The 288,358-nt window shown below is 45.1% G+C and overlaps 3 protein-coding genes and 1 long non-coding RNA gene across 6 annotated transcripts; 2 read left to right on the forward strand and 2 right to left on the reverse strand.

The window, feature by feature from the left end:
- The first annotated feature begins 14,402 nt into the window (after nucleotides 1–14,402).
- AMZ1 (archaelysin family metallopeptidase 1) lies at nucleotides 14,403–43,041 on the forward strand. The gene is made up of 7 exons (XM_075899620.2): nucleotides 14,403–15,572; nucleotides 28,212–28,712; nucleotides 30,066–30,233; nucleotides 31,480–31,608; nucleotides 31,970–32,133; nucleotides 34,921–35,097; nucleotides 42,218–43,041. The coding sequence occupies exons 2-7, from the start codon at nucleotides 28,409–28,411 to the stop codon at nucleotides 42,782–42,784; spliced, it is 1,509 nt and encodes a 502-aa protein (XP_075755735.2). The 5' UTR covers nucleotides 14,403–15,572; nucleotides 28,212–28,408; the 3' UTR covers nucleotides 42,785–43,041.
- Nucleotides 43,042–47,754: 4,713 nt separating this feature from the next.
- GNA12 (G protein subunit alpha 12) lies at nucleotides 47,755–149,430 on the reverse strand. The gene is made up of 4 exons (XM_006112893.5): nucleotides 148,706–149,430; nucleotides 120,705–120,920; nucleotides 57,484–57,534; nucleotides 47,755–55,952 (listed from the first exon to the last, which is right to left on the reverse strand). Exons 1-4 carry the CDS (start codon nucleotides 149,018–149,020, stop codon nucleotides 55,383–55,385), a joined length of 1,152 nt encoding a protein of 383 aa, XP_006112955.2. The 5' UTR covers nucleotides 149,021–149,430; the 3' UTR covers nucleotides 47,755–55,382.
- Nucleotides 149,431–186,071: 36,641 nt separating this feature from the next.
- On the reverse strand, nucleotides 186,072–269,474 carry CARD11 (caspase recruitment domain family member 11). Of its 3 annotated transcripts, XM_075899623.2 has the most exons (26): nucleotides 269,001–269,469; nucleotides 248,821–249,128; nucleotides 246,359–246,543; nucleotides 228,576–228,788; nucleotides 227,586–227,723; nucleotides 226,262–226,587; nucleotides 225,552–225,731; nucleotides 222,713–222,865; nucleotides 222,124–222,249; nucleotides 221,508–221,702; nucleotides 220,430–220,609; nucleotides 219,526–219,577; nucleotides 216,634–216,749; nucleotides 215,385–215,488; nucleotides 209,282–209,334; nucleotides 207,419–207,551; nucleotides 206,619–206,820; nucleotides 201,713–201,839; nucleotides 200,003–200,243; nucleotides 199,253–199,349; nucleotides 196,697–196,792; nucleotides 195,247–195,379; nucleotides 194,503–194,682; nucleotides 191,473–191,597; nucleotides 190,308–190,423; nucleotides 186,073–188,852 (listed from the first exon to the last, which is right to left on the reverse strand). In XM_075899623.2, the coding sequence occupies exons 4-26, from the start codon at nucleotides 228,772–228,774 to the stop codon at nucleotides 188,648–188,650; spliced, it is 3,477 nt and encodes a 1,158-aa protein (XP_075755738.1). In that variant the 5' UTR covers nucleotides 228,775–228,788; nucleotides 246,359–246,543; nucleotides 248,821–249,128; nucleotides 269,001–269,469; the 3' UTR covers nucleotides 186,073–188,647. The 3 variants fall into 3 exon arrangements, with proteins under 3 accessions (XP_075755736.1, XP_075755738.1, XP_075755737.1); XM_075899622.2 differs by lacking the exon at nucleotides 248,821–249,128; XM_075899621.2 differs by lacking the exons at nucleotides 246,359–246,543; nucleotides 248,821–249,128 and having other exon boundaries at nucleotides 186,072–188,852; nucleotides 269,001–269,474.
- Nucleotides 258,988–264,609, forward strand: LOC102446009 (uncharacterized). The gene is made up of 3 exons (XR_001369257.4): nucleotides 258,988–259,088; nucleotides 261,132–261,236; nucleotides 264,079–264,609. It is a non-coding gene; the product is annotated as an uncharacterized LOC102446009 (long non-coding RNA).
- Nucleotides 269,475–288,358: the final 18,884 nt, after the last annotated feature.

Consider the following 288,358-nt stretch of genomic DNA (forward strand, 5'->3'; position numbering starts at 1 on the left):
GGGTGCTAGACTGCTGAGGTGTTCTTCCCAACACAGGAATGTTAAATGTTGTTATATTATGGTCACTATTCCCAAGCGGTCCTGTAACGGTTATCTCCTGGACCTGATCCTGCGCTCCACTCAGGACTAAATCGAGAATTGCCTCTCCCCTTGCGGGTTCCTGCACCAGCTGCTCCAAGAAGCAGTCATTTAAGCCATTGAGAAATTTTATCTCTGCTTCTCTTCCTGAGGTGACATGTATCCAGTCAATATGGGGATAATTAAAATCCCCCTTTATTATAGAGTTCTTTATTTTGGTAGCCTCTCTAATTTCCCTCATTTCAATATTAGTATCGCTGTCCTGGTCAGGTGGTCGGTAATATATCCCTATTGCTAATTTCTTATTATTGGAGCATGGAATTACTATCCATAGCGATTCTATAGAACATGTGGATTCATTTACTATTTTTATTTAATTTGATTCTACATTATCTTTCACATAGAGTGCCACCCACCCAGCATGCTCTATCCTTCCTATATATTTTATATCCCGGTATGATTGTGTCCCACAGATTTTCCTCATTCCACCAGGTTTCAGTGATGCCTATTATGTCAATCTCCTCCTTTAATACGAGGTACTCTAGTTCACCCATCTTATTAGTCAGACTCCTAGCATTTGTGTAGAAGCACTTTAAAAATTTGCCATTGCTTATTTGTCTGCCCTTTCCTGATGCATTGGATTCCTTTATATGCAGTTGTTTGTCTGCTCTGGCCCATGGTTTGTCCTCTCCCCTCCTCTCTTTCTGACTATAGCTTAGAGAATCCATTGATAGAGATTCTCCTCTAAGAGAAGTCTCCCTCTGATTTACGTGCATCTCCGCACCAATTGGCTTTCCCCCATCTCTTAGTTTAAAAACTGCTCTACTGCCTTTTTAATGTTTAGTGCCAGCAGTTTGGTTCCACCCTGGTTTAGGTGGAGCCCATCCTTCCTGTATAGGATTCCCCTCTCCCAAAAGTGTCCCCAGTTCTTAATATATCCAAACCCCTCTTCCCTACACCATCGTCTCATCCATGCATTGACACTCTGAAGCTCTGCGTGCCTACCTGGCCCTGCGCGTGGAACTGGAAGCATTTCCGAGAATGCCACCATAGTGGTCCTGGATTTCAGTCTCTTTCCTAGAAGCCTAAATTTGGCCTCCAGGACATCTCTCCTACCCTTCCCTACGTCATTGGTACCTACATGTACCACGACCACCGGCTCCTCCCCAGCACTACACATAAGTCTATCTAGATGCCTCGAGAGATCCGCAACCTTCGCACCAGGCAGGCAAGTGACCATATGGTTCTCCCGGTCATCACAAACCCAACTACCTATGTTTCTAATGATCGAATCACCCACTACTAACACCTGCCTCTTCGTAACTAGCATTCCCTCCGTCTCAGAGGTATCCTCAGTGCGAGAGGATACCGCAACATCCTCTGGAAGGACGGTCCCAACTATGGGATGGTTTCCCTCTGCTCCCATTGAATGCTCTGTTCCGTTGAGACTTTCATCCTCCTTAAGAGCACTGGGGCTCTCAGACTGGGGGTGGGACAGTACTACAGTGTCCCGGAAAGTCTCATCAACTTATCTCTCTACCTCCCTTAGCTTCTCCAGTTCAACCACCCTGGCCTCCAAAGCCCGAACTCGGTCTCTGAGGGCCAGGTGCTCCTTGCAACGGGTACACACATACGCCACCCTCCCACAAGGCAGGTAATCATACATGTTACACTCGACGCAATAAATGGGATAGCCCCCACTCTGCTGCTGGGCTTCTGTCTCCATTTTTCTTATGAATAAGTTTAAGTATAAACTGGGCCTCTTTTTAAATCTCTGGAATATAGATTATTATAAGAGTTAAGTGTTTAAAGAAGGTCAGAAGTCACTAGTGCCCTCTAAACTCCCTCTCCAAACTCCCTGTTAGCTGCTCCTGTTCGCAAGGTCCCTGGTCGCTGACTCAGTCTTATATAGCTCTGGTAGCCCCGCCCCCTGACTGAGGCTCAGCCAATTAACAGAGGCTTCTAGATTTCAAACCTTTTAGAAGCTCCTTCAAACAAACAAACCAATCAACCAGACAAACACAAGCTCAGCACACAGCAAATAACTCCCCCACACACAAACACACACTACAGACAGCCACTTACCACAAGGGTCCCATTTTTACTCCTCTTTTACCTGGAGAACTCCCTCTCCAAACTCCCTGTTAGCTGCTCCTGTAAAATGAGGTTTAACAGTTATTTCGGAAGAAGGGTGTTCTCCCAAAATAACTGCATCTACACCGCGTTTTGTATTTCGAAATAGCTTCATAATGCGATTATGCAAATGAAGCACTGGATATGTAAATCCTGGCTTCATTTGCAATTTCGTATGTCTTCATTTGCAGCCCTCTATCGAAAGAGGGTGCAAGTGTAGACATACCCCTACTTTATTGTTCCTCGCACTAGTTTGTTCACTGCGCTCTGGTCTTCAGGAGTTGCATTATTGCAGGGATGCTTAGACTGGAATCATGTGTTCAACAAGAGGGGAAAGAGCTGAGCTAACAGCATGACAGCAAAGGGACAGGGGATGGAGGAAAGAGCAGCAAAGAAAATTCTGCCTTCCCTGTTTCAGAAAGATTCATCTAGTGCTTAGCGATGTTACACAAGTGATCTTACAGCAGCAGAGCTGTATTGGTACATCTGTGCCCCAGTCAGTTTGTAAATGTAGACATGGCCCCAGGCCTCCAGCTGAGTCCCACATAGTCTATAAGTGAAATGAAACCTCTTCCAGCCTATCCCAGTACCCATCCAGCTGGCTCTTCTTTCCTATAGCCCTTAATTAGTTCAGCCATCTTTAAAATGGCCACGACCCTAGTATTGAGCCTACACCAGGATTCCCTCCCTGGAGGGAATGTCCTCACCCTCTGGCTTTTTAGGGCTCTGGGTTCCCTTTATAGGGTGCAAAGTCCAGGCCACTTTCCCACTGGCTGGAGGGGGGAGGAGGGAGATAATCTAGGCCTGCCCTCAACTCTGGGTCCAAACCTAAGAAGGATTCTCAAGATTGCATCCATCTGCTGTGTCTCCTTAACTAAGCTGCATTGCTGTTATGATTCCCTGGGCCACTTCCCCATGGCCCCAGTGTGTTCTTTCACCCTCATCCCTTGTCCTAGTTGAGTTTCTGCTACCAGCCCAGGGCTCCTCACCTGTTTGTCCCTGCCAGCACTGTTCTGTCTGAGGCCCTGTAGTTCCCTCAGCCAGCTCCAGCCCGGAGAAAGGAACTGATCTCACTCTGGCCCTGCAGCTTTTCTTATACTAGCCAACTGATCTGATTGGCTGTGTTCTATACAGTCAATTTAGGCAACTTGGAGAACACTCTACAGCAGGGCTGTGTCTAGACTGGCAAGTTTTTCCACTAAAGTGGCTGCTTTTGTGGAAAAACTTGCCAGCTGTCTACACTGGCCGCTTGAATTTCCGCAAGAACACCGATGATCTCATGTAAGAAATCAGTGCTTCTTGCGGAAATACTATGCTGCTCCCGTTCGGCAAAAAGTCCTTTTGCGCAAAAGCCTTTGCGCAAAAGGACCAGTGTAGACAGCTCAGATTTGTTTTGTGCAAAAAAGCCCCGATCGCGAAAATGGCAATCGGGGCTTTTTTGCGGAAAAGCGCATCTAGATTGGCACGGACACTTTTCAGCAAAAAGTGCTTTTGCGGAAAAGCGTCTGTGACAATCTAGATGCTCTTTTCTGCAAATGCTTTTAGCGGAAAACTTTTCCGTTAAAAGCATTTGCGGAAAATCATGCCAGTCTAGACGCAGCCCAGGCATGGGCAAATAATCAGTCCACGGACTGAATCCGGACCACCAGGGTTGGCCCTTGGCAGGCTCCCACTGTTATATTTACCTGCGCCTCCACAGGTACAGGCGATCGCAGCAAACATTGACTGTAGTACACTGTTCCTGGTCAATGGGAGCTGTGGGAACCAGTGTCCTGATTTGTGCCACTTCCTGCCACACCCAATGGCCAGAAATGGCAATCTACGGCCAATGGGAGCTGTGATCACTGGTACCTGTGGAGGCACAGGTAAACGTAGTGATGGTGGCCTCCAGGGGCTTGCCTTGGTGAACCACCATTTTATTGCCCACCCCTGCTCTACACTGTCTCTTCTGGGGTTGGTTGAGGCAGGGCCATAAGGCCTTCAGTAAGGGACCTCAGGGCCTGGTCAACCCTGCTACAATTCCACAGTCCCAGGCAGTCTTCGTTTCTTCCACTTTCAGAAGTGGGGCTCCCAGCCAACTCCCAATCTATGCTGAGACCAGTGTCAAAGAACTGAATAGAGACAGGGCATGTCTACAGTAGGAAAATAGATCACATGATTACAACCAGATTAAGGATGTTAAGGACTAGTTGACTATCCGATAAGCAAATGCTTATTGGATAGTCCAGTTGACTAGTCATTCCCCCCCTCCCCTTGCTGCCTCTATCAGACAGAGGCAGCAAAGTGGGGGAAGAAGGGGTACTTCAAAGCGGCAGTGCCATATGGAGCCCGGGGTCAGTTCCATGTGGCGCTACTGCTTTGAAACACTGAGGCGATGTTTCAAAGGGGCAGCACCACCTGGAGCTGACCCCGGCTCCATGCAGCGCTGCAGCTTTAAAACACCGCCACAGCGTTTCAAAGTGGCAGCGCCCCCAGCTGATCCTGGGTTCCAGCGTGGCCTTTCAAACTGCGCAGAGCCCAGGGTCAATACCCAGCTGACCCCGGGCTCTTTGTGGCATTTCAAAGTCCCCTGCTGGGGACTCTTGTACATTTCAAAGCTGGCACGCCCATGTGCAGCCTGGACTCAGCGGGATTCCCGCTGGCCCTGGGCTGCACGTGGAGTTCCGCATTTCTCCTTTGAAATGTAGAAGAACCCCAGCGGGTGTTCTTGTACATTTCAAAGGAGGAATGTGGAAGTGCCTATGGAGTATTAGATGGAAATTCCATCGATTACTCAACTAGTAAATTACTCAATATTTAACATCCTTTAATCAGATAGCACATTTTTAAACATAACTCACCCTGCCTACACAAGGTGCAAAGTCCCAACTAAAATCTTGTTAGTTAAAATGCATTAGCTAACACATCCGATTTTCCTAGTCTAGGCATGTTCCTCCACTCATCATGCATTGAAGTGCAATTCAGGGCTGAGTCCATCACTGTCTAATACAAACCCCTTTCATGAGAGCGAGGCACAGATTACAATTCTTGTTATATTCTAATAGAAAGCTGCATTTCAAAAAAACCAGCTGTGGTTGCTAAGCGACAGCATTTGTATAAACCTATCCTTTTCACTGAGCCAAGCTCTTAAAACCAAGGCAATGAATAGCTACAACCTTCACAAAACCAAACATGGACCATGTGATCAAATAAGTCCTTATCAAGCACAAAGAAATGTGAATTTCATCAGAATCCAACACCCTTAACCTATGGCTAGTCCTTAAAGTTGGTGAGCTGTAAAAGAAAAACACAACCAAAGCAAGTCCATACCTCTCACTGAAATCAGTGGCTGCAGGCTTGGGCTCGAAGGTCTCCACAGCAAAATCCATTAACTTTATTTCAGAGCATCCTGTTAACTTGCAAAACAGCTGATGCATAAATTTTCAAGAGGAGCTGACAACATGGCAAGTCTAGTAGCTGTGAGCCATTTCTGAGCAAGAGAGAGACAAAAAAAAATCAACATTTCAAATTAGGAATTTTGCTTGTTTGTCTTTAATTACTTGCAGCTTGGCATCCTTGGTATCCAGGGTCAGTCTGGCAATTTCTAGGCCAAGGCAGTTTTCCAAACCAGAGTGAAAGGGGTTCTAGAATAGAACTTTATTCAGGGCTACTCAACACGTGGCCCGCAGGACATTTGTTTGTGGCCCGGGTGAGGTTTGGGTTTACATGGAGCTCAGCCCGTGGGTGGGAAACTTTGAATATGGCCTCTACTGGGAACACACTCCACAACAGCAAAGCATCGCCCAAGGAGGGTGAGCATTGAAAGATGAAAGTGGATGAGCTGCATGGAACAGATGGGCACATGGTGTCCACGTTTCTAGCGCCCAGGGAGGAGGTGCCGGGGCATTGTGGGAAGTGCTTCGTATTCATGCTGGTCAGTGTGAAAGAAGCAATTTGCATATATTTGCATGTATGTGCAACCACACTTAAGTCATGGCCCTTGGCATGTGCTGTGAGTGTAATTGTGGCCCCCAGAGCTTCCAAAGTTGAGTAGCCTTGTTCTAGGTCAGCGGTGCACAACCCAAGGGGGTCATGGCTATCTTCCTGGGAGGTCGCAGCGCTGGGCCAGCCACCATTTTGTTTTCCCAGCTTGGCGCCCAAGGTATGTGCAGCAGGGGGAGTGGACCGGCACTTTAAATTAAAGGGGCCTCAACAAAATGTTCCTGGCATCTTTTTTTTGCTCAACCAAAATTTTCCCAGCCCTGGGGGTCACGAATTAAAAAGGGTTGAGCACCACTGTTCCAGGTGATGGCTGCAGTTTTACCCTGGGGAGAGATTACCCACAGCTTCCTATACAGACTATATTTCACACAGAAGATTCCTGCAATATTCATGACCTATGACAAATATTCCTATCATCTCCTGGGCTTAGAGGAGCTTTGAGAAACTCATGTTTGTTTCCTCCATTCACAATTCCCTAAGAGCCTGTTAGAGTCCTAACATCCTCCCAGTCAATGTTGATGAAATTATACATTTAAAATACTAAAGATGATTTTCTAAGCCAAGGGATAATTGACAGGATCTGATCCAGCTGGGAATCTCTTCAGTGACCAGTGGGAGTTGGATCTGACTCTTAGTCAAACAATACCTCTCCCTTTGTTGTTTCAAAATGCTATTGCTGAGCCTCCTACCCCAGGTTTGGGTGTGTGTGGAAAAGAGGAAGGAATGACCTTAATGGATCCACACCAAGGAGAGGATTAATCCCTTAGGATAACATTATTTCGAAATAACTAATGTTACTTTGAAATAACTTAGCTGCCTGCTGTGTTGACACAGACTATTTCAAAATAATGTCGAAATACTGTCAAGCTGGAGGACTTCTTTCTCCGACTCCTGTAACCTTCATTGTACGAGGAATAAGGGAAGTTGGAGGAAGAATGCTCTATTTTGAAATGAGTGCTGTGTAGACGCTCCCAATTTTGAAATAAGCTATTCAAAATAAGCTATGCAATTGATGTAGCTCAATTTGCGTAGCTTATTTCGAGTTAAGCCCTGCTGTGTAGATGCACCCTTAGTGTTTCTTGCAGTCCTACAGATATCATTTTATGAACATACAAATCATTGGCACTTTATACAAATGTTAAACGCTTTTGTTGTCAGTAGCATTTTTTTTTTGGCCAAATAGCACCAAAAATAGATCCCACCAAAGAGAAGGACAATTAAAATTCTGTCTTAGGAAATCATCTTAGTATTAGACAGTCTGGTGGATAGTGCACTAATCTAACTCAGGAGAGCTACAGGTTGAACCTCTCTAGTCTGCTTCAGCACTCTCTCTGGTTCAGCAACATCCATAGTCCAGCATGATTTTAGTGAGTTGGATGTCCACTTATCGTGGGTGTGGCCAAGTTTCCTGTGATCCCATAATGTTTGTTTACAGGCTGTCCGTGTTCTGTGCTCTTATTTAGCTCCAATTTACTTCTAAATATCTTCTAAGAGCCCAGTAAGCAGAGTATTGGTAATGCTGTTAAACAATATTGATCTCCTGTGGTTTCGCAAATTCTCTGGTTCAGCATCAGTCAGGTCCTGAGGGTGCCAGACTAGAGAGGTTCAACCTGTAGTTTCTATTCCCAACTGTACAACTGACCTGCTGGGGTAAATAATTTCTCCATTCTGTGCCTGTTTATTCTCATATCCTTTGTCTGTCTTGTCTTTTAAGCCTTTTGGAATAGGGGTTGTCTCTTACTATGCGCTTGTACACTGAGAAAGAGGCCTTTAAGCTCTATCACAATTCCATTAAAAATAGGCAGCCTGCCGCTGAGTTCTCAGAGGTTATTGGATACTGCAAGATGTGAAGTGCCGATGTGCTTTAGTGAAACTTGCATCTTGGGAGACCTGTGCAGCAATACTAATTCCCTAATGCAGATAGGTCCTAAGGAAAAAAGCAAGCATGGTTCTGATTGGGAGATGCCACCTTTCTGAGTTTAATGCCGCTAAGGCAGAGATGTACAAATGAGAATTGAAAGAGGAAATCAAAAGCAGAGTATACACAGAGCTCACTCATCCTGGGTATTATGTAACTTCACATCACAGAAAAACTTTGCATGGCTGATGCAGTGGCCTTGCTGGAAGCAAAGATAAGATTGCTGAATCTGTCCACATCCTATAATCAGTGGGACAGAGAGGAAGCAACACAGGCACCACCTAGAAGTCAAGGAAAGGGAGAAACTTACAAATAGACATACAAATATATACAAGCCTGCTGCACGCATATACAGATCCATGCATACAGTACCCATACCTGTACTGTAGAGATACTACAGCTAGGCTTTCAAGCCAATATAAACATGTTCCTCTGTCACAATGCATCTTTGTGAGTGGAATACACTGGCCTCGTACATGTGAACATGTTTCCTTCAAGAGACTGATCCCAGTGACCATGACAGCTTCTTTCTTACGCCCCTAAAGACTTTCCATATGGAGGGGGAGTTCATTAAATATGCCTACAAAGATGTACGCACAGCATGATGATCACAAACCCCATGTCAACATGGGAAATTCTTTTAATCTTGTTCCCGCATCAGTAAAATGAGGTACCCTTCTACATCCTGGAGAAGCTGCACTCCTTGTATATCCCCTCTGCACCCCATCATAAAGGCACACACCTTGGTATGTTCCCTATTGCCCAAATCACTTCTTGCCACTCAAGAAGAAAATCAGAATGCCACTTACACAGAGCTTTGATATGTGCCATGCAGTAACGTGGGTATCCGAGTTCCACAGCATATGCCAGCTAATGCTTTGGACAGGCCTCTACCAACGGGCAACTGGCTTGATCTACCTGCAATAGCAAATGGGAACCAGGTAAAAAAATATGGCATATTGTCCATCTGCCTGAACAAACACCAGATGCCAAAATGTGGCAGTCCTCCACCCATAACCTAGTGCAGAGCAGGCAGCGGGGTGTCCTGTTCTAATCATCACTACAGAGACACTGCAGTGTCACAGAAATAAAGGTTTGGATCCAATTGCTCTGACTTCCAACTACACAAACTCAGGCCTGGCAGGAATTAGCTCTTTCTGCGTCTCTAGATTAGGACTGTCTTCTCCATTATTTATTACTAGATCAAAGACATGTCTCCATGGAAACATCTTCGTTCCTACAGTTTCAGTACTGTGGCTTTAGATGCTCCTTATTGTTTTCAGTTCTGTTTTTAAATGGGAGCCTTGAGATTAGATATATCTGTATTCACTTTTATGCATACATGCTTTGATTAGTAATAACGGATAATGTGAGCAACATACAGTGGGCAGGCATGTAATTAGTTTGTATGCATCCATGATAGACTGGAACAGGGCCAAATTCCAAGTGTGCATGCGTGCCTATGCAGATGTCTGTATACTTATGGGTCTCCCTTCTGCTCTGCACGGGTGTACAGAAGAAACTTGAAATAAGTGTGTGATCCTATTTGCTTCCACTGGTGGTGATGGAGATGGATAAAGCCATGAATGGTTTGGGTCCAGGATCTAGGAGACAGCCTGTATTTCTCTGCTTTGTCCCCCAAACTGAGATCCAGTTGGGCACCAGATTTGTCCACTGAGGAGATGGGACAATAGAGGTGCCCTCTGCTCTGTAGTTTGCTCCCCACCTGTGGTCTGACAGAGCCAAAGAACTGCAGGCCTCGGAGGAAGTGGGCTGTGAAAGGAGGAGCGCTGGAGGACTGATTGCAATGCTATTGCTAGATGGTAATAGACACAATAGACAGCAAAACTAAAAATGCAGTGCATTCAATTCATACTGCAGGCCAATGTTCCCTCTCATCTTTTCCATTTATGTGTTCATTTTTTCATGGGTGATGGATGAAGATAGAACTGGGGGAGGCAAGCCCCCAGCCTCGCTCTTTCTTCCCAGGACCCGCCCCCCCATTGGAGCCAACCCCCCCAGCACCATGGGAAGGTGGGGGTGGCATGCAGTCTGAGCCGCCTCAGCCCTGGAGCATGGACAGGGCGGGTGGCACATGGCTACAGCCTCCCTGGCCCCAGAGCATGGATGATCTGGGGCAGCAACACTCCGCCCCCAGTAGCTTTCAGTAGGAATTCTGGGGGCAGAGCATGGGTGGGGCCAGGCTGGCTCTATGGGAAGGCACTGCCTTCTCCTACCTATTATACGTGCCACCCCTGGATTTTTTCCATCCCTGTGCAAAATACATTTTTTTTATATGCACCGAGGCATATGTGAATTCTACCAGCAGGAGAAACCAAAAAACTAGCTGTGGGTGCTCTCCTAATCAGCTGGGCAGCATTTGAAACTCTCCTGCGGTGATACAGGAACACTGTGTGCAGGCCCTGAGCTGCAGCGAGAAAGGACAGCCATAGACGGGCATGCCCGTACATGCTTGTGTGCCTGTGTATGTGCTAGAGCTTGGGACGATAGGAACCCTTCTTGTATCAGAAGCTGCGTCCATGAATTCTGCACTGAGGCAGCCCAGGTGCTGGTGAAGGCCAGTGACTTTCTCCTTTTCTTCCCCTTCAAGCAGCGATGGGTAACCCAGGCTAGTGAGTGAGCTGGATGAGAGGCCCTCCTTTATCTCAGTGGGACGCAATATTGTTGTAACCAAAACGCTCTCCTAGGATAGTAGGGTAGTTTTGCTAACTGCACTTGTGTACCTAGAATTTGCAGGGTGTGCCGATTGGATTGTAGTAGCACTTTGTTGGGATGCAGAGGGAGCGCGTGGCTCTTACAATCAATGTTGTACGCAGTCAGCACGCACCTCATTCCATGCGCCCTTTCTTTAAGTGTCTGTCACTTGAGTAATTCCAGCAGGGAAAAAAATGACACGGACAGAAACCAACAGTATCTGGCAGCCCCGAGCATGGGCAACGGTAACCAAAATGTCTTGCTGGCCACACAGAGGAACCCCAAGGGGCCGCATGTAGCCCACAGGCTGCCTATGCCTGCCTTGAAGCTGTGGCTGTTATAACTTGCAGACCTGAGCCAGCCCTGGGATTCAGTCTGTGCTGTGGCTGAACCCACAAGGAGATTTTTCAATTTGGTTTAAGTTATTGAGGTCTCCAAAAAACAAAGGCCCAGACTGAAGAAAATTCAGCATTGAGACCCATACTTTCCCATGCGTGTCATGAGACAAGTAAAACAGGGAGGAGATATCAAATGATGTAACTGGTTGTGCCAACCCACACCTCATCACTCCAATTCACTACTGAACTGGATAATGCCCAGGTGCCGAATGGTTCAGGAGGAGGTTCAGCTCCCAACACTGCTGAAAGCCATATCCTGCTCCCACTGTTGCCAGAGGAAGCCATGCTCTTGCCTTCAATAGGCAGAGGAGCAGGCCTTTAATTACCAACACAAATACATTGTTATAATCACATTAAGAAATTCCAAAGTAAAAACTGCTGTGTCAAATCAGGCTGTCAAGACACAGCCTTATCCCAGGGCACAGGCAGAATTCGCTAGACACGAACGAATGCCACAAAAGCTGTACCCTGCTGGGTTGTAGAGCTTAATTATGACACAGAAAGCAGAAAAATTAAGGGATCCGTTAGGCTAATCAATGTTCTGAATGTTCTGACTGTGATAACAAGAGTTACAGTCAATGGGCCAAGCACCTCCATTTTAAGAGCACAGTAGTTTGTATTCACATCTGCTTTATTACTGCAATCCGGTTGCAGTGATTGCACATGGCCATTATGCACAACACTGCGCCAAGCACATCAACACTACCACTGAGCCAAGTGCAAACTAAGGTGTATGTTAATCCCAGGGAAAAATAACAGACTCACTTACAGGCCGTTAACTCAGACTGAAAGATGCAGGCCAAGGGTCTGATCCTCCACCCTGCTCCTCGTATGGTCATTTGTATCTGCACCAACTGCACAGCGGCTGTCAAATGCTACACCGTGCATGTGACTAGAGGATTTTCGTTCAATAGCATCTTGTTCCCCCTTTCCGCGGGTGTAAACCACACGAGCAACAAAGTAGGGGCTCTGCAATTTAAAATGCAGAAGGAGCCAGGGGGCAGGCTGCAGTGGGTTTGGTCCCAGCGCAAATTGGGACTGAGCCGGGCTGGCTGCCCCTGCTGAAGTTTTCAGGGGATAGCCAAGTTAGTCTGTACAGGATAAACTTAAAAAACATCAAATGGTCTGGTAGCACTTTAAAGGTTAACAAACCATGTAGATGGTACCATGAGCTTTCGTGGGCACAGCCTACTTCTTCAGATGACCGGAGTTATGAGTTTAGGATGTGGATCTGCCAGGGGTGGGGCCACATGGTGGGGGGCAGGGACCACTCTGGCAGCCGTGACTGTGGAATAGGAGGGCTGCTCCAGTAGCCGGGGCCAGCTCCAGCCCTTCCCCTGGGTTGGAGCTGTGTTCAGAGCTACAAAGTGGCTTCCCGACTGCTCCCTGGGTGGTGGCTGCCCAAAGCTGGAACCAGGCTGTAGTGTGGCTGTTCCTGGGTCTGGGGCTCCCAACACCTCTCTTCCCCCTTCCCGCATCTTTCTTTTGCCCCTCAGATCCCCCGGCACTCCAACCCTCTGTCTTCTCCCTGAAGGGTTGCCAGGTGTCTGGTTTTCGCCTGGACTGTCCGTTATTTGGGTCTCCCATCTGGTAAAAAAAAAACAAAAAATACCAGACATTTCCTGTTTCCCTTGGATGGAAGCCCAGCAGGGACAATTTTGCCCTGCCACATCTGGTGGGGGCAGGGGAGTGAGGAGCATGGGACCATGCTCCTTTTTTTGCTCAACAATTTTGGTCGCCCCCCCCCCCTTTTTTTTCCCCATGGAATTTTTTCCCAGTGATTTTTTTTTTTTTTGCAGGGGGGGGGGTGTTCGGTATTTTTTGTTAAACCCTCTGGCAACCCTACCTCCCTACTCCTCACATGTCACTGCCTCACCACAAGCACCTCAAGTCCCTGCAAACCCTGGATGCTGGAAGCAGCTTCCCTCTGCCCCAGGTGGGAACTCACAGCCAGCTCCATGAGGAGCAGCCTGCAGACAGGCTGTTCAGGGAGCAGTGCTCAGGGGGGGAGAGGGAGTCTCACCTTCTCCCCAAGGGATGGGGGGCGCTACCTGGGAGAATCTCTTGGGGATCAGCGTCACTGGTGGGTGCCACAGTGGCACACATCCAAACAAGCGCATGTGACCTCATTGCTGGTGCACAAGACAAAACTCACTCCACTCATGGACAGAAAATCTTGGCGGGAACACTGGTTGTGACCTGGGGCAGGGATGCAGGACAGGGTGCAGGGGCTTGGGTTGTGATCTAAGGCAGGCAGGGGTTGTGACCTGGGGCTGAGGATTGGGAGGCGGTATGGATGCAGGAGCAGGGGAGTGGAAGAGGGTTTGCTTTGTGACCTGGGGCAGGGATGCAGGAAGGGGAGCAGAGGACTGGGGAAGGGATGGAGGGGGTACCAGGTGCAGGTTCTAACTGCACTTACCTTAGATAGCTCCCAGCCAGTAGCTCAATTGATGCCTGCCATGCTGCCCCCCACCACTCAGTAGCCAGATGTGGGGCCCATGTGCATCTCCATGCACCACATACCCCTTGGGGGGAGGGAGGATGCTGTGTGCTGCAAGCGCGGCCCAGGCAGCTCCCATTTGGCCCAAAAACCACACTGGCCACATATGCTGTGGTGCAGCTTTCTCCTGGCGGCTCTGCCTGCTACCCATCTTAGACAGAAGGACAAGGCCCCAGTCAGATGCCTTTCCTTCCCTTTCCAAATACACAGGGAAGCCTTGGAACTTAACTTCATTCACAGGTTTGATTCCTATCACAAAGGAATGAATAGAGACCTTGGCTGGATGGCCCACTACATTCCACATCATAATGACAAAAACCCAAACAATGGCTACTTAAGAACAATTTGCAATTTCTCTAATCAGCTTCTTGTAGCATAGTAATAGAGATGTAGCCGTGTTAGTCTGGTCTTGCTGAAACAAAAGACAGGACTATGCAGCACTTTAAAGACTAAAAAGATGGTTTATTAGGTGATGAGCTTTTGTGGGCCGGACCTACTGCCTCAATTTGATCTGAGGAAGTGGGTCTGGCCCATCACCTAATAAACCATCTTGTTAGTCTTTGAAGTGCTGCATAGTCCTGCTTCTTGTAGCACTGAGACTCTAATTGACTATTTCTCCCCCACCCTTTTTTCCTTCTGTCCCCCCCATCCTCTAATTATTTCTAAACTGTACCTTTAATAACTCCATTCATCGGAAGAGGTGGGTTGTGCTCAGGAAAGCTCATGATGCCATCTACTTGTTTTGTTGGTCTTTAAGGTGCTGCATGACTATTTGTTGTTTTTTAAGTTCTTCCCTTTCCTGTTAGCTTGCAAAGATCCAAACGGGGGTCAGCGTCCAAAGAAAGACGCATGCACCACCAGGAGAATAAAGCAAGAAACAAAGGAAATTAGATCAATTTCCTCTAACAAGTAATATTTTCTAGAAGAGCTAATTAACAGACTCAGTGTTCCTGATGTAAAATAAATTCACAGGAACAGAGTGAAACCCTCAGGCCCACGTGGGAGTGGGGTGGGAGAGGCACAGTGTATATTACAGGCAAGTGCAAACACCAGCTTTCACTGGAGCTCTGCTTGCCAGGCACATGTGGCTTTAGTCATTTATCTACAGCTGGAATGTGAGGCCTTTAGTACTCGTGGCCATCATCACATTGCTCATCCCAGGGTCTTTCTTTGCTCTCGCCCACCCCCGGATCTACACACACAACTATCCACCAGGCCCAGGACAGAATTGAGATTCACTATCCCCCTGGGCCAGGGGTCCTGGGCATGGCCCATGCTATTCAGGGCTAGAGCCTTTCCTTGCAAGGAGATGCTGCTGTCCCCAGGCTGTTCCGCCAAACCTCTCCGCCCAATATCTGGGCTGACACCTCCCTGGGCTGAGAACTACAGGCCCCTGCTCTGCCACTCGCACAGGACTGGGGGCCCTGGAGTGACCAGCAACCCGCCCCTCGAGGACCGTCCTTTGAGAGGTAAATGTGAGTCCCCTCCCCCTACCTCGCTGAGCCAGGGGATCCCCGCTGCCAGGCACCGCAAAACCGACGCCCTTCCGTCTACACGGCACCCGCAGCAGCAGCGCCAGCTGCACATCGCCCCCCGCACCGCGCTGCACTACGCGCCCCTTCCCCGCGGCGGACACGTGCTCCGGGAAACCCACCTGCCCAAATTCACCCGGCGCCGCGCCTCGTGCCCGGCTAACACCGCCCGCTCCCTCCCCCTCCCCAATCTCGCAGCACCATCCTCTCCACGGACCCCCCCCCCCACACACACACACCAGACGTCACGAGTCCCGGAGCCTCCCGGATTTACTCACCCCGCGTGTCTCCGCCGCCAGCCTCTGCGGCTTCTCCAGGTGAGTCCTGCCCAGCGGGGCCCCGCGTGCAGCCCGGGATGCCGCTGGGGCTGCACGCGCAGGGGGGGGGGGGGAGCGGGGTTCGCCCCCCGGGCGGGTGAGGGCGCAGCGGAGTCAGTGCAGCGCTGCAGCCCCCGTCTGCCCCCTCGTGCCGCAGCTCTTCGGGGCAAAGCGGGGCGCTGTGGAGGGGCTGGCAGCGCCTCGTGGGGAGCGTAGGTCCCTGCCCGCCTTGAGGGGGACCCCCTGCACCGAGGGGCCGGGGCGCTGCACCCTGGGGCCCGGGAAAAAGGGGGTGTCGGCGCTTCTGTCTCCATTCCAAGGGCGGGATGTCCCAGGCGCCCAGGGCAGGAGGCGGGTGCAGGAACGTTCATGCAGCAGCTGTTCAGGGAGGGGGCAGCTGGATTAGGAGCCTGCTGCAGCCCAGACACCCAGGCCCCAGCCTGGGGTGGAAATGCCGCAAGGGCTGCTGCAGCGGATGCCCTCCTGGTGCCCAGCCCTAGGGTGGGAGCAGCATTCGTGCTCCATTTGCGCCAGGGCTGAGCTTGGCAGTCCAGCACCTCCGGGCTTGCTACATCCCTGATGAATGTAAAACTATTGCTCCAGACCCAGCACTGCTTTCCTTACAAGTTAAGCCTTGGGCAGCACTGTCCAGGATGTGGGTCAGATGCACCAGGCTGTAACATGTGGGACCCCCGAGGCCCAGAAGGGATCGAGGCAAAAGCCAGCTCCTTGTAATGTCACCCCCACCCATCAGCCTGACAGGATTGATAGGAAGCTGCTCCTTTTGCTGCTAAAAGGAAGGGTTGGGTGTAGTGAGACTGGGGCCCAGCTCCCTGTGATACAGTAGTTCAGGTGGCTAGGGTTGAGGAGGAAAGAAGCTTTTTAGCTCTCTAGGGGCGGAAGAGGCTTTTCCCTGCGGTAACATTAATGCTAACATTTATTAACTGGGGCTGGAGGAGGCTGTAGCTCTGGGGTTGAAGGAGGAAGCAGGGCTGGAATTGTCCCATTTTCAGTTCAGGTCCAATGGACTGAACCAAGCAGAAAGTTGGCATGAGCAAGGCATAGGCAAGTCACAGCAGCTTGGTGTGCATCAGTTTCCCCCTTTGCGGATTTTGTAAAGTGACTCAGCTGAATGCAGTAGCAAGGACGAGTTAGTATTTGTACAGTGCCTTGCACATCAGTGCAGTGCATCTGTACTTAAATAAAAATGAAATGTTACCATAATGACTGTCAAGGGGATAAATAAAAGCACAAACACGTTTAAATATTATGGTAACAGCAGTTTTACTGAAACTTTTAAGACATTCAGGACACGACTAGGATGCACTTGCCAAAAGAATCAGGTCTCTACACATGTGGAACGCAACGTTCTCTATAGTGCACATGTGCAGCTACTCAGGAGAGATTCAAATGCTGCCCAGCAGAGCACCCACAGCTAGGTTTTATTTTCTGTTGTTGGGGCACATTTGCACATGCCTCTGTGCACATAAAAATTTAATTCTGCATATGGATGGTAAAAATCCACACGCGTATGGAAAAGATTAGAGGGAACATTGCCTGAGCAGTGTATGATTTTCACTTAGAAAAATCTTGCTAAAGAAATACCCATTTTAAAAAAGTAACTGTTAGATGATCTCCCCACTTGTGTGCACAGTTGGTTGTTCAGGTAGCATGTGAAATGGGCACAGTTTGCCTTAGGGCAGAGGGGGTGTGGCAATTACCCTCATCCCCCACACGTTCTATAGGTCTATATGCTCCATTATATCTTCCAATCCCCACAGCTTAACTGTGCAGGATAGAACACATTTAACATTCTATAGACACTGATAAAGGGAAGGGCAAAGTTGTTTTCCTGAAATGACATCCTGACGTAAAGTAGCCAGCAGTATTTCCTAGGAACAAGGAAGGGATGGGGAGCCAACCCACCCCACCCCATACATACTCAGGGGAGCATTTTCAAAAGCACATGAGTGGGTTAGGCATTGTTGAAGGTGTTACACATACACATTCAAATGAGCACTGGAAAAAGCAGCCTATTAAAACCTGAATTAAATGTTCTATCTATTGGGTCCAACACACAGGTTGCGTCTACATTGGCATGAATTTCCGGAAATGCTTAAAACGGAATACTATTCCGTTTTCAGTTTTTCCAGAAAAGGAGCGTCTACATTGGCAGGCTGCTTTTCCGGAAAAGCCCTTTTTCCGGAAAAGCGTCTGTGGCCAGTGTAGACGCGCTTTTCCGGAAAAGAGTCCCGATCACCATTTTCACGATCAGGGCTTTTTTCCGGAAAAGACTACTGGGCTATCTACACTGGCCCTTTTCCGGAACAGTGTTCTGGAATAAGGACTTATGCCCGAGCGGGAGCAGAATAGTTTTTCCGGAATAGTGGCTGATTTTGTACAGTAGAGCATCGTTGCTTTTCCGGAAATTCAAGGGCCAGTGTAGACAGCTCGCAGTTTATTCCGGAAAAGCGGCTGATTTTCCGGAATAAGTGGCCCAGTGTAGACACAGCCTAACAGTGACAATGGAATTAATGTCTGTAAAGTATTTTGAGCTCATCAAATAGAAGGTGCTATAGAAGAAGGCAAAGAATTATCATAACATGATCCATCAGGAAACACAACATATAAAACCCTTAAGAAAAAAACTGTTATGTATTAAGCAGATCCATTACCCTATTAATACCCGAAGGAATCTGTGGGGAAATCTACCCTTTTCTCGTTTTCAATAAAAATAAAGCAAAAACAAGTGGCTCTGGTTGGAACCACTCATTAGACTTTACCTGCTCCTTTAGGCACCTAAATACCATTACAAATCTAGCCCTTAATCCTACAAACCTTTACTCATGAGTCATGTGTCATCTCTTTGACTTGGATATAGCTAGCTGCATGAGGATGATTCATGAGAGTAAGAACCTGGAGGATTGCCTTCCTCCCTGTAATAAAAAAACAGACTAATCACAGCAACAGTGAGACAGGTAATGAATTTCTTTGCATGCAAAGCCCTGGAGATTTCCTGAGCTGTGGGAAAGACTCATGCCAGGGAGACTAAACAATGCATCTGTTTCAAAGTGACAAACATTTTCCTGGAGGCATTACAAATAAATCTGAGCAGAATCAAGTAGTAACTGAGGACAGGACCAATGTTCCTTATCTTTTCCCTCCATGTATGGATTTTTGCCATCCATGTGCAGAATAATGTTGTGCACCAAGGCATTCACAAATGTGCACCACCAGGAGAAACACAAACCTAGCTGCGGGCGCTCTGCTACTCAGCTGGGCGGCATTGGAATCTTTCCTGAGCGGCCGCACGAGCACACAGCATACAGGGAATGCTAGACAGGACTCTTATCTACCCTTACGGCATGAGGCAGATAAGGCCTTGCATCTGCTGTAGCCATTTACCCCAGTGCAAACAGGGTACACTGTGATACAGTCCTGACTGGGTGGCACTTTACACTAATGCAGAGCATGGTAAAGTTGGGCCATGGTGCATTTCATTTTCTCCTTGAGCGGAGGAGCCTGATATGCAAGGTGCTCGGCCCCGTCTGTTTCCTCTGAAGCCGGTCTTCACCGCTCTTGGAGATTGAACCCAGCAGCAAGTTTGTCCTCTTCTGACCTCACAACCGGGCCCACTCAGTGCAGGATGCATCCGCCTAAGCATAGCGTCTGTAGGCAAGTACCACTGGAGCCATGGGAATGTGAATTTTGTTCACATACGGGTTAAACGCCTGGGTGTCTCTTAGTGTTCTCCCTTCTTACAGCCCTTGACTCTCCTATACATGAGTTCACCTCTTAGTCAAAAGCAGTCTTTTTCAATCCACATCAACAAACAAATTGAGAAAATTGCCTTCAGCTTTGCATGTCTGTTTATACTAGAAATGAAAGGTTCATCTGAAAGCAGCAGTGGCAAATTCTGATTGCAGATCTTGGGAAGGTACCTATTGAGTGATTACTGCATTTGCCGATAATTAGCTTATGCTCTTTATATGCACTCTGGGCTTTTCATTTAGGTTGACAGGCTATGAATCTTCTGCACCATAAATGCTTGTTTACACTAGAGTTCCTAATTTAATCAATTAATCATTTTTAACACTCAGCTAATGTCCTTCAGACATTCAAAGTGCCCAGTTAAATTAATTAATCTCTAACCACTTCACAGAAATTCAGAAGGAATCTCTGAATCCGATTTCCATAGTTTGTATGAAAGGGAGTAGAATGATGTATAAAAGAAACAGTTAAGTGACCAAAACCCAGGTTAGGGCTAAAGCATGAAAAACTGCCATGGGGTTCTGGGCATTTTTCTTCCCCACTAGACTAACATTACATATAATCTTTTCACCCAGGGCCCAATCCTATCTCCTCCCGGTATCTGTGCTGTATTATTCTACATATGTCCTCAATTATACTGTTACAGTCTCTTCCAAACACATCTATCTTCGGGAGCAATGTCAATATATTGAATACATTACAGCATCAGAAAAAGAATAATTCATAAGTAATTGTCAATTACAGAGAATAATTTATAGATAGCTGACTTATAAAGAGAATAATTTATGAGCAATTGTGAACTGTGTGTAGAAACATTTCTGAGTAACTGTCAGCTATAGAGGGAGTATACTAACTATATCTTACTCTAAAAAAACAATGAATCTTGGAGCACCTTTGAGACTAACAAAGAATGTAGATGGTATTATGCGTTTTTATGGGCACAACTCACTTCTTCAGATGAATAGAGTTCATCGTGATACCATCTCCATATTTTGTTAGTCTCTAAGATGCTGCAAGACTATTCATTGTTTTTTTAAGTTTTTCCAGGTACATACTAACATGGCTACCCCTCAAACTTTTATATCTAACTGTGAGATGAGGTGGAATTTTTAGGGAGCATTTATTTAACAAAGTTAGTCCCAGAACTTCCCAGTAAAAGTGGTGTTTATAATATTTACAATATAATGACTGCATGGCTGATTAACAGAGCTCCCACAGCGAGGTTTTTTGTTTTGGTTGGTGGTGCACATTCACACATGCCTTGGTGCACATAAAATTATCCCACACATGGATGAAAAAGATTAGCCAGAACATTGGTGTGAAGTACCTGGGCACCTAGAGAAGCTGTACATATACCATAAAACAGCTAGGCTGTGTCTACACTGGGCCACTTATTCCGGAAAATCAGCCGCTTTTCCGGAATAAGCTGCGAGCTGTCTACACTGGCCCTTGAATTTCCGGAAAAGCAACGACGTTGAACTGTACAAAATCAGCCGCTATTCCGGAAAAACTATTCTGCTCCCGCTCGGGCATAAGTCCTTATTCCGGAACACTGTTCCGGAAAAGGGCCAGTGCAGACAGCCTGGGAGTCTTTTCCTGAAAAAAGCCCCGATTGCGGAAATGACGATCGGGGCTCTTTTCCAGAAAAGCGCGTCTACATTGGCCACGGACGCTTTTCCGGAAAAAGGGCTTTTCCGGAAAAGCAGCCTGCCAGTGTAGACGCTCTTTTTCCAGAAATACTTATAACGAAAACTATTCTGTTTTACGCATTTCCGGAAATTCATGCTAGTATAGACACAGCCCTAATGTTCTTCTCAAAAGCTCCCGTTGTATGGTATCTGTTTATCCAGATAGGAATGCCTGGGCATCTGACTGCTCATTTTACAGCTTCTGTAAGGCTTTTTCAGTGTTCGAGGGTTTGCCAGTTTGGGGAGTGAGAGATGGAAAAGCCAAAGCCTTTGGCTGTAAGTGTGTGTCAGTCATTAGGCAGCTGTCAATCCACTGGATCATGTTGTACACATCAGTGGTCTAGTCATGTGCCTGATGAATCCGCATATGGCTGACAAGCCCAATTCAGGAGTGACACAGCTTGTTAGAAGTTTCACAGAGCCATGTGTTGGAATCCAAGATTAAGACATGCTGCTTTCTTTTTTCCTCTGGATCAAAGCCACTTCCAGTTGAGCTATGTCCTGTACCAGAGGTTCCCTTCAGATTTGGTGGGGTTCTGCATGCTCCTCCCAGCTTTCTCCATTGATGTGGAATGACTTCATATCATTTTTGCACTTATTGTAGAATCACCATATAGGGTGACTCTGCTTTCCAGAGCAGTCAGCCAATCTGGCTGTACCATATATGCTTGGGGATATGTCTCCTCCTCTTCTCCTGACACAATCCCTCCAGCCATTGGCACCTCGTCTGCCTTAATAGTGGTTTGTAAGTGTCTCAGTTCTGCATGCACCAGCACCTCTGTGCTTGATGTTTTGTTTTCCCACATTATTTTAAGGAGCATTTCTGAGGTTAGATAGACATAGATCAGGGAGGAGCTAGATGGTGTTTGGTCCTGCCGTAAGGGCAGGGGACTGGACTTGATGACTTTTCAAGGTCCCTTCCAGTTCGAGTATTCTACGAGTCTATGATTGTTCAGGCATCGCATATGGCAGGTACATCAGGAGACTGAACAGCTAGCATATGGAGTCTACGTTTTGCAACCAGAGAGCAGGGAGGACAGCACACAAGAGTCGTAGATTCACCTCTTCACCTTGGCCAATGACTTGCCGTTTTTTTCCATGCATGTTTTTGTAACAGCCCAAAACTCTTGGCTGTTTTTCCGATTGATAGTCAGTTCAGGCTGAAGGTCAAAATTCCTGCTGATCATAGAATCCAAGTAGCAAAAGCTGTTGACAGCGCCAAAAGATTTACCCTCCAGTGTGGCGTCAGGCATGGATTTTTCTGCCCCTTGATATACGACTACAATAATTCTGAAATTAATTATCTGCCTGAAACTCTTGCATGATGCAGAAAATCTGCCCAAGAGATTTTTCAGAGAACGTTCCCTGAGGGAGCCTCTGAGAACCAGCTCTTTCTCTTTGGTTTTCACTCTGTGTCGATCTGCTTCATTTTTGGATATCTGGCATTAATGTATTTTAATCTGACACATACCATGAGCCAATAGCTGGAAGTTGGAATTAGAAAATTCCCAACTGAGATTAAGATGTGACAAAACAAAACCCTTCCCCAAGCCTCTGGCACAGGACATACAAGAAAATCACAAGGGAGTGACTAGATTGTGCTTGTCAACACCCTCCTTGCCAAGAAGAATTTCAACCTGGACTTCTACAGAGAGGCTTTCACAGGCTCCAATTGTGAAAGGTGCTAAGCACCCTAAAATTCTTTTGACTTCCTTATGAGTGGTTGGCACTCAGCAGCCTCATGGGATCAGTCCCATCACGGGTTTAATATAGTGTCTGTATGAACGTTGTGCTGCGTGTGACTAGAATTGTTTGGATTCCTGCAGCATGTGATTATAAACATACTGAATGTGTGAAATCATGGCTGCACTGAGGTCAACGGCAATGAAGTCACTGACTGCAGTAGAGCCAGAATGTCACCTTCTAACCCAGCCCAATGTGAAGAGAAGTTGAACTGGCGGCGTTCGAGCTCCTCCAGTTGTGAGACTGGATCCAGGTTATGGGGCAGTGCTCACTCCGTCCAATACCCCACAAGTGTTTTGCTTTGTTGATGCAGGACATCGGGGCTATGTCTACACTCGCGGCTTCTTGCGCAAGAAATATGCAAATGAGACTAAGCATGGAATATCGCCGAGCCTCATTTACATACCTAATGAGCTGCCATTTTTGCAGAAGAGGCTCTTGCACCAGAAGGAGCTGTCTGCACTGCCCCTTCTAGCGCAAGAAAAACACTCTTGCACAATGCCATTATTCCTGAAAATATTCAGAGTAGCAGCATTGCGCAAGAGAGTATTTTTTAGGGAAGAAGGGGCAGTGTAGACAGCTCTTTCTGGCGCAAGAGCCTCTTCTGCAAAAATGGCGGCTCATTAGGTATGCAAATGAGGCTTAGTGATATTCCACACCGCCTCATTTGCATATTTCTCACGCAAGAAGCCATGAGTGTAGACATAACCCGGATGTTTCTGTGGATTGTAACCGTGAACAGCATGGAGAATGCATCTCCCACGTGTTCTGACTTCTACCTCTACAACGGTAGTAAGGGGGATGCTTTTTCTAAAATATCTGCTCTGGGAATTATTTGGGCAGAATTCAATGGCCTGCATTAACATAAGATCATAACATAAGAATGACCGTACTGGGTCAGACCAAAGATCCTTCTAGCCCAGCACCCTGTCTTCTGACAGTGGCCAATGCCAGGTGTCCCAAAGGGAATCATCAGAACAGGTATCATCAAGTGATCCATCCTTGCGCCCTGTCACCCATTGTCAGCTTCTGACAAAGAGAGGCTAGGGACACCATCCTGGCCCATCTTGGCTAAGAGCCACCAACAGACCTATCCTCCATGAATTTATCCAGCTCTTTTTTGAACCCTGTTAAAGTCCTGGCCTGCACAACATCCCTGGCAAGGAATGTCACAGGTTGACTGTGCACTGAGTGAAGAAAAACTTCCTTTTGTTTGTTTTAAACCTGCTACCTGTTAATTTCATTATATGGGAAGTCAGAGTAGATGAGTGGTATGTTCCCGTCTGACCATGGAATCTATGGATACATCCCTGGGCAGATGCAGATGAACGGGTACAGATAGTTGTGTAGGTGGTGTCTGAACTTAAGGCTTTGGTTGGACAAGGCCCTGCGGCCACTCAGTATTACAGTGCCTTCTGCAATCCAAAGCACTGGGTCTGTTGAAATCCAAGACTTTCCATCAGAAAGGGCACTGCTCATTCCTTGAGCTCTCCGGAGCTCTCCTTTTCAGCCTCAGGAAGGCCACACAACATCTAATGCTTGTTTACACTAGGGATGTAATAGTGTAATCAATTAACTGATAACAAAAGCTTATAGATTAATGCTATAGACTACATGCATTTTCCCTCTCCCCCAGCCGTTGCCAGTACATTTTTTAGCATGCTGGCCAGCAGCCCAGCTCAGTTCTGGCTCATGCTGAGTCTGGGACCTACTCCCGCTGTGGCTCTGCATTGAAAGTGTATTAGGAGCTGGGCAGATAGGCGGCTTGGCTCAGTTCTGGTTTGTGCCGGGTCCGAGAGCTCAGACCTACCCCACCAGATAGGGGCTGCTGACACCCTGCACTGCTGCCTCTGTATCAGAGGCAGCAGCACAGGGTGACAAGCAGAAGGTCTGTAAGAGGAGCTGGTTTTTAAACTGGCTCCCCTCGCTGACTAGCTCCCACCTGGCACCCCGTGCTGCTGCCAGCCCTGCCCCCAGGGACTATAGAATAGTCGACTAAAGAATTCATGATGTTACCTGACTATTCAATTAACCGATATTTAACACCCCCAGTTTACACACACTAGCCTCTAGTGCTAGTTGCAAAGCATCTAGGGGGTATGTATAGAAAAGTTGGTATTAAATGTTACAGTAAAAGTGGGCCACGACTTTCCCTCACTTAGACTGGCACAAACCAACAGAAAGGAATTTGGCCCATGGTATTTATTAACAAGTAATGAATTGTTAGCTCTGCCTTAGCGAGTCACTGTTGCTCCACAGATAATGGCAGGTGCTATGATCTCGCTGTACCCCTGGTGGTGTTACATATTCAATAGTCAGTTTCCTGGTGCAGCACCCTTGGCTACGATGTTCTATTCCCAGGCTCTCCTCCATTTACCATCATGCCAAGAGGTTTATCACGGTCTTGTCCCCTGCATTTCAGAGGTGTTTGAAAGCTGAGCTCTTAAGAGTATTCTGCTGATTTCTACTTCACTGGCAGGTTGTTGGTATTGATCCCCAGCATTCCTGATACAGGCAGTCCCCGGGTTATACAAGATAGGGACTGTAGGTTTGTTCTTAAGTTGAATTTGTATAAGTCGGAACTGGTACATATTGTAGGGGAAACTCTAGCCAAACATTTCTCCAGAGCTCTTTTATTCTCCCACACCTCACTTCCCTCAGTCCTTTATTCTCAAGCTGAGGTGTCTGCTGAGAAAAGCCGCTCCACGTCTCCCTGGTCTGCTGGGGGGGGGGGGGCGCTAGCTTCGCGTCTCCCTGGTCTGCTGGGGGGGGGAAGCAGCTAGTGCGGGGTTGCCTCACCCCGTTTGTAAGTAGGGATCCGATGTAAGTCGGATCCATGTAACCCGGGGACTGCCTGTATAGCGCCCCCTCTCCACCTGGTTACCTTCTTTAAAGCCAATCTGCTTACAGGTTTTGATGGATAGGTCTGGGTTCTTCTGGATCCCGCCACGTACTCAACTTTATTTTTTCTGATGGATTTATTTGGAGGTGCCTCCACCCCCCTCACTCCTTCCTGGCAGGGTCACCAGGGCACCTTGGGAGGCCTCTAAACCAGGATCATCCCCATGTATTTGCCAGATAGTTGGAGACTCCCAGAAAAATAGCACAAACACATACACTATATTAAACACAATTATACTGAACACGAGACAAATAAAACAGAACAGGGTAAAACACTATTTTTAGGGTCCCCGGTGCCCAGCAACTGTAAGGTTAGTGTCCCGTTGGTACCCGTACTTTGTTGGGGCCCTTGATGACTTTTGACATCAAAATCCTTCTCTGCAGTGGTTTATCAGTGGGGCTGACTGGGTCCAGTACAGCCCATAGGACTCATAAGGGAGAAGGCAATAAATCTCTCCACATATTTGATATGCAGCAGGTAATAAAATCCCCAAACAAATTCCCTGACTTACTAACTAAAAGATGGTGCACTCACACACTCCATGAATGAGCCTCAGGTTCAGAGATGACTCAGTCACTGCAAAGGGGCTGGTCTCTTCTCGCAGGGATCCTCTTCAGGCAGGAGGAATCAGGCTGCTTTGGTCCCAGAATTTCACTTCTCCACAAAGGGGTGCAGGGCTCAAGGTGCAGGCCACACAACTACACCAAAATTCAAACTATAACCTCCTACCCCAGCCTCCAGACACACACACAGCAGGCAGCAGCCCCAAACCAGCAGCCCATGAGCTGACCATGCGGTGACTGGTCTCACCTAGGGAGCTGGAGAGCTAACTCAGCCTGGCTGGGGAAGCCTCCCAGCAAACTCCACAAACTGGGAATCAGCAGTGGAGAGATAAAACCCAGCTGAGGGATCCTGCCTTCAGGTCCTTAGAGGCTAGTTCTCAGGGGGAACTCTGCATGCAGGCCTGGAGCTTACTAGCTCCCACACAGCCAGCCCTCCCCTTGCCCTGGCTGGCTCCAGACTTCCCCAAACATGGCTCCTCCTCCCCCTCCTGAACTCCCTGGGGGGGCATCTCACTCCCTATGGGTTGCCGGGCAGACTCTATCTCTGGTAGGGAGAGGGAGCCAAGGCAAACTCAGAGTGCCTGTCCCTGAGCTGCCAGCAGACAGAGCCCTGGGTATCTGAGTAATCTCCTTGGGGGTTACACTGAGTTTTCTTGACATTGTTTCACAGCTCTCATGGAAATGCTTCTCGGTTCGAACATTTTGGTTCTGTCCAATCACAACTCATTAAACCAAGGCCTCAGGAGGAAGACTCCCTCCAACTGGGAACTATGTTGACCATGTTATCTCCGCATGGCTGTTTCTACAGCTTGACTTGAAGGCCTTTCAGTTCCAGGCTTTGATGTGGAGGGCGTTTCTCTCTTTGTCATGTCTGCTGCATTGCACAAAGGTGCTCAGACGTTACAGAGATGGGGCCATATATGTAACCAGCTAGCTGGATATGGCTAAAGCAAATGAGTGAGTTCACACACCAACTTCATTTGCTGATCCAAGTTGGCAACCTGCCCCCAACCTAGCTCTGAAGCCACTCCGGGCTAATATTGTTAATAGCATAAAAAGCTGCTTGAGAAGGGGTGGGGAACTTTCTTGGGTCGGAGGCCGCTGACCCACAGAAAAATCAGTTGGAGGCTGCACAAATATGAGAAATAAATAAAACGGCAAACGCCTCACAGACATGGCCCCCACCTGAGATGCAGAAAGACTTCCCCCACATTCCCCTTGTTCACCAGAGCTGAGGGGAGGGGGAAATAGATTTGTGCCCCCCCAGGCTCTGGGGTGGGACCAAAAATGAGGGGTTCATTGTGTGGGAGGCAGCGGTCAGGAAGTAGGCTTGAGGTGTGGGAGGGAGGGTGCAGGAGTGGGTTGGGGGTTGGTGGGTTTGGAAGGAAGCAGGAGCAGCTGGGGGGGAGGTCTGTATATGGGGGTTGCAGGAGCAAGGTGGGGTTTGTGAGGTCTGGGTGGGAGGGGGGCTGCAGGATTTGGGTGAGGCAGGGGCACTCACCTGGCCCAGCTCCCCAGGGATTACAGCCAGAGCAGCAAGGGAAAAGCTTCCAGGCAGTACTTTTCTGTGCTGTTATTTCCCCAGCCAGGGGAAGGGGGAACAGCAGCACTCGGAGCCACTTCCTCCCCCTGCTAGGCAGAGCTTGTGGGTTAGATCCGGCCCTGGCTTGCTTGACTCCAGCATGCGTGTCTTGGGGCTCTCTCCTCCCCCAGCGGGGAGTTGGTATTGGTACTCCAGCCTTGCAGGGTGGTCTGCAGGGAGGCTGCAGGGCTGGAGCACTCTAGGGGAGAGTCTTGAGCCTCACAGGCCGGATCCAGGCAAGCCAGAGGCTGGATCCGGTCCCTGGGCTTTAAGGTTCCTCACCTCAGTGGCTAGAGGAAGCTATGGGCAGTGGTCTCTCGGACCCCAGGAACTCTGCTATATGTTTTTGTGCGCCACGTGCTGGTTCGTTATCTATTTACATCGACCTAGACGCAGAGCTCCCCGTAACGAATATCACCGCCGAGGGAAATAACGCCACGCCTGCAGCAGCACAGAACCCTGGGCACCCCCGACACCTCCCAGCTGAAATCGCTGGACCCACGTTCCCAAAGTGCAAGATCCCCTTGTGAGGCGAACTGCTGCTGATTTGGTTCTACTTTCTGCCATCGCCCCAGGGCCGCTCAGCAATGTTGCAGTGCAGACATGCTCAGGAATTCAGCTTTGGGCCCCGGGCGCTGAAGGATGCCCTCATCTCTACCAACCCTGCCCTCCAGGAGCTCTATGTCCGAGCCTTCTCCAGTGCAGAGAAACTTTTCCTCTCTGAAGCGTACAATCCCCAGAGGACGCTCTTCTGCACCCTGCTGATCAGGACTGCCTTTGACTGGCTCCTCAGCCACCCTGACGCCCCTGAGGACTTCGAGGCCTTTTATCAATCCACGCTGAGGAGGAAGCAGAGTGTCTGCCAGAAGCACATATACCTGCAGCCGATAGGTAACGCCGGCAAGAGCCGCAGCCCCTTTAAAGAAATGGGAGTGTGGTTTATAAGCAGTGTCAACCCTCCCTCGTCTGTCCTAAGGCTGAGCCTGTGAATGGCCAGGCCTTTTCAGACAACCTTTACCTTGTGAGAGCTGCAATCGATCAGACATTGTGGTGCTAAGGCGCAGGGGTGGGCAATCATTTTTGATGGGGGCCACTCCAAGAATTTGGAAAGTGGGCGAGGGCTGCACTTTTCCATGCTGTTAATGGAGGAGGTGCAGGGTGTGGGATGGAGGTTGGGTGCAGAAGGGAGATTGGGGAAAGGGATTGGGGTGCAGGAGGTGGTGGGTCTGGGAGGGAGTTTGGGTAAAGGCGGAGGTTCTGACCTTGGGCAGGGGACTGGGGTGCAGGGGTTTGGGTTGTGTCCTAGGGCAGGATGGGATTGTGAAGGGTTGGAGGGATAGCAGGAGGGAAAGCAGGAGTGTAAGAGGTGGGGGTGGAAAGGGCTGGAGAACCAGAGATAGCCTCTGGCTGGGAGATGCGTACCTGGGTGAGTCCCAGCCAGCAGCCCAGCAGGGCCACATGTGTCTGAGCAGTGACAGGCCAGAGGAGAAGGATGAGAGGGGTACTTTGCATGCTGCCTGTTCTTCAAACAGGCAGTGCCCAGGGGCCAGAAATCAGCTAATGGGAACTGCAAGATTATGCTGGGAGCAGGGGCACATACCAAGACTCGCCTCTCCTCCCGCTGGGCTCACAGCTGTTGGAAGATAAACAGGGTCCTGCAGCCAGCTTTTCTGAGTGGCATGCGCAGGGGTGGGGCGGGGCAGGCAGGGAACCTGCCTGAAGCTCCGCTGTGCCCACAGGCTGGATCTGGTGGCTTGGCGGGCAGTATTTTGCCTGGCTCTGTGCTATGGGCTGTCTTTGGGTGGGAGCCAATCTCCAGTTGTCAGCCATGGCTCCTTCCTGTTGCTCAGAGAGCAGCAGGTGCCTTGGGAGAGGTTTCCTCATGAATAACTTGAAATCAATACATACAAAATGGTGAACTAAGAAAGTGGTCCCATGGCTGACCTCCCTGCACAGTCTGCCTGCCCCCTAGAGACACCCTGCACCGAGCTAGTTCCTGTCATTGGCCTGCCCTTCAAGTGACTAGACAAAAATACTCCACAGGGCATCTAATCCTCTGAGCCACTTGTGCTAGTGAAATGCCCCCTAGTCTGAATGACTGGCTCCAGGGAGACCTGGCAACCTCTTGAAAGACCCTGGCAGTGCTAACCCCTTACGGTACCAGTGACTAGCCCCAGAGAAATCCCTTGGCATTTTGACCTGTCCCTGCGTACAAGTAATTGACATGGATGCTTCTGTAATTAGATCTAATTGAAGATCCTGCTGGGGTGTCTCTGCTGGATTCCCTCAAAAGCTGCCTAGAATCTTTCTTCCTGGGCCTTCGTGTCAAGTGCCTTCCCTCCGTTCCCCTCTCCTCCATCCGCTGCTGCTTTCGACAGAGCCAGGATTCAGACCGAGCGCAGCTCCATGCAGGTAAGGAGGGAGGAGAGCAGAGCCAGCAAGAGGTCCATCTGGCATGCTGGCTCATGGCAGTCTAACAGCCCACATCCGCTCCCTTAGGAAATGCCTGAGAGAGGAAGGGAGTGAAGAGGGAGAAATCCTGTTTCCATGGAAAACCTAGCTCTTTGGGGTTGGTAGCCACAGCCATAACTAACCCGGAGGGAAATTCTCATCATACTTCTTCTCTCTGTTTTTATTTTTCAGAGTTTTTAAATCTTTAAATTCAGTTTGGCAAGATAAAAGCTGCTGCTCACCTCCCCTCTGCATGTACAACATGCTTTTAGATCTCATTCTGCCTGATTAGGAGATCGTCCCGATTGGTTGCCACGTTAAAAGAATGCTGGGTGGATTCATGCACTAGCCTTTCACATTAGGAAATTTGGGTTCAAATATCAGTTAGGGTGCATCTCCACAGCAAGGCTTACTCGAAATAAACGACACAAATTGAGCTAGGTCAATTGTGTAGCTTATTTCAAAATCACTTAGTTCAAAACTGGGAACATCTACACAGCAGATATTTCAAAACAAGAGCGCTCTTCCTCCGACTTCCTTACTCCTTGTACGATGAGGGTTACAGGACTAGGAGTAAGAAGTCCTCCAGCTTGACAGTATTTTGACATTATTTCAAAATAACAGTGTAGATGCGGACTAAGTTATTTCGAATTAATGCCAGTTAGTATGAAGTAATGTTGCTGTGTAGACATACCCTTAGGTCCCTCATGGAACGGGTGGGTGGGTTGCCACGCTAGTATTGCGTGACCATTCCAACACAATGCAAAATTGCCACGCGGCTTGGTACAGCTGGCAGCACGAGCTCAGGAACGGCCCAGGGCTGGAACAGTAGGGCTGTTGCAGGTCAGGGCGGAGGGAAATTCTGTGCTCCCACCCATCCCTTTCCCCAAATGGCTTGGCACAGGAGTCACTCCCTGGCATACCAGGACTGTCTGTGTTTCAGCTTCTCCTTTGGCTTTATTCTATGCAGCAGGAGCAGCTCCAAAGAAGCCAGGTCTAATAGTGCCCAGTATAAAGGGAACGGGTGATAAAGAGGGAGGAAAGGAAATCCCCCTCCCCCTTCTCCTTGGGTACTGAGTTCAGCACCTCTGCCACCTTGTGACTTGTACTCCAAGTTCCATCCCAGTGGCAGTACATGGTGGTTTCTGCATGGCCTTCTGGGCAGACGGGGCTTTCTTTTTTTACCTTCTCTCTTCTGTTCATTCAGATGGGATCCTGACCTTCCTGAAGAACAACAAGCCCCTCGATGCCCTGTGCGTCCTGGGGCTCACACTCTTGGACCTGTACCCCTGTGAAACCTGGAGCTTCACCTTCGGCAAATCCCTGCCGGGACAAGGTGCAAGCCACGTCCTCTATTCTTCCCCAGGGGAATGAAGGAGAAAGCGCTTTATCTTAAACCACTTCATGGGGTAGGGGCCTTCTCTCCCCCTTTAATCACCACTGCAGAGGTAGGAAACAGGGTTTCCCAATGTAAAACCTGGGCGCTCAGGGCTCAAAACCACCAGGAGGCTCTTAGTCCAGGCAGGGTAGGCTGGCTAGGCACAAGTCTTCCAGGGAGCACATGCCCCCACATTCAGTGCGGCAAGGGGAGGGCTAGGTTGGATGAAGCGCAGGCAGTTTCCCATCCTGGGGCTAAGGCTAGAGGCAGATGTTAGGCTAAGAGGACCAGTCTTACTTTTATGTGCCTCTCTTCGTAGAAGTGGGTGTCTGCAGCTTTGCCAGGTTCTCTGGCAGTTTCCCCCAGCCAGACTGCACAGCCTTACATCCAGCTGCGGGGCGCGAGGAGCGGCAGGAGGTCACCGAGAAGGCCCGAGACCGGCCGTTGCCGTTCAGCGTGCTGGAGGTGGTTCAGTGTTGCAAGGTGCGGTTAGCAACACACCCAAGCCAACGTCCTGCAGCGTGGGGGTTACTCGCCAGCAGCTTCAGTAACCCACCTCTCACGGCAATTCCCTGAAAGAGGAGTGAGACCAACCTAGCAAAAGCCATTGAAATCCCTTATTTCATAGAGGGATAAGGGATCTTTCGGAAAAGGCTTTATTTTCCGCAAGATCAGCGTCTAGACTGGTGCTTTTTTCCCCGACAAAGCTCCATGTGGAAAAAAAGCGGCAGCCATTTTTATGCTAATGAAGCAGGGGAGATTTAAATCCCTGCTTCATTAGTAATTGCGATACGTCTAATTTACATCCTTTTACGAAAAAGGGAAGTAGTCTAGATGTAGCCTGTTCTGATTAGGCCTCAATTGGAGTATTGTGTCCAGTTCTGGGCATCACATTTCAAGAAAGATGTGGAGAAATAGGAGAAGATCCAGAGAAGAGCAACAGAAATGATTAAAGGCTAGAAAACATGAGCCATGAAGGAAGACTGAAAGAATTGGGCTTGTTTATCTGAGAAAAGAAAAAACAGAGGGGACAGTCTTCACTATAGCAGTTTTCAAGTATGTAAAAGGGTGTTACAACGAGGAGGGAAAAACATTGTTCTCCTTGGCCGCTGAGGATAGAACAAGAAGCAATGGGCTTAAACTGCAGCAAGGGAGGCTTAGGTTGGACATTAGGAAAAACTTCCTGTCAGGGAGGTTAAACACTGGAATAAATTGCCAAGGGAGGTTGTAGAATCTCCATCTCCGGAGATATTTAAGAGCAGGCTGGATAGATGTCTATCAGGAACCATCTATGGTGCTTGGCCCTGCTGTGAGAGCAGGGGATTGGACTTGACCTCTTAAGGTCCTTTCCAGTTGTAGTATTCTGGGATAGGCAAGCTCACACCATTTGCCTTGTGGCAAAGTGGGATTAGGAACTAAGAAATTTTTGGCTTCTGCTCTCATGCTTAAGCCAACACTAGACTGTCAGACTCTTCTCTACCCTGATTCATAGTTTGTAGTCTGCTAGTCTCTTCTCAGGCAGCCTAGCCCGGTTAATTAATATGCTTATAATCCTCATTGACATCTCCCTAGGAGAGGTCCCTTATGAGCTCTCCCCATCTGCCCATCCTGGTCTGTGGTTTTTCCTCACTGGCCTCCTTTGAGAGTAGCTGCTGCAGGGCTGGCTTTGTCTCTCCCCCCCTCTTGGCTTCCTCAGCTGGCACTTAGCGTTCCTTGCCCTGGCCTCCTGCCCTAGCTCCCTCTGGATTGGATTTGGGGCGGGGGGAGGGGAGGGGAGGAAGAAGAGGAAGCCTGACATCTTTCATATTGGTCAACTACCAAGGAAGGTGAAGATAACAGAGGCTGTTCAGAAGCTGGAAGGATGGGAATTAGGTGGGATTGGTACCAGCTAGGGATGTTAATTTATCAACTAGTTGAATAGTCGATGGAATTTCCATTGGTTATTTGATTGCTCGATAAGGGCGCTCCTGCTTTGAAATGTAGCAAGGGCCCACCCGGCTGTTGCTACATTTCACAGGTGGAAGTGCTGCACAGTATTCCACCTTTGAAATGCCACATGGAGCCTGGGGCCAGCTGGGGACTTGGAGTCCCCTGTGGTCTCCAGCTCCATGCGGTGTTTCTGCTTTGAAATGCACAAGAGCCCCAGCGGCTTCCCACAGCATCTCCTCCTCCCCCACCCCCCTATTTTGCTGCCTCTTTCTGATAGAGGCAGCAAGGGGAGTGGGAAGCAACTAGTTGACATGTTTCGACTAGTTAATTAATCGTTTACATCCATAGTGTCAGCTCAGGGTAACTAACTCCAATTATAGCAGCACGTTCTGTGGGACTGAGGGACCCAGGTTGTGTGTCTGGTAATAACTTGAGGTGGGCATCAGTAGAGACACGGGTCTTTTCCTGTTCCACTCCTGCCCTGAGTCAGACCCTCGGATACCAGTGATACAAGTCACACCTCCCCTTGAAGGAGATAGCGAGGCAAGTGGCTGCCTAGTGTTCCTATGCCTATGACTGGGGCCTTACCAAATGTATGGACCGTTTTGGTCAATTGCACTGTCATAGGATTTTAAAATTCATGATGTTGACTATTTAAAACTGGAAAGTTCACAGAGTTGTAATTACAGATCCCTGGAGCGGGGAGGAGCTACAAGGTTATAGCGGGAGACTGCGATACCACTACGCATACTTCTGCACTGCTGCTGGTGGCAGCGCTGCCTTGAGAGGTGGGCAGCTAGATGCTAGTGGCTGCTGGCCAGGAGCCCAGCTCTGAAGGCAGAGCCGAAATAAGGGCGGCAATAGCACCTCTCCCAAAAATAACTGACACCCCCTGCAACTCCCTTTTGGATCAGAACCTCCCCCTATTTGAGAGCACTGGTCTCCCCCCATGAAATGTGTATAGTAGAGGATAAGAGCACATAAAAGACCAGGTCTCACAAGAGGAGACCAGATGTGCTTTTCATGGCCATGCTTTGTTAGGGCCCTACCTATGACAGTGTGCCACCTAAAGGGTCTTCTCTCAGCTCCTTAATAAAGCATCTAAACTTGCCCAGATAGCCTGGGATTCAGGGGACTGAGTTCCCCTCTCGCCACGGAAAAAGATCATCCATCTGTGTCAGGGCTGGAGTGGAGAAGCTGGGAGAGTGTCCATGGTTGAACAGAGAAGGAGGGCGGATGCCTCTTTCTCCTCCCTGCATGAGGAAAGGTTGCGGGAGGGGAGTTTGTGGTGAAAGTTTGGTTTGTTTTGAAACAACAAAGCAACTTTTGCTTTCCTGAAAGGTTACATGTCATGAGATCTGCCACCTGATCGGCCTGGGGAGCTGCAGATGGCTACAGTGCATCATGCAGGGCGCACTGAGTTTGGATGAAGCATTGTTGCGGCCCCTGGAGCCCTGCCCAGTTTGCCTCCGGAAGCTGCAATACGTTGTGGGCTTCAAACTCATCGAGCGTTACAGGGTGAGAGATGGGCTGCTGGATGCTCTTGGGGCAAAGGGGTCAGGCAAGAGGTTCCATAGCCAGGGAGCCCAGCTGTGACACTCAGCCTCTGGCTGCCATGTTAGAGGAAAGGTCAGGCTTAGAAATACAGAGCTCTTGGTGATGGTTACAGACACCGGCCACAAGAGAGGGAGGGTGAGCATCACCTACACATTCACTAGGATGAATTCTTTGCACTTCATACACAATCTCCAAAGCTCTTTGCAAACCATATTACAGCACCCCGTTTTAGACTGTGGGAAAGGGACAGTGGCACTATCAGGACTGTGGATAGTGTATGGAACATCTTGGGTCCTAGCCCTGTGCTCAGACAGCCCTGTGAGACCATATAATTTCCCATCCCAGCAAGGACATCTATTGCTTTTGACACCATCACAACCCCTTCATGCTGGAAGGAGCATCTCCCTCTCGTATCTAAAGAGCGGGATGCTAGCCATAGGGCAGGTGTATTATATAACACACCAAAAGCAGCAAGCCTACCATTTATTCTCAGTGCCCTCCCTTTTTTGTAGCATACGCATCATCTCCAGAGACTGGACTTTTCCAGGCTTGCCTGTTTTAAACTTCTGTGCATTTTATTGTCATCCTGTGCAGAGTGTGCTGTGCTGTTCCAGGGAGTTTCCTAGGTTCTTTCCCGTCCTAGTTCTTGCTCATTCAGCCTGGAAGTGAGACACATTCACACAGAAGCACGTCACCATGCTTGGGGGGAAGAGCACACCACCTGGTGGGGCTGCTACTCACCGAATGGAAGTGAGCACTAGTTCTAGCTTCACCATCTAGGTCAGTGGTGGGCAGCCTGTGGCCCAAGGGCCACGTGTGGCCCACGAGGTATTTTATTCACATATGTGGTCACTTCATTAAAAAAAAGAAATCTTGGCATTGTAAAAGGGTCAGAAAAGGGCAACAAAAATGATTAAGGGTTTGACACAGGTGCCATCTGAAGAGAGATTAAAGAGACAGACTAAGGGGGGATATAATAGAGGTCTGTAAAATCATGACAGGTATGGAGAAAGTGAATAAATAAAAGTTATTTACTTGTTCCCATAACATAACTAGGGGGTCACTAAATGAAATTAACAGGTAGCAGGTTTAAAACAAACAAAAGGAAGCATTTCTTCATGCAGCACAGTGTCAACCTGTGGAACTCCTTGCCAGGAGACCAGAACTTTAACAGGGTTCAAAAAAAGCTAGATAAATTCATGGAGGATAAGTCCATCAATACTTATTAGTCAGCATGAGTCGGAATGGTGTCCCTAGCCTCTGTTTGTCAGATGCTGAAAATGGGTGACAGGAAAGGGATCACTTGATTCCCTGTTCTGTTCACTCCCTCTGGAGCATCTGGCATTGGTCACTATCGGCAGACAGGATACTGGGCTAGATGGACCTATGGCCATTCTTCTGTTGCCCATATGCAGGGTTGCCAAATTCCATCCGTTTCTGTCTGCAGTTTTTTCCTACCAGAATTACTAAAGTGACATGCACATAAAGCAAGGACATGTGAAAGGAGGTGTGTTGATTTCACACAACATTGTCTCAGAGCTGTGTGCTCCCGCTGCATCCAAAGCAGAGGTTCAATCAACACACCCTAGAAATCTTAGGTATGCAAGTACAGTTACAAAACTACCTTGTCCTGGGAGACAATCTTGTGGTCCACTGAGATGGAGGGTCACTTGTGTAGACCACTCACTAGCTTAGGTTGCCCATTGCTGGTCTAGATCTTGGGTCATCTGTTCTACATCCAAAACTGAGAGGTCCTCAGCCCCACCCTCTTTGGGCTGCTGTTAGCAGCAAAAGTGCTCTCTGTCTGGTATCTCTCCCAAAGAGAAATACGATCTGAATAAATGTTTCCATCAAGGGTTTCCTGCCACACCTGTTTCATTACAGTAAATTCCATAATTAGCTCAGCTTCCTCACAGCCACAGTGAAAGAAACCCTGAGGAAGAGGAACAAATTCACTCCTACCCCACAAATATCACAGCTGCCTCCAAGACTCTAAAAAAGGAACTTGAGTAGACTATTTGCAGGGCTATGTAGTGGGGTTCTAATAACGTCCATAAGGGACTAATAAATACTGCATTGATGCAGGTCCAAAGTGCCGAGGAAGACAGACTAAATAGAGAACTAGACAGCACAGGGCTCAGAGCACAGGGAGGCAAAAACCATATCAAAAAGCAAAGTTGCTTGCAAAGCCTCTTCTGAGTGGGCACACCTATCCCATACGGTGTGTTGGGAATCCGCGTCCTTTCACTTCTTCCAGTTGAGGAACCTCTCTTCACGAGCACAATAGCCCAGAGCATAAGCAAAGAATATGGCTAATGCGTGGCACCAAACTGTGCCTTTCCCCATAGCAGAGAATGCTGCTGCCTAGACTAGACCCCTGGGCACAGGTTGTAGGGAGACAGGGCAGCTGAGGGAGATGGGCAGTCTTTCTGTAAGAGGAGGACCTCTTTGCAATTGATTGATTTGAATGTATACTCAGACGTGCTCTATTTTGACATCAGTCAGGGTTTGTTTTATCTTGATAAATTCAGAGGAAAAAAAGCAGCCAGGCTGCTCCTTTGTTACACAGTTTCCATCTGTTTCCCCTACAGTGTCACAGGCTGTTCTGAGCAGTGAGCTCTTCCCTGCCGTATTTCCCTTAAGGCTCTAGTGCAGAAGAGCACGTGGATAGTGCGCGCACACACACACACACACACACACACACACTCCCCCCCCCTCTCAGCGCCTAGGCCTACAGATTCCAGCCCAAGTCTGCAGTGCAATGACACTAAAAATAGCTACCTGCATCTTCCAGCTCATGCTGGAGCCTGGGCTCTGAAACTCGGGGTGGGGATAGGTTTCAGAGCCTGAGCAGAAATGTCCATGCTGCTATTTTTAGTGCTGCAGCGCAAGCCCACGTCTGTAGACCTGGCCTCACAGACTCACTGCTGCAGGCGTTTGTTTTGCAGTGTAGCCCTGCCCTCCTGGCTTGCCTTCACTGCAGTGCGAGGTGGAGCGCACGGCTCTCGAGTCAGGCTAGCGGGACCCAGTCATGCTGCAAAACAAGCTCTGAGCAGCTCAGAGGACCCGTGTGGTCTCACTGCATTAGCACCACTCAGGATTTCACACACACACTGGATGGCCAGCTAGCTCATGTGTAAAGCACCAGCTCAGGAGGCGTGCGCAAACAGGAGCTGGGTCAGGGCAATGCTCATTTTACAGTTTGAGCTAACAACAGTGCAGACAAGTCCTAGGTTATTGCACAGCAAGCTTCAGCCACTGGGAAGAGAATTGGTTAATAAGGCCCTTGCCCTTCCTCAGGAGTGCAGAGTAGTGGCTTAAGGATGCTCAGATGTGGTCCAGGGTTTGGCTTAAAGCAGGGGATAGTCCTGTCTCTGAGCAGCTCATTCCCTCATTGGCTGGTGTGAATCAGTCCTGCTAGGTAAGACTTCACTTGGGCTCACTCTGAAAGACCTTTATTCCGTTTTACCTTCAGAATGCCACAAGTGGCAGGTAACTGCAGCTGATTATACTCTGGCAATCCCTTAAAGGGTTCATTTTCTCTCTTCCCTGCAAATTGCTTAGTTCCACTTTTCACATCTATGCACCTCTCCTGGCCCAGCTGACCCTGGCTACTGTACACTAATGGAGACAGACAGGGTGACTATATGGGAATCGGAATAGCTCTCGTCCCTTGTAAGGTTAAAAAGTGGACTTCAGGCAGTACTCAAGTGCACCCTGAGCAGGCTCTGTCCCATCTCCCTTCCCATGGCCAGGGATTTCAAAGTCTCCTGCAGATAGAGAAATGCGTGCAGAGATTGCCCCATTTGGTGAAGAAGAAGAATAGAAAAATGCTGAAGAGCACACAAACCCTTAAACATCTGGGGCTCGTCTACACTGGCCCCTTTTCCGGAAGGGGCATGTTAATTTCACCTATCGTAGTAGGGAAATCCGCGGGGGATTTAAATATCCCCGGCGGCATTTAAATAAAAATGTCCGCCGCTTTTTTCCGGCTTTTAAAAAAGCCGGAAAAGAGCGTCTACACTGGCCCCGATCCTCCGGAAAAAGCGCCCTTTTCCGGAGGCTCTTATTCCTACTTCAAAGTAGGAATTCCGGAAAAGGGGCCAGTGTAGACGTAGCCCTGGTGTAAAATGCGCTGGGCAGTCTTGAAAGATAGTAAAGGATTCCCTCTCCCCGCATTACAATGATTTTGGGGACAGCTCTTTCCTCTTCTTGACTGAACTAAACGAGCCTTAGAGCGGGCAGAATTTTGCCATGAAAATGCAGATTTGGCAACACTGAAGCAGTCTGTAACTCCATGTCAGTTTTACTTAACTGTAGGAGTAAAAAAAAATATATTCTGAAGAAAAATCAAAATGTTTCACTCACATTTTTGAACGGAAACATTTTTATTTTTGGTTCCAAGTGACATTGTTTTGAATTTCCTTGAATTTCATATGAAAATCAAAAATGTTTTAAAATGATCCAAGTCAGAAGTAAATGTTTTGATTTGTCAAATCCATATGTCTGTCAACCTGAAGTTAATTTTCCCCTTTCATTTGCCAAAATATTTAGTGTTCAGATTGCTCCCAACCACCCCACCCCCTCAATTATCGGTGACCAGAAAAATTCGTTATTCACACAGGTCTCCTAGCCATCTCTGCATGGATATGCTGGCTTCATCTATCTTTTCCCTTCAATACACTCTCCCTTCCCAGGTGGTTGTCGATGGAGTGTCAGTTCTGATTATTCTGAAGTTTCACTGATGTCTTCGGAATTTGAAGAGCCAGAATATAATCCAGAATGTAGCTGCAGCTTTCAAACAGCATCACTGCTACTCTCTCCACTCAGGCCCCCCTGCAGGCTTTGATGCATGTTCTGTTGAACATGCACATGGGTGGTCAGTGCAGAGGCGTGTGCACAGCTTGCTTTAACTGAATCCTCCACAGCAAGGCAGAAGGAAAGTCTTCCCTTTTCTTGGCTGTAGGGGGATCTCAACTGTTCAGATGCATCCCTGTACACAACTCTTGGCCAGGGCACACGGCTGCATTTCCCCACCCACTCAGCTTGGTCTCTGTGCTGTTTATCACAGGCCTGGGGAAAAAAGGCAGTTACAGAAAGGGGAAGGGAAGAGGAGGAATGGAAAGCTCTGGGAAAAGGAACCTCTGCAAATCAGTGAGGCATAGAGACTGGGCCACAGTGCAACACTGGTGCCCTCTGCTGGGACAAGCCCATCACCAGCCTCAGTAGGAACAGAAAGCACAGTGCACTCACACCATTAATACGCTATCTACCAGCCCCATGCCAGTACTTTCTAACTGCTACCACTGTCTTTGCTGAAGGAAGCTACAGCTTTGCAAAGATACCAGCTGGGGAGGAACAGAAAACAAAGATAAGATACAGCAGTGTGTCAGCTGATAGGAGGGGGAGGAGGGTGAATGCTAAGGAACAAAAGGAATCCACATGTGTACCAGCTAAACAGACAAGGAGACCACATTTTATCAATTAACAATTGCCAAGTGCTAGGATTAATTCCCAAAGGCCTAAGGAATAAGTGTGCCAGAAGCAAGCAGCTGGTTGACACAGCATGAAAATTTTCTGAGATAGAAAGTAGTATTTTAAAAGGCTATCAATTCTTTCCTAGAGCCCAGCCTTTCCTTGTGTATTTCAAATAAAGGGATGAAAAGCTGGTCTGGAGACTGAAAATGCATGCTAAATAGCAATGATTATGTTAGTGAAACAAGACTCCTTAGCTTTGCCTCAGGAGCATTTATATTCATGTAACCTCACTTCCTCTAGAGAGATGGCACCAATTTGGATTGTTGCTTCACTACCAATCACGTGGCACACAGGTCCTTGGGCAGAGCTGGGCAAAATACGGCTCGGGGGCTGGATCTGGCCCACAGACCACCCTGGCGGGACCCTCCGGCACACAGCTGCCGCTGTTTAAAGTACCGTCCCTATGTTTCTCTGCTCTGCAGGAAGGGGAGAAGCTTAGTGTGATCACCCCAGCCCAATCTTCAACTCCTACTGGCCAGAAAACACCAGCCAATAAGAACTGACCTCAGCCAATCTCTCACCTTCCAGCCAATAGGAGCTGAGAGATTGGCCTGGGAGATGGGGTAAAGTGCAAGTCTGTTTCCCCCCCCCTCCCCAGAGTTGAGAGGCACATGGAGGATGCAATCTATTTTAAAGCAGTCTGGGGCTACAGCAGGCAGGGAACCCAGCCTGTGTTAGGGGTGCTGCAGGGCTACTGGCCAGGAGCTGCTTACGTAAGCACCTCCTAGCCAGAACCTGGTTCTGGCACCCCCGCCCCTCCTGCACCCCAACTCCCTCCCCCAGGTCACATCTTAGCCCTCTGCACCCCCTGCCCAGGTCACAACTCCCTCCCAGACTTTGGACCCCCTCCTACACACTTCCCCCAGGTCACAACCCCCTCCTTCACCCAAACACCCTCTCAGACCCCACAGTCTCCTCCACCCCTGTCCCTTCCCCCATGTGCCCTTCTGCACCCAACATGCATCCTAGACCCTGTACCCACTCTACTGAAAAGTGCAGCCTTTGACCACTTAAAATCTTGGGGTGGCCCCCACCAAAAATTATTGCCCATCCCTGTCACTGAGGGCGGGGGGGGGGGGGGGGACACCGGGGAGTACCCAGCTACCCCTCTACCATCCTTTGTAGGGTATTCATGAGCAGTTAAGCCCCGGTTTTTTCTAGCAGTAATCATTGCAAGGAATGTTGCAGAACCACAGCGTGTGAAAGCGTTTTTAGTATTCCAGGCCCAGTCTCTCAACCAGGAGTTAGCACTGAATCATATTTAGAATGCTGGTGCTGTTATTCTGTTCTTGTTACTGTATGGTCAAGGTTTTTAAAAGTGCCTAGTGATTTGGGGTACCCAGCGTGAAATGTCTTAAAGAGGGCCCAATTTCCAGAGGATTTGTGCTCAGTGCTTCCCGGAAATCAGAGGCCCTTACAATGTCTTACATTTAACAGCCCAAAATTGAATGACCTAAGATTACTTGGCACTTTTGAAAATCTTGGACCATTTACGTTTTTCGCACGAAGTCTCTAACAAGAGAACCTTTTCCACCCCCCACAGAAACTCTATGCTTGGACGCAAACTGTATTGTCTAACTGGTCTAATCAGGAGTCAGACCTGTCAACCTCTGAGGATATCCTGCCATTCAGCTCCGACTCTGGGATGTGCTGCGAGAATGACTCCGAGCCTTTAACTTCCTTATCTGAGCTACTGACACCAGACACTTGCAGTCAAGGCTTCTCCATTGGGCAGGAGCTGGAGCATGACCAGCAGTTTTCTTCTCTGGCTGACACAAGCAGCCAGCAACAGCTGGGCAGTACTACCAAGTCCACAGATATCATTAAAGATTATGAACTATGGCTGGAAATGTGCATCGTCGCTCTGGAGAAGAATGTTTCCGAAGAGGAGCTGGATCAAGTGGACAAGACGGTGGATGCCTTGGCTAAGTGGGAAATGTTCACAGGGCAGCTTCCCACCATGAGGAAGGATCTGCCCGTCACTAGAGACAATGCAGGGCTAAGGAAAGTCCTTGGAGACAAATTCTCTTCCTTGAGGAGGAAACTAAGCTCTAGAAAACTGTCCAAAGCGGACTCTTCCCCTCATCGTTGGAGGTGGGAGGAAAATTAGCCCTTGCTCTGACTTGTCCTTCCTCCTTTCTGGGTTGGGAAAAGCAAGCTCCACTCATCACTTTGAGTTTTATTATGTGATTGCCATGCATTTGATTGTTCTCACCATAAGTTACTGGCCTGCAGAAAAAGGAAACTGCAACTCCCCACTGGAATGAAAGAGGTTTCTTTTTTTTTTCTGAGGTTCCTAACATGGCATGGAATTTGTTTCAGTCATTCAGGTTAAGAGCGCGCGCACACACGCACACACAAAAGGAAGTCACACTGGTTTAATCAAGCTGAAACAAAAGGCAGGACTATGCAGCACTTTAAAGACTAACAAGATGGTTTATTAGGGGATGAGCTTTCGTAGGCCAGACCCACTTCCTCAGATCAATTTGAAGTGCTTTAAGTCTTTAAAGTGCTGCGTAGTCCTGCCTTTTGTTTCAGCTAGACCAGACTAACACGGCTACATCTCTATTACTGGTTTAATCGAAGATGCGAATCCAAACACGCACAAAGCCCTATGTGGATGCTTATGTTTTGGTAGAAAAGTGGCATATTTCAGTTTGGCTTAAGTTGGCTGGGAACAGGCTCATGTTAAATCAAAACAAGTGTCCACATAGGCATAAGTACCAGCTTAAATAAAACTGGTTTAAAAACCGATGCAAGTTAAACCAATGCAAACTTTCCAGTGCAGACATGGCCTCAATCTACTGAGCATTTGAGCTCTAAGCACGGAAACTGTTCCTTTATTTTGTTTTATACCCAGTGCCAATTTCCAGCCATGTCCCTTGCCCACAGGTTGCACCAAGCACAGGTGCAGAACTAGGGCTTTCTAACTATAGCCTTATGGAGTCCACGTGAAGAGCAGACCTGTAGTTTGGGGGAAACGGGGGAACAGGCAGCAGGGGTATTACAAACAAGCAAGCAGTAAGAACCCTTTCTGTTTATCCAACATAATCAATGGGGTTAGTTTTAAGGGAACTTAAGAGGTTCCTTTCCCTTTTTAACTTCAGCAGCTAAAAAGCTGCCATCCCTTCCCCTCCCCAAGATCCTTAAGTTACTGCTGCACAGGCACGGGTGCCTCTCCTGAGATAAAGCTGCAGCGGAGCTGCCTTTCAGTTGCTAGTACATGCAGTAACTTTTCAGTTATTTATAGCTCAGAGCTGGAGAGGCTGATAGTTTTTCAATCTCGGTTACAGTGACAGACATGTGTGCCGGCGGGGGCTGACTTACTCCATCACAGTCTCGCTCGGAATTCCAACACCGATAATATACTCATCAACTTGCAGCTTAATGGCCAGAGTTCAGATTGTTCTGATCTAAAAATACCTTTAATTCCCAAGTGTCCAAAACAGAAAAGAAAGTAAAACTGAGGCAATTTCATTCAGTGGCAGAGGGGGAAACTTTGGGCTTTCATGATTAAGCATTTTCCCTGCCCACCTCCCTATAATTTGAGATTGAGAAGGCCACCGTAACCTGTGTATTGTATGGGGAAGGAGGGGGGTCAGGGGAAGACACCTGAGGAAAACTTGGAGTCTGGTAATGCAGGTGACTGCAGGAGAAAAATCTGTAGTGACTTAAGTTAAGCTCACTTGAAGAAAAATGTATAGAAAAATTAAAACCAGCATTATTCATACAAAGAACAATGGGGGTTCTGACTTCTAAAAGACTAATGATGTCAATTACTGGAAAGGCATTTTTTCCAGTCTGCACATCTGGAATCCATGTTATGTGAACATTGCTGCTGCTGCCACCTGCTGGCTGGCTAAGCACTAAAGACATTTAAAAAAAGAACACTCCAAAATGAAGATTTTTTTCAGACAGGCAGAAACTTTCAAGCAAGTCATATTTGAACTATAAATCCATCTACTATCCCAAATCTTAGTCTAGTGTTTCTTAAATATAGTGGCTATTTTTAACAAGAGATTATTCTTTTTCTTTTGCCTCTTTGCTTGATCTTGTAGTAAACTTAAAGCTGAATTTAAGACAGTCTCCAGAGAGATTTCACTAATGCAAAATGGGAGATATTGCTGGAGAATTTGGGGGTGGAGTGGAGGCAGCTCTCAAATGTGGCACAATTGCAAAGGGAATATAGAAGAGAGATGGGGCTACTCTGAAGTGCTGAGATATGGAAGTCTCCCTTGTGGACAATGACAAAGCAAAGGAATGCATGGCTATTCCCACTATTTAGAAGAAGCCAAAAATAGGAAGGGACAAAAAAGCTTTGTGGAAGAAGGGGGGAGAGTCTGATTGGCTATAGAATGAGTAGCAGCAGCAACCCCAAGTGCTGACCTGGGCATTATTCTGACCAAGACCTAAACATCTGAGCTTGAATGCTTCCTCATAGGCACCTATATCCCTGTTCAGGTCTTTGAACTGAACCAATTTTCAGAAGCATTAAAACCCTCGACTCCCACTAGGCTAAAAGGGAGCTGAAGATGCTCACTTGCATTGCGCGGGGGAGGGAGGGGGAAGAGAAGGAGGGAAAATGAAGCCAATTCACGTATCTGTACGGTGATAACTAGCCTGGAACACCCAACATTTACAGTTAACAAAAGAGAGTCAAGATGGTGCTTGTACTGCCCTGGTCAAATGGAATTCACAATGTAATATCAATCTAGAATTCAGAATTGTGATGGAAGTTTCAGCCATACAACAGCTGAATAAGTATTGCTATTATTTTCCTTATACATGTGACAGCCAAAGTATAAGAGAGGAAGGAGTTGAAGGGATTACAATTAGCAGTTCAAGGGCTGGTAGAATTAGGCAGTGTTAAGATTGGCCTCTTTTTACAGTATAGCAAAGAGGTAGATTATTAAAATTATCCAAAAGGTCAGTAGTTCTACATGAGCGATAAACAGCAAATGAAGCTGATAAGGGGGGAACTGGCACCATGAGAAGGACACATATGTAGGTCATACTGCTATAACAGGATACTATGCAGCTGAAGAGAATTTACATCTAACAGGTGTCATCAACTGAACTAGCTTAAAATCTTCCCTGGCTGAGCTTGAAATATATAAACACAAGTGATTCTAGCTGTACCCCCATCAACTTTTAATATTTACATCAGCTACCGAAATTCTACAGGAGGAATCTGAATTTTAATAGAGCTCTATATAGGATAACATTTCGTCCATATGCCATACTAAAAGGTTCAGTTCTTCCAAAGACTTAGGAGCAGCAATTCAGAGCAAAATCAAGTCTAAGGAAATATGGCATATGTACAAGTTTGGGAAAAGGGCTCTTCCACACAAGGTTTTGTTGTACGATAGCCCTGATCTCATTCATTTCATAGAATCATAGAAATATGGGGCTGAAGAAACCTCAAGAAGACATCAAGTCCATATCCCTGTGCTGAGGCAGGGCCAAGTCAACATAGACCATCTCTGATAGTTGTCCAATCTGAACCTCTTATAAGGAGGCTCTTAACTTCCCTTAGTTAGAACGCTTTTCCTAATATCTAATTTAAATATTTTTATGGAAGATTAAACCTATTAATTCTTGTTCCATCTTAACATAGAGAACATTGATAATTGTCCTTTAAGTCCCTCCTCTCCGCTCAAGACTAAATAGGTCTAGTTTTAAATAACTTTCTTGATAGATCAATAATTAAAGGTTTAGAAAACCTGACCTTTCTGGATTCTCTCCAATTTATCCACATTTCCTGAAGTGTGGTGCCCAGAACTGGATGCAATACTCCATCTGAGGTTTCATGCCCACTACCATTTCCTTCTGCATCTTACATAGGATACTCCTGTTAGTACACCCAAGAATATTACTCTTTTTTGCAGTTGCATTACATTGTTGACTCATAGTTGTTATCCACTATAACCCCAGATCCTTTTTGGCAGCACTAGATCTTATTTATTTCCCCATTTTGTATTTGGGGATTTGATTTTTCCTTCCTAAGTGAAATATTTTACACTTATCTTCATTGACTTTCAATTCATTGAATTCAGACCAGTGTTCCAATTAGTCAAGGCTGTTTTGAATTCTAATCCTCTCCTCTAGAGTGCTTGCAACACCTCTCAGATCGATGCCATCTCTAAATTTTAAGCATACTCTTCACTCCATTATCCAAATCATTAATGAAAATATTGACAAGTATCAGATGCAGGACCCTATGTGTTACACCCTCCCAGTTTGACGCAACCACTGATAACGACCTTTTGAGTATAGCCTTTCAAACAGTTGTGCACCCACTTTATAGTAAAGCCTTACTCAAATTCAGGTATCACCCCATACACTAGGCCAGTAGCTCTGTCAAAGAAAGAATTTACATTGCAATGATTTGTTCTGGAGAAATCCATGCTGGTTATTTCTGATAAACTCAGCTGTGGGGTGTGGAGCCACACACTCTGGCTGCCAGCGTTGCCCTGGGTGAGGCAAAGCTCCTTCTCCTGGTAGTGCTCCCTGGGCCCAACATGGACATGTGGAAGGGGGGCCAGTGGCTTGCTGCCTCCCTGTGGTCATTACATAGTATAACTTCCTCCTATCACACCCCTCCCTTTCCATTTTATGGAAACAAGTCACATTCCATTGTCCTGGCACAACCAAACCCTGACCTTGCTTAAGTTAGGATAAAAGGAAGCTACATACCAAGTCTGGTGATCCTAACTCTTATCATTTAGGAGTAATTCTTCAATAAACAGACTCACTAACAGATGCACATTTATAAAATATATAGCTAATCCTCCAGATGCCTACAAACTCATTGTTTAATAATTTTCCTCAGTACCCTTTCTTATATAAAAGTTTAGTCAATCCCAAGTTTTCTGTGTTCTCCTTTTAAAAGGTGGGTACTGTTTGCCCCTCTCCGGACTTCCAAGAACTCACTGTGGATGGATGAAATCCTAGAAGATCACCACTAACCGTTCCCAGATTGCCTCAGCTAGTTCCTGGACTATCACAGTAAGCAAGTGAACAAGGTTAAAATTATACAACAATTGAGGTCTGTACTGAAAGATGCAACACTCCATACAGAACAGTACAACAAGTCAAGTTTTAATAGATTTATAAAATTCATATATACAAAACAGTCAATTCACCAAAACTATAAAATACATTTTTACACCTCACAATATAATTGAATCTAATACACAGTTTTCATAAGTGGAGACTATCACAGCAAACAGGCTGCTTCTACGGTGGATGCTGTTTTAGTTCTACAAAGACACTTTAATGAGCAATGCCTTTTTTATCTCAACTCAGTTTAGTTTGTCACTGTCTTTAAAAAACACGTGTGAATTGTTAGAAAATAAGGCTAAACTCAGGCCTTTCCTGCCCAATGCAGCAAACTGGTTTAAAAAACAGTTGAATTATATTGCATAGTATGTGTGCTATAATACCGAGGCACTATAGGGTGTTATAGCAGAGAAGGAAACATTTTAAATCCATTTCTAAGATACTGGATTATGTCACAAAGTTAACTAGTGTTCTGTCATTTCTAAAGGCTGATTTTGGCACAGGTATTTTTTTTATTAAAAAAAATAAATCACAGGATATGGGTGATAAATTATGCTGAAGCCAAAGATCAACCAGGGCTAAAGCCAAAGAACTCCCAGACCCATGTTAAAAAAAAAACAACCACAGAATCTGTGCCCTATGTGACACACTCATCGCTTTAGTTATTTCATTTGTATGTGATTCAAACCAAAATTTAAAAAAAAAAAAAAAAAAAAAAACAGCTTGCTTAAAAGAGTGACACACTTGGCCAACTTTTAAGCATCGGGTTTAGTAACACTTGCATTTAGTAAGTCATTAATACAAAAAGGTGGATTAGCAGCTCTAGTCTATTGGGCAATTTTGAACAACAGAACAGGCTGAGCTGGAAAAATGCACTTTATCCAACAGGCTAATGTCTACGAACCAAAAATCAAGTTTCAAAACAACTTCCAAAGCAGAATTTACCACGGGGCCTTTAAATCTTGTGGATTGTTGAAAGCTCATTTACTCACTATTGTGCCAAGCATTTGAGCCTAACACATAGACATCAGTGTGAAGCAGTACAGTAAGAGCAGCAGCTGATTTTGAACAACATGCCCTCATGTCTCAAAGTAACCTGAAGCAATCTGACCCTTTTTAAGCAGTTGTCTCTGCATACTCACAATCTAATACCTTAAAGCAAGGTTAACTAATTTTTTAATTGATCTAAGGCATGCTATCTGATAAGAGCCTTGCATGTCACAAATTACAAGGGATTGAGTTTATAGGACCCAGTTACAAACAGTTGGGGAAAAGGATTTGTAAAAGGAAATGCAAGCTGCTATAGCTGTGCCAATGTGCTGGTATAATACACAGCCAAATAGTTTTCCTGGAGTCTGTTATCAAAGAATACTAGCTCACAACGGATGGCATTTTGTTTCAAGCAGAAACATTTGAGATCCATTTAGAAACTAAATCACCGCACTCTCTCTCTCTCAACAGTACACTTGGGCTGTTTGCCAGAAAGTCCATCTTGGAGGACATCAGTGCAGCTTGTTCCTTCTGACTGTGGTTATTTCCAAGCCAACCAAATGAACCATGGACAAATGCCAAGAACTAGTCTGTAATAGGTTAGAGTACAGCAAGGCAGCCACAGAACTGCTGGCACTGGAGCCATCCCGTGTCTCCCTTCTTCCCCCAAAAGACAAGCATGTCAACACAAGACCGAAACCTAAACACTGATTTTCAAGATACAGCTAAAAAGAGATACAGACTTAAAGAGCCAAGCAATTCAGAGTCAAGACTAAACTGACTCAAGCTGCTGTGAGCAGAGGCGCCACCTGATAGTGAATACAGATCCAGCTTCAGTTCTGAATAGTTTACCTGCCCCTCATCTCCATTTGTGTAAAACAATTTAGTGTCAACTATTACAAAAAGTGAATTTAGTGCTCAACAAACAAAACAAAACCCCAATTCACAGCACTAAGTGGGGGGAGGGTGGTAATTCCCTCCAGCAAGATACAAACCCCCCCCCCCATAAAACAAAACAACCACCACACACAAACACACCACTCAACCCCCGGCATCAGCAGCACAACTCCGGCAGCAGCACTACAACCCTGGGGGAAGGTGCTGCGTTGTACTGTCAACATACCTCAGTCTTAGGCTAGAACCTCTGGAAGTGAGACTGGAAGAGACTCCATGCTTACTCACTTTAAGACAGGTTCTAAAACAATCTTAAAGCTCTGTCTTAGGAATACAAGGTCTTCCAAGAAGCAGCCATTGTGGAAATCTTAGAAAGATTGTTATTGCTTTAGAGGAGCTACTGAAGTATCTCGCTATCCACCAACTTTTACTGTGTTGCAGTAAAAAGGGAGAAGGGTTACACTGATGTAAACAGTTGGACTTATAACAAAAGTGCTACTTGACGGCCATCCAAGACTAAGGGGGAGCTGATAAGGTATCAGACTTATAACCTCACTACACCACTTTGTTTAATGCAACTGGACAACTGATATGAGGAAGAGATTAATGCTTGCAAAAATAGGTACAGTCTTCATCTTTAGAGGTCAGTATTTGATTTATAGCAAGTTGCATTTGTCTCAAGGCTTGATCTGTTCGAAAATTGGAATCCTGATAGGTGTATAAAGGCCACCCTGAACATCTGATGGAAGTTTTCTGCATGCAACTCCCTTCAAAGTTAAGAAAAAAAATCCAGGCCCTATTACATAGCATCATTATGGAAAATGCAATGAATAAGAACAGTTTTGTTACCGCAATAAAACAAGTACAGTGGGTACACTGTTTTCTAGGCTACTAAACAAGTAACTTCTGATGATGAAAATACCTTGAAACATCTGATGTAAGAAGGGTATATCAAGGGCATTTTACCCATTGTCAAAGCAACAAGTATTAAAGTACGGACCAATTTATTGCTGTGGGCATAGACTGGAATTACAGAATAGGTTACAGTGCCACTGCCTGCTCATTGATGCAAACAGAAAAAGTCATATTGATATTATCTTTACGAAGTTGGGTCAAAGTGCATCCCCTTGCAAATTTAGGGCACAAGTGGACCTTAGTCTATCTTGTAAGAACAGAAAAAAAAATTGTGCATCACAATAGGGTTACTAACCCCTTGAATGGCTGAGTCTCCATACTGCAATTTCCTTTACTATGGAAATTCTTTGGTGGATATATGCTTCTGCCCATTCACCAGGATTATTCAATACCAAATGACTTATACATGGGAAAGCAGGGCTTCAGAACATTAGTTTAGAAGCAGCTTTGTAGCACCTGTTCTCTGGGGTGTATGGTGAGCTGCGGTGTATGGTTGTATTTTGAGGGCATGAGAGCAATTGCTCAAAAGTATCATTCTTACTAGTTAATTAACTAAGCAGCCTCAGCCTAGAAGTACAACAACTACAATCAGCCAAGGTATTTTGAAGGAAGAAAGAGTGGTTCCTCCAAAATTAGGCCTACAGAGATTTACAACACACACTTTAAACAATAAGTCTTTAAAGAGCACTTGATAATTAGCACTAATCTGAAAGACTCCATCGCAGGGTTGGGAAAGGGAAGAAACCCATACACAAGACACAAAACACCTGCATACGAATTAAAATCTGGATTACTCAAGGTACTTCCTCAGAATTCAACTTCCCTAAAAAAGTCTTGCCACATTATCTGAGCGGGAATTTGGGAGGGGGAGTGGAGGGTGAAAAATCAGTGTTGCGGATGGACTGGTGGGACGCATTTCACACCATCTGAGACTCCACTTCAGCTGCTGTCTCAGCTTCAGTACAGTGAAATTTTAGTCTTTGACCTGATGAGCTCCTCCCACAGTGTTTGAACTATAGCTCCTTCCATACTAAAATCTGAGCTGCACAAATGCTCTCAGCTCTGTTTAAACTTCAGCCAGCAAACTTGTTAACCCTTTAGTTATTTTTGAAAAGCTTGCAAAAATGCTAGTCATTAGAAGCTCCTTTAGACATGTTAGCTGCACAATTCTAGGTTTGACAGCACAATTTAAAACATGTAATTTACTATAAAGTTGTCAAGCTCAAACTGCCTACTCTGCTATATAACATGAAATAAAATTCAGATGTGTAGTGACAATGAAACTAGAAATATTCTAAGCAGCTGTCATTTAAATTAGAGCAACTTGTTAATCATAACTACATTCATCTTCATCACCACAATACCTTGCGTTCCCCCTACATCTCAAGAGTATTGGTCAATATGTTGTTAAAAGTGGCAATTACCTATTAAACCTGTAGTTCATCAACAACTGTGATGTAAAATTTTAAAGATAAAAATTGTTTAAGCCCAGTTCACTTGGAAATTCCACAGTAGTTACTGCCTTGTAGATAGTATAAAGAGCAATTTATTGATGAGCTATTAAACCTGTAGTTCATCAACAACTGTGATGTAAAATTTTAAAGATAAAAATTGTTTAAGCCCAGTTCACTTGGAAATTCCACAGTAGTTACTGCCTTGTAGATAGTATAAAGAGCAATTTATTGATGAGCTATTAAACCTGTAGTTCATCAACAACTGTGATGTAAAATTTTAAAGATAAAAATTGTTTAAGCCCAGTTCACTTGGAAATTCCACAGTAGTTACTGCCTTGTAGATAGTATAAAGAGCAATTTATTGATGAGCTATTAAACCTGTAGTTCATCAACAACTGTGATGTAAAATTTTAAAGATAAAAATTGTTTAAGCCCAGTTCACTTGGAAATTCCACAGTAGTTACTGCCTTGTAGATAGTATAAAGAGCAATTTATTGATGAGCTAATTTGAGGGAAAGGCACTTACCAGTAACCTGAATGAGTCTTGCGCCAAAGCCACAGTTCTGAAGGCACCACAAGATATCAACATGGTTTTCAGTACAGGCTCCCATCTGCCACTTTTAAAAATTGATAGATCACATAATAGAGCTCTCCTGCTTAAACATGCTGCAAGCCATTTCCTCTGTTTGTCCTTACTGGAGACAACACACATGAAGACAGCATGGCCATGCAGCCCTGTATCCCCACCTTCCTTCTGGGCTTAACAGGGCAACTTCATGGTACAAAGTAGCCATAGCATGCCAGAACAACTGGTTGTGTTTTAGTACTATCATCTGAAAATGAGACTTAAGAGTTGTCAAAATTAAACATGGAAACACAGAATACTACTTTTCAGGGTGAAACTCTAATGGTGAAAGTTGCTTTGAGAACAGCACATGTATTAGTTTAGTTCTTTTAAAAAAAGAATAAAAAAAGTGACCAAGAACATAAGATCTTATATGTGCATTAAAAGAAGAGCAGTTTCATACTACAGTCTCTCAGTTAAAACAGGCAGCTTTTCAAAAATGTGGTTCTAAAAAGGGAACATTTTTTCAAGAGTTGAACAGGGAAAACATTATTCCAAATAGTACACTCAGTAAAATAATGAAATACAAGTATCAACTAGAAAGCTATGCAGTTGGCATTAACCTGCTATAACTCTAAAGTCTCATGTTGAACAGAAACTACTGCAAAGTCTAAATACAGTATTTGAATGAATAATGAAGAGTGATCACCTTTACATCTCATTTAACAAAATAAAGAGGCAAACTCAGAAAATATATTTTCCACTAGACCCCCACAGCTGCTATTTGTAACACCTCATGTTGAAGCATTTACATTTCCAAATGCAATTACCATAACAGAATCCTCATCTGAAACAATGCACAATACTGAAAGAGGAGGATAAATTGATATTTTCCTTTTTATATTTTAAAAAAATCACTAAGTGTTAAAAAAGTAAAATTGGTCCCTAGAGTAAGACTTTTCTAATTAGGTAGTTAACTACTGTTTACATGAGAGAAATAATGGGAGTGTGATTTTTAAATAGATTTTCTGTCTGCGACTCCTTACTGGTTTACTTCACCAAACATTTTATATTAATTATATAAAAGTAGAACACAACCACATCCTTTTCACTCCTGAAGCCAGCACAAAGAAAGCTAAAATGGTAGGAAATTTATGCATTAGGAAGCTTTGTACACCACACACAGATACGAACTTTTGCAAACCACAACAGGAAAGATTTTAGATTTTATCCAAGTTAAACATGTTAAACTTCAGAGTGGGGTTCTTTTTAGATCAGCACCTCCCATAGGATTAAATGCTGAAGGGGTACTTCTTTCACATGTCATTACAGTTTGAAAGGAGACAAGAAATACATCGTTTCTGCTGTCTTAGTCTAGTTAGAGAAAGCCCTTCTGATTTTTTTTTTAAATAATCAAACTACAGTATCAATTTCACATTACATATTTGTGTTTGAAAGCTCCCTGGGAAGAAGAAAAAAAGACACTACAGCATTGAAATAAAAGGCAGGTCTTAAATTTTGTTTATGCACCTCATTGTAGTAGACAAGATTGGTATTATCTATACACAAACAAAGGCACCTGTAAATGTTGAGAGCTAGAAAGTCAACCATTCATATCAACATTATTCACAGCCTCTTGCAATTTCACATGTGTACACCATCACCTGAAATGGGACACACTAAATTTGACAGTTTATGCAAACTACATGTAAATTAATATATGCTAAAGATCTGATTAAGAAACAGATTAAAATTGGGCTAGTTTACAGGGTTCTGCTGTCCAAACGTATCAGTGCAGCTGTAAAATTGGAATCTCATGAGTGTTCGCTCTTCTTGTAAGGTCAGCTGTTAGGAACTAATCAAGCAGATGTTCTACCTCCAAAAAATTTTCTAAAAAGTTTAATCGGCTTCCACATGTTTGGAGACAGACAGCCCTGTTAAGTGAGAAGTTGGATCTTCATAAATACTGCCAACTGCAGGTGAGAGAACAATGCTGAATTTCCATAAACCACACCTCACTAGAGCACCCACTATGTGCAGATAAGTGGTCAGATGTTCTAGTGCATGCCTCAAGCTGCATTACTATGGAAGTCAGTTTCCCATGATGTAAGATACTGTATATGTAGTGCAAAACAAAATATTGTCCATCAGCTAGGCCTTAATTTTCTCCTCCATTTGACTCCGGAATGGCAGGAAACAGGACTTGTAGAGCCTGGTGGATTTCACTCATAATACTACTGAATTTCATTTATAGTCTTAGACTTGCATGTGTCAAGAGATTGATGCAAGGCCTTCAGACAAGAGTTATGCATCCACATAAGTGGACTCCAGATCCTTGACAAACACTACACATGCAAGCAAGATCTGGTTACATATTTAAAGATTACATGTGGAATTGTGATTAATATATTGCCATTTATTCTCTAGCACAACTACCAACCTCGTTGTAATTTACATGAGTTTGACTGGTTAATTCAGCACCTACAGAGAAAGGCAGTCTGTACAGTTACAGTTTTATCCTTGCAAAATAACAGTTTTCATTAAAAGTCTTCCTTACGCAGTTTTTCAAGGTTAGATTTTTCTAAACCAGGAAGGTGATTTTGTTATTCAACATTCCAAACTAGCTGTCAAACCCTATAATGGACACTTTTTTCAGTAGTGTTACTTGTCTGAATGATTCAGTAGCTAACATCAATGTTTGACTCCTTCTGTCTCCATGACTGGCTAGTTTCAGCGTTCGAGTCAAGTGAACAGCTTGGTTCCTAAAACCACAAAGCTTTGACTTATAGACCCTGGGTAAATTTCAACAAGACAAGGGGAGCTCTTCTTCACTGCAACATAATATCCTTTAGATTCTCTTGAAGGATCGTGTCCTTCACTGCATGAAACACAAAACGGATATTTTCAGTGTCTATGGCAGTTGTGAAATGATGGAAAAGTGGCTTACTGCGGTTCCGCCTCTTTCTGTCAAAACACTGCACCAAGTAACGCTGAACATCTTCTAGCCTATGAGGGTCACCTTTGAAATCTGAGAAATACTTCTTAATGCTGACTGTCTTTACCTTCTCTACAAGGAGATCCATTTTGTTCAGGAATAGGATGATAGAAACATTAAAGAAGAGCTTGTTATTGACTATTGTCTCAAAGATGTTCATGGACTCCACCAGTCTGTTTGTGCGTCTGTCTTCCATGAGAACCTGGTCATATTCACTGGAGGAAACCATAAACAAAATTGAAGTTATCCCATCAAAGCACTGGAACCACTTCTGTCGCTGAGACCTCTGTCCACCCACATCCACCATCTTGAAAGGTATTTTTTTAATGATGAAGTCATGCTCTACAATTCCCTTGGTGGCTTTTCTGGCTAGCAAAATATCTTGTTTGCTTGGAAAATAATTCTGTAAAAGAAAGAACAACAACATCAAATTGCCTCAGATTTTCCTTTTAAAAATATGCAACATCAGCTAGGATTTTAAAATTACTATTTATCATTTCAATATAATCATAGCTGTGGGAAACTATAATGCTCCTGTTCCAGGAGCTATAGGATAATGAATATCAGTTGTCACCAAATGAAGGACTTCTTATGCACTGCCAAAATTAATGGGACCAGTGGACTGCACACTGAAAACTTGCAGTTGGAAGATGGAGGAACATGATGGGGCATGTGAAAGTTAATCTATAGGTCCAGTACTTTTCTTCAAAGTTTCATCCCTTCTGCATATTTAAATTCTCTTCTATTTTCAGATTGGAAACTACCTTCATGAGCAAGAATATCCTAACGATAAATGATTAATTAGTGTTAATGAATGCAAGCAGCCATAATGTCAGTGAAATTATTTTTAAAAAGCTTGATATATCAACATCATCTTGCAAGCTTTAGTGACAATATCCTTCCACAGTAGTATGTGCCGACCACTACCACAAGCTTAATTTTGTTTTAAGTACTGGCCAATCTCACGGCTACCTATGGGTTCTGAGCAACAGTGAAATGGATGGAATTCTACCACCTTTCTCTGTGCTAAGAAAGAGATGAGCAGCACTACATTCCCTCGAACCCAGCTGGCCCTTCTGCAACAACCCAAACTGTTTTCCCCATTACTGTAGCCCTTACAGGTGGCAGAAGCTCAATGGCAATTTCTTGTAAAATTCACACTGCTACTCAGGGCATTTGTGAACAGTAGCTCAACACAGGAAGTGGACATGGTCCAAAAGATGATGAGAGAGGAGACAGAAAAGGAAGATGAGGCTTTTTATGCATGTAACTTTTTACTGTATTTCTTATTTGTCAATACAAAGGTTTAGGAAATTGTTCAAACCCATATCAAGTTGTACAGACCAAAGTCAGGGCCATCCTGAGGGAGGGGCAGGGCCTGGGGACCCCCCTCCGTCCCCGCAACCCACCTCCACCCTGCCTCTGCTCCACCCCTTCCCTAAAACCTGCCCCTCCCCTGCGCCAACTGAGTCAAAGGATTGGGGGGGGGGAGGTGTGGGGGGAGGCTCATCATGGGGCAGCAGCAGAGGTTGGAGTGACCCAGCAGCCTGCTCCACCCTGCTGCCCTCTCCCAGCCTACTCCACTGTAGTGACTGAAAGAAGAACACCTGTGGTGAGCGGGGGTGGAACCCCTGCTCCCACCCTGCACCAGGCCCTCAGGTAATCCTCCTGGCCATGCTGGGCTACATCCGTAAGACGGTTGAGGTAGCCACCATCAGGGCCCCCAAAGCGCGGGGCTTGGGACTGCCACGCTGAACTGTCTTATGGACAGGATGGCTCTGGCCAAAGTTTAATACACTTTAGGAGGACACAGTTTTCTAAACTAAAATATTTGGATCTTATGGTCACACATTATAAACTAGGGATATTAAACCATCTGCAATAATGCACTTCCTAACTTTAAACCCTGTGGACTATAAATAGTTTCCCCTCACCAGCTGGCCAATCCGATCCAGGTTATCCAGGAAGTATTTCACCGATTCACCCTGTTGAAGAGGAAAGAGATGCTTCTTAAATCTTATTTCTAGGCTAGCAAATCAAGCAGTTTCTTAAATGAAAGCCTTTTTTGCCCATTTACTTTTTCAAATACACTGAAGTTTACACACACACACACACACACACACACACACACACACACTCACTCTCCTGGTGTGTTTAGGGGCTGTAATGAGAAGAGCACTGCGTAGTGTACTTTAAAACAAACTCTTGGGAAGAAAATTGCAACAGCTTTAACATAACACTCAGACAGTGCAGTGCTTCCTGTGGAATGCCCTGTGAAAAAACAGAACGCACATTACTTAGAAATCAATAAAGAAAGTTTATCACAATAAGGTTTGCACAATAAGTGCTCAAAATTCATACAGTGAAACTTGAATTGCTGCTAAAGTCAGTTTATGCTTTGTCTTAATGAACTGGGTCCTCTTTTGTATGAAGAATGCCAATTTAAGTCACTCTAACAGCACAATAGGCTACATTTAATGGAAGTCATTTTACTTGTCCTAAAAAACTCATGCAGAGAAAAGACGCACATCCTAAATATCAGCTGACAGGTTTTGAAGTAGCAATAGGTTTACGCAACCTGGGATTTGTCTGGTTTAAATCTTCACTGAAGACACAGGCTTGGCAAAAAGGACTACATTTTTCTTCAAAATATGGTCCCTTGACTCCATTCTGAAGGATACAGTGGTTTAAAAAAAAAAATCTAACCAGGTTATTTTTAAAACAGAAGTGGCTTTTTATAAAAATGTATCAGACTATTGTTGAATTGGGTATATATTATAAATCTCAAGGATTATTTATATGTATCTTTTTAAAAATGAATTTCTTTACAAGACCTCCAATAAATCACACTTAAATCAGCCAAATAAAATGGAATTTCACGTGAAGGAATACTTCATAGGCCTTGGAAGCTTCAATTTCATCCCAAAGGGAAAGCTTACTTCTGTCAAGGATCTTCTTCCTCAAACCCATCCATTTTGGAGTACTTCACATCCTACTAAATTACCATTCACTCCCTGTTGCATCACTAGACTTTATTCTTGAACCTTTAAACACGTTTGAAATCTCCCTTCAAAACCCATCCATTGCACTCCTGGGGACAAGATGTATGCATTAGAGAGCTACCTGTACACTGAACTAAGATTAAGATTGGTAATTTGAGCTCACCAAAGAGATACATTCGGAATCAGATCTATCCTAGGAACACACTTATCACCCAGAAGCAAGATCTGCCTACTTATTTATATGATCCCCATCACCTTAGTGTCTGAGGCAACAGAACCAAAGTCCTTTCCAAAATGAATGAAAAAGGGTACTGCTTTGACAGCCATTGGTTTGGAAGAGTCACAAGGAGGCTAGAACATTCAATATTAACTTAATATAGCTCAGCATAACCTTTCAGACTAAGGGACGCACGGAACCCACCAATCCCAGCTGGCAGAGATATAGTATAGTGGGCCCTCTATCACACATTACCCCAACACTTTGGGGCAATGTAAAATATAATCTAACTGATGACACATGGGGCCCTGAAAATCATTTTGATAAGTATATACACATTGTGCACAAAGAGTTGAGTTTGTGCTGGAAATATGTTCTTAAAATATGTTTGCAGGCAGTATGTAAGCAAAACCTGCCCTTGACAAAGAAACGTGTATTGACTTGTCTGACTGGCAGAAGAAAATGAAAGTGTATGATAGTTTTGATTATTAAGCCACAGCTTAGTTATCACATCACGGGCAGAGTCTGCACCTGCAGAATCCTTTGGTTGCTCTGAGACAGATGATGGATTTTAGGTAACAAAAGGGGAGCAAAGAGACACTTTAGTAGTCCATCACTTAAGGGGCAAAGGCAACAGCACCTTTTGATTCTGTGAAGGAGGATCCTGGCCTGGAGATGCTAGCAACTTGGTGTAAAGAACACTGTTTACACAAAGATTACAACGTGCTAAGATTAGTCACTAGAAAGCGTGATTTATTTTGTTTGGTCTGTAACCACATCTGCCGCTTTCATTTAATATCATTTAAATAACTCATCTTCCTCTATATATTTGAGAGAGAGTTCGCCTATTTATTCAAGAATGCCTCCTAAACAGTAAGAGCTAGGACCGTCAAAGAGACCCAGGGTTCCTCTTATAACTAGGGATGTTAAAAATTGTGTAACAGGCTGAAGCAGAGCCCACAGCAAAGCCTCCCTGCGAGTGAGGCTGCCATCCCGGCTCCCAAGGAGGAGGCTTTGCTGCGGTAAGTCAGCGAAGCTCCCCGGGAATGGAGTGGGCAGTTCTTGCCCACCTGCCTCCCCAGGAGCTGGCTGAGTGTAACCGATACCATTAACTGATAAGCTCAGCTTACTGGCTTCAGTTATACTCCAACATCTCTAATCATAATTTAAAACAACAATGTAAGAATTTGGTTGTGCCGGGAAAGTGAGGTATGTCTGGAATGGGATTGCTTCTCAAAGTCAAACAGAAATGAGACAGAATCACCAGGTAGGTGAAAGGGGCTGGCTGTGGACATGCACCCCCCCATCTGGGACTGCCCGGCCCCGAGCCTCCCACAGCCCAGGTGCCCTTTCTGGAGGGCAGGGGAGGACTGACACTCTCCCCCTTCTCCCAGATTCATATGGGGACATTGGTGGCTGTTCCCCTTAGAGAGTGAGGGGAAAGTACATAGTTTGCTGCATTCCTCACTGGCTGAGAAGTGCGTGGGGGGGGGGGGGGGGGAAGATGAGCTGTGCACTTTGCTCTCACTCTGACAGAGGCAAGGGGAAGAGCAAGCAGACCTGGTATGAATTCTGGATGGGGGTGTAGTTTCAATCCCTTCCACCCAATCCCCTACACACATACCTACCCCTCTACCCTGAGCCCCTCTTCAACCCCAACCCTGACCCTTGTGCGCACGCACGCACAAGTAGATCCCTGCCCTGAGCCCTTCCTTAAGGACCTGTGCAACGCCAGGTAAAATGTGCTAGTTATTCTTGTTTTATTACAAAGCCATATCAGAGAAGTATATTAGAGTCAAGCACGAGTTTTCAGCTCTTCTAACAGGGTGGTGTGTACTGTCTCTTCGAAGGCAGCAAACAATTTCTGAGTGTCCAGGGAGGGAACTGGACACTACAGGGAGATCTCTCTGATGAACTGGGATTCACTGATTGTTACTTGGAAATGGGGATTTCCCTACAATCTACCTATTGCCCCCCTTCACTGGTCAAATCAAGAAAGATGAACATACCAATAATCAAGAATGTGTCATTTGTGGGTTCAAGTGGTGTATCTATATCTGAACAGCCCAAAGCAAAAATACAGCTACCTACTGAAGAAACAGGTCTCAAGACCCAAGGTAGTTCCTGATGTTTGTTGGTCCAACTTTAGCCATTATATTGAGATTAGAAGATGACCACAGGCAAACCTCTTTTAGAACAGCTTACAAAGAAGGAAAACATCTGTTTCAATGTGTAAAACTGGAGGAGCTTGATTTTCCATACTGACCAGCTGAGCTAGTGCTGACAAAATGTGTGAAAAGCCTGCGAACACCATGCCTCAGGACTCCATCGATATGCAGAAAGCCTTATAAACCAGTCATGGTCAAAGCCAATTTTAGAAGTATCAGTGAGACGGTCAAGAATGCTAGGGACTCAATACAGTTTGCGCAAACAAATATGGCGTTGCATCATTCTTTCTAGTTAAGCAAGAGATACCTCACACTATAAGCAGAAGGCCAAAAGTAAGTGCATAGTCCGTTGTTAACAAGCCCAAAAGCACTCACTATCTTTCTGCAAGAAACTTAACTGAGTGGTTAGAAGATTGTGGTGCAACAGTACATGACTCAGTAGTTGACATTAGTAAGGTTTCTGATACTGTTTCACATGATCTTCTCAAATCAACTAGGGAAATACAACCTAGATCAGGGGTGGGCAATAATTTTTTAAAAGGAGCCCACTTCATAAATCTCTGAAGTGGCCCCAGCACCCTGGAAGGGGCAGGGCTTTGGTAGGAAGGAACAGGGCCATGAGACTTCTTGTGCTCCCCCCATGACAGACCCTGACTTGCCTGGGGAAGGAGAGTGCAAAGTCCCCACTCCCAGAGAGAATCATCAGCTGTTTTAACAGCCGGCGTTTCTCTCTAGCTGCTGCGCACCCTTGGTGGGTGGGTGGGTGAGGGGAGGAGGAGAGAAGACTTTGCATGCTTCCCTGCCTCCAGGTCTTGATTGCAAGGGCTATGAAGCGGCAGGGTGGCCTCTGGCCAGGTCCACTGGTTTGGCGGGTTGGATCTGGCTGGCGGAGGCCCCTTTGCCCACCCCTGACCTAGATGGAATTACAACAAAGGTGAGTGCATAGCTGGTTAGAAAACCATTCCCAGAGATTAGTTAACAGTGATTCATAGTCAAGCTGGAAGGAATATCATTGTGAGTACTGTGGGGCTTGGTCCTGCATTCAGTTCTGTTTACGGTCTTCATCAGGCCTGGGCAAAATGCCCGCCAAGCTGCCAGACCTGGCCTGTGGACTTCCTGCCTACCTTTTTCCCTGGGCTGAGAAATGCAGCCACTGCGGGGATGTTCAAATAGCTGTGAGCTAGGGGAGGAAGGAAAGGATTCACATGCTGCTCCCACCCCCAGCACAATCTCATTGGCCAGTTTCTGGCCAATGGGAGCTGCCTGTTCTCAACAGGCAGCTTGGGACGTACCCTTTCCCCAGGCTCATAGCTGTTCAAAAACCATGTGTGCAGCAAGTGTGGGAGTGGCATAGGCAGGAAGTCAAGCAGGTAAGTCTCCCAGCCAGAGCCTGCCTCTAGCACCCCAACCCTCTGCCCCTCCACTCCACATAACCCAAACCCTCTGTCCCCTTCCTGCATCCATATCCCCTCCTAAATCCTGTACCCCAACTGCCTGCCCCACCAAATCCATGCATCAAGTCACAACTCCCTCCTGTCCTAGGTCACAGCCCAAACCCCTCCTGCACCCTAGTCCCCTTCCCCAGGTCACAACCCCCTCTTGCCCAAGGTCACAACACAAACCCTTGCACCTTAGTCCCCTAACCCAGGTCACAACTGCCTCCTTCACCCAAACTCCATCCCAGACCCCACAACCTCTCCTACACCTCAGTCCCTTACCACAAGCTCCCTTCTACACCCAACCTCCATCGCAAACCCCACATATCCTCCATTAATATGGCAGTGTGGCCCTTGACCAATTCTTGGAGTGGCCCTCCTATCAAAAATTATTGCCCACCCCAGTCTTCATAATTTATTTAGCTAATGTGATAAAGAGTACACGTATAAAGCTTGTGAATGATACCAAGCTGGGAGGGGTTGTAAGTGCTTTGAAAAATAGGATTAAAATTCAAAATGATCTGGAAAAACCAGAGAAACGATTTGAAGGAAACAGGATGAAATTCCATCAGGACAAATGCAAAGTACTCCACTTCAGAACAATCAATTACCCATTACAAAATGCGAAAGGAGTACTTAGTAAGGAGTACTGCAGAAAGGGACTGTGAGGGGGTGTGTAATAGGTGGATCACATGCTAAATATGAGTCAATACTATGACACTTCTCCCCCCCCCCCCCAAAAGCAAACATTCTGAGATGTATTAGCACGAATGCTGCAAGCAAGGCATGATAATTCTTCTTTTGCTCCACTCTGTATGCCAGTAATGGATTCAACTGGACAAGTGTGTTCCGTTTGTGCCACATTTCAAGAAAAAAGTGGACAAACTGGAAAAGGTCAACAGCAGAGCAATAAAAGTGATTAAATATCTAGAAAAAATGAACTATGAGGAAAGATTTTAAAAAATTGGGTTTGTTTAGTCTGAAGAGAAGACTGAATGGAGAACACAACAACAGTTTTAAAGACCTAAGAGGCTGTTACAGGAAGGAGGGAGAAAAATTACTCTTGTTAACCTTCAGGGACAGGAAAAAAAAAAGCCAACTGAACTAAGAGAAATTTAGGTTGGACATTGGGAAAAAATTCGCCTTAGTTAGTTAAGCACTGGGTATTATTGTCAAGGGAGATTGTGGAATGTCTGTCATTGGAAATTTTTAAGACTAGGTTAGACAATCACTTGTCAGGGACAGCCTAGATAATACTTAGTTCTGACTTAAGTGCTGGATAGTAGACTAGACGGTCCCTTCCAATCCAAGGATTCTATGATCTATTCAAACAGTGAGAGCTGCAGAATTTTCAAAAAGACATTTTAAGAAGCCATACCCTTAATGTCATATAATATTGTCATAAAATTACTGCACCCATTATTGCTGGCTTTGGAAAATATCTTCCAAGATGGGATGGATCTAGGTAGCAAGGCTGGTGGGCTATTTTTACTACCACAGTTAGAGAAGACAATCATTCTTTCTTGTAAGTTCTACTGCTGAAACCCCTTGGGTCATTAAACAATGCAATCCAAGCTCTGCTACAACAGTAGATTCTCTTTTTCCAGCAACAGAAGCTACACTTGGATCAGAGATATATCCAGTGAAAAATGGGTAAGAAGACTTCAGTCCAGAAGTTGACTAATGAAAGCACTTATGCCAAATCCTCAAGTGAAGATGACAAAAAGGGTTTAAGCCAAGCCAGCTGAAGGATAGGACTAATTTGTACAAATCTATAATAGTGACTTCCGGATTCTATTCAAACTGTACGTAGCTTTTACAGATGCCATCTTATAAAATACCAAATAGTTGACTCAAACATGGCACTACCGGCAATGGGGCTGTCGTCGGATCAAGACAAAATAGAGAATTTGAAAAGAGAGTGGAATGTCACATGACAAACGAAGATAGATTTGACTACAACTTTTTTCTTGAAACAACCCCCCTGTGACTCAATCTGAACTTTGTGCTATTTTTTTTTTGGGGGGGGGGGAAATGAATGAAATAGGAATTCATCTCTTGTTACTCCTAGTCATGACAATTGAGTGGGTTTTTTTTCATTAAATATAATTTGGTGTTCTGAAAAAAAGTCACTTTCTGCCTGATCTTGTGAATGAACTAATGAGCAGATCAATTGAAGGGCTGGAAGTCCAAGACACATGACAAGCCACCAAAGAATAAGGCATTGCATTTAACAAAGTTATGCAAATTACAACAAGAATCCAAGAAGGCTGTAAATGCTTTATTAAAGGCTTGAATAGCCAACTTTAATTTCTGTGATGATTTAAAAAACAGGAGTTAAACCTAATAAAATGATCATGAAAATTTCAGTTTTACTTCCAACTCTGACCTCCCAGTCCTTCCCTCAGCTCTCACCTCCCTGTAAATTCTAACACTTCCCTTGCAGTCAGTATTTTCCCCTAGAATTGAAATTGAAGAGAAGGTACAGACAAGCAGAAGAATTTGCCAGAATTTGCTGGCAAGGCAAACAGGCTGATGTGTCAGGAAGCTGAAACACAGTTTAGCAAAAGAGAAAGCTTTGTTGCTATTAAGGCAGAGGGGTATTACAGTGGCTCAGAGTTCTGGATGTCCTGAACAGGATGACCTCATACTAATGAATGGAGACAATAGACCTCTGACTCATCACTTTCCATCTTCAAGTAAAATAGGAAGAGCGTGTTTCATAAGGGATCTAGCACCTATACATTAAAATGTGAATGGTCAATACTTGCAAGTGATTGTAAAAGATTTACAGATGGGGCTGGTAGGGAGAAATTACGTTTTTTCCTCAGGATAACATCTTCCTAACAACTGCTAAAATAAGAGCTTCTTCCTTGCAGTCATGAATTTTAAGAAGGTGAGTGTAATATCCTGCATTTTTTGGCACTCTTTTAAAAAGACTGTCTTGTCAAGGCATCATGGGATTGGGCAGAAGAAATCTCACGGACTCCAAGAATAAAATTCTTCCTGTACAGCATTAGTCATATGGTGCAGCTGGAGGGGAGCCCAAGAGGGAAAGGTCAGCGAACTAAAAGTGTACCTTTCTTCATATCCCTTGTCTTTAACAATGCCTCTCGATGTGGTACAGACTCCAAGTGTGTCTGAAAACTTGTTCTTTTCTTTAATTACTTTGTACGCACATCCTCCCACGCACAGAACAGGAAACAGCTGTGTGCATGTAAATTGCTAAAATACACAAGTAAGTTTACCTGATTTATTGCTTGTGCCTCCCCATATTCCCTGCCTTACACTGATCATTTTGTTATATGTATACTACAGTTTTAAAGTCAAAACAAGACTAGAAGAGAGTAGTATATTTAACAAAGTCATCAGTGATTTGGTGGACACAAAATAATCTATCACCTATTTTTTAAACAGAGCTTTTCAAAAGCCCTATAATTGAGGAAAAGAATTAATCGCTTTTTTAATATATCTGCTTATAACTCGCTTAAGCAAAACATTCGCCATTAATCCCCATAAGGATGGCTGCACCAGAGGGTTGAAAATGGACAGATCTAAAGATTTCTGAATGTTCTCTCCCAAAAATACCCCCAAAAGACCCTTAAGTGAAAAACTCAAGTCAAGACATCAATTTCTAGTCCAAAACCTACATGACCTCCAAATGGTTTCAAGGTAAATACACCTCCTAGCATTTAAAATATCCACAAAAAACTGAGGAAGGAGATAGTTTCTATCAGAAACATTTCTCATATCAGTTTGCCAGCAAAACAATTTTAAGAAATCTTTTCTAGACAAGATGGCTCAAATAGAAACCTGTACTAATCCCCACAACTTTAACATGCTGGCAACGTAAAGTTACTGCAACATAAAAATGGCAAGGACAAATAGTCCAGCGGTTAGGGCACTAACCTGGCATTAGGAACCGTGGGTACAACTTTCTATTTTATCAGATTTCCTCTGACACTATGGGCGTGTGACCAAGTCCACACTTTAGTTCACCATCTGTAAAATGAGGACGACAACAGCACTCACCTATATCACAGGAGTGTTGAGAGAATAAATACATGAACATTGTGATGTGTTCCGATACCGTGGTAATTGTGGCCATATAAATTCCTTACATAGAAACCTCCAAAAAAGTGCCAAAGTTACAAAGTAGATTACAAATCTGAAATGGCATCTAACATAAGAACGGCTGTACTGGGTCAGACCAAAGGTCCATCTAGCCCAATATCCTGTCTACTGACAGTGGCCAACACCAGGTGCCCCAGAGAGGGTGGACCGAAGACAATGATCAAGCGATTTGTCTCCTGCCATCCCTCTCCAGCCTCTGACAGACAGAGGCCAAGGACACCATTTTATCCCCTGGCTAATAGCCTTTTATGGACTTAACCTCCATGAAATTATCTAGCTTCTCTTTAAACTCTATTATAGTCCTAGCCTTCACAGCCTCCTCTGGCAAGAAGTTCCACAGGTTGACTACACGCTGTGTGAAGAAGAACTTTCTTTTATTAGTTTTAAACCTGCTACCCATTAATTTCATTTGGTGAAATTGTACCAACTTATCTATTGTACCAACTTATCTGCTCACCCTGTTTTGGAATTAAACTTCACCCCTTACAGCTATTGTAGCAATGACCATTTAAAAGTCTTCCAAATCATTTAATAACTTATGTCAGTCTTCACTCCTATCAAGAAGAGCACATCGGGAAAGAAGCCTCCTCCAATGATAGCTCAATCCTGGAGTTCTCTCTAGTGCAGGGGTGAGCAAGACATGCCTCACAGGCTATTGGATCCAGCCTGCAGCCACCCTGCCAGGACCCCCAGACACACAGCTACCACTGTTTTAAGTGAAGGGCTGCTCCATGTGGCTCTCTGTTCTGGAGGGAGGAGGAGGCTTTGTGTGATCTCCTCAGCCCCAGCTCAATCCTTAGCTCCAATTCGCAGGAAACAATCGGCCAATAGGAACTGACCCCAACCAATCTCAGTTCCTTTTGGCTGAAAACTACCAGGCAATAGGAGCTGAGAAATTGTTCCTGGGGGATGGGAGCAGCTCAACTCTTTCCCCTCTCCTGGAATAGAGTCACATGGAGGGAACAGCTTGCAGTTTTAAGTGATCTGGGGTTACATCAGGCAGGGAGAGACTTACGTAAGCACCTCCCAGCCAAAGATAGCCTCTGGCTCCACTGCCTCTCCCACACCCCAACTCCTTCCCCCAGGTCACCATCCAAACCCTTTGCACTCCCCTGCCCCAGGTCACAACTCCCTACCAGACCCTGTGCCTCCTCCTACACCCCTCCCCCACCCAGAATCCTCTCCTGCACCCATACTCTACACTCCAATCCCCGTCCCAGGTCACACCCCCCTCCTTCACCCAAACTCCCTCTCAGACCTCACACCATCTCCTGCACCCCAGTCCCTTATCCAATGCACCCTTCTGCACCCAACTTCCATCCCAGATCCTGCACCCCTCCACAGAAAAGTGCAGCCCCTGACTACTTTCCATAATCTTGGAGTTGCCCCCACACCACCAAAAATGATTGCCCACCCCTGCTCTACAGAGATACCAATACAACAGAGTGTTTGGATATAAAAGAAGGTAAGCAAAGACTCCAAAGGCAAGAGAGAAGAGTCATGTATGTTGTATACAAAACAAAAAGGATAAAAATCTATACAGTGAGATATGTTTGGCTGTTATACTGACTGCTCTGTTGGTTCACTGATTAACAGATTCTACCACGTCCGTGTATTTTTGACATTGTGAACAGTTTAAGAAACTAACAACCAACAGAGGGAGGTCAGCTCTTTACATCAAGGCCATGCAGGACGACAGCTCTCAACCATTGATCTATCCATTCTCTTAATTTCCATTTCACTAAGTGATTATATGCAACTTTAAAAAAAAAAGGGTGCATGGTAGAGCCTCAATGAGTAATTGCTATGAAAAAAGCTGGAGAAGATGAATAATCAAAGGAGGAAAGAGGGCTTGAGGAATGTTGCAATAAAGGAACATACTCTCTACAATTTTCTTGGCTCCAAGAAAAATCACACGAACTAGAGGAATCACTTACAGCAGTGTTTCTCAAACTTTAGCAACCTGAGGAATCTCATTTTGATTTAAAGATTTTCACATAGCCTGAAGCTTCCCTGCCTTAGCCCCAGGCCTTATCTCTGCCCACTCCACCTCAATCTCTACCCCAAGACCCTGTCCCCACTTGCTCCCCTTTCCTCTCTGTCACTCACTCTCCCATAAGCTCACTCATTTTCACTGGGCTGGGGAAGGGGATTAGGGTGTGTGGGGAGGAAAGAGGGTGGGCTCCAGCTAGGGGTCTGGAGTCTGGAGAAGGGCCAGAGATGAGAGGCTTGGAAGGAAGGAGAAGGCTCAGGATTGGGGCAGGAGGTTGGCATACAGGCTCTGGGAGGTAGTTTGGGTGCAGAAGGGGACTCTGGAATGGTGCAGAGGATTGGGATGCTGACAGGGATGAAGAGTCCTGGTGGTGCTTACTGCAGCTCCCAGAAATGGCCACCAGGTCCCTGTGGCCCCTAAGTGCAGGGAGACCCTGTGTACTTCCCTGGCAGCTCCCTCTGGCTGCAGTTCCTGACCAATGGGAGCTGCAGAGCCAGCAATTGGAGCGAGGACAATGTGCAATGCCTCCCTGCATCTAGGTGCCACAGGGACCATTTCTGGGAGCCATGTGGAGATAGGGCAGATATGGGTCCCCTGCTATGCTGCCAACCGGACTTTTAATGGCCAAGTTGGTGGGGCTGGAGCTACCAGGGGTCCCTTTTCCACTGCTGTTCGCTAGTATGCTGGAGACAATGGGAGGGAGAGGGAGGAGTTAATTAACAGGGCCTGCTGACGCCCGAAGTACCCTTGCAGATGGCAATTTGAGAAAGGCTGACTTAGAGGAGTCTCTAAATTAGACTGAAAAGTTAGGCCATGCCAAGACAACTTACACAAAAGGCTGCAACCTTCAAAGGTTACTTAATTAAAAAAAAAAGTAACTTCCTATACTCTGGAAAGTGTCAGAGGGGTAGCTGTGTTTGTTTTTAAAGTTACAAACTATGAGTAGTCCTGTGGCATCTTAATATACTAAAATGTCATCTCACTTAAAAACCACTTGTTTATAAAATGAGACAAAAATGCAAAAGTGACAGCACAGTATTTAAAAACTGCTTACTTTCTCATTTTTACCATGTAACTATAAAATTGGAATAGAAATAAATAGTGCTTACATTTCAGTGTATAGTATATATTAAGAATGTTTAGAAGTGGGTAACTGGCATATCGTGTACTTGATATAAACTGTATCAACTAGGGATGTTTAACTAACTTATCAAATAATATTTGTTTAGTCTATAAGGGTGCCTCTGCCTTTGAACTGTAGCAAGAGCCCTGCCAAGCTCTTGCTACAGTTGAAAAGTGGAAGCCCCACAGGGAGCGTGGGATGCCACCGCTGGCCTCACACTCCCCGTGTGTTTCCTGATGGGGCTCTTGAACATTTCAAAAGCAGAATCGCAGCAGAACTGGCGTGAGCGGAGACTGCTTCAGTCCCCACTCCCGCCGTTTCCTGCTGTGCCTCTACCGGAGACGGGGCAGGGGGAACCAGGCTTTTAAGCTAGCTCCCGCTCCCCTCCTTGCTGCTTCTCTCTTAATAGAAGCAGCAAGGGAGAGGAGAAAGAAGCAACCAGTCGCATCATTAGTCAACTATCCGAAAAGCTTATGCTTATCGCATAGTTGACTAGTTGCTTACATCCCTAGCATCAACTACATGATTAGTTGATAAGGAGAGGCGCTCTGTCCCAGCTCACACTGGGTCCAGGAGTTTAAATGCAGTAGGAGCCAGGTACATAGGTAACCTGGCTCTTACTACATTTACACTGCGGAGCTGTAGCCGGGGTAGCTCCCGGAGCCGGCGCAAGCCAGGATTGAGCAGTCCCGGCCCGCACTGATTCTGGGACCACTGCGGCTCTGCCTCCCCTGCACCCCAGCCCAGCTCTCAACCCAGCTCCCCCCAGCACTGGCTCTGATACTGAGGCAACAAGGGGGGGAGGGGAGGGAGCGAGTAGTGGAGTAGTCACTCAACTACTATCTTCATCCCTAGTACATATAGAACAGTATAAACAAACTGTATGAAATTTTAGTTTGTGCAGACTTTGCTAGTGCATTTTAATATAGCCTGTTAAACAAGGCAAATATCTAGACTAGCTGGTAGACCTCTGTGACTTGGTTAAACACTGCTCTAGGTTTCCCAATACTTGGGCTCATGAAACATTCTGGAACAACTGCAAATGGCAAAATTGACACTGAAATAATTAGCTTATATTTTCTATTCAGTGGTATGGTTATATTCATGGTTATATCACGGTATTGGTTAGGTATCAGACACCAACAACTAATTTTGAAAAAAATGTTTTCTTTTTGCTTAACATGCTAGTTATGGGATTGAGACAGTTTCCTCCTGAAAACAGATGAAGCCATACTTGTAGAATTTCCAGCATTACAGTAACACCAATTACTTAAGGGGGGAAAAAAGTGATCACACACTTCTGACTATTGCTAAAATAGGCAAAAGATCTTCAGTGTGTTTTCAACTCCTGAAATATTCCATTTCTGATTTAGAATTAGGATTTTACTAATATCCATAGTGAGTATTTACATGATTAACTCTTTTGTTTTTAGCTGGCACTGCAATTGTGACCTATGGTAATAACATCCAGTAGCATCAGTGAACTCTAATAGGAATAGTTTTGTAACAAACCAATGCTCCTTTTTCACTAACACATTTAGCATTAATCTGTGTTCCTCAAAAGCTTGTCTTTCATCAACAGAATTTTCTCCAATAAAAAGACATGGGACAAACACCAGCTACACCATCACTACAGACATTTAGTTTTAGACCAGGGGTTGGCAACCTATAGCTCGCAAGCTGAAGATGGCTCACTAGGAAGCCAGATATGGCTCTTCTGGAGCCCCAACTCAGCCCTCCCTAGGTCCCCCCACAGCAGGGAGCCAGCACTGGCACTACAGCCTTATGGGCCCCAACAAGACTGGAACACCAGGACCCACAAAATCCACTAACCCTGGAACCCCAAAAGAGTAAATCTGGCCTAAGGCCTTGAACCTCAGTTCTCCCTACTCCCTCCTCACATGGGGGCCAGAGCACCAGGGGAGTGAGGTGTTTCAGTTGGGGGCCCATCAGTGAGGGCTGGAGGCTTTTGGAGGGTTTTTTTTTTGGCACTTCTTATTTGTGTGGTCCCCGGCTGATTTTTCTGTGGGTCAGTAGCCCCCAATCAAAAAAAAAAAAAAAAAGGTTCCCCGATCCTGCTATAAATAAAGATGATGTTAAAATATTCTGTCCAAAAAAAAGTTGTATTTAAAAATGAACAAGTCCCCAACTGGGGTCCAGCCCCCATCTGGCTGCAGCAGCATTACACTCCTGCACTCTCCCCTCAACACCAACCTTGAGCCCATCATACACCTGAATTCCTTGCCCTGAGCCCTTCATATCTTCACATTGCCAAACACATGCACTCCCACATTCCCAGACTCCTGCTCACCCACATCTGCAGTCCCCTGCCATAACACTCCTGCACGCCCTCCACAACCTAGCCCCCTGCCCTGAGCCCATTATACACCCAAACCCCCTGCCCTGAACCCATCATATCCCAACATCCCCAAACTCTTGCACCCCCCCACACGAACTTTGTGCCTTGAGTCCATCACACACCCAAATCCCCTGCCCTGAGCCCCTCATAGAACCCAACCCTGACTCCTGCACACCCACATCTCCAACCCCACCATAAGACTGACAGAAGACAGCCTGAATGTGTGTATGAAGCTGGATTTCATCAGTTATGATGTAAATTTCAAAGAAATGTGTGAAAAAAAGATGCAGCAGAAGGCCCATTAAATTAAATGAGTACAAGGTTTCATTTATGCTTTTATTAATCATTATGCCTATTATCAATAATAATCAGTTGTATATTTTCAGTCATGCAAATGTGCATTCTTATATGGTTCTTTGTTGACCACTTGTTCAGAATTTTGTTGTAGTATGGCTCTTTAGTTTGACAAGACTGCTCACCCCTGTTTTAAACAGTTATGTTAATGCTCGTGCAGCTCAAGATTCTTCATCTGTTTACATGCTGCTACGAATTAGCTAACTCATTTTTCTTCACCAAGATTAAGTCCAACTTTTCAAGTCCTCCCCCGACTCCATTTAATTTGTTTAAAAAAAATCAGAATTCGATTTTTTACTTTTTTGCACCACTTGGCTACTTTTGGTCAATGCTGAAGTGTTGTAGATAATAGCTTCTCAGACTAACTCTTCCTTAACTCCTACTTTACCACAACAGTTATCACAAACACTTCAATGACTCATTCCAACCCTGCAAATTTCTTTTCTGTTTGCAATGCATATCCTCTAAAAACTTGCCAATTGGAACCAAGTGAAGGAATAGGAGATGCTGTTCCCATTGTTAAGCAACATGAGTCACTGCACATCTGGGAAATGCAAAGAGGAGGCTTGAAATGAACCACAAGTCCCATAGTGCAGCAACACATCAGGTTTTACGTTTTGTTCTTTAGAGATTTTCTTAAATGTAAGTTTGCCGTATTAGAAAACTGTGCAATTAGTTTAAAGTGTGACCTAAAGAAGAAAAGGAAGATGGACCCAAGTGACCAAGCCTTTCTACTCCTTTACAATGTACCAAGGAGTCGCTGAAAATGTCCCTCTCCATCCCCAGAAGTTTTTAACAACTAAAATCCGAGGACAGAGAAGACCAAGATTTTATGATAACTGGAGAAGTGAGAGGACATCAAGACATTGAAAGCTAAAGAATTCAGAAATAAAAGTTTAAAAAAGTTAAACAGTCATTTCCTTTTTTGTGAACTCCTGTTTGAAACCAATGCCAAACACACCAAAAGATGGCTAAATTCAAATACCCCAGTTCCTTCAGTTAAAATGCAAAACCTCATAATAAATGCAGTCTCTCCCTAGGAAATATTCCAGGAAAACTATAACACTAGATTTGACATCACTGATCATTCTAGAATAGGAGGCAAGCAGGAAGAAACTTTGTAAGGTGTCCCACAAATTTCTCAGGCCTTCTATGTACACAACATAAATGTACAATCCATTTTTAAAAGATCCTCTGCAGGTCACCTTTAAAAGCCCCATAAAAGTTTCATACTAAAGATTTGCTAAAGGAGAAAGATAAGTATAACTTGCCACTTGAAGCCTTGGCTAGAAATTCAAAGTAATGCTTAGATCAATTATAATAAAATATCCAAATGTCTGCACTATCCAAAAATATAGGCTCATTTCAAGAGCGACCTTTGAAAGGCAAAGTTCTACTGAACTGTCCTCTGAACCAAGAGGACTCAAAATGGAACCCTCTGTTCTACATTTTCTTTCCCTTTGCTTGTCCCAAGGCCCCTGAGACATAAGATTAATTTAGCCCTTCCTGATCATTCTGTCTCTATGAAGCCTAGCTGCTAAATTTAGAAGAGACAATTTAAGGTAGCTCTGTCAGTCTTTGCTTGGCCCAGATAAAAAATTAAGCCACAGACATACATATTATACCAGGGGTAGACTCCCACAAATCATAGCAAAATATACTTTTCATTGTTAAGTCTTCTGTGAGACAGGCTTGCTAGCAGGGAGAATCACCCCCTCCCCCCGGCTTTAACATTTAAAAGCTCAAGTGGAACAGCAGTGTAGTGATCAGTCTATAACAGTGATGTTTATCATACTGTATATTCAAAGGAATCAGTGTTTCGTAAACTATTATGGGGAAAGGAAGCTATCACAGCCAGCACAAATGATGAAAACGAATACTGTACACCTAAAACACAAGTCTGAAACTCAGCCTCCAAGAAGTGCATAGATTTCTACAAGCTTACCAGACTTCATATTTTGCTAACATGAGAGTTAAAAGGAGCTGCCCCAAGACTTTTTGGCTTACCTTTCCCCCAGAGTTGGGCCCTCACATACTGTGCTACTTTTAACAGCCTTTTTCCAGGAAGGCTGTTAAAAGCAGCACAGTATGTGAGGGCCCAACTCTGGGGGAAAGGTACCATGTGTGTACCGTTACAATTTGTTTAAAGAGAAATTTCAAAGAGAAAAAACAGGTAGACGTATAAATGAGCATGCAACTGAGGTAGAAATATTGAGAAGTCCATTCCTCCATAATCCCCAACAGTTCATCTGTACAAGCCACAAAGTTGGATGCTGTAAGCAGGCCCATACCTGTGTCCGCGTGCACATGCAGTATGAAGTCGTCCCCCAAGTCAGCGAGGGGGGCTCCGTGGCCGCCTTGCAGGCAGTCTGCATCTGGAGCTCAGCCACTGCACTCGCCCTCCCTCTAGATGTTGGAGCGCTAGCACCAGCTTCCCTCTGGGGGTGGTGGAGGTGGAGAGAAAGCCCAGAGCCTCGCTGTGCAATCGGGCTCACAGGGAAGAAGCGCTCCCCTTCCCCCTTCTTGTGCGGAGCTGTTGCTGCTGCTGCTCTTGCCACCAGAGCTGACCGGAGCTCTGTAGAAGCATCTCTTTTTCTCTTTGCACACATTTTATTGGACAGAAAACCCAGTCTGACCCCACTTGAGAGCCACAGGCTGAGCCCACCTCCCTTCCAGGAGATGAGGAACAGGCTGCCAAAGGAGGCAGCAGCAGCAGCTGTGAACCAGAGGTAAAGTGTAGAATCCAGCAGCAGACCCAGGGGACATCCCCAGCTCTGGATGAGGGGCAGAAGGCAGCAGGTGAAATGCTCATCCCTTCTGCCTCTCCAGCCAAGCGGAGCTCTAGGACAGGGCACCAAAGCCTGGGGGGAGGTGTTCCTGGCAAGGGCACACTGGAACTCAGGGCGTGTGCCCCCAGCAGGGCCAGAGCAAGGCTAGCTGAGTTCCTGGCAGCAGAGTCGGTGCCCAGCATGGTCCTAAAGCAGATGGCATGTGCCACCTGGACACTAGCCCTTGTTTTGCCTTTAATCTCCAGCTCCATTTTAAAAGCAGTTCAAGCCTCCCCACAAAGTCCTGACCTTGCCCCAGCCATGCAGAGCTCCAGGCTCAGATCTATGTGGGGGCCTGGCCCCAAGTCGCTGGCTGCAGCCCCACCAGCTGATCAAGTACAGACAGTCCCCGGGTTACATGGATCCGATTTGCATCGGATCCCTACTTACAAACGGGGAGATGCAACCCCGCACTAGCTGCTTCTCCCCAGCAGACCAGGGAGACGCGAAGCTAGCGCCCCCTCCCCCCCAGCAGACCAGGGAGATGCGAAGCGGCTTTTCTCAGCAGGCACCTCAGTTTGAGAATAAAGGACTGAGGGAAGTGAGGTGTGGGAGAATAAAACTGAGCTCTGGAGAAGTGTTTGGCTAGAGTTTCCCCTACGATATGTACTAGTTCCGACTTACATACAAATTCAACTTAAGAACAAACCTACAGTCCCTATCTTGTACGTAACCCGGGGACTGCCTGTATCTGGGAGACCTGGGGCCACTCACCACCATCATGGAGAACAGCAGATGCTCCAGGGCAGCCAAATACCAGCATCTCAGTTTACAAGCTGCTTTAAAGAGTCACCACCTGCTCTACGTGCCCAGTGACACCACCCAAGCTTTGCCTGGATGTGTTGCCTAGAGGCTTTCCCCGCTGCTCCCATTGGTGAATCCGGCTAATGGGAGCAGCGGAAGGTGGTGCCTGGGCTGTTAAAAGCAGGCACCAGCAACAAATGCCCCCTAATCCCTCATGCTCAGACCCCTACACCGCAGCTCTCACACACACACACACGCACGCACGCCCTCAAGACCCCATGCCCTCAGCCTGCTCCTGTCCTCTCCCCCTGACGAGACACCCTACCCCCACTCTGCTCCTGCCCCCTTCCCCCGGCCAGAATCCCTACCCCAGGTTGCTCCTGTACCCGACCTCACACCCTCAACCCGCTCCTGCACCCCACCTGCCACCCAGATCCTGCACCCTCATTCCTCTCACTGGCAGCCCTGTCCTGCACACTGAACTCCCCATTTTGACCCAACCCCAGAACCTGGGGGGGTTCCCCAAAAACCATTAACTCTAGAACCCCAGAAGAGTAAATGTGGCATATGGGAATCCCTGAACCTCAGTCCTCCCTGTCCCACCTCCTCCCCCAGTGAGGCTGGAGTGCCAGGGGCGTGAGGTGTCTCAGTTGGGGGCCACATCAGTGAGGAGGGGTGTAGGGTGTTTTGTTTGTTTGTTTCTCAGTTGAGTGGTGCCCAACTGATTTTTCTGTGGGTCAGTAGCCCCCAACCCAAAAAGGGTTCCCAAGCCCTGCCATAAACAAACATGGGAACCATTTGTGTTGGACATAAAATATTTACTTTATTTAAAAAAAAAGTTTGCTAAACTAACATGAGAAATTTAAGCACTTAGTCCGTTTAATAATTTAAATTAATATTTCCCTTTTTTCTTATTAAATTAAACCAGTGTTTGTTAAACCTTTTAAGACTGAGGAACACCAATTTTTTTAAAATAAGGAACACCAACCAAAAAAATAAACCCGCCTGCCTGCCCTTTTAAGGGTAGCCATTTTGAATTCTGCACTTCTCTGACTGCCTTAAACAGTTTAAGAAACACTGAATTAAAATCATTCTCCCTAGCTGCAGAACTAGCAAAATGGCTCAGGCATAATGTAATTAACACTGAGTTTCCATTAGGGATGTAAGCAATTAGTCGACTAGCACGTGCTTATCGGGCAGTCAAGTTGTTACTTGACTATTCGCTTCTCCTCCACTCTTTCTGCCCATATCTGAGGCAGCGGGGGGTGGGGCACAGAAGCAGGCTGGCAGCTCTCCTGCCCAAGCCGGCCACTTTCCTGTGCCTACTGCGGAGGTCGTGGATGAGGTCCACGAACTCCACACTAGACCAGGCGGGTGCCCGCCTCTTGCGGACCCGGGCAGGCTCCCAGGAGCCGCCAACCTGGTCCCGGGAAGAGGCGGAGGGCTGGGTGGCAGCGGGTGGCTGGTTTGAGCCGTGCCAGGTGCAGGGTCTGCTGGCTGGGTGCTGGCAGGCTTGCACCTGGCACGGGCACCGTAGCCAGACTGTGCCCCTTTAAGGGCTCTGGGGCTGGGCGAGGGGCAGACGAGTTTCCCTGGTGGTGCCCAGAGTGGCCACCAGGGCAAGCTGGGAAAAGCTAGCCTCCCACTAATTCGAATTAAGTGGCTACACAGCCCTTAATTCGAACTACTTAATTCGAACTAGGCGATAGTCCTCGTAGAATGAGGTTTACCTAGTTTGAATTAAGTGCTCCACTAGTTCGAATTAAGTTCAAACTAGCGGTTTGTATGTGTAGCGCCTATGAAAGTTAATTCGAACTAACGTCTGTTAGTTCGAATTAACTTTGTAGCGTAGACATACCCTCAGAAGCTTTACTGCTTCCCCTCCTAGTAGGGCAGCTGCTTAGTCTGCACTTTGCCTTCTGGACATGCACCCTTCTCATCTGCAAGGGCGCTCAGGCAGTGTGCACCAAAATCTGGCCATGCTCTTGTGACCGAGAAGCAGTGCTCTTTGCAAAAGTTGTTCTAACCAGTCTGCATTGAAAATGCGATAGATCGACAGTATGCTTTGCACACCATAGTGTTTAGATGGCAATGGGTTAATGCTGAGTTAAGCTGCTGCCATTTGCAAAGGAAGGTGTGGTTTCCATTCGCAACAGACTGCCCCACAGATTCTTGGTGTACTCCGGTGCTGTCTAATTTCAGACTACCCAGAAGGAGACAGCCACCACCTGTTTCCTGAGTACTGGAGCTGGTACCAATGGATGGTAGGAAGGATAAGGGAGCGGCTCAAGGTGGGAAGGGTCCTCTAGTGGAGTAATAGATAAGGCATCTGCCTCTGGAGCCTGGGGTTGAAGGTTAGAATCCTGCCCTCCATGGGGGCATCTGGGGACTGCCACCAGATTCCCCACAACTGCAGCTGGGACTGTAGAAGACAAAGAAGTTGCCTCTAGGAACTCTGATACATCCTGAAGACTTCCAATACCCAAATCAGGCTAGAAGTACAAGAACACAAAAGGGCTCAGACCACTGGTCTCAGCTTAATACGAGCTCAGATCTTCCAGTTCTGCAGGGTCTTGGGACCCTACGTTAACACAATTGGTGTGTGGACGCAGAGGAGTTAGGCCTGATCCCAGGCTTACACTGTTGTCTAGACATGCCCCCAAAGACTAGTGACTACAAACTATGAAAACAGAGCTCAAACGAGCGGGTCCCTTTAACAGGGATTCAGGATTGCCAACACAATGCTGCTTTTCATGCTTTCCTATTTCAGCGACCTAAAAATCAAAAGGCCTATCCAAGACTGCTTTAGTTTAGCATTCTGTAACGATAACCCACTTACCCTCTGAATGCTAAACGCATCAATGTCTTCAGTCCAACCTCTTACACCACCATCCAACTCAGAGGGAAAAATAACTATTCCAGCATCCTCACAAGCAGAAACTGTAAAACTGCTTTCAGTCGCATATATCATATGAACAGCACCAAAGCAGAACCTTTACGATTCTATAGCCAGATTGGTAATATAGCCACCTTGAATATTTTAAATAAATAATAACTAACACTAGGAACCATGAAACACTATTATACCATATTTCAAATAAAGCACTAATCTAAATTAGGGATGTCACCATGTAGATGACTATACGATTAACCGATAAACCTAGGCTTAGGGGATGCGAGTAGGAGCCAGTGTCCATGGGGAGCAGGCTTAAAAGCCCGCTCCCCATGAGCACTGGATTCACCTCCCCCCAACCATGTTGCTGTCTCTATCCGAGGCAGCAGCGCACGGGTGGGAGAGGGGGAGGCTGCTGCGGAGCAGCCTCTCTGTGGTGAGCCTGGGCTTCACAGCAGAAACCCATATCTGTGGGAAGCTTGGTCAGAGGCAGCAGCGTGGGGCGACAGGCAGCCAATCTGTGTGGGGAGCTGGTTTTTAAACTGGCCCCTCTCATGGAGCAGCTCCCACCCCATGCTGTGGCCCCACCCCTGGGGACTCCTGAAGAGTAGTGTAACCGCTACGAATTCATGGGGTGACATGACTATTCAATTGCACAATATCTAACATTCCTCCTCTAAATATATGGTTTGTTTAGAATGAAAATGGATGGAATCTACATGAGCCATTTTCAAATGGAAGCAGTACAGTGAAGATGTTTATGTACGTTAACAGTTCACCCCCAAAAGATGCCAAAGTATGCATCTGAAATGTTTGAGTTCATTCTGTATCTTGTTTCTCTGCTTCAGTGCATTCCAACTCCTGTCTGTGCACTGAGATTTATTGGCACGGATATCCACTCTGCTTTTCAATCCACAAATAATTAGGAGGTGGAAATTAACTGTTTCTCCTCATTTAAGCCATACAGCATTTTAGCTGTATCAGATCTTCCCCAATGCCAATTTAGGTTTCCTCCTTAACTGCAGACTGAGTTACTGGCTCCCATCCTCAGCTCCAGTGCTTAGCCAAGTTGCTGCTATCTGCACCCTGCAAACACCAATTACAAAAAAATTTACTACTATTTTCCAAATTCTTAAAAAAAAAAATCCAAATCCGCACACCGTGTTCCCTTGCCACTATCTAAGGACAGTGAAGGCATTAAGCTTCAGCACCTGCAAAATCTTAGAAATTTTTCATTTACCAACTTGGTACAAACAAGCTATACAAAATCTTGGTCATGCTAGATAAGGACAAGAATTTCATGATAGGCTTCTATGTCAGTCACTTTTTAGTTTTGCTGTGTACAGGTTAACTATCTCCAGCTTTGATGTTTCAGATATTGGCAAGTGAAAAGGTGCAGATAAGGCCAATGGCACACCTATTGTGTGGTGGGAGGGTTTGAGAGTCCTATCATGCTCCATAATTATGATCTAGACCAGAAGTGGGCAAACTACGACTTTCAGGTCACATGCAGCTTGTCAGACCTTTCTTCATCTCTGAAGCTCTAGCTGGGGAACAAGGTCAGGAGCTGGGGCAGTGCAGTCCGTGCTCTCTCCCCTCCCCACAACTCTGCAGTTCCCATTAGCACATTCTTTTCTTGACTTAGACTGTGAGCTAGCTAAGCTGATTTCCTTTTGTCTCTATTTATCCATCTCTGAAATGGGGGGAAATAAAGCCCAACTACAGCATATGGGAGCTGCAGAGTCAGCACTTTAGGTGGGGGCAGCATGCAAAGCTCCTTGGAGCTCTGAAACATATGAAATCATTTGAGAGGTGATATATGTATGTGGGGATAGTCTATTTTCAAGGTCACTTATGGCTCTTGAATTTAGACTGGGATGGGCAAATTTTTTGGCCTGAGCCCCACATCTTGCTTTGGAAATTGTGTGGTGGGCCATGAAAGCTCAAAAATTGGGGTTGGCATAGAGGAGGGGGGTGTGGGCTCCTGCGAGAAATGAAGAGTTCTAGGTACTGGAGAGTGCTCCGAACTGCGATAGAAAGGTTTGGTGGGTGGGAGAGGGGATCAGGATTTGGGTGAGTGTTGGAATGCTGGGGAGGGGCACAGAGGCTGCAGCTGGGGGTGGGGGCAGATCAGGGCAACATTTACCTGAAATGGTTCCTGGAAGTAGCAGCCCTTTCATCTTTCAGCTCTCACACAGAGGCAGAACCATGTGGCTCTGCACACTGCCCCATCTGTAGGCACTGCCCCTGCAGCTCCCATTGTCTGCAGCTGGGTTTTATTCCCCATTTCATAGATGGGTAAACTGAGACAAAGAAAATAGCTTACCTAGTCAGAGTTTAAGATTCAAGATAAGAATCTGAACACTCATTCCTAGTACCCTGTTTTAACAACTAAACCACAATTTTGGCTACGTCTACACTGAAAGCTTTTTGCACAAGAATGGCCTTTCTTGTGCAAAACCTTGCGCAAGAACACACTGCACGCATGTTCTTGTGCAAGTAAATTTACAGTAAAGCACCAGAAAAGAGGGCTTCTTGCGCAAGAATTATTTTTCTCCTCATGAGGAATAAGCTCTCTTGCTCAAGTGCTCTTGTGCAAGAAGGCAGTGTGGATGGGCAACAGGGATTTCTTGCGCAAGAAACCCCTATGGCTAAAATGGCCATCAGAGCTTTCTTGTGCAAGACAGCATCCACACTGCCATGGATGCCCTTGTGCAAAAGCACATGGCAGTGTGGATGCGCTCTTGCGCAAGACCTTTTGCGCAGGAACTCTGGCACAAAACAGTTTTTGCTTAAGAAGCCCGCAATGTAGACGTAGCCTTATAGTTTTCACTAGAGCTGCTCAACTTTGGAAGCCCCGGCAGCCACAATGATACTCACAGCACATGCCGAGGGTTGCAACTTAAGTGTGATTGCATTTACATGCAAATATATGTGCATATAGCTTCTCTTACTGACGGGCATGAACACAAAGATAAAGCCTTGGGTCCATGGTGCCGGACCCAAACCTGGCCAGTGTACCTCTCAGGCTCTGCCCACAAGGCTAAGCAATCAGCACTTCCCACAATGTCCCTGCACTCCTGGCACCTCCTCCCTGGGGGCTAGAAACGCCGACACTCTGTACCCTGTCTGTTCCAGCCAGCCCATCTGCTTGCATCTTTCAATGCTCACCTCAACTAGGAGACGCCTCGCCATTGTGGAGCATGTTCCCAGTGGAAGCCATGTGCAAATGATCCCACACGTGGGCCACATGTTGATCCCCGTGTACACCCAAATTGCACCGCGGGCTGCAAACAAATGGGCCAAGTAGCCCTAGTTTAGGCCAATCAACCCTTTAAGTCCAGGAAGGTCATTTATTCAGACTGGAACCCTTCCTACTCTCCCTGTCTTTTTCCCAGAAATAAGACTAGGACGAGGTGGCAGTTGTGTACTAATTCAGTCCTACATCGAGGCAAAAGCCATTAGTCCCAGCACAATACCCAGGTGTAACAGATTTTTGCAAGCAAGAACACAAAAGTAAACTCTGACCAAAACTGAGAGTCTGGAAAGTTGGCACTGCTGAAGGAGCAGAATTAATTAGAGGTCTTCACTGCTTTTACACACATTCACATTGGGCTCAAATATAAATTTTCCCTTAGTTTCCTAGGTTTTAATGGTAGTTTGATAGCTACAACTTTGTCAGTATTTTACTACCATGCTACTGATAGGTTCTCTCAATCCTTGCTGTATTTTAAAGTTATTGCTGAAAACTAAAGTTGATTTTCATTTTCAGTATTCTAGGGCATGAGAAATTAAATGGTGAATGTTATAGAACATTGCTAGATAAATGGTGTGAAGTAATCTGTTTGGTCTGGTTCTTCCAGAGGCCTAGTGGAAATCTAGACTGCTCATTAATAATTGGTAACAGATGCTTGTGGTTATTTACATGTAGGTTTTGGGACTTACACCCAAAAAGCTTCTACAAAACTCCATTTCGACTTTAAATATAGGGATGGAAAATCCTGTTTAATTAGTTAACCAATTAAACGTTAAGTTTAACCGGTTAAATGATTAAACAGAGGCAGGTGGGGCATTCCAACCCCCTGGGCTAAAGCGCTCTCCCTACCCCCATGCGCCACAGCTGGACTGGAGCAGCACCCACTCTCCAGACAGGGGCTGCTTCAGCTTGGCTGCTCCACAGTTCCAGGCAGGGCCGGAGTTGGCAGCCTCGCAGTGGGAGTGGGCAGAAATGGTGGGGGAGGGGGGAGTGGGGAGGGAGAAGGCAGCCGGCTCGCAGCCCATGGGTTCTCACAGGCTGGGAGTCAGCAGGGTTCTTGCAGGCTGGGAGTCAGCAGGGTCATGCTGGGCGGAAGCGGCAGCTGTGGGAAGGGGGGGGGGGGGGGGGAGGAAGGGTTTTACATCCCTACTTCTGATCCATTATGAATAACCCAGCTCTCCTCTCCCGCTGTCCCTCCTGTGTGTGCTGGGAGCTAGCAGTCCCAGAGGGCTGCTACCGGGTAACCAGTTACCCGTTCATATACTTAAAATATGTAAAAGTTACACTGTAAAATAGATCCTCTTGCAGGATCCTCAAGACTTTATCTAAACATTCTAAAGAAAGCACTTTCTAAACAATTACATATTTCACAATGCTTGTTAAAAGCTTTAATTGAAAATCATACACTTCAGGAGGACCTACCTGCTCCTATCCTAGATCTTCAAGGAGACTGAGTGCCCCTAAAATCACATATTAGAATATAGTTACCAACACTGCTCTGTAAGCAAGGAAGTTAGATTTGCATTGGATCTTTCCACTAAAAGTTAACTCCAGAAGCAGGTATCTGAACTAGCCATTCTCCACAGCCATAGATAAACATGTATCCTACTATAAAAGCTCCTTTTCGGTGGGGCAATGTGTACCACTTAAGCTCACAATCTGGTCCATCTGTCTCTCAGATACACAAAATATTGACTGTGTCTTACAAGTGCTGCCATCTCCACTCACTAGACCTGTGGGCTGTGTCTACACTGGCACCCTTTTCCGGAAAAGGGATGCTAATGAGACACTTCGGAATTGCAAATGCCGCGGGGGATTTAAATATCCCCCGCGGCATTTGCATGAACATATCTGCCGCTTTTTTCCGGCTCGGGGTTTTGCCGGAGGAAAGCGCCAGTCTAGACGGGATCTTGCAGAAAATAAACCCTTGAGTGGGAATAAGGGATCTTCCGGAAAAGGGTTTATTTTCCGCAAGATCCCGTCTAGACTGGCACTTTTCTCTGGCAAAACCCCGAGCCGGAAAAAAGCGGTAGCCATGTTCATGCAAATGCCGCAGGGGATATTTAAATCCCCCGCGGCATTTGCAATTCCGAAGTGTCTCATTAGCATCCCTTTTACGGAAAAGGGTGCCAGTGTAGACACAACCCTGGTGTCTAACCAGTTCTGAAGCGGCAGCCACTATGAGTACATCTACACTGCAACACTATTTTGGGATACCGCTGTATCCCAAAACAGCTATCCTGTATCTTCACAGCAAGCCCATTATTGTGTGTGCACTCTTCTGAGGTTGCTGTAAACCTCACTGTCGAAAGAGCAAGGGACATTTCGGAATAGTGCTTTATTTTGAAATTTAGCACAGCGCCAAATGACTAAAGAAGCTTTTTTGAAATAGCATTGAAATAAGATAAGCTATGTATCTTATTTCAAGTTATGGTGCAGTATAGATGCATCCTATAGTGGCTACTCCTATAGTGAACTAGCCACACTCAAGGACCAGATAGTCACATATGGCTAGTGCCTAGCATATCGGACACCACCAACAACAGCTTAAGTCGACTTACTGCAGTGCCTATACTGTGTTGCATTGACAGGAGATGCTCTCCTGTCTACTTAATCGTCTCGTAGGGGTGGAGTATAGGAGTCAACTGGAGCGTACTCTGTGGTCAGTTTAGTAGGACTTCACTAGACCCACTAGATCAACCCCCACCGTGTTAGTTGCAACAGCATGGATCTTAAGTGTAGACATGGCCTACACCATCTTTTTTCCAGGTACAAATCGACAAAACAGCTGCCACTGTCTTCAATCAAGAAATTAAAATGTTTTATTTACAGCCAAGGGAGGTGCAGAGAATCTTAGTTTCATAAAGAGTTTAACAAGCCAGTCACAAGAATTTGGCATGTGCCACTGTCTTTAGGCAATGCAAATTTCTGAAGAGTCTCTCTCTAATGCAGGTATCTTGAGGGAAGTAATTTGGATTTAAACGTCTAACAAAACAAAACAATTCTCACAGCAAGTGATTAGTTTCAGACAAGTGACCAAACACTGTTGTCACCCAATGCCTTCCATGAAATGGGTTGATGACATCAGCCCACAGGGTAGGTGTCCAAATTGGCTTTTTTGGAAACCAAATCCAAGCTGCATGGACACTCAACAATCCCATAAAAACCCAAGCTGTTTTCCCTACTATCCTTCAGCCATACCTAGAGTGAGGTTTTCATAGCCATTTCCTTTGATGTGCGTGTTTTGAGTTTGCTAGGTGAATTCATTCAAAGGGGGCGGGGGGGAGGAAGAGAAAGGGGAGATCAAGTCAGAAACCCAGATGAATGTTTAGGACAGGCCATTAGGTTAGAGTAGGAAACATCATACCAGAAGAACAATCTTAATATCCTATACCCTACTTCAGGTGTGCAAATCCAAAGAATGGTGGACTCCCACTATTTTCTTAATGATACATGAAGAGGGTGTAGGTTACCATTTAACTCAAAGATTTAAAAAATTGAGTCATATGCAGCTACAAATGAAAGCAGTACAATGATGTCAGAATGCTGTGCTGCTTTATGTTAATGGTTAATTATATGACTAGAGGAGGATAAAGAAAAATCACCAGATGAAGAGCATGTCAGAAACATTTATTAGTCTTGACTTTGTGTACACACTAGCTGTAACAGATTTAAGTAAACCATTTACTGGCACAAGATAAACATATATAATAGGTTTCATACACATAAGAATGTGTCCACACAAAAGTTACATGTTTAACTAAACTCGTAAAAAACATTTTTTATACCAGTTACATTAGCAAAACTGTTTAGAGTGGGCCTTATTTGGTCCACAAGCCTGCACTCTTGAAGGGTCAACATGAATGGTTTTAATTCATGATCCTAAGATTCTAAAATGTACTAGTTCTGATAAGAGTCCCCACTGAATTTTGTATCTTGATATATTTTCTTTAATTCCCTTTTAGAAACAAAGATTTTTTTGCTCCCCTATTTATGTTTAAAAAGATCTTTATGCAATCCCAAAACCAACATGACTTCACAAAAGGCCCAGCCCTTTTCTCTGTACATACCCCTTGCCTGCTCCCTCTTCAATCTCAGCACTGCTGTTACTGGTTAACAAAGCAATAGACAAAATAAGCTAATGAATGGGCTGCATGAGTGGTCCATCTCAATGGGCTGAAAAATTGCCATAATCAAGACTGCCTCCCAGGATCGGGTAGTTTTACTAAATGCGCTTGCATACCTAGAATTTGCAGGGCATGCTGACTGAACCGCAGCAGTGCTCTGACTGGATGCAGAGAGGGTGCACAGTTCTCAGTCACTGTTATGAGCAATCAGCTGCATCTCACCTCACATTACCTTGCTTTATGTGTGCGTCACTTTAGTAACACAGCTACGTGGATGCAAACTATGTGGATGGAAACCAGCAAATGTGACAACCCTGCAGCTGGGGCAATGGTAAACAAAATGACTCGCAGGCCATACATGGAACCCTAATGGGCCACGTCCCATGGGCCACAGGTTGTTCACCACTGGGTTAACATTATTGCTCACTAGACTGGAAGGAAGATATGTACCATTAAGAAAACAGCACAGCTGACTATATACAAAAGGCTATTGTATGCACAAAGCAAGCTCAAAGTGAAGGAAAAATCCTGTCATCATTAATTGCAGAGATCGCTTTAAGAAGTAAAATAAGTTTCAAGTTAACATGTTCCTCTTCCCTTCCTTGTTCACATCTAATAGGAAAAGATGATGACAGACATCTTGTAAGTATGATAGAATGCACAGGAATTTTTTAAAAGTGTTAATATTCCAAAATGCTATTTCTTTATTGTGAAATCTCATCCAGCAGTATTTTGCATATAACACATTTACCCCATATACAAATCAGATTCTGACTCAAACTGGTAGGTAACTCATCAAGCTATTTGCCTGCCACCCCAAGCCTTCCACTGACTAGCAGCTGGCAAGGATTCAAACAGGATTATTTTAAAAGACAATTACAGGTGTGAGGGGATTACATATCCAGTGTGTGGGAGGAGGGGAGAGGGAAGAAGGGGTTTTTTTGTACACACTAGGGATGTTAAATATCGGTTAATTGAATAGTTGAGTAACTTCAAGAATTCTTATCAGATAGTCAACTATTCTATAGTCCCTGGGGGTGGGGCTGGCAGCCAGTGCACTCTGGCCTCACTCCTGAGGATCTCCCTGCCACTCTGTGCTGCTGCCTGTGCTGCTGCCGCCTCTGATAAAGAGGCAGCAGCGTGGGGTGGCAGCAGGGGTACGTCCCAGACCAGTTTCAAGTTAAAAAATTTACTGGCGGGGGGGGGGGGGGAGGAGGTGGGGAGGGAAATGCATGTAGTCTGCTTATCAGTTAATCGACTATACTATTACATCCCTAGTACACGCTAAAGCTTCATTACTGTATCCAACATCAGCAGTATACCTCACTCACCCACTCATCCCAGGAAAGACTAAGAGACCTAGTCATAAATATCCCATGAAAAGATTCCTTCCTGTTGCCTTGCCAACTGTCTGAGCGAACACATTGTCTACAGTTGATGTAAGAACCCTTTTATCTGAAGCACTGAGGGTTTTCTTTAGATTTGAGCCATGCCTGCCAACCAAACTTTTGATTCTAAATGACACTGACAGCCAACTAAGCACAGAAAGGAAGAAACTGAAAGCAGCCACATTGCTGCAGCTAAAATAAAACCCACTCCAAATGTAACTTAGGGAGTGTATCCTAGACCTACATTAACGATTGGTGAGTAAATCGGATTTATTCCTAATGGACAGTTGCCCTGCAAAAACGGAGAACTCCACCTACTGTTTCAGCAATTTGTAAAAGCAATTAATTGATTTTAAATGCTATCAAGAACCATACATAATAAAATTATGAAAGGGAATCTGATCCCATACTTAAGGTTCCAGTTTTTAGCCATTGCATACAAAATCAACACACTTGTGCTTCCTGATGACACAGTAAAGAGATGAATTTAAGATTGAAAAGAGGGCCTTATGAACATAGACTGCTCTGTCAACTTGGAGATCACAGCAATCACAGCAACGTAGCTTACTAATCAGTTGTCCTTCAAATAATTTCATTAAGTAAAGGGAATTGAAATATCTGGGGTCAACTCTTTTTTCCTTACAGACTGAGGAACAGCTAACACAAACCAAGAGAAAAGTCTGAGCTTAGGCCTTTCTGTGACAGAAGGCCAGCTGGCAAGTTAAATGCTTTCAAAGTACTTGCACCATACACATCACTGAATATTTCACAGTTTTATCTAGTATACCTCTATGCCAATTCAATTGTGTTCCCCCAGCATTTTGTAATGAGCTGCATTACCCAGTTTTAAAAGAAGGCCACCAATTTAAAGACATATGGCTGAAAGTTTTAATTGTGTTTATCATCCATGCCTACAGTTACTGTAACAAAAAGACTGGAAAGTCTCTCACCTTGTAGACTTAACAGCAGTTTTTAAAAGCATACTTTCCTGCTTTCCTTGTGTATTCCATTTCCCTTATTTGTATGAGAGAAAAATCTATCATCAGAAAGGGATAATGGGATTGTGAAGTCAAGTGAACTGACAGCAAAAACCTTAGGCAGGGGTGAATGGTGAGGGGGAAAATGCAAAAGGACACCAGCCACGTGATAGCCCCCAACCCCAGGAAGGGCCAGGACCACCCCTCTCCATTCAACGTCCCATTTCTCCCTATCCCAGCTCCTCTTCCCCCAATCCATGCTATTCAGGATATTAGCAGGGCCGGGGCCCTGGCACCAACAGTGGGGGCCTGCCCCCTCACACACACTAGCATCAGAGCAACGCGGCCCCGCTCGCTCTGCTCCCCTAGTCGCATTACTCCACATCCTGCTGGTGAGTGCAGTGGTGGACCCACCCCCTCCCCGAGCAACACGCTGGGAGAGTAGAGCAAACTGGAGCCACGTTGCTCTGCTTCCCCTGCTGCTACCGGTGAGTGCAGACGAGGGGGTGCGGGAGGAGAAAAAACCACTCCTGCTTTTGGCACCAGTCTCCCTCACTAGTCCCTCCAGACACCAAGGGACTGTGGGCCCACTGGCTACTGGCCAGCCCCTTGCACCTCCTGCCCAAAGCATGGAGGGGGACATATGAGCCCAAACGTTACCTCTCACCTCAGATATATACGTAATATTGGAAGCTAATTAGATTTTGAGTTGGATATTGCACTTACATTTTCCTGTTAACTGCACCTTCTTAGTCCTATTTATGTTCTGCATTACTACTCTAAAAAAAGCCATCGCCTTCAGGGTTTACACCACTCAAATATTTAAACAAAGTTCTCACATATGTCTAAGCCCCATTGACTGTCATTGAGACTTAGGCACTTAAGACACTTCCAAAAGTTTTACCACATATGCCTTCATCCCTGTCAATCACTTGGCCAACCTATACAGAATTTCATTTTCAATCTCTTCAGATGAAAATCCGTGACATGGTAAGCTTTGAACTGTGCTTCAATCCATTTTGTTTTCTGTTGGATAATGGTGTCTACATTATAGCTGATAAAAGCGACGAGGAGTCCTGTGGCACCTTATAGACTAACTGAAGTGTAGGAGCATAAGCTTTCGTGGGCAAAGACCCACTTCGTCAGATGCATGTCACATCATGCATCTGACGAAGTGGGTCTTTGCCCACGAAAGCTTATGCTCCTACACTTCAGTTAGTCTATAAGGTGCCACAGGACTCCTCGTCGCTTTTGCAGATTCAGACTAACACGGCTACCCCTCTGATACTATTATAGCTGATGTAATTCCAGTACAGTAACTAAAATGCAACTTTAAGTGAAACGATGTTAAGTGAATCCAATTTCCCCATAAAAATGACTGTAAATGGGGGAGGGATATTAGGGTCCAGAAAATTTTCTTTCATCAGTGTGATGTTATTAAAATAGGACCATAGAGATCACTGTTGCAACCACTATTATATGTTTGCAACAAATCATGTAAAGTATTCCAATGTGAAGTGTCTATGAAAAATTTACAACCTGCTGGTTATAATTACACTATTTATGTGCATGTATCATTATTATATTTGAAGCTGAGTATTGGCTATGTACTATATTTCAATATTTTTCATTTTGAGTAGCATCAGGGAAGCATTCAGCCTGTGTATTGTGAGGGGACTTCAAATCAAATAGAAGTACAAGTTGAACTTCTCAAGTCCAGAACCGTCGGGACCTGACCAGATCTGAACAAGAGAATTTTCTGGACCATAGGAGGACAATATTGTCTAGCAGCATTACCAATACTTCCACTACTTACTGTGCTGTTAGAGGACATTTAGGGGTAAATTAGAGCCAACTAACGGCATAGAACACTGAGAGCTAGGACTAGTGGTTGTAAACAAAAAATTTATGGGACTGCGGGAAACTTAAAAGTGGACATCCACCTAACTAAAATCATTCTGGACAATGGATGTTTTTGGATGAGAGTGTTCTGGATTAGAGAGGTTCACCTGTACTTGACTGACAATGGGCCTTGGGAAGCATCAATCAATTTGAGGAGCCTTTTTATGAATCTTCAGACTAGCATTGGGGTAATGACGTCCACCTGCAAAGAAACTGAGTCATGCACGGACACGGGGCTGGCCCATGTGACTTCAAACTCCATCTTGCTGCTGCAATTTTCCACTGTAAGAAAAACTGGCTTCCTTCTAAATGGCAGACGATATAAAAGATCCTGGAAGCCCCTCCATGTTGTCTTCAATCCTGCTTCTTACCTATAGAGGATTTTTGCTACAATCTGAAGCTCTAAACAAAGGATTGGATAACCAATCCAACCTGCAGATGTACTCCAGAGACTTGGCTTAAGGTAGCCGTGATCGAATAAACTGCTACAAGTCTGAACTAAGCCGGTTCCCACCAGCACAAGCCCTGCAGTGCCAGCTGCCTCCCTAGTGCTGCTGCTCATGGGGAGGTGGGCAGGGGAGGCAGCCATGAAGCAGCTTCTGCCCACAACAGGCCCTGGCTGTTCCAGCCTCTGTCCGCTGGGAGCTCAGACATGCCACAGACAGGGGCTGCTGCCGAATCAGCCTCTGCCCACAGCCAGACCGGGCTGCTGCAGATAGAGGCTCCTTCGCAGCAGCCTCCCTCCTCCCCAGCAGCCTGTCTGCAGGGAACTCGGACCCCCACGGACAGGGGCTGCTGCCACCCACATTTCTGCCTTATTAGATGCAGCAGCATGGGGCAGAAAGCAGCTGGTCCACAGGGGGAGGTAAATTTCTGCAGCCCATCTTTTTCAGGGAGAAAGGGCCACTGACAGAAACACACTTTAACACTAAAATCCAGCCTCAAACCCCTACCCTAACCTTCATACCTAGGCTCTCCCTCCCTCCCTTCTTCTGTCTCCACCCCCAATTAACCCCTACCTTAACACAAAGGCTGTCCTCCATCGTCCTGCTCTTGTCCACCCCCACCTCCGCACTGTCATTCCAGGGCTGTCATCTCCCTCTCTTTAGGGCTGAATGGGTGCATAAGAGCCCGCAACCGAGCAGCCGAGGACTGCACACTAGAAGTCACAGAAATGCTGTCATCCCAGGAAAGCAGGAGAGACTCAGGAGTGTGTGTGTGTGTGGGGGGGGGGGGTGACATCAGTGACCCAGCACCAGGAACCCTGTCCCTGCACCATTTTCTTTTTTTTTTTGGGGGGGGGGGGGGGAGTCCCAGTTCATCTACTGCACACTTGAACTGGGGCAGCTCACAGCACGGTGCAGGGCGTTCTGGAACTTCTAGTGTAGCTGGTGATGCAGGTCCAAAGACCGCAGTGAAAGGCAGCAGTGTGTGAACTGCAACTCTCATCAGACCTTGCAGCACACTGCTTAGCTGTGGCAAAGGCTTGATTAATCTGGGGTACGGGAAGAGAACATAACCGAACACTGTACAACTTTAAAATGAGCATGTCCTCTGAGAACAACGTTGTTCTGTTGCATCGCTAACCAGGATGACTAAGTGAGGAGTTACTGTAGCATCTCACTAGTTGCAGAAAGGAACAGCATCTCCTTTTTTGCATATATAGCCCAACATATCAGTTTTCAAAATAGGTCAACTCTTGCACTTCAGAACTGACATCATGCTTGCTTCTCCGATGACTCCTCCAATTACTAGAATGTCACCTAGTTTGCTAGCCATTTATAGCATGGAGTGTAGATGTATATTACTCTGATTTTCATTTTTTCCTTATTTATGCTTAGTATTGATAGTATTAATTATCAATTCTAGTGGGCTTTATATTTTCCCTTCAAAAGCCTCAAGTGATTGCAACAGGTCCTGTTTGGTTCTCTGACCACAATTCTTAGTTTATTTTTAGTGTGATATGTATGCAGCTCCTTAAAAACCATACTGTAATCAGTTACATTGATCATGGTATCCAACAGCAAATCATCCATCTTACCATGTTCAATTTTGTTGTACTAAAATTTTTTCCAACACTTGCTTTCTTGAAACTTAATACTATTGATTTAAATCATTTCCATAGTATGCAGAACTCAAGTAACTTGACCAAGCTTTCCTGTTTTTTAGTTTCATAATTATTTCTTCCCCATGAAAGTTTCAGGACCAAATTCCCTCACTCCCCTGCCCTCCACATTGCAAAATTCACACATTTAAAACCTTGAAGGGAATTGCTGCTAGCAAAGAAAGTACTGATCATTTAGTTTCAAGCCCACCAGGGATTATAGCAAGTGCTGTAGTAGCACCTTAATGCTCAAGTAGTAAATTCATTCAAATAGTGAATTCCGGAAGACCAAGAACTTTGGAGATTATTTCAGTTCTACAGTGGATTGACCAGTGACTCAAAAATACTACCCTGAAATGATATTAATTTAAAAAAATTAATTAATGGAACAATATGCAATATTTTAAAATGACATCCAAACAAAACACTCTGGCTTTTTTTATTCTGAGACACATTTGCACTCTACACACATCAAATGCTGGGGGGAAAAAAACCACCCAGACTTAGAACAAGACTAGAGACAGGAACTTTGAGAATACATGAAATATGAATACAAATTTTGCTACTGTGCATGTCTGACTAAGCAAAAGCAGAATCTTTTTATTAAAGTGCTACCTATGTTCATACTTCAGCCAACACATAGTTCAAGCTGAAATAAGTTGAAAAGCCACCAAGAAACTTATTAAAATAAATCCTGACCAAAGCCCCAACTAGTCTGCAGTGTTGTATTATCTATACGTATTTCAAGCTGGTTAAAGTCTTAGCAGCTCACTACTGTAAGCTAGAAATATAAAGGAAAAAATACCATTAAAAATCAATGTATACAATCTGAGATTTTACTGAATTATTTTCCAAGTAGAATTAAGCAAAAAGTAAGCTGAATGAAGAGGCTTTGGGGGTGGAGTGGGGAAGCAAACCTTCTTAAGACAAAAACACCAATGGTTTGTTTGGGAGCGAAGCCAAGTGAAGCACAAGTCCACCACAGTCTGGACTGCAGGAATCTGTGTTGTACACAGAGGAGACATTTGAAAGGTGTCGATAAATTACTTCTCAAAGCAACATGTTTTCCACCTTCTCAAACAGAAAATCTTGCATGATGTTTCCAAGAGCTTTTTTTTAAATGCTAAGTAAATAGACTGAATTAAGTTTACTTCACATAGCCTCTTTTCTTTAAGCATAGCTCCAAACTAGTAGGAAGCAGAGATTTTGCCTTGTGTCCATCTTTATACTAGTGACTATTCCCCAAGTTAGAGGACATCCCAAAAAGGGATGGGGTAGGAGTTTGGGGTGCAGGATCTGGTCTTGGGCTGAAGGGTTCAGTGTTGGAGGGGCTCCATGCTTAGCCCAGGGTGGGGAACTGGGGTGCCAGAGGGGCTTCAGGGTGCAAGCTCTAGGAAGGAGTTTGGGTGCAGGGAGACTCATGTCTGGGGTAGGAGGAAGTATAGGGCTGGGACAGAGGTTCAGGAAGCAGGCTCTGGCTGGGCACCATTTAACTGAGACAGCTTCTGCGCGGTGGAGCAGTGTGGCTAAGGCAGGCTTACTCCTGCCTGGCTCTGTACTGCTCCTGAAAGCAACTGGATGTACAGCAATGGCTCCATGGCACCAGGTGCTGCCCCTCATCTACAGGCACTGAGCCCACTGGTTCTACTGGCCACAGTCCCTGTTATTGATCAATGGGAGCTGCAGGAGCGGTGTCTGCAGACAATAATAGCATGTAGAGACCCCCTGCTCTGCCTCTTTCAGGGGCTGCAGGGACATGCCAGCCACTTCCAGGAACAGCAATTACCACAGGGATAATTACTCCAGCCACGGCATTTTAGAACTCACCATTCAAATAATTAAATTTAAGCGTAAGAGAGAAATGACAATTATGAAATGCACAGACCAGTCAAAAACCAAAACCACCACACTTTGCAAGCAGTAACAGAAGTAATAACACCCCAAGTACATGTTGGGTTGGGAGATGAGTGAAGGGCAGTGTGTGTTTGTGAGAATAACAGAGGCACACACAGTGTGAGTGTGACAGATCTGCATTGCCAAGCTCCCTCCATCCCCTTCTCTCTGTGTGGAGATGGGGTACAGGAGTGTGGGCAGGGAAGACACTGACATCAGCGCCCCTCCCTCCCTTGCTCTACCACACTGCACAGCAAGCAGGAGGTTCCCAGGGGGGCAGCTTCAAGGCAGAGGGTAGGAGCAGCATGACAGTGGGTGGAGGGGCAACTGAAATGCCAGTGCTTGATAGCTTCCTGGCCAAACCAGTCGGGATCACCAGTCAGAGGCTCAAGATCTACCAGCAGATCCCAATTACTGGTTGGTGACCACTGTTCTAAGGAAAGGGAAGAGAGAGAGAGAGAGAGAGAGAGAAAAGCAGGAGGCCAGGGACAATGGATTTCAATAAAGCAGACTTTAAACAGAGAGCTGGCAAATAAGGTCCCGTGGGAAGAAAATTCAAAGGAAAAAGTTGCTCAGCCAAGACAACTGGCAATTTCTCAAGGAGACAATATAAAAAAGGCACAACTACAAACTATTTCCATGTGAAGGAAAAGACCAATCACCAGAGGCTGATAAGAGTTTACCAGGAGCTCGTTAGTGACCTAAAAGTCAAAAGGGAAACTTTTGGGAAAAAATAGAAACATGGACAAACTGCTAAGGACTACAAAAGAACAGCACAAATATACAGGAATGAAATCAGAAAGCTTACAGCACAAAATGAACTACCTTAGCAAAGGCCATAAAAGTGGATAAGAAGAGGTTCTTTAATTACATTATGAACATGGGAAAGATGAAGTGTCTTCTACTTAGCAGGGAAGAAGAACTAATAATTGGTGACATGAAGATGGTTGAGGTTTTTTTTATAGCTATTTGCTTCAGTTTTCACTACAACGGTGAATGGTGACAAGATACCAAAACATAATTAACAAGAGAGAAGGAAGACAAGCAAAAACAGGGAAAGAAACAGTTAAAGAATATGTAGGTACGTTAAATATATTCAAGTCATAAGGAAATTCACCCTAGGGCATTCAAAAGAACTAGCTAATGTTACCATGGAACCATTAGCAATTATCTTTTAAGACTTCACCCATCGTCCATGAATTCTCAGACACTAGAAAAGGGCAAAAACATTCAATTCTTTAAAAAGAGGTCAGTCCAACTTTTATATTTCGAAAGACACTGGAACAAGTTCTTAAACAATGTGTTTATAGGCACCTGGTGATAACAGGGTTAAGGAATAGCCAGCATGGATTTGTCAAAAACAAACCATGCCAACTAATAATCTTCTTTGACAGAACTACTGGTGTAGTGTGTCAAGAGAGATGGGGAGGGGGAGAGGAATAGTAGAGGTGAGACACTCAAATCAAGCTAAGGCTTTTTGGCTTAGTTCCCCATGACACTCATATAGCCAAAATGAGGGCAATGCAGTCTAGATTAATTTACTACATGGTGGGTATACAACTGTTTGAAAAGCCATATACAAACAAGTTATCAATAGTTCAGGGTCAAGTGGGGTCTTGCCAAGGTCAGTTCTGCATTTAGTACTATCCCATAATTGCATTAATGATTTGGATAATTGAGTGGAGGGTATGCATTAGGGCTGTCAAGCGATTAAAAAATGTAATCACAACTAATCACATGCGCCTCCCCTTTGAAATGCTGCCACAGCGTTTCAACAGAGCAGCACTGCATGAAGCCTGGGATCAGCTAGAGTCCCCAGCTGACCCTGAGCTCCATGCAGCACTGCATGGAGTGTGGTGGTGGCACATCAAAGGGGCAGTACAACACAGAGCCCAGGATCAGCTGGAGTGTCCAGCTGACCATGGATTGAGTTGCCATGAAGAGCCCAGGATCAGCTGAGAGTCCCCAGCTGACCCCGGGCTCTACGGCTGCCCTTTTAAAATGCCACCTCTGGTGTTTCAACAGGGCAGCTACAGTGGAGACGGGTCAGCTGGAGACTGGCCAACTGATCCTGGGCTCTGTGCAGCAGCAGAATCCGGGGTCAACTGGGGGCTCCCAGCTGTTCCTGGGCTTCCCATGGCAGCAGAACCTGGGGTCAGCTGGGAAATGCAACAGAGCCCTGGATCAGCTGGGGAACCCCCAGCAGACCCCTGGGGCTCCAGGGCTGCCCCTTTGAAACGTGCACAGAGGCGGTGTTTGAAAGGGGCTGCAGCAGCACAGCCCATCAGCGTGTTTCAAAGGGGCAGCCTTGGAGCCCAGGGTTAGCTGGGGACTCCCCAGCTGATCCCGTGTTCCCTGCAGCATTTCCCCAGAAATGCCCAGCTGACCCCGTGCTCTATTGCCCCTTTGAAACACAGACACAGCGTTTCTAAGGGGCAGCCGCCGTACAGCTAATCCCCGGCTCAGCTGTGAGGCGGCTGCTTCTTTGAGATGCCACCTCTGAGCATTTCAAATGGGCAATGGAGTCCCCAGCTGATCCCGGGCTCCACATTACGCTGCCTCGTTGAAGTGCCACAGCAACACTTCAAAGGAGCAGCGCAACATTAATGCCTGCGATTAATACATTAAAAGTTTAATGAGTTAATCCTGGACTGCATGAATCACAGGTGTTAACACATGTCAATTGACAGCCCTAGTATGCACATAAAAACTGCAGGTAACACCCAGTTGGGAAGTGTTGCAAGCACTTGGGACGACAAGATTACAATTCAAAGTAAACTTCGCAAGTTGGAAAATCGGTCTTAATTCAGCAAGATGACATTTAATGAAGACAAAGGAAGAGAAAAAACTGCAAAATGGATAACAGCTGGCTAGATAGCAGTACTGCTGGAAAGGATCCGAGGATTGCAAGGGATCACAAATTGAATACGAATCAACAATGCAATGCAGTTGGAAAAAAACCCAAAAAACTAGCACACTAGAAAATTATAGGAACCAAAGTGTTGTTTAAAGACATAGAAGTAACTGTCTTGGTCTACTTCACACTGGTTGGGCCTCTGCTGGAATACTGTCTACATCTGGGAGCTACACTTAAACATGTGAACAAATTGGAGTCCAGACAAACATCACAAAATGACAAAAAAAAAAAAAAGTATAGAAAAATCTCACCTATGAGGGAAAAAATTATGGGGGACCCAACCAATCTTTAAATATGTTTAGGGCTGTACTGAAGGGGACAGTGATGAATTGCTCTCCATATCCACCAAAGGTCGGACAAATAGCATAGCAAGAAGATTTAGGTTAGTATTTAAGAAAATGTTTCTAATTATAAGAGTTAATAGGCTTTCAAAGAAGATTATAGAATTCCTGTCATCCGAGGTTTTTAAGAACATTAGACAAACATCTGACAGGTATGACCTCAGTTTACTGGTTCTGCAGGAGACCGGACAAGATGATTTCTTGAGGTCCCTCAGCCCTACATTTCTATCATTCTATTAACTACAGGCAGTCCCCGGGTTACGTACAAGATAAGAACAAACCTACAGTCCCTAAGTTGAATCTGTATGTAAGTCGGAACTGGCGTCCAGATTCAGCCGCTGCTGAAACTGACCGCCAGTTCTGACTTACATACAGATTCAACTTAAGAACCCCAAGCGTCCCCAAGTCAGCCGCTGCTGAAACTGATCAGCGGCTGATTCCAGGAAGCCCGGGGCAGAGCAACTGTGCCTCGGGCTTCCTGTAGTCAGCGCTGGTCAGTTTCAGCAGCGGCTGAATCAGGACGCCTGGGGCAGAGCAGCTAGGGTGCTGCCGGGTTGGTCTAGTAGTGCCCAGAGCGGCGCTGCGGGACCAACCGGCAGCGCCCTAGCTGCTCTGCCCCAGGGTCCACAACAAAAGCCTGGTCTGCTGGGGGGGGGGGGCGCGCAGCTGGTGTCCCCAGCAGACCAGGGACACGGGGAGCAAAGCCGCAGCGGCGGGGTGCCACGCCTCTGAGGCTTTGCTCTGGCGCGGGACCCGCTGCCGCTGCGGCTTTGCTCCCAGTGTCCCTGGTCTGCTGGGGACCGTCCCCAGCAGACCAGGGGCACCGGGAGCAAAGCCACAGCCGCGGCGGGGTCCCGCGCTTCTGAGGCTTTGCCAGAGCGGCTGCGGCTTTGCTCGCGGTGCCCCTGGTCTGCTGGGGACGGTCCCCAGCAGACCAAGGGCACCGGGAGCAGCTTTTCTCGCCCCGGAGGTCGAGGTGGCAGACCGCTGCCTGCGAGCTCCGGGGCGAGAAAGCCCCGTTCGTAAGTGCGGATACGACATAAGTCGGATCTGTGTAAATCGGGGACTGCCTGTACTTATTTCAGCATTTTGGTTGCAGTGCAAGGAGAGAGAAGGGGATAAGAAAAAGGGATTTGTGGAAGGCAAAAGCAGTGACTGCTTTCAGGAAGATATGGTGGGATATTAGGGCATGTCTACGCAGCAGCATTATTTCAGAACATTACTTAAATTCAAAATAATGGGCTTCTTACTCCAACTTCTGTAAACACCCTTGTATGAGGAATAAGGGAAGTTGGAGGAAGAGTGCTTTATTTCTAAGTAAGCAGTGTATAGACAGAGTCAAAATTCGAAATAAGCTACGCAACTGACGTAGCTCAAGTTATGTAGCTTATCTCGAGTTTAGCCCTGCAGTGTAGACATGCCCTTAGAAACGAGGCTAGGTTAAATGCTGGTGTGGAGAGGAAGTTTTTTCTATAATGCAGCAGAACACGCACATTGAAACATAACAAAAGGGGATGGGGGTTAGTTATGAACAGTATCAGTAGCAGAAATTGTACAGAAAGACCAGTGTTTGACACCTGGCTGGAATAAAATAGATGCAACTGGGAAAACTGTTAAGGTTTCACTCCCAATTGCGTATTGTCTGAAGATGAAAAACTTTGGGGGCAGAGCTTGTCTTGTGTCTGACGCATGTAGCGCACTTCAATGCAGCCAGCACCAATGTTGCCCTGACCCTTTTAAGTGTTTTCTAATGAGAACAGACTTTGAAACAAGCATGTATAAACAGATGTGCTAGTTAGTAATAAAAGCCTAAGTATTTGTATGACAGATCTTTGTTTACGAGTATTTACATCTAAAGCTTATTCTTAGTTTCGTGTTTCTAGCCTTCATCAGGCTAGCCTTTTCAAAAGGAACCCAATGGAGATCAGTTCCCAAAACCCATTAAATTTAAATGGGATTCTTACACTTAGCTCCTTTGAAAACTCTCAACCTTAACTGAGGCCACTTCTCCACTTACCAGAGGATCAACACTCAAGCAACAGATCTTCTGAGGTTCAATTTAGCGGGTCAAGTAAATATCCGCTAAAATTGAATGCTGAGGGTGCCCCACTCCTCGCTGTCAAGATGCCGACAAGGGGGCCCTCAATGTCACAAGGAGTAAGGGAAGTTGACAGGAATGTTTCTTCTGCTGACCTCCCACTGTGGAGATTGCGCCAAGTTTGACTTATTTATATAGCTGGAATTGAATACCGTAAGCCCACCTTCTCCCCGCACTGCAGACCTGGACTCAGTTAAAATTATAGCAGAATGATAGCTCCACTATAGCTAAGATTTATGTTTAAAGGCTGACTTTTACATTCTCTGAAGTCCAAATGGTTATTCAGATTGCATAGAAACTTCTTGTACTTCAGAGCAGATTTTTTTGTGCAGCTCTAGATGTCAAACCATGGCCCTGATCCTGGCCAAAACAATCTTAATTACTACTGCCTTTAGAGGACCAAAACTAAAAACAATATTCAAAAAAGATTTAGCTCCAGCTCAAATGTCTTTACTGTAATTTTTAGCCCCAAGTCTTGCATGCCTGAGTCAGCTGACCCAAATTTAGAACTGCAGGTATTTTATTGCCGTGTAGATTTACCCTAAGAGTCAGAGGACCTGTGCACCTTTGAGAGAATGCTATCACAATCATATCTAAGCACTATCCAAGCACTGCAAGTTTAAATTGAATTCAGGGGAGAAAACTGAAGTTAAAAAGGCAGCAACTTGCTACAATGTGAACTTATCGTAAGCTTTGTTTTTTGAGGTGAGGTGGGGGAATATGATTTATTACAATAGAAGATTCAGAAGGCATTCAAACAATTTGAAAAGAACAAATTACAAATGCAAATGTTTGCAGGGAAGACAGTGGGAATTAGGAAGCAGAGGACATGTGACCTGAAGATGAGGGGTTTGGAACTGCAGCAAGGAGAAGTGGATAAAAGGGGTGATAGAAGGGGGAGAGGAGCTGAGATTAAGAGGTCAATACCAGGATATGTGGAAAGAACCGAGCTGGGTCACCTGTCAGTCCCACAGTCTTTCATCTGTACACCAGGATCTTGGGAGGAGGAAAACTGACCCCCCTCTTCCTACCCCACTGTGTGAGCTCAAGTCCAGTCTCTTGAAGGCAAGAACATATTACAGGCTGTCAAGCATGAAGGATGAGAACACCAATGGACATAAATAGAGCAGTTCACTCTGAGAAGTGTGATTGCTTCAGCTGGATCCACCTCCAGAGAGATGTTCATTCACCTAAGAACACAGAGATGAATGGGCCACTTCACACCTCTGAACCCTCTATATTGCAGATAGGCATGCAGAACCTCTTCCTTCCAATGTCCCTCTACCCTTCCTTAAAAAAAAAAAAAAAAAAGTGTCCCTTTCTAAAAGGGAAAATTTCCCAGAACATTATAAACTTGAAACAGCCAGCATGGTTGGGCTCCCTGAGCTGTGGACAAAGGAACCTTGGTTCTTCAACATCCAGGCTTCCAGTTCCAGGCAGAAAGCCTCATAACCTTCCCAACTCCATCAAGGAGCCTAGCAACTCTAAGAGGGCCAGCAGACTCCTGCCATGGAGCTGTGTACATGGAGTACCTTCAGGTTCCATGAAAGTGTAGTGGAATCTGAAGTAGTTGTAGTAAGACATTTTGCCCCAATGAACTGCCATTTTTCCAAGGAAACTAAGTTTGGTAAAAACTTTCCAATCGTCACCCACTTAAGAACTCCTCTCTGTTTAAAAAGTTGAGTAACTGCTCTATAGTCTGCAGGGTTACTGAATATAGGGATATGGTGTAGGGTTAGTGATTCAAATGTAGGGTATTTTGGAGAAGATATTTCCAAGATATGTTCCCACCAAAAAACACGTTTCTTAAAAGTTCAGATTCTACCAATTTTTGGGAGGCACATCTGGCTTCTAAAGTTATAATGGCTGTAATGGGACAGAAAGGGGAGAGTGAGCTGCCAGGTGTGGTGCAGGTGAGTGAAGAAAAAGAGATGCCACATTCCTGAATTTACTTTCACGACCACATAATAAAACTGCCACAATTTTGGACATAGATTGGATTCTCTCACCAGTGCTGTTCACAATTACAGACAGAGAACATTAGCCCCTTTCCATGATAAAGTTTATTTAGCGGCTATGGGGCACTTAAGAATCACATAGCAACAGTGTTTCCCCAAGAAACAGACTGTCACTCAGAAAACCTGGACTCTATTTATGGCCCACATCACCTTGCAGGCCAATGGCAGAGCAAAGTCACTTCACCTCTCTGCACAGACGGGGAAACCGAAGCACAATGTGGATAATAGTTTATTTCCTCCTTGGTAACAGTATTTCATACTTACAGATAAAGTGCTAGAGAATGCTACTGCTCTCATTAACTGGCCACTGTTGTATCTCAACTGCAAGCCAACATAACTAGACCACGAACATGACTGCTAACTCCTACTAAAAACAATTCCATGTCTTTAAAACTTAAAAAACGCACCTAGGAAATTCACTGACAAGTTTTCTTAACACAGAATTTAGGTTCCTCAATGGTATCTCATACCATTCCACAACACAGCACACTTCAAAAAGCTTTGGAAAAACAGAGAATACATTAGCTCTACCTCCAAACTCCCACTTGCTTTTGCACTGTCCCAAATAGGAGTCACTATATTTGTTCTATACTCAATTACACTACTTCAGAGAGAATACCACAGCTGCTAAATTTTACCATCTCTTGGTGTGTGCTCCTCAGAGCATCTTTTCTCAGCTTCAATCAACCCAGGGCTCCTCCAGGCAAGGGTGTGAAAAGGGATGGGAGGGAAGGTTTGGGCTTCAGCTAGCTCCAGGCTCCTCTGGCTGAAGCAGGAGGCACTTGTGGCTTCTCTGGCCTGGGGGTTTAACTCTTGTTAAATGAATTTATTAGGGAATATGTATTTTCCTTCAAAAGCAGCTTTTGGTAGTTTACTCTTGCAGCACCTTTACCCTCTCAGGACAAAAGCTCTTGTGAAGAAACTAAAACTTTAAAAACTCTAAGAAGGGTCTTCGAAATGAAAGCAAGCATCAGGCTTAGTTTTCAAGCCTTTGCGAGCCTCTGTAGCTTTCGTTTGAAGAAGCATAAGCTGCCACTCAACTCCTTTCCCATAGCTAGCATCTAGGGCTTGAGGCTTGCCAACAACACTCTTCTGGCACCCAGCTTCCCATCAACAGGGCTAGACCTCAATTCCCCATGCAAGTGACCATTTAAAAGAGAATGCCGATGTACCATGGTAAGCATACTGAACCAGTGTATGGAAGACAAACCCTCACAACACAAACGTGGACCTTTCTGGAATGCAACTATGGGGCTAGGTATGCACCATAGCTATGTCTTCACATTCTCTGACTGCAGCTCCAGCCACCACTTAGTTAGTTCTGTTCACTAATGTTATGGTGGTGCTGGCAAAAAGCAAATCTGGAGCTGTGTCCATATGCTGATCTTAGCTACTTCATTCTGTGTAGCTTATGTCCAGTCTAGGGATGTAAAAACCTGTTTAATGGGTTAAATGGGTAAATGCACGGCTGACATTGCGTTTTAACCATTTAAATGGTTAAAAAGGGTGTGGGCAGGGGGCTGCTCTAGCAGGGATGGAGCAGCTCCCCTACCCACTGGAGTGGCCCCCCAACAGAGACAGGACACTATTCATCTCGGCTGCAACTCCCATAGGGGCTGCTGGCTCCCATCCTATACAGAATGGGAGCTGGCAGCACTGTGTAGGGATGCAAGGCCCAGTAGGGCTGGAGCATCCCTCCACCCATGGTTGGGCCGTGGACAGAGGGCTGCTCCCAGGGAGCCATAAACTGTTACCCAGTAAGCATCACCTGCTAAGGCTGATGCTTATCGTATAACCATTTACCAGACTACCTGTTAACATCTCTAAACCAGTCAGAATTTGAAATCTGCCCATAGATTGAACAGTCATCCTACAGCAGCCATTGTTCAGGGAAACATGATAATAAAATATTTGAATCTATGACATGGCAAAATGCCAAGTAATTACTTGGGATGATTACCAGTTAAATTAACCACTGACATCACCCTTATCAAGTGATGCCTATCAGGTAAATCCTACTGGTTAACTGGTGGCCTGGCTGGGCCAGAACCATCCTCCATGAGACCCTGGCCCATATTGAGTGGAGGGCTGCCAGTCCCCCACCCGCCTGATGCAGGCCCCCAGCCTGCGGGGGGGGGGGGGGGGGAAGGGAGAGGAGGGTAGGCCGTGGGGAAGGAGGGAAAGGTGGACAGACTCTGGCCTAACTGGAGCAGCTTTATTGTGGGCCTGGCTGGAGCATTCCATCAAACCACGGGCAGGGATTTCTCCAGCCCCACCAGGCAGGAGCAGTTTTGCACCCAGGCTGTTTAACGGAAGAAGAAGAAATACTGCAGCAAAGCTGACACCCAGCAATTATGCATCCAGTTTAAAAAAAAAAAAATAAGCCAGATTAACTGTTCAGGCCCCTTGAAAGTTAACCAGAAACACAATTTCATGAATGGAATATGAGCACATTCAACAGGAAAATGCTTTTCATAAATTAGAGTCTATTCGTTTTGTTTGTTTAGAAATCTGAAAGATGAAGACCAGGCAAATGAATAAGCAGCAAGATAAATCAACTAAAACTTCTCACCCATTTATCAGTTAGTGCTTTGAAACTGACCTCTTCACTTTGCTTCCTGGTTTATTTGAAAACACAAAACATAACACTGAAACTATTATCTGCAAGTGCCTTTGGATCTTCATGTGAGAACACGACTAAAATGAGGTATTTCACAGCCATATCTTGTATAGCGGAGACGTACTACATGAAGTTATTAGTATCTCTGCTCATATATTCTTGGGAGAATTCTGCACCACTTCACAATGCAAATTTTGCAGAAATTAATGTATGCGCAAAGTTTCCTCCCCCGCCAACAAATAGGCTCCAGCAGAGCCTAGCTCACAAATAGAACACAAGACCCTGGAAGTGGGTCTCAGTCTGTTTCTATGTAGATTCCTGGGCCTGATTTGGTTCACCACAACCATTTTAGCAGCATTCCTGTGCTCATCATCACTTCACCACAAAAGAAAGAAGCAAGAATACTTTCATAGCCCAATAGTGATAGAAAGGTAGCCGTGTTAGTCTGGTGTAGCTGAAACAAAATACAGGACTATGTAGCACTTTAAAGACTAACAAGGTTGTCATCTAATAAACCATCTTGTTAGTCTTTAAAGTGCTATATAGTCCTGTATTTTGTTTCATAGCCCAAGTAATTCAGCAGTAAACCGAAGTGTCCTGAAAGGCTTCCTATTGGTAACTGATCAGCAAGTTTCTCTTAAAGGAAAGGAGAAAAAAAACAAAAAACAAAAAAAAACCCACCCTGTTTGAACCTCGGACAAGTTTGGTTAATCCCTATGTCAGAACCAAGAGGGATAGAGGCAGCGGGGGGAAGAGAGAAATAACTTATTAGATAGTTGACTAGTTGCTTACATCCCTAGCATATTTATGTAATTAACACGAGTTTCCATTAGCAACTGGTGGTCCACGGAAAGGTTTGCACTGAGCCAGGTGGTGCATGGGCCAAAAAGTTTGAGAACCACTGCACTAGTGGATTTGAGCCACAGTTAGCTACTGGCTCAATGAGAGGCTGATCTGAAGTTTCCTCCCTTGTTTCTCATAGCTCATGCCAGCATCTCTTGGCAATGCAAAAATTAATTACAGCTGGACTTACTCTGAACAAATCCCTATGCCAATAAAATCCTGCAAGATTTATAGTACTAATTTATATTTGTCTTCAATACCAAGTTACTGTAACAAATTTACGTTTTATGCATAATAAAATTAGAGCCTTTTGCTAGAAATAGAGAATGCAGTCTTACGAATTAAGATCCCAAGGTAATTCTTCATTCTAAAAAAAAAATCTAAGATTTCATACTTTAGCAGAAATGTTATAAGGGAATATGCACTAGTAAACATGAAACAATACACATACACGACAAAGAAAGAGCAAGGACTAGTTCAACACATGAGTTAGAAGCCTACAAGGGATTCAATAATTCTGAAACCCAAATATCACTAGACATGAGCTGCAAAGTCAAACAAATCTATTCCGGATATGGGATTAGTAATGTATATAGGAATAGGAAGGATCTGATGACAGGAAGTATTTTCAGAGGAAAGTATGGCCATCATTATGCAAGATGCAAATCATGTTCAATATATTCTGAACACTGGACTCAGGATCAAATTACTTTTCACCCTGAATATACCAAACTCAAAATAAAGACTCACTTGTATTTGAAGAACCAGCAGCAGAGACCCCTATAGACTGTATTTAATGCTGTAAATATGAGGGATTTTACTCACCTCCAAGAGTATACAATTTGAACAGAACCAGACAACCCTAAACATTTGGAAGTTACAAGCAGCAAGCATTAACAAAAGTGCCTGGATCATACTATATTTTATAGACTTAAAATATGGTCCCTGCCCTGAAGATTTTACAGTGTAATTAGACAGAACACAGATGAAGGATTGGAGGGGGCGGGGGAAGAGAAGAGAAGAGGGAGAGAAGAGAAATACAATACAGAAAAACCAAAGCAGCCCATTTTCACAGGATCTCATTCCAAGGATTTTATTTAAAAACAAGCTATCCCCTGCAGCCTTTCTAGCCATCATATGTCCATACCTGTTCCTTATTAGCAGCTCATGTTTATCATACAGAAACACATTCCTTTTACTCTTTGCCTCATCCTCCTAATTCCCATACGACATTTCATCCAGCTGTTGCTTTTTGCCATACACCTAGACTGGAAGCTCTCTGGGGCAAGAACTGTCTTCATGAACAAAGGATTAGTAGAGTTAGCTTTTAACCCTTAGTTGGCGCATCTGGAAGATACTAGAATACAGCCAGCGTTCCCTCTCCAATGTTTTAAGTTAGAGGGGGAAAAAAAAAAAAAAGCAAGCAGAAAATAACCTGGAGGTAAAGCAAACGGTATAAACACCTGTTAGCTTGTAATCTTTTCTGGTAGACAGAACAGAGGCATCTCAATTTCTGTGTTCAGGGAGCAACTTTTGATGAATGTACTTCAGCTTCAGAGAAGAAATAAGCCTCCCACATGAAGAAAGGCTATTCTTCCAATGACTGCCTGTGAAAGGTTATTTTTGATCTTTGAACACCTCGAGTGTTTGAGTCTCACCTACCTTAGAAGCAGGGTCCCTCCCCAGGATGTTCTACAGTGTTTAATGGTCCAGCTAAAAGTTCCTTTGTTTAATTGACAAGTGGCGGGGGTGGGGTGGGGGGGGGGGCTCAGCTTTGATGCTCGCACCTCCACAATCCTGAGCTTGAATTGTGGGGATCTTCAAAACACGTTAGAAGGCCTGTTTAAGGAAGTTTTGGGGATGGCAGAGTAAATGTGGGTTGGTTATGGAGTAGGCTTCTTAGGGAAGTTTGTCAAAATTGGGTCAGTGTGTTTCTCTCAATGACTTAATCCTGCAAACATGTATATGACTGCACACCACAGAAGTAGTACAATGCTAAAACCATGCCAAGTTGGTCTAGATCCAGTAATTTGCACAGAATTTTTGCACTTTTGTTTTGCATGGTGTCAGCCCTCAAGTATTCAAGAAGATACTGCAAGTACAGTACTTTAAAAACAGGATACTCAAAATCAGGATATTAAGTCTTAATTTTGTCATTTAATTGCTGCGTGGCTTTGAGATCCAGCCACCTGTGATGTCAAAGCAAAATGTCATTTAGCTTGTTTGGATCTTAGTATGCAAGAGTGGAAGAACTGGAATAGTTTTATCGGCAGTTAAATAGGCATACACATTTAACTTCAGCATTAATGTCCCTTAAATAAACGGGGAGTTTTCATTACTCAGAACTACTGTTTCAGAGCTGTCTGCATATACAACTGCATCATATTGCATCAGGTTCAATCTCATCTCATTCTCATAACTATGTCAGGTAGTGACAAATGTAAGTGAAAGTTTAGTTCTGCAGCACAAATTGCAACCATCAGCACATAGAGCTGCTAAAAGACAACACAGAACTTTACAAATACAAATAACTGCAAAATATCAATGCCAGATGCAACCCACCCTGCGTGAAAGAGGTGACATCAGCAATTAAAATCTAGATTGGTCATGTGCCCCACCTGGGGAGGGGGGAACGTGACCATTCATCGCCAATGAGTGATAAGAACCTTTCCAACTTGTAGCACTGTGCTCACCCACCAGAATTCGCTGCTTATAGGGACACCATGGGACTTCCATGTGGATGCTAAACTGTTGATTAGAGATGTAAATAATGTGTGCAAAGCTTCCCCCTGATGCTGATGTGACATTTTACCCCATATTCCTCATAAAAATGTGATACAAATATAACATAAGTAAGATATGTTTTATGCAAGATAGGTCACATGAGAACTTTTCTAATGTTATGATTTACTGAATAAGATTCTATTTTCATACATGTACCATTTCTATATTTGAAATTAGCAATATCAATTACAAAAGTGCTTACACCCAGGAAATTGCCTCCTGTCTGGTGGGTATCAGCCTGGATGGGCCATTAGGAAGGACAATAGGACTTTGCAGATGCTAATCTCCCTCCTTCCTGCTAAGATTCCTAGGATGCTGCTTTGACACAGCTCGGTCAGGTGATCATGTCACCTGAGACAGGATATCATCTTGATCTGCTGGTAAGGATGTGAAGTATCAATTAATTTACTAGTCGAGTAGTCGATGGAATTTCCATGAACTACTCATTAAGGAAGGGCACTTTAAGCACTCACTTCCAGCTCAGGCTGCATCTGAGCACAACTCCCGGCTGCCACTCTGCACATTTAACGGTACAGAGAGAAGCCAGCATGCCAAGATGCTGGCTCATTCTCTAGTCCCCCGCCAGGCCTCAGGACAACCCTCACGCTGCCACTCTGTATTTTTAAACAGGACACAGCAGCAGGCAGCCAGCCCCCCGCAACCTCCCTCACACTGCCCCACTGCATTTTTAAAGGGACACAGCAGTGGCAGCCGGCTTGTGCTGAGACAGACAAGCAGACAGGCTGCCACTGCTGTGTCTCTTTAAAAATGAAGAGGGGCAGCATGAGGGTTGTCCTGAGACCCCGTGGGCGGGAGGAGGGGGGGAACCCAGAGAATGATCCAGCATCTTTGCATACCAGCTTCTCTCTGTCCCTTTAAGAGTGCAGAGTGGTGGGGAGAGGAAAGGGTGATCAAGTAGTTGATAGTGCTACCCAGGTAGTCAACTACATCTTCACATCCCTATCTGCTGGCATATTTCCCCTGGAAGGGGATGGAGGTCAAACTACAAAACTAAGGATTCTCTCCATATGCAAATCCTAATTAAGGCTGGGGAGGGAGTGAATCTTGGTCCTTCTCCACTGTCTCCCTGCCCAAGAAGGAAAACCGCTAAAAACACCTAAATAAAGAAACTTAACTGGGGTGTTAGGTGCTGGATCTGAACCCAAGAAAAAGGTCTAGACTGTGGAAAAACATACTTGTAAATGTAACCTGCAAGCAGTGCAGTTTATCTTCAAGCAATCTTGTATCCTGCTTAAAAAACAACATTTAGAGTGAGAAATTATTGTAGCCAGTATTTTTTAGTGTATTAAGCTTAGTTTGAGTAGTTTTTATTTGCTTAGTAATCAACTTTCATCCATTTACTATCACTTATAATCACTTAAAAACTTTACCCTTTTGTAGTTAATAAGCTTGTTTTTGTTTATTCTAAAATGCAATTCATAAGGAGGGGAGCTGTGCATAGCCCCCCCCCCCCCCCACATTGAGGGAGGGGGCAAATTTCACAAGCTTATGCTATACAGATTTCCATGTAGTGCAAGACAATACAATTTTGGGTTTATACTACAAAGGGCATGTGCACTTGAGTGCTGGGTAATTCTCGAGCTGAGTATTCCCACAGAATTGACTGCAGACTCATTTTATGGCTGGATCTGTTCCTACCTGTGTGTATGTGTGCAGCAAGAAATGGGAAGGGAGCCTAGGCTGGTGGAACAGGTGGACTCAGCAGGAGCACCCACCCATCAGATGCAATTTCACAAAAGTTTTGCAAACTTGAAAAATGCTGGAAATTTTTATAATAGTTTTGCAATGAATACTGTGTACAAGAAAAGGTTCTCTAACTGGCAGCTTGTCTAAATTATGCTCAAGAAGAAATAATGAACTGTTTTGTTATTTCTTTTGTACATCTGTGTCAGAATTTGTCAAGTCTCCATGGACACAACTGATGGAATATGTAAAAGTAACTGATCTGAAAAGAAGTCAAAGTTACAGAATAATCAACATTTTAGCCACTTGTGGTAGTTTGATTGATCAGTGGTTTGGAGAAAAGTAGTCTACCAGTAACATTTGTGTAACAGAGCTGACTTGGCACTTCTATTTCACAAAGAACAAAATCCACAATAAGGATTACAGGCATCCCCTGACTTGCAACGCAATTGGTTCCTGAGGAAGCGTCGCAAGTTGGAGGCATTGTAACATGAACCTTAATTTACGATAGGCGTTGTGCAGAGGTTTTCAGCCCCTTCCGCACTTATAAAAATGGTTGCAAGTGCTGGGGGTTGCAATTCAGGCGGTCACATCTTGGGATCCCTCTATAAAGTTGACATTAAATACAGAAATCTTCCTCATGATTGTATATTATAGTTATACTATTTGAAACAGCAAGAACAGAACAAAATGCTATCTGAGTCATGTGTTTATGGCTAAATTATAAAAACTACTGAGGGTCTGAGATGGAGTTAGAGTTGTCAATCCAAGTTTCACCTTAAGTACTGGAAGAAACATGTCTACACAGCAACACCACATGCTTGGCAGGCCCACATCAGCTAATGCAGGCTCACAGGGCTCAGGCTGAGGAGCTATAAAACTGCAGTGAGGATGCTGGGCTTGAGCCAGAGACTGAACCCTGGGACTCATGGGACAGCCCGAGCCTGTACAGCAACTCTGCAATTTTATAGCCCTATTGCTGAAGTCAATTGACATGGGCCAGTCATGGGAGTTTTACTTCAGTACAGACAAACCCATATAGTACTTGGATAAAATAATGCATGCCAGAGTTTTCAGACACTAGGGGTACGTCTAGACTACAGGCTTTTGTCAACAAAGAGCATCTAGACTACAGCCAGTTCTGTCGACAAAACAAGCCGCTTTGTCAACATGAGAGTGTAGACGCAAAGGACAGTGTAGATGCAACAACACCTTCTGTCGACAGAACTCGGACATTTACCACCATCGACAAAACTGCCAAGTCAATAGAACTGCTATGTCAATAGAACTCGGTGGTAGCGTAGATGCAGATATGGTTTTTTCAACAAAAGTCCACTTTTGTCGACAAAACCCAGTAGTCTAGAGACACCCTAGGAAAGCACCATAAGACTCCATTAGCCCTCATGTTAAGTCTGTTATCTATATGCTATATTTGGTTTCAGTGTCTTCATTAGGTAAATGAAGTGAACCCTTATGAGAAATAGTGTTCCTGAGTTGTCCCATACTCAGGGTGTATCTACGCTATGCTGAAAGAGGATATGCAAATTCTTGTGGAATTTGCATATCTTCTTCCGACTGCACTTTCAAAAGCGGAGCTTTCAAAAGTGAAAGTAATTAAGACACAGCTTTTTCCAGCGAACCATTCTTTGTCGAAAAACCACTTTTCCTCAAAAAAGGAGGTTTACGTGGCTTTTCGACAAAGGGGGCAGTTCGCTGAAAAAAGCCGTGTCTTAATTACTTTCACTTTTGAAAGCTCTGCTTTTGCAAGTGCGATCGGAAGAAGATATGCGGAATTTGCATCTCTTCTTTCGACCATTCCCTGTAGTCTAGATGAGCCCAAAGACAGATAATATCAAAAGAACATATACAAAACAATTCTGAAGTATTTTTCTTTAACGTCCCCTGAAAAGTGCCCCCCTAAAGTCTTAAATGATGTAGAATCACTGATGGCACTGCACAAGAAATAGCATGGAACACTCCCATTAGTATGGGACTTGAACCTCTCATCTGGCAACCCTGGGAAATAAAGTATGCCAGATTAAAGATTTTTCCAGGCCAGGAAGGGTGCTGTGGGGTCAGGCCCTGAGGGGGATGGTGGTTGGGAGCTTATCTGGCACTCTGCTCTTGGGTGCACATGTGGCTCTGCATTCCCTGCCGCTCCCAGGCACCATCTTCTGCCGCTATAGGAATGGCAGGGAAAAGCTTCAGGGAAAGCACATTTCTGCCTTGCCATTCACTCAGCTGGGGGGGAGAGGGTACAGAAGTGTGCAGAGCTGCTTCCTCCTCCATACTAAGGGTGTTCCCAGATTAGGGTCATCGAGAGTATGGAGAGCCAAGTGCTCATGGATTGTTATTTAATATAAAAGCTAATATTTGGTACTCTCTCCTAAGGATGTTAAAGTGCAGTTAATTGACTAGTTGACAGGCACTTCCGCATTCCTCCTCTGAAATGCACAAGAGCCCCAGTAGGGGCTCTTGTGCATTCCGAAGGAGGAATGCAGAACTCCGCATACAGCCCAGGACCAGCAAGAAGTCCCACTGACTCCGGGCTGCACATGGCGTGCCTGCTTTGAAATGCACAAGAGTCCCCAGTGGGGGCTCTTATGCATTTCAAAGCCATGGAGCCCGGGTCAGCAGAGGACTCAGTCCCCCGCTGACTCTGGGCTCCATGCTACGTTGCATGCCACTAGGAGCCTGGGGCGGCACTGCCACTTTGAAGTACCTCTTCCCTCCCCCTTTGCTATCTCTCTCATATACAGGCAGCAAGGAGCAGGGGGTATTGACTAGTCGAAAGACTATCTGATAAGCAAATGCTTAATGGATAGTCAACTAATCTTTAACATTTCCTACTTTCTCTAAGGTTCCGAGGTCCGAACAGACACTGTAATAATTTAGTCTGCATTCCTGTATAACGGACCATAGAACTCCCACAAAATAATTCCTAGAGCATCTCTTCCAAAAAAGCATCCAATCCCAATTTTAAAATTGCCAGTAATAGAAAAATTCACCACAATGGTTGGCAAGTTATTCCACTGGGTATTTATTCTCACTGAAAAAAATTAACACCTCTTTTCTGGTATGAATTGATCAAGCTTCATTCTAGCAGAGAAAGGTGTAAAGTAGCTGAAGGTGAAAAGCCCACTACTAAATATTGGTTCTCTATGAAGGTTCTTGTAGACTATAATCAAGTCACCTTTAAACCTTGTTTGTTATGGTAAATAACTTTAAAGCTCTAAGTCTATCAAGGAAGATTTTCTAATCTTTGAGAGCACAGATAAAATTAACATTTAGAGAGCCCAATGTGGACACAAATTTGTACTGGTGGAAACAAATTGGTATCTGATGACCCATAGGGTACTACTCCTGAGAACCACAGCAGCCAAATGAGAAGAATGTGGGGCTATACCACCTCAGACAGGAGACATGGCTGGTGGCAAGGCTGGGAGGCAGAGCCACACAGCAAAGAGGAGATACTAGTGCAGGGTGGTGGGTCCCATTTACCATGCGCTACAGTCTTCTCTTTTGGCCATTTTGTTTCTCAGGATTAGAGCCCTGTAGTTTGGTGGACATTGATTTCGATCTGCATCCAGGGATGGACATTTGCCTCCACGCAGGTATATACATATTTAGACTGATCAAAACATAAGTCTCTTTTTTGCTTAATATGTCCTAGTCCTATTAGGCCTATGTGTTTTAAGGATTGTGCCCATTACTATGGAGCAACACCAAGACACGGATAACCAATTTAGCTAAGCTATGCACACCAATTTTTGCATGAACCAATTTTGCTCCCTCCCTGCTCCAACACACAAGTAAAGAGTAAGTGCGCGCACACAAAATAGCTTTTGCAAATTCTTTTATTGTTTGGGTGCGAGCGCTGCTGAATAAAAGGAGTCACCTGCTACTGTTTATCTTACTTTCAGAGAAGAGCAGAGAATGTCGAGCCTATGTCATGTCACTGCTGCCCAAGAGAGTTGCTAGGATTGTCCCTTCACATGCGCCGAGTATACATAGCACAAGAGGTGAGAAAGTCAACCTACCGCCATTTCTTATGTTCACAGGACTGCCACTATTCTTGCACGGAGTTTTCTTAATGCCTTGGACACTGCCTGGAGCGTTCAGCTGGAGAGAAAGCAGGAGGTTACCAAGTACTCCATCTGCTGGACTTGGGAACTAGTGCTGTTCCAACAGGTTGTAGTAATGGCTACAACACCTAAGCCTATACTGGTTGTGAGGCCATCCAAGGAAATCAGAGAGGCAGATATTGAGTCAAGCACCTTCAAGAAAGGGGAGAGTTGTTTTGTCTGGCGGAAGAAGACCAGGCCAAATCCTCTGAAAACAGATCTCTACTCAAGGTCACCTTCTGAAAGTTGATCTGACTCCTTGAAGGATCATCCTGTGTGATGGAAGATACTGTAGTATCACAAGATCCAATTGTGACTCTGACGCCTAAGTTACTCTTATACCTGGACTTGGCCTCCACATTTTATGATGTGCAGGGAGGAGCTATTCTCAAGAGCAGAAATCTGGTACATATTGAACTCCAGTTTACACAAGAACAATTGGAATTGGGGTCAAGCATAAGATTCTTCACTTCCAACAGGTATATAGGGAGCTGTTCCAGGTAAAAAGAGACAAGGATCCTGTACTAGTAAGTGCCTTTGTGGAAGCTGCCATGTAAATCAAGTATTCTTCCTCCATCTGCAGGCAGGGAGGAATGTAATCCAAATATCTCATGTCATACAGAAGACCTCAGAGGGAACAAGTGTAACAGGGTATCTATAGTAAAGTGATAAAATGTATTCCTTTCAAAAATACAGACAGAAAAAGTGGGGGGTTGAGAGAGTCCCATACTGATTACAAAAGAATTCTTATGCTTGTAGATAAAAACTAGGACAGAGACCTAACAATGTAACCAAACACACAATGAAGCTCTTGTACCAGAACTACTTACTTGCATACAAGGAACAGAGGAACTTGTGGGGTAGGGAGAGCACAGAAGAGGAGGGGTGGATATGAAGAGAGTGAAATTGGTTAGCTTGCTTTAGAAGGAGAGAGAGACATTGAAGAAAAGAAAATACTGCTATTGTAGAATCCACCCACTCAGTTCTAAAAGGCTCAAATACCCAGACAGGGATTTACAGGCAGCACTTAAATGCATTGTGTATGAAGTAGAAAGTGCTAATAAATGCCTAGAGGCAGCTCCTCTGGTCCTAGTGAAGAAAACTAACCATAACCTAATATAATATGAAAAAGCTATTTTCCCCAACAAGTTTTCCACTGATAAGCCAATAATTACGTTTAGCATTACAAAGAAAGGCACCTGTAGATTAGACTCAAAATACAGTTAGTCAATCCATGGATCACATTTTACTTTACAAAAAATATACTAGTTACTTAAAAGCATAGACAGTTCAAAAGCAGACCAAGCCCTATAGTATAGTTTGGTAGACAGGTACAGTGCATAATTACTGGAGGGGGGGGGGAGGGGAGGAAGGAAGATTGAATTTAAAAACACAAACAATTTGCTGTTAAATGTTCTGCAAGACCACTCTGAAGATGCTTTATAGCATTAAGCAAGATCTTCACTGCAAGCATACTGTACTTAAGACCTGGTTTATACACAGCTGTCCCAGTTTAACTAAAGGTGTTTAATAAGTTAAACTGGGACAAGAGATTGTACAGGCACTTGTTTAAGATTAAAAAAAAAAATCAGGTTTATTTCAATCTAAACCAATAATTTGTTTAAACTAAAAAGCAAACTTCTACGCTTATACTTCAATTTAACCAAGTTAGTTAAGTCAGATCTTCAGTAAAAATTAATTCAGTTTCTCTCAAATACAAGACATATAAACCAGATGTAATGTGCTGGTCGATTTGTATATCTATTTAGACTAATTTAAGTGCCCACATAGGGATTTAACCAAACCAGTGCATACATGTGGAGAAGATCTATGCCAGTATCTACAATGTGGGGTTATAATAAGCCTTCTACTTGATAGCATTTGCTTAGTAAAAAATTGTGGGTGTTAAACTCAAAAAAGACAAACTACAAGATACTCCCCATCTCCATGGCCTCAGCTCTCAGCTTTTTGCTACATGCTAATGAAAATAGGCACAGTATGAATAGCCTTAAGAGCTAACAAGAGGTGAAGAAGACAGGTTCATTTTATTAAGAAGCAAGATTTGACACATTGATTAGACAAATCCTTTCAATCTGAAAAGTAGTACTTACGTCCCCAGAGCATTTTAATTCCATGCACTACATACAATAGAACCTCAGAGTTATGAAGACTTTGGGAATGGAATTTAATTCCGTGTGATGGGCAATCTGTTAGTTTATAAGATGCCACAGGACTCCTCGTCGATTTTGCACATGCAGACTATCACAGCTACCTCTCTGATACTAAAGGGCTGAGAGTCTGAAGGTTGCTCTGTCTGAACAGTCTTGGCTGACCAGGCAATGCTCCCTGATAGTCTCACTCCCTCACTGCTGCAGTCACATACCAACAGTAACCCTCCTCTGTTGGAAATGTCAGTGGGTACTCTTGAGAGCTGCAAGTCAAAGGCTGAACCATAGGACAGGGTAGGGAACCATTTTTGATTGGGGGACATTGACCCCCAGACAAATCAGTCGGATGCCACACATACACATGAGAAAAGTAAAAAACCAAAAAAAACAAAACCACCTCCCCCCCAACCCACACACCAATACACACCATCAAATGCTCACCGACATGGACCCTGACTGAGAAGGACACACTCCTCACATTCTCCTCGCGCACCAGAGCCTGAGGGGAGGGGGGAAGCAAGCTACTAGATTTTGGGTGCTCCAGCCCTGCAGTGGGGCAGCAGGGGGGCTGGAGCACCAGTGCAGAATCCCCAGTGCTGAGGGGGGTGGGGGAAAGGGATTCCTGAGCCTCTGAGGCTGGATCCAGGCAGGAGAGGTTCCCCACCCCTGCCATAGGAGCACTGATATTCCTGCTGACCCCATGTCCTTCAGTGTGCAAAGCTTAGAGCTTGGACCACCCCCTTGGACAGGGGCTGCTGCCATGGGATGTGCAACAGCCTCAGTTAGTGGGGAACTTGGATCCCTGCAGACAGAGGCTGCCTCATGGCAACCTCTGCTCCCCCCCCCCCCCCGCATATGGCGGAGGGAGGAAAGGGGAGAGGAGGTGGGGCAGGTGGCACCATGGAGCTGGTGCAGCCAGGAACTGCTTTTAAGCCACCTCTTCCCCCCTCCCCACACACACCAGAACTGGCTCCTGCCTGCACCCTTTTGCTGCATCTGTAGGAGGCAGCAAGGGGGGGCAAGTGGGTCCGCAGGAAGCTGGCTTGAAAGTCAGCTCCCCATGCATATTGGCTCCTGCCTGGCCCCCGACCCTCCACGCTGATGCCTCATGGGGAGCCTGCTTAAAGCCAGCTCTGATACAGAGGCAGCAAGGGATGGTGCATGTACTGTATAGGATTAACCAATAAGCCTAGGCTTATCAGTTAATCATTTACTTGACTATATGCTAACATCCCCAGTGCTCAGCAGTGCTTCTTGTAAGGGCCACCCAGCTGATTAGCAGAGTGCCCACACCCAGCCACATGTATTTATTCTGGTGGTGCACATCTGTACATGCCTTGGTGCACATCTTTTATTTTGCTCAAAGATTTAGATTAAAGCAGAGGGAACATTGTTACTGGGCAGTTCTGCCCCATGCATGGGACATGACTCTGAATGGAAGAGCTCAGCAAAATGTTTGGGGATCTCTTCAGTAGATATTGCAAATATTACTGACTTCAACATAAAGGTGGTGCTCTAGTGTCTTTAGCATGCATCTCTGCCTTTTTTTAAAAATGCTTATAGCTAAAGTTCAAGAATGCAAAAGCAGCCTTAATTTATAATCTTGGAAAACTAGTATCCAGGAACTAGCCTTTCCAATATGATACAATGTCACTGATATTCAGTTATGTGGAGGAAGAATCTGACTTTCGTAACAGTTCTCCACTCCAAGTATATTGGGGCTTCCTCTCTCAGGCTGCAGTCAACTTTGTTTTCCTTTAACCAACTTCACCCACTTACAAAGGGTGAGTCTTCAATCCCACTATCACAACAACATCTGAAGTGGTCAAAGCATTTGGGTCTAACAGTCTTAAGTTATTTAGGGTTAGTAAATATAACCCAAGACATATTAAGAAAATAAGAGAGTTAGGTTGGCAAGCCGGACACCTGCATGATAGATTTTCCATCTGCAAATGAAAGGATATTTAGGTGGGCTGAAAACATAGAAGTTTAATTCATAAACTGTCAAAATACCTAGGAAAAGTTATCCTAAATAAATTTCTAAGGACTCTTAGGTTGCGGTGCTGAGCTATACTTGCAAGGATTTTGTTTTTTTGTTTTAAATAAGACCCCTTGTGGCATTACTACGGGGGGTGTGGGGGGGAAACTGTTTCACTCTGAGGAATGCAGAAAACTTACTGAACTGAAGAAAAAAAAAGAGTTAAACTTAGATGATGAGATTGGGAGTGTTTCAGCAAGAACACAATTTTACAATCAAAGTTATAAGGCATATTACAGAAAATGGATATAATGGAAGTACTGACAATTTTAACTGTAATGACACGAAAAGCAGAGCTTTGACAATCTAGCATGGCTTACTACTAAAAGACAACTAAACAGAAATGTTTGTTTTAATCTTGTTATAAGCTATTCCATTAATTCCAGTTATTCCTTTTAGGGCCAAAAAAGGAAGACAGAAGCAATGCTGTAATTCCTGCCCTTAAACTTCAAGCACATTCCATTTCAAGAACTTCAGAGTTTATTTATGTAATTAGTTTTCAGAAATGCTTTTCCAGAGTCAAGCAACGAAGGGAATATAAAGAATGGCATGTTATATTTTATGAAGTTACTGAAATGGAACCAAAAAAACTTGACTCCTTAGAAAAAGAGCAAATATATTAGTACTTTCTTACAAGGAAGTAACAACAAAAACATTGCTGACTTGTATTGTGAGCACAAAAGTAGGGTGCAAGGGAAAACAAAAAATAAAATTCTGAAATAGGCAAAATGTTTTAGTGCTATGCCTCATCTTGGTAAACTATTGAAGTTACATTACTGTCAGTTGCATTACATTACAATATCTGTTCCTTTTTATGACAATGTCAAGGAACGTAAAAAGAAATAGTTATTTTGGACTGCCTATTTCCTCCTTAAATATGAGCTGATAGTGTGTGGGTGGAAGTCTGCACAAGTAACAGTTTCCCATTCCAGACCTTAAAAGTACACAAACACATCTCAAATCTGAAGAATTACAATCCCAACAGGAAGGAAGAGACAGATTCTTAGACGCTATGTTTTAAGATGCCTCAGAGAGCAGCAGCATCCTGAAAGGAGTATTTAGATTAAAGCAAACAGAACATTGGAAATGAACAAGTACTCTAAAGCTCTTCACTTGACATTACTTCTTGCCCTATCCTTTCAGCCTCAAACACTTTGGTTTCTCAGAGGGTGGGAGAACAAACAGAATGTCTCCTTCTTTTTGAGAAGAAGAGTAGTAATACTGATATTGTAATATATTAAGGGGAGGCCCCAACTTGGAATTCACTGCTACTATGCTCACCTTTGCATCTAGCAATTCTCACATATGAAGTCACATTCCCCATCACAGAATTAAATTCCTGTCTTTGAACACAATGTTATAAAAACAGCAAAGCAAAAACCACCCAAAACCAACCAACACTCACTATCTAGAATAAAAGTCCCTCTTAGGCCCAACGTAGGAAGCCACAACATATCTTTTTTTTTTTTTTTAATTGAAAAGGCATTTTCGTGAGGTAAGAGTGAGATAAATTAACTTAAATACACAAGCACAGAAGCTAAGACATTTATGTGAATGGTCAGATTTTAACAACAAATGGTCTGGTAGCACGTTCTTGACTAACAAAACATGTAGATAGTATCATGAGCTTTTGCAGGCATCTGAAGAAGTAGGCTGTGCCCACGAAAGCTCATGATACCATCTACATGTTTTGTTAGTCGATAAAGTGTTGTTTTTTCCTGTACAGGCTAACCTGGCTACCCCCTGAATGGTCAGATTTTATTTATACCACTGTTTGAACCCAAATAGGCTAAGGTTAGCAACAACCCTCCCAGAAAAAAAAAAGGGGGGGCTATAATCCCCTCAACCACCTCATTATTTGGGGTTGGGGCAGAGAAGAGTAGAGAGGGTAGGGAGAAGACAAGTCTGAAAATAAAGGGTGATCATCAATAAGCAATATATTAGTTGTCCATGTCAAGGATAAAAATGTACATCAGAAGTGCTTACTTATTATATTTGCATTTTATATTATGCAAGGAATCTTGTGCTCAACTCTAGAAGTCTGTTTGATTAGGAAAACATAGGGAAACAGTTTTTATTTTTAGGCTGACATCCAAATGCTGCCTCAAGTGCAACCTGTAGGTGTTAAAAAAAAGGAGGGGGGGGGGGGGAGGCGGGGAAAGCTAAAAATCCAAGAACAGCTTGGAAAGAGATCACATTAACTTTGAAGAGTTTATTTGCACTTATAGCCTGCCATTATCAATATAATACAAGTTGGCAAACCTGGATATAAAAAAGTGTACATTAATTAGTGGCCTACTACGATCAGCCCAACTGAACACCACAAGTTTTGTTCAATTAATTCTACCTTTTTTGATTCCTCTCACTCTGCCAGTCTATCCAGTTTCATCCATTTATTGCACTCTTTCCTGTTGCTGCATTGTTTTTTCCAGTTTGGCTCCAATTACTATTAATTCCTGCTGCTGTAACATGCTCAGATTTATAGCATTGCTAAGACTGCTTGTATTATGGCCAATTATAGATTTAGCAAGCTGTTCATAAACTGGATTCAGACTGAGAAAACCATGTTTACAATTCTTTCACGATAGTTGGATGTACTTACCAGCTGATACTCGCTCCGACGGCTAAAAGCTTCCTTGATCCCAGAATCCTTCCACAGCATGCTCAGTGCAGGTACATACAACTGGAATGTAGCAGGCTCTATAGGCATTCCAGATTTGTTTTCAAAAGCCATCAAAAACATTCCATGCTTCTCATTCTCCATGTATTGCCAAGGGATCCCTAGTTTGTCCCGTGCATCAACAAGAACTCTGCAGCCCTACGGAATGATTCAGATAAAACAGAGTCAGTGATTTAAAAAAGGAACTCAAGAACTTAAAGTACATGAAGTTTACTGTGGCACAAGTCAGTATTCCTATGGGAGGATAATTCAGAAGGGAATCCAAAATATGCTACACTGCAAGGTGCAACATATGAAGGAATATAAACTTTTAAGCAACATAGCTGCTATATATCTGGGGCTGGGATGAGAGCTGAAACACTCGTAAAGTGACACATTCAGACAGTAATGGATAAAAAAGAAAAGAAAGATATCAAATGTATAACTAGACTATTTTCTGTCGGGCAACTTAAAACAAACTCCCAGCCCATCACTGTATTATCCAAATACCTACTGAAGCACCTATATGCCAGAAAGAGTGTTAAGTGCTAATATCTCTTTCCACCAGTCCTTAGCAGTTGGATTCTAACATCAGTTCAGACACACCCCACTCCTGAGAAAGTTAGGGCAACACATCCCCACAAAAGGCAGTTTTAATGAAGATTAATCGACAGATATGGCAGGACTGAAAGGCTGAAGTGGTATTTGTTGCACATACCTCAAAGTCTTTTAGTTCAATAGTATACTCCTATTCCTCAACCCAAATGATTTTTTTCCTCTGAAGAATTACAGAAACCTGCAAGGCTATTCCACTTACTAGCCATGATCTGAAATACACACTGTATTGTAAGAACTACCAAAAAGGTTGGCTGGAAGATATATTTGACTTAAAATGCAGGTCAGAGCACTACAGTTATTTAACAGATGGAGTGTTTTATAAATGTTTTCTTGTTATATATCCTGGGAAATACTTGAGGAAATTTTGAACATTACCATGTAAAAAGAAACAGCAACTTCCTAAAAAACATTGCCTGATGGATATGTCACACACATGGAAAGCTGAACAAACCTCCTTTCAAACTAGCGATGTAAGCAACTAGTTGGCTACCAGATAAACGTATGCTTATTGGGTAGTCCAGTAGTTACTCAACTAGTCGCTTCCTCTCCCATCTCCTTGCTGCCTCTGGGGAGGGAGCGGGGAGCAGGAGCCAGGGCTGGGGAGAGCCGGCTTAAATGCCAGTTCCCCCAGCATCATCTCAGTGGCGGGGGGAGGGGCAGGCAAAAAGAGGCAAAGGCAAAGCAGGGGACCAGCGTGAGCCAGGAAGCAGCTAATTCCCAGCTCATGCCCAGTCTCAGATGCTGTGCTTCTACTTTTTTAAACCTATTAAGAGCCACCAAGGGTTAGCTCCTAGGCTAACCCCACTATGGCTCAGCAGTTTCTCCCCTTATCGACTAATTATGTAGTCAATAGAAATTCCATCGACTACTCGATTAGCTGATTACCCACAATTTAACCTTAATTCAGACCTTAATTATTCAGCATGGAAGCCAAATATTGTTTTTGAAAGTGTGTACAGCATATTTTAGAGTAAACTAGACTGATTTACAGGTCGCTGTCATCATGCCCAAGAACTCTTATGTTAAGTAAATTTTTTTCCTGAAAACTCACAGGACATCATAGGACATTTGGAGGGCAAGCAAAAGGATTAGGGGACTAGAGCACATAACTTACAAGGAGAGGCTGAGGGATTTGAGCTTATTTAGTCTACAGAAGAGAATAATGAGGTGGGATTTAATAGCTGCCTCCAACTAACTGAAGGTGGACTCCAAAGGCTGGAGAGAGACTGTTCTCAGTAGCATCAGATGACAGAAAAAGAACAATGGTCTCAAGTTGCAGTGGAGAAAGTCTAGGTTGGACATTAGGAAAAACTATTTTACTAGGAGGGTGGTGAACCACTGGTATGGGTCACTGAGGGAGGTAGTGTAATCTTTAGCCCTAGAGGTTTTTAAGTGCCTGCATGACAAAGCCCTGGCTGGGATTATTTAGTTGGGGTTGGTCCTGCTTTGGGCAGAAGGTTGGACTCTACCAACCCTATGGGCTACGTCTAAACTACACCCCTCTGTCTGCAGAGAGACGTAAATGAAGCACTTCAAAAGTGCAAATGAAGCAGGGATTTAAATACCCTGTGCTTCATTTGCATAACTGCATCATGGCGCTATTTCAAACAAGCGCCATTTCGAAACTGAAACCATGGTTTAGATGTGGTTTTTTTTTGACAATGGGGCACTTTTTCGAATGGCGTTTATTCGAAACAGTGGCATGAAGCAATTATGCAAATGAAGCGCAGGATATTTAAATCCCCGCTTCATTTGCACTTTTGAGGTACTTCATTTATATCCCTCTCCCAATAGAGGGGTGTAGTTTAGACACACCCTATGATTCTATGTCTATGCGCTTACTACATAGCCTTAACGTACTACAGGTTGAACCTCTCTAGTCTGGAACTCTCAAGGCCTGACTGGTGCTGAACCAGAGAATTTGCCAAACCACAGGAGGTCAATATTGTCTGGTATCATTACCAACACCTCTATTGCTTAGTGGGCTCTTAGAAAACATTAAAGAGTGAATTAGATCTAAATTACAGCACAGAACACAGAGCCAGGACTGCTGGCTGTAAAACAAACTTAATGGGACTGCAGGAAACTTGGCCACACCCACAATAAGTGGACATCCAGCCAACTAAAATCATGTCAGACTACGGATGTTGTCAGGTTTTTTCTTTGAATACATATAGACTGAAGACTTGCTTCAGCAGCTTTCACCCCAACTTCTAGACCAAGGATGTGAAGCTTCTTGTTTGAGACATATGACAAAATAACATGTTTAACACACTCATGTAACCTTGGATTACTTAAATCTTCACTCACTGTTATAGTACAGACATAAAGAACTCATCCACTTCAACCCTTTAAACACACACATACAGAGCAAGGATATTTTGTTAAGAGAAATTGAAACGGGACAGAGTTGAGACATTAAAGAATTGAGTGCAGCAGAACATGTACTTATAATATAATAAAAGCAACTCAGAAACCATTATATAGTAATGCTCTTACTACTAGTGTTGTTTCCCAAATGTAAACAGTTAATCCTGAACGCACATATTAATACAACATAATCCTCCAGACACAATGTTCAAAGAACATGTTCTCATGATACCGAGTACAGAACACAATTCACCATTTAAATCCTCAAAATGAGATAATGAAGATATGCATTTAGGATTTTGATTTATTGGACTGACCAAAAGCTGAAAAGCCTGTTTTCATTTCCAGATAGTTAGTTCACCCCCTCTTTGATACAAAAATCTTAATCTGTTACTGTACATGAAGCTCTCAACATAAAACAGATTAGACAAAGGCTCTCATCCAGAATTGCACAAATGACTCTACATTCTTTGTGACACATCAGTTTCTCAATTTTTTTTAAAATAAAGTACCCCTTTTAAAAAAATTATAAGTACCCCTGTTATCTAGTTTTCAGACACACATTTTTTTTTCTACCATTGCAATGCATTTGTTTAAACAACTTAATCATAGCTGGGCAGGTAATGAAACTTTTGGGCGTAAAAAGTACAAAAATAATAAAGCGCTGTAAAACAACACAAAAATTTCAGTTTCGTTGATGTACCCCCAGACTTGAGGGTACTTGTACCACTGATTGAAAAACACTGCTCTACATTCTTTAAAACTAATGACATACACAAAGTACCACTCTGGGAGAAATTCAAAAATCAGCCTGTGGAAAGCTGATATTTTGGGAGTTAAAAAAAAAACCCACAACATTGCTCTGCATATTGATAATGTAAAGATTCAGTTTTATTGTCTTGAAGAGAAATGGTTATTTGGATGGTTCTCCAGGGAAGCTATCCAAAATACAATCACATTAGTTGTTGCAATTGCTATCTTCCATGTCCATTAAGTTTGATTGCAAATATGCATCTAGCCTTCTAGCCCACGCAAGCCAGATTTGACCTTTCACCTGCTTAAGACTGCAGGTCACCAGAACCTTCTCACTCAGCTGTTTACTATCTAGCTTCTCTTACAACTTCAAAATGGTTTCCACCTTTACCCTTCATTTTACTATTCACTGGAGAGTCTGATTTACAACAGCTGCTTATCAAAATAATGGTACTCCCATCAATATCACATCAGGTGTTTTTAAAATATCTGATGTGTTTCATCTCTATACAGTGATCAGCTCTTACTTTTCCTGTTTCCACGTGTACCAAAGATACCAAGGGAGTGGAGTTTATGCTAGTTACGTTTCTCTGTCTATTTTTTTTTGAGAACTAGGGATGTGATAGTGTGAACTGTTAACCAATGAGTCCAGGCTCACTGGTAAACCTTCATGATTACATAGCCTCCCCTCCCCCAGCATTGCTCCCTCCCATTAAAGGGAGGTGGGAGCTTGTGCTCAAGGTGAGCCACCTGCTCCCTACACTACTGCCTCTAATACAGAGGGAGCAATGCAGGGGAGCAGACAGGAGCTGGCATGCTTGGGGAGCTGGCTTAAAAGCCCCACTTGTGTAAACATGTAACCACTGAAATTTTCAGTGGTTACATGTTTACCTAAATAAACACATTTTAACATCCCTAAAAACAATCTGACAGCTGATGGAGATGTTTTGCAACTGTCAGCCTAACAAATGCAACTTTCCCAGTTTCAGATTTGGATGCTTCCCAAACTGACAATTTCTGTATCTTGGGGCAAGACTTGCAAGAGCACGTAGGTGACTTGAGGCTCCTAAATCCCAAGGAAAGTCAATGGAACTGAAGTATCATTTTCAAAAGTTACTTAGATGCTTTAAAAAAAAAGTTACCTTACACAATTAAACGTCTGCCTATAATTACCCCTGTGAAGGGAAATTAAAAGCCAGTGAGATCAGATGTTTAGAAAGTTTCTTTAAACAGACAAAATTTTCCCCATAAACTTTGTCATCTGCTAGTTTACTGTTATATAGTGGATCTGAGAATGTATTTGCACATCCAACACATCTGAACTGCTTCACAAAGTTTGGGACCCATATCATCCTATTATATCCATTACACATAGAGCAAACAGTTACAAAAATCTCAGTAAGTTATAGCTAGTCATGACCAGAATTAAATATCATCCAGCCTCTTGTCTGCCACTGCTCTACTAGTTATACAAGTTATGGTCAGCAAGCCAACTCTGGCTTGCCAATTCCCTACAGGTCAGCAGGACCCTCAGATAGAGCCTCACATGCTGATCAAAGTTGCTGGCCACGGGGCCCATGTGAGTCCCTGCACAGTACAACCCATACACTGGAGACTCCATGCACTACCCCATCTCCAGCACAATCCTCACAGCTCCCATGCTTGGGTTGTGCTTGTGTCATGGAATGTCCCACTCCTTACTCCAGTGGGTGGGTGGTGCAAACAAACACACTGACAGGAGCAACTGGCTGCTCTGAGCAGCATGGGGGGGGGGGGGGGGGAAACCATTGCAGGCAGTAAACCTAAGAGTCCCATTAGGCTGCTGGCCAGGCACCATCTACTACAGTAAGCACTTCCCAGTCAGAGCCTGCACCTGGCACCCCACTCCCTTGCCCCAACTCCCTTCCCCAGTTCACAACCCAAACCCTTTGCACCCCCTCTGTGGGAGACAGGCGGCTCCATGGAGCTGACAAATGGACAGCTGGCTTAAAAGCTGGCTCCGTGCACATATAGGCTCCCACTTGCTCTTCCCTTGCTGCCTCTGATGTAAAGGCAGCAAGGGGCAGGGAGTTGTGTGTAGTTGTTGGATTAACCAGTAAACCCAGGCTTATCAACTATATGCTAAAATCCCTACCCTGCACTCCCTCCGTGTATATAATAGAAGAGTTGGCCCTTGATCACTTGAATTTAAGTGGCCCCCACCATCAATAATTATTGCTCACCCCTTCACTAGAGAATGCACCTTCTCCAGTACTCCTTTAGAGACAAAAGACTATGGCAGGTATCATAACTCAAAAACCTAGTCTAGGCGAGAAATAAACTTCAGTTTGAGATCCTAGAAACAATATACAGAATGAATCCCTGAAGGATGAATCATTGAGTCATCTTTTGTTCAAGTGGTTTCTTTACTACAATGACAGCAGTAAAGACAGTGGAGGTACAAAAGATACTACAAATAGATTCTGATGAAGACTATGGCTTGATAGAGGAGACATTTAGACTGATGGTTATAAACCAGAGATCATTTTAGAACAAACAATAGGCTGGTCAGACAATATAGTATACCAAGATTATAAGACGATTCTTAAGATGGACAGAGAAGTAATACCTAGTCACTGCAATGCTATCATGGCTGCAACTTTTCTTTTCCACAGAGATAGAATTTCAGAAACAGATCTAGGACAAAGGCAACATAAGAGAGAGGGAATCAGAGTCGCTCTTTATGGCAAACAGGCCACATCTTTTAAAATATTTTTTTTTACTACAATAACTTTCTTGGGCACAAGTGGAGTTTAGTCTACACACCTTTTTATTCCCACTTGTGCAGAGTTTTAAACATATAAATGTACCTGTAATATTGCCTTCTCTAAAATATAACCTGCTTGTCTACAATCCACTATCACTAGATTCTCTCACCTCCTAACCACAGAAAGGCCCTCTTCCCACCCACATGCCCTTCCTCCTCCAACTCCAATGCAGTACCAGCATATAAGCAGAGAAATGCTTGTCTTTTACTCCCTAATCATCTGCCATAGATGAAAGACACTAAATTGCAATTAAACATGAAGTATGGATTGGATAAATGGACTGTAAGGTGTATAAAAAGCTGGCTAGATCATTGGGCACAAAGGGTAGTGATCAATGGCTCGATGCCTGTTTGGCAGTCAGTATCAAATGGAGTGCCCCAAGGATCAGTTCTGGGACCAGTTTTGTTCAACATCTTTATTAATGACCTGGATGAGGGGATGGATTGCACCCTCAGCAAGTTAGCAGATGTTACTAAGATAGGGAGAAAGGTAGATACACTGGAGGTTAAAGATAGGGTCCAGAGTGACCTAGACAAACTGAAGGATTGGGCCAAAAGAAATCTGAGGAGGGTCAGCTGTGCTCACTGCAACTGCAGCAGCCATGGACAGGTGTTTCTCCCCCTCCCCCGGCAACCAGCATACAGTACTGAAACCTTCATCTCCAGCCCCATCCCAGAGCAATGATTTACATGAACAACAAAAAAAAAAAAATCATGTTATATGAGGACCTGATCAACATTGGGCAAATCCTCCAGTAGAAGATATGTATAAACCATATACAGCTTGAAGAATCTCTTGAGTTCATCCATTTGGAAAGAACAGATATATTTCTTCACACCATTTTAGGTCCCACCCCCCAACCCTAAAATAGATCAATTAGTTTTTGCCTACCAAGATTCTGAATAATCAGAACACACCTGGAGTATGCAATTGTGCCTTCTGGGTTGGAAGGGCTTAGAACACAAAGGAGGAAAACAAACTGACAAGTTTGAAAAAAAACAAAACAAAAAAAACCCAGTTTTTGAGAGGCAGAAATACTGGAGGAAGGCCAAGACCTACTTTATTTGGTCAAATCTTCACATGAGTAGCTCACTTGGATAAACGATCCCAATACTAAATTATCCTGAACATTCTGATGGCCAACAGGAAAATTACTTTAATAGGAAACATAATCCTATATACACAGGGTGGATAATTTTTGAAAAGGGGCCACCCCAAAAGGGATAGGGGCTCAGACAGAAGGGGCAGGGCCAGGAGACTTCTTCTGCTCTCCCTCACAGAGATTCACCTGCAGTGGGAAAGTGTGAGAAGTCTTCTCCCTCTCTTCCCCGCCCCCTAGAAAGAACTGCCAGCTGTTTCAAAACAGCAGGCAGTTCCCTTTAGGCGCCTAGCGGGAGGAGACCTCCCGCACTCTCCTTGCCCTCAGGCCAATCAGGGCCTGGAAGCAGGGGAGTGCACAAAGTCTCCTCACCCCTGCAAGTGGCATGCAACAGCTAGAGAGACACGCTGGCTGTTTTAAAACAGCCAGCGTGTCTCTCTAGCCCAGGGATGGGCAAAGGGCCCTTTACGGGTTTTAAAGCAGCCAGCGTGTCTCTCTAGCCACTGCACGCTCTTGCAAGGGCGAGGAGACTTCGTGTGCTCCCCCGACTCCAGGCCCTGACTGGCCTGGGGGTGGGGGAGGAGCAGGGCAGTCACAGGCCAAATCCACCAGCTTGGTGGGCCAGATATGGGCTGCAGAGGGCCCTTTGCCAACCCCTGCTGTATATATAGTCTGTTAGGCCACCTCTGACCCTCCCCTTAAATACAAAATCAAGCCATTCTTTCCAGACTCCTAATAACTCTTCAGGGACACAGCTTCAAATAACCACAAAGTGCTAGGATGCAGGAAAAGAAAAAGCAAAGAGTGCGGGAGAAGAAAAGACTGCAAAGCCTAAACTTGTAACAACTGTACCTCCCTGGTCTGGTACCCTCAGCAACGGATTGATCCCCAACCATGAAATTTGCCAGACCAGGGGAGGTCAATGCTGACCCATCTGCTGCTGTGACAGCAGAGGTGCTGGCATGGACTGGAAGGAGTGCCCTTGGGGAAAGAGGGAGAGCAGAGGGAGGGAAGGAGTTGCTGAGCGTGGGGCCCCCGGCTTTTCCCCACAAGTGCTCCAGCCTAGGAGTACCCATGAGGATACCAGACCACAGATGTTGCTGCACGAGAGAAATCCAGACTACAGAGGTCCAACCTGTATGTGGCAATGGACATTGCAGGCCCAATGCCTTGGCCCGCTTGGAGGAAGAACAAGTACATCTTAGCATAGCAAGCAGAAGGCACAGCTCCTCCTTGTTAAACTTGAAGAAATCCTCACCATTTTGGAATGCAAAGGATCATACAACATTACTGTCCTTTGACAAGGCAATCAGTGTAGCCCCTTTTCAGTCTCTCCCAAGTCTTCACTGGCTGAGTTTTTAAGAGCCCTTCAAGATGCTCATATCTCTGCCATTACCCTCAGCAATAACAGTCCATTTCTTTCTTACTTTGCAAAGTAGTTATGGTGCTTGTCATTGTGCTATTCCTTAAAGCAGTGATTCTCAACCAATAAACATATATATCGCCGAGGGTACACCGACGTCTTCTATTTATCTAGGCAAAAATGGGCAAATATAATAGTCTACATGAAAAGCACTTTACTGACTTCACTACATTAATATTGCATATAGACAATGACTTTCTTATATTGCCCCACACAGTGTTTCTCAAGCTGGGCTTGGAATATCTTTTCTAATTAAATGGTGAAAATGAGAAAGTAAATTATTTTTCAGTAATTGTGTGCTGTGATACTTTTGTATTTGTGTGACATTTTGTAAGCTAGTAGCTCAAGTGAGGTGAAAAATGGGGCACTTATGACAAAACAGACTCCTGAAAGGGATACTGTAGTTTGGAAAGGTTGAGAATCACAGACTTATAGCAGCTAATAAGCACTAACTCCAAATAAATCAAGTCCATGCATTCAATTATATTTTTTAAGATAACACCTGATCATCTGATCCCTAGTAAATTCAGTTTTTAGTGCAGCCTATGTGAGAAATAATTACCTTATGTCAGCGTTTCCCAAACTATGGGCCACGGCCCAGGGGAAAAAATACCGGGCCTCAGCGTGCCTAGTGGCAGCCAGAAGGGGAGCAGAGTGGGGCAGAGCGGAGCAGGCAGAGGAGGGGGGAGGGAGGAGAGGGAGAACCGGCCACCGGGAAGCAGGGTTGGAGGCAGCAGGGCTGTCCCGTGGAGATGAGGGCAGGCGGGCGGCGGAAGCAGAGTTGGGGGTAGCAGGCAGTGGAACCAGGGCTGGACGGGGGGGGGGGGGGGGGGAGGGGCTGGATGGGGGAAGATCAGGAGGACAACGACGGGAGAACCAACTGCCGGAAGTAGGGCTGGCCAGGGGCAGCAGGGCTGGACTGCGGAGATCGGGAGGAGAAGGGTGAGGGAGGGGAAGAGCGGGACCCTATAGATCCTGGCAGACGAGTGAGTCTGCCCGGGGATTCCATTTTGCCACGCCACTCTCCCCCCCCCCCCCACACACACACCTTCCCTCAAATAGTTGCAAACTGCCTGGCAGGTAGACACACTCAGGCAGTGTGAGCACATCTACCAGCCAGGCAGTTCCCAGCTAAGGACTGATACACCCAATTATAATAAAACTTACCTAATTAAAAAATACCAGACATTCTATGTGTCTGGTAATGTCTCAATTTGTTTCCCAGACAAAACCCCCCAATACCAGACTGTCCGGTACAAAACCGGACACCTGGCAACCCTACCCTTCCTTGCACCCTCCTTCTTAGCCAGATACCCTACCCCCCAATCTGCTCCTGCTCCCGCCTCCTGGAGTGCCCATGCAGCGCCGGGTCACCCAAGCCCTGGCTGGGTGGAGGATGCAGCCGGGTGAAACACCGAAAATATATTCTTTTTTTTAATATGCGTTTATATTTTTGGGCTGCAAAAAACAGTACTGAAAAAAAAAAAAAAACAACGGGTTCCAACTAAAGCAAAAAGTTTTAGAAACCCTGATCTAGCCAGCTTTCTATCCATCTTACAGTCCATTTATCCAATCCATATTCCCTTAACTTACTGGCAAGAATATTGTGGGTGACTATCAAAAGCTTTGCTAATGCTGGCACCGGGGGCTTTGGGAGGACCAGAAACAACTTACTTGAATATTCATCATTTGCTTAATGAATATGCAAATATATGTTACCAGTCCTCCAAAAAGCTCATGAATGGATTTACTGGTCCCTGTGTCAAAAAGTTTGGGAATCCCACCTTTTGCCATTTCTCACTGGAAGAACCAGTAGTTTCATATAATTCAAAAGGAGCCCCCAGTTTCAAGTATGGACAAGTGTAATTGAAATTTCTAGGCCATCATGGGTCACCAAAACACTCTTTTGCATTTTAAAAACAATCAGTAATCCTGTGGCACCTTAGAGACTTATAGACAGATACATAAAATAGTCATGGGGGGGGGGGGCGTGACTGGGGGGGAAGGAGTCACTGGGCCTTGAACTCCCGTCCACAGTCAGAAGTGACTCTCAGCCAGCAAGTAGAACATAAGAACAGTCATACTGGGTCAGACCAAAGGTCCATCTAGCCCAGTAGCCTGTCTGCTGACAGTGGCCAGCACCAGGTGCTCCAGAGAAGGTGGATCGAAGACAATGATCAGCGATTTGTCTCCTGCCATTCTTCTCCAGCCTCTGACAAACAGAGGCCAGGGACACCACTTCTACCCCCTGGATAATAGACTTTTATGGACCCAACCTTCTTTAAACTCTGTTATAGGCCTAGCCTTCACAGCCTACTTTGGCAAGGAGTTCCACAGGCTGACTACACGCTATGTGAAGAAGAACTTTCTTTTATTAGTTCTAAACCTGCTACCCATTAATTTCATTTGGTGTCCTCTAGTTCTTCTATTATGGGAACTAATAAATAACTTTTCTTTATCAGCCCTCTCCACACCACTCATGATTTTATATACCTCTATCATATCCCCTCATCATACTGTACGTATAGTTGGGGTTATTTTTCCCCCGATGTGCATTACTTTACACTTATCCACATGAAATTTCATTTGCCATTTTGTTGCCCACTCACTCAGTTTGGTGAGATCTTTTTGGAGTCTCTCACAGCCTGCTTCTGTCTTGACTATCCCAAACAGTTTGGTATCATCTGCAAACTTTACCACCTCACTACTTACCCCTTTAGCCAGATCATTTATTAATAAGTTGAAAAGGATTGGTCCCAGGACTGACCCTTGGGGGATACCACTAGTTACCCCTTTCCATTCTGAAAATTTACCATTTATTCCTACCCTTTGTTTCCTGTCTTTTAACCAGTTCTCAATCTAACAAAGGACCTTCTCTCTTATCGCATGGCAATGTAATTTACACATGAGCCTTTGGTGAGGGACCTTGTCAAAAGCTTTCTGAAAAATCTAAGTATACTATATCTACTGAATCCATCTTGTCCGCACGTTTGTTAACCCCTTCAAAGAACTCTAATAGATTGGTAAGACAGGATTTCCCTTTACAGAAACCATGTTGACTTTTGTCCAACAAATTATGTTCTTCTACATGCCTCACAATTTTATTCTTTACTATTGTTTTGACTAATTTGCCTGTATTGACGTTAGACTTACCGGTCTGTAATTGCCAGGATTGCCTCTAGAGCACTTTTTAAATATTGGTGTCATGTTGGCTACCTTCCAGTCATTGGGTACGGAAGCCGATTTAAAGAATAGGTTACAGACTACAGATAATAGTTCAGCAATTTCCCATTTGAGATCTTTTAGAACCCGTGGATAAATGCCATCCGGTCCCGGAGATTTGTTAACATGAAGTTTTTCTATTTGTTCCAAAACCTCCTCTAATGACACTTCAATCCGGGACAGTTCCTCAGATTCATCACCCACAAAGGATGGTGCAGGTTTTGGAATCTCCCTAACGTCCTCAGCCGTGAAGACTGAAGCAAAGAAATCATTTAGTTTCTCCGCAATGGCTTTATCGTCCTTGATTGCTCCTTTTACATCTCGATCATCTAAGGGACTCACAGGTTTTTTAGCAGGCTTCCTGCTTCTAATGTACTTAAACAGAAGGTTTATTGGTTGACAGGGACACAGCATAGCACAGACTTGTTACAGGAACAAGGAGCAGTCAGTGCAATCCATCTTGGGGAAGCCAGAAACTCAACTCACATACCCAGCAACTGGTCCCAGGCCTCTAGGCAGCCCCACCCCCTCCTTTGTTCAGATTCCTGGGCAAAGTGTTATCTGCTGTCACCTGGTCCTCAGGATGTGAGAGACTGAACACTCCATTCATCTGAAGAAGTGGGTTCTACCCACAAAAGCTCATGACACCATCTACATGTTTTGTTAATCTTTAAGGTGCTGCTAGACTATTCCTTGTTTTTTAAATATTTCCAGTTATAGACTAACTCGGCTACCCTTCTGAAGCTTTTGAACATACTTCCACAGTGAGTCATGCCCCGCCTTCCCCTCCTTATCCAGATAGTGTTGCAGTGCCCAGGGAAATTGAGACATGCACACACAGTTACTACAGAACAGCACAGGACAGCAGAATCTCACACAACACAACAAAGCAAACACAAAACAGTGAATACAGTGGCCTACAAGAGTGAATACAATCCCCACTATGTCACAATAGTATCATGAGCACAATCACAATCAGTTTCATACATACAGAATGGGAAGCAACTGTCTAGGAAGGAGTACGGCAGAAAGGGATCTAGGGGTAATAGTGGACCACAAGCTAAATAGGAGTCAAGAGTGTGAGACTATTGCAAAAAAAAGCAAACATGATTCTAGGATGCATTAATAGGTATGTTGTGAGCAAGACATGACAAGTTATTCTTCCGCTCTACTCTGCGCTAATTAGGCCTCAGTGGGAGTATTGTGTACAGTTCTGGGCACCACATTTCAAGAAAGATGGGGAGAAATTGGAGAGGGTCCAGAGAAGAGCAACAAGAATGATTAAAGGTAGAGAACATGACCTATGAAAGAAGACTGAAAGAACTGGGCTTGTTTAGTTTGGAAAGGAGAAGACTGAGGCAGGACATGATAGCGGTTTTCAGGTATCTAAAAGGGTGTCACAAGGAGGGAGAAAAAAGTATTCTTCTTGGCCTCTGAGGATAGAACAAGCAGCAATGGGCTTTAACTGCAGCAAGGAAGGTTTAGGTTGGACATTAAGAAAAACTTCCTAACTGTCAGGGTGGTTAAACTTGAATAAATTGCCTAGGGAAGTTGTGGAATCTCCATCTCTGGAGATATTTAAGAGTAGGTTAGATAAATGTCTATCAGGGATGGTCTACGCAGTACTGGGTCCTGCCATAAGGGCAGGGGACTGGAGTCGATGACCTCTCAAGGTTCCTTCCAGTCCTAGTATTCTATGATTCTGAGAGCTTTTGTGGGCAAAACCCACTTGGTAAAAAAAGACTTGGCGGGATAGCCATTTAGTCCACAACTTTAAAAACAGTTTTTAATCCTGTGGCACCTTAGAGACTTATGGACATAGATATAGTATCATGAGCTTTCGTGGGCAAAACCCACTTTGTCAGATGAGATGAGCTTGAGTGGAGAAAAAGTGAGTTTTGTCCACAAAAGCTCATGATACTACATCTGTCTATAAGACTAAGGTGCCACAGGGCTACTCATTGTTTTTAAAGTTGTGGACTAACATGGCTACCCCTCAGACTCTTCTGCACTGTTTCCCTCTACATGTCGTTCAATGATAGTCCCAATGTATTTACAAAGAATGAGGACTGTAAGAGCAGATAGCGAATAAAGGAATTCAGTATTTCATAAGTTAAAAGCAGACTATTCAATACATTCAAGATTTGATTTTTAAATACCTATTAAAAGGTATAAAGATTTGATGTAGAAGATAAAACATGAAGTTCCACAGCAGAACTGCCTCAGTCAGAATTTGCAGAACTTTGTCTGCCAACTTCTCTAAATTATTTTAATTCTCTTTTTGCAATCCCTCCCAGGTTTGAATTTGCTTAGGGTCACTTTGTGATCAGTTTGAATAATTAAAGATTTGGTAAATTTAAAAAAGGGTTGGTGCTCAAGTGTTTTCTAACTTGTGCCTGCATGGCCATGCACCAAAAATTTTAGGTCTGCCCACGTCATTTTAAGGGCCATGCAGCAGCACACACCACTCACCTTCCTGCTTCAACAAAAATTGAATAGAACCTATGATGTACTGTAGAGTGAAAACAATGTATTTCATGGATGAACCCAGGAACTCAGCTATCAATACATCAAAAGATATTGGGTGCAGTGAAAGATTTCAAGTCGCTTACTTTGAGATCAGAAATCTTCTCAAGAGCTTAAGTGGAAAAATACTGGCACACCCTTTCACTTAGTGCTCATCTACACTTGCAACACTATAGCAGCAAACCCCTGCCACTTCAGTGCTTAAGCACAGACACTATCTACATCAATCGGAGGAGTTCTCCTTTTGCCAAAGGAAATTCTCCTCCACAAAAGGCAGTAGCTAGGTCAAGAGAAGAATTCTTCTGTTTACCAGGTATCGTCTATACTGCAGGTTGGGGCTGCTTAACTGCATTGTTGAGGGATTTTTCATACTCCCAACCAATGTAGCTGAGTTGACCTAACTTTTCAGTTTAAGCCACGCTTTGGAATAAATGTAGTTTCTTTTGTCATCTCTTTACAGCATTCTTTCCTACACTCCAAACAGGAACAGTAGATAGAAATTATCTTATGACCAGTTCAATTGACCTAAAGTTGATTTTCTGCTAAGATCAGAACAAATGTTTTTTAAACGCATAAGCCTAAAACTTACAACACATCAGATAAGGAAATCTCCAGATATTAGAGTACAACACAAAACTATCAATGCCCTGGAGGCAGACCTGTTTGCCGCTACCTATGGATTTTTTTATTTTTTTTATATAAACAAAACGAAACAAACAAGCCATGTTTTGCTCATTTGAAAACTGTAGTACAGGACTAGGATTAATTAAAGTAGAATCTAGTTTGATTGTCCAAGATACAGTATTAAGGAAAGCTTGTTTAACATTTTAACTATTCTTGTGCCAGCCAAAATTTTGTTAATATTTGTATTACAGTCCTGATTTCAGCCTCCTGTGTGTTACTGTATCTTTCATTTGGTTAAGACAATTAGCATGGAAAAAAGGATTACTTCCACTTGCAAGGCACTTTCCTTTTTTCTCAGAAGAGAGTTTTTCCCCCCCCTCAAGTGTCACCTAATGATCACAATTCTTTAGATAACAGAGCAAAGCATTTGTTTCAGTGAAGATACCTTTCCCTTCTAAAGTTAACTTTTAGCTCTAACATAGGAAAAACCATTAGTGTTTAATCACAATTCTGTATTCAATTGGATAAAATCTTTCTTTATCCCAGGAGATCACATACTTTTCTGAAGACAGACTTTTACAGCTAGACTGTGATCCTAAAAGGTGAGGGAACCATCAATAAGTACCACACAGGAAAATAAAGCATCTTTGGCAACCATCAACACACACATCAGTCAAGTCAGCATGGACATGGGAAGAACCAAACAACTGAAGTACCACCAACCTGATGAGTCTACTCAGGCACCAAAGTCTCACCCAGTAGCCACCATCTCCTGTTTCTGCCAGTTAGGGATGCTAAAATGTTTTCAATTATGTAATCATGTAAAATTTCAGCAGTTACATGGTGACATGCACCCTCCCTTCCCCACACCACTGCCTCTGTATCAGAGGCATCAGTGTGGGGTAAGGGAGGTGGGAGCCAGTGCATGCAGGGTGTCAGCTTAAAGTTGGCACCCTGTGTGCACCAGCTTCTGCTCCTTCCCCCAGCTGCTGATTCGGATACCGAGGCAGCAGCATTGGGGGAGGGGGACAGGAAGGAGAAGGCGGGGATGGTTTTGTGAGGATTGGTGTGCATGAGGAGCCAGCTTCCAAGCCAGCTTCCCACATGTAAAGGTTCACGCCTGCTCCCCATGCTGCTGCTTCTGATACAGAGGCAGCGAGAGGCTGCGTGTAACCATGTAAATGGGTACGCTTTCACATCTCTACTGCCAGCAGGGTTGAAGACAGCGAAACGGCTGATGTTTCATTACAGTCAACCAGCACATGACAATGAAACTGCTACCGCCTACTGTTTTCAATGACACTGAAGTGATGCCAAACTGCAAAATGCTTGCAACTTTAGAGTTCTGTTTCCTACATGGGGACTATAAGACGACAATGTACAGTGTAAAAGGGGAGACTGAGGAAGAGCAAGAGGCAAAAGCGTTGCAGGGGAATGGGATGTGGAGATGAGCTGGGATGGGGTTCTCCAGAGGAGTGTCGAAATGCTACCCATCACCGGCAGAGAAGCAGGAGGGAGAAGGGAAACAGGGAAGCATGTCTTCTTAAAGGAAGAAGACAATTCCATAATTTGTACTGTAATATCACTTCTATAACTAAGTTTTTACTTCTTTATCTGGAACTCATCAATCCCAAACAGTATAAAAGTTCTATGCATAAGTGTGACTCATAATGCATTAGGTCAGCAGTTTTCAAACTATTTATCCTCTAGAGCAGGGGTTCTCAAACTTTGTGATACCATGATCCCCTAAAATGCTAAATCAATTCGTGTGACCCTACCCTCACTGCTCCATGAGTAAAGCTTATCATTTTACTGGGATTAGGATTGGACAAGAAATAAATATGCCAATAACTTGATAACTAAAATTTTTATAGGAACTAGACAAAAAAAATCAAATTTTGAATCATATTATTTAATGAACATTGAGGCTGTTCTATTCTAGTAAAAAAAACATTTGTGAAACCAAAAGATATGTAACTTTCATCATACTTTCTTGATTTAGGCCTATTTTTATCAGCAATATCAGTAGATTTGTCATCAGCTTTTCACCACCCAACAAAAACTTTTCCATGTTGTAAGGCTAAAAATTTAAAACAGATAAAAGTCTTTATAAAATTTATAACTTCACATGCACTCCAAGGACTACTAAAGACATTGCACTAGTAAACACTATGCCACGTTGGCAGAGACACATGAATATTTGCGAAAGAAGCCGAGCCTGACCATCTCAGATGACGGGATCGGCGTTTAGATCGTCAGTGGAAACACTGGACACACATGAACATTTGCGAGAGAAGTCGAGCCCAACTACTGGTAATCACATGATCAGTGTCAATGTATTGCCAGTTGAGATGCCGGAGACAAATTTTTGCAAGAGAAAAACCCGAATCCAGCTGCAATCACCCCTCTAAGTTGCTCGCGACCCCTCGGGGGTCAGGACCCACAGTTTGAGAAACGCAGCTCTAGAGATTAGGGACTTTAGCATGTAGTTGTTAGGATTAGCCAATAAGACAAGGTTTATCGATTAATCGTGTAATGACTACATGTACACCCACACCCCTCTGCCACTATGGAGCAGTCTCTGTCTGTGGTGGGCCTGTATCAGAGGCAGCAGCATGGGGCAGCAGGCAAGAGCCAGTCTGTGCTGGAAGCCGGTTTTTAAACTGGTTCCCCTAGCAGATCAGCTCCCTCCTACCATTCTGTGCTGCTGCCTCTGATAGAGACAGCAGTGCAGGTCAGCAGGGGGTTCTCTGGGATTGAGGCTGGAGCACACTGACTGACAGACTCACTTCCTGGGACCATTGAATAGTTGTGTAACCGCTGATGTTTCATGTAATTACATGACTATTCAATTACACGATATCAAATATCCCCAGCCCAGATCCCACACTCCCACTCTACTCCTGCACCCTGCCTCCTACCCAGTGCCATCAACCTCCAACCCACTCGTGCACCCACCCTCCCACCCATACCCCAACACCCTAAACTGCTTACCAGAAGCCCATGCCCATACACTGAACCTCTCATTTTTGGCCCCACCCCACAGCTTGGGGGAGGAGGGCGCACAAAATCTAATATCCTGGGCCCCCAAGGTACCTGGGGTGTAAGGGGAATGATGTGGGAAGTGTCTTTCTGCTTCTCAGTCGGGATCCCTGTCAGTTAAGTGTTTTTTGGGGTTTTTTTTGCTTCTCCCTGACTGATTTTTCTATACGTCAGTGGCCTCCTGATGCATAAAAGTTTCCTCACCCCAATCTAAAACCTAACCAAATAGATGTTTTGCTCTTAATATTTTTTCCCCTATAGCAGTTTATGAGGCTTAAGCATTAGTCTTAAGTATTCCAGAAAATGGAAGTGTTACTCCAAGAGATATACCCCAAAATGCCAGCGATATCCTTTAGCATTTCAGTTTTAACTCATTGTCAACATAAATTACTTGATGTAAATTTCATCTGAATGGTGGAATGATACATGTTAATAGTCCAATGCCACCCACATGAGAACAGGGTAAACAGTAAAAGATGACCACTCTTCCAGACTGCTAGCCCCAATGAGATATATGAACAAAGGAAAGTGTCATTTACTTAGTCCACAGGAACACAAACATTAAGAAACATTTGGATTAGCTGTGGAATCTCTGTATTTGTAGCAGCAGTGACGTCTGCCTGTCTGCAAATTGTGAAAAGACTTCTAGTCTGCAAGTCAATCCAACAAGATGAAGATGCAGCAAAACAAAAACCTGTTTGCTGCAAACAAAGCTTGCAATTAGAGTTCAAGATAGCTTGACTGCTGAGTCTGAAGGTTCAGACTGGCAAATTCTTTGGGACCTTTCAGAATTTTATTAGCTTTTTCCTTTAATTTGGATCTTTAAAGATCAAGTATTAAGAACTTATGACTGGCCTCTGGCTCATGGTTGGTTACTGTACTGATTCCTATCAGAGGCAGCAGTGAAGGTGGGAGGGAGGGAGAGTTGGGGGAGGCTACCATTAAGCAGCCTCTGTCAGCCTCAGCCCACGTTGGGCACAGGCTGCTTCGCTGCAGCAGCCCCTGTCTGCAGGTGTCCCGGGGAGCAGCCTCTGTCTATGGGGAGCTCAGACCCATAACCAACAGGCTGCTGTACTAGAAGCAGAAGCACAGGGACCTGGTTTTTAAACTGGCTTCCCTCACGGATCGTCTCCCCTTACTGCCCCATGCTGCTGCCTCTGATACAGAGGCAGCAGTGTGGGGTGAAAGCAGCCCCTGTCCATGGGGGTATCCAAGCTCCCCAGACAGTGGTTGGTGCATGAGGCACTTGGACCCCCTGCAGACAGGGGCTGCTGCCATGAAGCAGCCTCTGCCTGCAGCGGTCCCAGGCGCCTCCACCCCCGACAGATACAGAGGTAGCAGCACAGGGTAGAAGGGGGCCCCCTATGAGTGGGGTCAGGAGCACGCTGGCTGCCAGTCCTGCCCTGGGGACTATCGAATAGTCAGGTAACTGCTATGATTTCATGGTTACACAACTATTCAATTACCTGATATACAACATCCCTAGTTTCTATTTGCATGGAATGATGCAAACATGGGCTTTTGAGAGGAAACATTTGCTGAAGAGTAATAGGGCTGTGTTCTGCTGGCTCTCATTTTGTTTCTGTAAATTACAGAAGGGCTACTTAAAACCTTGTATAGACAATCCTTATTTGCACACACAAGCCTCCCTTCTCTCCCGTCTGAAAACTAACACATGAATTATCACACGCACAGGAGATCCCTTGATCTCAAACTCATGCTCACTATGCTAATGGAAGCAATTCCAGCCATCACTCAAGCATGTTTCCGTATCTTAACTGGGGTCTGCAACCTATGGCTTTCGAGCCAAATATGGCTCAACATGGAACCAAATGTGGCTCTTTTGTCATTCCCAAAATGCATGCAACTTTAATTAAAATGAAAAATTCAAAATTTTAAAAAACACATAATTACTCACGTAGTTTGAATCAATGCATGAACCTGATTTTGACCATTTATGATGTAAACTTCAAAGAAATGTGTGAAGAGATGCAGCAGCAAAAATCCCATTGACTAAAGTCTGTGAGTATGTTTCATTTATGCTATTAATAATCATGTCAATTATCAAGAATATTAAGTTGTATATTTTCATTCATGCAAATGGGCATTCTTACATGGCTCTGTTGACCACTTGTTCTGAATTTTGATGTGGTTTTGGCTCTTTGGTTTGAAAATGTTGCTGAACCCTGGTCTAGAGAATCTGTTTGAACAGTAACTTAATCTAGGGGTAATTTTTCCACCTTCTGTATTCCCAAATGATTTAAAAGTAAAATGTAAGTCAGACTGGAAAGCATCAAGGTTTGTCTCTTTACTCTATAAGGACCAATCATTTTCTGAGAAACTACCATACAGGTTAACTGAATAATATTTTGGATCAAGAGTGAATATTTAATCAAAGAAAGTAGTAACTGTTAATAGTATTCATTATCCTGTCAGCTGCCCCTCTGAACTGTGACGTCATCAGTTATGTTAACCACTTTCCTCCTGACCCTAACAAGAAGCTATCCAGATCTAGAAAGCACTATTCAAGACTGACTGAATTTATTACAGTCAGTTTGTACTGTATAATGTATTACATTTTATTGAGTCTATTCTAAAAGCACCGTGAAAGGTTCCAAGAAATACATTTCAACAACAATGGCCCTTTCCAGTTAAGTCAGGAGTAGAGGTGACAATGACCAGCGTGGACTGAAGGTAACACAAGTTAAGGAGAAGTTCAACCATATAATGTAAGGTCTAATTAATTACAACACCAGGTGTACACATCCAAAGGCTGACATAGTTCTATTTTATACCACTTATCTACTGAATTTTCTTTCATTTCCAAAGGTAAGAAAATTCGTTAGATAAGACTGTTGTTGTTCGTCCATCGTGGTCAATGAAGACCTCAACACCACTAAGTGCTTTGAGACTGGATACAGTGTGTCCGAAGATGACTTATCAGGCCAATTTGGGCACCAAATGTCCTGGAACATGTCAGGCAGACATGTGTAGGCATTGCAATCGTTGCGCTGGTAGTTTTGGACTTGCGCAGCATGTGCTTGTGTTGTGCTTCAGAGATGCGCCTTGTTTCGAGAGCTTGGCATCCCTTGTGGATGAGACTGCGCCAGACAGGGCGGTTGTGTGCCAGCGATTCCCAGGTGGTTGTATCAATTCTGAACGACTTCAGGGGGACCTTGAGTGTGTCTTTGTAACGTTTCCTCTGTCCACCACGTGAGCGTGAGCGTTTACCAGTAGAGAGTTCCCCAAAAAGGAGCTGCTTAGGTATACGTTTGTCCGGCATACGAATGACATGACCTGCCCATCTAGTCAGTGCACTCATCAGCAGAGCGTGGACTGACGGTAAACTTGCTCTAGAGAGAACCTCAGTGTCTGGTATTTTGTCTTGCCATCTGATGCATAATATTCTGCAAGTCATGTGGAAGTGATTAAGCTGTCTTGCGTGCCTCCGATACACAGTCCACATTTCACAGGCATACAGGAGGGTGGTGAGTACCACAGCTCTATAGACCTTCAGTTTTGTTGCTTGGCTGATTCCTCGACGTTCCCATACAGTGGGGCGCAGTCTACCAAAAGCAGAACTTGCCTTCACTATTCTGCATGTGACTTCTATGTCAATGTTAGCTGCATGGGAAAGAATGCTGCCAAGGTAAGTGAACTGGTCCACTGCCTATAGCATCCGCCCTGTGATTGTGACTGTGGGTTCTGTGTACGGTGCATAAGGGACAGGCTGATACATGACTTTGGTCTTTCTGCTGTTAATGGTGAGTCCAAAGTTGTCACAAGCTGTGCAGAACTTGTCCACACTAACTTGCATCTCTGCTTCAGAGCCAGCATACAAGGCGCAATCATCGGCAAACAAGAAGTCTCTCAGAACAGTCTTTCACTTTACACAGATAAGACTGTTGTAATAGAACCGTGTCCACCCTTTGAGGTGTGCAGCTGCAACAAAGGAGAAGAGTAATACTGTCCTGTGAAAGACTAATAAAGAAGTCAACTGTAACCACAGCTACTACAAATCAAACAGCCACTAATCAAAACTAAAATACCCAGAGTATGTTTTACCTCTAGTGAAAGAGCTACTCAAGGTCAAGTGTTACTAACCCCTCCCAGGCTACTGACTTCATCCATGCAAATCCACATTGTGGATTAAAATCTATTTATACATCAGCTTTTGGAATTCCCAAAAAGTGAGATGACATTTCTCCCCGGATTCTCAAACTAATAAGGGTTATGTTTTTTCTGCATGCATTATAAGTGTGTCCAAGAAGAATATCATCTTGCTCACCTAAGTGTAATTTACAACTGAATGCAACAGTATTCTCCAACTCCATCCTTTCTATTGCTTCAAACTGATGTCTGAATTTCAGACAAGCCTATGGTCAAGCACAAGCCTTTCTGATTGTGCAGCCATGATGAAATGCACATCTATACAAGGCATCCTGGAATTTTTTCATTCAAAGTACACAGCTTAAATTATGGCTAGAAACTTCAAATCGCAGTTTCTCTGGAGTTCCTTCTTACTCAAATACTAACTTTTCAGTCATTTAGTTTGTCAGTCTCAAATAATTCAGGTTGTAGGCTGAAAAAAATTAAACAATGCTTACAGTTGTAAGCGGTTTTGTCCAGTTCAATATGGACACTAATTTGGAAAAGCTCACAGATTATACTTGTATGCTTCTTCTAAAGCTGAATTTAACTGTTATAGTTCTGTGTGAAGTAATCACACATGCTGATATAGGTATTGCTTCAGTGTTAGTAAGTTATTTTAATTGTTCTCATGCAGTGAAGCCTGGCTCACTTCCATTTTTTTGTGGTGCTCTAATAGTCAAATCCAAATAGAAAACAGCAACATACATATACAAAGAGCATCAGAGTTATGACTCATCAAGTCACAGTACAGCTTGAAATCCCTAAACCTTCATTAACTGTAGTCAGAAGGAGCAAGACTTGGAGCAGTGTTTTATGTCTGAAGAGTAGTGATCAGTTTGTTCTTTGACACTTAATGGGCACTCCAAACAACATTTTTATAGAACAACAGCCATTCAGCAGATCTGAAACTTGTAACATGCAAAGACTCTCTCAGTCTCTCTCCATACATTTGGAATTCTTAAAAATCACAAACAACAACAACAAAAGAACAGCAATTACTTCTATACTATCCACTTTCCACTTCCAGGTGGGTGTGCTGAAGTAATGGAGTCTGTGTACTCAAAGCAGAACATTAACACTACTGCTTTTCAATTCAATCATGAAAAAGTCTCAAAGTTACTTTGAAACTTAGCCTTGATTAACAAGCAAAACCCTAGTTAACCAGTGATTATTTACTTTAAACCAAAGCAAAACCAACATATTTAAAGATTGTCCCACAATGCCAGAAAAAGCTAGCAGAGCTCTGAACCATCACCTGTACTATATGGAAAAGTAAATTTTGGATCACAGGTTTACTTATTTCAGCATTTTGTTTTTGAACCGTGACCTCCCAAAAGGAGGAGAAGTCTAAAAACCGTGCATTCATGCTTAATTTGCAACAAGACACAGGAAAAGTAAGAGGCTCTGAAGTCAGAAAGGAAGAAGTGGAAGTTTTAGTAATGAAGGAAAACAAACCTGTTAACATCAGAGTCAATATGACAAAAATATCTGCATCAATTCACTCCATTTTCTGTAATCCATTTATAATGTCCAAGTACTACTGCAAGAGGCACTTTATAAAGAATGCAACACAAACCATGAGGAGGGCATAATCTGTTCTCTGTGAAAAATGTAATCATATTGGGGAATAAAAAGTGACCATTTAATCAGATATGCATACTACCATTTCTAGGAAAGATCCCCAAACTGCAGGGCTACGTCTAGACTGGCATGATTTTCTGTAAATGTTTTTAACAGAAAAGTTTTTTCATTAAAAGCATTTGCGGAAAAGAGCGTCTAGATTGGCACGGACGCTTTTCCGCAAAAACACTTTTTGCAGAAAAGCATCCGTGCCAATCTAGACGCGGTTTTGCGCAGAAAGCCCCGATCGCCATCGGGGCTTTTTTGCGCAAAACAATACCGTGTTGACTACGCTGGCCCTCTTGCATAAAAGCATTTGCTCAAGAGGGCTTTTGCCCGAACGGGTGCAGCATAGTATTTCCGCAAGAACACTGACAATCTTACATGAGATCGTCAGTGTTCTTGCGCAAATTCAAGCGGCTAGTGTAGACAGCTGGCAAGTTTTTCCGCAAAAACGGTTGCTTTTGCAGAAAAACTTGCCAGTCTAGACACAGCCCAGAAGTTTTAAATACAACTGTTCTTTGATAAAGCACTGAAGAACAGTGAGAAAAGATGAGCTAAAAATGCAGTTCAACTACCAGCAATAGGGTCAAGCAGAATTAGCTTAATATGTTAAAAATACTTGCCTTTAAACAACTGATCTTGCACTTCAGAGTTACTTAATATATGATTAAGATTTTTTTTAGTGATTACAATATTATTTAGTTGATGTAGGTATTTCCATTTATAGTTATTGGATGGTTATATTAATTTAACCATAATAAACCAACTGACAATAAGTGCTAAGTTCCATGTAATAGGCTGAAGTTACAGCTTTTCAACACCCATTAAACTGTTCTGAAAGGCAAGAGTACACCTACAGTCAACTGCAACCACTAAGAACTCTAAGAGATGATGTCCACTTATCTAGGACAGTGTTTCTCAACAAGTGGTACGAGTACCCTTAGGGGTACATGATAGAACTCGGGGGGGGGAGGGGTCATTAACAACTGAAATTTGGAGAAAACTGAATTTTTGTTGTAAGTTTTACAGCACTTCATAATTTTTGTACTTTTTACACCCAAAAATGTCATCGCCTGCACAGCTACAATTAAGTTGTTTAAACAAATGTGTTGCAATGGTAGAAAAAAGAAATTGTGTTTCTGAAAACTGTAGGTACTTACTTTTTTTTTTTTTTTAAAGAGGTACTTTATAAAAAAAGGTTGAGAAACACTGGTCTAGAAAACTGGCAAGATACCTTTAAACTATGTTAAACTGATGGTAAAGAGCATGTACTGTGTAAGGGTAGGAAAAGAAGTGTGGCAGAATTGCTCTTTTTAAAGGTTGTATGAGAAATGCTGGTTATAAAGTTAGCACCAAAATAAACACACTAATTGAAGACTTTGTCTACTCTTAAAAGCGTAAAGTACAGCTGCTGCAGCATATTAAACCAAGAGTGCAGCTATATACAGCAAAACTCCAGTGGTCCGGCACTCCTGATGGTCCAGCACCATCTGGAACCCAGAAGTGCTCCGGGCAGCTGGACAATTGGAGCTGCTCTGCCCCCGGCTTTCTCAATTCAGCCGCTGCTGAAAATGACCAGAGGCTGACTCGGGGAAGCCTGGGGCAGAGCAGCTGGGGTGCTGCCGGGTTGGTCCCGCAGCACCAAGGGGCGCATCCCCCCAACTCCACCCCAGACCCCTCATAGCCCCTCCTTCCTATAGTCCGGAATATCTGATAATCCGGCACCCCCTGGGTCCTAAAGGTGCGGATTATCCGAAGTTTACTGTAGTACAAACACTGGGAGACAGCTCTCCCAGCACTCTGTGCAAACCACCTCCATGAAGGGAGTAGTGCTGTACCCGGGTTCACACTAGGGCTTTACAGCATGGCAACTTACTCCACTGGGGAGAGGAGGGTTTCAAATGTTTTTTCACACTGTTGAGCCAGAAATTAACAGCATTGTGAAGACCCAGTGCAGACTTAGCCCAAGATTCAAACTACTCACTTTTGGGTATACCTGAAACTTAAGTCACACCTTCTCTTTCTTCCCTCCTCCCTCATTCTGGAAGACTAAGAGAAGGAAGCAAGTTGTAAAGCAATGGATTTAGTGGTCTGAGTGCTCCTTGTGCATTGTATGGGACTACTACTTCCTGCTGCAATGGCATATAAAGCCAATATATGGCACTTACTACCATGGCAAACTCCTTTTCCCTTCCCTTATCCTACCATCCATTTTCAGTGATTTGCCTCGTTTTGTAGTGCTTCTTAAAGGAACTGAGATAGCAGAATTAAGCTATGAATGGTCTTCCCATTCAGTTTGAATGAAAGGGGAAGTTTCTGAAGGAAGCTTCTGAAGGAGTTCTTGACTGCAAGAGTCACTTGTTTAACTTGCTTAAAGAGAGCAGTGTTATAAAAAGTTATCCTTGGAAGCACATATTAAGATAAGAAAGCTATTTTCCTTATCTTAGATTATGCAAAAAAATCAAGGAAGGGGACATGCAGTAACTCCCAGAGCAACTACAAAGTTCCTCACTTGTACAGGTCTATGTACAGATATCGTTTTAAAAAAATATGGATTTACTCTTCTAATGTAGGTGAGCATCTTTCCTCAGTGGAGCACCGTTATAGAGAATATCGGAAATAGTCCCCATGAACACCACTTATCCATTTTTCTGTGCACAAAGGCTACTTAGATTCCTTTGGTGATCTGCCCTTTCCAAATCCCAGCTTTTATGCACCTGCAGGATTATTCTAACTAAGAGATGACTAGCACTTGGTTATTATAAAGAACACCTAAGGCACCCAAGCAGATTTGGCCTTTACAGTCAATTACCCTACACTCTCTGAATCTTGAAGATATTTTTGTACAGCACGGCCTTGAACTACAGCAACCTTTCTCTCTTCTCACCAAGAAGTCTTCACGCTCTACGCCCCAGAGCGCTGGCTTCTGCACAATAAAAATGCAAGCACTGACTGAAGGCTCCTCTCCCCCAAACGCCAAACCAACCAGGGTGCTCATTCTGAGGCCATCACTCATAATGCTCTTGATGGGCCTTGGAGCAGTCTTCCATATAGGTCTCCATGGCTTTTGGTATCAAGTGCCTCCTATTCTCTTCAAAATGTTCCCCAATTACAGGCTTCAAAAACTATGAACACAGTATAAGGGACCTCCCCTCATCTTCAGGGTCATTGTTTAGGAAAGAACCCGCAACACCCACTCCTCAGGGTGGAGATCCTCATCTCCCTCTCATTTGCCTTTTTCCAAACATGAGGGTCTCTAACTACTCTGAGGGTGCTTACATCAGGGTTTTCCAGAGCAGACACCACACCTAGACACCACCTGGATCTTGCCCCCAGTCTCCAAGACTTTTCCATAATCATCCTCGGCCTTTAAGGCCAACCTGTTGGATGATGATCCAGAGACCTAGTAGGCCCTGTAGCCCAACTCACCTTTAGGCTACCCTCACACATGGCACACCCAGCAGCCCCGACGGGTTGACTGCAGTCAGATGGCAGCCCACAACTCCACCAGCCCTGTAAGACTGTGCTGCCGCGGGTCCCCTTCCAACCTTTGCCCCACCCTGGGGGGAGGGAGGGGCGTTGTCGGGTCGGCCCGAACTCCAGCTGCTGCTGCGCCCCATTCTCGGCAGCAGGGTGCCCCCCCGGTCCCCTCCGCCCACCCCGGGGCTCCCCCGCCCCACCGCACCTTGACGATGTTCTCGTAGATGACGGCCCGGAACTCCAGCAGCGCCTTCTGGTCGAACTCGCGGCCGTGGATGATCCGCATCTGCTTGAGGAAGGTGGACTTGCCGCTCTCGCCGGCGCCCAGCAGCAGGATCTTGACCAGGCGGCGCACGGCGCGCCGCTCCCGGGCCAGCATCGCGTCGATCTCCCGGCTGCGCCGCCGCGCCTCCCGCTCCGAGTCCCGGCTCCGCTCCTTGCCCTCCCGCCGCGGCTCCCCGCGGCTGCTGGCTTCGGCCGGCAGCAGGCAGCGGCTCAGGGTCCGCACCACCCCGGACATGGCTGCTGGGCGAGGGGACGGGATCGGCACTCGCAGCCCCGGGGAGCGCCCCCAGCACCGGGCGCAGGCCAGGCAGACGCTCTCGGAGCAGCCGCAGCCGGGGGCTAAGGGCCGGGACCGCCCATTCCCCAGCTCCGCGCGGCACTGGGGGGCTTAGCGGAGGGAAGGGGAGTGGCCCAAGGAGCCCGGCCGCGAGGGGCGGGGGAGCCGGCGGGGCGCGGCCCGGAGACCCTGAGCGGGGAGGGGCTGGTGCCGTGGCGCCTCGCAGCCGGGCAGGGGCTGAGGAGAACGGGACGAGGCCGCGCGCCACGGCGGAGCGCAGCCGCTGAGGCACCTCGGGGCGGGAAAGGGAGCCCGCCGGTCACTCGACTGCCTGGCGCCCACACGGCACAGTCCGCGAGAGGGTGAGGTGGGGCGGGACTTCACTACGCTCCCAATGAATCTCATTGGGCAAAAGGGTGTCAATCAGCCCAGCCCGAGAGGCGACTGGACCCGACGCATGGAGGGAGGGGCAGCGGAGGGGGGGATGGACAAAGGGGAGGTAATTCGATGGCGGGGGGGAGGAGCCGCAAGTTGGGAGGCGGGGTAAAGGGTAGAAGCGCCAATCAGAGAGGAGAGATGGGGACCAAGGGGCGGAGTGCCCAAGGAGGCGGAGCGAAGAGGAGGAGCCTGAAGAAGGGGGTGGAAGAGGAGAGCGTCTAGAGAAGAGATGGGGAGGAGCTGCTAAGGGAGTGGAAAGTTGGCTCTGACTCTCCCCATCTGGGTGTCAGGGGAGTTCTTAGGGCCAATGGGGAGGGGACAGGAAGGCCATTTGACCTGGGAATGATGCTTAAAAGCAGGCCTCAAATTTAAACTCTTGTTAATTTTTTGGCATTTGTAAGTTTCACAACTTATTTTTATGCACATCCAAAATGTGACACAGTCCCTCAGCTTAGAGCTGCAAATCTAAGCAAATAAGAGAGGTGACTTGGTAAAAGACATAATTGTTTTGTTAACTGATACAGATTTTGTCATATTAAAGAATTTAAAATGTTCATAAACATTAATACAAATAGATACGTTCTGGTGGCACAAGATTAGACAGGGATGAACATGTCCTCTCAGATCACCTGATTATATGAACAAATCACTACTAGTGACTGGTGTTGGATCAGTGTTGTCATTTTTTATTTTTATTATGGCTAGGGGGCCTCAAAAGCTAGAAGTGCCTCTGTCATCTCTGGACCTCTGAGAGGACCTGGGCATTCTCATCATTGTGCTTCAATGGTAGGAAAAGACCAGTGCTAAATCCCAAACCTGAGCTGTTACTTGCTGGGCTGTCTTACCCATACAGTTAATATACAGCGGTATAGGGCACCCAATAATTTGGGGACACTGCAGGGTTTTAATGGCCACCCACCTGCTTCTTCCTATCCCTGTTCTGTGGTTTCTGTAGCCTTCATCTGGAGATGAGCTAGTTAACTTAAAAGTGACTAAATTTAAAAGATTTCTAGCAAGCCTATTAGGAGAACAATGAGCTTGTAAAAGAGACATTCAAGTAGCAATGAAGCCAATTAACAGATATATGATGTCAGAATATACTGTTAATCTACAGATTCTAGGTTAACATTTGCTTTAAAAATATTAGTATGTTGCTGAAAATTATAACATCATAACTTTAAAAATCATTCCTTCCCTCCTGGGTTGCTGTTGGGTGTCCTGTTTAATAGTACTGCATAAATTCTAAGGACAGGCCTGGCTACTTGTCTTCCACTGATGCCAAGTTGCTAGACTATTAGGGCATGTCTACACAGTAGGGCAAAAGTCAAATTAAGCAATGTAACTTCAGCTTTGTCAATTGCATAGCTGAAGTCGAAGTAGCTTAATTCGGCTTTTGGCGCTGTCTACACAGCAGGAAGTCAAAAGAAGAAGACCCTTTGACTTCCCTTACTCCTCGTGAAATGAGAGTTACAGGAATCAGAACAAAAAGTCCTCCAGCTCGACATTATTTCTAAATAAAGACTTGTAGTGTAGATGCCCACTATGAATAAGGCTGCTGTGTAGGTGTAGCTTTAGAGTACTTGCTAAGTGGGTTTGGAATAAAATCAGATCAGACATATTGTTAAGGCTTCAGAAGAAGGCGCAAATGACAAGGTACTTATTGGTACCATAGTTTTTTCAACATTAGCTATGTCTCCCTTTGCTTTGCAAAAATTATTAACTAAACAATTTCAGGATTGGTACACTGGTGAGCTTCTAATTATTGGAATCACTGAAGGGCTTTTTCCTATATAGAGCAGGTAAGGAGTATTTCTAACATTTCACAAGGTATTCAGCAATGAGGTATGAAGAACTGGACAGTACATTAGATCCTGATTTAGCAGCCTTTGAAGTCAATGAATGAACAAATTCCTACGGACTTTCATACATGCAGGATTAGTCCTTTAGTGAAAGCAGGCGTGCATCACTGCCAAGTTAGAAGTTATTTGTGCAGTCTAAATGCTGTAATCCTTGGAGACAACAAATCTTCAGAGCAATTTTTAATAGACTCATGTCTAACATGCCACCAAGAATAAAAGGAGGGTTCCTGAAGCTGCGACTTTGACAACAAAATGATCTACACATCAAATGAAGATAATGCTGCAGAATGTATGTCCAAATATCTGATGACAAAACATTCTGCAGATAGCGTCTAGGGTAGCAGATACACTCATGTATTTTTTGTTATTTCTTATGCTACTCCTCAGGCCCTAATAAAAGGAAGAAATTCTGACTGAAATATCATGACTGTGACTTTCTTATTGTAATACCAATAACAATGTTAGAACAGTACAAATTATAGATATACTAGAAAACTTACCAGGCCGCCTGCCAGCTTCTCCCTGGGGTGGGTGTAGCCACACAGACTGCCTACCATCCTGAAGGTGATGTGGAGCCCAGGACACCACACTACTCCGTTCCCACCCTACCCATGCTCGACCTCGGTTTCACCTCTTCCTGTCCCTTCCCACCCCCATTCCACTTCTTCTCCCAAACCACTATCCCAAGTGATGTGGCCCAGGGGACTAGTGGGGTCCTGGTGCTAGCAGCAGGGATCAGTCTTGTCCCCACACTCACTGGCAGCAACAGGAAGCAGAGCCAGTCAGCCACAGCCTACTCTGCTCAGATGGCTCACAGCTACAGGTCATTCCACTTCCCACTGACCTCTCCCCAATCTCCCTCCCACAAGTGATGTGGCTGGAAGCCAGGTCACTCTGCCTCCTGCCACTGCAGATGATTGCAGAGGTGGACCTGATGTCAGCTGCCTCTGTGCCTTGTTCCTGCCCATCACAGCTCTGGGCCTACCCCCCACAGCTCCTGCCCCTACAGACCTGAGCAAAGCCCCCTCCAGGGAGGGGCTGTCCTCCCCCTGCTCTGTGGTGATGGTCAAAACTACCAGGGATAGCCCTGCTCTCATCCCTCTCTCACTTACTAACATCACCATCATCTTCTGTGGATTGACCTTCAGTCAGCTATTTTTCAACCAGGCCCCTATCTCTTCCAAGCACTGGGCCAGGACTGCTACAGCATCTGCTATAGACAAGACAGATAGATACAGAGACAGAGATAGGTGAAACAATGAAACAATTGGAATTTTAAGAAAGTTATTAAAAATGAAGGCCCAGAATTAATTATTGAATGCTCAGATTAACAGGGAACAATTAAAAACAAGGTAATCCTTTCTGGGAACGAACAGACTATTTAGCCACGCATGATGCTGTTAAAAACATTCTATAAAAACCCTTTGAGCCTTAATAAGAGCAATGACTTAAATACTGCAAGGATCAGAAGTAGCAGAACATAGCAGTTTGTCAGAAACTGTCCTCCACTCGCTATTGTAAAACATAATTTGGGGGTTGTGTTTCCCATTATCTTTCCTCTTGATAGGGGTTAAGATGCACGGTCCAAGGGCTGGATTGTAATTCACAAAATCAGCCACTAGATGTCATCATTGTCCTACAAAGAAACAAGTCATAGACTCATAGAAACAAAATACAGGACTATGTAGCACTTTAAAGACTAACAAGATGGTTTACTAGATGATGAGCTTTCGTGGGCCAGACCCACTTCCTCAGATCAAAACCTTCACCTTTCCCAGCCAATCAGAGCTGCGGAAGTGCTCTGTGGGAAGTGCTCTATGGGAAGCCTGTGGGAAGGGCAGGGAGCATGACTGGGAGCTATACTGCTGTGCCAGAGAAGAGGAGTGGGGCAGCTGGCTCCTGCTGTGTTGTTTCAGTTTGCTATACTGCCCATAAATACCTTGCTGGCACTGTGTACCAGAGCATACCAGTTTATTTGCACTGTTGAACTATTGTCAGCAGAGTCATCATCATCACGTTCCTATTATGCCGGTGGCATGTAGGGTCATGGGGGAAGCTCCTCTATGCCTGTCTGTTTCTGGAAGACTTTTTATTGGTTTCCCAGCTGTGCTTCAGGTTTTTCACCTCGACTTACACTGTTCTTTGCCATGTTGTTTTCAGGCGGCCTCATTTTCAATTGCCTTCAAGTGTCCATCTTATTTCCATTCTGCTGAGGGAATCAGTTCCCATCTGAAGGACCCGGCCAATCCATCTCCAAGGCCTCCTGGCAATGATGATGCTCACATCCGCTTGGCTGCACTGTGTCAATAGATCTTGGTTTGAGATTGTTCTGGGATGAAAGATATGCAGGATTTTTCTGAGGCAGGTTGTATGGAAGCAAGATAGCTTGGACATGTCATACTTTCTCATTCCTCTGATAAATCTTGAATTTAATTTTTGGTGTTGTATTTGGATGATTTCCAGACTGTATGTAAGCTCCTGGAGGTGTGCCTGGCTTTATTGTTTTTGTTTCGGATATTCTGGCTTGTTCCACCATCCTGGCTGATGGTACTGTCCAAATATGTGAATGTTTTCCACATTGGTGAGAACATAATCCTCTATTCATACAGGTGATGGTGAGGCAATATTAAAGGTCATGATAGCCATGATTAACCAATAAACCTGGGATTATCTGTTAATCAACTACACCTCCATGCCCCGCTGCCTCTGTATTAGAGGTAGCAAGGTGAGGGGAGGTGTGAGATGGTGCCCTTGGAGAGCCAGCTTTTAAGCTAGTTCTCCATACATGCTGGTTCTATGGAGCTGCCTGCTCCCTCCCCTCTACTGCCTCCCACAGAGGCAGCAGTGGGGGGAGGGGAATGAGGAGGGGAGGCAAGAGCTGGTACATGCAGGAAGTGGCTTTCAAGCTGGCTCCCCGTGCATATTGGCTCCTGCAGAGTCGCCTGCCCCTTGCACTGCTGCCTCTTTATCAGAGGCGGCAGGAGCTGGTGCTCATGGGAAGCCAGTGCTCCCACCTGCCTCCCCTGCGTGTAAATATGTAATCACTAAAAATTCCAACAGTTACATGTTTACACACTAGTTAACATCTGTAGTTGATTTTCAATCCAGTTTGCTGGCTGAATGCATTGAGTCAAGCTGTTTTTTCTTGAATATGGGTTTGGGTATATGATAGGAGAACAAGATCATCTGCGAAGTCCGGTCTTCAAAGGATGAGAAGGGTGTCCATTTAATGCCTCTTGGCATGTCTTCTGTTGTATGCTGCACTACTCAATCAGTGGCAATTTTGAAGAGGATTGCAGACATGACACACCCCTGATATACTCCTGGGTTGACTTAAAAACTGAGCTCACTGTGATTAACACTGCCTGGGAAGTTAAAATAGACACTTTTGAGTCAAAAGTGTAAGCTAGGAGAAAAAATTCCCATGGCCCTTCAGAGCAGCTGTGCAGTGGGATGTGCAGGTACGCAGTGCTTGTGTGACATCCATATCCAAAACGACTATTGCGTGAGTAGACTGGTACTTGCTTATTAGCTCCAGAACCCTCATTTACTGTAACTTACAGCCAATATCACTTCCTCTTGGCCCTCCAGGCTGCCTCAGGGATTTGAGGGTTTTAGAGAGTTCAGCCAAGTACCAAACTTAATTTCTGTGGAGGCTATGGTCCCAGATAAATTGGTCGGCAAACAAATCAATGCCAGTGATCCTCAGCTCCCATGACTGGATCTGCATTAACAATGCTCACTGTGGCTTGTCCATTCATCCTGCCATCCAGCCAAAGGAAAAGGTCCATCCCCCCGCAGTGCTGTGTCTGTTCATCCAGCCATCCTTAAGCTATGTGTACTTCAGCGCAGAATGAAGTCTGATCTCCATTGCAAAGCTGCTACAATACCACTTCTGTTGCCTTCTGAGGAAAGAACCTCGCTATGGCTGGGCAGTGCTGATGTAGCCACCTGTGGACGTCTCAGATATTTTTGTGTGTGTCTGCAGTAAGGATGTAAAATCACGTTTAATTTAACCAATTCAAAGGGAAGTAGCGCGGGGGGGGGGGGGGGAGGGAACTCCAGTCTGCAACAGTGTCCCACAGGTTAAACTTAACTGGTAAGCCTCACCTGCTAAGGTTAACTGGTTAAATCTTCACATCCCTACTCCACAGAATCATTAAGAGTGTGAGTACCCAAAGAAAACAATGTGTAAGCAACGTCCTGTTCTCAGTCTACTACTACTCGTCAAATACACCACACTCTCCAACTCTTTGACCCCTCCTGCCTATCTCCCTGCTCCATAACTCCCAATCATCCCTCTCCCCCATCCTTCCATTGAGGTGACCAAATAGCCACAACTAGCTGCATGAGTAAATGAAATGTGACTCTAATACTGAATACTGGAAAAAGGCAAACGTAGTGCCCATCTTCAAAAAAGGGAAGAAGGACGATCGAGGGAACTATAGGCCGGTCAGTCTTACCTCGGTTCCTGGAAAAATCATGGAAGGGATCCTAAAGGAATCCATTTTGAGGCACTTGAAAGAGAGTGATTAGGAATAGTCAGCATGGATTCACAAAGGGCAAGTCATGCCTGACCAATCTGATTAGCTTCTATGATGAGGTAACTGACTCTGTGGACATGGGAAAGTCAGTGGATGTGATATACCTTGACTTTAGCAAGGCTTTTGATACGGTCTCCCACAATATTCTTGCCAGCAAGTTAAGGGAATGTGGATTGGATAAATGGACGGTAAGATGGATAGAAAGGTGGCTAGAAGGCCGGGCCCAGCGGGTAGTGATCAACAGCTCTATGTCATGATGGCAGTTGGTTTCTAGAGGAGTGCCCCAAGGTTCGGTTCTAGGACCAGTTTTGTTCAATATCTTTATTAATGACCTGGATGAGGGATGGATTGCACTCTCAGCAAGTGTGCAAATGACTCTAAGCTAGGGGAAGAGGTAGATACGCTGGAGGGCAGGGATAGAGTCCAGAGCGACTTAGACAAATTGGAGGATTGGGCCACAAGAATTCTGATGAGGTTCAACAAGGACAAGTGCAGAGTCACAAGCATTGTTACAGGCTGGGGACCAACCCGCTAAGTAGTAGTTCTGCAGAAAAGGACCTGGGGGTTACAGTGGATGAGAAGCTGGATATGAGTCAACAGTGTGCCCTTGTAGTCAAGAAGGCTAATGGCATATTAGGTTGCATTAAGAGGAGCATTGCCAGCAGATCCAGAGATGTCATTATTCCCCTTTATTTGACTCTGGTGAGGCCACATCTGGAATATTGTGTCCAGTTCTGGGCTCCCCACTACAAAAAGGATGTGGACGCATTGGAGACGGTTCAGCGGAGGGCAACCAAAATGATTAGGGGGCTGGAGCATATGACCTATGAGGAGAGGTTGAGGGAGTTGTTTAGTTTGCAGGAGCGAAGAGTGAGGGGAGATTTGATAGCAGCTTTCAGCTTCCTGAAGGGACCTTCCAAAGAGGATGGAGAGAGGCTGTTCTCAGAGGTGACAGATGACAGAACAAGGAGCAATGGTCTCAAGCTGTGGTGGGAGAGGTCCAGGTTGGATATTAGGAAAAACGATTTCACTAGGAGAGCGGTGAAGTACTGGAATGGGTTACCTAGGGAAGTAGTGGAGTCTCTATCCCTAGAGGTGTTTAAGTCTCGGCTTGACAAAGCCCTTGCTGGGTTGATTTAGTTGGGATTGGTCCTGCCTAGAGCAGGGGGCTGGACTTGATGACCTTCTGATGTCTTTTCCAGCTCTATGATTCCATGAATCTTGTCCATCAATTTCATTCTCTGACTCCCTATTTCTCTTCCACCACCTCTGCCTTCTCTCTATTCCATTTCTCCCTTTCCTTCTCTATTTGTGTCTGTAATTATTATTGTTCTTTGTGTCTTTTCTCCTCCTGAGGAAGAGCTAGCTGACAAGGTGGGCACATTTCTTACCTGCCTGTCTCTCAGTTGCTAGCAGCGTAAAGAAAAAGATAAAGTGAAAAACGAGCAAGAGAGAAGAGAAACAGCGGTAAGGTGAAGTACAAGTCTCACCTTTTCCCTCAATGGCTACACAGCAGTTGAGTGCTGAACAAAAAGACGATTCTTGGGGAGCTGCTGGATGATGTTGCCTGTTTAGGGCTGAAGTCCTGGGGCCAGCCAACACTGAATACCGAAGAACTGCTCCAGTCCATCTGTGCTCTGCATGGATAGAGCTTGAAGGAGGACAGCTGATTCCCCTATAAAAGAACACGAGAACAGCCACACTGGGCCAGACCAGTTGTCCATCTAGTGCAGTATTCTGTCTTATGACCATGACCAATGCCAGATGTTTCAAAGGGAATGAACAGAACTGGGCAATTATCCAGTGATCCATCTCCTGTCACTCAATCCCACCAGCTGGCAATTAGAGCCCTAGGGACTCTCAGGGTGTGTCTAGACTACAGGGTTTTGTTGACAAAAGTGGACTTTTGCCGACAAAACTATACCTGCGTCTACACTACCACCGAGTTCTGTCGACGTAACATTGACAGAATTCAGCAGTTTTGTCGATGGCAGTAAACCTCATTCTATGAGGAATAACGCCTTTTGTCGACAGAGTTCTGTCAACAAAAGGCGTTATTGCAGCTACACTGTCCTTTGCATCTACACTGTCATGTCTACATTTGTTGATGGAACTGGATGTAGTCTAGATGCTCTTTGTCAACAGAAGCTTTGTCGACAGTATCTGTCGACAAAACTTCTGTCAACAAAAGCCTGTAGTCTAGACATACCCCCAGAGCATAGGGTTGGATCTCTGACCATCTTGGCTAATAACCATTGAATGACCTACCCTCCACAAACGTATCTAGTTCCTTTTTGATCCCAGTTAAAGTTTTGGCATTTGCAACGTCTCCTGTCAACAAGTTCCACAGGTTGACTCTGTGCTGAGTGAAGAAGTACTTCCTTATATTTGCTTTAAGCCTGCTGTCTATTAATTCAGCAGGAACTTGTGCACAGATGGTAGAGAGAATGGAAATACTCTTGCCATGAAGATCCTGACACCAGACAAAATTGCTCCACCCAAGAAGACTGGGCATAGGCTGCTAAGACAGGAGGAACACCCTGCTACCAGAGCCTGCCGGCTGAGGTGCATTCAGAGAAAATCTGAAAGGGAACCTGGTGAACTAAGAACCTGTGCTTGGAAGGAGGGCTGGGAGCTCCCTACCAAATGAGGCAGGATGTGCGTATGTGTGTGTGGAAAGAGATTCACTTGAAAGAGAATCCTCTGAACTGACATTCATGCTTAAATTCAACACTTTACGCCTAAGTTTAAACAAAAACATGAATTATCTTACCCATTACAAAGATAGCTTCCCCAATTATCACCTCTAATATCATTAGTTCACAGACATTTACCTTCCCCCCTCATCCCCCTTCTGTTCTGAAATTTGATTTGTCCTTTTCATATGTGTTCACTTTTTTTTTTAATTGTATCCTTTCTTCCACTATTTGATCTGAGGAAGCAGGTCTGGCCCACGAAAGCTCATCACCTAATAAACCATCTTGTTAGTCTTTAAAGTGCTACATAGTCCTGTTTTTTGTTTCAGCTACACCAGACTAACACGGCTACATTTCTATCACTATTCTGTGTGTGGAGAGTTATTGAATGGAATGTAGATGGAGAGCCAATATGAGTCAACACTAAATAAACTGGATCCTACAAAGGGCTCATTCTAATGTGGGGCTGTGATGTTGAGCTATGGTAACAGAGGCAGGGTACGGTGGAACGATCTCCAGGGGGAATTCTGTAGATTGGTGGTTGCAAGCTAGAGATGAAGGTATTTATGAAGATCTTTAGTATGCTTGCACACCTAACGCTCCCGTTTTACTCTTCCACAACACCTAGGGGCCCAGAAGCAGACATAGTCTCATTGGAGAGCACTGGCACAAGGTAACTGTAATTGTCCTGCCTACCTCCAAAACATCTACCAAGTGGGGTAGACACAGAGGGGGACAAGTGCTGCAGTTCTTAAAAGAAGGCCAAGTTGTACTGGCTGGGCACGGGCATTGTCAAAGCGACCACTCAGAGCTGAGCTGCTGAAGGAGACTTGTTGAAACAGACCAGCAAAACAAGTGACAGTCAGTGTCTTAAATCTCTCAGCCAGGTGCCCACCATGTGCCATTACAGAGCTGGAATCCTGAAAGGAGGGATAACATGTGTAGTAATGGATAATTACCAGTGGATAATCACCTGAGTTGTTCTTTCTGACCATTAGATTAGGCAATCACATCTAGTCAGGCTGCCAGACTGCTATTACTTCAGGGCAAAAGCAGTTCTGGTTCCTCTTAGCTTAGTTAAAGATGCCATAGAATTACTTACTATGCATTGAGAGGGCAAAGCCGATTTAGATTTGAAGGAGATTTATGATCTGAGCTCTCTTTGCTTCTCTTACATCGTGGTGATGGTGACCACGACTATTACTGTCTAGATGAGGAAGTGTTCGATTTCCAGGTACACTTCAAACACTTAACTAATCTGGGGGATTTGTAATGTTAAAAAGCCAGGCTCCTGTTCCAATCACCGTGTTGCCAGAGGTTTTATGTGTATCTCTTGATGGCCTTTTCTGTGTATACTCCTGATAGGTAAATAAAAAGAAAATGGTCAGATACAAATCAAACAATGAAATGTATGGAGAGAAATCAGAAACAAAGTTGTTTAAGTAGAGAGGAAGCTTTCTGGAACCCTCAGCAATGGGCCCAGAGGCTCCAGCAACGTTCCCTCTAATCTTTTCCATCCGTGTGTGGATTTTTTCTATCCATGTTCAGAATAATTTTTTCTGAGTGCACCAAGAAATGTGCACCACCAGTAGAAACAAAACCTAGGCGTGGGTGCTCTGCTAATTAGCTGGGCAGCATTTGAATCTCTCCTAAGTAGCCACCCAAGTGCTCAGCTTAAAGGGATCACTGGCTCCCGGGATGGTAATTCAGGGTTCTGGAACTGGAATCTTGGCTGATAGTTGCCACACATCTGATCATCTCCCTACCACAAATGTCTTTTTTCTTTCAGGGCCCAATCCTCCAAGGCACCAGCACCTGTAATCCCCAATGAAATCAATGTAAATTGATGTCATTCAGCATCCCCAGGATCTGACTCTTAATAACAAATTTGGCTCCCAGCCTTTTTTCCATTTCACTTTACTTCCTCCACAGTGGAGCCTGGAAATATTGAAACCACTATCCTGCACAATTGGCTGTAATCTGGGATCTGGAGTATAATGGACTCCAGGTTCATAATTAAGGGCTTTGTTGAGCTATTGAGAGCTAGGGAAGAGACACTGGGAACAGGACTGGACAAAGAGAATGGAACAATCCTGCATGGTCAGATGGCCTAATAGCACATTCCATCTCCGTGTGATTCCAGTACATTTCTATGTTTAGTAAATCTTTCTTTCCCTGTTCTTTTGTTAAATTTACAACACAGAGTCAGTTTTTGCTCTGTGTAATTTTTCCCAGCATGCGCTGTGCTGCGGATGGCACACCCGCCACTAAACAGCGTGCAAGCTTGAGACAGGCCTGGAGGGACAAAGCAAGTCTGTTTCTTTTATAAAATTTGCAGCAGAGGGGTTTTGTGTGTGCATGTTCTTTGTAACACTCATTTTCTTTCCCCTAGGGGATGAAATAGGAATAAAAGAAATATGTAAGTTGTGGCTCTTTACCCAGTTAATCTTCATTCGCAGACTACTTGGCAGCAGCCTGGTTTTTTGCTGAAGCACCAGACACTGCTATTCAATGAACTAGTTCATTTTCAAACACTAAACCTCATCTTAGTCTCCCAGGGTATGTCTACACTACCCTCCTAGTTCGAACTAGGAGGGTAATGTAGGCATACCGCACTTGCAAATGAAGCCCGGGATTTGAATTTCCCGGGCTTCATTCCCATAAGCGGGGAGCCGCCATTTTTAAATCCCCGCTGCTTCGAACCCCGTGCAGCGCGGCTACACGGGGCTCGAACTAGGTAGTTCGGACTAGGTTCCTATTCCGAACTACCGTTACTCCTCGTAAATGAGGTGTACCGGTAGTTCGGAATAGGCACCCTAGTCCGAACTACCTAGTTCGAGCCCCGTGTAGCCGCGCTGCACGGGGTTCGAAGCAGCGGGGATTTAAAAATGGCGGCTCCCCGCTTATGCAAATGAAGCCCGGGAAATTCAAATCCCGGGCTTCATTTGCAAGTGCGGTATGCCTACATTACCCCGCTAGTTCGAACTAGCGGGGTAGTGTAGACATACCCCCAGTTAGTAGTAGTTGAAAGAAGCTGTTTTTTAAAAAAAATCCAACTTGTGGCTTTTCCATAGAATTTCTGTAACCAGGTACGTATTGTGTACCCTAGCAAGTGTCCTGACGAGTATAAGGGTATGTCTTGAGTATTCACAAGGCCTAGGTTCTGAGTACAGGGATATCTTAAGATATTTAGGGACTGTGACTAGTGGTTCTGAGTGCAGGACTGGACTGCCATGTTGTACCTGGATGATGTGTTGTTATCAGAGTACATAGACCTTTGGAGTCCAAGCACTGGGACTCTTGGGTCTGAACGTGTGGGCATGTTCTGAGAAAACACAGGGATTGTCTCTTATGTTCTGCCTGGGATGATGGGTCTTGAAAGCACACAGGGACTGGAATGTAGGAATAGATATATGTCCTGGGAAAGCACACAGCGGTAGGCTTGTGACTTCGGAGTGTGGGAGGGGCAGCACTGAGTAGTCCTGTCGGTTCACGCTTGCCCTTGGGACATCTACATTCTAAAACCAATCCCCCAGTAACAACATGAGAAACGGAGGAAAACACCACATCGGAAATGACAAATGCAAGCCAAGGGAAATGTAGCTCCCTGAGAATGGAACTCATCACACTCGCTGCTGAAGTATGCCCGGTTTTTTTCGCAGTGTTGTTGAAATGATTTATTTAGTGATGCAGAGCCAAAATATCTCTATGGATATAATATATCTGTAATATGGAGCTCCCCAAACCAGAAGAAAATTAGCACAGCTTAATGCAATTACATGAGTGACCTGCTAGTGAATATATAGGGGAAAACAGATGTTCTCTTTGGTTACTCCCTCAGGGTACGTCTACACTACAGCGCTAGTTCGAACTAACTTAGTTCGAATTAGTTAATTCGAACTAAGCTAGTTCGAACTAACGCATCTAGAACTAAAAACTAGTTCGAACTAGCGTTTTGCTAGTTCGAACTAGTAAGTCCACATTGAGTGGACTCTGAACAGGGCTTAATGATGGCCGGAAGCAGTGCCGGCAGGGCATAAAAGGAGGACTTAGAGCATGGAGATACTGTCTCAGGCTAGCCGAGGGCTGCGCTTAAAGGGTCCCGACCCCCACCCCGGACACACAGTTCTAAGGGGTGCCCCGCTTGCAAAGAAGTTCTGGCTTGGAGTGCCCTGAGTGCCCACACTGGGCACATCACACCACTCGGCCATCAGCCCGGCTGCACTTGCCGCAGGCTGCCATCTGGGGAGAGGGAGTAATTGGGGGGCTGCAGGAGAGCTTCCACCCCCAGAAGCCCGCAGAGCCAGCCCAGTCCTCCCCATCGGGGGCTCGTACCCCATTCCTCCCTCACCTCCTTCCACTTGCCCTTCCCTAGCCCCCCTTCTTATTGATGTACAAAATAAAGATAACGTTTCTTCCAACATTGACTCTGTCTTTATTGAACAAAACTGGGGGAGACTGGGAAAAGGAGGTGGGAGAGGGGAAGAGAAAGGCTGGGAGAGGGGAGGGCAACTAACATGATCAGGGGTTGGGAACAGGTCCCAGATGAAGAGAGGCTACAGAGACTGGGACTGTTCAGCTTAGAAAAGAGGAGACGGAGGGGGGACAGGATAGAGGTCTCTAAAAGCAGGGGTTGGGTGGAGAGGGTGCATTCAGAAAAGTTCTTCATGAGTTCCCATAAAGAAGGACTAGAGGACACCAAAGGAAAGGAATGGGTAGCAGGCTTGAAACTAGTAAGAGAAAGTTGTTCTTGACAAAGCAAATAGTTAACCTGTGGAACTCCTTGCTGCAGGAGGCTGTGAAGGCTAGAACTAGAACAGAGTTTAAAGAGAAGTGAGATAAAGTGATGGAGGTTGGGTCCATGGAGTCCTATTAGCCAGAGGGTAGGAGTGGTGTCCCTGCCCAAAGTTTGTGGAAGGCTGGAGAGGGATGGCACGAGACAAATGGCTTGGTCATTGTCTTCGGTCCATCCCCTCCAGGGTCCCTAGGGTTGGCCGCTGTTGGCAGACAGGCTACTGGGCTAGATGGACCTTTGGTCTGACCCAGGACGGCCATTGTAAGCTCAGGGCTCAGGGTCGGGGGTCTCAGTGGACCCCCTTGATTTTCATGCACACCTGCTCCTGGGTGGCCAGGCTGGCAGCTCTCCTGCCCTAGACGGCCACTTTCCTGTGCCTAGTGCGGAGATCGTGGACGAGGTCCACGATGTCCGCACTAGCCCAGGAAGGTGCCCGCCTCTTGCGGTCCAGGGCAAGCTCCCGGGAGCCGCCAGCCTGGTCCCGGCAAGAGGGGGTGGGCTGGGAGGCATCGGGTGGGTGGCTCTGTGCCGTGCCAGGTGCAGGGTCTGCTAGCTGGGTGCTGGCAGGCTTGCACCTGGCACGGGCACCGTAGCCAGCCCGTGCCCCTTTAAGGGGTCCGGGGCCGGGAGGGGGGCATAGAGTTTCCCTGGTGTTGGCCAGAGTGGCCACCAGGGAAACCTGGGGAGGGCTAGCCTCCCACTAGTTCGAACTAAAGGGCTACACAGCCCTTAGTTCGAACTAGCTAGTTCGAACTAGGCGTTAGTCCTCGTAAAATGAGGTTTTCCTAGTTCGAACTAAGCGCTCCGCTAGTTCGATTCAAATTCGAACTAGCGGAGCGCTAGTGTAGCGCATAGGAAAGTTAGTTCGAACTAACGTCCGTTAGTTCGAACTAACTTTCTAGTGTAGACATACCCTCAGATTCAAAAGGGCTCCTCTAATTACAAAGTCTGGCACTAATTGTAAAAATGTTACAATGATGTCATTTTTACTAGTCTATTGCAGAACTGTCCAGTGACCTGAATCTTGGAGGTGACACTCACAAATTCAGGGTCACCCACTTGCCTATCACTTGCTTCTTAACACCAACCTTTCAGGAAAAATTAAATATGGTCCCCAGGTCACTGATGGGCTGGTATGCTGGAGGTCCAGCCTTAGTGCAGGAAATCAGATTCACTCTGCCTGGGTTAGTTTGAGAGACCAGGCAAAGCAACTGGAGCATGAAGTCTGGTGATATTTGAATTGCCACCGAGTGAGTCCTTTTCTGCTTCAGGGGAAAGGAGGAGAATTTGAGCTCACTTACAAGGAATTCCTGGCTCCTCGCCTTTAGGTTATGGTGTGAAGCTCCAGTTGGAGGTGCGGGCTTTGGGGAGATGCTGGGGATGATGTGTTTGGGCTACAAGTGGAGGCTCCAGGCTTGGGCCTAGTAAACTGGAGTGTGGGAGGGGGCTCAAGGCAGGGGGCGGAGGTGCAGGGTCTGGGCAGGAGATAGGGTTGGGAAATGGCTTAGGGTTGGGGTAGGGGGTAGGAATGCATGGTCTGGATGGGAGAGGGCTTATGATTGAGGCAGGGAGGTACAGGGTCTAAGGAGGGAGCTCAGGTGTGGGAGGGAGCTCAGGGAGTGGGCAGAGGGCTGGGGTGCAGGGTGATTACCTGGGACAGCTCCGCTCTAGTGGTGCAAGCACCCGGAGGGAAGGGCAGTAGGTGACTCTGAACGCTACCCTCCCCTCACCTGCAGGTATGGCTCTCCGCAGGTCTGATTGGCTGCAATTCCTGGCTACTGGGAGTGGCAGGAGGTGGTGCCTGCAGGCAAGGAAAGCACCTGGACAGAGCTTCCTGACACTTGCAGCTCTAGCTCAGCAGGGGTGGGGGACCAGCAGCAGGTGGAATTGTGTTTCCTCCCTCCCACCAGGCAGGGCCAGAACACACAGGAGCTACGTCTAGACTGGCATGATTTTCCGGAAATGCTTTTATCGGAAAACTTTTCCGTTAAAAGCATTTTTGGAAAAGAGCGTCTAGACTGGCACGGACGCTTTTCCGCAAAAGCACTTTTTGCGGAAAAGCGTCCGTGGCCAATCTAGACGCGCATTTGCACAAAAAAGCCCCGATCACCATTTTCGTGATGGGTGCTTTTTTGCGCAAAACAAATCTCAGCTGTCTACGCTGGCCCTTTTGCGCAAAAGGGACTTTTTCCCGAACGGGAGCAGCATAGTATTTCCTCAAAAAGCACTGATTTTTTACAGTAGGAAGTCAGTGCTTTTGCAGAAATTGAAGCGGCCAGTGTAGTCAGATGGCAAGTTTTTCTGGAAAAGCAGATGATTTTCCGGAAAAACTGGCCAGTCTAGACACAGCCAGGGGCTTTAGGGGCTATAGCCAAGGGTTCTGGACTAAAGGGGCCCTGCAAACAGATCTGCACTTTTGAGAGCCATGAAATTTTTTTCAGTGCCCCCGTTAGCCCAGGTCCTGGACTGCAGCCCCTAAAGCCCCTTTCTTAATCCAGCCCTGCTGGCAGAAAGCTAACCAGAGGAGTGATCAGCAGTACACTGAGATGATATGTGTGAGTCCGCACAGAGGAGATTAAGTATCCTGTCCCCTTAATGCAGAAAGGGAGAAATAAATCAGGCTTTACTGCAAGCAGGGTGGCAGGCAGTTAATTAATAATGGAAAAACATATTTCAGTGCACAAAGGAAAAGAAATGAGTGAGGAAGTAAACTGGAATAAACAGAAAGCGGTTTGAAGAACACCTGGGAAACAGAGACTAGGAGTCTGGCAAGTAGCCTCAAGATACTGTACACCAAGGGTCTGTTGCCCTTGAGCATTCACAGCCCAGGTGCTGTGTGATCTAGCCAGCTGAGTTAAGAATGGAAGCTCACTAGCCAAGTGGTACAGTCAGCATTGCCACATGGAAGCCTAAGACTTTTATATCCTGTCCCAACTCCCGCTCTCCCCAGCAGCAAATCTGGTGGCAAATGGCCGGATTGTACAGGCAAACCAGGTCCTGTTGTCAACTGAAGAGACTTTAAAAATAAAAACATTGCAACTACAGATTAAATTTAAACTTGGCGATAAGCTCATGCGGCTAAACCCTGACAGGTGCTGAACACAAGGCTCTGACTTCAATGGCTAGATGGCACAGAAGCTGACCTTTGGGTTTACAAGGGCAGAACATTGCTGATTTTGCTACCAAAACAGACAACATAAGAAAATTGATAACTCACTGTGCACCAGTTAGTGGCCATGTCAGAGGGGTAGCCCCAAGGCAGAGTATGATAGTGAAGCACCTCCCCCAAGTCACCCAAGAATGAAGGCTAATTGATGAGCTGTCGTAATTATGCTGACATGTCAGCTGAACATCTGGCCCTGGGTTTACATGTATCTTCCCAGTGGTACAGCAGCACACTGCATGGATCCATATTCTTCTTCTGGATAAAATCAGTCCTGACTAGCCAAGTGCCTATGGTTATACCATCTTCTAAGGCATGTCTACCCTGGAAGAGTATTTCGAAATAATTTCCCTTATTTTGAAAAAATAAGGCCAGTGTCCACACTACCAAACCTGTTATTTTGAAATAATGGGCTTGTCATTTCAAAATAATAGCTTCTGTTTGTGAAGAGGAAAATGCTTATTTCTAAATAGTTATTTCCGGAGTTATTATTTCAAAATAACTTGGTAGTATAGATATAACCCCAGTGGCTGGCCTACAAGGAGACTATAGGCCAGTGATTGGCAATCTTTTCGAATTTAAGGACAACCCAATATCTACTATGCCCCTTCTCCAAGGCCACATCCCACGCACTCCATCCCCCTCCCTTCAATGCTCATTCGCTCTTCCCCACTCTCACTTTCACTAGGCTGGGGCAGGGATCCAGGAGGGGGTGTGGGCTCTGGACTGGTGTTTGCAGTGTGGGAGAAGGCTCCAGGCTGAGCCTGGGCCAGGGAGTGCCGGAGGAGTTGAGGGGTGCAAGTTCTGGGAGGCAATCTGGGTGCAGGAAGAGGCTGTGGACTGGGGCAGAGTGTTGGGGTGCAGGGTGCTGGCTCTGGGAAGAAACTTAGGATGGGGTCGGGGTGCAGGAGAGCGTACAGGGTGCTGACTCAGAGGACAGTCAGGGCTGGGGTTCAGGGTACAGGAGGGGGTAGGGAGTGTGGCCTCCTGCTGGGTGGCATTTATCATGGGCGACTCCCAGTTAGCAATGCAATGGTACTAAGGCAGGCTTCCTGTCTGCCCTGGCCCCATGCCACTCCTGGAAGAAACCAATGTGCCCCTGGGGGTTGGGCACGCATAGCTCTGCATGCTTCCCCTCTCTGCTGGCACCACTCCTCAGCTCCCATTGGCCACAGTTCCCCATTCCCAGCCAATGGGAGCTGTGAGGGTGGTGCTTAGAAGCTGCAGGGGGCAAGATTGCAGGCAGAAGCAGCATGTCACGATTCCTGCTCCTCCAAGCCACTTCTGGTAGCGGTTTTGGGCGGGTGCAGGCAGGGAGTTTGCCTTAGCCTCACTGTGCCCCCAGAGATCATGATCGACTGGGAGAGTCTCCAGGGTCAACTAGTCAATCACAATCAACCAGTTGGTGATCACAGCTATGGACCCTAATGTTAATTACAGCTTATTGAAGGAGATTATTTTTTACCTCAGTGACTCTCAACCTTTCCAGATTACTGTGCCCCTGTCAGAAATCTGATTTGTCTTGCAAACCCCCAAGTTGCACCTTACTTAAAAATGACATGCTTACAACATCAGACAAAAATATAAGTGTCACAGTACAGTCTTACTGAAAAAATGCTCATGTTCTCATTTTTTGCTGAATCATTGTAAAATAATTGGAATATAAACATTGTACCTAATTCAGTGCATAATGTATTAACCAGACATTGTCTGTATGAGATGTTAGTTGGTGCTGACTTTGCTAGTGCTTTTTATGTAGCCTGTTGCAAAACTAAGCAAATGTCTAGATGAGTTAATATATCCTCTATGTACCCTCAGGGATACATGTACCCCCCAATGACAATCACTGTTTTACCTCAAGTGATAAAGGCCTGTGATTTAGGAACAGACGATTGTGAGCATATATGCAGGATAACTGGTCACTGCTGTGTCTCTGGGCAATACACCAAGTCACCATCTAGTGGGACAGGAGAATGAGAGAACCGGTCCAGGTTTTCCTCCTCATCCATTTTTACAGCAGCACAGCTGTGCAGCAGCAGAGCAAGATCACAGCTGTGGGCGGAATGGTGCAAGAGGGATGTGAGAGTGCAAGAGGGATGCTGCCTGGCAGCAGCTAACCCCTAACTCTTTCTTTAGAACTCTAATTTTGCTTGGAACTCTGTGCTGACAGCTCCTTGATTCTAAAGACTTTTTAGCCTCTGACCAGGAAGCAGAACACTGCACTGTTCCTGTTTACCAGGGCGCCCTCCAGCTGTTGTCAGAATGCAGGGAATAGACGCAGAACAATGCAGTCCCGGCTCAAACTTCCAGCTTTAGCTCAGCTCCTGGACATGGCTGCTCAGGGGTGCTGGAACAATCTGTATAGTTGGAGGCACTGAGCTCCACTGACCCAAACTTTTAGCCCTATAGGGGCTTTTAGCCCCTCCCTCCCATATCCCTAGGCCAGCACTGATATTGCTGCTGCCATAATTTTGCGAGGAAAGTGCAGCTCAAGCAGTTTGAGAACAAGCACTGGTGAGTCCAATTGAATTACAGCTCTGGGAGGCAGCTGGGATCCCCCTGCTCAGCACTATTAGCCAGGGAATGATTACTTATGACTGTAATGAAACTGAGATATAATTTATAACCTAGGTGGGAAGAGGGAGAGGAACAGGTGACCAGGGCCAGCCTTCAGATTTATGGGGGCCTACACAGTACTAGTAAACTGGTGCCCCTAAGCCCAATGGCAGCTCCAGCAGGGGCGAGATGAGCAAGATGATTTTTTAGAAATGGGATTTTATAATCGTCAGCAACACACTAATGTTATCGCTTTATAACAAACTTTAAACTAAGGTCCTATAGACTAACACAGAAAAATCTAGAAACTGACAGGATAGACCTGGGGTAGGCAAATGCCTGTTAAATGGCTCCCTTCTCACTTGAATGGCTCTTTCACAGGTTCAATGTTCTGCTAATAGCTCTGGCAGGCTTCTTCACTTTTAAGTTAACGAGCAGGGCTGGCCTTACCGTGAGGCAAACTGAGGCATCCGCCTCAGGTGCCAGACTGTGTGTGTGTGTGTGGGGGGGCACTAGGATCCAGAGTGTAGAAAATTGTGTCTGCTGCTGGTGCATATGTATTCTCTCTGCTCTAGATGCACAGAGATGGGGGAGTGCCATGAGAGGAGTCGAACATGAAGAAGGCAGAATTGAGACCTTTCAAAGTTTTGGCCCAAGTGAGGGGGCATGGGGGCATCATTTGAGCTCCTCGCCTCAGGTGCCAAAATTTCGTGGGCCAGCCCTGTTAACTAGGCCCTCTCTGGAGGAAGCAGAGCCACAGAACAGGGATGGGAAGAGGTGGGTGGGTGGACATTAAGACTCAGTGGCGCCCCATATTTTTGGATGCCCTGCACAGCTGCATATTCTGCGTACGGGTAAGAACGTCCCTGCAGGCGACACAGAAGGGAGTAAGTCTGGGAGGCTGTACAGCAGGGGCGTCCAAACTTTTTTCAAAGAGGGCCAGATTTGATGAAGTGAACATGCGTGAGGGCCGACCATTTTGCCTGACATTCTTTGAACCATTAAAATTAAATGCAAATTAACTATTTTATGCAAAGTTTATTGCAAACGGCATACTTTTCATTTCGTCACATGGATGACCAATCTAAACAGGTGTTAAATCACTCTGCCTTTCATATCTGAAGGCCAGATGAAAAAAAAAATCCAGGAAGCTGAAATATATGTCAGGAACATTGTAAAGTACATTACATATTATTGGTAATAAAGGTTGTCTGTCAACTTTTAAGTTCAAAAAATATGAACAGGAACATAACACCAAGTATACATGTTGTGTCCAAATATATTTATAACTGATTTAGACCAACTGACTTTAACTGAGATTTTACAATGTATTCATCTCAATACATATGGATTCGTGGGGGCCATAAAAGATAGATATTGCCAAATTACCTGGGGGGCCGTATTAAACCAGAACACGGGCCGCAATTGGCCCGCGGGCCGGACTTTGGACATGCCTGCTGTACAGGATAGAACAAGGAACTCAAAACAAAGTGTCTCCTATAGGAGGGAAAAAGATAAATATGGAACATTGTAGCAAATGGCCGCAATGCAGCGAGGATCCAAGAAAATGATTCCATGCAAGTGTAACCCTTCTGCCAAGTAGCACCAGCAGCCTGGGCTGGGTTCGATATCTAGGGTTTTCTCTCCATCCATTCATCACAGAACTGGCTCGACCCCCCACCCAGTAACCTGGGAAATTCACACAACACCCCTGAGTGCTTCCCTACTTGCAAGCACAGAGTCTGAGTATTGAAAAGAAACTTTTAATAAAAAGGGAGAGAAGTAACGTGGCATTAATTTGGGAAAATGCCACAAACAGAATTCATGGAAAAGCACCACAGAGTTCATAACCAAAGTCATGAGTAAATGTCCCAGCTCAAGTAGGTTGGGCAAGGTCCTTTTCCTCTCAAGTTCTCAAGCTCAGCAATGTAAATGTCCCCTTCATATGCCCAACCCTGCTCTGCACCCCACCTATAGTTGCTGCCCTTGGTCAGGGCAAACCAGAGTTCAGAGGTGATCTACAGAGTGGCAGGAGGGAAGGAGGCATCTCATCCACTCTGCTGGCACCTTGCTGCATCTTCTGGCTTGTGGTGATTTGGCTCTGGGCCAAACCTAGTGATTTCAGCTCTTAGCCCAAAGCACAGTCCAGCCACAAGAAATTCCAGCATCCACTGGAGTAAATTTACATACAAAAGAGACTCCTTATGGAGCCTTTCTTTAACTCTATCACTGAAACAGTGGAGAGAAACTAGGGATGTTAAGGACTAGTCGACTATCCGATAAGCAAATGCTTATCGGATAGTCAACAAGATAGTCGACTAGTCGCTTCTTCCCCCATCTTGCTGCCTTTATCAGATAAAGGCAGCAAGGTGAGGGTAAGAGAGGAATACTTCAAAGCGGCAGTGCCACAGGGTGCCTGGGCTCTATGCAGCGCTGCTGCTTCAAAATGTTGCAGCAGGATTTCAAAAGGGGCAGTGCCGCACATCCCAGAGTCAGCTGGAGAGTCCATGCGGCACTAAGCCCAGGATCAGCTGTGAGGCACTGCCCCTTTGAAATGCTGCCGTGGCATTTCAAAGCAGCAGCACCACATGGAGCCTGAGGTCAGCTGGGGACTCCCCAGCTGATCCCAGGCTCCCTGCAGCACTGCCTCTCTGAAAAAATGCATTGACTATTCAATTAGTGAAATACACGTTACTTAACATCCTTAGGAGAAACTGGTTGAACCAGTCTTACCGTTCGTGCCTGGAGGGCATATAGCCTGCTGACTCAGAGTCCTCTCTCCCAGGTTAATCTATAGGTCTCTGAAAGAGCAGCCTTTATCCATCCAAGTGAATTTACGCTGACAGGATCTCTCCTTTTAACTGAGTTAAAAACAGTCTGACTTTTCTGCATGTGTATTCCCACAATAACTGTAAGCATTGGTGGTCATATCTTACAATTCCTGTATTTAGGGTTAACACAGTTTGTGACCCCCACAACAGCCAAATTGGTTACAATGGACAAAACACATTCTAACAGTTGAATATCATGCAGGCCTAAGCAACCTGAGTGAAGTGCATTTACATAACCACACTCAGAATTTCTTTCCCATTCCAGCAACTGTTGGAAATCTAGCAGGTCTAGGCAAACTGAGTGAACATAGCCACATCCAGGATTCCTTTCCCATTCCAGCTGGTTGTAATGGAAGCATTGATTCAGACCCTCCTTACACAAGGGTTAGATGTGAAACCTGAAGCAGATGACACAAGTCACAAGACGGAGGTATTTCCTGTTGACTCACCACAGCCCATTTATAATATTTTCAGTGTAATCTGCCATAGTGACATTTTCTGGGCTATCACAATAGGGACATAGGACCCTTTGGGGACTTGAGAGGTAGGGCTGCAACTAATCACTGCCTCTATCACTATGAAAATGTCTGGAGAAATATGATGGTGCTCAAAAGAAGCAGTAGGGGTTCAAAGGTCTCCAAAATCATCATAGTCCATCATTCTGGAATCCAATCAGCAGGATGTCATGAATAGATAGTATTGACATTCTCGTCAGATACTCATGTTCAGCTTGTTTTATGAGTATCCTGTTTTGGCACTAAATGGATATTTCCTGGCAGCAGAAAAAAACTCAGACAATGCTAAATATCAGTTGAAACAGGGCAAGGCACGATTTTGCGGAGTTCCCAGTCTTGGAACATCCCTCCATTAATTCAATATTCTTTGTAATACCACACTAGGGAATACAGTTGGGCTCACAGCAGGGCCTGTGATGAAGAGGGACAGAGAGATGTGCTGTTCATACCAGGGACATGGAGCTGAGACGATCTAGGGAGCAGTAAAGTGTTTATAGCCAGGAACTCATGATGGATAATTAAGAGGAAAGTCTCAGAGGGGTAGCTATGTTAATCTGGTGCTTTAAAAAGAATGAGCTGCCCTGTGGCACCTTGGGTATGTCTATACTACAGAGTTTTTTTTCAGAAAAACAGCCATTTTCCCAAAAAACTTCACTTAGATCCACACTGCAATCATGTTCTTTCGAAAAAAAATCAAAAGATCAGAGGGGTTTTTCCGACATTGGTAAACTTCTTTCTACCAGGAAGAAGCCTTTTTCCAAAAGAGCTCTTTTAGAAAAAGGTGTGCGTGGATGGGGAAGAGAAAGTTCTTTTGAAAGAAGAGGAAAGAGGAAAAAGCACAGGTGCCCTAGTGGCTACTCCTTCCATAGTAATCACAGCTTAAATGTGACATAGTGTCCATTCAGAGTGGATGTAATCATTCAAAAAATCAGATTGGTTTTTTGAAGCACTTTTGCTGTGTAGACGCTCTCTTTCGGAAGAAGTTTTTTTGGAAGATCTCTTCTGGAAAAGCTTCTTCTAAAAGAAGCTGCAGGCTAAACATAGCCTTAGAGACTAACAAATATATATCGTGAGCTTTTGTGGGTAAAACCCACTTCATCAGGTGAGTTGGAGTGGAAATCCAGAATCCAGAGCATATATATAATGGCACAAGCTGCTACTGGTCCAGCTGTATGACCAGTGTTAATGATTCTAGTTGAGGTGGTTACAGCAGAGGCTGTGAGACTTGAGGCTCACAGTCCAGATATCTGCAACTCAGGGATGGTTAGAGTGATATAGGACAAACAACAGAGGGGATGATACGTGGGGGGCTGGCAGCAGGGAGCACAGGAATCAGAGTTCAGAAAAGGTGGTAAGGAGTGCCTGGCTTCTCGGCTTTATGCACAGAAAGTAAATCAATATTGCCTTGCTCCAGTGCACTTCTATCATATGGCTGTGTTACAAGGTGATCAGGGTTTACACATGTCTTGGCTGAACTGAAAACAGCGTAACCCAAAGAGATTTTTTTCTGTAAAATGTTACATTATCGTGATTACCCAATTATCTTATGGCATGACCCAATATATTATCCTACATTACAGGAGTTGCGAGGGAGAAAAATCATGTCACATAACCTAAATAGGAATTCACCATCATTCGGGGAATTTTAAAAGGTTGTTTTTGCAATGAGGGCATTAAAATGGGATTTAATATACAACAACTGAGAATCAAAGATAAAAGGGGGTTTCTGTGAGACAGAACATTATAAAACACCTAACACTGGGGCTTTGCACCCTTTAATTAGTCACGTCATTAGTTCACATACTTATGCACTCACATGCCCATTGCTTCTAGGAACTGAAGTTAACCCCTTTCACCATTAGAGGGAGATAGAATTCTTTAAAAAAATCAGTAACAGCTTTGTTGGCATAAATGCACCAAAGAAAGAAAAGAGGAAAAAAGCTTGAAAACCATTGCAGCTGATTCTGATCCAAGCCAACTGCAGTAAATCCTGAGCCCTAATAACAATAATAATAAAATATGAATGAACCAGTGCCAGATTTACAAAGGTATTTAATGCTTTAACCAATACTGCTCAACTGAATCTTATCCAGACTTCTGGACTTGGTCCTGGTTAAATCCATCACTAATGTCTATGTATACCCCTTCTATCTCACCTCCTCCCATTGCTCACAAAGTGGGGCTTGTAAAAACACATTTATGACATCAACTTCTCAAATGCTTATTTCCTAACCCATATAGGTATGATCAAATATTGGCTTGGTGAGTAGGATCATCTGAGTTTTCATATAATATAACCTGATGTTCCATTGAGCAGTCACTTAAATAGCATTCCTGCTGTTCCAGAAAGTCAGGGAGAAAACAATTATTTGGTGTATTCCAAGGATCTCAGCCACAAGAGAAGGGACCATTGTAAAAGCACAGTAATCCCACTCACATGGGACAGCAGACTACTGTAAATATAAGGTATTGAGAGAGATCTAGGGAAGTCCTTCTCAGCATCTTCAAATTCAAAAAGCAAAGGCTTTTGCCAGTGGAGCTAGAGAAGCTATCTGTTAGCTGAGCAAGTAGAGGAAGACTGGTTATCTCTGATCAATTCTGCCACACTGTCAGAAGGTATCAGTGACTCACTCCTTCCCATCCCCATCAGTAAAAAACAGCATCTGAACAAGATAAAGCACGTGATAAGAAAGAAATTCCTGTTGGAAGGAGACTCACATTGCCAGTAAGGGTGAAGAATCACCCATGGAAACTTTTCAACTCAGCTGAATAGCTGTGGTTTCTGTTATGAACTTTATTAATGCAATGATGCTAAGGGCCTGTGTCACCCTGCAGCTACCCCCTCATTCTAACCTGGGCTAATTATAAAATAAAAGTAGAAAAACAACTCTTTCACTCATGTATTTTTATCCTCCTCCCCCCACAACTGCCTCTCACACCCATGCCTGCAATACAACCTGCCTGTTGGATTCCTTGAATAAGGTAATTTCAGAATAAGTGCAATCAGAGGTTCAGATGCCTGAAAATCTCTAGTGTGAAACCCTGGTCTCCAGTAAAAGCAGTGTGGGTGTTGCCATTGACTTCAGTATGGCCTGGATGTCACCCACAGTCTCTGGAGGCCCTAGGTTCACCTCTATATTGATAGGACTGAGATGTTTATTGGGGGCCATTTGTAAGTCCTGTTGCAGCCTCCTTCCCTTTATTGATGCACATGTCAGCTGCCATGAGAACTTTTCACTGACCACTTCACACTCCCCCCAGATGCAAACTTTTAGATCTGCTCTGCTCTGATAGTCTAGGCAACAGGGAGAAAATCTGCAAAATTTGCCCCAACTTGGTTTGAACATTAAATTCCAATTGGCATGAATGGTAAGAATGGAGGAAGAGGACCACGAGTTTTTCATTACCACCACAGCCAAGACAAAAGCTTGACACCATGAAGCTGCCATATAAATGTAACTGTCCATGTCCTACAAATCTCTACCATATCCCCCCACCTGCTGCAACCCTGCTCAACATAGAGGACTGCCAGACAATAGCTTGGGCTCTGGTTTTCAGAGCACCCATGGAATTCACTGATTTCAGCAGGACTTGTGGAGACTCAACGCTCTGAAAAACAGGACTTCCATATGTCGCAGAAGAACACCATTTCTATAACAACTCCACTACTCTTTCTGTCCCTTAGCAGAGAAGATGCTGACCCTTGGCCATTGGAGAACTAGCCATTCTTACTGCCATAGCAGGTGCTAAAAAGAGAAATTAGAATAGGTGTCCACCATGCATTGCAGTTCAATCTCTTTTGAGGCACACAAAGTAAATAATAGTAATAAACTATGATGGGGAAATCAATCAGTACAAAGCAAGCACTGTCCACGCCGTATTCCTGCCTTCTCTATCTCCTGTTAGTGCTTTGATTAATGAGCAGCAGTCTGATAATGAGGGGAGTAGCTCAGCACCAGAGCGTAGAGAAGCAGCCGTGCTACAGTGCCAGAGTTCAAACTAACCAGCATGGGGTTGGCTTTAGAAAAAGGCTCATTTATTTCAGGCTTCTAGAGAGAAAAAGCCCATTAGCACAGGAGGGCAGGCACATGGGGGGCCAGAGCTCACCGGGAGTGATGCAGGTGGGAACTGCTGGTGTGCAGCGATACCTTAATATTTAGAGGCATGTTCTGATCCCCTTCTTCCTCCTAAATAGAACTGTGCCCCACCTCAGACCCATGGAGGGATGCAAGTATAGGAATCAGAATTTGGGCTTTCTGACTGTATTTAATCATAAATGTACATTGGTGTGAAGATGTCCGGGCAGAGACTCAGCTTAGTTCCTTCTGGACTATGTTTAAGACCAGCTTGAATGTCGTGGAAATCAACGGTGTTCTGTCCACTCACACCAGGAATGAATTGGGCTCTTTTCTTCTCTCCCTTTCCTCTTATTTTGCTTAACCGTGAATTATTCTTCGTTTTTTTCAATGACTTGGCTTCATTTTCTTCCTTTCTCTACATTCTGGTCTTCTCCATATACAAGGCGGGGACTCAGCCCTTGTATATTTTGGCCTTCTTTGTGCATGGTGCTGGGACTTGGCGCTTTTTGAGCGCCATGCCAGGAACTGCCATTGGCCCTTTCTGAAAGCTGCCCCCGGATGGGAACCCTGTGAGATCTGGCTCGACATGAACTCTGAGGGGACTTAAGTGCACTTCTGTTTGCATTTCCTCACTGTTTTGCTAGTGCTGTAATAAATGAAATTGCTGCGGGCTGTGCTGGCAGTTCCTTTTTGTTTCTCCAGACCATTTGTTGGGGAAATGAACAGACCTGTAGAGCACTTCTCTCCTGAGAGCCAAGAGAGCAGCGAGCTTCAGTGAGGTACGTTTAAGAGGAATATTTATGCCGAATTTAGCAGAGAGTGGAAGGAACATTCTCTCCAGGGGATCATAGGTACCTGCCCCTTCCCATCAAGAAATGCATCCAGAGTCTACTTGTCAGCCCTGCAGCTAATGACAAGAGAAGCTTATAGGAGACAGGACAGGACAGACACCATTCTTGTCCTAGATTTCAGTCTGAATTCTTCCACTCTCTTGTTCTGCATTTTCCTTTCTCTCCACCTTTCCCTGAAGCTGCTTATCAAGGTGCAGATTGAAATAGCAACATCGTGTGATGCAGGACACCCCTGACCAAAGGGAACAGGTTCTGGTGCACAAAAGGGGAAACTAACTCTTCTGCTCATTAGTCTGGGGCCCGACCCTGTGATGAACTGTGTAGGCTGAACTAACCCACACATCCTTCCTGATAACCCCCAACCTGTTGCCTGCTATTTACATACGAGCTGATTCTGAAGCTGCAGTTTCTTTGATAGCAAGCTTGTCCTTTCTTGTTATTCCTCCCCAGGCCCGATCTGCAGCCTAGGATTTTCTATATGAAAACACCACCTCTCCATCTCTCATGATGTCTGCAGTTTGGAATAAAATCAATACTGCTGTTTGTTACTAAATTGACAAACGGCTTTTGATGCTAATATCTGATGAAACAGCCGGACTGGTATAGATATTTACACTCACACAGTTTTTCTATCACCCACCATCTGTTTTTAAAGGGTCTTTTTTTCTCTCCCAGTGACTAATGGCGCGTTTAACCCCGGAGAATCTGCTTGTGATCTCAACATCAGAGGGTTGCTGCAGCAGAGGAACAGAAAGAGATGGCGGGGGAGGGAGGGTGAGTGTGTGAAACAGGACTCATGTAGGAGCTTCCTGTTGTTCTAAACTTTGCTCACTGGTAGGGTTTTCAAATCATACTAGACTCTTAGAACACTAGCACTGGAAGGGACCTTGAGAGGTCATCCCCTGTCCCAGTCCCCTGTCCTCATGGCAGGACCAAGCACCATCTAGATCATCTCTGATAGATGCTTAGCTAACCTGCTCCTAAATATCTGCAGTGATGGAGATTCCACAACCCCCCCTAGGCACTTTATTTCAGTGTTTAACCACCCTGACAGTTAGGAAGTTTTTCCTAATGTCCAATCTAAACCTCTCTTGCTGCAATTTAAGCCTACTGTTTCTTGTCCTATCCTCAGAGGTCAAGGAGAACAATTTTTCTCCCTCTTTCTTGTAACAACCTTTTAGGTACTTGAAAACTGTCATTATGTCCCTTCTCAGTCTTCTCTCTTCCAGACTAAACAAACACAGTTCTTTCAGCCTTCCCTCATAGGTCATGTCTTCTAGATTCTCTCTGGACCCTCTCCAGTTTCTCCACATCTTTCTTGAAATGTGGTGCCCAGATCTAGACACAGTATTCCAATGGGAGCCTAATCAGTACAGCGTAGAGCGGAAGAATGACTTCTTGGCTGTGTCTAGACTGGCCAGTTTTTCCAGAAAATCAGCCGCTTTTCCGGAAAAACTTGCCAGCTGTCTACACTGGCTGCTTGAATTTCCGCAAAAGCACTGACTTCCTACTGTAAGAAATCAGTGCTTTTTGCGGAAATACTATGCTGCTCCCGTTCGGGCAAAAGTCTCTTTTGCGCAAAACTTTTGCACAAAAGGGCCAGTGTAGACAGCTCAGATTTGTTTTGCGCAAAAAAGCCCCGATCGCGAAAATGGCGATCGGGGCTTTTTTGCGCAAAAGCGCATCTAGATTGGCCACGGATGCTTTTCCGCAAAAAGTGCTTTTGCAGAAAAGCGTCCGGGCCAATCTAGATGAGCTTTTCCGAAAATGCTTTTAATGGAAAACTTTTCCCTTAAAAGCATTTCTGGAAAATCATGCCAGTCTAGACGTAGCCCTTGTGTCTTGCTTACCACCATGGGTGGTGGGTGAAGGTAGGGCTTGGGGAGCCATGACTCCCAGCCCTGCCCCTTCTCCCCAGGCCCTGTCCCCTCTGCATCACAGGGAGATGGGGCAGTGCAGGGCCCCAGCACCCCCAAACACCCTGGGGAGACAGGAGGGTGTGCGGCCCCAGCCTCTCTGGCCCTGGAGCATTGGGGAGGGAGGAGGGCATGTGGTCACAAGCTCCCCAGATCCAAGGGTGAGTGGCGTACAGCCCCAGCCTCCCTGGCCCCAGAGCACTGGGAAGGGTAGGCAGCATACGACCCCAGCCTGGAACACTGGGAAGGGTAGGAACTGGGGGCAGCAACATTCTGCCTCCAGTATGCCTAGAGTAGGTGTTCAGGGGGCGGAGTGTGGGTGGACCCATGCCTGGCAGTTTGAGAAGGCAATGCCCTCTCCTGCCTAGCATGCCCACTGCCCCTGCTCACAACACTCCTGTTAATGCATCCCAGAATAGTGTTTGCTTTTTTTGCAACAATGTCATATTGTTGGCTCATATTTAGCTTGTGGTCCACTAGGCCCCCTAGATCCCTTTCTGCCGTACTCCTTCCTAGACAGTCACTTCCCATTTGAAGTGTGAACCAGTGTGAAACTGATTGTTCCATCCTAAGTGGAGTACTTTGCATTTGTCCTTATTAAACTTCATCCCATTTATCTCAGACATTTCTCCAGATCATTTTGAATTTTGACCCTATCCTCCAAAGCACTTACAGTTCCTTGGAATTTGGTATCATCTGCAAGCCTTAATAAGCTTTAATAGAAACCTTATCTGACAGGGCAGTCAACACTCAAATGCTAGACAGCAGTATTACAACTGGCCTGTGTCTGAGCCTGGGGCCTATTTCAATGTGTCAATCTATATAACTATGCAACTCAGCATTGTTCTGGGCTAGGGCATGAGTCTAGGGGTCATGAGATCTGGGCTCTATTCTTCATTCTGCCACTGTCCTGTTATTTGATCTTGGGCAAAACCCATCACTTCTCTGTACCTGTGTTTTCCCCATCTGTACAATGCAGAGAGCAATGCCTTCGTTTATAAAGCATTTGGAGTTCTATGAAAGGAAATCTTAAGAGCCAACTGTTTACTGTTCCTCTTGCAGGCTCTGGCTGGGTGCCTGAGGCCAGAAGAGATTTCCCTAGAAAGAGTCCAGGGACAGTTCCTGAGAGCAGAGGAAAAGTATCACATGGAAAGTCAAGGATGATCCCTGAAGGTGAATAATATGTTTGCAGAGTCTGAACGCTCTCTCCAGAAGCATAAGAAAACTCTGCAGTCTGTGCAAGATTTGATGAGCAGCAGCATTGCAGAATTAGATTATCTGTACAGGACAGGAACAGGCACTGGTTCCACCAGGTGTTGTGTTGGAGCTGTAGAGTTCTTCCAATGGAACAACTTCTATACTCTGTTAACATGTGGCTAAATGGCCATTTTAGCAGCAACAGCAAAATAACCAGATTGATTTAACTTGTTGCAAAAATCAAATTGAGATTCAGGTCTCCCCAGCTGAAGGACTGTTGCATTGACCCACAGTAGATTTCCCTACCTACCTTCTCATCTTGTGTGGATACAGCTAATAAAACCAGTTCTCTTTTGGGATTATTGTTGATTACCCCTCCCCCATTTTAATCATTTGGTGCCACAGATCACAGCATAGGACAGCTCTGTAATGAAGGACCCTACGACAATACAAAGGCATTGCATTTATGAATGGGCTGGCTCTCAAGAACTCTAACAACTGGATAAGGCACGTGGAGTGAGGAAAACAAAAGAACTTGTAAGAAAAGAGCCAAACATTTAATGGCTGTCTGTTTTCTTGTACATTTTAATGTTATCCAGCGGGGAGTACAACAACAACAGTGCTACATTAAAATAGAAATTGCAGTGCTACACCTTGTCTTACAGTCCCTAGAACAAGACTGTTTGGATGTGCATGTAACTCACACTTTGTTTTACAGGGGGATTAAATGTCTGGAGCAGAGCCATTAGGGTAAATCTTCACTGAATAGAAATTGCAAGTGATCTGAGTTCCAAGGATGTTATTTCTCAGAACTGCAAGTCCCTTCTCCCACTCAAAAGGGGGCATAGAAATTGAACCAGCCACAAATGCAATCAGAAGGTCCCACAGAATTAAATCCTAGTGCTTTAGCTCATTCAGCATTAAACACAGAGGCAAAATACTAGATTGCCACTGTTGCAGGAGCCCTAAACCCCAGCTGTGCCTTGCCTACCCAGAGTCACAGGGCAGGATTAAGGGCGGGGAGGCTAGCTGGGCAGCTGCTAGGGGCACCAACCTATGGGGGGCGCCTGATTGAAGTGGTAAAGGGTGCCGCATCAGGTGCCCCCCATAGGTTGCAGCCTGGGGGCAGGGCCGCAGCGCCCTGTACATGTCAATCAGGTGCCGCATGCCTGGGGCGCAAGAATAACTCAGGCCAGCCCTGCGGAGTCATGAGATGGAGTAATTACTGCTGCTCAAAAGCCCCAATTTTACATAGACAGCTATTTGGCATGTCATAATCCTTCTGGGAGCACTAAGTTTACATAACAATTCTGAATCCCACAGCACTGAATTCAGTCTACATGGACAGAGCATTCTGATTTTAGCACCTTGTCACTGCTAGAGTCCCCACCACCCTCAGGTTATGAAAATGGTTCAGCATAAATTAACATAAAAATATATAAGTGATATACTGACATTTCTATGATACCTGCAGAGGTGTGTCTAAACTACATGGCTCCATCGATGGAGCCATGTAGATTAGGCTGATTGGCAAAGGGAAATGAAGCCGCGATTTAAATAATCGCGGCTTCATTTCAATTGAAATGGCTGCCGCGCTGAGCCGACAAACAGCTGATCAGCTGTTTGTCGGCTCAGCGCGGCAGCCATTTCAATTGAAATGAAGCCGCGATTATTTAAATCGCAGCTTCCTTTCCCTTTGCCGAACAAACAAATCTACATGGCTCCGTCAACGGAGCCATGTAGTTTAGACTTACCCCAGTTGACGTACCCCAGTTGCCTAAACTTTATAGGGGGGAGTGGAATCTGCTTTATGCATGCTCTCCCTCCCTTACAAATTGTGCTATCTCTGCTGTCTGCCATTACAAAACAATTGACAGGTTAGTCTCCAGCCAGCATGCTGCTACAAAAGAAAATCAAATAGTGTGTAATAAAGTTTGCATGAAATTCGTACATGCAACAATTCCCCACTGGGCTGACCTCTATGATACTGACTTATATAATGCAACATAATTTAACAGCTGGGCAAAGCAGAATGGAAAGTTGTATTTAGTTTGCTTTTATTATCTTGAATATAGCACCACATCTGATGACTGCAAACCATTATTATATCATATTATCTTGAATTCAGCACCACCATCTGATGATAGTAAACCATTATAACCATATTTCTCATATGTTACATTAAAGTTATATATAAATAACCTTTAATACCCCACCCTGACTTATTGGTACCTTACCAAAAATATAGTAAATGACTGTGTGTGTCCTTTTGTGACATGCACATCTTGCTTTGCTAGAGCTGTGCGGGAACCAGATTTTTTTTGGTGGGGGAAATTCCATGATTTTTGAGATATGTTTTTCTTCAAAATTGGATGAAAACCACAGAATTTAAAAATTTCCTGTCTAATTAAAGATTTGAAAATGTTTTGTTTTGGTTCAACTGAAACATTTCATTTCGATTTCAACTTTAAAAAATGAACATAAATATTTCATAACCAAAAATCAAAACATTCCAAACTGAAAATGTCAGAATGGAATGTTTCAACATTACCAAAAGGCTTCATTTTGATTTAATGAATATTACTCAAATTTATCTTCCTTCTGTGGAATGTTTTGATTGTCATGAAATGGCACTTTCTGGTGGAAAAACATACCATTGGAATTTAAAACCAACTCTTCTTATTGCAATAACTTAAAGGGAAAGAAATAGATTTTCAAACAGTTCATTTAAAAAAAGATTTTTATTTCCTTGTTCTGTAAGTGTTCTTAGTGAATAAATAGCTCATCAAGTGACAAGGCAATTACCTCGGATGTTGGAAAACTCATCTGTTCAATTTAAGATTTGAAAAAAGTTAAGACTTTTTTTCCAGCCTCCAATTGCAAACCTTTAGCAACTTGTATTTTAAGAATTTTATGTAAACTTTGCTTGCTTACTATATTCCTGTACAGATCAGATGAATCTCCAGTAGAGATGGGTCTGAGCCAATCCACAGATTCAAATCACGGATTCCAATTTGAATGCGGTATTGCAGCTTGAATGTCTCTGCCTGGTTGATATGATTTGATTGTATAATGGCAGTATCTAGGAGTCCCGATATTGGTTCAGGACCAACCCGTCCCATAGTGCTAGGGGCCATACAAATGCAGAACAATGAGACATTGCTTGAGCTAAAAAGCTAATACTCTGAAATTTGGGAAAGCATGGATTTTAATCTGGATTTCAAACCTCCACACATAGGAGAGTCCAGACTGAGATTCTGCTTTGGACCCATCTTTATTCTACAATCAATTTAACTAATTTCCATTTAGCTGTCTGATAGGTAATTTGCTCAGTTATTGCTTCTTATCCCTTCTAATAACTGTTGCCTGCTCTCCAAAGATTGGCTGTACCCGAAAGAATGTTTGGATGATTGAGGGAGGATGGGTTGGTAATTTACACAAATAAGAACTAGATCACTGTTTCTTAAACTGTGTTCCGTGGCACACCGGTGTGCCGTGAGGCAGTCAGAGGTATGCCGGGGAGAACAACAGAATTCAAAATGGCCACCCTTAAAGGGGCAGGCGACTTTTTTTCTCAATAACATCCTCCTGACCCTTTTTTTTCTTAATAACTTTCCCCCCCAACTTTTTTTTTTGCTCAACAAAAAAATCCTTGGTGTTCCCCATAAAAAAAATTGTTTGGTGTTCCTCGGTCTTAAAAAGTTTAAGAAAAACTGAACTAGATGAATCAAAGACATGGAACTGAGTCCCAGCTCCAGATGTGGATCTCAAAACTGCCTCTAGAGTAGGCAGAATCCAAACCCAGATGCTGAACACGCACAAATTTGAAAAAAAATTAATTCACATTTCAGTCCTGCATGTTTGCATTTGGGCAGATACCGGAGGTTAGTTTGCTCCATTGGTGATCCTTGGATCAGGTCCAGATGTCAGAGGGTGTACATTGTGATGGATAGTGCCACTATCTTCTGTGATGCTATGACAACCTACAACAGCTGCGGATCTGTCCCCTGAATTCAAATTGGGGAATCAGATGGAAAATAAAGCTTCTAGCCCATCTAGAGTAATTCAGCATGGAAAAATGGATGAGGATTATATATACTAGATGGGTTGCCAGTCACCTGTGTGGAGGGACTGGGTGTAGTAGAAGTGGGTGCTGCTGCGCCTGTTCAGCTAGGGATGACTCCACTAGTTCACACCAGCAGACACTAACATTACAAATGGCCTTGGAAATCACAGTGGGTGCATTAAAGTGCCAGTATCTCTTCCATGGAGTCACTCATTTTACAAAAAGAATTACCTCTGTCGTCTCATCCAGCCTCAGTCTCTATTCCCACCTTCTCATAGGCTCTGCATAAAGACACGGAGGCTACATCTAGACTACAAGCCTCTTTTGAAAGAGAGCGTCTAGACTACAAGCAGATTTTTTCGAAAAAGCGAGTTGCTTTTTTGAAAGAGTCTAGACGCTCTCTTTTGAAAAAGCACAGTTTGCATTCAATACTGCCTTTTTTCAAAAGAGTACTTTCGAAAAAAGGCGTTATTCCTCATAGAATGAGGTTTACCGTGATCGAAAAAACGGCCGCATTCTTTCGATTTACTTTCGAAAGAACGTGGCTGCAGTGTAGATGCAGGTGCAGTTTTTTCAAAAAAAGGCTACTTTAAAAAAAAAAAAAAAACCTGTAGTCTAGACACACCCTAAGACTTGTGGTCTCAGGACATTACAGAAATACCTGGAAAATGCCACTCTGACTTTTAGCCCTCCTCAATGCCTTCAGCTCTTGTAAGTTACAGATGACCTCTAAATAATCATGCAATGTGCTGAGTACACCAGTTGGCAATGTTCTCTCTTACCTTTCACATCCATTTGCAGACTTTTTCTATCCAGGTGTGGAATAAATTGTATGTACACAGAGGCATGTGCAGATGTGCACCACCAAAGGAAACAAAACCTAGCTGTGGGCGCTCTGCTAATCAGTTGGGCAGCATCTGAATCTCTCTTGAGCAACTGCACAAGTGCACAGCTTACAGGGAACACTGCCATTTGGTTGTTACTCCCTGCCACTGAATGGTTGGATGCCATTGCATATGCATACTATAATCTGTAAAACAATGTGGGCTTACAAACTACAGTCTTTTAGTGAATATACCCTGCACCCGAATATACCCCACGTTTTTTGCAGTTTGAGTAAAAAAAATCTTGTATACCCCGTGCACGAGTATTACCTGCGGGGTATACAAGACTTTTTTTCAAACTGTGCGGGAGGGGAGGACTTCTACGCGGGGAGGAGAGGGGGGAATTGGCCACCCTCCAGACAGGGGAGCACTCACCCCTCCTGGTTCCCGCGCAGCTGCACAACCTCTGGGTGGGGGAGCACTCACCCCGCTTAGTTCCGTGCGGCCGCACAACCTTCCTGCAGCTGCGCAGCTGCCAGCCTCCGGGTGGAGGAGCGCTCATCCCTCTGTTCCTGCGAAGGAGCGCTCCCTCTGCCCCTTCCTGCGACTGTGCAAGAACCGGGAAATGAGCGCTCTCCCCACCCCTGCCTGCAGCTGCGCAGCCTCTAGCCTCTGGGCGGGGGGAGCGCTTATCTCCCGGTTCCTGCGCAGTCGCAGGAGGGGGCAGGGGGAGCGCTCCTGCACAGGAACTGGGAGATGAGCGCTCCCCCGCCCGGAGGCTGTGCAGCGGGGGAAAGGGTGGGGAAGCGCTCACCACCATGTGAGTAAACAATTTTTTGTATACCCCGCAGAGGGGGCGAGGGGTTTGTAAAAACGAGTATAACCTATGGGTTATATTCGCTAAAATACAGTACTCGTAGTGGCATAATCTTTCTACTCCCGTACATTGCAGAAGAGGGCAGAATCCTAGCGAGAGAACGGGACAAATCACTAACTATTCACAGAGAAATACTTGCTGTGAGCAGCCTTTAAACATTAATGCTGCAATGGCTGCAGTAGCAGGGTACAAGATGGAAAATGGGCAATGATTTCTATAAGCTAACATAATTAAAAAATAAAGTACACCACCACACATGTAGGCACAGGCTGGCAAGCTGACCAGGACAAAAAAAGTACATCACCGCAGAGAGGCACCCAGCACACATGAACATCAGAGACACCTCGCAAGGAAAAGGCAGTCACTCATCTAGCAACTGTGACAATGTCAGACATTTTGCTTAGGCTCTGTGTGCCTTTTGATTACCAGCTGCTGCCTGCTGGCCTGAAGCACTGAAACCAGAGGACTTTGGATAAGCACAGGAGCAATGACAACTTTTAGCATTGATTCCATCTGAAAAGGGAGGAGATTGGAGATACATGGATGACTCAAGGGAAAAGGGATATGCAGCCAAAGGTCATTGTTTCATTCATTCCAGGTCAGAAGTGGTACATGTCATTATTATTGTCAGGCTGCTGTGAAAATTAATGTGGTGATTTCAATCCAATGCCTGTATACAGGTGTAACATTTTCAAAACCACCTAAGTAACAAAGGAGTTTTCGTCCCACTGACTGTCATAGGAAGGCCGTACTTCTGAAAATGGGGGCCTACATTCCTAAGTAATTTGGACACTTTTGAAAATTTTGCCCCAGCTGTCTGTAGCCGAGTATGATACTCATTAGCAATCATGGCAGAGGCCAAGGACTCAATGGCTCAAAAAACCTGAACTTCCCCTAGACAGAGAAAAAACTTCCCCAGAATCCTCTAAAAATAGGCCCTCTTATTCAGAGCAGTGTGTTGGCAGGTGGCAGTGCTGGGGAAGCATATGGGTTTCCGGGGTAAATGCAGATACCATCCTCCTCCCAGCACTAAAATTCATCTTCTTCTTTCTTGCCACTTCCTTATTGGGGGTTGAAGACCTTCATAGCCTTCTTCCAAAACTCATGATTGTATGCCAGGCTGTCATTCTGATTGGTCTCTGTGAGGTCTACAGACATTTGATTTATGGACCAAGTCTTTCATCTCCTACTTTGTATTCTTCTTTCTACAGTCATTGTAAGAGCCATCTCACCAATATAGCTCTCAGTTCTCCTCTGGATGTGCCCATAACAACATATTGTAACTTCCCTCAACTGGTCTCCTGTTGGGGTAACCCAAATTGGGCCCCTTACCACCTCATTATATTTCCTATCACAGAGCATCCAACTGTTTGACCATCTCCACATCTTCATTTCCATGGCAGAGGGTGGACTTGATTTCCTTTCTTATGGCTGGCCAAGTCTCTGTTCTGTTTGTTAAGAGGGGTTTTACATACTCTACCTTTTAACAATATTGGCATCTTTTTGTCACCGGCAGCTGGAGTCAACGCCCATCCTACACACCAAGCGGCTTTAGTACTAAAATATGCTATTGAAATGAATGACTGAAATAATAGAACTAGTAAAATAACAGTGACAGGGATAAACTAACTGAAGTGTGGGCAGATTTGGAAAGGTTTGATTTGCCATTGGGGAGCTGGGAGTTTGCTTTGTTCAGGATGCCATGACTAGGCCGGCTGCTGCAAATTGCTAAACAGAACTGAGGTTTCAAAATGAAGGGAAAATTGTCATTTTCATTAATGCCAGGAACAATGATTATTTTCTTTTCTTCGTGACTGCACAAACATGCATGCATAGGGCTGCGTAGCTGTCAAGATGATCATCAGCAGTGTTTCTGTTGCTACTGAGCACCCGGCAACTTCTTTGATGGAACAAATTCAGTTTCTCACTTTGAACTGGGCATGGGGCACTCCTTAGGTACCGTGTCCTTCAGCCTGTCCCTCATCCTTTATCTGCCTAAAGATCTCACTGCTCTGGTCACACCAGGAGATTAAATGAGGTCCACCTTTATACATAATAAATTACCTCAAGCGCCTTCTCAAAATCTTTCTCCTTCTCATGTGTTAAACAGCTGTCTTCTCTGAACGGATGCTAGGGGATGAGGTGCTCTTGTAGCAGCGTTCCGATCCCTGTCCTAACTACCTAGCCTCTGTGACGCTCACTGTTAAACACACAGCTCTGATTCCATTCCACACATACATTCTGCCAGCAGCAAAAGTCCCCAGCCAGCAAAGATGAAACAGGAGCGCCGGACTACATCAGAGACTTCTGAGAGTCCCAGCTCCATTTCACTGTCCTTCCATTGCCACTGAGCTCCATTTTATCTGCTGCTTTTTTTTTTATAGCTGATCTTCGTCTACCCAGATGGTTTTACGCTGCTCTTCTCCAATCTTCTCCTTCATTATTCGGATGAGATCCTCAATACTGCTCCACATGTCTGCCTCCAGGGAGGCATAAAGGCATGGTAGAGCCTCCAGTTCTTTCTCCTTCTGGCGACATGTGCGTAGAAACTCCTCCTCAGTGTCGGGCTTCGGCAACAGCTTCCTGCATCACATGACCAAGACGACAATAAGCAAAATAGCTTTAGGTTTAAAGTGAGTCCCTACAGTCTCTGCCTTGCCCAGCAAGAGCTGATGTAATGGAGGGTGTAGGCGAGCTAGAACATCTTAGCTACTCCAGTTATGTCCTCTCCCACCAACAGTGACACGGGGAACAATGAAGGAGTGCTGGGTTCTAGGGAGATCATCACTACTTCAGACTAGGGATCTGAATGGATAACTAGTTACCTAGTAAACATCATCCTTAATGGGTGATGTTTAGCAGATAATGGTTAACCATTACCCGGGAGCAGCCATCTGTCCATGGCCCACCGCAGGTGGAATGCTGCTCCAGCCCCGTAGGGCTGCTGGCTCTCAGGGGGCCAGAAGCGGCAGTTGGCGGAGGTGGGTGTCCAGAGACCTGGCAGCCCCCTGCCTTTTCCGTTGTCTTTTCTGTCGCGTGTGAGGCTACCGACAGCTCTGTGTGGGGTCGGAAGCAGCTGGGTTGGAGCAGCCCCCATTCAATCAGTTAACTGGTTAAGCTTAAGGTTTAACCAGTTAACTAATTGAATGGGATTTTATATGTCTACCTCAGACCCAGTCTTTCCCAGCAAGAATCTCTGTAGGGAATACCACAGAAGTGCTAGATATGGGGGAGTATGCAGACACTCTAGGGCAAGGGTGGGCAATAATTTTTGCCTGGGGGCCACCCCAGAAGGGGCGGAGTTACCCCATCCCCAGACCATGATTGGTCTGGGGGTGGGGGAGCCCCTTGCCCCCCCCTTCCCACTAGGCATCCATGTCCTGAAAGAGGCTTGGCACGCTCCCCCACCCCCAGGCCAATCTGGGCCTGGGGGTGGGGAAGCGCGGGACACCTTCTCCCGCCCTGTGTGCCACGGGCTACTTGCAGAGCTGGGGCAGGGAAAAGGAAGCTTCATGCAGCTCCCCTGCCCCCAGGCCCTGATTGGCCTGGACACGGGGGGAGTGCGCAAAGCCTCCTTCGCTCTCCCCTCCCCTGAGAGCAGTGCATGGTGCTTCAAAGTGCCATGTGCTCCTGGCAGGGCGGGAGGAGGCTTTGCGTGCTCCCTTGCCCCCAGCTAATTAAGGCCTGGGGGCAGGGGAACAGCAGGGCCTCCGTGGGCTGGATCCACCCGCTTGGCAGTCTGGATCTGGCCCACGGAGGCCCTTTTGCCCACCCCTGCTCTAGGGCCATCCTCCTGCAACGAACATTGCTGTCAGGAACGGTAATAGAGTGCTGGATTTGGGGCAACTCATAACTATGCCAGTGGTCATATTTCTAGGAGGAGGGGGATGAGTCATGGGAGGAATTGTGCCATCCTAATGCACTAGATTAGTGAGAAGAAGCTCTTCCTCTTTCTCGCTCAATGAGAAAGTCACTGGACTATGGTGTTATTAAGCGACAAACACAGAATAGCAGATGTTCAAAGATTTGATATGTTACCTGAACCTCTTGATGTTTTTCTCTGAGACTCTGATAAAGAGAATAATGGGATATATCTTGGCTTTGATTAAATCCTTTGTGCAGCTTATGCCAGCTTCCAGCAGACAATGCTTATTCTAAAAACATAAAGTCATAATAGGGTCATGAGAGAACATCCACAGCACTAATCTCTTGTGATACAGACAGACATATCTCAACAGGGTCTGCTGAATTGCTCTCCATTCATCAGACTGGATGTAAAACCTTTAAATCAACTGTACATTTCAGGTCCGAGCTCCTTTCATGGATTCACAACTAGTCAATCGGACAAAAACTAATTTTAACATTCCTTATAAGTGCTCTCTTTTTGCAAAGATTTAAAAATAAGTGATTTGCTCTAAAGACAACAAACAAGTTAAACACTATAAAATAAAAAATGAAGTCATGCATACATTATATATCTACACACACAGGTATGGTCTTTGTTCACAGTGAATATATACTGTAATCTCTTCGAAAAAACAACAAACTACCCACTTTAATTCTTTTTTTCCTCACCGTGAGACAAATGCACAATATTTGAAGCTCTTTTTTGGTCTTTGAGACTATCATCTTTATATGGCATATCATTGTCTCTCTCTGGCTACGTCTAAACTACAAGCCTCTTTAGAAAGACAGTGTCTAGACTACAAGCAGATTTTTTGAAAAAGCAAACCACTTTTTCGAAAGACAGTCTAGACGCTCTCTTTTGAAAAAGTACAGTTTGCATTCAATAGCACCTTTTTTTGAAAGAGTACTTTCGAAAAAAGGCGTTATTCCTCGTAAAATGAAGTTTACACAATCGAAAAAACTGCTGTGTTCTTTCGATTTACTTTCGAAAGAACGCAGCTGCAGTCTAGACACAGGGGAAGTTTTTTGGAAAAGGCTACTTTTTTTGAAAAAACCCTGTAGTTTAGACACACCCTCTGTGTCCCAGTCTATCATTTTCCTTGGCTAGGACCCTGTCTCTTGCTTTTGCATTCACACGCACAAAACAAAAAAGGGGACTGACTAAGGAAGAGAGGCTAGGAAATGAGAATGGGATGAGAAAGAAGTTATTCTGAAAATATAAGCTCTTCTTGTGGCAGTAAACTGACTGTCCAAGGTATGAAAAGCAACCCACGCTGCTACATTCCACTCCCATCACCTTGGCAGTGACGGCTTCAATATTGGCAGGTACAATGCATTCGTAGGTGTTTGGATTCTTCTCCCTGGAAAAGATGACCTTCTCTGTCCTTTGCTTCCTTAGGAACTCTTCCTTGGTTACAATATCTGGAGCAGGAGGGGGATGAAAGCAAGGTTATTAGGTTCACACAATAGCTGCACCTAGTAAACTGTTCAGCAGGAATTTGGACAGGCCTTTGATGGTATAGTGAAATAAGACCAAGAGTCTTCTTGAGAGCGTCTCTCATTTTATTTGTTTAATTGAACTGAAGCCTGACCTAAACTTGGCTCAGCATCTCAAACTGGCCTATACCAGGGAGTTTCTGAGCAATCTCTGCCTCACAATCAAGGCCCTGAATGACAACAATATGATGCAGTAAAAACTATACCAACACCTAACATCAAAGAGCAACTATACTCCACAGCGCCAAATCACAAGGCTGGTATATTACACAATAGCATTTTATGCCATAATATGTTACTATATTTTTGGTATTGCCATGGGGCCAAGGGATCCTTATAGGACTAAGCTTCGGACAACCAAATAACAGAAAGATGGGTCAGTCCTGCAAGGAGAACCAGCTCTGGTTCTCATACTAACAAACACGGCAAGCCAAACTCTACAGCACAGTACAGAGCATGGGAATCAGAAAATCAATCTGATTAGCAATAGACCAATTTCACTGTCCAAGGTGCGTGAAATGCAGAATAGCAAACAAACCATACAAATGGCAAAGAGTAAATTAGACTCTTAAAATTACTGTATTTATATCAGTCTAAGCTGTTCATAATCACACAGATCAGAGTACTGGGATTTCAGAACACATGGTTTTTAACCTAAGGGTTAAAACGCCTCTATTCATGAGGTCGTTGTGATGATCTGAGGTATCTGTTTGTATAATTTATTATTTTTATGTAGGATTATGAATTCTTTGTCTGTAACTTGATCAAGCTGCAAGTTATCATCTCTGTAACCTATTTACCTCCATGTTGGACTGAAATTTGCAAGAGTACTGAGAAGTGACAACAGTGGCTTGTTAACTCAGATGGTCTTCTATTAAACTATAAACATCCTAGACAACTGATTGGTTCTCAACCAGGAAAATTGGTTTGTCGGGGAAAGATCACTTGGCAACAAAGTCACCTGATAAGGGTCTTTGATCATCACAATAGGCTGATCGATGGGTCACCTGACTGAAGTACTGAAAGGCCATGAAAGGGCTTGCAGGAGAGGGAAAGGAGATGGACTGGCCAACCAAAGTTGTACAACAGAAGGATGCTGGAGGGCCTTCAAGGACTTTGACCCCAGCCCAAAGAATGCACCAGAATGGTGGAGACACTAAGGCAGGGCAATGCACATAGAGTGTGTTAGCTTTGTATAGGGCTGCATGTTATGCTATTAAGAAAGAGCAATAAAGTGCTAAAATCTGGTGTGAAGTGCATATGTGCTACCACTTGCCCCATGCCCCCTAGAGAAACCCAGACGCCTCAAACCATTAGGTGGCATTCTCAAAGAGGGTGTGTTTAAGCTACGATGGGAGCCCGAGGGTGCGTTTTGATTGGCTGCCACTGAGTTGTTATAACTCAAGTTGTTGCATCCCCACTATATTACAGAAGCACTTGAGCTTCAACCCGGGCCCCCGCCACCTAGTTCAACCGTACAGCACCAATTAATTCAAGCTAGAGATTTGCATGTGTGGATGGGAACTGAAGTAGGGGTCACAGTCAAGTTGTCACCTGAGATGACTGTGCTGTGAAGACACATGCTGAGGGGCCAGTACGGGTTCCACACAGGCCTGCTGACTAGGGGTATAAAGGGTTAACAGATTAACTGGTTACCCTGTAAGCATCAGCCTTACTGGCATGCGTACCGGGTAACTGGTTAATCGGCAGCTCGGCCCAGCTGGAGCAGTTCCCTGCCTGCAGTGAGGCATGGCAGGCCCTGCCTGGCCAGTGCAACCCCCCAGTCAACGGTGTGGTGGGCTTGGCTCATCCCAGATGGAGCAGCCCGTGAGCTATGGGCTGCTCCATTCTGGCTGGGCCCACCATGGCATGGGTGGGGGGGCTGCTCCAAGATTAACCAGTTAAACACAGCATTTAACCAGTTAACTTTTTAACTGGGAATTTACATCCTTACTGCCAATGTGGGGAAGGGGTGGACCAAAGATCCCTCTGCAGCACACCCCAGGAAGTGCTGAGGGCTGCTGATGGGGGTGGGGGAGCTAATCCCTAGCCTAGCCTCTTCTGCCCAGCACCCACCCCTTCCAGGGGCACAGAGATGCCCCTCTCCCCTTGCCCAGGGACCCAGTGAGTCTGTTGTCCCCACTGGTCCTAGGGACTGAGCTATGCAGTCTAAGCTCTCGGGAGGGGGTCCAGATTATGATTTCTACTTTGAAGGCGTGTTAGAGGTATAACTCTATTCTGTTCATAGTTCACAGACTTAAAACACAATGGATTCAGCATCTGTATCCTCACAGCTGTCTGGTGAGTGGAACAGAAGGGGCGCTTGACTGGAATGGGGACAATAGCATCCCAGTGCAATCACAGTACAGGGTATGGTTTTGAATGGCAAACAGTTAACAAGGAAGCGTGTCATCCAGAAGCCCAGTCTTTGGAGAAGATCAAGTGCAAGATCTTCATGCCCTGGACTGGAAAGAAACCAGTCATTGATTGGAAGGAAGATATTCATCAATCATTATAGCAATGGTCCAAATATCCCATCACCTTGAATTAAATATATTAGTACTGACAAAGAGCATTCACAACATGCCAGTCCCTGGAGTGTGACATGGCAACTATAGAACATAGACCATACAACCTTCAGAAACCAAGCATCATCAGGACCATTTAGGGTGGCGAGCTCAGATGGTTCTTACCAACTGTCCCATTGCAGGATCCAACGTTACGCTTTGCTGAGACATAGCAGCAGGATTCCCAAGCGGCGGGCACTTATGTGCCAACAGTAGAAAGGCTTGCTACATTTAGCACATTCTGCAAATTTTTACACAGTTACCTGGCTTGCACATGTTGAATTCCAAGGCGCCTCCAGAATTGAGAAGTTTCTGTACCAAGGTCTTTGCAAGCACAGTGGGAGTGAAGAGGACTGGGCGCCTGCGGTCACAGTGGATCGGTCGCACCAAACTATAGGGGATCAGGTTGAGGCTCTTATCGATTTCATTTTCAGAATCCAAATCTGAGTAAAGAAGAGACTGTTTACAATCTAGTTCATTCTTCCCCAAAAGGATGTAGAAGAATCATAGACATCAAAGAAGGGAATCACATGTTTGTTCCCCCTGTCCATACCTCCACCTGGACAGTATTGTCCCCTACAGAATATTCTTCAGTGCAATGTTCAGTCTAGTTTTAAATGATTCAAACAATAGGCCTTCCCATCATTTCCCTTGGGAGGCTATTTCACAGCTAAATAGACGACTTGCTTAGACATTTTTCCTGGTTATCAGCTTAACTTTTCCTTTGCTAAGCAGCAATTCGCTACTTGTAGTTACACCTCCTTGGAGGAAGAATAGGAGAGAATCTAGGAAAAGCTGTCAACAAGATAGAACATTTCAGTCCAGTGGACTTGTTTTCAAGGGCTATCTTCCCCCAGCCTTTAAAAAAAAAAAAATCCAAGAATTGAGTCACATGCAGAAGAACTTAAAAATTAGAGGTGGAAAAGGCCTAGGACCTGTTCACTGCCTTGCACTTGTGCAGTCATTTAACCCGTGTCAAGTGATGCAAAATGCTGTTATATCCTTACCTTCCAGCTTATCAGGTATCAGCTTCATTGCTTCAGAAGAGGTCCGTGCCAAACTGGACGGAGAGCCAGTGACAATGCGGACTCGCTCACTGCTGTTCATACGTTTGTATTTGTTTTCAGACCTGCTAACAAACTGCAAGAGCAAACAAAGAGGTTTGACCCCCATTCATTCTATGGAACTGTATGCTTTATTATTCCACATATTTGTTTGCTTCCATGTCTCCTTCCATTATCTACCAGATCTGAATTACCTCTGTGTCTAGCAAAAACAAGGCTGTAAGTTCACCAACCCTTCCACAGAGCTGCTGGCTGAAATCCAAGGCTATTTTAAACAATGTAGATCTGACCTTTAGCTTTTGTTATTCCCTGGTGGGATTTTTTCCTCTTGTTCTCTCTATATATGAGTCATGTTCTATTTCTTCCTCAAAACCCTCTGGCATCAACAGAGTTACTACGGATAGACTCACTGGGGAGTAGCATGCCCACTATGAATGTGAGCCCAGCAGTATCAAAGACTCTGCTCATTTCTCTACCCTTACCTTATTGCAACACCCAACATTTAGCTTATCAGCACTCAAAACGTTTTCCTATAGCAGAATTTAACACCCAACAAAAGCTTCTTTCATACATCATCCACCCAAATGCTCACTCCTCCACCTGAGCATTCTCTAAACTTCCCAACCATGACCGTAGGGATTTTTGTTAATAATGTGCTCTTTAGTCTAGCAGAGAAAGACATAACACGGTCCAGTGGCTGGAAGCTGACGCTAGATAAATTCAGACTAGAAATAAGGTGCAAATGTTTAAGTGAGAGTAATTAAAGGCTGGAACAATTTACCAAGGGTCAGGATAGATTCTCCATCATTGACAATTTTTAAATCAAGATAGGATTTTTTTTTAAACAAATCTGCTCTAGGAATTGTCTGGGGGAACCTCAGTGGCCTGTTACACAGCTGGTCGCACTAGATAATCCTAACGGTCTCTTCTGACCTTGGAATCTATGAATCAAACCTTTCACCACCCATTCTCCATCCTCTCCATGGTATCTGCCCCTGCAATTAAATAACTATTCACGTCTGGGATTTTACTCTCCTAAGTACCAAGAGAGTTTGTCTGGCCAAGAGAATTTAATGTGTTCCAGATAAGGTCCATTTGAGCCCCTCAGGGCAGGGCTGTTTGAGCTATCCAAATTATATTAATAATGGAGACGAGCCTATTAAAAGCTAAAGGTCCTGCCTGACAGGGACAGTTAGAAAGTGTAAATCAATCTGACTTCTCATATGTTAAAGCTCTCTGTGACAATCATAAGTCCTTGTGCCATGTCTCCAGCATGGGAAGTTAGGCTCAGAATGAATATGATACCTGAGAACATCACAAAAAGTTGTCTGCCTCCAATCTTCATGAAAATCACACACTGATGTTTCATAGAAAGGAATTTTAACTTCATTACCTGTAAAATCTGTCCCAAAAGGAAGCTTGCCCGGGAGAGGCGAGGGCTGGCTTTGGGGTCATTCTGTGAGGCAGGATCCTCTGGCTGCAGTGTATTCTGATAAAAATTGCACAGGAACTTCAGTAAATCACAGCACCCAAAAAACAAAACAGGCCTTCAGCAGCTCTCCAGTTATTTACAGTTAAGGGATAGAGACTTGTTAGCAATTCATACCCTTTAGAAAGCAAAGGCATGTTCTGTGCAAACTACAGACTTAGAATGGCCTGTGCTGACACACTGTGCTCCTGTTACGGCTTCTCTATGAGCCTCTTGTCAAGGAATCTATCTGACTGTGCCTGCATTAGAGATTTGACTAGAGGCCACCTGTGCAGTGACTAGTGCACTGTAGGATGGCAGGCTATTTGCATCCAGTCAGCCTTTGATGCCTGGGATTGCCATCTACCCCAACACTTGATCAGTGGGACTGGGGTACTGGAGGACCATCTGGTGCTTTGCCTTGTTTGAAGTCTAATCCAAATGGTGATTGTAGCATCTCTGTCTTTTAAAAGCATTCTTATGTGTGGTCCCAAAGTGTATTAGAGGAGTGCTAGGTGCACACATGGTGGCTAATACAGGCAGTCCCCGACTTACGCGGATCCGCACTTACGTCGGATCCGCACTTACGAACGGAGCTTTCTCGCCCCGGAAGTCGGGGCGAGAAAGCCCCGTTTGTAAGCTGCTCCGGTGCCCCTGGTCTGCTGGAGACCGTCTCCAGCAGACCAGGGGCACCGGGCGGGTTCCCGCGCTTCTGAGGCTTTGCCAGAGCAAAGCCTCAGAAGCGCGGGAACCGCTGCTGCTGCCCCTTGAGACCCGGTGCCTGTGGTCTGCTGGGGACGGTCCCCAGCAGACCACAGGCACCCGGACTGAAGCCGCAGCCGCGCGGGGTCCCGCGCCTCTGAGGCTTTGCCAGAGCAAAGCCTCAGAGGCGCGGGGAACCGCCGCTGCTGCCGCTCCAGTCTGGGTGCCTGTGGTCTGCTGGGGACGGTCCCCAGCAGACCACAGGCACCCTGACTGAAGCCGCAGCCGCGGGGGGGTCCCGCGCCTCTGAGGCTTTGCCACAGCAAAGCCTCAGAGGCGCGGGGAACCGCCGCTGCTGCCGCTTTGACTGAAGCGGCAGCAGCGGCGGTTCCCCGCGCCTCTGAGGCTTTGCTCTGGCAAAGCCTCAGAGGCACGGGACCCCCCCGGTGCCTGTGGTCTGCTGGGGACCGTCCCCAGCAGACCACAGGCACCCAGACTGGAGCGGCAGCAGCGGCGGTTCCCCGCGCCTCTGAGGCTTTGCTCTGGCAAAGCCTCAGAGGCGCGGGACCCCCCGCGGCTGCGGCTTCAGTCCGGGTGCCTGTGGTCTGCTGGGGGCCATCCCCAGCAGACCACAGGCACCCAGACTGAAGCTGCAGCCGTGGCGGGGTCCCTGCCTCTGAGGCTTTGCCAGAGCAAAGCCTCAGAGGCGCGGCACCCCGCTGCCACTGCAGCTCTGCTCCCCGTGTCCCTGGTCTGCTGGGGGGGGGGGGGGCGCAGCTAGTGTGCTCCCCCCCCCCAGCAGACCAGGCTTTTGTTTTGGACTCTGGGGTAGAGCAGCTGGGGCGCTGCCGATTGGTCCTGCAGCGCCCATGGGCACTACTGGACCAACCCAGCAGCACCCCAGCTGCTCTGCCCCAGGTCCTGATTCAGCCGCTGCTGGTCAGTTTCAGCAGCGGCTGAATCAGGACGCCTGGGGCAGAGCAGCTGGGGTGCTACTGGACCAACCCAGCAGCACCCCAGCTGCTCTGCCCCAGGCGTCCCCAAGTCAGCTTCTGCTGAAACTGACCAGCGCTGACTACAGGAAGCCCGAGGCAGAGTTGCTCTGCCCCGGGCTTCCTGGAATCAGCTGCTGATCAGTTTCAGCAGCAGCTGACTTGGGGACGCCTGGGGTTCTTAAGTTGATTCTGTATGTAAGTCAGAACTGGCGGTCAGTTTCAGCAGTGTCTGAATCTGGACGCCAGTTCCGACTTACATACAGATTCAACTTAAGAACAAACCTACAGTCCCTATCTTGTACGTAACCCGGGGACTGCCTGTATAGCAGAAAACTAATTTACTAGTGTACATAACAGGAACACCTAGGGGTAAAGAAATTGACTCAATCCACCTGTGGTTACAGGAACAACTCTGGAGACCGGATGCACAAAGAAGTCGGTAATTCCACTTCTCTGCACAGTGTGTTCTTTTAGAGAGGATGGATACTTTGGACATGCAGTTAGGGGCCAGATGCTTGTTAAGAGAAGGAAGATAAGAGAAGGAATTCTGATTATTAGCTCTAAGGACACAGCTCCATCTCCTTGTAGGATTGAGGGAAAGACCTATGGAAGGTTAGAGGGATGGAAGATTTAAAGAGACTAGGTAGAGTGGGTATTAAACATGAGGGCCAGCATCAGGAGTAACCAAAGGAAGCTTACAGAGAGTGATTCAAAACAGGAAGACATGAGCAGTAGAGACAGCTGCAACAATTGATATGGAAAGACTCCCGCAATGGAGACCTACCCGGAGTGCTCGAAGAGTGTTGGATGAACTTTCTGTTTCATCCCTACTGCCTCTGTGCATCAGTCGCTGGAGCTTCACCAGGAGCAGTTGCTGGGCTCTACAAGAAACAATAAAGACACATGGATCAGGAAGATGTGTGTGAGATCATCTAGAGGAAGAGTGGATGCAGTGGTCAGTGTTTAGGGCAGGGGGTGGGGAACCTTTTTTAGGCTGTTGGCCATTGACCCACAGAAAAATCAATCGGGGGCCACACACAAGTAAGAGGCAACCCCCCCAAAAACAAACAAAAAAACAAACCCCAAACCCACACATTCCCCTCACACACCAGAGCTTGGGGGTGGGCAGCCTAGTAGATTATGTGATCCAGATCCAGGGGCCACATCCAGCCCCTGAGCCTGAAGTTCCCCACCCCTGGTTTAGGGAAAAGACAAGAGAGAACAGCAGTAAGGAATGCCTGAATCACACTGTAAAACCACAGAACAAAAATAGTCAGCAGGACTGTGGTTCACAGCTGGGGATAAGAGGGTTTCTGGTGTACATCTTCCTGTCTGGTTCTCTGAGAAATCCTGTCTCCTAATAAAATCTGAGGTCTCCTCCTCAAAACCCTTGCAACCAAATGACTGTCCTGATCCTCAACTCTGATATGCAACCCTCCCTCCGTGATAGCAGGAACTGATTTACACAAGAGAGCTCATATAGTTGTTGCTTATAGTCAAGGTTACTGTCCTATTTCAGCCGCATTATGCTCACCTGCTATAGCTGGGGATGGTCCCCATTTCCAGGTTCCTATCAGTGAAAGGGTCAACTCTGGCACACAGCCACTCGCACTTCCCCTGGTACATGGTGTCGAGAATATGCACAATCTCATCACATTTCAACGACAGGGAGCAGCAGTCCAGCTGGCTAGAGATGTTCAGATTCAGACGGATGTGAAATGAGTCTCCTGACGTGATCAATCCTTCTTCCAGTTCTGACAGCAGCTTCCTGTAACCTGCAGCCACAAAGGAATCTGTGACCAAGTGCTGCTGTATTTCTAGCTTTCAGTGAGTAGGCTCTGTTGTGGTAGAAGTTCATGGCATTGAAGTCCTAGTAAACTGAGAGGTCACTTCTGAGAGAAAACATAAACAGTGTCTAAATGACATCCCTTTTTTGAAAGAGGGATGTAAATTAGACAGATCGAAATTGCAAATGAAGCCGGAATTTGAATTTTCCACGCTTCATTTGCATAATGGCAGCCACGCATTCTTTCAAAAAACGGGTATTTCGAAAGTGAAACTGCCATCTAGAGGTGGCTCTTTCGAAAACAAAAACCCTTTTCAAAAGATCCTGTAAAGATCATTTTTTGAGGAGCACAGGATCTTTCAAAAAAGTTTTTTTTTAAAGAACCACGTCTAGACGGTGGTTTCACTTTCAAAATACCCATTTTTGAAAGAATGCGCAGCCGCCATTATGCAAATGAAGCGCGGGAAATTCAAATCCTAGCTTCATTTGCAATTTCGGTCTGTCTAATTTACATCCCTCTTTCAAAAGAGGGATGTAGCTTAGACATGCATTTAGGGTGCTAGTTTAAATGGTCTGGGAGCAGCTCAGGCTACAAGTATCACAGTTCATAAGTAGTTCCTGTTGTAAGGATACAGTTGGGCAATGTCATTTCTGGTAGGTTATATACAAATCATCCATAAAACAGTGAACTTCCCAACAAAGATGCAGTATGAAAAGCCGCAGTTGCATCCTGCAAGTACAACATGAGTTCTATCAGGAGGTCTAAGGGCAGCCTGTTCACTTTATTAGCAGCTGGCACTCCCACAATCTGTAACATGCTTTATGTGCAGCCAAGTGATGCTCAAAAAAGTGTGATATTCTTTTCTACTTAAACATCAAAGGAAAATCAAAGAAATCACTGTCAGCATGATCTGTACAACTGAATTCCCCTGACCAGGATAAAGAATGGGCCAACACAGCTGTGCAAGTAAAAATGGCTTTTGGAATGTAATTTTTGATCCAATGTACCAAATTCTTGCTACAAGCCCTGATCATGGTCCATGTGCCATGCTCCATCTGTTAAAAGTAAGATAAAACTGCAACCATTATAAACAAGGTAAACTTCAAAGTGTCAATGTGAAATCAGACCTCAGAGACGGAAAAGAAAATTTAGCATGTCAGGTTATGTCACAGAAAATTGTATACAAAAATCATCTTGCACACGGTGACTACTATCTCCAATGACGCACCACTAAGCTCTTCAGATTCTTGGAATGACAGGTGTTTGGGCTATTACTGCTTTTCAGTTACATTGCTGTAAATCTAAAGTAGCTTGACAGAAACCAGTGGATTTACCTCAGGATTGATTACTCCAGTACAACTAAGAGCAGAGTTTGGCTCAACGGATTCTGATCTAGCAGAGGACTTGCCTTATCAAAAAAACTGGCAATTTCTGATAAGCCAAACTTTAGGTCTTACCTTCATGGTTTGGTTTATACTGGAGGATTACTGGTCCACTACACCTCTGAATTGTCCAATGAGCTTCTTCCTTTGTGCAGGTATCCAAAGGAACACTCTGATTTTCCCCTTTGATGCAGCCTTCCAGCTAGATGAAAGAAGTACTGTTAGCTGTGAGCTTAGTGTGTGAGCCAATCATGCCACCTATTAAATTCAGTAGCTTCTTTCTACATTAAACAACCTGGCTACTTTTGCTAGCAATGCAATTACATTTAAATTATTTGCCTGTAGCTTCTTTTCTCTCCTCTAGAAATTCAGAAAGTTGATGGAACTGTAACTCCACAATAATCCATGTTTCCCTAGTAAGAGTCACTACTGGGAATGGCATAAGGCTGATAGCTTTAGGGTAAGCTGGCAGCTATTCCTTTCCCAGCTTCTCCTATCAAGAGCAGCAATAGGGAAGGGCCTAGTAATATTGCTGGTGGTGGTGCTCATGGTACATGCAGTTCCTGCAGGAGTCATAGAAGAATGATGCACAAGCCATGGGGCTTAACAAAACATAGAGCTACCACAGTGACATCTTCTCCAGGCAGAAGTGGCTGCTGGGTGTAACAGTTGTAAGGATAACAGCTCATAGACTCACAGATTTTAAGGTCAGAAAGGACCATAATAATCATCCAGTTTGACCTCCTGCATATTGCAGACCACAGAACCTCAACCACTCATTACTGAAATAGACCCCTGACATTTGGCGGAGTTACAGAAGTCCTCAAATACTGGTTAAAGACTTTAAGTTACAAGGGAATTTGTCTTTTACACAAGTTTAAATCCACAAGTGACCCACACTCTATGCTCCCTCCGTGGGTTACACAGGGTAGGTTTAAACTACCTCTTTTCCCGATTTTTTTCTGGAAGAGGCTTTTTCAAAATTTGGCCTGTCTACACTGAGCCAAATTTTGGAAAAATCCACCTCTTTTGAAGATCCCTTCTTCCTTATAGAACAAGGAAGACAGGGCTTCCGAAAGAGCACATTTGCTTTTCCGGAAAAAAAAAAAAAAAAAAAAAGCAGAAGAGCAAACATGTATCTCGAAAAAACCCTGCAGCCTAGATGTACTTCCAGGGAAAACTCCTTCCTAACCCCAAATATGGTAATCAGACCCTGTGCATTTGAGCAAGGCACAGCAGGCAGACAATTGGGAGAGAATTCTCTGAAGTAACTCAGCGCCTTCTCCATCTAGTGTTCCATCTCCAGCCAGAGAGGATTTTTGCTACTGGCAGTTGCAGATCATCTACATGCGATTGCAGAGAGTCCAATCATCCACTCCCCTCCATAAACTTATCAAACTTAGTCTTGAAGCCAGTTAGGTTTTTTTGCCCCCACGGCTCCACTTGGAAGGCTGTGCCACAACTGCACTCTGACGATTAGAAACCTTGACCTAATTTCAAGCCTAAACTTGTTGATGGCCAGTTTATATCCATTTGTTCTGGTGTCCACATTGGCACTTAACTTATGTAACTCCTCTCCCTCTCTGGTATTTATCCCTGTGATGTAATCACTGAGAGCAATCAGTCTTCTTTTGGTTAGGTTAAACCAGAAAAGCTCTTTGAGTCTCTTCTCATAAGGTAGATTTTCCATTCCTTGGATCCTCTTAGTAGACCTTCTCTACACCTGTTCCAGTTTGATTTTATCTTTCTTAAGCATGAGATAAGCAGAATTGCATCCAGATGGGGTCTCACAATGTTTTGAAAAATAATTCTAACACATCCCTGACTCTACTGGAATATCTCTTCTGATGCATCCTAGGTCAACATCACATTGAGGGCACAGTCATCCTGTGATTAATCAATATGCCCACGCCTTTTGCCTTCTCTGTTTCTTCCATCTGCTAAGTCCCCAGCTTATGGAAAAAAATCTTGTTAGACCCTAAATTAAATTGCATCCCATTTCTATTACTCCAGTTTACAAGGTCTTCCTGATTTCCTTGCATGATACTCCAGTCCTCCTCTGTACTGGCTGTACCTTTAATTTGATGCCATCCATAACTTTTCTTAGCACACTCTCACTTGTGTCAAGATCAGTAATAAAACTGTTGAATAAGATTGGTTCCAAGACTAATCCCTGAGGGACTCCACTGGTCACCTCCCTCCAGGCTGACAGTGTGACACATTGTAGTCTTGCCTTTAACTAGTTTCTTTCCACTTTCAATGCTCATATTAATCACTATCTTCTCTAAATTTAACTAATGATTTCCCATGCGGAACTGTATCAAGTGCCTTATTGAAATCGGGTAGATTTGACTGATTGCATTTCCTTTGTCTAACAAAATCAGCTATCTTCTCAACGAAAATGTGACAAAGTGGAGGCATTTATTCACGTTGTTACGTTGCATGTGAGTACCACTGTCCCATAGTAACCCCATGGGTATGTCTCAGTTTCCTGGGTACTGCACCAATACCTAGATGGCAAAGGGAATTTTGAGTGTGATATCCTCCTGTGGCCGATGCCTTTCGTAACCTGAGCTTAGGAGGGGGAACAACCTGGTGACACTTATTGTCCAAGAAACAGGACAAAGGCTAGAGAAGGAGCCTGGCTGGGGATGGGGATGGGACCAGACTTCTGGGAGTGGGGAGTCTGGGCTGGCTTGGGGGCACAGGGCAAGAAACAGGCAATAGCTTTGGGGGCCCCTCTCCTTAAGATGGTTTGTACTGACTGATCCTGGTTTCTGTGTTGACAAATCTGTTCTATGTTGTGACCCTGTCGACTAAGAAACCCTTCTGTTCTACCTGCCAGCTGAGAGTCGCACCTTACTGTGGATGGGGTGTGTGTGTGCAAGGCCCTGTGACTCCCCCATACTTTGGTGACAGAAGGTGATCAGACTGGTCTGGTGAAATCTACCTTTTGTAAAATGATGTTGTATTTCATCCTGATTACTGCTCACCTATGTGTGCGTAATTACTTTCTCTTTCCAAATTTATTCCAAGATCTTGCATACAATTAAGATCAAACAGGCCTGGATCTCTCTCCCATCCCCTTTTTAAAGCATAGGGATTATATTAGCTATAGTTTTCTTCATTGGTATATCCATTCTTACTTGATTTTCCTTCCACTCAATGTTAAAATCAGGTATGGAGAGTCCATGAGCATCTCCCACCCATCTCTTCCAAGTTCCTAGTTTAAAGCTCTTTTAATGATTTGTGCCAACCTCCAGCTCAGAAGTCTATTTCCCTCCCTACTCAGGTGGAGTCCATCGCAGGAGTCCATCAATACCTCCCAATGGTCAAGCATCTCAGGGCCCTCCTTATAGCACCACTGCCTGAGTCATCTGTTGATAATCATAACTTTGTATCGCCTTCATTCTCTTCCTCTAGGGGTAGGTAGAATCCCTCTGAATATCACATGAGTCTCCATTCCCTTATATGTTCTAGTGAGAATCTAGCTTTGTCATTTGTACTTATATGAAGGATAATCAGTGGATCCTTTCCTGCTCCCATTTGTGTCCTCTTCAACCTCAAGTCCTCACCCTGTATCTCAGCTTCCAGCAGACAGCACACCTTTCAGTGCTCAGGTCTAGCCCTGGTGATAGGTCTGTCTGTTCTTCCGAGTAGGGAGTTCCCAATCATGTAGGCCTGTCTTTTCCTGGTGGTGGTGTGATTCTCCAACCTTCTTCCTGTTCTTCTGATTGTGAGACCTCTTCTCTTCTCTTCTCTTCTCTTCTCTTCTCTTCTCTTCTCTTCTCTTCTCTTCTCTTCTCTTCTCTTCTCTTCTCTTCTCTTCTCCTTTGCAATCTTCTGAAAGGCATCCTGTATCCTCCCAAGGCTCTGAATTCTGTGTATCTCCACTGACTCGTCCCCTCTTCTTATAAGATTTCTCTTCCTTGCCCTCTCACCTTCATTTACTACCTGTTGTGCTTCTCCTTCATTCTCCATCTCATCAAACCTATTCCTGAACTCTGTTTCTCCTTCACCAGCCAGTCTTTTCTTCAGCCTGGTTCCTTGTGGTCACATGCTTTCATTGACCACAGTCCTCACCCAGCAGACTTCCCTCTGAGTTCTTTCAGTCCCGCCTGCATCTGCAGGCCTTGACTTTTCCTTTCAGCCGCCTCTTGCCTTTGTTCCATCATCATCTGCATCCCCTTCAAAACTCAACCATGGTTTCCACCTGCATCTCCAAGCCTCGTATCTTCTCTTCCATCTGCTCTATCCAGCGGAACATCATACAAATAAAGCTTTTTTCAGGTACCCCTCTAGGATCATGTACATCCTATAATTTACACATTGGGCTGTCTTCATTCTCTCTTCCATGGCTCGGGTCACTACCACCACTGGCCCTGTACCCGTCATAGCTTTCCCACTTAAATTCCTGACAAACGAACACCCAAATGAACGAACAAACCAAACCAAAACCAGAACACCTCACATCCCTGCCCCCAAACTCCCATTTCCACCTGTGTTTGCTGCACCTGTACCAAGGGTTGACTGTCTGGCTGCCTAATCAGGGCCCTGCTTTTCTCACAGCATGTCACCTCCTACCAGTCTTTACAAACCGAAAACAAAACAAACAAACAAATAAGCAAACACACAAGATGCGGGTGACAGGGAAAGCTCACAACTACTCCCCTCCCAGTCTTTTCCAAGGGATATTACTATAAGAAAGGGGGTAAAAGGACAGGCAGCCGGTCACTCCTGCCCCAACTTCTTCCAGCTGGATCACTGTAAGCTGTCATGGTGCAGGTGTCTAAGAAGCCCATAAATACCCCCCCACTTCCAGACTTTCTCAGCAGGATTCCTGATTAGATCTAAAGATGTAGGAGTATTGGCTGCAGAGAATCTCATAGTTTGTCATTAACAGAGAATTAAAAGAGGAAACAAGAAACAAAGGGGATTAGTGCAATGAGCACACACTGTTTGTTGTTTGTTTAATGCTCACCAGAAGCAGCTGGTGTCCCTCCCGGAGGCCTGCTTTCTCTGCTAGGGATCCCAGCTTGACAGAGCTGATAAAGCTTCCTTTGTCATTGCCTCCCAGCAGAGTGATCTCTGAGTTGAGGCTGTCTCCATTCAGTGTGATGCGCTGGACAGTGTGACAAGAGTTCCTAATGCGAGCAACAGACGTCACAGAAGGACGGAAAGGTCTGTGTTCATGAAACAAACAAACTGCTTAGAGGATGCGGCTCTCAGCTTCTCTCAATTAGTCTGGCACAAAAATAGATATTCTCCACTCAGGATAAATGAGAGGGGGGCATGCAAATGAGCTTTCTGTTTATCAAGCACTAGGATCTAACAACCCCCAGAGAAATCTGCCCTCTCTGCTACAATATTAGGTAAGTTATACAAGAGAATAGCATCTGGGTATCTCCTTAATGCTGAAATAAGACTGAACAGCCTCACGTGTAGAGTGGCACAGTGTCTGGTAACCAACAGCAGTGAGACAAGGTCACTAGGATGAAACTGCTCTCTTCAGAGAAGTTGCCTCCCTTGATTTTTCTGAGACAGGCCTGATTGTCAATCACTGCCTCAGCTGGCAGGATAAACGGTCCCAACATAACATGTGGTGTTGCTGCACTGTGACGCGAGGACATAAGGAAGCAAACTGTGATAACACTGTGTCATGTGATAGCCCATTCTCTGATATTCATGGAGTGACCTAATATCTAGGGGTCAACCTTCCCCTGAGCTGCCTTTTTACTCCTAGATCAGTGTTGAGCAGATAAATCAACATCCCCAAAATACCTTTCCAGAGAGAACTTCCTAAAAATGGAGCTGACGTGCTCAAGGTCATAGGCATCCATGCCTTCAGACTGGTGAGAGGAGGAGGAGGAGTGCACCGAGGGAGCTCCGTGCGAGTACCTGTCATGACTGTCATCTGAAAAGGGAAATAAAAATCAAAGGAATTCTAGATGACACAAGGAAGCAGAATGAGGAAAGGTGCAGGCATAGCTGATTCCAGGGCAAGCCTGGGGGTGTATGGGTGGGTTGGTGGGAGAGAAACATTACTTCGATTCAGAGCAGAAAATGACTGGTCCTGGAGGCAGGAATGAAAATCCCCCTCATGCCTGGACCAGTCACCTAGTCCTTCCCATCCAAGTGTCCTTTCTTCCAAATCCAATCGCTTCCTAAGACTCCCTCCTCAAGCAATAGCTCCTTCTTCTCATCACTAATCCCCACTTTGCCTTTCCTCTTCTAAAACACAGATCTGGGGTTTTTCTTGTGCTTTTGTGTCCCGTCATATTTAGATGGTTAATTTTTCAGACTGAGGATGCATTGATATTTATAAGGCACCTTGTAAACTAGCAGCCCTACAGAAATGTTTTTCCATAAATGCTAAGGGCCCACCAGATCAGTGTGAGAATGATGGAACGTAACAATCCCTTTGAGAAATTCTTTACAAATGCTCCCAACAGCCCAAGAAGAAAACCATCATTACCCCTGCTCTATGCAGAGAAAGATCGACATTCAGAGTGGTTCAGGGACATGCCAAAGATTACACATCGGTTCTGGACCAAAATCGGAATCTAGGGGTTCCTGGTTCCCAGTCCCTTGCTTAGCCCACATAATCTCTTTCTGGCAAAATGAGTGCTCTCCAACAGCCAGAATCCATTCACCTTGCCCTGTAGCAACTTCTGCTCAGAAAGGTTGGGCTTATAGAATCAGTGAGCTGCTCCTGAACCACTTCTCATTGTGAGGTTTGGACCAAACAAGCAGCAGCTCTCTCTCCAGCTACTGGTCCCACGCCATTTCCTAAGATACAGGTTCAATGGTCCTTTGTTTCCTTTTGAGCACTGAGGCTACATCTACACTACAAGGTTTTTGCGCAAGAAGCCTTTTGCGCAAGAGTTTCTGCACAAAAACGTGCAAGAGCACATCCACACCTCAAAGCGCATTGCAAAAGCCATGTGCTTTTGTGCAAGAGAGCGTCCACACTGCATGGATGCACTTGCACAAGAAAGTGAATTCTGTGAATGGCCATCAGAGCACTTGTGCTTTTTCCCTCTGGAGCATCCACGCTTGCCTTCTTGTGCAATAGCTGTAGTGCTAAAAGCAGTTATGCCTCGTGAAAGAAGGTTTACCTATGGCAGAAAAAGCCCTCTGTTCTGCCATTTAACTGCCCGTTTAATTGCACAAAAGCTCATTTGAGGTGTGGACGCTCCACAGGTTTTTGCGCAAAAACCTTGTAGTGTACATGTAGCCTGAATATCCCTTCTGGTCAGTATAGTCTCTGTAATTAGCAGAACCCAGCATAGTGCTTCGGCCTCAGAAGGCTGGCCTACTGGGGTCTACTCCATATGAAAAAAGAGAGAGTCTGGCATGAATTGGTTTTATCGCAATTGTTATATTTTCCAATGGGTGTGAAGGTGAGAGTCCTTCATATTCTTGCAGAGGCTCTACCTATGTTAATGGAAGCCAGTGAACAAATAGGAATCTCTCTCCTATCCCAGGTCTGCCTGTGATAATGAAAAGTCAGTGTGATCACGTATCTTCCTTCCTCCAACTCTTTATGTGATTATAGGGACCGGTGAACAACACCTGAGTCTGGTGAGCTAAGGAATCATGGCTCATGACTGTGGACTGGTGTGTCCCCTGCCACTCACTTACCATCTAGTTCCAAAGTATCACAGCCAAAGCTGTCATTGTCCTCTTCAGCAAGGCTAGAATTAAAAAACAAAGAAAGAGATGTCCACTGTTTAACATTCAGCAGGTATCAGTCGGCTCTGACCAATGAAGGGCTATGGTGGAGGAGGGTGTTGAAGGTGGCAGGTGAAACAGAAGGACAGTGCCAACAGACTAAGCTTTACAGACATATGACACCGGGAAGAAGCAGGAAAGCTGCATAGGAAACATTATCTGGAGAGGCCTGTGGAGGAGAGAGAGAGGCGTGGGAAGCCGTGGGAAGTTTCAGAAGGAAGAAGTGCTAACACAGAGGTGACGAAGGTTCTGGCAGGTGGAAGGAAACTGTGGTCTCTCATGGCTTGAACTGGTTGATATGCACTTACTATTTCAGTTCTTCTTTCGAACAGTGCATGCATAATACCTGCTTTAGACTGCCATGTGCTTTGTTCCACACTGGATTCAAAATGTAAGGGAAGGGCTTCAAATAGAGCCATACATATGATTTATTTTGGTTATGCCTTTGAAGTGCATTTGAAGCATTAGAACAGCTGCACGGGTCTTCCGGAGAGACCTTTTACAATGGACTGTCTGGTGAAATCAGAGGAATGTCAGGATATACAGGCTATGTGCAGCACCTCCCATTTCCACAACCATCGTCCCAATCCAACTCCCTTTGAAATCAGTAAGGACTCACTTCAATGAAAGTTGGATCAGGCACCAGACCAAAATACTAGCCACTTCAGGTCTTGCTGACATCTTCACTAAAAATAAAAACCAAAGGGCCAGATTAGGATTCCTTTACTGAGACTGAACAGCATCTTCCTCCACAACAGATGACTTCACAGGGACTTTCCTGAGGAAGGAGTAAGATGCAGCTTATCAAGAAGAAGGCCCACAAAAGTGGGCCCCAAAAGGCAGGTTGTTTATATTAATGTAGAGGGAATAAATGACAAAAGATCAGCCAAGAGTAAAAACAGCTCTGGTTTGGTTGCCTCCCTGCTAGAAAAAAACAAACAAAAAAAGCCACCTCAGCCTAACACAGGGTTGTATCAGTTGCTCAGAGACTTGACATATGATACCAGCATCAGGCTATTTGGGCATTGTGTTAGTTGCATTAGTTGCTTACAGAAGTGTTGCAAAATACAGTCCTGGCTGGCTGAGCCTGATTCTGATTAAACAGAAGAAAAAGGAGAGGGACAGGCAAGAAAAGAAATAAGGGTAGGGAAGGGAAAGGACACACGAGGAAGGACACAGCTTGTATTTGGCATTAGCTGGAGCCAGTGAAGACTGTGATGTCATCTGGCTCCTTCCTATTGGCCCAGTGAGGCTATCTTTCAGGATCCGATGACAAATGTTATGGGTCCCAGGAGATGGTAGGGGAAGGTAGCCATGAAGAGGATCCTTGCTCCTTCCCTATCTCCTGTCTTTTAATCAACTAGCTTTACAGTAGCCAGATTACCACTCCCCCTCCGCCAAAGTCTCTTAAAGGCCTCAAAAGGAAATGACAGCCAGAATAGCCCATGACTTCATTAATTTGCCCACCAATTTGGCTTAATTTCCAACATACCCATTTTGGTTCATTAACATGGCTGTCCTTAAGATTTGTGGGGCCCTAGGCAGCCCAAACACCTGTACCTTCCATCCCTGGGCGGGGCTGTGCTCAGGCTATGGGGGGCGAGGGAGAAGGATAAGAAGGCTGGTGGGTGAGCAGGCAGACTGAGTGGCACCGCTGGCTGGAGCTGTGGGCTGGCAGGCGGAGCGAAGGAGAGGTGGAGTGAGGAGACTGGAGGCTGGGGGACTGGATCCAATGAGGCTGGGAGGTGGAGCAGGGTGAGGGAGGGCTAGGAGATTTGGTCCTATGGGACTGGGAGGTGGAATAGGGGGAAGGGAGCTGGGGGATTGGCTACTGGTGCCCTAGGCAGCTGCATTTGCCTAAGGACTGACCTATTCATTAATTTCTTCTCCCATATTTTTCTTGTTTACCAGGCAGGATCTTAACAGTCCTTGAATTATATGAGTAGACCCTTCTGTTTAAACTAATTAAGTCTGTCTCCCTATTGCATCTTTTCTTCCCAGCATCTGTTTTTATAGGTTACTCTGACATTTTATGAACTTTCGCTCACTTTTCACCACTGAACTCACAATTAGGGTAAATTTGTAGGCCCAGTTATCACAACAATGTCCAGCCAAGTGAATGATCTAATTGGCTAAATATCTAAAGCAACTTGGCTATGTTAATGCTGCAGATTGAGACCAGTTAATGCTGCAAATTGGTTTAAATTATAACGCCCCCATTCTCATCCTTGAGGCTAACATTTTCGCCACTTGATCCAAGGTGAAAGGGGAATTTTTGCAGAAAGTTTGGGGAAAATCAGTTCAACTACTTTAAAGTTATGCGATCCTGCAGGGAGAAATAAACCCAACCACTCCCCCCCCCCCACTATAATAAATTGCCTCATTTCATTTTCACACAAATAACTCAAAACCAGCTGAACTGTGAAACCTGAAACTTGGCATGTAAATAGTAATTTTTTTCAGTATGTCCATGAAATGAACAAGTTTGAAAAGAGCTTGGCAGGCTAATCATAAAGTTGTAAGCTATTGAAAAATTACTTCTGAGCATGCTCCAGGGACATCTGTAAAGATTTTTAACTCAGCAGAAAAAGACTACACCTCTACTCTGCTGGACACTGTGCACATTTCTCTGTCTTGCCAGACGGAAAGAGGGTGTGCTATTGGGATAATTTGCACAAAATGTGTTTTTTCTCTCTCTCACACAGCCTTAACATCTGGAACCAGAAGCAGTCATGGGTCTCAAGGTTTGCACACATGACCGACACCAAGATTTTACGCTGGCTTTACAGTTTTTATTGCACTCTGTAAATTTTCATATGAAAAAAACTAAGATAAATGTTCAAAACGGTCGCTGATTCTTGGTGCCCAGGTTGAAAGATGTAAGTTCTGATTTTAACAGTTGTGGAGCCTTTCCGCTCCTACTGACTTCAAAAGCACAAGGGCTCTGATCCTCTGGAAGCTAGACCCAAGCTGTCACAAAAATTGGAGCAGCCCAAATCAGTGGCCTAAATGTCTTTTTCACATGCTGACACACAGTCAGCACTTTGTACACCAATGGGCTGCTCTCCTCTTAGCTCAACCATGCTGAAAGCTGTCTCAAAGAGATGTGAACTCCGCTGCCTCTTCCACCCCTTTTACCTTAATGAGGTGTGAACTTCAGAACCTCTTTAGGACCAAAACACTTGCAACTGTCTATTCTCTCTCCTTTGCCTGCTATCACACTCCACACTCTGGCCCCCACAACAGCACAACATAAAGCATGCACAGTTAAACCAAAGAGAGTCAAGAAACATGAAAAATTATGTACTTACAATAAGGTTAATTCAGCCCTTTTGTATATTTTACGGTAAGCATGTAAGGAAACAACAAAAATGTAATACACTAGATTTTAAGAAGAAAAAACAGGAATAAAAATGCTACATTTGTAGAAGGTGCTAAAGTTAACATATTAGTAAGAATCTTGCTGTTGATATGTTTTGCTTTGTTAAATTTTGGCTGGTTTTTTTTTTTCGGAAAAAAATACACAAATTGCAAATTGCAATTTGGTACCTTTTCCGATTTTTTTTGGACGAGACTTTTTCGATATTTGGCCCGTCTACAGGGGGCCAAATGTCAGAAAAACCTCCTTTTTTGGAAGAGCCCTTATTCCTCATAAAATGAGGAATATGGGGCTTCCAAAAGGGCGCGTCTGTTCTTCTCAAAATTCCCCGGATGCGGCGGAGTTTTTCCAGGATACCTCTGGTCTAAGAGCAACTCTTGGAAAAAGTTTGAGGATATCTGGTCAGACATTAAACTATTGCATATATTATCAGTTTAGTTTATATTAGTCTCCAATACTCATAGGTTACGTTCTCACTGATTTATTTAGGTTCAGGTTTGTGTGTGCTTGTAGGCTTGTTTCATCCAAGTTTTACAAATAATGAACACTGAATTGTGTTATTTATATGGAATTTCTATGTTGTGCATACATTTATATATAGTTTGTTTCACTGTGTGTTTATATTTTATATAAGAACAATAAAAATGAAGTTTTAAAAAAATTCCCACAGTTTCCTTAACATGAGTGTTTTGCATGTCCTAATTAAAAAACAATATTCAGCATAAAAAACAATGAATAGTCTATCAGCACCTCAAAGACTAACATATTTCGTTAGTCTTTAAGGTGCTGCTAGACTATTCATTGTTTTTTTAAGTTTTTCCAGTTACAGACTAACTCGGCTACACCTCTGAAATATTTAGCATGACAACATTAGTAGCAGTTGGGTGCTACAATCCAAAACAAATACATATCATGGTTGGTCAGATCCCAGGACTTCATTTTTTTTTTAAAGGGAAGTGTTAACTTAAACTGCTTATGACCAATTTATGATGAACTGGGCCGTATCTGCACTATTTGTTATGAATAGTGCATGCTTCTACGTGTTTGGTTATGGGGTGGGCGGGGGTTACTTCATACAGAATTTGATTAAAGATACCAAGCAGGACTGGTTAAACAATTTTTGGTATTTTTTTGGTGAAACAATGACAGGTAAGAGTGTGTGGGGGGGGGGGGGGGAGGAGGAGGGAGTGGAATACCTTTTAACTGGCTCCATCCAAACTGGAACGGATTATTCTTCCCAAGGTTAAATTTTGGGATTAAGGGGAATTGAACCTCAGAGATCCTAGAAAAGGGCTTGTAGGAGCCAAGGAGAGGCAGCTCGAGGAGTGTAGTGGAAAGCTAACAGCCTGGCAAACACAGCTGAAACTGCAGCATAGTAGGTTTTCCCCTTCCAGAGATGGAGACAGCTGGGCTGAGGAGAATCCACAAAGGTGTAATGATATCCATGCATAGGCATGCCATTTGTCCAGTTTTAAACCAGACAGTTCTGCTTTTCTAAACCCTTTCCCCATCCAGTCCTGAGACTAGTTTTGTCTGGTATGAAATGAAAGATGCCATAATGAAGAGTGCTCTGCTCTGCCCCTCACCCCAGTGTGATGTCGTATGCACTATGCAAGAGAAGTCTTGCCAGCTGGGGCAAGGTGGCACGCTTCAAAAAACCCCTCTAGGCTATGACCTAGTACCGCACCGGGCACATGAGGTCACAACAAGATGGGTGAGGTCATGCTGGGAAGGGAAGGCCCATGCCATTCCCAAAAGTACCAGCATATCCAGTACTTCAGGAATGCCTCAGTGGCCAACCTATCCATGTGTGTAGGGCCTTTTCAACAGTTTTTACCCTGGGTTTGATTTACTTTGCACCGTAAGAGGCACATAATAATAATAATGGCCATACCAGGTCAGACCAAAGGTCCATCTAGCCCAGTATCCTGTCTTCTAACACTGGCCAATGCCAGGTGCCACAGAGGGAATGAACAGAACAGGTATCATCTAGTGATCCATCCTCTGTTGCCCATCCTGGCTAACAGGATTTATCTAGCTCTTGTATTTATCTAGCTCTTTTTTGAACTCTGTTATAGTCTTGGCCTTCGCAACATCCTCTGTCAAGGAGTTCCACAGGTTGACTGTACCTTGTATGAAGAAATACTTCCTTTTGTTTGTTTTAAAGTTACTACCTATTAATTTCCTTTGGTAACCCCTAGTTCTTGTGTTATCGGAATAGTAAATAATGCTTCCTTATTCACTTTTTCCACACTAGCCATGATTTTATAGACCTCTCATATCCCCCTTAGTCATCTCTTTTCCCAGATGAAAAGTCCCAATCTTATTAATCTCTCTTCATATGGCAGCCGTTCCATACCCCTAATCAAGGATGTAACTGTAAACCGATGCTTGTCATATGCTCCCCAAGGGAAACGTTTACAGGGGTCAAAGCCAATCCGGGCCTGTGCTGTTGACATTGGAGGGAGTTAGGGGGCTGCAGCCCAAGCATTCAGTCTGAGTGTGCTTATACCACAGGAATCCATCCTGACTGAGGTGAGGGAAGCCAGGTCAGACTAAAGGAGTAGGAGGCGCAGTTAATTCGGTAGTCTTAACAGTGTTTTTTACACACCTTTCACAAACACAGCTACCCACCTGCAATGAGGAGCATCTTCTTTGCAACGTCGGACTATGGAGTCATTTCCTGGAGGTTCTGGGGTGGTGGACATGATACTGTGGTTTCGATTTCTCAGGGTTTGCTTTTTTTTAAAAAGAAAAAAAGTCCACGTTAAGTATCATATCCATTTCTCCTTTTGAAAGTCATCAGTGTTTTGGTCTGGTACCTTACTGCAAATGCTCTCCATTTAATATGGACTATTGGGACAAACTCATTCCATCGTCACAGCGTCCCACACGCCTATCTGTTCCAACTTTTCTGTGTGTGTATGTGTGCTCATGGTGCAGAGACATGACATGGCCTTATGTGGCGATGCAAATGACTGATTCACTGCAGAGTTTTAGGTTAAACCTTGTTAAATGGGACATATGTTGCATTGTGAATTGGTGTTCTAGGGGATACAGAAAAAAGAAGGAAAAATAAATGTATGCTCATTCTAAATAAATTAATAACACCAGTTCATAAACTATTCTAAACTGCGTTGTAATCAAAACAATGTAATTCATCAACGTATATGACTAATATTCTCAAGGGTATACCTATAAAGGCATCTGAACTTATTAGGCGAGGCGAAAGGTCCCCCACTGGCTATTTTAGGATATAGTTTTTAATTTCCTGGGGGCAGCATTTCTTACAGTGCTCTGGCAAGGCATTTTATTCTTCATCAGATCTTTTATTAACACTCTGCAAGATCATTCTCTTTAACTACACCTGCTGTGTCAGTGCTCACATTGTGTATAATGGCATGTCTACCTTGGGAGATTATGGGGCTACTACAGAAAGGGATTGGTTAGTGCAGAAATTACCAGCTGCTAGCTGTGCCCCTTCTTTGACCCATTGTTGCTTATGGACATGAAGGGCATGAGAAACTCCGATAGAATTTCAAATCTTCCACTAAAATCAATTACAAAGCAGCCTTTGAAAAAACGCCTCTACCGCCTACACTAAGTGTTAAATGGAGAAATGAGATATGGAGAGGTTGTTAATACTCTGCAAAGTCCTGTTGAAATATCTTTAAATAAACATAAGCCAGTTATGTGATTTTGGGAAAGGTTAATAACATAGTTCTAATAAAATGCTATTAAAAGGATTAGGGAGCGACAGACAGGGCCCTCTGTTTGATCGCAGCTGGGTTGCTAGTGCAGAGTTAGTGCTAGGTGGTGGGAGATCTGAATCACATTATAAGGAAGGTCACAGACAAACCAGGGGCATCCAAAGGCTCCTTACAATTTTGCCAGCTTCGCAGTTGCTGACTGAGTTATTGATGGAAACAGGATTGGAGGAACTGGTGTCTGTGTGGCTGCTGCTGGCATCGGCCCCGTCTTCCTCCTGGGCTCTGACTGCTGTGCTCATGAACAACAGAGACGAAGACAAAGAGAGAGGGAGACAGACACAAGGGATTTTTATATTAGATCCACTTCAATATAAACACTTCTGCAGAGCCGCAACAACGTATCGGATTATCTATCCTTCCAGCTTATCCTCTGCCTGCCCCTCCTTTGCCTCCCTATCCTATACAGTGATGCACTAAAGCAGGAATGTGCACACTTCTGGGGAGCACCCTGCCCCTCATTCAACTCAAGGGGGCCAACAGACTTGCTGGGCTCCTGGGCCAGGTGTGGGGGGCCTGGCTCCGTGCTCCCAGAAGGGGTAGGATAGGGCAGCCGGTCCTCAAAGCCCCCTGGAGTGCACCATGCTGCCTTTCTCTCCTCCACACCCAGCTCTGAGAGCAGCCCGGAGCGTGTGCTCCAGCATGATTTAAAGGGCCTGGGTTCTGGTCATAGCGGAGGTAGCAGCTGGGAGTCCTGGCTCTTTTGAAGCACTGGGTCCTGGGGCAACTTCCCCCTTTGCCCTTCCTTGTCAGCAGGCCCCCCCTTTAAACCACATTCCTCTGTGAGGTTCATGAACATTAATCCATCAGTTAAAGAAATGAGCCAACACGAGTAATTGGAGAGGGTCCAGAGAAGAGCAACAAGAATGATTAAAGGTCTAGAGAACATGAGCTATGAGGGAAGGCTGAAAGAATTGGGTTTGTTTAGTTTAGAAAAGAGAAGACTGAGGGGGGACATGATAGCCGTTTTCAGGTATCTAAAAGGATGTCATGAGGAGGAGGGAGAAAACTTGTTTATCTTGGCCTCTGAGGATGGAATAAGAAGAAATGGGCTTAAACTGCAGCAAGGGAGGTTTCAGTTGGACATTAGGAAAGGTTGTTACAAGGAGGAGGGAGTGGTTAAACATTGGAATAAATTGCCTAGGGAGGTTGTTGAATCTCCATCTCTGGAGATATTTAAGAGTAGGTTAGATAAATGTCTATCGGGGATGGTCTAGACAGTAATTTGGTCCTGCCATGAGGGCAGAGGACCAGACTCGATGACCTCTCGAGGTCCCTTGCAGTTCTAATATTCTATGATTCTATGAGTCATCTGTGCTCCATCAGCGGAAATGCGCTTACGGAACATACTGTGTAGCTGAATTCTATCATAGAATCATAGAATACTTGGACTGGAAGGGACCCTGAGAGGTCATTGAGTCCAGTCCCCTGCCCTCATGGCAGGACCCAGTACTGTCTAGACCATCCCTGAGAGACATTTATCTAACCTGCTCTTAAATATCTCCAGAGATGGAGATTCAACAACCTGTTCCCTAGGCAATTTATTCCAGTGTTTAACCACCCTGACAGTTTGGAAGTTTTTCCTAATGTCCAGCCTAAACCTCTCTTGCTGCACTTTAAGCCCATTGCTTCTTGTTCTATTCTCAGAGGCCAAGAAGGTTTTTTCTCCCTCCTCCTTGTAACAACCTTTTAGATACTTGAAAACCACTATCATGTCCCCTCTCAATCTTCTCTTTTCCAAACTAAACAAGCCCAATTCTTTCAGTCTTCCTTCATAGGTCATGTTCTCTAGACCTTTAATCATTCTTGTTGCTCTTCTCTGGACCCTCTCCAGTTTCTCCACACCTTTTTTGAAATGAGATGCCCAGAATTGGACGCAATACTCCAACTGAGGTCTAATCAGCACAGAGTAGAGTGGAAGAATGACTTCTCATGTCTTGCTCACAACACACCTGTTAATGCATCCTAGAATCATGTTTGGTTTTTTTGCAACAGCGTCACACTGTTGACTCATATTTAGCTTGTGGTCCACTACAACCCCTAGATCCCTTTCTGCCGTATTCCTTCCTAGACAGTTGCTTCCCATTCTGTATGTGTGAAACTGATTGTTCCTTCCTAAGTGGAGCACTTTGCATTTGTCCTTATTAAACTTCATCCTGTTTATCTCAGACTATTTCTCCAATTTTTCCAGATCATTTTGAATTATGACTCTATCCTCCAAAGCAGTTGCAACCCCTCCCAGCTTGGTATCATCTGCAAACTTAATAAGTATACTCTCTATGCCAATATCTAAATTGTTGATGAGTCTACTGAGTCTTTGCTTAATATGTAGGCTCCATTGAGCAGTGACCATGTCTTCCTCTACCCTTTGTACAACACTGAGCCTGCTGTCTGCACGCAACAAATAATGCATGTACTCCCTGCTCAAATTATTTCTTTTTGTAAAATATCTGTTAGTTATTTGCAGGGCACTAGGAAAATTCAGACAACAAGGATGGGACATGGCAATTTGGTGAGACTCTGGCTAACTGATGGATGTGTAAAAATAAATAGCAGTACGGGATAGGAGTTAAAAACAGAATCTAGCCTGCCAACAGACAAGAAAACTTTTTACATCACCCACTAGACTGGGACCCTTTCCAATCAAAGATTCCCCCAATATTCAGAGACAGAAGACTGTTATGATATTTAAGGTAGATCTAATTTTGTCCCATTTTAAATTATAATCAGATAAAAGATGCAACTTAAAAGTAACTAGAAAGCTAAAACTATCTATGGGATGGATATAGGAGCCTGAAAAGGGGTCGTGGATGGAAAGAATGATCAGACAGCCTCTCATCAATTTGAAATGATGATTAACATTATTTACTGCAAAAGAAGACTGTGGCTGAAATATCACATTTAGTTCTGAGTTCACCCTGTTGGCATTTTAGTTAGAATAACTGATGCAGATAGACTAGATGAGACAGACTGAGACAGGCAATAGGGACACCAGTATTTTCTCTGACCTTGAAAATCAGATGCTTTGCTTGTATTGATGGGGGATTTAGCTCGTGGCAGCTGAAAGAAAGAGGACAGAAATCAAGCCAAACTCAGGGTATGTGTCACATTCACTGTAAAACAGACACCTCCCCCCCGCCCTGCTTCCCCACTGTCACACTGCAGAACCTACGTGCCCTCATCAAACAGGCCCCGGAGAAGAGTTATTTAAACACCAAAGGCATTGTAGTTCCTATATTCCGCAGAGGGAATGACAAAAGATGAAGTGGGTCTCTCATGACTGGTTTCAACAGGCTGCTCATACAAGAAACCTTCCTTCGCCAGGTAAAAGTTAAAAATGGACCTCTACTGCTTCTGGCAATAAAGACAGTCAGAACTCAGAAAGGTTGGGAAGGGCAGAGAGAATTCAGATGGGACACACAGAAAGAACAGCTCATCCATTCCCTTAGACTGTAGGTTTTTACAATTCATGAATGCCGGGGCAGCAACAGTCAAGCCAGCAGTGAAGGAAGTCAAGGACCTCCATCGTGGAAGGAATAGATGCTTCATGTAGTTTTGAATTAGGTACCTAATTCTGCTCCAGACTTTGTTTATATCTTCCTATAGTTCCTTCCAGGTGATGCTTTTCCATCACAGTTGCATTTTCTATAAGTCATTCCACACGTGCTAGGTTTTAGGGCATTATACCAATTTTCAAGACACTTTTTCACTACTATTAAGAAGGCAAGAACCATTTTATTGAAGCCACAGTGAGAATATAAACAAGCAGCAAAAGTATGGTGTGCAGAGGGGAGGTGAAAAAGGAAGCAGCAATTGTTGCAAAGTCTGATTGCGTCTCCTTGACAAAGCCTGACTGTATCTCCTCCATAACCCATCTGAACTACACAGTTCAGGCCTTGGATTGGGACTCACCTGGATTCCCTTCAGGTTCATTCTTCTCTTAAGTCGAGACTGATCAAGGAGGAAGAATTTATTGTCATCTGGTGACTCTTCAGAGGTGGAGGAGTCATCTGCTTCCTGACCATTGGCTTTGGGGCTAGGAGCTCCAAAGGTCTGGGAAATAATAGTAACTGGCAGATTCCTTGGTAAACTCTAGAGATAAGGAGAGATGTTAGTGACCTTTTGCTGAAGGCTACTGCCGAAAGCTTTTCTGGTGGCCACCCTCTAGTACATCTGGCAGGACTGCCTGTGGGCCAAGAGAGATCTGCATGTTAAGTTGTTATGGTGTTCAAGTCACATACCCGTAATTCAAGTGGCTTAGCTGCTGACTGTGGACCAAACAGACTGTGGTTCAGGTTTTAAACTAGAGATGGAAACTAAAATTCACAAAAATTTCAGGCCATCTTTAACTTTAGTTCATGGCCCACTATCAGTTTTCCTTTTTGCAAACTTCATTGGAATAAACTCCTCAGAATAAGGGTGCCATTTTGGGAGAGCTGGGGGCAGGAAGCATGCATACTGGGACGCAGCTCACTTTTCTTCCTGTTCCCCTAACTATCAGAGAGCGAGGGGAAAGTACTTGGATTCTGTGATTTACTCCTCTGCCCCCTCCGTTCACCAGCCAGGAGTGAGAAGCATGCACGGAATCCAAGTACTTTCCCCTCGCTCCCTGATAGTCAAGGGAGCAGGAAGAAAAGCAAGCCACGGCTTGGTACGCATGGCTGCTGTTCCCCCTGCTCTCCTGAAATGGTGCCCTTGCCTCAGAATCTTCCCCAGTATGCAAACAATTCACCCTCCGTATTTCCTCTTCTTTCATTTAGTATCAGGGCTCAGCAGAAGTCAACTGCCCGTCTCTGAGAGACAATGCTCTTGGAGTGCTTCTCACAGCATCGAAGTTGAATAGAAGAGAAACTTCCCTCTACTTTTTTTCAGGCTAGAATTGCTGCTTACAGCAGGAATAAAAATAACCCCCCATCCTTCTCTACATCATTGTGTAACTGAGGCAGAGCCATGAAAGGAAGAGAGCACAGCTAATCTTTCCTGGCCCTACCTGGTCATGACAGTTTTCCTTAGAGAGTCGTCGGAGTTTGCACTCCAGGTTAACAATGCAAGCCTCTTTCCGGACTGCCTCGATCCGCAGCTCATCGTTCTTCTCCTCCAGTTCCCGGATCTGCTTCCTGTACTTGTCCTTCTCAATCAGGCACTGTGAGTAATGCGTCTGTGCCTCATCTCGGGAATGGAATGCCTGCAGAGGAAGGCATGGTATAGTCTATGCAACAGAGACTGTCTCTTACTCTTTGTTGGTACAGGTCCTAGCATGAGGTTTGGAATCTCTGTGCACTATCACTAAAATGTTGCCGGGTACAAGCTGAAAACCTTGACACTAAGCAGCCTACTATGTTGCCATTACAAATCAGCACCCGGTGGCAGCGGCCACAGAATCCGGAAGTATTTCCCTCTGCTTAGTCTAGTTGATAACAGCATCATTGCAAATGCCACTATCTAGCAAGTGTTTACTTTTCTTAATGGCAACTTCTATATATAACAAATGCAGTGACACTTTTGGTCCAATTACCCTCAATTCCTAGGGGCGGCTCCCAACAGAAGCAGAAAAAGGAAGATCCAATTTCTCATTGTTATTACCCTGCCCTCTACATGCGATCTACCTGGTCTCGCTCCTTCTCCACCTCCTCAAGCTGTATCATCACAGTGGTCATACGGTGCTTGTACATCTCACAGTCTTTCCCCAGAGTTGAGCACTTTAATTCCAGGTCTTCTTTCTCCTCAAGATACTGCAAATGAAACAGACTAATCAATAGAAGCAGTACATCAAAGTGATGGGGAGGTCCACCCTGTTGCATGGAGGAGATTCCTGTGCACCGCTAATCCCTGTATTTGCTCACATAGAAACATAGGGTTAGAGTGTTGCCCTGTGCTGAAAAGGCCGGGCTGTGAGGAAGCTCAGACAGCTGCTGTCCAAGTTTATGCAGATGGGGGTCTTGTTGTAAATTTCCTCACAGCAGGGAATGTCGTCTATGTGAAAATTCATTGGTTTAAAATAATTGGCCTGCCCTGTCCAGATAACCCTTGACAGATTCATGTGAACAGCTCAGGATGAGAAGTAAGGACTGAACTAAATTGCTACTTCACTTCTCCATCAGCTGCCAGCTACAGGTATCACTGGCCATGTCAATCAGAAATCCCTGAAAGACAAGGCGCTTGAATCCCACTCTTTCTGTCCTATCTTTTTCTCACCTTGTCTCTCAGATCCTCCACATGACGGATCTCCTCCTGGAGATTAAAGATCTTGTTAACCAGCTCCTGGCGGTCCTCTAGTGCCTCTTTGCGGTCATGCTCCAAGATATCCAAGATGGCTTTGTCCGAATCTGGCAAGCTACGTTTGCCAGCCTGAGGAGACAAGGTTTAAAGATATAGGACAGGATGAGAAAGAAAGAAACAGAGGATTGAGGAGAAGAAAAGAAATAGACAGACAATAGAAGAAAAAAAGAGGAAATGAGCATGGGATTGCAATGGGAAAGTAGGAGAAGGGAGGGATATTTGTGAATATTCTGAAAGCCGAAGAAAGCACCTCTCACTGTCAGAATGGCTCTAGAGACGGGGTTGTTTTTATTGGATCTGATATGGTACATTTTCAATGTAATGACAATGAGCATCCACTCCTCTGCTATAGGCCCAGCATTCAAAACCTCTCTCTATTATTCAGCCCACACTGAGCACAGAATTTGCCCTTTGCCAAGGAGCATGGCCCAAGAAAACATGCAGAGGAATTTTTAAAACATGCAGACTTTGCATGACTATGCTTAATGAATATTAAACACAGCCTAGAGTCATCAATGTCCCTGTCTAGAACTAATACTTCCTTTTCTACAATGTCCAGAAACTTTTTTCCTCTTTAGGAATTCATTTTAACAAGATCACTGTGGGAGAAATAAATTGCAACCAAAAGTAACCACTTAAACCAGGAATCAAAGTAAAAAACCTTAAGCAAGAAAATGCAAATTTAGTTTTAAAAATACTTGTACTAAGTTGCTGAGTTCATTGACCTTGTGGTTACTGAATAAAAATATTTCTAAAATAAGGAGCGTTTTTGTTATTTTTAGAACATTTTGTTTCCATTTTAAGGTGGATATTTTTTGGTGATTATTTCATTATTTCCTTGTGTGTCATAGTAATTATCATAGCACACGAGTCTTTGGGATTAGATTATATATCAAAGTAATTTTATATATGATGCCTTTTAAAGATTTCTTGTAGAAAACTAAGGCCTAGTCTACACTAGGAAATTAGATGAGTAAAACCAGGTCACTCGAAATGTGAAAAATCCACACTCCTGAATGACACAGTTAAACTGACATAATTCCCAGTGTAAACTGTGCTAGGTTGATGGAAGAATTGCAGTGGGAATGTAGGAGAAGGGAGGGATATTTGTGAATATTTTGAAAGCTGAAGAAAGCACCTCTCACTGTCAGAATTGCTCTAGAGGTGGGGTTGTTTCTATTGGAGCTGATATCAAATGATACATTTTGGATGTGGTGACAACGTGCAGCCACCCCGAGAGGTGGAGTGCCCACGTAGTGTAGGCAGTGCCCATGTAGTGAAGCACTACAGTGACGAGGTGATTTACATATAAGCAAGCCCTGAGGTTTTTTAGGCACTCCCAGAGAGGCTACAGATGTGCTCTGGCATAAGCATGTTTTGCGAATCTTTAAATGGTGTCATTCTAAAAAGGAAAGTCTTTGCCTTGCAAGGTGCTAAGCAGCCTCACATTGAGATAGATCTTCAGGTCTGGCCCAAGCCCTGCTTAGAATATCCCCTGAAAGGGGGGCTAAGGTGGCTGTGCCCTCCTTTTGTATCTCCATTTATCCCAAACCTGGAGCTGGTAGAAGCCCCCAGGGCAAGTTAGAGCAGTTTTCTGTAATAACACAAAAGGAGGTCATCTCAGTAGCTTATGACTGGTGGAGCAGAGAAACAGTCTGACTAGGCCTCCTGTCCCCAGCCAGCTTCCTTACCGAGGCTGGGTGATGGCACAGAACTGATCATGCAGAACTTACACCAGGAGAATCTAGGGTAGCTAGCTAAGGTGGTTTTGCATTGGTGAGTTAGGGCAAAACTCCTCCAGAAGGGTATGTCTACCCTGCATTCCTCTTTCAAAAGAGGAATGCAAATGCAGGCGAGCGAAATTGCAAATGAAGCGCGGATTTTAATTTTCCTTTGCAGCCAGACGCTTTTTCGCAATACCCTGTTCCGAGATAAGAAATGCCATGTAGACACGGTTATTTTGAGAAAAAACCCTTCTTTCGAAATAACCCTTACTCCTTATAAAATGAGGTTTAAGGGTTATTTCGAAAGAAGGGTTTTTTCTCAAAATAACCGCATCTACACGGCATTTCTTATCTCGGAATAGGGTATTTCGAAAAAGTGGCCAGCCGCGATTATGCAAATGAAGCGCGGAAAATTCAAATCCACGCTTCTTTGCAATTTCGCTCGCCTGCATTTGCATTTCTCTCTCGAAAGAGGAATGCATTGTAGACATACCCGAAGAGCCAGGATTTGGCTCATTAATTTAAATAGGAATTGAGGGACCTCAGCACCTCATAGCAGACACTCTGTGCCTTGCAAGGCTGTACAAGCTTTTGGCTATTCGTTGTAATTCTGGGGACACATGGGAGCTGACAGACTGTCTGGGCCCCTGGGCAAGGTGGGTTGGGGTTGTGCTCCACACTCATAGAAGAGGTGGGGTCTCAGATGGAAGTGGTGGATCTAGGGGCAGCCAGCCCGCAGCGCCGCCCGGATTGTATTGCACTGAGCTCTCCCTCCCTGCAGCTCTCAGCTCTGCCTAGGCATGCTGCATGGGGTTCCAGCAGTGATTTAAAGGACCCAGGGCTCCAGCTTCCACTGCAGTGGTGGTGGCTAGGAGCCCCAACCCCTTTTAAATTGTCACAACCCAGAGTAGCTGTGCCCTGCCCCCCAGTTGGTGGACATTGGAAGCACAGCTTCCCCCACATTTCCCACCTGCATACTGATTTCAAGGCAGGGAGTAAAAGTATGGGGCATAATGCCTCCTCTGGCTTACCTGGATGATGGACTGTAACTCTTGGATTTTGGTCTTCATCATCTCATTCTCCCGCTCCAATTCTAGAACTTGTTCTTTCTTGGGTCGGTTTTCAATGTCATTCTTTAGCTTCAGTGACTGGTTCCTCTCCAGTTTACATTCCTCCTCCATCTTATTTAACCGATGCTTCAGCTGGTCAATCTAGGACATCCCAGGAACCAATGAAAAGCAGAAAGAAGCACAGGAAAAAAAGGGTTATCCAAAATACATCAAGCCTCTGGTATACACTTGGCTAAAATCACTGTCATCTCTGGTTGAGAGCACACCAAACATGGATTTCATGCTCGGGGGGGGGGGGAGGCCTGGATAATTCCTAAAGCTTAAAACAGCTTAATATTGTCCTAGCATGGTATGCAGAACCCCTTGGATTATCCACCATGAAACTTTAGTGCCAGCGTGGGTGACTGTCCCAAATCTCCCAATATATTATTGATACCGAAAAAAATGTGTTTTTCTTCCATCCATCGGCAGGGAAGTGCCACCCATCCCAAGGAATCTTACGCTGTTACCCATCACCTCAGCATACATTTCATGACGCCATGAGCCTTTAACCAGGGTAAGGAAAGCAAGTACAAGTTCTTCTCATCATTGAAAATACCACTGAGCCAACTGCCACTCTCCATCCTCCATCGGCGATTTCTATCCAATCAAATCCAGAGCATCTCTTTTACCTCTAGCTGGAGGTCCCGGCTCCTCATCACAGCCATGTTCTTCTCTTCGCTCAGCTGGGCGTATCTCATGGCCAGGTTGTAGTTCTCATCCTTCACCTTGATCAGCTCGTCATTGTAATTGTTCCTTTCCTCCTTCATCTTGTTGTATCTCTCCTGGAAGGTGAGCAACTCTATTTTGTTCAATTTCAGCTGCTTCCTCTCATCCTCCAGTTGGCGGGACTTGGCCAAGAGTTCACAGCGCTGTACATCCTTTGTCTTCACCTGCTGCTGTAGCTTAATGATTTCATTCATTAGGAAATGGGTGAGGCCCTCATGTCCTTCCTCCACTGAAAAGAATCAAACAGGCCATCAGCTCCAACATCCACTGCACATTGCTGGAGCTGGTTAGCAGTAACGTGGGTTCGGTCAATGACAGGACAGCAGAAGTGAGGATAAAACACACGTGTACACACAGAGTCAAACTCACTAGCACACACATAAATATGATGTCATACATGTATGTACCCCATCATATACAGAGTCACTATGCACAGACACATAAGTATCTTCATATTCATGCATGCACATGTTCATACTACATACAGACATATGCAATGCATATCTACACTCATACTCTAATACACAAGCATGTAGACAATCATGGTGAATTCACATATAATACATTCACCATTTTTTGAACTTGGTGCAGCAGGTCCATAGACACCCATTGGGCCAGATTTTGACTTCAGTTACCCTGGTGCAAATCCAGAGTACCTTTGTTTATTTTAACAGAACTACCCCAGACTCACACCAGTGTAACTGAGAATCTGATCCCCAATCTCTTTCCTTGAGCACCTTGAATTGTCAACCGTTCTAAAAAGGCGAGCAGACCAGGTAGCACTCCTACTTGAGATCTTCAGCCTCACTCCAACAATCAGGGGTGTTGCTTCCACCAACAGTTTTATCAACAGTAGGCAGGGGGCCTTACAGACTCACTAGGCCCCAAGGCAAGAAGGGTGTGTGTGTGGCGCTGTGTCCTTGGAAGGGGCGGAGCCTGAGGCAGAAGGGGCGGGACTGGGGGCTAGCCTCCACTAGGCAGCTCTCAGCACACCATGCAGGATTCCAGTGACAATTTAAAGGGCTCTGGGCAGTTGCCCTTTTCCCCTCCCCCTACTCCACTGGCAGGCCGAATGGCAGGCCATACAAGACCAGAGAGCAAGAGAGTGGGAAAGAGTTACTACCACTTACAAAATCCATTTAGACTCCTCATCTGAAAAAGAAAACCAGAGTCTTATCTTGTGTCTTGACAACAACCCTTATTTCCTCCAGGACGAATCCTACTCACCGACAATGGTAGAAAATCTCCGTGTGGGCTCCTTCCCCGTCACCAGTTTGTAGAGTTCAGGATAGTAAAACTCCAGGCTCTCTAAGAAAACTACATAGCCCCTTTGCCCCTTGGTATGAAGGATGTCCAAAAGTCGGCCTAGGGACAACCCAAAAATAGTGCATTAAGAGAGGAGACCGGAAAATTGAGAATAGAATAATCTGATACTATAACTCTGAGGCTAACCCTGCTCCAGATTTAACTGTTGCTGGCACATAAATACACTGTAGAAAAGCCAGGAGTGCAGCTGATCTCATGAAGCTATGTTATGCATTCTCCATGTCTGTATGGGCTGTTACTCTACAGGAATGTGGTATGGGAAGGTAGCAGTTGTATTTGAGCCTTCAAAAGACAGTGCTATTCAATACTGCCCATGTTGCACAGTACGGAAATACCATAACATGTTTCTCAAATCAAAGTGGATTGCTGACCAGCATCAGATATGTGGTTACCAGGCCTGAAAAAGCAGTGGTTGCTGCCTATCATAACTGAAATACACTGGCAAAGATATGTAGGAATGAAAGTTTGGTGAGTGCCATCCTGTACAACACTGGCTTGGCTAGTCACTATTACCAAACAGCTCTTCATTTTCATGAACATCCAATTCTTCCCCAAATATTTAACTGACAGGGAATAGAGAGCCCGTCCTAGATTTTAATCCAATGCTGGGGTCAGGTCAAAGCCAATCCAGGCCGTGCAGCACACAAACTGGTGCAGTCTTGGCCAATGTTCCCTCTAATCTTTTCAATCCATGGCCAGATTTTTTCCATTCATGTGCAGAATAATTTTTATGTGCACCAAGGCATATGCGAATGTGCATCACCAGTAGAAATAAAACTAGCTGTGGGCGCTCTGCTAATCAGCTGGGCAACATCTGGATCTCTCCTGAGCAGCTGCACAAGTGCACAGCTTACAGGGAACACTGGTCTTGGTCGTTCCGGAGAAAATTACCTGCTCGGTTAATTTTGGAGAGCAGCATGTGCGAGTTGAGCACCTCGTCCTCATCTTGCTCATCGATGACTTTACACTGGCGCAGATATGGGGTCAACTTGGCTGGATTGATGTACCGGCTCAGCATGTGCCGATTGCACTCTACATTCTCCCACAGGGCTTCCTCCTCATCCTTCAGCATCTCCAGGCAGTCATCCATTTCTGGCTCTGCTCCTTAGCAAGGGAAACAAATCAGCAAATAAATACAATGCACACTGGCTCAGGAGAGTTTCAGCCCTGTTTACCATTCTGAGCTGCCCTGTCACATACCATGAACTTGGCTGCACCTCTCAGGAATGCTGATATTGCCCTATATTAAAACTCTTTGTGCTGAAGTGCAACCTGTCTTCAGCTCATCTGAGAAGTGACAGCTTTAGAGAGGGGTCTAGCTAGACTCCGAACGTTTGCATATTGCTCAGATGATGAGTCTGCAGGCCAGTAAACTCTATAAGGGAGATACTTAAAAAGCAGAGAATTTCTCTTCTGAATAGCTACTATGCCACAGGCTGCATAGAGGAAGAAAGGGGCCTGAATTTGCAGAGCTCAGCTGTTCAAAGACATGTGGTCACCAGCCTATTGTGAGGTATTCACTGGCCCCACTGCCCACACAGGCTTATCTCAGCTTTCCAGATCTGAACACGTGCTCTTCCCTATAGATGTACAAAGTGCAGCGACATGTGTAAGTGACCGACTGCATCTGAATATCTAAATGCAGACATATGCATGTGCAGTATAGATATCTCCATGGTGTGACTCTCTGTGAATCAGTTGGTGAGCATGAACGTAAGTGACTGTGTGTACAGGTGCTGTCTTGCTGTGTGTGAGTGGGTTTAAATGTGTGTGATACCATCCCAGCATGAAAATATTCTTGATTCCTGCAAATGTAGTCACGTAATATTTCAGCTGTTGCTACACGATCATCTGCTATCTTCTTCTTGGTGGCGAGCTTGTCTAAGAAGATTACAGGGCTGGCAACTATGAGTCGAGAAAATATTTATCGAGGTAAGTCAACATGCAGCAAGTAATCTCCCAGGCATCAGGTAGGAACATTAGGGACTCGGAATTTTAAATATTTGTATAATGCATTCCAAGCTTTACAGTCACTTATCCATTCTCACTGGCTGGACTCTGTCTGCAAAATGTTAACAGCAGACTCCTATTATTCTATCATAGCCATGCCTGGGAGATCCAAACCCAGACTACAAACCCACTTGACCAATACATAGGCAGAGATAGTTCCTTCCCTGAGGCACATACAATCTGAACAGACTGGACAGACAAAGGCTGGAGGAAGGGAATCTTTCATGATGCCCATTTCACAGATGAGGAGCTGAGGGCACAGAGAAATTCAGTGACTTGCACAAGAGGCTGTCTGTAAATTACATAACTCAACAGGAGTCATTAATCTGTGTGTTTGTTCCAGCATTACAAGGAGGGGAGGTGGATCTTAAAAAGTCACCAAAACAAATTACATAATTAATGGACAACCCGTAAGGTATCACAGACAAAGTCTGTAGCAAGAACTGAACCCAGCCCTCCCAGCTCCCAGTACGGGCCTTTCAACACAAGGCTTTCCTTCCTACTGATGTGGTGGAGAAAAAAAAACTTATGTGCAGATCAGGGCTTGGCCTACAGTCATGTGTAATCAGTGTGAAGAACACTGCAGATGGCAGGTGTATTGTGTAAACCCCACAACACGGTCAGTTGGGGAAAGGCAGAGTCAGTCCCCTTAATCTCTTTCCAGAGTGCTCAGGTCAAGGATGTGGTAACAGATTTTTGGATGGAACTAGAAGCAGGAAGTGCTATGATCCTATTGCCAAAGTATCTTATTAAGCTCTGAAATTCCACCAGGGAGAAAAGGAGGCTAGGGGCTCTATCCAGGAAGTTTCCTTAGCTGGATATTGACGTTTTTAAAAGGATGTGTTCTAACAATAATGTGCTGTTGTCCAGGTAAGAGAACAGAGGTCTGCTTTAGTAGATTCTTTCTTAGTAAATTGCTTTTAATGAGTAAATAATTAGCTCAGAAACAAAAAACTATTTTCCTTGGGCCAGGAGAGTTCTGTTCAGTGTGTTATGATTTCCTCAGCCACCAGTTTCAGGAAAATTGCCTGGGTAACATTGGAAATTCACTGTGCCAAGCTAGCCTTTAGGTCTGTGAAATCTGTGGCTGAAAACGCCTTCAAATGTGGGGGAACTGGAAATCTGACATCTTGTCTACATAAGAAATATTTTTCCAACTATGTTTTACTGCTAGAGCAGATGCAGAGTAACTATGGAGATAAGAGTCTGCACAACTGCCTTGTTTAGGACTTCTGTGATCACTTGGGAGCCATGAGCAGCTGTTACAGTGACATCTAAGGCCTCCCTCCCCATGCTAGCATTTGGTGGTGATCTCTCTTAAAACAAGTTAGTCCAGCTCCTCGTAGTATGGACAGGTCCTATTTGTGTCTCTTTGCAGAGTTCCTTTGTTTTGTAGCAGCACTGATCTGTATTCCAGGACTACCCCTTCTCCTATATTTGTTTCTCTGTTCCTCCAGTGACTGCTATTCAAATGGGCCTGGATGACCTCTTCTTGTCAGAAGGCAAATAAGTCCAGAACTGCCAGATGGGAATATGAGGAAGCACAGGGCATGGCTGCTATGTTGGGTATGCGTCTCCAGGTGTGTGAACTCACCAAGGGAGTGGCGAGGTCAGTAAAGGAATGCCCTTGCCTGAGTTCCAACATTTAAAAGGTGACATCCATCCAAAATGACCCCAGAACAGTAGCGGGCGCATCAGCAAGGCGGATCCAGATGTGAAGCGATGCTATTTCGATAGCAGGGGGAGGATTGCCAGTAGTGAAACAGTTAATCCAAAATACAGATGTGTCCCCAGGAACCTTACATTAAAAACACTCATTCCGGACTAGTGGTATTTCATGTCCAAAGCAGAATAGTAAGTGTGGGATTAGATGCCAGAGAATTTTAAAAATTGGTAGTTTCTCCCACCCAAAAGTAGAGTTATTGCAGGTACACAAGGCCTCAGAGTAGCTTAGCTTTCATTCTTTTAAAGCTTAGTTTCTAGCCCTTTTCCGCTGCAGGATGGACTAAATGTGGGCCAAAGCTGAGAATAACACCACCCTCATTGCAGAAATGCCTTGATAGGAAATAAAACCCCCTTCATCAAAAACACTCCCCCATTTAGGAATATAATAACTTCATTATAAAACAAGGATTATTACACAGGCACAAGCCATCAAAACAAAAAACATCCAACAGGAGTGGTCCTCTGTCTCCACACAAGAGCCTCAGGATCCCTCCTTTTGCTTCTTTCTTTACATCTCATCCCATCTTTGCAGTCCAACATGACAAATAACTTCGACTCCTCTCAGAGCTGTTGCTTGGGCTATTAGTCTACACTGCACCCAAAGCTCAAAATAAACTACGCAAGTTGAGCTACGCAAACGCATAGCTTATTTCGAGTCAATTTCAAAATAGCTTATTTAATAATTTTGTGCTCTCTGCATAGTGCCAAATTACAAAATAACCCTCTATTCCAAAATGCCTCTTACTCCTTGTGAAACGAGGTTTACAGGGACATCAGAATAGCGAGCCCCGTTGTATTTTGAAATAATGGGCTTGCTGTTAAGACACGGGATAGCTATTTTGGGATATGTCCTGTATCCCGAAATAGTGCTGCAGTGTAGACGTAACCTCAGAGGACTTTTAGTAAGTAAAATACAGCATTCTCTTCCCTTCAGTAGCTCAGGGTTTTGCCACTGCAGGTTTCCTTGGGTCTGAAACTGTTCTTATTTACAAGAGAGTGGCTACGTCTACACTGGCCCCTTTTCCGGAAGGGGCATGTAAATTTCAGCAGTCGTCGTAGGGAAATCCGCGGGGGATTTAAATATCCCCCGCGGCATTTAAATAAAAATGTCCGCCGCTTTTTTCCGGCTTTTAAAAAAGCCGGAAAAGAGCGTCTAGACTGGCCCCGATCCTCCGGAAAAAGTGCCCTTTTCCGGAGGCTCTTATTCCTACTTCAAAGTAGGAATAAGAGCCTCCGGAAAAGGGCACTTTTTCCGGAGGATCGGGGCCAGTCTAGACGCTCTTTTCCGGCTTTTTTAAAAGCCGGAAAAAAGCGGCGGACATTTTTATTTAAATGCCGCGGGGGATATTTAAATCCCCCGCGGATTTCCCTACGACGACTGCTGAAATTTACATGCCCCTTCCGGAAAAGGGGCCAGTGTAGACGTAGCCAGTGAGTCTAGAGTAACTTCACCATCTCCCAGAGAGTTACTTCAGCTGTTCCCTGGAAAAACTGAAGTTGATTCTATGTCAGCACCAAATGTCTATTTAATTTACTGTTTTACCTAACACTCTCCGGGTATGTCTACACTGCATTCCTCTTTCGAGAATGGAATGCAAATGCAGCTGAGCGAAATTGCAAATGAAGCGCGGATTTGAATTTCCCTGCTTCATTTGCATAATTGCATCTGGGTGATATTTCGAAATACCCTATTTTGAAAAAAGAAACGTGGTTATTTAGAAAGAAAACCCTTCTTTTGAAATTACCCTTACTCCTTCTAAAATGAGGGTTAAGGGTAATTTCGAAAGAAGGGTTTTCTTTCAAAATAACTGTGTCTAGACAGCATTTCTTTTTTCGAACTAGGGTATTCTGAAATAGCGCCAGGACGCGATTATGCAACTGAAGCGTGGGAAATTCAAATCCACGCTTCATTTGCAATTTCGCTCAGCAGCATTTGCAATTCTCTCTTGAAAGAGGAATGCAGTGCAGACATACCCTATATAATGAAATGCTAGTGAGAGGCTGGAGCCTTGGTGCACTGGCGAGGAGGAAACAGAAAAGGTCATGTGAAGTGCAGTGAAAACTAACAAATGCACTGCATTAGTGGCTAAGAGTTTTAAATGAAAAGGAGACTCCCACTTCCTGCACACACTTCCTGCAGGTCTAAAGCACATTATTCCCTGCCTCTACCCTTCCTTCCTCTGACACCTTTGCAGAGGCTGTTTTAATTTAAAATAAAAAATAATTTAAAATGACAGATTTCACTGTCCTTCAAATATGTAAAAATATGTGCCTCTGATCTGTATCAGCATTCTCTAGCAGCTGATTCCAGCACTTCTTGAATTGACACCTTCAGAGACTATTATGTACCATGGAAACACTTTGGCATCCATCGCAAATCACAGGTGCAAAGACACAAACTTGGTCTTTCTTGAACTGCAATTTGGCCATAAAGAAATAAGACTAACCACAGCAGTTGAGGAATTGCTCTCCCACTGTTCCTTTCAGTGGCTAGTATACAAGATATTCTTTAGCAGCAGGAGATCTTAATCCAATAATAACTTCCAGCTAATCCTAACTATTTCAAAGGTCTTCATGGATTCAGAAGAATAAAAGAAAGAATCCCTTTTTACAATAAAAGAAGTATTCTCTCTCAGGGACTGGCTGTTTCATGCAAATGCACCTTTGTATGTGTTTGCTATTTTTTGTTCATTTTTGTTATATTTCTTGACTGAACAAATCACCTCACAGTAAAATACTCCTCTCTGGTCTCTCTCAGCTTTCACATTTTCATATGCCAGGGACTACTCTCCACTGATCAAGGGTAAAAAACTCCCAGGTTTCAGAAGCAGGGTTCCAAAAAGCACTTGTCTCCAGGTCAGATCTAAAGCTTCGTTTTCAGACAGATAAAATGCTTGGGGTTTATTATTATTCTAACATCATCCAGTGAACAAATTTAGCTTTGAATCCTGGGATCTTTTCATAGGTGGAAGTCCAAGGGCAGGACAGGCAAGGAACTTCTCTTAGCAGCAACAAGAACAGCAAGGGGAAAATCTTGTGGCTGGAAGAATTATTCTGCAATTCAAGCAAGCATTGCTAAAACACTCTTGTGCAAAAGCTCCCACTGCCAGACTTCTATTCAACACATGCAGCGTTCTCCACGAGGGTAGAGAAGTTAATCACAGCAGCCCCTTAACTGGTTCCATTAACTCGCTTTGAATTCTTGTCACTTCATCAGTCCTGAGATGACCAGAACCAAACCCTGCTCTCTAGAATTCAGTGGAAGCATAGCGTTCAGTTATCGCTGTGGAATGGATCACTTGTTTGCTCCTTTGTGAGATATGAAAAAATACCGGGTGGTGTGCCAATGAAGAGGAAGTTTATTTTGGAAGTGGTGAATTATCTGAGTCCCTTGGACTTCTGCATTTTGTTCACATATGTTCACAGGCTGGTGGTAGTTAAAAAGAAACCACAATACAGAAAATTCTCATGTTAACTACAAGTTAATATAAAAACGGAGAGGGGGATTAGTGTTTAATACTAAATAGATCAAATGAAAGCAAGGGTTTAAATAATATTAATAAAAAAAGAAAAGGACTACACATGAAAGATAAGATTTTAAAGTTGGAACTAGCAAGCTGTGTGCCTATTATCATCAGTAACGCTTTGCGTGTATGTTGAGTCTCATTCTTTTCCTTTGTATGCTTCTTTAGCACACACGGGATATGAATGCCTTCCTACTGTGTATTTGTACAGCACCTAATACAATAAATCATAATAATGACGACAACAGAGAGCTTCTCTCACAAGCCCTCTTTTTGGATAGATGCAGCTTTGCAGTATCTGAGCAACATCCAACAACACAAAACACAAATAAAAGAGAAGGATATAGTGCTGCTATTTCTCCTAAAGGAAAATCAGTGTGTGAAATGTGATAAGGGAATACCTTCTTTTGCTTAAAGAAACAGGAAAAACAGTATTGTTCTTGGTTCTGACATCACTTTTTCCATAGACCTTGGGTAGATCTTTGAAGGCCAGTGGCCTCTAAATTCTGGGTGCTGAATTTTGGGCAACCACAGTCTTGTTTGAGTGGTGCTGAGTACCCACCACTTACACCGATTCCAGCCAGAGTTCTGGGCGTTCTGCACTACTAAAGATCAGCCTCCTTTTATTTAGCTGCATAAATATGAATTTAGATACAGTACCTAACTTTAAACACCACATTTGAAAATTCTGGCCAGAAAGGTGTCTAAATTTGGAACCTAAAATTAGAGCTTTCTTTTTAAAATGTAAACCCGTCTCTTTGGCCTGGTCTACATTAGATCAGGAAGGCTAGCTTAAGGTACACAACTCCAGCTACATAAAATACGTAGCTGGAGTCGGCTTATATTAAGCCAAACCCTGCTGGCATCCACACAATGGGAGGCCGATGGGAGTAAATGCTCTCGTTGACTTCCCTTACTCCTCGCAATCACGAGTACAGATGCCAGCTGGCCCTCGGTGTTTGATTTTTGGGTCTATATTTGACTCGCTAAATCCAACTGCAGAAAATTGACCTCTGGAGCGTCAATCCACTGGTAGGTATATATGTGCCTTTTGTGTCTGAAAATGAGGATAGCAATAAATATCAACATCATAAGGCAAGACTCATTAGTAACGACAAAGCACTGTGAAATCCCCGGATGGTAAGTATTAGGGAAGTAATCATTATTATTACTACTACAGTATTATTCAGATTCTGAAGTCCTCAAAGTATCTCTAGGAGGCTGAGAACATTGCTGGATAATCAGGATTGAAAATAGCTAGGTTTCTGCTTTACATAGTTTGGGTTTACACTGAAACAACTACTGCTATCAGCACTCCCTCACTCTGCCTGTAAGAGAATCAACCAGCTTGTTAAATGCCCCAATGCTACCAAACTGTAGAAAATATAAAATGAGGGACTCATGAAAAATAGAACAGAAAGTGTTAAACACAATCTTCTATCCACTTCTCTTATTGAGTCAGGCTTCTTGTTACAAATGACTTATAGAGGAAATCCATTACCAGATTTGTGGAAGATCAGTGAGGTAAAGCTGGGTCCTTGTCATAAGGCATGCCCCCATCCCAATCAGGAGAAGGCTAATGAGCTTCTCTGGGCTTAACAGGAACCAAACTGGCACACCTGCAAAGTGTGCTCCAGCTGAAGGAAGCAAGGTTAAAGCTTGTCACAGGAAGAAGAGGCAACCAGAAGGAAAGCTGCTGTGGTCTCAGAAGTAGTTGATTCTTGCAACAGAGCAGCTGAGAGGGAAACAGCTGAGAAGCCTTTGCTACCTACAGGGACTTGATAGACTCAGGACAACCTGATCACTGCAGGGCAAGGGTTGAAGGTAAATGCTGACTTAGGGTCCATCTATCCCAGACTGCCATATACAAATCAGAACTTTATAAAGGAACTCAAGAAGCTGCATGTCCCCTTATGCAGGACATCCCCTCTGGAAAGGAGCCAGAGAGTTTGGAGTCAAGTCACCAAATGGTGAAAGGACTCTGGAAGTGGAAGACTGAAACTGCCTGAGTGTGACCCAAAAGAGAAGCCCAGCCTACCACAGTCCTCACTGAGGACAGTTAAAGAGGTACACATACATCACTCAATCTCCATCCCACATCAGAAGAGATTCAGTCTGTTATTCAGTTTGCCTTTTGGCCCACAAGGGAACCAACTATGTTTTTTAGTACACAAAAGAGAAGAGACGCAGTGATAATCCAAACCAAACACCTAACCTGTGCTTCAGAATGTTCTGAGGTCTATAAGTGCATGACTGGTGTGGAAAACATGAATAAGGAAAAGTTATTTGCTTGTTCCCATAACATAAGAACAAGGAGTCACCAAATGAAATTAACATGTATCAGGTATAAAACAAACAAAAGGAAGTTTTTCTTCATGCAGCGCATAGTCAACCTGTGGCATTCCTTGCCAGAGGATGTTATAAAGACCAGAACTTCAACAGAGTTAAAAAAAGAACTAGATACATTCATGAAGGTTAGGTCCATCAATAGCTATTAGCCAGGATGGGTAGGAATTCCCTAGCCTTTGTTTGTCAGAGGTTTAGTCCTGAGTGGAGTGCAGGATCAGGTCCAGGATATAACCGTTACAGGACCGCTTGGGAATAGTGACCATAATATAATAACATTCAACATTCCTGTGGTGGGAAGAACACCTCAGCAGTCCAGCACCCTGGCATTCAAATTTCAAAAAGGGAAATTACACAAAAATGAGGAGGTTAGTTAAACAGAAATTAAAAGGCACAGTGACTAGAGCCAAATCCCTGAAAGCTGCATGGAAACTTTTTAAAGACACCATAATAGAGGCCCAACTTAAATGTATACCCCAAATTAAAAAACATAGCAAGAGACCTAAAAAAGTGTCACCGTGGCTTAACCACCATGTAAAAGAAGCAGTGAGGGACAAAAAGGTATCTTTTAAGACGTGGAAGTCCAATCCTAGTGAGATAAATAGAAAGGAACATAAACACTGTCAAATCAAGTGTAAACATGTAATAAGAAAAGCAAAAAAAGATTTTGAGGAACAGCTAGCCAAAAACTCAAAAAGAAATAACAAAATGTTTTTTAAGTACATTAGAAGCAGGAAGCCTGCTAAAAAACCTGTGGGTCCCCTAGATGATCGAGCTATAAAAGGAGCAATCAAGGATGATAAAGCCATTTCGGAGAAACTAAATGATTTCTTTGCTTCAGTCTTCACGGCTGAGGACGTTGGGGAGATTCCTGAATCTGCACTGTCCTTTGTGGGTGATGAATCTGAGGAACTGTCCCGGATTGAAGTGTCATTAGAGGAGGTTTTGGAACAAATAGAAAAACTTAATGTTAACAAATATCCGGGACCGGATGGCATTCATCCAAGGGTTCTAAAAGAACTTAAATGGGAAATTGCTGATCTATTATCTGTGGTTTGTAACCTATCCTTTAAATTGGCTTCCGTACCTAATGACTGGAAGGTAGCCAACGTGACACCAATATTTAAAAAGGGCTCTAGAGGTGATCTTGGCAATTACAGACTAGTAAGTCTAACTTCAATACCGGGCAAATTAGTCGAAACAATAGTAAAGAATAAAATTGTGAAGCATGTAGAAGAACATAATTTGTTGGACAAAAGTCAACATGGTTTCTGTAAAGGGAAATCTTGTCTTACTAATCTATTAGAGTTCTTTGAAGGGGTTAACAAACATGCGGACAAGGGGGATCCAGTAGATATAGTATACTTGGATTTTCAGAAAGCCTTTGACAAGGTCCCTCACCAAAGGCTCTTGTGTAAATTACATGGCCATGGGATAAGAGGGAAGGTCCTTTCTTGGATTGAGAACTGGTTAAAAGACAGGAAACAAAGGGTAGGAATAAATGGTAAATTTTCAGATTGGAGAGGGGTAACTAGTGGTGTACCCCAAGGGTCAGTCCTGGGACCAATCCTTTTCAACTTATTCATAAATGATCTGGAGAAAGGGGTAAGCAGTGAGGTAGTAAAGTTTGCAGATGATACCAAACTGTTTAGGATAGTCAAGACAGAAGCAGACTGTGAGGGACTCCAAGAAGATCTCACCAAACTGAGTGACTGGGCAGCAAAATGGCAAATGAAATTTACCGTATATTCCGGCGTACAAGACGACCTCTGAAGTTAAAAAACATCCCCCAAAAATCGGGGGTCGTCTTGTACGCCGGATGCCCCGCCGCCGGAGCCCCTCCGCGGCTTTGAAAGCCTCGGGGGAAGCCGGCGGCGGGGCATCCCAGGCGCGCATGGGCTGCCCGCCCGCCGGAGCCCCTCCGCGGCTTTGAAAGCCTCGGGGGAAGCCGGCGGGGGGGCATCCCAGGCGCGCATGGGCTGCCCCCCCGCCGGAGCCCCTCCGCGGCTTTGAAAGCCTCGGGGGAAGCCGGCGGCGGGGCATCCCAGGCGCGCATGGGCTGCCCCCCCTCTGGAGCCCGTCCGCGCCGCGCGGAGGGCCTCCGGCGGGCGGGCAGCCCATGCGCGCCTGGGATGCCCCGCCGCCGGCTTCCCCCGAGGCTTTCAAAGCCGCGGAGGGGCTCGGGCGGGCGGGCAGCCCATGCGCGCCTGGGATGCCCCGCCGCCGGCTTCCCCCGAGGCTTTCAAAGCCGCGGAGGGGCTCCGGCGGGGGGGCAGCCCATGCGCGCCTGGGATGCCCCCCCGCCGGCTTCCCCCGAGGCTTTCAAAGCCGCGGAGGGGCTCCGGCGGGCGGGCAGCCCATGCGCGCCTGGGATGCCCCGCCGCCGGCTTCCCCCGAGGCTTTCAAAGCCGCGGAGGGGCTCCGGCGGGGGGGCAGCCCATGCGCGCCTGGGATGCCCCCCCGCCGGCTTCCCCCGAGGCTTTCAAAGCCGCGGAGGGGCTCCGGCGGGGGGGCAGCCCATGCGCGCCTGGGATGCCCCCCCGCCGGCTTCCCCCGAGGCTTTCAAAGCCGCGGAGGGGCTCCGGCGGGGGGGGGGGAGCCCAGGCGCTCCTGGCGCTCCTGGCGGCTTTGCTCCCGGTGCCTCTGGTCTGCTGGGGACCATCTCCAGCAGACCACGGACACCGGGAGCAAAGGAGGCGGAGGGGCGCTGGGGTATAAGATGAAACCCTATCTTTTAATTAAAAAGATAGGGGGTCGTCTTATACGCCCAGTCGCCCTATACGCCGGAAAATACGGTAATGTGGATAAGTGTAAAGTAATGCACATTGGGAAAAATAACCCCAACTATACGTACAGTATGATGGGGGATAATTTGGCTATGACAAATCAGGAAAGAGATCTTGGAGTTATTGTGGACAGTTCTCTGAAAACTTCCACACAGAGTGCAGCGGCGGTCAAAAAGGCAAATAGGATGCTAGGAATTATTAAGAAAGGGATAGAAAATAAGACCCAGAATATCTTACTGCCCCTGTATAAAACTATGGTACGCCCACATCTTGAATACTGTGTACAGATGTGGTCTCCTCACCTCAAAAAAGATATTTTGGCCTTGGAAAGGGCCAACTAAAATGATTAGGGGTTTAGAACGGGTCCCATATGAGGAGAGGTTAAAGCGACTGGGACTTTTCAGTTTAGAAAAGAGGAGACTGAGTGGGGATATGATAGAGGTCTATAAAATCATGAGTGGTGTGGAGAGGGCTGATAAAGGAAAGTTATTTATTAGTTCCCATAATAGAAGAACTAGAGGACACCAAATGAAATTAATGGGTAGCAGGTTTAAAACTAATAAAAGAAAGTTCTTCTTCACACAGCATGTTGTCAACCTGTGGAACTCTTTGCCAGAGGAGGCTGTGAAGGCTAGGACTATAATAGAGTTTAAAGAGAAGCTGAATAAATTCATGGAGGTTAGGTCTATAAAAGGCTATTAGCCAGGGGATAAAATGGTGTCCTTGGCCTCTGTTTGTCAGAGGCTGGAGAGGGATGGCAGGAGACAAATCGCTTGATCATTGTCTTCAGTCCATCCTCTCTGGGGCACCTGGTGCTGGCCACTGTCGGCAGACAGGATACTGGGCTAGATGGACCTTTGATCTGACCCAGTACGGCCGTTCTTATGTTCTTATGTTCTTATGTTGGGAATGAATGACAGGAGAGGGATCACTTGATAATTCCCTGTTTTGTTCACTCCCTCTGGGGCATCTGGCATTGCCTCTGTCGGAAGACAGGATACTGGGCTAGATGGACCTTTGGTCTGACCCAGTGTGGCCTTTCTTATGTTCATGTGTTCTTATATACTAGAAGCAAACCCAACTTGCTTCTGGCAAAAGGAGAGACAGAGAATTCCTCTTCACTGTTCATACATCTTAACACTTCTTCAAGAGATGCAGACTTAGAAGAATAAAAAGACAAAATCTACTAAATTGCCCATGGATTCATATTTCTGTCCTAATGAAAGATTAAAATAGTAGAATAAATCTCAGGAGATGAGTCCCTAGTCAGGATCCATGTTTTAAACAGGAGAGAACAACTGGAATGTATCTCAGAAGAGTTCTACTTTCCCAACCAATAATAGAACCACCTAAAACTCCAATCCACTAAAGCTGGAAGAATCACGCATGAATGAAGCAAGGATCAATTATTATTGTTATTGCATTGGGCCCAGGAGTGCTCTAAAAGAGATGACTTGTCAAAGACAGAGTGCTGGCAATTGTGCCGCATGCCAGGATAATCTTTCTTCCTATCTGAACAATCCCCACTCTTGCTTACTTGAAATTGCATGGGGATGCCCATCCTTAGCTTTAATCTGTTTTGTGGAAGGACAAATTGCTCTTTTACTGAGAATGCAGGTTTGACCTATGAGATGTTGCTGTAGAGGTCGTATGCTCTTCTAATCAGTGCAACAATATTGGGTATGTTCCTGCAGTGACCCCAGTCCAGTATAAAATTAAGATCCATGTTTTCTGCAGTGCTCTTTATCCAGTGAGATATCTGACGTCCCAGGCAAACTTATTGTGCATTCCTCAAGTCTGTTAGCATTAGCCCTTCCTTCAGAGTTCTTTTCATGTTCTCACAGGAAGGAAAATGACTAATTTTGTCTGAATAGCACAACCCACAAAAGATTATGATAACCCAGACAGGCAGCATCCAATCAGATTTGTCTGCACAACATATATTACCAATAATAAAAACACAGAAAATGGAAAAACCCTCCTTCACATACAGCACAGTAGCTATGCTTAAGCTTTTTTGCCTCCCTTTCTGTGTGTATTCTCTCTCTTCTATGCAGGTATTTATATCCCACCCACTACCATATCAGGGCACTAGCCATGTGAATAACTGAAAAGCATCTGTGTATGACTTAGAAGTCTACGTTCCATATTGAATGCTGTAAGGCCAGGGCCGTGCTTAAGATTTTTGGTGCCCCACACATCCTGAGCATCTGCACCCTCGGGGCAGGGCGGGGAGCCACTCCATGGGACAGGGCTATGCTCAGGGCTGTAGGGGCAGGCACTGTGGGGGTGGCTGGATGATGGTAGGAAGGTTAGTGGGGGAGCAGGCAGACTAAGTAACACAGCCTGCTGGAGCTGCAGGCCAGGAGCTGGAGCAGGCAGAAGGGGGTGCGGCACAGCCGGCTACAGCTGTGGGCTGACAGGTTGAGCTGTGGGGGAGCGGAGGATTGGAGTGGGGAGATCAGGAGCTGGGGGATTGGGTCTAATGGGGGAGGGAGGCAGCAGGGGCCTGGAGAATTGGGGCCGATATTGCTGGGGGATTGGAGCTGATGGGGCCAGGAGACAGAGCAGGGGTTGGGGGACTGTGAAGGACTGGGTCCGACGGGGCTGGGAGGAGGAGCAGGGGGGCAGAGGTTGAGGCCGCTGTTGCCAGAACTGCCCACTGCCTGAGGTGGCCGTAGGTATACGCGGCATAGGGCATTACTAAATTTGGAGCAACACTAGTGCCCCATATTTAGTGGTGCCCTAAGCAGAAGTGTACGCTGCAAATGCCTAAGGACAGCCTGTGTAAGGCTATGTCTGCACTTACAATGCTACACCGGCAGAGCTGCAGCTGTGGCACTGCAGTACTTTAGGGTACACACTCACTATAGAGATAAGAGGGGTTTTCCATCACTGTAGTTAATCCATCTCCAGAGGCACAGTAGCTAGGCTGACAGAAGAATTCTTTCATTGACCAAGTATAATCTACCACAGGATTAGATCTATGAAATTTTATAGACTGGTAGGGTATGACTGGGCTCTTGCAGGGGAGGTGGTGTGAGTGTCTGGGCTGTGGGGGGAATGGCTGGGCTTTGAGGGGAGAGACTGTGAGGGTACGTCTAGACTACAGGCTTTTGTCGACAGAAGTTTTGTCGACAGATACTGTCAACAAAACTTCTGTCAACAAAGAGCGTCTACACTACATTCAGTTCTGTCGACAAAGCAAGCTGCTTTGTCGACATGGTAGTGTAGACGCAAAGGACAGTTTATACGCAATAACACCTTCTGTCGACAGAAGGCGTTATGCCTCGTAAAATGAGGTTTACCAGCATCGACAAAACTGCTGAGTTCTGTCAACGTTATGTCGACAGAACTCAGCGGTAATGTAGACGCAGGTATAGTTTTGTCGACAAAAGTCCACTTTTGTCGACAAAACTCTGTAGTCTAGACACACCCTGAGTGTCTGGGCTGGGGGGCATGGCTAGGATCTGGGGTGTAAGGAGCAGAGAAACAGGAACTAGGTTGTTGTAGGAGTTTCTTTAACTCTCTACTTCTGGGGTAATTTGTATGTGTCTGTATTATTACATACATACGTCCTGACTGGTATTCTGAAAGAAATTACCAAAATGACTGAAACCGCTGTGATTATATAGTGTTATTTTGACAAATAAATTTTGAAGAATTTTTAAATCTTGTCTGCAGAATTTTAACTTTTTGATACAGAATTCCCCCACTAGTAAAGTGTCTGAAGACATACAGCTGAATTTTCAGATGTGGGCACCTTAACAGGGCATCTTAGGTGCATATATAGGTGCTCTATACACATGCATTATGTGCCAGTCTGACATCCAAATGTAGGATTTCAGTGCTGTTTATTGTTTAAATTGTGCCTCCAGTGACAGCACTCCTATAACTGAAGGAAGGGAAACAGGAGGAAAGAGAGATGGAAAAAGAGGGAGAACAGGAGAAAGACAGAAAAGAGAAACAGTGATAAGGAAAGATGGAAGGAAAGATGAAGGAGGAGGAAAGGTGAGAGGAGAATATAGAGAGACAAAGAGGAGACACAAGAGAGATAGGAGTGAAAATAAGAAGGGTTAATAAAAACGGGGAAATACGTGAGGGGCAAGATTCAAGCAAATGGGGAGATAGAGAGTGTAAGACTGGGAGGCCCCGAGACAGATCTTGGGAAGCTAAAGATTGGTGTCAGTTCAGAGCATGCAAATCAAGCTAATGGCACAATAATTTTAATAATTTACCACAGGAATTTTGTGCATGCATTTAAAAGGGTTTGAAAAGCAGCAACATGAAAGGTTGACACTTAGTAAGTACTTTAATTTACACATCCTACACGCGACTGTGCATGATGATGAGGACAATGACAATGATGGTGATATTGTAATACAAACATGTTTAAAGCCTGGATTTTTTTTGTTTGAATGCCGCATTTAGCTGCTGACACAGTCTCTTTTTACTTGTGCCTGTGAAAAGCAGAGGTATAAAAAGAAGCTGCTGTCCTTAGGTGGTACATGGCTTATGAGATAGTTGATCTAAGGAATGTTTTTGAGATTATGCAGAAACCATTGTCAGGCTTCAGGCTGATTTTTAGGGTGTGGAATAGTTTGTTTTTTTATAGCTGGGATCTGGATTCCAACAAGGCTAAAAGGAGGAAGAACTGAAGGTTAGATGCAGGAAGGTCAATTTGCCAGCCTTCTAACTCATAGAATCATAGAATACTAGAACTGGAAGGGACCTCAAGGAGCCATCAAGTCCAATCCCCTGCCCTCATGGCAGGACCAAGCACCTTCTAGACCATCCCTGACAGATGTCTATCTAACCTGCTCTTAAATATCTCCAGTGATGGAGATTCTACAATTTATTCTAGTGCAATTTATTCTAGGCAATTTATTCCAGTGTTTAACCACCCTGACAGTTAGGAAGTTTTTCTTAATGTCCAACCTAAACCTCCCTTGCTGAAGTTTAAGCCCATTGCTTCTAGTCCTATACTCAGAGGTTAAGGAGAATATATTTTCTCCCTCCTGCTTGTGACACCCTTTTAGGTACTTGAAAACTGGTATCATTGTCCCCTCTCAGTCTTTTCTTTTCAAAACTAAACCACCCCAATTAGTTCAGTGTTTTAGACTGGGAGTTGTGCAGCACCTCTGTTGTCCATTGTTCTGGGGACCTTACATCCCCCACAGTTCCCAGCCAGTATGGGCTACCGGAGACACCCTGCAGCTTCAGGAGATCTGGATTCAAAATTCATTTTGGCCACCTGTGCAAATGAAGCTGGTGATCTTATCTTAGGTCTTATTGTTAAGGCTAAGAGTTTGCTACACATATTTTTAGTAAAAGTCACAGACAGGTCACAGGCAATAAAGAAAATCCACAGAAGTCTGTGAGCTATCTGTGACTTTTACTAAAGTACCCACAATTCCCAGTCACTGTGGGGGTGGGCAGAGATGCCCTGGAGCTCTCTCCACTGACGTGTGAAGCGGGCCCCCCAGAAGTTCCCAGCTGCCGGGAGGTTTACGGGTACCCTATAGCTTTGGGCCATCATGGGCAGCAGGGCCTTTGGGAACTCTGAAACACCCTGGGCGGTCCTGGCTCAGAGCTGTAGGGTCCCCATATTACCCATGTCTCTTAGCTCAGGGCACCCTTGCTACCTGTGGGGACTTCCAGCTCTAGGGCACCTACGAGCAGTGGCTGGGAGGGAGCTCCCAGAGGCCCATGGCATCCAGGAGCTGCAGGACAATGCCATTGTCCATGGCAGCAGGGAACTTCTGGAGGACCATGGTGCCAGAGAGCTCCAGGGCACCCCTGATCCCCACCATGTCTCAGAGTCATGCAGCACCACTGCTGCCCACCACCCCTGGAAACTTGGAGCTCCCTGCAGTTCTCAGCCACCATGGGCTAATGGGGCGGGGCCTGCAGTTTGCAGGAACCATGGGTTCAAATCATGGAGGTCTCTAGAAGTCGCGAATTCCGTTATTTACATGTCAAAATTGTAGCCCTATTTGTATATATCTGCATGTATGTCCACCTACATGATAAATCTAGCACATAAATCCTAAACAGTGAGCCTCGGCCCTTTATGAAGTTACATTGACAGCTGTGTGGGAACTGAGGTTGGGATAGAGATTCATTCCCACATCAGCACAAACTCCCACTTCTGCTGCGTACATTATAGTTGGTTATCATCAATGCTATTAATACCTCCCCTTTATCAGTACAAAGAGGTAAATATTAAGAAAGACAGAAATGTGACTACCATATTAAACTACCATCGGCACTATTTACTTACTTTATGGCTTATTGTAAACCCAAATGAACATGTGTCCACAACATTCAAACTTGCAATGTTTCTCTCATCCAGTGAGGTCAATGATATCCTCGTTGGCAGTATTCTGTCATTTCCAAACAAACAATTCAAGCCATTGGATGTCAGTCGGGACCAGATTGTCTCATTTACCAGGAAGTGCCCAAATTCTGCAACAAATGGGAACACACTCATATCACATCCCAATGGGCAAAAAGGTCCAAATTTTCATCCCAGTTATATTCATGTAATTCTGTTGTCTTCATTTTGTCTCAGATAAATTCATCAATAGTACTTTATTTCAAAGATTGTGTGAGATCCAATATTACTACTGTTAGGCATGGACCATCACATTCCGGCTCACAAATAAGAGTACAACAGCGTGGCTAGATAAAAAACAAGAAATATAAAAGATGAACAAGTAACAAGCTGACTGACGGTTTCAGCAGACAGATGGATCTTAGCAGACCTACTACTTCCGATACATAAGACAATACAAGACATAAAACTTCACCATTCAAATAAAATATCACAATACAACAATTCTGGCCTTTCATGGGACTATAACAGCTATTTCAAACTTCTGGGGTATAATGATTCCACACCAAGCTCTCTATATAGGTCCAATCACTTGTATGTTTACTAGGGGTTTATCATTGAATTTGTTGTCCCCAAAACGACTCAGCATCCTATGGCCAATGATTGTTAACATCTGTGTATTACCTGACACTTAGTATTCATTTAACTACTTACTCAAGTTTATACCTCTCTGTAATTATGCCTTTGAAAAGCCAATAGTTGTAATGTAGAGATTTCTCTTTGGTGCACCATCAGTTAAGGGCACATCTTTACTACTTGCTAGATCAACAGGTAATGATCAATCCAGTAGGGGTTGATTTATAAATCGACCTCTAAGCACTTTTCTCCTTATGGCATCCCTTATCCTGCTTCCATAATGGGGGAGCCATCTCTATACCTGGGGCAACTGATGCTGGCTGTGAGGACACTCCCAGGGTGGGGGGGCTGAAACCCATAACCCTGCAGTCCCCAGGCCAATGCCCTATCCACTAGGTCATTCTGGAATGAACCCACTCTGCTTCCTTGGTGTCCCTTATCCTGCTTTCCTCATGGGGGACCAGCTCCATCTCTGGGGCAAATGGGGTTGGTAGTCCAGTTTCACCCAGGTTGGGTGAGGTCCAAACCCATAACCATGCGCCCTATCCACTAGGCCACTCCATAACCCACCCCACCGTGCTCCCATCAGGGTGTCCCTTATCCTGCATTCCAAATGGGGGAGTCAGCTTCATCCCTCGGGCAACTGTTCCGTCAACTCTGGTACTGAAGCAAAATGAGAAGAGTAAAGTCACGCCTTCCTGGAAGATGGATGCTGCGGCCGTTGGTCTTACGGAGTTCTATTTAGCTGGTCTAGTTAATAACTGCTAAATTGAACACTGAGGATGCCTCCATCAGCACCAGAACTCCTACTCCTCTCAAGGAGTAAGGGAAGTTGATGGGAACATTTCTCCCATCGACCTCCCTCTACAGGAACGGTGCCAAAGTTCAGTTTAAGGTACGTCGACTCCAACTACATTTTTTACATAGCTGGAATTGCGTACCTTCAACCGATCTTCCCCCGAACTGTGGACCTGGCCATGGAGTCGACAGGAGAGCACCAGCTGTTGATTTACTGCTGCAAAGATACTGTGATAAGCAGACATAAGTATGTCGACTTAGCTTCATTATTCACGTAGCTGACATTGCGTAACTTAGATCAATGGCCCACAGTAATATAGACAAAGTCTAGTTTACAAGTCCACCTTTCTTTCTTAAATCTGCCTGATAAATGAAGTAAGTGTTATCCATAATACCGGCATCAGATGTCTTTCCTGGCCAGAATCAAGGGGCTAAATGATGGGGTATGCTGTGGCACTCAGGGGCGGCCTGTGACTATAGGCCAACTCGGCCGTTACCTAGGGCGCTGCCTTCAACGGGGTGCCTGATGATGACGTCACGGGGCGCCCGGGCGCCCGATGATGACGTCACTCCATTGACAGCTGTGCAGGCAGGGGCGTCGATTGCGCGTTCCGTCTGGGGCGCCAGCTGCCGCAGCCCGCCTCAGGCCACTCCCGGTGGCACTACAACTTTGCAGAGGGTGTGCTAGTCTCTGGGGGAAACATACTTATTCAACCAGTGATAAACTCCATTCTCACTCACAAAGCTCCTTGGAAATGGCCCTCGCTTGGCAGTACCAATGTTCTTAAAGCTCCCTTTCCCCCTGGCTTAAAGCTGGAAGTACAGTGCTGCGAGCTGTTCCAAGCCAGTAGAACACATGTAGAAATCTGGATGTAACCTGGCCAGGAAAATTACCCAACAGACAAAATGAAACATTACTGAGGAAGGACAAAGTTCTGCTAGGAGTGAGAAGCAGCTTCTGGGAGGCTACCTACCGTTCAGCTGGTTATAAACGTGTGTCTTTCATACAGAAGTGGCCAAACCTTTTCAATAAGTTTCTTTTAGTTCAACTGGCTTCTCCTGATTGAGCCCTCTGATCCCCACTTCTTCCTCTCGCTCTGTGTCCTGCCTCTTTGCTTGCTGCCGCAGTGGGACTGTGTGACATAGCTCCGGAAGTGCACACCCACCATCCTCTCTCAGAAATGCTGTGTCTATATATAGCAGGTGGAGAGGTGTTGGGGGCAGCCTCACTTCCCCTTTTCTTCTGAGCAGAGGCTGTGTGTGACTTTCAAACATAACACCTCTGTAGAGGGAAAGCAAAGAGGAAGTGGTGACAGAGAGCTCTGCTCTGGATGTGATGGGGAGAGGGGTATTACCTAAAAACAACCCTCTCTTCCACAGATATTGCAAAAATGGTCCTTCTGCAGTTCCACATCTCCTAATAACAATGGGTACGTCTAGACTGTAAAAATCAAAATAAGATAGGCAATTAGCACTGCACAAATTGCATATCTTATTTCAATTTTATTTAGAAATAGGCTATTTGAAAATTTGGCCCATATGCACGGTGCCACATTTCGAAATAAAGCACTATTCCGAGACATTCCTTATTCCTCATGGAACGAAGCTTACAGGGATGCCGAAATAGTGCACCCATTATTTCAAAAATTATTTCGAAATAGTGAATGTGTTCCTTGGACGTGGGGCAGCTATTTTGGGATACCTCCGATATCCCAAAATAGCCTCGCAGTCTACATGTACCCAATGTGACATGTGGGTCAGTGAAAGGGTGGGGAAAACAGATGAAATGCACAAGACCGTTCCCAGCCTGGGAGAACATTCTCAGGGGTAACGAACTCCTAACTCCTTAACTGGTGGGACTGTACTTTGTTCCTGTAAGCATCATTCTTCATTAATCATTACCTGACTGCCAGGGAAAAGGACTAATAGCAGTATTCTGGGCTATAGAAGGTTCTATCATTAAGGTGCTATGCAAACATTATATAGTTAAACAAATACCTTTGTGCTGCTTTACCATGAAATGTACCTGTTGCTTTAGCTAAGGAGAATAAGGTGAAATACAAATTCCCTTATGGAAAAGTTATTCCCAGCAGGGCTAGCGAAACATGGCATGAACCAGAATTCCACTCTCAGCATAGAAGAGGCCAGTTGTTTCAATTCAATGTCAAGTTGCGTCACTGGTAAAGATTGGAGAAGCCAAGAACTTAATGAGTCAGAAATCTAACTACCTTCTTCTCCTAACAGAATGTGGTCTTTTAGAATGCATCATCAGGCCCATAAGCAGGGTGGGTACAAAACGTGTGAAAGCAGCCCCCATGATCCCACAAGTAAACATGCTCTGGCCAGCCAGGGAAGGCTGGGAGCATACTGCCCGAGCCTCCTTCTCCATGCTCTGATCAGACAGGTCAGGCTGGGGCTAATTTCCCCACTTATTTGGGGGACAACGAGGGGCACATTCACACCCTTGTGGTCCACATATAGGCTATGAATAGACTACAGGTTTTTTTTTTTAAAGTGGCCTCTTTTTTTTTTTTGAAAAAACTTCACCTGTGTCTAGACTGCCGCCGCATTCTTTCGAAATTAAATCAAAAGAACGTGGTGGTTTTTTCAACAACAGTAAACCTCATTTTATGAGGAAGAATGATTTTTTTCAAAAGAGCTCTTTTGAAAAAAGGCGTTCTTGACCGCAAACAGGGCTTTTTCTAAAGACAGCATCCAGATTGCCTCGGTACTCTCTTTCGAAAAAGCAGATTGCTTTTTCAAAAAAGTTGTGGCTGTCTAGATGATCTCTTTCGAAAGAAGCTTTTTCAAAAGATTCTTTAAAAAAAACCTGCTTTCAAAAGAAGCGTGTAGTCTAGACGTACCCTTACAAAAAAGCACACACCTCCAGAAATTCCTGCATACGGTCCTGGTCGTCATGGGAAGCAGGATAAAGGAGTACTATTGACTGAATTCCTCTCTCACAATGGGAAACGAGTAGTTAGGAACTGCCATATCAGTGCTCCATCTACCTGGGTTTTGCTTGTCTCCACTACACTGGGGTTCCAGGCTGCAGTGATCAATCTACTGGCTGATTTATCACTCCTGCTCAGACATGATAAATCAATTTCCAAGTACTTCTCCATCAATGTCAAACTCCACTAGGATGAGAAGAATAGCTGGTGCCGATATGAGAGCAGCCCCCACTGATCTTACCTGATGCTGGGGCAAGTACATTTACTTCAGCTATACTATTTGTATAGCTGAAGTCACATAGATTAGATTGACAGCGAGGGTTAGCGCAGACAAGGCATGCTCAATATCAGTCTAACAGTCTTTATGGACAACACTGTAAAAACATGAGGGAAGGGGGAGGAGGATGGAAGAATCCCAATTCCAGGAATTTAGGGAGAGATTTTTCAAGGCACAAAGGGCAGACACTTAAATCTCCCAGAAAAATCAAAGGAAATTTCCCCTTTTATATTTGTTTTTTCTCCTGAAACGTGAGGAACAATAATCTTTACCCGTATTTATTTTAGCTATGGAACTGCAGAGATTGTACGATCAAGTGATATGCCTCACTATCTCATTTCACCCATTACCTCAGGTTAACTATTTTATACGATAGAACTATTCAATTCCATTAAATGTGTTGTCTTTCATATCCATTAGTGGTCACCTTTTCCTTGTCATATGAGAATGGATAAGTAATTCCCACACTTGATTGAATTATTTGATCTTTACGCCAGAGCCTTAGGATTAATATTTTTATCTTCTTCCAACAAGCTCAGAACCCACTCGCAAAGGCCATATTTGGGTTCTGAGCTCAGCTGACATTTAAGCAGTAAAAAAGTGGCTGGCATGAACCCAGTGCCTCTTGGTGTCCACTTGGCAGAGGATATAAGGGAAGCAGAAAAACTTACAGGGATCAGTTGGGTCTGATGTCTATGTATTAATGCACCGAAGGATGGGATGTGAGGTCTCTGCCAACAGCTAGTAACACACTAGTTGTCCTAATAATTACAAGAAGTATGTACGGATGGTACTGAAGCAGCTACATGTCCACACTGAAAACAATATTCTTAAGGTATGTGAGTTATAAGACACATATCCAGAAGAGGACAAAGAAGTTTGGGTCAGGCAGGGGGTAATAGACACTTCTCTCTTTGGCTGATAATTGTGTGACATATAATTTAAGTCTATTTGCAGTAGTGAGCCTGATGCTAATGAGAGAACATCTGCTGAAAAAAGTACAAACAGTGTGTGTGTACGGGGAATCCTGTTTCAGAGTAAAAATGATGGATTTAGGGAGTATAACTAAGGTCCATTTAGAATCTTACACCAAGGAGACAAAAAGCCACTGGGTTCTGTTTTATGAGAGGAAGTTACAGCCGACTTAACTGGAAAATGCTGCAAAGTCTCTAGATGGGCTCACCTTCACTAGACAGGAGAGCGTGTGAGTAATTAGGTCTAGACTTTATAATGTGCATTATGATTTTATTTCACATGTAACCTTTTGTTTCCAATGCTCTGACTTGCGACTTCTCCAATCTCTAACTTTTGTTAAATAAACGTTTACTTGTTTTCACTTCAACCAAACTGGTGCATGCTAATCTGGGAATATTTCAAGCATCCAGTGGAACAGAAGCTAGATGTGCCAGGGCGGACGCACAGCGGATTCAGGGGTTGGAGTGTGCTGATCACTAACCCACAGAGTGCCTATGGGCCTGCACAGGTCTGGAGGGAAATGATGTGTTCCTGGTGGCGTTGGGGAGCTGACTCCTGGTAGGCACAAAACAAGATTTCCTCATGCTAGTGGTAGGTGGCAGTGGGGTACCTCATAACCCTTGGCCCCTGGTCTACACTAGGGAGTTATTTTGAAATAAGAAGCGGAGCATCCACACTACTATTATTTCAAAATAACAGGCTGGTTATTTATTTTGAAATAACAACTCCTGCTTGTCATGAGGAATAACACTTACTTTGAAACAGTGTTAGTGTGGATGCTCAGCTGCTGCTATTTCAAAATAATTGGCCTCCAGAGACCTCTCATAACTGCACTTGTGGCAGCTCTGGCCACACCCCTGACAACTCCACTGCTCCCCTTCGCCTGCAGGGCTTAAAGCTGCAGGCAGAAGGGAAAGGACTAGAGGCATGAGGAGAGCTTTGCCAGCCCTGTGCCACACAGGAAGGGACACATGTGGACCCTCAACCAGATCCACATGAAAATAAAAAAGAACGTTGGCAGGCTTAAATATGTTATTTTGAAATAATTTCCTAGTGTAGACATACGTTTGGTGCCATCAGGAAACATCACAGCTGGATTTTTGAAAGACCTTGGCCAGATGGTGAGGAAATATGGTCCTATGCATCATAATGGGCGAGAGCTGCTGAATACTAAACACTTCAGAAAATCTGGCCCTTATTTAAATGCCTAACTGGCTGAGTTCTGTTGAGAACCTTGGCTCAGTTATAGGTGCTTCTTCAGATGATAGCTTTCCATGAGTAGGTTGAGGTTACAGAGCACTTTGTGCATGCAAAGCTTGCTGGGAGTAGTAGTTTGTAGTTCTGGTTTGCTGGCACTGTATACTACTACAGAAAAATGACACATTCCAAGAGGGAGAGAATTGGCAACATAAATCAATGCTTATGCATCATAATTTTTAATTCCTGGGAACCCAAGAAATAGACATTCTACTGGTGAGTAGATGGTGATAATCACTGTCAGAGTTCCAGTCTAAAATCTTTTCCAACATATTTATCTCCCATCACACACAACCTTTTGAGAGTTAGATTAGTATTTGCACTTTGCGTCCTTTAAAAAAAATCGGAAAGGTTCTTTTCTATCTCCTCAGCAACACTGCTTTCTGAGAACAGCAAACACAGATTTGTTTTTCTTGTATTCAAAAATTAATATAGGGTAATAACTACATGGGATTTTAGATTAGACTCTCCTCCCATCATTATTTGTTCTGTTTATCTTCCTTGTGAAAGCTGGAAAGTTTCATCTTTACAGCCTACTGCTGACTCAGCTGCCTGAGCCAAAATGGAAAAAAAATCCTATTTAAAAAAGGTCCAATGATTTTATTTTCTCATCATAAATATGAAATTTAATTAGCAGCTCACTGCTAACGAAGTCACCATGGAAAACAAGTCGGAGGGAGACAGGCAAGCATAAAACACAACTGTTATGCAGAAGCCAATTTAACTCCTACTTTTCCTTCCCAGAACGTCTTCTAATGCTGTTTTGCCACATTTTTCTTTACTAGAAAGGATTCTCTGTCCTTGTGGTAACAATCACTCTAGTGTGAAATAGCCACATGCAATGTGAAGAACAATAGAAGAGGAGCACTAGGGGGCTCACCAGAGTCCTACAATATATATATAAACCTAATGTCTCAGGCACAGGGTGAGCGCTCACCGCCGCGGTGCCACCTGGCTGTGGCACTGGGAATTAGTTCTTGTCAGCCGCCTCCCTCTGGTTGGTGTCTCCCTGCGTTCTCAATCCACACTCCAGTTCTGGACCTGCATTGCTCCCGGACCATGGTGTCCTCTTCAGGACACTGCCCTCCGGCAGTACCCAGTTCCGACTTACATACAGATTCAACTTAAGAACAAACCTACAGTCAGGGCCTAACTGACTCCTTTTGGCTGGGCAGCTCCCTATATACAGGCAGTCCCCGGGTTACGTACAAGATAGGGACTGTAGGTTTGTTCTTAAGTTGAATCTGTATGTAAGTTGGAACTGGCATCCAGATTCAGCCGCTGAATCTGGACACCAGTTCTGACACATACAGATTCAATTAAGAACCCCAGGTGTCCCCAAGTCAGCTGCTGCTGAAACTGATCAAGTCGGATCCGCGTAACTCGGGGACTACCTGTATATATATATGGTTGGCCCAGCAAGCTACAGTCTGTTTGGTTCTTTAAAAGCTTCCCCCTGATTGGCCAGGGCTCTGCATAGGCTCCCTCTAGCCTGCATTAACCCCTTCCAGCCAGTGTGGGGCAGTTGCCTCACAACAGTCCCTCACAATAGAGTCTTTGGCCCACATCCAGGCCTTAGTGAGCTGCATATTCTTGCCTCAGGGCTTTCAATGTCTCTAGCCCCCTTAGTTCCAGAGGGAAAGGTTATGTGAAGGGGTAGGTTTCCAGAACTCAGGCTCCACCCTGAGGATATGTCTATACTCAAGGCTTCTTGCGCGAGTAATATGCAAATGTGGCTAAGCGTGGAATATCGGCAAGCCTCATTTGCATACCTAATGAGCTACCATTTTTTTCAGAAGAGGCTCTTGTGCAAGAAGGAGCGTCTACACTGCCCCTTCTTGCGCAAGAAAAACCATCTTGTGCAATGCCGTTCTTCCTGAAAAGTAATAGGTATAATGGCATTGCGCAAGAAGTTTCTCCCATTGTCTTCCTGCAGTGGGGATACCACGGAAATTCGACTTAAGGTACGTCGACTCCAGCTATTCACATAGCTGGAGTTGCGTATCTTAAATCAACTTTCTCCCTTAGCATAGACCTGGCCTAAGAGTAAGGGACTTCTTCCTAGGAGTGTACTAGGTTTCTGCACAGTCATAGTACCATAGCTGCCTGTGGTGAATGCAGAGCAAGGATGCACAGGCCGCTTTTGCCCCATGAGATGCCCAGAAGAGCCCAAGTTGCCAAAAAGAAAACAAAAAAACCCTGTACAGAGTCACGATTGAAAAGCATGGAAGCCCTGTGGGAGAGCACTGGGAGAGCTGACTGAATCAGTGCAACCACAAAACCTGCTTTTTCCACCTACTCTAGCCGTGAAATGGTTGGAAGTGAGTTGGTGTGGGTGGAAGTGTTCACAGGAGCTGCCCAGGCTCATGCAAGTGAAATGGCTTATGGACTATTTGGAAAGCGTTTGGAGGAAAGTTGTGGGCGGGCAAGAATACTTTTGCTACTTGAACTAGTGCTGTAAATGACACTATTTTCTAATTGTTATATGCAGTGGTCCTGTAGCCAGGTCGGTCCCAGGATACAAGAGAAAGAAGTTGAGTGAGTTTCTCCCACCAACAGAAGTTGGTCCAGCAAAAGATATTATTTCACACATTTTATCTCTCTAGTATTCCCTAAAGTATATGGGCCTTAACAACATAGGCCCTGGTTACATAAGAATGGCCATACAGGGTCAGACCAAAGGTCCATCTAGCCTAGTGTTCTGTCTTCTGACATTGGCCAGTGCCAAGTGCCCCAAAGGGAATGAACAGAACAGGGAATCATCAATTGATCTATCCTCGGTTGTCTATTCCCAGCTTCTGAGAAACAGAGGTTAGGGACACCATCCTTGCCCATTCTGGCTAATAGCCATTGATGGACCTAACCTCCATGAACTTATCTAATTCTTTTTTGAACCCTTTTAAAGTCCTGGCCTTTACAACATCCTCTGGCAAGGAGTTCCACAGGTTGTGTGAAGTACTTCCTTTTGATTCTTTTAAGCCTGCTACCTATTCATTTCATTTGGTGACTCCCAGTTCTTGTGTTAAGGGGAGTAAAAAACTCTTCTTTATTCACATTCTCCACTCCTGTCATGATTTTATAGACCTCTATCATATTTACTATTTAATTCTTCTGTATTCACTGCTGAGACTTCTGGGCAGGTCTTGAAATCCTGAAAGACGGAGGAATGAGGATGCAGCATCATTGAAACAGATTGCTTACCAATAGGAATAGACCTAGAGGCAATTCCGTTGGTCAGACAGGAGCAGATTTCCACCCAGGGTGGAACTACTATGGAGGTGGCTTGGGGTGGCTCTGGATTTTCCACATGGAACAGAATCTTGTCCTCAGCATGACTGGGAGGCAGGGAGTTTACACCTCTGATGTTTGTTTAGAAAAATTAGAGTTTTGTAACGCTGGCCCAGGAAAATGCCAACTGCTGGCAAAGCCACTAAGAGCAAATCAAACTCATTGGGTGTTTGCACAGCACTTTTCAATGGAGGATAACATAGCACTTTACAAACACTATTTAACTCTCACAACAACTCCATGGGACACGTAAATATCACTATGTGCACTTTACACTGGGGTAGCCAGAGGAACACCAAGAACTGGCAGCCAAGTCAGGTACATATCCAGGAATTCAGATGCCCAGTTGCCCTGCTCTAACTACTGCACTGCTCTTCATTTCTCATCATAGATTTTTCCCCAGATCAGACTGCAGCCCTTATATGGACCCTGATGAAGAATAGTGAACAACTCAGTTTCTGGTTTCTATCATCTACCCTACTTTGGCATCTTGGCCCCCTTGATCTCCTGGAATTAACCCTGCCTGTTTCTGTAGCCTTCCTGTGCAGCATTCTTTCCTTACCAGCGGAGGCTGTGGGGGGGACAGAGAGCTGGAAGAATGATAACACACCCGGAATAATGAAAATGGAGTTAGCAAAGATAGAGGTGACTTTTCAGGTTTCCACTCACTAACAGTGATTAATATGAAGCTTTTTACATGCTAATGTTTTCCTGCCTTCTGCCAGTAATAAATAACCAATATGCTTTAATACCTAGTTATTATTCATTCCTCTCAGATATTTGGATTTTGATTCTTTGCTGCAGCTCAATCACATTGAATTTCTTTAACCAGGACAGCTCCATTAAGGCACCTCTCCAAGGACATCCTGGCAGGGCTGGCGACAATAATGGATAACATAGCACATGAAAGAGAGAAAAACTACCACACAAAATATTACTAGCCAGGGGGAAACATAAGAGAAAACTCCAACATACACAAAACTACATTTAAAGTCATGTTAGGGATGTGACATAAGCCAATAAAACGAGAAAACTCACAATTATGCCTGACACTCCATTCTTAACGTGCTCTGTAAGGTCTGAGCACTACAGCAAACACATTATGCTACTTAATCACTATTTGACATCCTTACAATACCTTGATATAATGTGGTGAGCTAAGCATGCAATGGCACTATTAGACATGAATTCCCTTAGGATTTTTCTTTTAACTTGTTTGTTACAACTTTAACTTTCATTTGTTATTTTTTTGTCTGAAAAAAGGGGCTAGAAGAAAGAAAGGGTATGATTTTCAAAAACACCTGAGTGAGTTAGAAGTCTAAATCCCATTTTTCAAATTTTAGGCACTTAACACCCACTGATGTTCTTGTTAAAATAAATGGGACTTTAGGGTTACCATATTTCAGGTTTCTAAAAGGAGGACACTGGGGAGTGAGCGGGAGGGGGGGGGAGAGAGAGTTGAAAGAGTACATTTGGGGGAGCTGGAAGTGGTACTTGCTGGAGGTGGGGTGGTAGTGTTGCTCCCTATTATGCTGGCAGAGCAGCTTATACAAGTCCGGGATGGAGCAACAGCTGTCAATCAGTGCCTCTGTGCTGCCCCCCTCTCCCCAGCTGCTGGGAACTGGGGCTTGGGTGGGCAGGATCTGAAAGCTGTGACTGCAGGGGGATGGACCAATCAGATGTCAATGCAGAGAAGGGACTGATCAGGAAGTGGACCAAGGAGCTCTTTCTGAGCTGCTGCATCTGTTTTCAAGAAGTCCCAGATACTGCCTGTTATTTGAAAAACCCTCCCAGAGGACAGAGGCTCAAAAAGAGGCAGTGTGTGGGAAAACCTGGGCATATGGTAACTCAACTTATGAGCCTAAGGGTGTGTCTAGACTACATGCCTCCTTCGACGGAGGCATGTAGATTAGCCAGATCGGAAGAGGGAAATGAAGCCGCAATTAAAATAATCGTGGCTTCATTTAAATTTAAATGGCTGCCCCGATCTGCCGATCAGCTGTTTGTCGGCAGATCGGGGGAGTCTGGACGCGATGCCCCGACAAAGAAGCCTTTCTTCATCGACACAGGTAAGCCTCGTGAAACCAGGTTTACCTGTGTCGATGAAGAAAGGCTTCTTTGTCGGGGCATCGCGTCCAGACTCCCCCGATCTGCCGACAAACAGCTGATCGGCAGATCGGGGCAGCCATTTAAATTTAAATGAAGCCGCGATTATTTTAATCGCGGCTTCATTTCCCTCTTCCGATCTGGCTAATCTACATGCCTCCGTCGAAGGAGGCATGTAGTCTAGACACACCCTAAGTCACTTAGATGCTTTTGAAAACTGTATTCACAAGAATATTTATAATCATAAAAAAGCTGATCAGTGGACTCCCGTTTCTCTACAGTGTCCTGCCAATATGCCTCAGTCGTAACCTGCAAACCTTCTACTATGCTAGTGATGGAGAGAGCTTGAGAAAATTCAAATTAAACCTGGCAGATTCAGATATAGGTAAGAGCATATTTATAAAATTTGCAGTTGACACAAAATGGGGGTGGAGTGGGAAGCTGCAAACACTTTGGAGGATAGGATTAGATTTTAAAATGATCTTGACAAACTTGAGAACTGGTCTGAATTCAACAATATGAAATTCAGTAAAGATCAGTGCACTTATGACAGAAAAATGTGCAGCTAGAAAATGGGGAAGTATTGGCTAGGTGGTAGAACTGCTGAAAAAGATTATAGTGGATCACAAATGAAATAAGAGTCAATAATGTGATACAGGTGCAAAAGCCTAATATCATTCTAGAATGCATTACAAGTAGTGTCATATGTAAGACAGGGGAGGTAATTGTCTTGCTTTACTCAGTGCTGGTACACAGCTGGAAGCAGCAGTCCCAAGGCCAGGAACCCAGGTGGCCTCAGTTGGAGCACTGTGTTCTGGGGAGCTGACAGCCTCCCTGAGCCTCTGGGCACAGTAAGGATGGTGGTTCTGTGCTTCCAGAAGGGGCAGGGCAGGGCATGGCAGCCAGCCCTCTGCATTGGCTGGAATGCCATGCTTTCCCCTCCATCCCTCAGAGCCACACGGAGGACATGGCTCTGTGCTCCTGAAGCTATTTAAAGGGCCCAGGGCTCCAGCCACTGACACAGTAGGAGTCACAGTGACCAGGAGCCCTAGGCCCCGGGGCAACTGCTCCCCCACATTGGTGGCCCTGATTGTCCAATAGTAGGTAGGGTTGCCAGGTGTTCAGTTTTCACCCGGACAGTCCGGTAAGTGCGTCTTCTCTCCAGTAAAATACATGTCTGGTATTTTCTGTTTTTCTTGGACAGAAGGCTGGTGGGGACATTTTTCATCTGGTGGGGGGAGCAGGGGAAGCGGGAATTTAAAGGAGCAGCGACTTTTTTTTTGGGGGGGGGGGGCGCTTAACCAATTTTTTTCCCTGCCATATTTGGGATTTTTTGTGAAAGTATCTGGCAACCCTAATAGTGGGTGCCACTCTTTAGGAAAGATTTGGATAAATTGAAGAGAGTTCAGAGGAGAGCAGCCAAAATGATAAAAGAATCATAGAATACCTGACCTATGAAGAAAGGTTAAAAAAACTGGGTATGTTTAGTCTTGGGAAAAGACAATGGGGGAGGGGGGAACCTGATAATAGGCTTCCAGCATATTAAGGGCTGTTTGAAAGAGGATGGAAATCAATTGTTCTCCATATCCAGTAAAGTAAGACAAGAAATAATGAGCTTAATCTGCAGCAAGGGAGATTTAGGTTAAATATTAAGGAAAACTTCCTAGCTCTGAAGGTAGTTAAGCTCTAGAATAGGCTTCCAAAGGAGGCCTTGGAGGTTTTTAAGCACAAACTGGTCGAACACCTGTCAGGATTGATCTAAGTTTCTTTGGGTCTATGTTTCTATGATTCTATCAGTAGTCACAAATTCTATTTTTTCTTCTTCCCACAAATCAATAATGAGCCCATTATAAACAAAGTTCAGATATATCTGAAATTCTGGCAGGTGAAACCCAGCTATCAGAAAAAGAAAAGCAAAGAATGTTCACAGTTTGTCAACTTTAATCCAAAATGGAATTCTGCCCCTTGCTGGCCTCCAGTAGTCCGTGTTTCAAATGTAGGCCAAAGGATCCCATATAGGACACCCGTAATTTAATAGGTTCAAATGCCATTTTTCTAATGTTGTCTCTGGTGAAACAGCTTAAGGCTGACACACTATCAGCATAAACATTGTGATGAGTCAACCTTCACTCACTGTGGCTTCCATAGTATAGAAAGAGGGTCAGAACCTGTTGCTAATACTTTCTGACAATTTGCCAGCCCCCAAAGTGATGGTTAAAATTCCCAGCATTTCTGCTCAGACCTTCAGCCTCATTATTTCATGATTTTCAAATTGCTCTCTGTCAGTGGAAAGTTCAATTAATCCTCAGCAGTAATGTATAAAAAGGGCCAACATATTTTCACATCTATGCAACACCCCTGAATTCAGTGACACTGTATGTTCATAACCATCTACAGCATTTAACCAGAACACTCCTACTATCTTTAGCCCCGATGAGCACAGAGGAGTCATACAAACCCCAACATGTACAATAACACACCACATGGAGATGCCTCAGAAGTCCTATCCTCTCTTCTGACCATAGAGCTTCAGGTAAAAATCTGATTCAGTGTTTTCGGTCCTACAGGAAATGTAAAAGCTTCTTTATTTCTTCTAACAATCAAAGCAGAAGGGGGGGGGGGGGGGGGAGGCACATCCTTTCTGACTTGAGACAAGAATTTGAATATTTCATGTTTCACATTGCACCATCATCTTTGATAGCAAAGGCTGCAAAAAGAGGCACTACTCTCCCAAGACACCAACCAATGAAACGAGTTTGATAATCTCAACAAAGTGGATATTTGTCCATATTACAAAACCATTAGAGAGTGACAGAAATGCAATTCTTTGTTCAGGAGAAACCAATAAATTCAAGCTACAATCTGGTACCCAGTCTGAAATGGAAGTTCTTGTTCAGGACTAAGGTTCAGCAGTAGAGTTTTTGAAGGACGCATGGAGTACTGCAAGTAAAATGGAAATAATCCCATTTAATATCTCTGTCTCTCTTTCAATATCCTGATGTTCTTTAAAACAAAAACAAAACCTTACACGTGATTTTAAAATTGTGATAATCTTTCAGCGGATGATAATGGAAAGAAAAATTAATCATCAATTGTATTCAGAAGCAAAGAGAATTTGGGATGGTTCTGTGGAAAAACATAGTAAAGCGAGTTCAAGTGTTTTCCCAGTTTATGCTCAGGATTCAGAATTCACAGAGGGAAATATAAATATTTTAATAGTTTTTCATTGTTATTTCTAACCTTTATGGAACTGGCTCTTCTGCTTAGGTGTAGAAAAAACCTACAGCCATTAACCAATCTAGCTATGGACATACTATTTGTTAAAATGACTATTGTGTAGAAGTACTTTATATATCACACATATATTTTTTCAGAATTGGATTATAAATGTATGTCCATATGCAGATACACTCACAAAAGGAATGCAATCTATTAACTGCTAATGGCATCCATGAACATACATATAGCCTATTACAGCATTTACATAGCAAATATCCTATTTTATCCACATTAATGAGGAATAGGGTTGCCAGATGGTTTAACAAAACATACTGAACACGCCCCCCCCTCCAAACCCTCCCAAAAAAATCAGGAAAAATTCTGTTGAGAAATAAAAAAGGGGGAGACCAAAGTTGTTGAGGAAAAAAAAAGGGCGCTGCACCTTTAAATGGCCCTGTGCTCCTCACTCCCCTGCCCACATCAGATATGGCAGGGGAAAATTGTCCCCGCCGGGCTTCCATCCGAGGGAAACATAAAATGTCTGGTATTTCCTATGTCCGGTATTTTCTGTTTTTTTTTACCGGATGGAGGGACCAGAATAACGGACAGTCGATCTTCCCACTACATCCAACTCAGAGGGTGCCCCTGTCAGCGCCGGTACTCCTACTCCTTATGAGGAGTAAGGAAGGCCGACGGGAGCAAACCCGCTATGTAGATGGCGCAGAAATGCTATATAAGATATGTCGACTCTAGCTACGCGATGTACATAGCTGAATTGCATATCTTACTTCAATCTTCCATAGCAGTGTAGACCAGGCCCAACAAAGGATCTGATCCAGTGTCCATGGAGGTTAATGAGAGTCTTCCCTCTGATTTCAGTGAGGTTTGGATCAGTTCCAGAGATTGTTTTTCAAGCACCGATAAGGAACCTTCATGCTTATGAATTTTTTCACAACTTTACCCAATTTACTTTACAATGTCACTATTGAAGAGTGCTCACAGAGTAGTAGCATGATATAAGTGCAAAGAGAAAGTGTATCTGTCTATGCCAAAACAGACTTTAGAGACCAGAATCCAAGCATCTGTCATCACTGTACCTATTTACTTTACCCAGAGATTCATTCACTGAAGAAACCAGTATTAACCCTATTGTAATTTATGCAGAACTATGTATATTTACCCATTTTAAATGAAAACATTTAGTTTGACATTTCCGGTATACTTCCAGGGATGTCTGACACATTCCTCTTTCTAGTTGAGTTGTTACACAGCCTTATGGCAGCTGATAACACTGGAAAGCAATGGCACATGCAGCAGTGAAAACAGATGAGGTTTAGGGGGCTTTAACAAGAACTATCCCTGCACTACACTTGCATAGGAACTACATACATTATTTCCAGCTGTTAATAGTGCTGTTCGTCCTTTATTTTCATGAGCTTTGCAAAATGTACTAGGACTTTTGGCATAAAAATGTAAGAGCTCTATTTGCCTGTGATTTAAATGCAAAACTTCCCATTGATTTCAGCAGAAGTTCTGCATGTAGAATAATGGCAGGATATGGCCCTCACTAAATTTTGTCTCATGGAGTCTAACTATCTGGCAGGAGAATGTAGAGAGGAAGAGATGTAGCTTTAAAATAAAATCTGAAAAGCACTTTTAACTTTAACTGAAGCCACTGTGACAAGTGCTCCAGAAAGAAGTAATTCACTGACTACATTTGGGACACGTCATATGCGAAATGGGTATAACCCAGTTCTGCCAAAGCTGCAATTTAAAAAGACTGACATTGTTTTCCCTTTCTGTCTGCAAGGGGCAAAAGTGAGGGTGGCCCAGAAGACAGAAAAGTGACTGAGGAAGCTAGAACAGTCATACTTTTTATTACCTCGCTGGATCTGTGCCACAGATACCAATCATATAAATCTTACAGTGACCATTATAACTCCCGAGCCCTTGAACAAATCACAAGTAGAAAGGTTACTCTCCTGAAAATGTTCACTTTCATTAAAACTACTGACCCAGACAGGAAGGTGAAGACAGCAACTGTATGAAAATGCTGGGGTTCAGAAGATGGTGGCTGTTTTACATACATACTTGTAAAAATCCATCATTTGTTTTGAAAATAAACGTATCCCTGTCTCTTCTTTTTTTTTTTAAAGTACAGGTTATATCTCTGAAAACTGGCACTTTCTCATCTAGCAACATCCGTGGTCCAGCAGGTTTGCTCCTAGACCAGAAAGCCAAGGGGCCTACGAGCAAGAGGGCCAGCCAAGGCCAGTGCAACAGAGTTGGCAGCCCGACTAGGACAGCACGAGGCTGGGGCTGGAGCCAGAGACTCTCATCTGGGGCCAGTCAGATCCTGACGGTGCCAGATCAGGGAGATCTAACCTGTAACCCCAGCCATGGTGGCAGCACTCTGCAGAAGTCAGTGGCAAAGCATTTCTGGGTGAAATCCAGGCTTGGCTGAGATCAGTGGCCAAACGCACATTTACTTCAGTGAGGGCAGGATTTCATGCCTACTGATTGGACTGTAAGATCTTTGAGTGGGAGCTGTCTTTTTGTTCTGTTTACATACAGCACCTAACACCATAGGGTCCTGGTTCATGACAGGAATTCCTAGAAGGGTGTTAAATAACCAAGTGTAAAGCCTTGATTTAAATCATTTTCACGGTAATAACCATTTCCATTTGCACTCCAATTATTTTCTAAAGAAGGTGTCAGGTTGTTCTCTCTCGCTCAGGTATTTACAGGTTTGTTCTAACTTTTGATAGTTCATGTTTCCATTTGGAAAGTGGTCATTTGTGAAGGCTCATGCATGTATCAAAATAAACATTTACAACTAGGATACAGGGGAGAGGAAAAAAGAGGTGGTTGTCAGAGAAAAAACAAATGGAGAACTTTATTAAAAGTGGACTCAAGTATGTTTCTAGTAACTGATGTAGGGAACGTCTACACTAGCCCCCTAGTTCGAATTAGGGAGGCTAATGAGGGCGACCGAAATTGCTAATGAAGTGCGGGATTTAAATATTTTGGAAACTGACTACTCATGGAATGATGTTTAACAGTTAATTCGAACTAAGGGGTTTATCTCGGAATCCCGCTTCTCTACCGTGTGTAGAGGCGGGCAGTTACTTTGGGATAGTCAGTTTCCAAAATGGCGACCGGCCGGGAATATGCTAATCAAGCATGGGATTTTTAAATCCCGCGCTTTATTAGCAATTTCAGTCACCCTCATTAGCCTCCCTAGTTTGAACTAGGGGGCTAGTGTAGACGGACCCTTAGAGAAACTCTTTTTATCAGTTTCTGATACATTTTCATAAATTTACTAAAACTCATTGGAGCATGGAGCTCATTCTAAGGGTGAAATTCTCCTTTCTGTTACATTTTGGCTATCCTACTAATATCAATAGAGTTGCACTGGCAGCCATGAAGGATTTGGTCCAGGGGTTATGTAAAAACATGCTGATGGAGAGGGAATAGGAAGCAGTGTCCAAGTATGAATGTTGGGGTTCAGGGGGGCTTCCGCTCCTCTGCCCTCCTTAAATGGCACCCTGGGGGGACCTCAGAGCTGGGGCAGTCCTTTCATCTGCCTGGCTGCCTGCTGCTTAGTGTGGCAGCCTGAAGCAGAGCCCAGGAGCTGGGCTGGAAGTGCACCCCACCTCCTCCTGCAGCCAAGCACCACAGCCCGCTGGCTCCTTCTTGCTGGAGTGGTGCACCAGGATGCACTGACTTACTTTCACCTCTGGGTGTAACTGAGAGTGAGAAGATCCTTATGAATGGGGTGGTGGACAGGGATGCCCGGGGAGCTACCAAGTCTGGGGAAGGGAAGGGAGCTGGGTCCAGCCTGGGGTGAGGCGTCCCAGTAGTTCGTATGGCAGTTCCTCTGTGGTTGGTACCCTGTGTTCCCTGAGCTACCCCCACATTCTTAGCTACTGGCTAGCTGCTGCCCTGCTCTGGTGCTAATGCTCTGTCCTGTCTCCTCCCTACTCCCAGTGTCTGATGCCTGTGTCCCTGCCCCTCCCCAGAGCTGGGTGTCTCCAACAGGACTTACAGTGGCTAGTGTCTGAAAGATAGGGCCAGACTCGGCTGGGGAGTCCTACCTGCTCCCCGAAAGCCAGTTTGATCTTGTGCACGTTGGTGAGTGATCCAACCCCTGCTCTCTCTTTTGTCTCCATAGGATATTGCAGGGGTGGAAAACATCAGCGGACAGAAATAAAGATCCACACCCCAATATTTTCACTGTGGAGTCTCTAGTCCCCCTGGTGTCCTAACCCAAAGCACTTCCCATGCCCACAAAAAAGCCAACAGGCCAGGAGAAATAAAATAGCACTAGAGCTGGGGGGGGGGGGGGGGGGGGGGGGGGGGAAGCAATCAATTATCTGGGAGTCTGTGATGATATCCTGAGACCTGTAGAAATGTTACTTCTCAATAGGCTCACAAGTCACCAGGTGATAGAAAAACCAGAATGCAGTTATTTCAGCATTCAGGAAGCAAAAGGCCATAGATTGCTCACTCTGCATCCCTGAAATTCTTGGGATGTTGTCAAATTTCTCGCATACAATTTGCGGCTCCCACCATCACCTGAGAGAGCAGGCTGGCCTGTTAGGAGAATTCCAGAACACAGAAGACTCCTTATTAATTCTCCTGGGATACAGGGCAATTCCATTGAGAAGTCTGAAACTAAAACAAGCCCTGGAAATAAATCTTCAACTTAAATGGTCCTGGTTCAAGAGTGTGAGGCTGAGAGATGTCAAATCTAAGACATCTTAGACCTTGCTTTTAAGTGTCACTATCCAACCAGGACACACTATCAGCTGTTGTCACAAGGTGTGCTTTTATCCAATACCCTACATGAGAGCAAAATTCTCAGTACAAAAGAAACAGGTAGCCTCTTTGGCTGTTGCTAGTCCCTCCCGAATTCTTGTGTGGTTCTGATAGCAATTGTACTCCAAACACACAATCTTACCGGAGAGAGACACACACATTGAAATTTACACCTTTGGGATTTGATAACTCAAGGGAATCCATAGGGACAAACTCCTCCTCAAGGCTAGAAGTTCTGCACTCAGGCAGAGGGAACAGTGTAACTGTTTCCCCTATTTCAATTATGTTCCTTCTTCGACTTCTGAAGAGCTGATCTCATTCAGTGACACTTTACCATTTTCCAAGGACAATTTGGAGCAAACCATTCCCTTTCTCTGCCCCTCCCTCCCACTGCTCTGCTCCTACAGCCTGAAATGGAAAGGGATAACAGAGATATCGCAGCACTTCCCCCAAATTTCCTGCAGAAATTTGGGAGATGCAAAGGCAGAGAGGCAGCAGAGAGCGGAGTCACCTCCCCTATGTGGGCTCCGGTCCAACATGGCAGCACCAGAAGCTAACGGGGAGAAACTGACAAAAAGAAACTGGGAGGGCATGGGAGGTGGGGAGAAGATAAAATGGGAATATGGTGGAAGCAGGAAGAAATGTGGGGGAGATGGGGATACATGGGGGAAGGACTGGGCCAGAACTTGGGCTATGTCTACACTGCAGGCTTCTTGTGCAAGAAGCTTTTCCAAAACGTCTTGCACAGGAGTGCGTCCACACTGCAAAAGCGCATCGAAAAAGCAATGCACTTTTGCGCGAGAGAACATCTAGGTTGCATGGACACTCTCAAAAGGAAATTCTGATTGCTATTTACAGAATGGCCACCAGAGCACCTGTGCTTTTTTCAATTGCCTCTTTTTGCGCAAAGAACCCCTGTTCCCCGTCCACACACACCTTGCGCAAAAAGGAGTTATTCCTCGTAGGAGGAGGAATACCTACACTGCAAAACCCCCTCTGTTCTTTCATTTCAGTTGCACAAAACGTGCTTGAGGTGTGGATGTTCCGCAAGCTTTTGCGCAAAAACTCTGTAGTGTAGACCTAGCTTAGGGGAGCAGTGAGAGGGCAGAAAAACTGGGAGGGTGGGAGAGAAAGAGAGAAACTGTGGGAAGAGAACTCTTGCAGGGGACAGAATGGCTCCTGTGTGAAACTGCAAGTAGAGGAAGCTATGTGAACATAAAGGGAGATGACAGGAGGTTCTGTGTGTGACAGACTGTCAGTGTGGAAAAGGGGAAGATTGTTCATTGTGTATTAGTGAAGAGAGTTGGAAGAAACTGCATGGTGTGTATGCATGTGTGTGTGTGACAAAGAAAGAGAGAGAGAGAGAGGAAGGATTGTTTGGAGGTGTTGGGGAGCTTTTGAAACAAATCAAGTGTGAACAGGTGCGAAAGATGGCAGCATAAAGGGTAATTTTGGGGCAAAGTAAAAGCAGAGTGCAAGACTGATTTTGCAGGGTAGGCAAAATGTGTGAGAGATTTGGGGGAGAGGAAGTGCAGAGAGACTAGAGAAGGGGAGAACGGAGAGATGTGAAAGGAGCAGAAAAGAACAAAATAATAGAGGGGGAGGGAAGAGAAATGCACGACTTGGGGGAAGAGGAACAGCCTACTGCACAGGCTAAAAAAAAGAGGAAGGCAATGGAAGGGGATGAAAGGAAAAACAGGAAGAGTTGTCATATAATAAAGAAAATATGCTGAATGGAAAATAGATGTAAAAAGATGGCAAAAAAGATAATAGAAGATACATCAAGGTCAAAGAAAACAGAGTGGAAGAAGTGAGAAGTTCAACTGCAAAGCAAGAAAATATTCGAAGTGGCTCTATTACTTAGAGGAAGCATACTCCTCAAACAGATAGCTTTAAAGAAAGGGGTAGTATGGAATGTCTAAGTGAGAACAGCAACTTCCCTAGGGCCAGCTCCTGTCAATCAATCTAGTTCCCTCTTTCCTGCCCGCTCACAACCATTTTTAATTCTTCCTCCAGATCCCCCAAAACATTTTGGTTGGTGCTTGCACCTATGAATGCAACCTGGGCTTTATGTATCTATGCATGCAAAGTGGAGCTAGACCTGCTGCAGGTGAGAAAGGAGCCCAGCCAGAGGAAAGACTATCAGAAAAGTCTCCTGGAGCGGTGAGTAAATCTGGAAGCTGCAGTAATCTGAACCAAGTGCCATCCCAGCCGGCCATCCTATGGAGCTGCTCTGGCAGGTGGCTGTTTTCCTTACCTTGGACGCTCATGAGTGACCAGGCTCGCTTGCTGTCCTTCTGCTGGGTGAAATTCGCTAGGTCATGTCCAGGCGCATGTCAGTGTCCCTCTCCAGGAGCCCTAGAGAAATGAGCCCTGCTCTGCATCTGCTGGGAAGCAAGGGAGTGGCAAGGGCCGGAGCCCTGCAGACTGGGAGAAGAGGGCTCTGGAGTGTGGGACGCAAGTGCACCAGTGTCGGAAGCAGCAAGTGGCAAGACAGAAAGTAAGAAAAAGTGTGTCATTGTCTGAAAGGGGCGGAGAAGGAAAATGCAAAAACCTGACAGGAAACCAGACTCTACTAATCTGCAATTTTTTTTTTAAAGAGCACCCTCTGCTCCCCAGCGTAGGCATTGCTTGCAAAAGCGTCTGGACACAGGTGGGAACAGAGCCAAGAGGTGCACTCTGCAAGCAAACTTCAGTCTCTAAACCAGAAAGGGATTGGGCAGCCCAACAAAGCACAACCACAAACTACAGCTTCGGGTAGAAGTGTCAGGTTGCCTCCCTGCCTCTTACGAGAGTGCCTGCACCAGCAGGGTTCAGTCTGCCCTCTGTTCCCCTTAGATGGGAAGGCAGACATGGCAAACATGTAACAGGTATTACTGCTCCTTTCTGAGCACATGCCCTCCCCAGCCCGTAGCCCACACGAGCCAGAGAAGTGGAAAGATAAGGACAAGTGGAGACTGCGGCCTACAGTGATTTTTTTTAAAGCAGCAGTTTCAGGCAGGGTTTTGCAGCTTGCAGCATTTCCAATGTCAGAGGCTTTTCCAGGAGACATCCACTTTATTAATGGCTTGTTCATTTTGTTGTTTTTAAACAAGCGTGTGTGTGTATGGGGGGGAGGGCTGATTTAAATACTAGTATTTATTTTTAAAATAGCATTTTACATTTTTTTTTTAAAGATGAGGAAAAAAATCTCTGTTGACTTCACTATGCAGGAGGGTTTTGATTTGCAGAACCTCTGCAGGCTTGATGCTGGATTGCTGGCTCAAGGCCATATGTGGGCAACCTCCCTCCCCCATATACTGGGATCTCACAGAGCACTTTTACTTTCCAAAACATGGAAAGAGGTTTCTTACCATTGGCACTGCCATGTGGAAAAAGGGGACATAGGAACAGCCATACTGGGTCAGATCAAAGGACTAACTAACCTAGTATCTAGCTGGGGTAAGCTGGAGTCATGCTGGGAAGGGCAGACCCATGTTGTTCCTGAAAGTACCAGCATGTCCAGTACTCCAGGAATGCATGAATGGCCATCCTACACATGTGTATAGGCCTTTTCATGGTTTTTACCCTGGGTTTGATGTACTTTACACCTTAAGAACTTTAGAATGTAAGAACGGCCATACTAGGTCTGACCAAAGGTCCTTCTAGCCCAGTATCCTGTCTTCTGATTGGCCAATGCCAGATGCCCCAGAGGGAATGAACAGAAAAGATTCAAGTGATTCATTCCTTGTTGCTCATTCCCAACTTCTGGCAAACAGAGGCTAAGGACACTATCCCTGCCCATCCTAGCTAATCGCCATTGATGTACTTATCCTCCATGAATTAAATTCTAGGTTTTTTTTTTTTAATAACCTGATATAGTCTTAGCCTTCACAACATCCTCTGGCAAAGAGTTCCACAGGTTGACTGTGGGTTGTGTGAAAACTACTTCCTTTTGTTTGTTTTAAACCTGCTACCTATTAATTTCGTTTGATGACTCCTAGTTCTTGTGTTATGAGGAGTAAATAGACTTTCCTTGTTTACTTGCTCTACACCAGTCATGATTTTATAGGCCTCCATCATATCCCCCCTTAGTTGTCTTTTTTTCCAAGTTGAAAAGCTACAGTTTTATTAATCTTTCCTCATATAGAAGCTGTTCAATACCCCTTTGGCCTTTTCTGAACCCTTTCCAATTCCAATATATCTTTTTTGAGATGAGGTGACCACATCTGCACCCATTGTTCAACACGTGGGCATACCATAGTGTACAAAGGTGCCCTTTCGCCCCCGCTTTGGGATGTCCTTCAGTTCAGCTGCAGGGCCCACGTAAATAGGTTCAGGTCCCACCACCTCCCCTTGTCCGGGGTGAATTCAGGCCTACCACCCCTCTTTTCTTCCAGTCTGGGGAATGTGGAGTAGGGGGACCCAGGCCCACCCTCTCTCCTGGGCCCCAGCCCAGGGCCCTAAGGACAGGCTCTAGTAACGTCCTGTCCAGCTGGTGGGGTTAATAACTGAAACTCAACAGCCCACCGGCAAGTCCTGAAATGCCCTGCCCTGGGCTGCTTCCTACCCCGCCAGACTCAGTGGTGCTCCCCTTTCCTTGCTCTCCTCCTCTCCAGGCACCCCTCTCTCCTCCCCAGACTCCCTTTTCATCCCCTCCCAGAGTCGCCTTGCCTGACGTCACCCACTGACCCCGGGGTAGTGGACGTCCTGCTGCCTGTGATGTAGCCCGGAGCGTTGGATTCCCCCAGTGTCCAGCTCCCATGCCTGTCAGCTGGGCCGCGGCCGCCGAGCAGCGTGCGCAGGGGGCCTGTGTCTCCCGGCTCGCCCCCAGGAGCACATGCACCACTGCAAGAGTAGTGCGGGGCGGATCGGCCCTGGCCTAAAGGGGCAGCTCCGACCCGTCACACATGGATTTAGACAGAGGCAATATGATGTCTTAGTCTCTATTCTTTTCTTAATGATTCCCAGCACTCTGCTAGCTTTTTTACTGGGACTGCACATTGAGTGGATGTTTTCACAATGACTGCACAATGACTCCAAGATCTCTCTCTCGGTGGTAACAGCTAATTTAGACCCCACCATTTTATATGTATAGTCCCCTCCATTTCCCTTCCCTTGGTGCTCCTCTGGCCCAATATTCACAGCACCAGCATCTGGCCACTATTGACATCACTCCCCTCCCAAGAATTCCCCCATGAAAATGCTCAGGCCACCCTCCAGCCTATGTTCTCCAGGTCTCTGCTTTGCTTGGTCCAGCACAGCCCTCAGTGGGCAAGAGAACACAACAGATACCACTGTACTGTCACCAACTCCCCAGCAGAGGGCACTACAGCAGCCAATGAGCTGGACCAACTCTGAAAGGTCAGCAGAAGCAGGAGTTAAGTGGAGGGAAAGAGACAGATGAAGAGGATTGCGAATTGAGGGTGTGGACAAGGGAGCCAGCATGTGTGTGTGCCCCAGAGTAATTCTATGAGAGGAAAGAGACACTGGAGTGCATGTACTGAGGGAAAACAGGAGAATCCAGAGGCTGGAAATAGGGACCATGACACAGAGAAAAAGGAGTAAGGGGATGGAGAGAGAAATCAGGAAGCTAGCAAAGGAGGGAGAGACCACTACACAAGAAAATCATAGAATCATAGGACTGGAAGGGACCTTGAGAGGTCATCGAGTCCAGCCCCCCGCCCTCAAGGCAGGACCAAGCTCCGTCTACACCATCCCTGACAGATGTCTATCTAACCTGTTCTTAAATATCTCCAGAGAGGGAGATTCCACCACCTCCCTTGGCAATTTATTCCAATATTTGACCACCCTGACAGTTAGGAATTTTTTCCTAATGTCCAATCTAAACCTCCCTTGCTGCACTTTAAGCCCATTACTCCTTGTCCTGTCCTCAGAAACCAAGAGGAACAAATTTTCTCCGTCCTCCTTGTGACACCCTTTTAGATATTTGAAAACCGCTATCATGTCCCAGAATGAGGAAGAATGAGGAAGGGGAGAAAAGGAAAGAGGAACAGTCGTTCTGCAATAAAGAAATCTCACAGCTGGGAGAAAAACAAATGGAAAAAGACAATGGGAAAAACCCCCAGGTACAACAGAGTCATAAAGAACAGCACAAAGACTGAGAGGGCAAAGTTAAAAGCATGAAAGTAAGGCAGAAAATGTCAGTCTCAAAAAGTTGCATTGCTGAACAGAAAACTTAAATCCCTAATGAAAATGTTTTTTTAAAAAAAGAAAGCACAGAATGTGCTGTGCTGGCAGAACTACATTTTCTTAGGGCATCAGCAAAATGGCTAGGGCCAGCCTGCCTTTCTTCCCCTGTCCTCAATTTTAATTCTTCCTCTTGGTTCTCCAACTTTTTGCCCGCACCTATGCCTCTTCCCTGATGGCCAGAGAGCAGTTGCAAAAGCTTCCCAAAGGGGAGGGAACTGATGAGGGCTCAGACTGAAGGGGAATCTAGTTTTCTGTTAAAATGCTGCAATTAGTTTAATAAATAGAACAAGAACCCAAAGACCAAAGGATATGGGGGTTCCTCTTTTCCAGCAGAGAGCTGCAGTACAGTACAACAAATGGCCCTGTCCCCTCCCCCATACTTCCTTTTGTTATGATTTTTAAGTGAGGGCCATCTTTTAGAAAACCTCTCACAAAAATGCCCTTTTCAGCCTGTGGTAAAACCTCTGTACTGTGTGTGCACACGTGTATGCACTTAGAGAGGCTTGGTGGGAGACAGAGGCCTAGTCTACACTAATCCCCACCGTCAATCCAATCTACATGATTTCAGCTACGCGAACAGCAGCACTGAGGTCAACGTACTTACTGTGGCGTCTTGTGTGCAATAAGGTCGACGCCAGCTAACCTTCTCATCATGTGGAGTACCGGCGTAGACGGGAGAGTGCTCAGAGATTTATTTATCGTGTCTAAGCAGATGTGATAAATCAACAGCCGGTGGATTGATCGCTGCACAGGGAACAAATATTTAATAATGGACTCTTCAATCTAACAGAGAAAAGTAGAACATGAATTCAGACTGGACGCAACATGCAAATTTTTAACAGTGAGAGTAACTAACCATTGGAACACTTTACCTAGTATCATGATGGATGCTTTAATACTGAAAGTTTTAAAAATTAAGATTGGATTTTTTCTAAAAGAAACACAGTAGGAATTACTTTTGGGGAAATTCTACGGTCTGTGTAGTATTCAACATCAGACTATATGATCACCATAGTCCATTTGGAATCTAAAAAGTAAAGTGGGGATGTTTTCTGACTGAGGGAGAGCTAGATTCTCTGTGAGGGTGGGGGAGCTGGAATTTGCCCTGCACCTCCCTCCTCCCCCCAATATCTGAATTGCTGCTAATAGCAGAAGTTCCATTTAAACACTGCATATAAGAGGTTCTGCAGTCTTTGGGGAAGTGTGGCCCACAGGCTGGGGCGAAGGAAGGAAACAGAAGGATATTTTGAGAAAGCAAGTGTAGTACTAAGTTCTGTTTCATGCTTTCTACCCTTTTCACAGAGGAAGCTGATATGCAGATGCACCAGGGGAACCATTTGCACACAGCCACTGGGACTATCAATATACCTGTAGCTCTCAGTTCTACACAAACACCACACAGTTCAGAGCGGAGATTCTCCCCAGATCTTTCACTTGAATATCAAGTCACTGTTCCTTTTTCAACATGGATCATCCCTCCCCAACTCCCAAGGGAAAATGGGCTAGAAATAGGGCAGAAGGGAATTAGGATCTGCTCCTCGTTTGTTTTGCAGTGTGCCAGTAGGTACATCAACAGCTTTAAAACAAGTTACATTTGAAAGAAGAGCCCAGCATTCATTGGGCCCAGAGTGGCGTCTTACAAACTGGCTAATTATCTGCTGGGGCTTTCGTTACCGTAAGGAACCTGCATGGAAACCTGCAGGGATTTAAAATTATCTTAATCATAGAACGGAAGCTCAGCACACTGAGATTTAGCCCAGGTGATCCAGTCTTCAGCCGCAAGGTTACACTCAGTCCCAGTTTTTTTTCATAAGAAGTTTTTTTTTTTAAGCTTTTGATCCCGATTTTCAGGGTTATGGAAAAGGCAAGTGGTATTTTCTCCCTGAAACTTTTTGGCCCAGATTCATACAAGCTGAAGATGTACATTGCATCTGTCTGCCAATAAGGGATCTAGCATTAGAAGAGGAAATTCACCAAGAAGGAACGTAGGAGGTGTGTCCATTATCACTTTTCATCAGAGTATCTATAAAAAAGGCGACAAGTCTCAGAGAAGTAGCCTTGTTAACCTATCTCTGCAAAAACAACGCGGAGTTCTTTGGCAACTTAGGGTGCATCTACACCGTAACTCGAAATAAGATACGCAATTTGAGCTATGCAAATTGTGTATCTTATTTTATTTCGAAATAGCATCAACTTATGTTGTCATTTGGTGCTGTTTGCACAGTGCCAGATCTTAAAATAAAGCGCTATAGCAAAATGTCCCTTACTCCTCATAGAATGAGGTTTACAGAGACATCAGAATAGCAAGCACGAAATAACGGGCTTGCTGTGAAGATGCAGGATAGCTATTTCAGGATAGTCTGGTGTCTCAAAATAGCATTGCAGTGTAGAAGTAGCTCTAAAGACTAACAGATTTATTTGGGCATAAGCATTTGTGGGTAAAAACCACTTTGTCAGATGCATGGAGTGGAATTCAGAGATAGGGATATATATACTGCATATCAAAAGAAGGGATTTACTTACCAAGTTTGGGACCAGTGTTAACAAGGCCAGTTCAGTCAGGGTGCATCTACACAGCACTCAAAACTCGTAAGGCAAATCGTGTAGGACAAATTGTGTAGTTTATTTTGAGTCTTTTTTGAAATAGCTTATTTCATCATTTGTCACTATCTACACAGTGCTAAATTTTGAAATAAAGAGCTATTTTGAGCCATCCCTTATTCCTTGTAGAATTAGGTTTACAGGGATGGTGAAATAGCGCATCCGCTATATTTCCGAAATAGTGGATGTGTTCCAAAGACGCGGGGTAGCTATTTTGGGATACCTCTGGTGTCCTGAAATAACTTCGCTGTGTAGACATACCCTCAGGGATGTGACACACTCCCAGCAATTGATATGGAGGGGTGAATGCCAAGGGAGGGACAATCATCTTTGTAGTGAAAGAACCATTCTAAGTCCTTATTCAGTCCTAATTTGATCATGTTAAATTTGCAAATGAATTGCCGTTCTACCGTTTCACTTCCTACTGTGGTTTTAAAGGTTTTTTGGTAAAAGGATGGCTCCTTCCACATCTGTTATTGAGTGTTCAGGAAGGTTAAAGTGTTCTCCTACTGGTTTTTGTATGTTACCTTTCTTGATGTCTGATTTGTGTCTATTTACTCTCTGGCACAGAGACTGTCTGATATGACCAATATGCATGGCAGAGGGACTCCTTGTTTTATAAAGGAAGGGGAGTTTTAGTTCTTCTGGTGGCTCCATAGAAACCCTGCCAATAGAAGCTGGTGACTGAGTGCATCCTTCAGCTGTCCTGTCCAGCCTCTCTGACCAGACTTCCACACTTTTGGGCTTTGCTGATGCCCTGTAGTATCCCACTATACCTTCTTTGCCTATAGGACTGAATGCTTTGGGAGCCTTGTATCTGAGTTTACACCTTTAGAAACCAGCATGAGCTGAATGTGAAACTGACTCATTTGGTCTATAAGGGTGGCCAAGTAGTAGAGTGGATTTAGTCATTAACAATCCCTTGGCAGGTTGCTGGACTTGTTTTGTATGCATTCTTCCCATTAAGGCTTCTGAAACATACATTAGGACACTTGTGGTCTGCAGGCAGGTTTCCTCTTTGACTAGGCCATTGGAGATATGCAAAAGCTTCTCTCTTCACTGGAAGGTCCTTTTAGCACAACTTCTGTTCCTCTCTTTCCATAACAGCTAGGTCGCTGGTACCTTGGAAAGCATTCTGTAGTCTAGCAGTAAAGCTGCTGGCTGCCTTTGCATATGTGCTTGGTACAGCCATGAGGGCAGGGGACTGGACTCGATGACCTCTTGAGGTCCCTTCCAGTTCTAGTGTTCTATGATTCTATGATTCCCATGCCAGAAAGCCTGCCCAGAATCAGCCATGGGATGCAGAAGAATATTAAACTGCCCAGCTCTTAAATTGTCTTTCTTGTGCCTCTCTTCCTTCTCCCCAGACAGCGATCTCAGCCCATGCAAAGACAGCCCTTTACAACTAGAAAATTTTTCCTTTTCAGCATAATAGTTCTGAAATTCTCTGGATACAAGCAATGCATTTCTCAAGCTGTTGAGCTGAGAATTTAATGTAGTGCATGTGTCCTGGATGCCATGGCTTGGTGGTACTGTATATAGGGTTAACACAAATCCTCTACAGCAAAGAAACAGAACTATTGAATACCTTCCATGACAGATATGTCAATTTCCTGCAATATCCTTGAAAGGCCTTATTGTATTAAGTTTACACATTATTCTGGGCAAGGACTGTGTGTATCCTCTTTAGTGGGGAGATGTGACAGATGTGAGACCTGGGAGTTCAAAAGACTGTACTGAAATTGTATTAGACAAGTACTGACTTTTAGCTCAATAAGTGTTAAATGAATTTCCTGGGATATCCCTAAGGCAAGGGGTCTCAAACTCAATTTACCTTAGGGCCAGTATCAGCCCTCAAATCCTCGAATGGGACAGCAGGTACCCCTCTCGGGCAGGGATCTGTGAGGGGAGTGGCAGGGGTCTCTGCATGTCCCCCCCTCTGCATGTTCCCTAGCCCCACCTACCACCCTTGGTGATTTAACCCTCCCTACCCAGGGGCCCCCATCACCACCAGCAGCACAGCTAGAGCGGCTTCTGACTGCTAGATTCGAACCATCGCTGGCACATTCCTGTAGCCTGTAGGAGATATGTGCAGAGTTGTCCCATCCATAGGATGGTTTGGGGCAGCCGCCCCAGGCTTCGCATTTTAGGGGGCCCAATGGTGGTCACCCCAACCGTCCTATGGACAGGTTGGTCCGCCAGACTCAGGTTAGCCTAAGGGTTAGCAGAGTGACTGGGCTGGCCTGGGAGATGGTGTCAAAGCACAGAAGGATGCTGTGTTCCTCTGCTTCCCCATGGCTCCTGCCACCATGGTGAGAGTGGGAGTCCTGCCACGCAGCAGGTGGCCCCCAGTAATCCCGGAGGCTGTGTCCCTTGGGGGAAGGAGATTCAGGAAAGGGATGCAATGGTGGGGGAAGAGGATAGAGCAGGAAGAGGCAGGGTGGGGGCAGAGCAGGGCTGGGCTTGGGGGAATGGTACAGGAACCCCCCAGGGCTGCAGGGACTCACATGTTGGCAGTCTTGTGCAGTCTGGACTGTGGAACTGCTCAGGCAACAGATGGTCCATGGGCCATGAATTTGAGACTCTTATCCTAGAGAGAGGTTAATGAAAATTCTCTGAATACAGTTCTACACATACAAAGCTTCTGAAGCTATGCCCTAAGATGGTAAATATCTACTGATTACCTGTTATAGAAGGCCAAGTTTGATAAAGAAATAGATGATCTGCCCAGCAGCTGTTCTGGATCTAAGCAGGATATGAACTTTAAGCATTGGGAAAACCCAATTTCTTGGTTTTGAAGGAATGAAACCTACTAGAGCCCTAGAGTCAGTTGGAGAATGGTCTCTGACAAGTTTTTAGAATGTGTGTAGACTCTTTTATTGTCTTAATATGTTTCCTCTGTAATGCTTGTGCCATAAGAATAAATGTGCTTGCTTAGAAGGAGTTGGATGGTAACTTATAACTGTGGGCAATACACTGATCATAATCTTAGGATTCTTTTAAGCTGTCTGGCTAGCTGGAGCTATCACAGTGCAAGTCAGGAAGCTAGGCAGTGTTCGCTCTAAGATTTTTCAACCACGAGCAGAGTGAGTTTTGGCTTGTGCACCAATATTGAGGTCATATGCACTGGTTTGGGTGTGTGCCACTGTGGCATCCAATTTATTAACACACACACGTTCCCGCCTGCCTAACCATGCAGCAGACTCCACCAGCCATGTGTCAGGTCCTGTTCCTGGCCACTGAACAGACACCGCCCTCCATACAGGTCCTGTTCCTGGATGCCGGTGCAGACCCCGCCCCCCAACCCGGCCATTGGCAAGTCCCATTCATGGCCCCAGATGCCAGAACAGGCCCTGGCCCCTCCCTGCCACATGGCAACCCTGGCCATCAGAGCAGGCCTCCCCCCATGCCATGCGGCTGTGATGGGTGCCCTTCAGAGACCTTGAAGAGGGAAATCCAGACATATTTTAATATTATTAGTGTTCTTAATTTCCTTAAAAAGTGGTGTTCAACCTGTGGGCTGCAGACCTCTGGGGGGTGTTCGGACCATTTCTAACATTTCCAAAGGGGTCTGAACCTCCATTATAATTATTGTAGGAGTCCACAAACGAAAAGGAGTTAAAAATCAATGCTTTGGAACATCATTCTTAATTAGAGATGTTCATAATTTATTATATTCCCCCTGGAGGTGTGACTCCAAGAGCAGAAATGTTTCCCCATTCATTTCGCCACCCTGTGGACAAGCAACTATTAAGCCTTCAGCTCTAATTCAGACATCAGAAATGCCCCTTGATCTTAAAAAGCAACATGCAGGTGGATTTTTGTTACAGCGATGGGATAATGGTTTAAATCTAGCAGGAAAATGATGCCAGCAATAGGTTTATGACAGTCATTCAAATAGTGTTTCAATTGCTTGAGCTATGAAATATTGTGCTAGTGAGGCATATGTTACAGAGGCAAAGACATGTACAGGATTTGATTTTTTTTTTTGCACAAACTATGTAGCTGTTTGGAATAGGCACAGCATAACAGGGTCTAGCAGGTTGTGTCAGTTATTAGCACATTCACCCTTGTTCTCTAAAGTGTTGGTTCAAATCCCATTCCAGAACTTTGGTTTGTATCCATTAAAACCCCATAGAAAAAGAATGATGGGTGGCAACCTATTAGAAAAGCAACCCACAGCTGAAATGGTGAACTCAGATCCATTTTACTGGGCTCTGAAAATGAAGGTTTAAGATAGTATGGTATTCTTTCCAAAAGTATCTGGGTCTATTTAACGTCTCAAGACTAACAACCCCTCACGTCTACAGATATATTAGTTGCTAAAGCTGTGTGTGAGCCATTTGTCAGCATGCTGGTTGCATTATTGGCTGTAATTAAACTTTCTATAGGACTTCAAATCCAAGGATCTTAAAGTTTTACATATGAAAAATTTAGCCTCACAGCAGGCATGTGAGATAAGTATTCATAGCTCTATTTTACAAATGACGAATAAGTCATAGGGGTCATGTCTACATTAGGAAATGATTTCAAAATACTAACTCCCAAAATAACCATTTTGAAATAAGCTTATTCCCCAAGGAGAGCAGGAATTACTATTTGGAAATAACTAGCCCTTTCTTTCAAAATAATAAGCCTGGTAGTTTGGACGCTCCACTTGTTATTTCAAAATAACGGAAGTTATTTTAAAAAATGGCTGGAAGATAGCTAATGTGGTGCCAATATTTAAAAAGGGCTCTAGAGGTGATCCTGGCAATTATAGATCGGTAAGTAAAATGTCAGTACCAGGTAAATTAGTTGAAACTATAGTAAAGAATAAAATTGTCGGACACATGGATGAATATAATTTGTTGGGGAAAAGTCAACATGGTTTCTGTAAAGGGAAATCATGCCTTACTAATCTACTAGAGTTCTTTGAGGGGGTCAACAAACATGTGGACAACGGGGATCCATTGGATATAGTGTACTTAGATTTCAAAAAAGCCTTTGACAAGGTCCTTCACCAAAGGCTCTGTTATCACGGGATAACAAGAAAGGCCCTGTCATGGACTGATAGTTAAAAGACAGGAAACAAAGGGTAGGAATAAATAGTAAGTTTTCAGAATGGAGAGAGGTAACTAGTGGTGTCCCCCAGGGGTCCATACTGGGACCAATCCTATTCAACTTATTTATAAATGATCTGGAGAAAGAGGTAAACAGTGAGGTGGTACAATTTGCAGATGATACTAAACTGCTCCAGATAGTTAAGACCAAAGCAGACTGTGAAGAGCTTCAAAAACATCTCACCAAACTAAGTGATTGGGCAACAAAATGGCAAATGAAATTTAATGGCAAATGAAATTAAATGTTGATAAATGCAAACTAATGCACATTGGAAAAAATAATCCCAACTATGTATACAATATGATGGAGACTAATTTAGCTATAACTATTCAAGAGAGACATCTTGGAGTCATTGTGGATAGTTCTCTGAAAACATCCACTCAGTGTTCAGCAGCAGTCAAAAAAGTAAACAGAATGTTGGGAATCATTAAAAAAGGGTGGCTCCATAGAAACCCTGCTGTTAATAGGGATTTAACAGTGGAAGACCGACGGACATTCAAAATGGAGTTCAGGTGCATGCTGGGACTTTCAAAATGGAATCCAACAGACTGCAAGGACTTTTGCCGCCAAAACACCATTTTGCACACGGCACCTGTCTATGCACCCAGCACCACGCCTCTGCACACCGCACCATGCCCTACTTTGCACACGAGACCAAGAGAAGTTCTGCCTTGACTTCTATAAAGCATCAAAGCTTGCGGAGCTTTGGTCGGCAGTTTTCCCCTACCATCTGGAGAAGGAGTCGTCGAGACGCAGAGGTGACTGTGGCGAAGGCCCCGTCCAACCTATCCTGTCCGGTTCCCCGTCTGCCTGCCGTCCTCAGGGTGCTCTGGCCCCCGCTGTGGTAAAAGCCCAGTTAGTGAGCCTTAGCTACCTGTCTGTGTTCCCGACCAACACCACTGGGATCACCTGAGATCACACAGAGCCGTTATCGTCAGCTGTGGCAAAAGCCCTCCTGATCTCCAGTTAAACCACTCGTGCCACCACTCAGCTGTGCAAGCAGAGGCCAACACCATCGGACGCCTCATCTTCATTAAGGACGCTTCAGTGCTCCTCCCCTGACAGCTATTGCAGCTGAAGGGGTTGTAGGTCCTGAACTTCAGCTGCCTCTGACAGACTGAGTATTTCCATCACTCATTATTATCTCTGTCTTTTCTTTTACCTTCAGAGGATGAGGGGTTGGTTATTCTTTTAAATGTTGTGTTCTGTGTTTTATTACCTGTTGTATACAATACAGTTTAGTGATTTTTCAAACTTACTATCAGAGTCTGTGTTTATTAACATCTGAGAGATCTGCTGGTGACAGATACAGTGGGTTCCAGGCTGGCTCTACTTCTGGGACAAAGGCATTTACCACCTAGTCAGTAGGCCCCAGTCTAAATTGTTTACTAGTGTGCCTTTGCTGGTAACACTGCCAATAGAGGCTGGTGAATGAGTGCATCCTTCAGCTGTCCTGTTCTGTTGGTTTCTTTCTTGGGCTTGTCCTGCAGCAGGAGGCTTCTGGGTACACGTCTGGCTGTGTTAATCTGTTTCCTTACTTCCTTGTGTGGGTATCGTAGTTTCAAGAATGCTTGGTGAAGATCTTGTAGGTGTTGGTCTCTGTCTGAGGGGTTGGAGCAAATGCGGTTGTACTTCAGTTCATGGCTGTAGACAATGGATTGCGTGGTGTGTCCAGGATGGAAGCTGGAGGCAAGAAGGTAGGAATAGTGGTTGGTAGGGTTTTCAGTACAGGGTAGTGTTTATGTGACTGTCAATTATTTGCACCGTGGTGTCCAGGAAGTGGACCTCTCATGTAGACTGGTCCAGGCTGATGTTGATAGTGGGATGGAAGCTGTTGAAATCGTGGTGGAATTCTTTCAGCATTTCTTTCCCATGGGTATGTCTAGACTACATGGCTCCGTTGATGGAGCCATTTAGATGAGTTTACTAGACATAGGAAAATGAAGCGGTGATTTAAATAATCGCCACTTCATTTACATCAAAATGATCGCTGCACTGTGCCGATCAGCTGTTTGGCGGCACAGTAGGGCAGTCTGGACACGCCACGGTCGACAAGAGAAGCCTTTGTCGACTACTCCAGTAAACCTCATTTCACGAGGCATACCAGAGCAGTCAACAAAGGCTTCCCTTGTTGACCCCGGTGCGTCCAGACTGCCCCGCTGTGCCGCCAAACAGCTGATCGGCACAGTGCGGTGGCCATTTTGATGTAAATGAAGTGGCAATTATTTAAATCACCGCTTCATTTTCCAATGTCTAGTAAACTCATCTACATGGCTCCATCAACGAAGGTTAGCCTAAGGGTTATTCTGAACTACAGGTACACCTCGTTCCATGAGGAGTAACGATGGTTCAGAATAGAAAGCCTAATCCGAACTACCTACTCCGTGCCGCAGGCACGGAGTCCGAACTAGCGGGGATTTAAAAATGGCGGCGCCCGGCAAGATGCAAATGAAGCCTGGGAAATTTAAATCCCAGGCTTCATTTTCAACTTCGGTTGCCTACATTAGCCACCCTAGTTCGAACTAGGGTGGTAGTGTAGACATACCCATATTTACACCAGCAACACCATCACAGGACCTAACCAGATCAGCCACACCATCACTGGTTCATTCTCCTGCACGTCTACCAATGTAATATACGCCAACATGTGCCAACAATGTCCCTCTGCTATATACATCGGCCAAACTGGACAGTCCCTACGTAAAAGAATAAATGGACACAAATCATATACTAGGAATGGCAATATACTAAAATCTGTAGGAGAACTCCCTGGACACACAATAGCAGATCTAAAGGTAGCTATCCTGCAGCAAAAAAACTTTCAAGGCCAGACTTCAAAGAGAAACTGCTGAGCTACAGTTCATCTACAAGTTTGACACCATCAGCTCAGGATTAAACAAAGACTGTGAATGGCTAGCTAACTACAAAAGCAGCTTCTCCTCTCTTGGTAGTCACACCTCCAGATCAGCTGCTAGAAGTGGGCCTCATCCTCCCTGATTGAATTAACCTCGTTATCTCTAGCCTGATTCTGGCCTGCATATTTATACCTGCCTCTGGATATTTCCACTACATGCATCTGATGAAGTGGGTCTTTGCCCATGAAAGCTTATGCTCTAATACATCTGTTAGTCTATAAGCTGCTACAGGACTCCCTGTCACTTTTGTAGATCCAGACTAACACAACTACCCCTCTGATATTAAGTGTCAGAGGGGTAGCTGTGTTATTATTATTAGGGGTTTGAAACGGGTCCCATATGAAGAGAGATTAAAAAGACTAGGACTTTTCAGCTTAGAAAAGAAAAGATTAAAGGGGGATACGATAAATCATGACTGATGTGGAAAAAGTGAATATGGAAAAGTTATTTACTTGCTCCTATAACATAAGGACTAGGGGTCACCAAATGAAGTTGATGGGTAGCAGGTTTAAAACAAACAGAAGGAAGTTTTTGGGCGTAAAAAGTACAAAAATAATAAAGCGCTGTAAAACTTAAAACAAAAATTCGGTTTCTCCAAATTTCAGTTGTGTTGAGGCATGCCCCAGACTTCTCTCAAGTACCCCTTAGGGTACTCGTGCCACTGGTTGAGAAACACTGAACTAAATAATAGCTATTAGACAGAATGGGAAGGAATGGTGTGTCTAGCATGTGACAGAGGCTGGGATTGGGTGATGGGAGAGGGATTGCTTGATTATTCCCTGTTCTGTTCAATCCCTCTGGGGCATCTGGTACTGGCCACGGTCGGAAGACAGGATACTGGGCAAGATGGACTTTTGTTCTGACCCAGTATGGCTGTTCTTAAGTTCTTATGTAACAAACAAAAACATTGGTTTCCAAGAAACTATTTTACGTGACCCTCTTCCCCAAATGTGCTTGGGTCTTGTAAACCAAAAATACTGCCCCAAACCTGAAACCATTCAGTTTCAATTATTCACTGAAAACCCTGAAACCCTGTGGTTGAAGAGTCATTTGTTGTTAAATAAGAATTTCCACTAAAGCTTTGATCAGCTCTATTCCCAGTCTGTTGGCCTAAGCACAATGCCGTCCTTCTGCCTATGCAGTGACTGCATTGCCAATATGTACTCTAATGGATTAAGCTGGGAAGAATACTAGGACTCCCAGAGTGAGAAGGCCACTCTATCAAAATTAAAACGGAGTGGCACTATGGCTTTGCAGGATACTTCTTATTCCTTCATGTTCAAGTGGAAATTCTGCAGTCTTCTTCACAGGCCAACGTTTATTTTAATTAGTAATTTGCCTGTATTTTTAATGGAAACAAATTGAAAACACCTGCACAGTCTTAATGATTACAATTTATTCTTAATTTTCTCTCTTTTTAATTCCATATAGCTTGCACGAAAGGTCAGGAGGAAGCAAATCTTTGCTAAGTGCTATACAGAGAGAGATCTACTACATCACAGACATAATAATAATGGTGATTAACAAACGGTGCAATGCCTGAGTGAAGGAGTAAATAATAATTACAGTTTGAATGGGGCTGGAGGATAAATGTAGCAAAGATAGCAGCTTTGCCTTATTTAGGGAGAGGCATGAGCCAATGAGCAGAGCACAGCAGTAATAAGAACTTCTCAGCCCCGATCACGGCTCTGACACTGATTCCCTCTGGATATGTCTAAACTGCAAAGTTAATTCGAAATAACAGCCGTTATTTCGAATTAACTTTAATAGCGTCTATACATGCACTTAATTCGAATTTGGTAAACCTCATTCTACGAGTAGTAACGCCAAATTCGAAATAGCTAATTCAAAATAAGTGCTTAATTAGAATTAGCTGGCCTCCAGCCCTTCCCAGTCTCCCCGAGTGGCCAAAGCAGGAAAACTCTTCTCCTCTCCCCCAGCGCCATTAAAGGGGTAGACTCTGGCCAGACTGCACGTGCCAGAGCCAGGCCTGCCAGCAGTCTCTGCCCCGGACCCAGTGGCCCCACCATGAGCCGGGCAGCCAGTGCCAGCCAGCCCTCCCCCATCCAGTCCCCCAGCGCCCAAGAGCCAGCCAGGGGTCGTAGATGCTGCACTCCCTCCTAGACTAGTGAGGAGATCATGGACCTCATTGAGGTTTAGGGGGAAGCCCCCAATGTCCATGATCTCTCCCCTAGATGGAGGAACGCAGCTGTCTATGGCTGCATAGCTGCCACCATGGCCCAGAGAGGCCACAGATGCACCCAGGATCAGGTGCGCCTGAAAATTAAAGAGCTGCAGCAGGGGTATGCCAGGGCATCTCCTCAGCAGAGGCAGACACCCACCCCTACTTTGAGGCACTGGACTGCATCCTGGGGAGTGGTGCAGTCCATGCCGAGCCAGGACCAGAGGGCCCTGACCAGGGCGCAGAGGAGGAGCCGCCACAGAGGGTGCCACACTGGCCGGACCCCCGAGCTGTCCCAGCATCGGAGTCACCAGGGTTATCCGAGGAGGCCACACCATGTAAGTACCATCACTGTCCCCTTTTCGGGGTGGGGTGGGGAGGGAGACCAGGGATCACGCACGTGGGTCTTGCTTACCACAGATCACGCAGCAACCTGTGCACGTGCGAGCATGTGCCGTGCCACCCCTGGGCAGGGGCTGTGGCCTGATAGCCACACACATGTGTGAAGAGACCTGACATGCTCCTGACCCCGGGGCAGGACACAGCAGGATGCCCTCCCTTCACAAGCCCCCTCTAACATCTTCCCCCCACCTCACCCACACTATACACAGCACATGGGCATGGGCGCAGTCTCGGGGCAGCTCCCACTCCCGGGGATAGCCAGACAGTCCGACCATGGCCTCTGTGCAAGCACAGTGGCTCTGGCGGTGCAGGGCATGGTCATCCTCACCTCGCAGAGGGGGGCTGGGCTTCACCCACTGTGTCCCCAGGGAGAACTGACCAGTTCTCTTCTTTCTCCACAGCCGCACCAGCTGCACGTGCAGGGCACACCACCCCGCCCGAGACATGCTCCCACACCCAAGGCTCCACAGGATGACTGCAACACGGCAGGGGTACTGAGAGCAGCAGCTTGAGGCACCGCAAGCCCTGACCTGCATCATGGAGCAGCGGGCACAGGAAGAACGGGAATTCCGGAGGGAGCTGCTTGTCCAGGGTTATGCCATCTGTACCCATCTGCAGACCCTGGTGCAGAGCGTGCTGCCTCATGCCACTCCAGTGCCTGCTGCCCCCCCAGCTACCGTTCCTCCCCCCACTTCTTCTCCCCTTCCTGCCTCTCCCTCCTCAGCCTCCACACCCTCCTCCTCAATCTCCACACCCCCCACCTCAACCTCCACACCCTCCTCCCCATGCCCCTTGGGATGCCGAGGCCTCTACACCCGCCATGCTGGGAGACATGTGGCCCGGAGAGACCCCCATCCTTGAGTACCGAGCTTCCCCTCCCCCTTCCTCCCCTTGCTTCCCCCTTCCAGCTCCCTCCTCCCAGTTTTCCCCCTTCCTTCTCCCACCCTCTCTCCTCCTGTCTCCCTCCTCCTTTCCCCAGTCTCCCCAGAGGTTCATCCTCCCCCAGTTTTGTTCAATAAACCCAGTTTCTATTTTTGAGCAAAAGTGTCTTTTATTTGACATCAGGAAGGGGGGTTAGGGAGGGCTAAGTGGAAGGACGTGAGGGAGGAATGGCGCACAAGCCCCCTGTGGGGAAGACTGGGGAGTCTCTGAGTGTTCCTTGGGGTTGACACTCCCCCACAGGGCCCCCTGGATCCTGACAGCCCCCCGATGGATCCCCCAGATGGCAGCCTGCAGCAAGTGCAGCCGGGCTGATGGCAACGACCCCACAAGATGCACCGGCATGCCCAGGGGCAGCTCTGGCTCCATGTGGCCGAGTGCTGTGGTATCCCGAGTGTTGGCACTCAGGGCACTCCAAGACAGGACTGCTTTGCTGTCCCTCATCAAGGTAGACAAGCAAGCAGGGAACCCTGAGAACTGTCTGTCCGGGGTGGGGGTCGGGTCCTTTTTAAGCACGGAACTCAGTTAGCCTCAGGCAGCAGCCCCACACACTAAGTCCTAACTTGATGCCCTGCTGGCACTGGTTCTGGCCAGCCTTAACTTCAGTTCAGGGTCCACTCAGTGTGGACTCACTATTTCTAAATAGTTTTTGTGTATAGATGCGTTATTTGGAATTAGCTTAATTCGAAATAGTTAATTCGAATTAAGTTAACTTGAATTAACGCTGTAGTGTAGACGTACCCTCTGTGATTTTGAGCAAGCCACCTAACTTACCTATAGTTTCAGATTCCTTAGCTATAAAATGGTTGTAATATTTACCATAAGAGCTTTGAAGATAAAGTTAGAGATGTGCCAAAATTTGAACCTCTGATCCAAACCCCCTCAAGTTTTATGGCTAGACAGGATTCAGTTTAAAATCCTGGTTCTGATGTTAGTTCCAGTCTGGGTTTGAAATCAGAAGATGCTTGTTTTCTGGGCCCATTCAGGTGTTTTTATACAAAATCTCTTGAGATCAGCCCATCTCATGAAATTTCTTGAGTCAAATGGCAATCTCAAAAGAAGAGCTTGAATGTTTTTGCTTGGTTCTGAATTTGAGCTTAGTCTTTTACCTTAATTTAGCCTCCGACCTGAGCCACAGTCTAAATCTAGTTTCTATATTTAAGATTCTGACAGGGTGCGGTCACAGAAGACCCCTTGGGGGTGCTTCCCAGTGTGCTGATAAAACCTCTGATACTTGAATTCTTGCTCTCTGAGGCTTCTCACCGCCCTGTCCTGCTAGGC

The sequence above is a fragment of the Pelodiscus sinensis genome, chromosome 15 (genome assembly GCF_052426305.1).
Source record: "Pelodiscus sinensis isolate ZL-2025 chromosome 15, ASM5242630v1, whole genome shotgun sequence".
Taxonomy (NCBI): domain Eukaryota; kingdom Metazoa; phylum Chordata; order Testudines; family Trionychidae; genus Pelodiscus; species Pelodiscus sinensis.

Bases quoted from the DNA above. Each gene is read 5' to 3' on its own strand.
- AMZ1 (XM_075899620.2), top strand. From the start codon at position 28,409: ATGTTGCAGTGCAGACATGCTCAGGAATTCAGCTTTGGGCCCCGGGCG. The intron at 32,134-34,920 runs GTGCGGTTAGCA...CTTTCCTGAAAG, and splicing joins AGGTGGTTCAGTGTTGCAAG to GTTACATGTCATGAGATCTG. The intron at 35,098-42,217 runs GTGAGAGATGGG...CACCCCCCACAG, and splicing joins AACTCATCGAGCGTTACAGG to AAACTCTATGCTTGGACGCA.
- GNA12 (XM_006112893.5), bottom strand. From the start codon at position 149,020: ATGTCCGGGGTGGTGCGGACCCTGAGCCGCTGCCTGCTGCCGGCCGAA. The intron at 120,921-148,705 runs GTGCGGTGGGGC...ATCATTCCGTAG, and splicing joins TCTACGAGAACATCGTCAAG to GGCTGCAGAGTTCTTGTTGA. The intron at 55,953-57,483 runs GTGAGGGGAAAC...TTTCTTTTACAG, and splicing joins TGGATCGGATTGGCCAGCTG to AATTATTTTCCAAGCAAACA.
- CARD11 (XM_075899621.2), bottom strand. The intron at 225,732-226,261 runs GTAAAAGAGATG...GGGATGTCCTAG, and splicing joins GCCGGGACCTCCAGCTAGAG to ATTGACCAGCTGAAGCATCG. The intron at 206,821-207,418 runs GTATTTTGGGGA...TCATGAACACAG, and splicing joins AGGAAGTTCTCTCTGGAAAG to ACCTTTCCGTCCTTCTGTGA.